At 41.5% G+C, this 272,698-nt stretch overlaps 11 protein-coding genes across 22 annotated transcripts in view; 5 read left to right on the top strand and 6 right to left on the bottom strand.

Annotated features, from left to right (window-relative positions):
- Positions 1-12,282, bottom strand: part of plcl1 (phospholipase C like 1) — a 102,647-nt gene extending 90,365 nt beyond the window's left edge. Inside the window, exon 1 of one of the 2 annotated variants that reach the window (XM_072686341.1) lies at positions 11,345-12,282. In XM_072686341.1, the coding sequence (XP_072542442.1) occupies positions 11,345-11,524 (180 nt within the window). In that variant the 5' untranslated portion in view covers positions 11,525-12,282. The remainder of the gene's footprint in view (positions 1-11,344) is intronic. The other variant, XM_072686342.1, reaches the window with a different exon arrangement.
- Positions 12,283-29,126: 16,844 nt separating this feature from the next.
- On the top strand, positions 29,127-55,955 carry rftn2 (raftlin family member 2). The gene is made up of 9 exons (XM_072685215.1): positions 29,127-29,630; positions 43,750-43,930; positions 46,438-46,546; positions 48,907-49,078; positions 51,172-51,390; positions 53,233-53,339; positions 53,692-53,795; positions 53,884-53,962; positions 54,496-55,955. The coding sequence occupies exons 1-9, from the start codon at positions 29,492-29,494 to the stop codon at positions 54,694-54,696; spliced, it is 1,311 nt and encodes a 436-aa protein (XP_072541316.1). The 5' UTR covers positions 29,127-29,491; the 3' UTR covers positions 54,697-55,955.
- A 1,478-nt stretch (positions 55,956-57,433) lies between these two features.
- Positions 57,434-63,622, bottom strand: mob4 (MOB family member 4, phocein). The gene is made up of 8 exons (XM_072686335.1): positions 63,538-63,622; positions 61,365-61,427; positions 60,871-60,971; positions 60,678-60,720; positions 60,427-60,513; positions 59,239-59,318; positions 58,896-59,007; positions 57,434-57,921 (listed from the first exon to the last, which is right to left on the bottom strand). The coding sequence occupies exons 1-8, from the start codon at positions 63,595-63,597 to the stop codon at positions 57,778-57,780; spliced, it is 690 nt and encodes a 229-aa protein (XP_072542436.1). The 5' UTR covers positions 63,598-63,622; the 3' UTR covers positions 57,434-57,777.
- Positions 63,623-64,724: 1,102 nt separating this feature from the next.
- hspe1 (heat shock 10 protein 1) lies at positions 64,725-67,281 on the bottom strand. Its single transcript, XM_072686338.1, has 4 exons — positions 67,153-67,281; positions 65,370-65,531; positions 65,185-65,274; positions 64,725-64,927 (listed from the first exon to the last, which is right to left on the bottom strand). The coding sequence occupies exons 1-4, from the start codon at positions 67,264-67,266 to the stop codon at positions 64,877-64,879; spliced, it is 417 nt and encodes a 138-aa protein (XP_072542439.1). The 5' UTR covers positions 67,267-67,281; the 3' UTR covers positions 64,725-64,876.
- A 459-nt stretch (positions 67,282-67,740) lies between these two features.
- hspd1 (heat shock 60 protein 1) lies at positions 67,741-74,094 on the top strand. Its single transcript, XM_072686334.1, has 11 exons — positions 67,741-67,831; positions 69,761-69,936; positions 70,095-70,430; positions 70,566-70,661; positions 70,767-70,860; positions 70,955-71,123; positions 71,379-71,478; positions 71,576-71,821; positions 72,050-72,224; positions 72,355-72,533; positions 72,813-74,094. Exons 2-11 carry the CDS (start codon positions 69,763-69,765, stop codon positions 72,966-72,968), a joined length of 1,725 nt encoding a protein of 574 aa, XP_072542435.1. The 5' UTR covers positions 67,741-67,831; positions 69,761-69,762; the 3' UTR covers positions 72,969-74,094.
- Positions 74,095-75,658: 1,564 nt separating this feature from the next.
- Positions 75,659-83,719, bottom strand: coq10b (coenzyme Q10B). Its single transcript, XM_072686333.1, has 5 exons — positions 83,594-83,719; positions 79,193-79,345; positions 78,165-78,357; positions 77,965-78,066; positions 75,659-76,787 (listed from the first exon to the last, which is right to left on the bottom strand). Exons 1-5 carry the CDS (start codon positions 83,692-83,694, stop codon positions 76,620-76,622), a joined length of 717 nt encoding a protein of 238 aa, XP_072542434.1. The 5' UTR covers positions 83,695-83,719; the 3' UTR covers positions 75,659-76,619.
- A 1,451-nt stretch (positions 83,720-85,170) lies between these two features.
- Positions 85,171-96,993, top strand: sf3b1 (splicing factor 3b, subunit 1). Of its 2 annotated transcripts, XM_072686331.1 has the most exons (25): positions 85,171-85,277; positions 86,700-86,872; positions 87,022-87,123; positions 87,233-87,347; positions 90,056-90,135; positions 90,248-90,433; positions 90,551-90,803; positions 91,116-91,328; positions 91,419-91,540; positions 91,629-91,826; positions 91,987-92,088; positions 92,200-92,379; positions 92,471-92,557; positions 92,657-92,927; positions 93,050-93,195; positions 93,350-93,496; positions 93,610-93,735; positions 93,833-94,054; positions 94,163-94,345; positions 94,440-94,551; positions 94,679-94,799; positions 94,892-95,023; positions 95,128-95,400; positions 96,118-96,334; positions 96,444-96,993. In XM_072686331.1, the coding sequence occupies exons 1-25, from the start codon at positions 85,250-85,252 to the stop codon at positions 96,600-96,602; spliced, it is 3,948 nt and encodes a 1,315-aa protein (XP_072542432.1). In that variant the 5' UTR covers positions 85,171-85,249; the 3' UTR covers positions 96,603-96,993. The 2 variants fall into 2 exon arrangements, with proteins under 2 accessions (XP_072542432.1, XP_072542433.1); XM_072686332.1 differs by lacking the exons at positions 85,171-85,277; positions 86,700-86,872; positions 87,022-87,123; positions 87,233-87,347 and adding an exon at positions 87,406-89,730.
- A 5,936-nt stretch (positions 96,994-102,929) lies between these two features.
- Positions 102,930-147,986, top strand: ankrd44 (ankyrin repeat domain 44). Of its 4 annotated transcripts, XM_072686328.1 has the most exons (28): positions 102,930-103,496; positions 116,540-116,623; positions 117,342-117,420; positions 118,073-118,143; positions 120,368-120,568; positions 122,123-122,210; positions 123,302-123,444; positions 123,883-124,095; positions 125,559-125,637; positions 125,932-126,046; positions 126,169-126,251; positions 130,544-130,661; positions 132,075-132,143; positions 132,421-132,561; positions 134,105-134,170; positions 136,516-136,627; positions 136,925-136,996; positions 139,530-139,731; positions 139,849-139,936; positions 140,215-140,332; positions 140,667-140,886; positions 141,189-141,276; positions 141,364-141,447; positions 142,271-142,416; positions 142,531-142,613; positions 142,889-142,971; positions 143,708-143,799; positions 144,193-147,986. In XM_072686328.1, exons 1-28 carry the CDS (start codon positions 103,470-103,472, stop codon positions 144,417-144,419), a joined length of 3,192 nt encoding a protein of 1,063 aa, XP_072542429.1. In that variant the 5' UTR covers positions 102,930-103,469; the 3' UTR covers positions 144,420-147,986. The 4 variants fall into 4 exon arrangements, with proteins under 4 accessions (XP_072542429.1, XP_072542430.1, XP_072542428.1 ...); XM_072686329.1 differs by lacking the exon at positions 102,930-103,496 and having other exon boundaries at positions 116,010-116,623; positions 130,598-130,661; XM_072686327.1 differs by lacking the exon at positions 102,930-103,496 and having other exon boundaries at positions 116,010-116,623.
- Positions 147,987-149,611: 1,625 nt separating this feature from the next.
- pikfyve (phosphoinositide kinase, FYVE finger containing) lies at positions 149,612-184,731 on the bottom strand. Of its 7 annotated transcripts, none has more exons than XM_072686319.1 (43): positions 184,561-184,731; positions 182,224-182,414; positions 181,520-181,558; positions 181,151-181,309; positions 178,472-178,581; positions 176,963-177,134; positions 173,922-174,129; positions 173,382-173,408; positions 173,073-173,162; positions 172,826-172,961; positions 171,454-171,611; positions 170,141-170,252; positions 169,889-170,036; positions 169,343-169,561; positions 168,831-168,893; positions 168,380-168,509; positions 165,695-165,875; positions 165,495-165,569; positions 165,293-165,400; positions 163,868-164,008; positions 163,526-163,652; positions 161,216-162,444; positions 159,234-159,334; positions 159,046-159,117; positions 158,782-158,953; positions 158,239-158,417; positions 157,647-157,760; positions 157,436-157,544; positions 157,185-157,339; positions 156,190-156,286; positions 155,971-156,031; positions 155,735-155,881; positions 155,375-155,495; positions 155,172-155,267; positions 154,985-155,068; positions 154,779-154,873; positions 154,573-154,632; positions 153,100-153,276; positions 152,243-152,346; positions 151,944-152,072; positions 150,634-150,895; positions 150,482-150,556; positions 149,612-150,173 (listed from the first exon to the last, which is right to left on the bottom strand). In XM_072686319.1, the coding sequence occupies exons 2-43, from the start codon at positions 182,402-182,404 to the stop codon at positions 150,058-150,060; spliced, it is 6,339 nt and encodes a 2,112-aa protein (XP_072542420.1). In that variant the 5' UTR covers positions 182,405-182,414; positions 184,561-184,731; the 3' UTR covers positions 149,612-150,057. The 7 variants fall into 7 exon arrangements, with proteins under 7 accessions (XP_072542420.1, XP_072542423.1, XP_072542421.1 ...); XM_072686322.1 differs by having other exon boundaries at positions 169,394-169,561; XM_072686320.1 differs by lacking the exon at positions 173,382-173,408.
- Positions 184,732-188,494: 3,763 nt separating this feature from the next.
- cfap97d2 (CFAP97 domain containing 2) lies at positions 188,495-192,754 on the bottom strand. Its single transcript, XM_072685214.1, has 5 exons — positions 192,659-192,754; positions 192,497-192,577; positions 190,792-190,910; positions 189,514-189,694; positions 188,495-188,812 (listed from the first exon to the last, which is right to left on the bottom strand). Exons 1-5 carry the CDS (start codon positions 192,752-192,754, stop codon positions 188,636-188,638), a joined length of 654 nt encoding a protein of 217 aa, XP_072541315.1. The 3' UTR covers positions 188,495-188,635.
- A 32,952-nt stretch (positions 192,755-225,706) lies between these two features.
- The window catches only part of fgf14 (fibroblast growth factor 14), a 208,493-nt gene continuing 161,501 nt past the window's right edge, over positions 225,707-272,698 (top strand). The window contains exon 1 of the mRNA XM_072686318.1: positions 225,707-226,533. Coding sequence (XP_072542419.1) covers positions 226,443-226,533 — 91 coding nt within the window. The 5' untranslated portion in view covers positions 225,707-226,442. The remainder of the gene's footprint in view (positions 226,534-272,698) is intronic.

Here is a 272,698-nt window from a genome sequence, read left to right as displayed (position 1 = left end):
TGCATTTCTGCACAGGCTGAGATAAGGGTGGGCAATATGACAATATTTTGTCGAAAAACGTGATAAATGTATTTATGTTGATTCAAGCAAGCTTAAAGAACACTGACAAACCACACATTTCATTACAGAGAGCGTAATTAGTGCTGTACTCGGTATGGGAGTCATTTTGGAGAATCTGTCGCTACTTATGCATTTAGTCTGTATGCCAAAATATCGCGATACATATCGCGTGCTGTGAAATTGATACAGAACCGCCACTGAAAGTGAAAGAAGCATGTGGACTGAGGCGGCAGAGTATTGTTAATATTACAGGATTTTACACCAATATGACTCAGCACAGTATTACGCAGTTCTTGCGAGTGTTGTCCTGCTCGCTTTATCAAAGTCACACAGTGCGGCATCCGGCGTGCCGAGCCTTGAGGGGCGACGCCAGAGATGCTATTCTCCCTTTTATAAGTCAGTGGAGCATCAACATGACTTCAAAGCTGTTGTTTGAAGGTAAAAATGCTACACAATGTTGCTTTAAAACATGAGCAGTGGGTTTTTGAGCCTGTGACAGTGTATGCGAGAGCAGGAGCGCGAGAGAGCAAGCGAGAGAGAGAGAAAAACAGAGAGAGAGTCTGTTGTAAGTCCCTCTGTGCTCTTGTTGGGATCTATTGATGGTCTGCAGATGTGTGAAGTGTTACAACGCTTAAGAGTTCCTGTCGTAATTCCTCCCAAACTAACCCTTCAGACATCTGCTGCACTCACAGCGAGCTTGGAGCAGAAGCAGACAGTAAGAGCTCACAACTTCTTCAGCCTTGCCTTTCCTCTCCTCGCACCACTCTCTTTACTGCTGAAGTTTTGGGGCTGGGGGGGGGGGGGGGGGGGTGACAAGCCGGTTGTCATGGCAGCCTGCTGTCGAGCCAGGGATTTCCATGGCAAGCTGCGGTGATGTCACTGCACTCAGAGAGCGAGATTACATTCCTCCATTCATGTGAGGCTCCGACTTGCCCTTTACATCCATAAATCACTTGAAGTGAGAGTTTGGCAAAAAATCAAATGTACAACAATGTTCCCCCTCACCACAACTGCAGTCGGGCCGAGACATGTCTGGTGTATCGGGACTGGTTTCACCCAGTTGCCTTAAATCCTCAAATACACTGGCATGACACAGTGTTATCTATAAACATGGACAACAGCACTGATCCAAAATGCTGCAAATACTGTTTAGCTAAACATGCATTTCTCCGTTTTAAGCATTTCAAGTCATTTTAAGTCATTTCAAGTCAACTAAAGTGGCCCAAATCCGATTGTCTCACCAAATCAGATTTTTTTATGCTTTTTACGTTACCGACATATCCGACATGAGTTCCGATCTGGCTGGTCAGACTGGGCTGGATGTCAGGAGCGCATATGAAAACGGCCCAAATCAGAACTGAAAACGTCAGATTCAGCGTTTTTGCCGTTCGCACTGCCACACAGATCTGTGTCACATACGGCAAGAAAGAACAGATTTGGGCCACTTTCACATACTGACATTACACCTCAGGCTGTAAGCTTCCGTTACCTGTTAGCTACATTCAATAAAAAGACTAGTGCGTAACACTATAGAAGCAACTTCAGATGGCAAACACATCTACATCTGGTACAGGAGGATCTCCTTTTCTCTATTTATATCACACATAATGTGAATCTGGCAGTTGTTCATTGTATTTACATTGTGTCATACATAGACCAATAGAAATGCTCCAAAATGACAAAACGAGAACAATCTTTTTATATTGACCTTTTTCTATCCTCTTGTAAAGTTGCTGTTTTGGAGATCTTGGGAAGTTTTTTGCGATATATCGACAATATTTTCATAGAGCATTAATAGCATTGTCCACAAAAGATGACCAATGAAATATTATCAAAAGCGACAACATTTTTCGATACACTTGTTAGATAGTTTGGAGGGAAAGGTTGAGTAAATGAGATTTTTTAACCAACATTTTAATACAACAGCACATTGCAGTCTCTCAGTGTGTACATCCACAAACACATTCCAAAAAAGGGCATGCATAAGGCTGATAAACACTATCATCAACATTTTGTGGGTCATGAAGTCCTGAAGAGAACCTCACTGTCTTTGTTGCTTTCCTGAAGATTTTTTTTTGAACCAGTCTAAATAAATTGCTTTACATATGTTCCTAGGACGTCCACAGATCATCCATAGTGGTTGGATTTTTCTCTCTCTCCATTCTATCTTCCAAAGTAGTCCCACTGGATCTCAATGGAATTTAAATCAAGTCTCAATATCAGCTAAACAGACAATAAAATAAAAAATTATATAAAATATATACATACAACCTGAAATGGTGATTTATGAGAACTAAACCCATTGTTGTTGCTGATGATGATGATGTCATGAGAACCTACACATTTACATATTGTCACTGTTACACAAAAAAACATAACAATCTCCAAAATGGCAGCTTTACAGAAGGAGGAACACCCTTCTTACCTTTTAATGAAGGTCAATGTATAAATATTTTATTACTATAACTCATTATAGAAAATTCCTATCAGTCCATTCACCATGAAACTTTGACACAATGTAAAGAACAACTTCAGAATCAACTTTTGTTGAATCAAAATTCTGTCAAAAATAATGGATATGCAAGCATTTTGCAGGACAGCAACAATATACTCGCCTAGTCAACCTACAGCAGTTTAGCACCGGCCATTTTGACTGTATTTTCCCAACTTTAGGGAACCAATAATGAACTGTGTAGCAATTTACAGGACAAGCACATCAAAAACAATCGCAAACGTTAAGTGTATGACAGACACAGGCAATTTCCTCTGTCTGCACCTAATAGCTACAGTACTTTTTAGTTAATGGTATTGAATGGAGAGTCCTGTGGGCATTATTTACATGTTAGAAAAGCTAAAGATGCACAATTTGGACACCAAATATTTTATGACTCATCAACTGCATTTATGGTAAAGACAGAAATGTACACATTTATATACGTCTGGCCAAAGCGTTGACTTTACCCTTAGGGTCTTCTGCATGGTCTAATCACAGGGAAGTTCATAGCTGTAGCTTTGAAACTATGTAGGACTCAGACTGTGAGGAACCTAGGTGCTTGTTCTAGGAGCCTGTGTGCCAGGCCTGGCAGCGGTAAAGAAAAAGCTCTGACAAACTGCAGGCTGGAGCAGCCAAGCCCAGCAGACTTAGGAGATGACAGCTTAATCCCAGCGATCGTTACTTTGGAGTTCAGGAAGAGCTGCTGACTTACTCATGGGTGTTTTCAGTAGGCAGTGGATGTGAAGGCAGAGTGTGATAACAAAAACAAGAATGGATTAGATTTTAATGTGTGGGGGTTGAGTGTGTGTGTGTGTGTGTGGTCACTTCCCTCCTGGCCACTCTGCACCAGAGGTGCAGTTCATCTGGTTTGTTGTTAGTTTGTGCTCCACTGAACACAACACGCCTTCACACTCCTTCATCAACAAGGCCATCTGCGCTCTCACTCCCTCACCTTCTCTTTTCTTTTCATTTTCACGCAATCTAACATATCTGTTACACTTCCTGCCCTCGTTCCATGTCCTACTTTGAACCTTTTCAGCTAAGCTGCTTTTACTTCTGGGCTTTCTGGGCTGTCTGGGCTGTCGCGTCCCTTCCAACACTCTTCCATCCTCTTTGTTTGGACGAGTCTTCCTTGTGGTGACCCTGGAAGAGCCCTTACAATAACAGACCTTCAGACACATTACGCAGCGCAGCTGCCGTGAGCGCTCACAGCGAACATGCTGATCATCAGCTGTGGGTAGGGTGTTACTAAACAGGAAACCGAACACAGATAACACGCCACCCCACCTCAGTTGCTCCATCTCTCTGTCTTGTATCATCTTTGAATAAATCCTCCACGCCATTTGATGTTCAAGCTACGGGCGGCCAACAAGGCAAAAAAAATATGACACCCCTTCTAATCAATGCATTCTGCGACTTTAGGTTGCACCAATTGCTGTCACAGATGTGCAAGTGCACACATGCAGCTTGTCTAGTCCCTGTAGAGACGTATGGCCCACAGATCAGGACTCTGGAGACGTTAAACATGAACCTATTGGCATCATGTCTAATGCCAGGTGTGGGCTAGAGGGGTATAAAGCCCCCCCCAGCATTGAACTGTGAAGCAGTGGAACTGAGTTCCCTGGAATGTTGGATGGTTGAGGAGCTAACTAATGCTCTTGTCACTGAATGCAATCAGTGTGTTTGCTACATACACAACAGTACTGTATATCATCTATTCATTTCAGTAAACAGTATTAGTTAACAATGTGGATGGATATGAATTCAGCCAATTTGGCCACTTTTAATTAACTTTGATAATTGTATAAAATGAACAAAAAGACAATTAAGTCAATAATCACAATTATTTATAGAGCAATTATTGGGCAGCTAAAATTATACGATCAGGACAGGCGTAAGGGTCAAATCGGAACCATGGAGGATAAATAATGGGTACAATATTTGTTTTTTGTTGTATCTTTATACATTTAAGAACATTTAAGGCATCCAATTAGATTCAAGAGGTTACTACTGTATACAGTGGATGTAGTCATTTACAGATTCTCTGTTATTACTGTAAATCTAAGTCGTTTTAATGATGCATCAGTGTTCTAGACTGTAAACTGCAATATTGTAATATAAACAACGTAATGTTGGCTACTAAAGATTACCTCACATCTTCTAAGTGCTAGGATCAGTGAAACTGGTAGAAAGAGAGTGTTCAGTGTGAGGCTCAATCAACCCCTTACACATCATCTTTGTGCTATGATGCTTTCGGGAAACCCAGCCAAGCAAAGTATTTACGTTTTTTGAGTAAAATATCAGTTTGCTCACAAAAGGGTAAACTTGCATAAACCTAATAAAGTAAAGCATACTGCTGATAAAAAGGTAACGTATTTGTCACTGTACAGCGAAATGTGTCCTCCGCATTTAACCCATCTGGTAGTGAACACACACTCACACACACACATGTGTTAGGGGCAGTGAGTACACACACACACACCCAGAGCGGTGGGCAGCCAACTCCAGCGCCCGGGGAGCAGAGAGGGTAAAGGGCCTTGCTCAAGGGCCCAACAGTGGCAGCTTGCCGAGCCTGGGAATAGAACCCACAACCCTGTTATCGATATCCCGGAGCTCTAACCGCTGAGCCACCACTGCCCCTGATACTGATATATATGATATACCCAGAAAAAAACATATGGTTATGGAATTTAAAAGGCTAATGATAACTAGTTACTTTAGTGTACGCTCATATCAGTAGATCAATCGGGTACAAATCTCTCCAGCAGTTTGGTTAACTATAATGCTCAGGCCAGGCCATGAGCTCATTGGCCTGCTGGACCTGTGTGTGTTTGCGTGAGTGTGTGAAATTTGGTCTGGGCTCCGTTCCTCACAAAAGTTTCGGCACAAACAGTTCTACAGTTCAATGCAAAATTCTGATCCAGATTGCAAAAGGCATTGCAAAACATGGCAAAGGCAGAAAGAGAGAGAGAGTGAAAGCGAGCCAGAAAGAAAAATAGTAATGAGACTGCAGGAAACACGGCAAGCCTGAGCTGCAGGTCAAGACACAGCGAGAGGAGAAAAAAAAAATGATGGAAACGTCAGCATTTGCATCTACGGCTACAAGCCTGGTTCCACTTCCTCTTCATGAGCGCAGCTTCACGTTTCGGAACTGCCATCTGCTGCAGAGAGCTCAAAAGCGACGTCCCGTGCACATAATTCGCTCTTTCTCTCGGGCCCTCGTGCCGGTGCGATGGCCGGGGAGAGAGCACGGTGAGTCAGAGTGGGCCTGTGTGAGTAACCAAGGACATCACTCGGTACGCTGTGGCACCAGTAGCTGCGTGACACTAGAGGACAGAAGTGTTACTCTGCCCCCTGCCAACGTCCAGCCTGCAGCACACTGGCACGCACGCACACACACACACAAAAACCCACGATACAAAAGCTCCCGCAACTGCGAGGCCGCACAAACCGCCACAGCAGTTACATTGTCATTATTCTTGACCTGAAGCCAGTAGCACTTTGTAAACAGTCATTGTCCACAGCTGAGAACAGAGTGTGAAAAACAACGAGATAAAGCTGATGGAGGATAACACTTTTCACTTCTCTTTTTTTTTCAGAGCGACAAAGCAAATAAAGTTGGGGCATAACTCTTCCACTCATCCTTCACCTCATCATTTTAATAAGAAAAAAAAGTCACGTAGGGCAAGGGCCAAAAAAAAAAGACTCTGGGCCTGTTACATCAAATGTTTAGAAAACATGTTTCATCTCTTCTTGATAGAAATCAATGTTTGCTGTAATCCAGATCTCTTTGCCCTGATCTCTCTTCAATTTTGTTTTGACTAAAATTAGATTCACTGATTGATGTTTGTTCTTTTTCTAATACGAAACAACAGGAGGAAGAGAGAAACAGGCAGTTGTCTGTTTGTGTGTGTGTGTGTGTATGTGTGTGAGTGTGTGTGCCTGGAAGGGGAAATGTGTGTGTGTACTGAGAGAGATTTTAGAGAAAACAGACTGAGTAAAAGGTTAGAAAGAAACAAATGACCTTCAATTACAGTAAAGAGCTTAGCTACTATGTAAGGCAGACTACAGCGTTCACAAATAGCAAGAAATAGTTGAGGTGTCCCTCAGGGCTCCATTCTGAGCTCCCTTGCATTTGTTGTCAAACGTCAAAACGGTTCCTCCTGCAGGCTTTCTACAAATGTATGCTTGTGTATGTTTTGATTGATGTATGTGTCCTGCAACACATGTTGACCTAGCTGCTGGTAATGTTAGCCAAAGGTATCTTGTTAGCTAAGTAAGATCAACTTGTGATGTCAATATAATAACATTAGCCAAATTTATAAATAACAGAGTTTCTCGCCAATAACCAATCACCGTTATTCAGCTGGCCAACTAAATATGCATAGCTTATTTCACCATGCTAGGAAGCACAGAGTAAAAGATAAACATTTGATTGCACTGCATGTATATTAAGCGTGGTACTGCACATCCGCTTAAGTTTGGACAAACAGATTAAGACAGAAATATGATGAAATACTGCTTAAAACACAATGATCACACCTACAATATGTGGACAAAGGTAGTTTATCCTGCTTCTGTCTGGAGAGTGTGAATTGTTCTTTGCACGTTGATATTCTTTTTTGATTGGATCAGACTCATATACTCTTCTTCACGCCCGTTTTTAATCATATTTCAAAATGTGATCTAATTCTTGAGAAAAAAAAATCAGAACTCAAATATTTATATTATATTCCAATATTTATTAACTGTTAATTAATCTACCTTTTTGAGAGTAAGCAAAAATGACTGTGGTCCACATTTGGAAGATTAGCAAGCAGGTGATTTGGTGAAGCGGGTGCTGAAACAGTGGACAGTCTACTCTGGTGATATAAGGGGCCACAATGACACTTAAATCAAGGCACTAAAGCTAGGGCCACATTAGAGCTGAGAGCAGATATACGACGCTTTAATCCTGGTGACTTTGAGCCACCTTCGCCAAGGGCACAGGGAGCACAAATCAATCGGTTGTTATTATCCATTCGGTGCTCACAGCACATCTCTTGCTTTTCTAGGGCAACATTCAATTAAACCTTCGCGCAACTGTGACTCAGACTGAAGCCGGCCAGTCAAATTACCTTTCTCAAGGATACAAGGACAGTATATCCTGGTGGTCGCAGTAAAAACATGCGAGATGCGTAGTGTGTTCGCAGTCACGTGTTTCTAATGCATACGGTGAGCATGCTGGAGATTCAATCGGGCAACAGGTCCTGAAACAACACACTACGCCAAAGGGGCTCTGAGTCCCGCTCAGGCTTATGCCCATGCTCCCAGTTGCCTGGGGCAGCATCCCTAACGACTCTAAAACAATGCTGCCTCTGGATGCTGTCTGAGAAGGGCTGGGCTCTTTGGCTTTGGCTGGGCGTTACTCATACACTGGATCTAGAACAGGACGAACCCTTGGCCCAGGCTGGGAACAGTCACATGAACTGCGCCCTCCCTTCTCAGCTTCTCTGTGCCTGTCACTGACATCATCATCCTCTTTGCCATCTGTCAATTACCCAGTGCCGCTTCCTGCCTGCCCCTGGTCTCGGGCAGACCCTGTCAGCCGTGTGAAGACTTACTTTTTGACTGGTTGACAGAAAAGACAGGCTCATTTCCACTGAGCACTGGACACAAAGTATATAGTCATATAGGCGGGAGTGTGGGTGTAGCACAGGGGAGGTCCTTCTTACTTTCGTGATGGACACAGCAGCTTATGTCAGTATGTCAAGTGATTGGACATTTAAAAGGGCTCATATCCTGAAATCTTGAATTTTCATAGCTTTTTTTAAATACATAAGACAACAATTAAAGCCAATGCATTTACATGTGTCCACCTATTCAGTCCCCACATAATACAGCGCAGCCAATAAGAAGAGAGCTCCTGTGCAGATGTCAGTCTTAAAGGCATTGAAAGAAAAAGAGGCTGTTTAATTAAAGAATCAAGAGAGGATGAAAAATGATTATGTAACAAAATAGCTGTTTTTGTTACATAAAGCCAAAAAGATCATAAGTAGACTCCAGGGAAATAAATAAAATATAGGAAGAAATGTAGCATACTGGCCCTTTAATATATGAGTCATATGAGCCTTACACATTTATGAGTCAGTATCACCTGGACGTTATGCAAGGTGCATTCAAATAGTCAGAAATGTTTCAGAACGTTTGCAGATGCAGTGATACCTTTACAGCTGTCTGGAATAGTCTTTTTTTAGAGCATTTAATCAGTGCATTAAATATTACAATATTTAGCATTCACATACAGAGCAGCTGGCTTTATAAATATTTTTTAATCCACCTGAAAAATGTTTTATTATAATTGACTCTCACTCTTTATTGGAAAGAGTCAACCATAAATCACAACTTGCAAAAAAGGTGACTATAATATGTTGCTGTCAAATCACATGTGATAATGTACTGTTCCCAGTACAGATACTTAGGCATGCCTCTTTTACTGGAGCTGTGACAACATCTCTGGTTCAGGAGAGAAGTGTAGGAGTGTCTGGACTACTCTCCAATCAGTCAGACTTTTGTGAGCCTTCATGGCCATGTAACTTGATACAAGATAACTGAGAGGGGTCTTTTAGATTAATCAATGTGGCACCGCAGGGTGGTAATATCAAACTTTTCATCTCAAGTCGGAGTTTCAAATGCACTTTTTACCCCAATTTTAGTCTGTGCTGGTTGGCTCTAGTCTGCAGATTTTTTTTTATCAGTCAGAGAGTCAGAGAGAGAATTAAGTAGCGTTCGAGGGGTGAAGACGTAACAATGTGTTAGGTATGGAACAGCATGTTTGTTATGAAACACTGTTAGTTGTGGAACAGTGTGTTAGGTATGGGAAAAGCCCTTAGTTATGGAAGAGTGTGTTAGGTATAGAACAGTGTGTTAGGTATGGAACAGGGCTTTAGGTATGGAGCAGTGTGTTAGGTATGGAGCAGTGTGTTAGGTATGGAGGAATGTGTTACGTAATGAACAGTGGAACAGTGTCTTAGATATGGAACAGTGGAACAGTTTGTTAGATATGGGAAAATGTGTTTGTTATGGAACAGTGTATTAGGTATAGAACAGTGTGTTAGGTATAGAACAGTGTGGTAGGTATAGAACAGTGTGGTAGGTATAGAACTGTGTGCTAGGTATGGGGAAATGTGTTTGTTATAGAACAGTGTGTTAGGTATTGAATAGTGTGTTAGGTATAGAACGGTGTGCTAGGTATGGGGAAATGTGTTTGTTATAGAACAGTGTGTTAGGTATAGAATAGTGTGTTAGGTATAGAACGGTGTGCTAGGTATGGGGAAATGTGTTTGTTATGGAACAGTGTATTAGGTATAGAACAGTGTGTTAGGTATAGAACAGTGTGGTAGGTATAGAACAGTGTGGTAGGTATAGAACTGTGTGCTAGGTATGGGGAAATGTGTTTGTTATAGAACAGTGTGTTAGGTATTGAATAGTGTGTTAGGTATAGAACGGTGTGCTAGGTATGGGGAAATGTGTTTGTTATAGAACAGTGTGTTAGGTATAGAACTGTGTGCTAGGTATTAAACAATGTGTTAGGTATTAAACAGTGTGTTAGGTATGGGGAAATTTGTTTGCTATGTAACAGGGTGTTAGGTATAGAACAGCGTGTTAGGTATAGAACAGGGCTTTATTACATTACAGTGTGTTAGATATTGAGCAGTGTGTTAGGTATAGAACAGTGTGTTAGATATTGAACAGTGTGTTAGGTATAGAACAGTGTGTTAGGTATTGAACAGTGTGTTAGGTATTGAACAGTGTGTTAGGTATGGGGAAATTTGTTTGCTATGTAACAGGGTGTTAGGTATAGAACAGTGTGTTAGGTATAGAACAGGGCTTTATTACATTACAGTGTGTTAGATATTGAGCAGTGTGTTAGGTATAGAACAGTGTGTTAGATATTGAACAGTGTGTTAGGTATAGAACAGTGTGTTAGGTATTGAACAGTGTGTTAGGTATTGAACAGTGTGTTAGGTATGGGGAAATTTGTTTGCTATGTAACAGGGTGTTAGGTATAGAACAGCGTGTTAGGTATAGAACAGGGCTTTATTACATTACAGTGTGTTAGATATTGAGCAGTGTGTTAGATATTGAGCAGTGTGTTAGGTATAGAACAGTGTGTTAGATATTGAACAGTGTGTTAGATATTGAGCAGTGTGTTAGGTATAGAACAGTGTGTTAGATATTGAGCAGTGTGTTAGGTATAGAACAGTGTGTTAGATATTAAACAGTGTGTTAGGTATAGAACAGTGTGTTAGATATTAAACAGTGTGTTAGGTATAGAACAGTGTGTTAGGTATTGAACAGTGTGTTAGGTGTGAGACAATGTGTCAGACATTGAGCAGTGTGTTAGGTATGTAAGATTGCGCTAGGTGTGGGATATTGTGTAAGAGTGTGTGGGTATGGAAGATTGTTGTGTTGCGTATGTATAAGACTGTGACGGGTCTAGGTGTGTTAAGGTGGATTAGTGCACTAAGTGCATTAGGTCATATGGAGCAGTGAGTTATTGGTAATACAGTCAGCCTCCCACTTTCAGTTTGCTGTATTTCAGTCAGAAGAGTAAAGCTCTGCCTTACAGTCTGATGGCCAATAATACCAATTTCCTTTGGATGGGCGGATGGATGCTGTGGTTGGCTGAGAGTGAATGGACTCTCAACCAGATTGAGCATTAATATTTACTATCACTATTAATATTTACTTCTCCAGAGGCCTTTACTAATAATGCCCCACCCCCCCCCCCACCCCCCCAGCCTCTACCTTGATGATGCTGCTCCTCCTGGGCGCTGCCTTGGCTGCCTCCAGCAGCGCCGTGTCTGAGTCTCTCTCACCGTGGAGGATCACTCCGCTCCTCCGTCCTCCGCGGCTCATTCTGGGCGGCATCAGCTCCGGAGCTCCGTCCCCGCACACACCGTCCCCTACACACTCCCTGTCAGACATCACGGCCGGGCAGAGCTTTCACACTTCAGAGGAAAGCCAACTTTTTGTGCCTGTGTGTTTTGTGGTGAACTCGTAAGCTGGGTGTCGTTCAGGCCGGTGTCTTCCACGAACCCCGCACGGACTTATAAGGAAATGTGAAGCCCCGAAGCATCCCAAGATCTGGGGGAGACGATTACTTCAGTTTTGTGGACCGAGCTGAGAGATGGTCTCAGCGAGGACAGGCGGCGCTGCAGGAGCTCTCCTGCTGGAAGTCCCTCACACATCCTCCCTCGCGCATACTGTCGCAACTTTAACGCTCCAAACAATTAAGTTATATTAAATTAAGTTTAGTAACGAGTTAAAAAAAATATATATATATATATATTAAAAATATTAAAACGAGTCTTAAACCTTTAAAAAAAAAAAATCCAGTCGCGCAACAAGTCTCCTCTCAGGCAGCCAGACTGAGCGGACCGAGCAGCCTGTGAACCGCCAGCCACAGCAGCGAGCACACGCGCGTTAACGCCAGCTCCCCAACACGGGAGGCAAAGTTGAAGAAGACCGTTTCCGAGAGCCGGGCACTGCGAGACCAGACACTACAGTCAAAAAATAAACGGTCCCCAAACCGTTCTTCTCCCCTTGACTCCCGAGACCCGCTGGCCGAGTTGTGAAGTCCACCTCGCCGTGTGTGACCGCCGGTCAGCAGTGCCGAAAGTGGGTGAGTTTCTCAACACGCGCCAGAGCCGCCGAGGAACGACAAAACACAACACTGACAGTGGCCCCGCCTCCAACCACCGACACGCCCCGCCCTCCTCCACTTGATCGACACTTCAGCTGACCACTCGAATCCAGCGTTCCTGCCGCCGCACATGCAAATCTCAGGCCTGGCGTGGTGAGGGGCGGGGCTGAGACGCGTCCTCGAAAATGGAGCATAGCGCTGAGGGTTAGCAGCTGTGCGCTGCTGCTGCTGCTGCTGCTGCTGTATGTGTTTCAATAAAAACCGTACTGTAACTCAACTAATACATCATGTTTAGACCTGCAGAGCTCTAATAAGTCTTGTCGTTTCTACTTTACGCGCTAACATGTCTGTGCGGACGCTGAATATGAGCATCTTTGGGAACAGTGTTGGCTGTGGTAGAAACTAATGATGACAAATGACGGGTCGTTTGCCGTCCGCTTCACCACGTGTCCCAGTCTAGCATAGTTTTAGTCTTCTATGATTCAGACTGACCAGAATTTTTTTTTTTTAAACAATTTTTTTATCAATCTTGCTCAGATAGTTTACAAAGCCAGACGTTAAATCCCGAAAGTAATGTGAGGGGTGTCCGTGTTTTGTCAGTATCGCATGGAAACCCTATGGGAGTGCCAGCTACCAACTCTTTAGCCAGTCTATACCTGTAATATTGGCTTTTCCAAAAAATAAATCTATAATTATAAACTCAAATGTACTGTTTTATTACCCCCACATAAAAATCCCACATATAGATGGAACAATAATAGATAATAGACATATTAATTTCTTGATTTCCCATAGCGAACATTAGCTCAATTAGGATAGATAGGAAGAGAAGTTGCAGTTTTAAAAGGGGATGATTTTCAGGTTTTCATTTTTTATAAGGTTTAAGTCCTGTCTTTAGGAAACCTTATTTAATTTAGGTTTATTGTTGCATAAATGTAGATAGATTTATGTAGTCTACCTGCACTGCACACCTTCATGGCCCCCTTGCCCAAAATGAGACCTGCCATTACTTTACCATAAGGTCTGCATAGTAGTGCAGCTGGGCTCTCAGGACTGGAGCCTGGAAACACTGGATTAGACTGAAGTCTGGCTAATTAATAAGCTCCTCATCTGTTTGGTCAGGTGTGTTGGTGTAGTTAATGTGCTGAGCATAGGCTCCCCAGCAACCCTGTGTTTCCTCACATACACAGTTATTCCAGAGCGATCGTAGTGGAAGCCCAGTAGAAGAGGTGAGAGCAGGTGAAGGTTTTAGGCCGACTGTGGAATGTAGGCACAGCGCGAAGGTTATTAGCATAGTTCCCTCAACTCTCACACCTTTCTGTGGCTAGTCACTAGCATGTCAGTGCGACTGTTATACTGGGTGGCACTGTGTGTGGCATGCATGATTTGAATATATGAAATATACTTGGTCAGGCTCTCTGGTTTCCACCTAGCTTTATCAGAGCTAGAATGAGGCGATTTGGATCATGAACATCAGTCCACAAGGGTCACAGAGGTCGGGCTCGGCTTAGAAATATGCAAAAAGGCCTTGGACTAGGGCAGGAGGAGAAGGGAGGGTGTTAGAAGCAGAAAGCCTGCTTTCATCAGCATGCCCAAGCCAAAAGTAGTGGCCTGGTGTAAGGTGCACATGCATGTGTGTATAACTGCTTAGGGAGTTTTGAAAAACTGAATATCACACACCTGTCTACTTCAGGTTGCCCCCACACACGAATTCATGTACTCTTATGATCTTGTTGTTTGGCAAGCAACTTGAGTACATATACAAGGCCACATGCTGAAGTGCATGCACCTGCCTTTTGTGTGCTTCTGCCTGATTCATATTTATGGCCTCACATTCTTTGATTATTTCTATTATCTACGATCTTTCTTTGTCTACAAGTATGGCCAGTTTTGGCCTTCTGTCAGAACATCAGTGATCAGCTGTTCTGAATGAAATGGCCTTCTCTGTTTGTTCCCACCATTGTCAGCCTTTCAGAGAACTGGGCTTTAATCAATCTCTGTGCAGTAACTCCATTTTTACAGTGTAGGTGAGAGGTAACTAGATAGGATATGAAACATGTATCATATCATAGAGATCACATCTTATAGCTTACCTGTGATGAAGTATATTCATAAATGTGTCAGAGGGCTAAATATTTATTATCCTGGGACCGTACAGCACCTCTTTATGGTGAGAAATTGGAAACAGTGACCTCAGGTGGGGTGCAGAGATATTACAGAGATAATGGGAATTGTTTTTTTTTGTTTGTTTTTTTTTAAGCTTTCATGCTTTAATACTTTAAAAGTATGTCAGGCCTGTCCATCAAACATCTGGCCTTTCATACAAAATCTCTTGGGGAAAAAGATGGGACTATTTCTGCATTATTCTGCAAACATATGACTGGTAATTCTCAGATCCAGCTTACATAAACTCATATCCAGACCCATATTGTGTAGACTTTCAGCGCCGACCTTGGGCCTCTATCCAAAAGCCCTGACCCTACACACCTTACACGAAAAGCAAAAGCTGCTTCTTCTCTAGCACTTCCAAGAACTGAGAATATCTGGCATTTAGCGGTCGGGATTCAAAGAAAGGACAATGTGTGGGCCCATCAGGGCCCTGCTGTTTATTAACTGTAAATATTTGAACACTACACAACTTGAAAATATCCAACATTTGAAAGGAATTATGGGTCCAATATCTGAGTTGGAATGTTTTGTGTACGCTTCGTCGTGCCCCGCCAACGGCTGCTTCTCAAACCACAACAACAGAGGCGTGGATGGGAGAGGTGTCAGATATGTGTCAGGGCCGTGTTGTTTTTAATCCTTCCATCCTTCACTCCTCTGGTCCTCCTCCCTCACCCGCTGTTTTGGTGAAGAACGGAGACATGTGCAGGTGCAAGGCCCTCAAGCTCCTCATGCTTTTCTGTGTGGAACGTCTGAAAACAAACTCAAGTTCCTTAAACACTGAAGAGTTTTTAAAGGATCCCCATAGTGAAGGCGTTTTTGGGCTAGCTTACCCCAAACCTGATACTGACCAATTACATAAACACATACAGTAATGTTCCATTTACTGTCAATGATTCCAGATATATGTAATTATGCTATAGGATGAATACAGAGGAACTTGCATGGTGGAAGACCCAGCTCTTCCAAGAGTACTTGGGTGAAGTGTAGTGTGGAGTATTAGGGTCTCCATACTGGGCTTTTGTATTTAGTAGCATCCAAGCTTAGATGTATCTTTTGGATCCTAGTCTTTACAAACTAGCAAAGGGTATTTTCGGAGTAAACAGTAAAGCACTTTTGTAAATTGCCCTGGATAAGAGCATCTGCTAAATGCCTTCAATGTAAGTGTAATGTAAATAGGTAAATACCATATTGAGGACACACCAAAGCAAAGGTTTGGCCCAAACCCCTAATTTTTTGTGCAATATTTGGGCTTTTTACATAGACAGTGAGAGAATGTAATGCAGACAAGATCATAGATTCCAGGAAATGTGATGATCGCTGTGCTCTAACACTCAAACTAATCCTGGTTATTAACTAATGAGTTGAATCGGTTACATTAGAGGAGGCCGATCACAAAGCTGCACTGGGCCGAGGCCTACCAAAACTGCATTAGCAATACTATTTAAGATAATTTAACGAGTTAACCATTCATATTCCTCTTGTAAACATGCCTTCCCTTCCTAACATTCCTACCACAAATAGTTTCTTAAGAATGACTGGTTTAGGACTTCTGATGAAAGCCCTTACTGATGATGGGAGAGACTTTAGAAAAATAAGCAAGCTGGCTAACCTAGAAGGAAGGAAAGGCAGCTGAATATCACGTCTATATTCAAAGGAGCTGCGTTGCGGGCTGGGATAAGGATGATTCTAATGACCTGTGACTCACAGGGGGCCTAAAAATCCCACACACAATCGGCACAATCGTTTGTGAGAGTTGTGTAGTGTGCGTAATATGTTTTCATGGGGCCCAAAATCCCTGGCAGTGCACTGTCTATATTGGTTAGATACTCCACATCAATGGCTACTGTCTGGATTTTTTGATTGGCAGACGAGGATTTGCAGTGGTTGAATGGTTTTAGTGTAATGATGAGGCTGGAGGAAGCAATGCTGCGTAACTTGATTACTACCAATTTACCAGTTTTGGCTGAAATGTGCTAGCATAGCTAGCATCATGACCCCATCTCGAGACTAAAACAGCAAGCCTCCAATATAAAATATTTCTTGGCTGAGCTAATATCTTAAAAGAAATTCAGTAAATGTAAAAAAAACGTCCCAACCAGAACATTAATCATTGTATGGAAAGCAAACAGGCCCAGAGCCTGTTTGTTAGATCAGGCAAAGACAGGTTAAGACGTCTTAGTCGAGTGTAGATTTGTAAGCCGTGATGACCTTGACCCTGCAGCACTCCCATCAGCTGCCACGTCCATTATCACTCCACCACACTGCGCTATAAACATAACAGGGAGTGTTAACTACAACAGCATCCACTCGGCGGGAGTGTTTTGGTTGGAAATACCAGTGCCAGTGCGAGGCTGAGTGCTTAGAGGGGAAAGCTTATGCACATTGTCCAGCAGCTTACTGCTTTCATGCCCGTTGGAAATGAGCAGAAGCACAGACTGAACCCTCAGCAATGTGGTGAGATTTAGCACGCAGGTGTGAGTATCTCTGGGTCACAGTGGCCGCACAGAAAAATGGACTTCGAGCAGGTAGTAGAGAAAATAACAGCTGGGGTTTGTTGAGGGAGTGCAAGATTTTTCGAGGTGTTCAGTGGTGGACAGACAGAAAAGCTGCAACCCGTGTGGTCCAGTTGAGGACCATGCACAGTAGTTTTAACACATTTCTAGAATGGAACAGATTCGACAACAACGGGCAGTTGCTGTATTTGGTTTATGGTAAAGATGAACCCGGTGTCTAATTTGATCTATGTGCTGTAATTACATGCTCCTAGTATCAGTACAGATTTAAACAAATGCTTAACAGATAGAAATACCACAATTCTCACATTATTAGTAGATCGGATTGTAGTGTAAGCATCTGACCCTGCATGAATAAATGAGACAGTGTGTCCAGGTCACTGGGTTCACGCTTTACAATAAAACGTTGATCATTGAACTAAGTGAATGAAAAATTCCAGTATGTATTTTAGAATTCCCTGAAATCATCAGATCTCATATGTAGGCGTAGAAGGCTTTAAGGGGTTCCTCCATGGCTTTGCCTTTCTGGCCAGCATATGTGTAACATATCTTGGTCTTCCAAATCTGATGACTTCCGCAGTTCCTTCCAAATCAAATCAAATCAAATTTATTTGTATGGCGCTTTTTACAACTGGTGTTATCACAAAGCAGCTTTACACAATCAGTAGTTAGTTTATTAAAAAAGTTAATTAAAAAGACAAGAAATCAACAACATAAGAAGACAAGGTGATTGGTGTGGCGCACCAGAACACCACTACCTGCCTCTGAGATACCACACCAAGTGGGAGACTGGGGTTCAATTTTCAGTCTGGATGACTGTGCTGCGCTACCCCAATAAGAGTCCTTGGGCTAGACTCCTAACGCTACTTTGGCCCACCTCTGTAATACGAGTAACCTTGTAAGTCGCTCACAAGGGGGATCCATCCTCCTCTGGTCTGAACTATTTCTAAACCAAACCACCTAAAATGTTGTAACATATTCTTAATCATAATATAATAATCATGGTCTAATACACTTAATGTAGTTATGGCAGTGATGGTAAGAGTAATATTAATAGTATTAACCGCCATTTCTTTATATCTTGAGAAACTGTAACTGGACTTGCTTTGCCAGCTGTGTACAGTAGCCAATGGTTGGGGCACAAGGTTTGAGGGGTCTGAAAATGATCATTTCTGGGATTCGCTCAACTGTTACTGTTGTATTATGTTGCCATCTAAACCTGAACAATGGAATGAGACTTTTCTGAAGACCTAGAAGGCCTAAAAGTTCTCCTCTGCCATCCAGATTTCTGCAGTAGTCTATTTACGCAGACTGCAGGGGTGTCTAGCTCAGCTTATGGAGCTTTACCAGCTTGCAGTGTTTAGTTCCAGTCCTAATCTCACACACCTGACCCAGAAAACCAATGGCTCAAGGCAGCATCTGACTATTGGAGGCAGTTGTATCAGATTAGTGGTGAAGTGAAACTATGCAGTGTAGCTTATTTGCATGAGCAGGACTGGGAACCCCTGAGCTGAAGAGAATGTAGCCGTTACGAACCCTGTGGCATGTTCAATTACCTTTTTTTCATAGCAGTATGATACATTTTCATTCTGTCAGGTTGATAGTTGAAATTCCAGTCCAGCATGCTTTCACACTGTGCTGCATAATGCTGTATAGGGCTAGTGCTTTTGCCCCTCCAGTTGTTTTCTTCTCTACGAATAGATGGTTGCATTCTGCTCCTTCTGAATTTGAGCGTTGTGGCCTGCAGAAATGATGCCGAGCTGGGTTTTTGGTGCAGCATGTATCCATGAAGGTCAGGTTTTGTTCTCTCAGTTGCAGTTACTTTTACAGGTCAAAAACCATCTACTGTCTCATAATCATGATATTTTCATATATATTCTTTTAAGGTTTCAACTATAAAAAGGCCCATCTAATAGAAAACCAGCTGTTGTGTTTGATAATGTATGTAAACACTGTTGTAGTTTGAAAATGTTCACTTCATATAGGAATATTAACCTGCAAAACCATTGAACCATTGTTTTTATGCACCCCAGGCCGAAATATCTGTTACTGTAAATGGTTAAGTGTGTAAAGGATTCACTGATCTCCAAAAGCCATAAGGTTATGACAACATTAAAAAGTAAAAGCAGGAAGGCGCACCATGCAAATGTTTGGGCACCCCAAAAGATCTGATCTCTAGAGCTAACCATACTCTAGAGACTTCAAAAAGACTAAAGACAATGTATCATTACTTACAGATGATTTTGCAAAGTCTCTGAATCTCCCAAGGTCACTGTTTGCAAGACTACGACAAGAATCCCTTTGAGATGGTTTCCCATCATGCTCCTGGTGGAAATTCACAAGAGAAACTGTCGAACAATGGAGCAGAAATAGAAACAGTTATTGGCCACAGCTGCCCTTGGGTGTGCAGTAAGCAGTTTGTTTGGGGGAAAAGGCTTTCTCCTTGGTGCTGCAGAGAGCTCACTAATTGGCTATTCACTCTCCAGATTAACATGATTTTCTTCCAACACTGGAAATTTGTCTGTGACAGTGAAATTGTTCAGAAAGCCAGTTGGTGCAAGGCCGTCATAAGATAACTTTTGTAAAAGTTTTTTGTAAAAGCAGGAAGGCACTGTCTATGTTGCACCATGGTCCTGGAGGAACGTTGTTTCGTTTCACTGTGTACTCTGTATGTAGTTGAAATGACAATAAACCCACTTGACTTGACTTGACTTGACTTTTAGCACTGTCTCAGATCTTAATGATCAGGGTAATGATTATAAAAGATCAGGTGATGCGAATATATAAGATTTATTAATACGCCCCAACAGCAGCCATCAGCAGCCATGAGCTCCTCTGAAGCAGCTGTCTGGTACTTTGAACATTAAAACAACTGATGGTTAAAGCTTGGGAAGGCCATGAGAAGATAGCAAAGCGTTTTCAAGGTGGACATTTCTTTAGTGACACACTGACACATTTTCCAGATGATAATGTGACTGTTGTCCTAGGATGGCCACAAGATGGTGCTGCTTTGCCTGAGTTAGAAAAGCTTGTAGGCTTTGTGAGACTGTGAGTTCAAGTCTTAAAGAGATTACTGACTGTATTAGTCGAACAGCGTGACTCCAGAACAGCGAATCCTTCAGGTGGGAAATAGGTAGTTGTGATTAGTTTAACATCAGTGCTTCTCATTGAAGACTAGTGCCTCATATAGCACTCTAGATCTTCTCATAGCAGACTAGATCTTCTCATAGTAGACTAGTGCCTCGTATAGCAGACTAGATCTTCTCATAGCAGACTAGATCTTCTCATAGCAGACTAGTGCTTCTCATAGCAGACTAGATCTTCTTATAGCAGACTAGATCTTCTCATAACAGACTAGATCTTCTCATAGCAGACTAGATATTCTCATAGTAGTCTAGTGCTTCTCATAGCAGACTAGTGCTTCTCATAGCAGACTAGGTCTTCTTATAGCAGACTAGATCTTCTCATAACAGACTAGATCTTCTCATAGCAGACTAGATATTCTCATAGCAGTCTCGTGCTTCTCATAGCAGACTAGTGCTTCTCATTGCAGACTAGTGCTTCTCATAGCAGACTAGATCTTCTCATAACAGACTAGATCTTCTCATAGCAGACTAGATATTCTCATAGCAGACTAGTGCTTCTCATAGCAGACTAGTGCTTCTTATAGAAGACTAAATCTTCTCATAGCAGACTAGATCTTATTATAGCAGAGTAGTGCTTCTCATAGCAGACTAGATATTCTCATAGCAGTCTAGTGCTTCTCATAGCAGACTAGTGCTTCTCATAGCAGACTAGATCTTCTCATAACAGACTAGATCTTCTTGTAGCAGACTAGATATTCTCATAGCAGACTAGATATTCTCATAGTAGTCTAGTGCTTCTCATAGCAGACTAGTGCTTCTCATAGCAGACTAGATCTTCTTATAGCAGACTAGATCTTCTCGTAGCAGACTAGATATTCTCATAGCAGACTATAAATTCTCATAGCAGACTAGTGCTTCTCATAGCAGACTAGTGCTTCTTATAGCAGACTAGATCTTCTCATAGCAGACTAGTGCTTCTCATAGCAGACTAGTGTTTCTCATAGCAGACTAGATCTTCTCATAGTAGACTAGTGTTTCTCATAGCAGACTAGATCTTCTCATAGTAGACTAGTGTTTCTCATAGCAGACTACATCTTCTCATAGCAGACTAGATCTTCTCATAGGAGACTAGATCTTCTCATAGCAGACTAGATCTTCTTATAGCAGGCTAGATCTTCTTATAGGAGACTAGATCTTCTCATAGCAGACTAGATCTTCTTATAGCAGACTAGTGCTTCTTATAGCAGATTAATGCTTCTTATAGAAGGCTTTGATGTCCATCCAGTGAGATCTACCTACTGTATTTTTCCTGTTCAGACATTTTGCTGCAGAACGATTACTGTTCTGCTGAATTAAAGAGGGCATGGGTTTCCTTCCCGTTGTCCTCTGGGTGTGGCTCCAGAATGACAGTGGTTTCCTGCGGCGGCCCAGACCTGGTTTTTCGAAGCGGTTATTTTTGAGTACCAGTCTCATACAAACTGGCAGATGCACAACAAACATGGTTTAGTGGTCAAAACTGGAATGTTAAATCATAGCTATGGATGCATTAGAGCTCTAGTTTACTGTAGGACATAAGGATGGGGCCTTAATTGAGCTTCTAAAATAAAAGAATTTCACCCATTTCTTTGAAAGACTATCACAGGGCTCTTATCCATAACACTATCTTCAGATTTTCTTTTCTGCTGCAAGGCTACCAGTGCTACATAATGCAAAAAACAGCAACAGGAAATTTAGCACAAAGATGTTTTGGAAAGACGAATTTGGCCCATACTGGAAACAACATCCTTATCGGCTCTACTCCGTCTGAATCGTGTGCGGCAGGCTGCTGGCCCATAAAGCCATTGAAAACATGATCCATGAAGTCAAACACTTACAAGAGACATTTTGGACAGAACGTGACCTGGTAGAAGGTTATAGTTATTTGTTTCTTTTCCATACCATGCTGGACCCAGCAGGTGGGCATTGTTTGCAGCTGTCTGGTTGGCAGGTGGAACAGTAGCCAGTATTTCTTTCAGCTCTGTGTTTTCTTCCTTCTCTTTCCGCTTGGGCCTGCTGTGGGTCTGACTCACCAACCAAATGGTATTAATAGATCTACACTACACTCCTGTTAGAAGGGGACGGTAGTCTTTGTCTCTTAACTTTCCTCCTATTCCCGCCTTCCCTCCATACTGAGGCCTCTTTCCTTCCTTTCCTCCTGTGGGCTTTGTTTGTGTTAAATCCTCAGGCAGGCATGACTGCAGCGGGCAGCCCTAGTTTCAGGTCTGCAATAACACAGGCCTTCATTCTCAAAGATTTTTGTCAATAAGATGTGTCAGAGAAGTCTTTGAAAAAAAAGAAATTTCACCTTAATTGGGACCTTTTAAGTACTTATTAGGTGACTTCTAGGCACCTCGGGCAGGTATTATATCAAATGCTTAAGTAAGTAATTAAAGGAATGGCAAAATATATATTACACAAGTACGTATTACACACAGGCCTTGACTCGTGCTTCCTTGTAATGACTTTGCCTACACTCTTCATCATAAAAGACATTCCAGGAGTCTAAAGCTAGTTGTTTTAAAGAGGGCTGTAGAATGTTTTTTTTTCCTTGAGTTGAATTATGAGAGTTTGGTACATGGAAGTGAAATACAGTGATTCAACCCCCATTACAACTTTCAGCTCTTTGCAATAAACCATTGTAACAGTTTAAATAGCTCAACACAACTAACATGACAAATTCTTTCTCCAAATTCAACACCAAATGCCACAATTTGAATGATGTCACCACCAGTACATACTGGCTACACTACCTGGACATGGCAGAAAGAGGAAGCTATTACTGGATGCTAGCAAAATCCTGAGGAGGCAGGTGGTGAAAAACTTGAGTGACAGCAAAAGACCTGCAGTAAGATTTGGTGGCACGGAGGGTATAGTTTGCACATTAAGGGCATATAATGTACAGAATAATCAACAGAACAAATGAACAGAATGCCAGAACTAACCTAGCTAACTAGAACGCGTTAGTTAGTTATTAGTTACTGAATCATTTCCTAAAGTTTCGTAGTAACAAACCTACCTTCTCAATCTGTCCATTTTAGTGCTTTAGTCCTTGAGAAAACTGAGAAAACAAGATATCTTGTATCTTGTAACCATAACTTGCACAAATCCATTTGTGAAATGGGATATCTTACTGTCCCAAGTCCACGCTAGTTGAGTCATGTCTCTTTTGCCAAAAAGGTTCTTTATGGAACCAAAGGTTTTTTAGAGTGCAAGGGTGGAGCAAGAACACAACCCGACATTTGGACTGCACTGGCTACATGAGGACTTCTGAATGGAACAGTACTTGGGCTGCGGCGGATGGTGTTTGATGAAGTTCACAAGAACACAACAGACAACAGAACAGAAAGGAGTGCAGACTGAGAATCAGAGCCTGTCTATCAGATGAAAGAAGTGAAAGAAATAAGCTCTCAGTGTTCTCAGGCATTTCCACAGCCTGTAAACAATGCATTATATCTTGCTAACAAGCTAACCAGCTACTGCTGATGCAATTTGCTTTTTCTAAACAAATCATGAAACTGGAATGCGTTGTCCCGCCCCTGCACCGCAAACTACAAACCCTGAAATAAACCAAAGCAAGACGGGAACCCGTTGGCCTTTCAGACGAAAAGATGTCCCAAGATGTCTTGACAGGCTTAGACAAGATGTCTTGAATTAGTCATACCAAGACGTCTCAAGACACCTCAAGACTCACCAGTCTCTATCTTAAGAAATGAAAGTTAATATCTTAAGATAAAGACAAGGCATGACTTTACATTGTCTTAAGATATCGAGATTTAGACTTAAGACGGTTCAGATGAGACCACAGACTATTGTTTCTGACCATGTTCTCATGGTTGTTTCGTATCAATACCATTTCTTGTTAATTGTAATACACTTTTCAGATATTTCAGATATATTCACTATCAGTTCTAACAGGGTTAATTAAGTTTAAATCAGGAGAACAGAAAATAATTCGTATTTTGAGAAGCATTAATGGAATAAAATGAATTAAAATGAACGTGAATCTGATACTAATAAATTGCTGAGTGCATCATTGTCTCCCTTTAATGCTTCATTAAGTCTTATATTATTTTACATTTCTGAAACTTTAGGATATTTAGTATGCAGTTTGTATGTAGTCTTACACTGTTATATATCGACTGTACAGTATTCATGGTTGAAAATGGTTGAAAACTTGAAAAGTGCTATTTATTATTATTATTATTATTATTATTATTATTATTATTACAATCTGAATGCCTTAAAGACATGCCTTCATTTCTTAATGAAGACATGCCCTGAAGTCTTAATATGTGGTATATGAGGTATTTCAGGCTTGATTTGTGGCACAATTGGCTTAAATTCAGCCAATTTTCTTTCAATATCTGATCCTGTGTTTTCTTCTGATAATGACCCAATATGGAGATCCAGGATTGTATCAGCATGTGTGTTTGCCACATTTTTACGCATGGCACATTTGTCACACTTTTTTTCATATCTTTACAATCAGTATTGCAGATCCTTCTGAATAATGCAGACTAGAAAACCTTCACCTAGGCCTGCACCAACATCTAACTGACCTGACTTTTTTCTTATACCTGGTTTTATTAACATTCTTAGAAAAATATAACATCTTTTGGTGGCAAAATATCTGTGAGAAAGATTCTAAAATCAGTGAAACTGACTACAGAAAATCCAACAAGCCTGGATGAACATCAGTTTTGTAACCTCATACCTAGAAGACTTAATGCTGCCAAAAGATATGCTAATCTAAACAAGACACTAACACAAAGATGACATCACAGCAAGATCTTAACACTTGCTTTTGGAAAACTGGGCCCTGTTGTAACTGCTGCTGCTGCTTGGTATGACCTTTCTGATGGATGTGAATGACTAAAAGCCTTCTAGAATTAGCTGGGAAATAAAACATAGACAAGACCCAGATTATTCAGTATTCAGAGTGTGGCTAAGGCTACATTTGAGCTCTCTATGTGTGGCCATGGGTGTGCATGTGCTTGTTTGTGTATGTCTGTGTTCACTCCGGCCTATGACCTTTCTCATTTGTACCCATTCTACCCATTCATTCTTTCTGAGCCCAGTGTTAGAGGACATGCTGTGTGTGTATGTATGTGTGTGTGTGTGTGTGTGTAAGGGGGGTTGTTGGTGTCAGTGCTCATGTGCTGCTTATAAGTTACACAAACGAGACCCAGATGCTGTTTTAGCTATCAGCCTTGAAAAGGCCCCTCAGCCCAGCATTATACTCTTTACAGCCCAACAAACACCCAGCAAAACCACAGTCAACTCACACAAGACCCCAAACCCACCAGACTTGCTATCAAAAAAAGGGCTCATGCCTCACTGGCTCGTGAAGTTTCAGTGACATGACTAATTATTACTAATTCAACTACTGAAACTCCCTTGCCCCTCAGTAGCTGTTCGGCGGGAGTAACTTGGAACTTTAGATCATAACATATGAAGCAACTGTCACTCTTAACATGTTTATGCCATAAACTGGGAACACCCTTGTATAAATTCTCAGCTACACACAAATTTAGAAAACCACTCAAGCAGTCAGAGCAGATGTTTGTAGTGTTTCCATCTTCATGTTTCCATCATGTGGTTTGGAGTCATGAATACAGAACAGACTTTCCACTGTCAGTCTGTTCAGTCAGAATGGCAGAAATGCTGGAAAAAAGGCCTATATTTGTACCGTAGTCAGTTGTGCCCCAACAAGTCAAAGACGTGCGTGATAGTAGTGGAACTGTGCGTCAGCTGCTGTGTGTTTGAGACGAGATTAGTGTGAGCTGTTAGGGGAATCAGTGCATGCAGCTGGCTCTCAAAAACCCAGCAGGTCCTTACAGCTACTAAAACTTTTTAAAGTGTGTGTGTGGGGGGGGGGGGGGGGGGGTATTTGTATATTTACACACACACTAAAGTTTGGACAAATGACAAATGTGATGCTCAGTGAAGTTCATGTGACGCTCAGGTCAGAGCACTGTGAGTGCCTTTTTCCAAAAGCCCCAGCTCACATTTCTACAAGTAGTTCATGCAGGATTTCTGAAGTCCTGTTGAAGCCGGCCTCTTTTCACCTTCAAATTCTCGACTGGCTATATCGTCGTTGCTTCCAGAATTTCTAAAATATTGCTTGAAAGGTTGCCTGTGCCACTAGCGGCCACAGAACTCCAAAGCATAATGAGGTTTCTTAAATGTAGATCATGTTGGTGCAAGCAACACTGCACAGTAGAACTGTGCACCGACTGTATTTTTTTTTTATATATATTTTGTTTAAAGAGTGCCCTTAGTTGGAGAGCCAAGCAAGCCAGCTGTTGTTCTCCATCAGATTATTTGGGATTCCAGGGATAACTGCCACTAAGCAAAGAAAGAAAGAAAGGGCCATTTGGGAAAGTCTGCTGCCTCTGTTTAGTCTTGCAGTGTATTTGGGACATAATGGACAATGTCAACAGCACCGTGACCTGAGCAAGTGTCAGCAAGAGCAGAGCTCCATTCTGTGTCCCAATTCCCTGCATTATGGCCTGTGAGTAGACTATTCCCAGTAGACAGGATTAAAATATTTGCAGGCTGCGAGCTCATATATGGAGCATCACATAACACTCAACCCTGGTCCTCAAGGCCCACTGCCCCGCACATTGTAGTGCTTTCCCTGCTTTAACGCTTTCACTTTAACTCAATGAAGGTTTACTAATCAGCCAATTATTTGGATCGGGAGGATGGAAAACACAAGCTCAGGATGAACTCAATTCAATTCAATTCAAATGTATTTCTATAGCCCTTTTATAGCAGCTTTACAGAGATCCGGGTTCGAGCCTCTTTTAAACAAGCCAGTGGCAACAGTGAAAAGGAAAAATAATCCATCAGATAGAAAAGAAAAAACTTTGAGAGGAACCAGGACTCTCTTTGGTTCACACTGGATAATAATAATAAAAAGCAAAACTAAACTGAATGGAGAGAAAAATTATAAATGTGCCATAAAAGATGAAAACGTGAGTGAGATGATAAATTCCATGCAGATAAACAGCCAAAAGCTGGTGTGGACGTTTTCAGCGTTTTACTCGCAGGGTGGTGACCATATCACAGGCTCATAGGAGTGTTATTAGCCCTTGCTCTCAGCCCTCAGCTTACTTTAACTGGAAAAAAAAGACTTTATACACATACATACAAATCCACTTTAACAAGAGTAAACATATGTAAATAATAATTATAATAATAATAATAATAATAATAATAATAATAAAATCAACCTAAAATGATTCTGAAGATCATTCCATGTGAAAGGTGCACTACTGTATAACTGAAAGCTGTCTATTGAAACTATTGAGTATCCAGTTTTATACAGTTAGTGAAACATAACTCATACAAAGACCTGTTTGCTGATATGAATTCAGACAAATTTGAAAGAAGCTGACCAGTGATTGCAGTGATTGCTTTGCTGGTGATGGGGTATTAACTTTGTTAGCAGTGGTTAAAAAAATAATAATTAAGAGAGACAACAGAGGTTAGCGCAGCATGAAGCTCCAGAATTGTGCTTTTCATCAAAAGTGATTTCTACCTTTGAAAGCTTTTTATTTCTGTTCTTTTATTTCATGTTCCTCTGCAGTTTATGGTTCAAAACTTTTTCATGGACTTTCACTGGGAACAGGACAAGACTAAACAATTACTATGGGACACAGTGATAATGCAGAAACACACTTTGCTCTCACTCAGGCAGAGGAACACGGGTACCTGAAGCCCCTTTGACCATTCTTTTTTTTTTTTATGTAAAGTAAATGAGATTTAATGAGACATAACATATAACCTTCTATATCATGACAGATACCCAAGTTCAATTCAATTCAACCTTATTGTCATTATACTGTTACAGGCTTGTACAGCACAACCAAACACTGTTAGGCTAAGCCTGCGGTGCAGAAGAGGTAGGACAGGGGCAGGGTGCACAGACAATACGTACAAAGACAAAAATACAAAAATAGAAAAATACAAATATGTGCATGAATACACACACACACACACACACACACATATATATATATATAAACTTAATATATATATATATATATATTTTTGTAATGCAAACATGTTTGTCTATATTGTTCCTGTTTCTCTCTGTAGAACTTTTTCTTTTTAAACGTATAAGTACCATGAGTCTTCCTCGTCCCTGCTTCGCTATAAGCTTTAGTCACCACCTTTATATATATATATATATATATATATATATATATATATATATATATATACATATACATATATATGCAGTGGTGAGTTAAATAACTAGCACGTGTGATAAATCTCAATGCAGAATAATAAACAGAATCCAGTGGGTGTGAGTGCTATTTTCGGGGCATGGCTATATAAAATATCCCCATAATCTAACATCAGTACAAATGTAGCCTGTTGAGGCTAAAATAAAATCCCAGTTTTAACTTTAGCTTCTTAGTCATGTGTTCGACATACGATTTAAAAGAACGATTCTCATCTTACATAAAATATAGTTATATATATATATATATATATATATATATATATATATATATATATATATACAATGACCAGTGCTTTGAAAGGAAACAAAAACAGAAAAAAAAACCATTTATAATATTCACACAGCAGTGGCAAATAAAGAAAAGGAAGCAAATGTTTTTGGCACATTCATATTTAAGAAGTTATTCCGATTTAAGAGTAATAAAGTTTAAATTCAATCAAGAAATGATCAAAACACTGGATATGATATATATTCAGCAAGCAAGAAAACAATATTCACTACAGCAGGTGTTTAATGTCACGATCATGGATATAATACGTGTAAGACATGGTTAACATTAACATCAGGAACGTCAGCTAGCTGCTTTCAAAGACAGACAGTGATACAGAGGTTTCCTGAGGACTCTTCAGGACAATCCCAAAAAGCCCAACCTCCAGCTCCAGTCAGCTTCATGCAGGCCTGTGGGAAGAGCTCAGAACAGGCGGAGTCTGTGCTTTCCCTGCTTCGGCCCTTCCCACCCATTCATTTCTCCGCTCCTCCTCCTCCACCCTCAAGGTTAGCTCACTTTTCCTTTTCTCCTCCTTTTCAGGCTGCCGTTTTAACCTGGAGGCGTTTTACTCCAGCACACATTTTTAAAAGGGGCTCATATGAGCAGACTGCTGCTATTTACAATATAACAACTGTTGCCCAACGTCTGGCCAACTTTTGGGGTTTTTTTTACCCCCCCGATTGTGGGGGAAACACTAAGATCCTCGGCAGTTTGGCTTGGTAAGGTTTTTTCTCCTCTGTTTTTGTGATTGGAGTCTGTGAACTTCCCCCGGTGTCTCCGTCGCTACACTGTCGCGTTTCCTCGGATTAATGTACTGGAGGATGCAGCAGCAGCACCAGCAGCACCACCAGCAACAGCGGGCGCGTTAAGATCCTCCCGCCGGACCCCGAGCTCCTTCCCGCGGTTCCCTCCTCACCATGGGCTGCGGGTTGCGGAAACTGGAGGACCCTGAGGACAGCAGCCCGGGGAAGATCTACTCCACTCTGAGGAGACCACAGGTCGAAAGCAAGACAGACACCGTGTACGAGTACGTGCTGCTGGACTTCAGCTTAGAAGGTACTAACTTTCCCCCCTGCTTTGGTTGTGGCGCATTAAGGGTCCGGCTGGAGGGGTTTAACAGACACGGGCTGTTTTGGTTTGGGGGGGTTGGGGGCGCTCGGACCGCTGTAGTCTGGTTTTCACCATGTGCTGAATGTCCTCCCCTCTGAATGATTGCTGAAGGGATCATCAGCAGACTTATTTCTGAGGTTTTCTGAGGGACATGTCTGAGGGACCCCACGCTGCTCTGCCTCCAGCTTGAGTGATCTGATGGGGTCGCCATGTGTCTCCGCCCCGTCAAACACAGAAATAGGTCACGGGCGCTTTTCTGCTCGCGTGACATCGCGTGCCAGACCTGAACGTTTTTTTTTCGTGTTTAAACGTTTGAACGTTTAAAGTCAGAAACGTTAGATCAGTTTAAAAAGCAGCTGCAGGTCGCCAGACCTTTCTGTTGTGTTTGTAGAGCCCAGCCACGTGGTCACTCTTCTCCACAGTCAACATCAGGAGTGACCATGACCGAGAATACATCCACACGCGCACACATTTATTTTTTTTTATTTTTATACATATATATACACATTTATATATACAGTGGGGAGAACAAGTATTTGATACACTGCTGATTTTTCAGGTTTTCCCACTTGCAAAGCATGTAGAAGACTGTAATTTTTATCATAGGTACTCTTCAACTGTGAGTGATGGAATCTAAAACAAAAATCCAGAAAAATACATTGTATGATTTTTTAATAATTAATTTCCATTTTATTGTGGGAAATAAGTATTTGATACACCAGAAAAAGAAACTTAATATTTGGTACAGAAACCTTTGTTTGCAATTACAGAGATGAGACGTTTCCTGTAGTTCTTGACAAGGTTTGCACACACTGCAGCAGGGATTTTGGCCCACTCCTCCATACAGATCTCCTCCAGAGCCTTCAGGTTTCGTGGCTGTCGCTGGGCCACACGGACTTTAAGCTCCCTCCAAAGATTTTCTATTGGATTCAGGTCTGGAGACTGGCTAGGGCACTCCAGGACCTTAAGATGTTTCCTACGGAGCCACTCTTTAGTTGCCCTGGCTGTGTGTTTTGGGTCGTTATCATGCTGGAAGACCCAGCCACGACCCATCTTCAGTGCTCTTACTGAGGGAAGGAGGTTGTTGGCCAAAATCTCACGATACATGGCCCCATCCATCCTTCCCACAATACGGTGCAGTCGTCCTGTCCCCTTTGCAGAAAAGCATCCCCAAAGAATGATGTTTCCACCGCCATGCTTCACGGTTGGGATGGTGTTCTTGGGGTTGTACTCATCATTCTTCTTCCTCCAAACATGACGAGTGGAGTTTAAACCAAAAAGTTCTATTTTTGTCCCATCAGACCACATGACCTTCTCCCATTCCTCCTCTGGATCATTCAGATGGTCATTTGCAAACTTCAGACGGGCTTTGACATGCGTTGGCTTGAGGAAGGGCACCTTGCGTGCACTGCAGGATTTTAATCCTTGACGGCGTAGAGTGTTACTGATTGTTTTCTTTGAGACTGTGGTCCCAGCTCTATTCAGGTCATTGACCAGGTCCTGCCGTGTAATTCTGGGCTCATTCCTCACCTTCCTCAAGATCATTGATGCTCCACGAGGTGAGATCTTGCATGGCGCCCCAGACCGAGGGAGATTATCCGTTATTTTGCATTTCTTCCATTTTCTAATAATTGCACCAACAGTTGTTGCCTTCTCACCAAGCTGCTTGCCTATTGTCCTGTAGCCCATCCCAGCCTTGTGCAGGTCTACAATTTTATCCCTGATGTCCTTACAAAGCTCTCTGGTCTTGGGCATTGTGGAGATGCTGGAGTCTGACTGATTGAGTGTGTGGACAGGTGTCTTTTATACAGATAACGAGTTCAAACAGGTGCAGTTAATACAGGTAATGAGTGGAGAACAGGAGGGCTTCTTAAAGAAGAAGTAACATGTCTGTGAGAGCCAAAATTCTTACTGGTTGATAGATGATCAAATACTTATTTCCCACAATAAAATGGAAATTAATTATTTAAAAATCATACAATGTATTTTTCTGGATTTTTGTTTTAGATTCCATCACTCACAGTTGAAGAGTACCTATGATAAAAATTACAGTCTTCTACATGCTTTGCAAGTGGGAAAACCTGAAAAATCAGCAGTGTATCAAATACTTGTTCTCCCCACTGTATATATCTCCATACACATATAAAATCCAGTTTAATTACACAATATTTGTTTCTAATATTTGAGTGTGTGTGTGTGTGTGTGTGTGTGTGTGTGTATGTATATATATATATATATATATATATATATATATATATATATATATATATACACAAATATTAGAAACAAATATTGTGTAATTAAACTGGATTATATGTGTATAGAGATATATGTGTGTGTGTGTGTGTGTATATATATATATATATACACACAAATATTAGAAACCAATATTGTGTAATTAGACTGGTTTAATGAGATAAAGAGCAGCAGATGTTGAATAAAAAGATAGTATCTGACTAGTAGTTCATAGAAAATCTGTCGCTACTGATGTATTTAGTCTGTAATCACATGTATCGTGGTAAATATCGTGTATCGTGAAATAAGTCTTTAAATCACTTTTTTTTTTGACCATATCGTTGAGCCTTAGTTGGACACAGGTGGAATGTGGCCTCCGCTTTTAACCCATCCATGCAGTAAACACACACATACTAGTGATCAAACACACACATTGAAAGTGAGCACACATGTCTGGAGTGGTGGGCAGCCGTTGCTCAAGGCTGCTTGCCGAGCCCGGGTATCGAAACCCACAGCCCTACTAACCGCTGCACCACCGCTGCCCTCGACCTTTCCCGACATGTCTACAACACAGTTGTATTTACCATCCAAAAAGTTGGTAAAATAAGGTCAAAAAAAAAAAAAAACATATGCACCCTAAATGCACAGTACTGTGCCAAAGATACAGGCACCTGTGAAAATCTTGTAAAGAGTTTATATAGTCAAGTCAAGTCAGATTTATTTGTATAGCGCTTTTTACAACTGTTGTCATCACAAAGCAGCTTTACATCATCAGTAATTAGTACAAGACAGAGACAAAAGAAGAAATAACGTAAGACATGAAGCATCAAAGACCCCCAGTGAGCAGCCAACAGCAACAGTGGCAAGGAAAAACTCCCTCCGAGCTGGAGGAAGAAACCTTGGGAGGAACCAAGACTCACGAGGGGGACCCGACCCTTCCTCCTCTGGTCAGAACTATTTATAAATTATTGATAAAAATGACCAAACCAGATACAGCAGATAGTTAATAGCGGTGATATAAATAGTGTCTGATAGTTAAGAGTTTATTTAGGTTTTAACATGTTCATTAAACAGGTAGCAGTGGTAGGAGGGTGTGCCGCTGGTCTGGTATGGGTGGTGGGTGGGGGCCTGATGGTCGGACTGGTAGGGGCAGCTGCGCCTTATCTTTACATTAAGTGTTTATTATCCTGGTAAAACACTAATATTAGAATAATTACAAATAACATTCATACAAAAAGTCGTGGTTTTAACTCACCGTGTTCATTAAAACATCTCCAGAGATCTCCTGCTGTTATAGTGATCTTTTAACATCTGGTTAAGAATTCAGTGCTTGATGTTAAATCAGGTGAGCTGGTGATGGAATTGAGCAAATCCAGGACAAATCTACAACCAAGCTTTAACAGCTTTCTTCGAGATTCTGATTAGAAATTCTGATTTCTTTTTTTACTGAATTTGCTTACCCGAATCTGTTATTATGGGATATTGTATTTGTATAGGCATAAACACTCAAAAACAGTCGTCTCAGGAGTCGCTTCAGCCCAGACGTCCAGACAGTGACCACCACTGTGAACAATTCTGACACTCAATGTCCCTGAAATTCAGGATTTTTTTCTTTGGATGATTTCTTATGTACCCAAGTGATTTAAAAAGTAGAGTGGATTATGGACTGTCCGGTCACATTAGGCAGTCTCATTATGGTAATGTGTGATGCATGTTGAAGGCCCTGATTGATGGAGCACATTTATTTAGTCGACACATATTCAAGGCTGTCTATTCCTGCAGATGTATTAGAAGACCATTTAGAAGAAATACAGCACATTAGCATTAGCTGAAGTTGGAATGAACAGTGGGCTAATTAACGTGTTCCTATTACCGAAAGCTCCTGAATCCACTCCCTCTTAATTACAGATAAATATATAAACACAGTAAAAGTACTAAGAGTACAGCTGAAAGTCCAAATGTGTGGATTTCAACAGTCCTGGTAAGACAATCTAGAGTCCACATTCAGGTACAAATGTGTTGAAAATCGGAGCACATGGAGCGTTAATCAACCCCACACATCCAGGGCTCCTCATTCCTGAGCCACACCTGGAGTGCACATGCCTGAAGCTGTTGTATCCTGCATGCTTCACAGATTTGACAGGTGCATAACAGCCTTCCTTCGCCTGCAATTTTCGGAGAAATCAGTCTGATTTCTGAATCCTGGTCAAAGTTTCTCCTGAAAAAAATCTTGCATGCATTTTTAGATATGCACTGGTATAGGAATGTTGGACTGCTCCTAAAATATGACATTTGGAAAGTTGGGGAACCCTTTAGACTTTTCTATATTTCTGCATGAATTTGACCTAAAACCTCCATCAGATTTTTCCACAAGTCCTACAAGTAGATAAGGAGAACCAAATCATACAAATGACACAAAATCATTGAGGAAAATGATCCAATATTACATCAGTGATTAGTCAAGTGTTTTCAATCAATGAGATGACAAACTTTGTCAAAATGAAACATTTCTTGTAATAACACTGCAGTGAAATCACTTCTCGTGGGATTTGTGTGTATAGTGGTACTGATACCACTTGTTTTTGTTGACTACTGATTTGAAATGACTGTTTTATAGTGTGGTGAAGGCTATAAAACATGCAGACATTGGCCTCATCCATGCGGTTTCATGCTCATGCGGAATGAGCTGTTCAGTGCTGGGGTATATGGTACTTCACTGGTAAATACAAAGCATTTCCATACAAGTGTCATTTCTAAGCAGCCATACTTAAAGAGTCAAAGACGTCTCTGAAGGTTTAGGTAGACAATGTGGGCAAAAAAATAGACAAATGTCTGGAAGAGAAGAGGCTCAAACACAGTCGGAGCACTAGAACCCGATAGTTTTTATGATCGGGCATAAACTAGCTGATACCTGAGCCATTAAAATATGCCTGGGTCAGCCCCAATTCCGCAGCCCTTGTTCGGATCAAGAAAGTCCTAGTCAGTGTTAATACTGATGTATAAATATTTTGTTGCTGTCTTATTAAAACCATGCATCTCCATTTTTTTCCTTTCATTTCTCCAAGTTTTATTTTTCTACACCAGTATTGGGCAACTCTGGCCCTGGAGATGCAGATTCCTGCAGAGTTTTGTGCTTTTCCTGCTCAATTGCCAGGTTAGTAGGCCTGTTAGAGCAGGGAAATCAGCAAACTGTGCTGGACTCCGACCCTCAGTTGCCCACCTTTGATCTACGCTGTTTAAATACAGCATCATCCCATTTATGATGAATGAACCAATGTACAGAAATGGTCCAAATTGTTTGTAATAGTCATATGTTGGCCATACATCACAGAGAAATGTCAATGCCACTAATCAACAGATTTTCTGGCCTGTTGGGCCTAGTTATGTTTGATCACCAGATATTATCAAAGGCAAAGGCTATTGGGAGCCATCAAAGACCATTACAGGTTTAGATCAGTGTGTGACAGGATTAGGAATGGCCATTAAAATGCTGCTTGTGAATGTAAGAAGCGCCAGAGTCATTAGCCTGGTGTCAGCCTGTACCTACAGTATCTGATGCTGATAATAAAGGAGCTCTAATCCTGCTGCTGAGAAGTTCTGGATCTAAGACAGCTGATAAGCAGTTTAACCCCAAAATAAGATACATTATATACAGTATTGCCAGGTCTAAAACTGCTCGCTACGTAAGTACAGCCACAAATTAGATGTTGCCTCTAGAGGTATTCTTAGCCCACGGCTGTAAAACTGTAGAATGGTGCCCAAGCAAGTTGAAACCTGACCCCATGTTTCATTTAAAAACACTTTTCCAAACCTGAATTCATGCTGTAGGGCTTACCTTTGCACAGTAAGCTGTGCTTTTATCAGGGCCACCAGCCTGTGACCTTAATTCAGTATTAGTCCAAGGGACAAAAAAGGGACAAATACTAATCCATAATGTAATATGACTCAGGTATTAAATCTCAGAATATGGCATAGTGAGTTCAAGGCTCAGTAGTGCTTCATTCTGTGGAAAGCCAGATGTTGCTGTGTTGTAGAGCCAACAGGCAGATTAAACCCGATTGGCCTTAATCATCTACCTTGGATCTTGTTCTGCTGAACAGCTGCGAAAACGAGGATTAGGGCAGCCGATGAGTTGGCTGACTTTGGATCAGAAGTAAAGACACGGCTGGTGCTAGAACTGGAGACCAGCTAACTTTAAACACAGCCACATCAGGCCCATTGCTCAATTCCAACCTGAACCATGTGAAATGAACCATGTTGAATCCCAAAGGTGAATCCCAAATGGCTCCATACTCCCCTTAGTACGCTCTGTGGGTCATTAAACTATGGCCTCTGCACCCAAATAGTGCACTGGATGTTCAGCAGGAATTTGTGCACATGGCCTAAGTCCATAATGACCCTGTATTTGACATTAAGTGTACTGTTCGGTACAGAAGCCTCTATTTATATGGAGTCATTTGAGGTTCAGGCTGTAGAAGTGGCAGCAAAAGCTGGTGTTGCAAAGATAATTTGTACTAAACAGCTCTTAGTGCAAGGCTGTGGGGGAATAAGGTCAGGTGCATTAATGCTTTTGCAGCATTTATTATTCCAATCTGCTCTCATTAGGGTCACTTGCCTACTAACTGGATGTACACAATCTAACGCTTTAGCCTGGTAAGGAGATCAAACTCTTGCGTCTGGACGGCAGTAAAATAACGACAGGACCAGCGTTTATTTAGTACACGAACAGTCTGGACTCATTACACTGATGTCCCTAAAAGTTACATACACTCAGTTCACTAGCGAAAGCTTTGCTAGCCCTAGTCAGAGCTACGTCACAGTCAAACGCAACTGCTACTTTGGGGGCATGTGGTCTTTTTGATATTTGTGGTTCGTTCCCTGAGACAATCTTTGCCACGATCGTGCATGATTAACACTGGAGAGCATTCATATCAGTGCTAGGTACTGCTAGATATTGGACGAGGGTTGCTATCATAGAGAGCATCCTAAGCAGCTGCATCACTGCCTGGTTTGGGACCTGCACAGCCTCTGACCGCAAGTCCCTCCAACGCATTGTGAGGACAGCTGAGAAGATCATCGGAGTCTCTCTCCCCTCCGTCATGGACATTTACACCACCCGCCATCAGGAAGAAGGTACCGCAGCATCCGGTCCAACACGACCAGACTGTGCAATAGCTTCTTCCCCCAAGCCATCAGACTCCTCAACACAACTCAACTTCTGAACTGATATCTTTCTGGTACATGTACACTCTCCCTCTCTCTCTCTTTCCAACCATTTACCCCAGATAACATGGGAAGCATTTTTTGCACAAGCATTTGCACTAATAACTTTACTACCTCACTGGACTCTATTTATCGCACATTGCACAACTTGCACACTACAGTCATTATTTATTATCCTCTGTCTGTACTGTGTTGTCTGTCCGCACTTGTTTGTTTGTGTTGCACTTGTGTCTTGTATGCACTGTCTATGTTGCACCATGGTCCTGGAGGAACGTTGTTTCGTTTCACTGTGTACTCTGTATGTAGTTGAAATGACAATAAACCCACTTGACTTGACTTGACTTGACCTCTGTTTAGCAGAAGGCCTAGTCAAGGGTAGGGGGAAGTCAAAAGCACAGCGTGTGAGATACAAAACCTGGAGAAGTGACAGGGTATCCGTGTTGGGGTAAACACTGACCCTAGCCGACCGGCTTTACCAGCTCTATACCTGTGAAGGTCCCCAGACCAACAACCTGCTAAAACAGCCATACAAACATCAAATGAAGGCAGTGTGACCACAGTGTAACAGCATAGTGGGAACTTGGTGGGAAAATATCTAAAACTGATGAAACGACAGCTTGTCAGACTGAATTGCAGTGACCGTGTTTCAAAATGTCCACTAATAACAGTGCTGTATGTGTTGAATATTACAGTATAGTGGATGGCACAGCTCCAGAGGCCAAAGTCCAGTTCTTGCTACGGTCTATTCATTCTTCTCGGGTCCTTCGGTTTTCTCCCACATATTAAAAATACACAACTGAGCATGCTCAGTACCAGAGGATGGAACGATTGCACCAATGTCCAGGGGGGTATTCCTACCTTGCATCACCAACACTGTAGCAGTGACCGCAGTGTTATTTTCTCAATGGTATTTAGATTTCCTTCTTTGAAAAGTAAGCTGTTCAACTCCTCCTAATGTTTCACATAGTCTTCTAGACCCCGTTTACACCTGGTCACTTCTCGTGACTAGTACCTGGATTGTATCCTGGTAAGAGTTTAGCCATTTGCATTTATACCTGGTAGTCACATGCGTCTCTGGTTAGTCAGACTGAAATCTGACTGCTGTATGGATTGGAATATGCAAATTCGCTTGTTGAGCGGCAGTTATTACTGGTGTTTCAGTTGTGCTGGGAGGGGTTTTGATTGTGGAATGTGTCTTGGAGAGACGAGTGCATCTCAGCCCACCTCGTATCTGTTTTAAATGGGTCTTGGCTGTGTTTACACTTGCATGTTTAGGTGGCGTGGCCTTCCATCCAGATGTAACCCTGATACTCAAGATGCTTTAAGTGACCAGATATAAACAGGGTCATGGCAACATCTGCTAAAAGTGGATAAAATTAGTGACTATTAAAATGTCCAGGTCTTTCAACTAAGAAGTAGCAGCTAATAATGCTCAGTCTGACATTGAAGAACGGACCTTGGTGGAAGGTCACTTGTCCTACTTCTTTCTTTTTTTTATATGTCTTTCCTTGTGGCCCAGTTTAAAAGTGCTGCTTTATATTTCAGAAATAATTTATTTTTGATGCTGTGCCTTTAAGACAGCTATGTGAATGAGCTCTTTTCGGATTGGCTACTCTATGCTGTGGCTCATTCGAAAAGTTGAATAAAGTAATTTAAAAAAAGTAAAATAAATAAAATAAAATCACTAGGGCAGTGAAATTCAATAAAACCAAGGAGAATCAGTTTTCCATTATATGGGGCCTTTGTGGAGGGGGAAGATGGGCAAATGCATGATCTCTGATCCATCCCACAAGCATAATTCAAAGAATATGGGAGCAAATGGGAGCACGGTGTGTAGCTATGAACTTTCTGGAATATCAGTGATCTCAGAATGACGAGATTAAACGAAACCGTTTATAAATATATGAAAGGTTAAGAGTAGTTAAGCAGTTTAAGGAATGCACTGCATGACGTCTCTGTGCTTATCTTTCCCCTTGTGATTATTTCTTAGAAGTGCAGCATGCTGGGTCATTAATGGTGTTGTTCTGACCGTGCCCCACCTGGTTAGTCTGGCTAGAAATCCGCTCAGAGCACATGGTGGGGGCTGACAGTCCACAGTCTCTCAATCTGGTGTAATCTCTCGACTTGTTAATCTCAAATGCGGGAGCCAGTGGATTATTCGAGATTGCTGGTGCTGGTGTGTTTTTTCTGGTGTCAGTATTTGGAGAGAAATGGTGCTGGACTCAAAGCATCTCAAGTAGGGTAGAAGTGTTGTTTTTCTGACTGAAAATCATGATCATGCACATTGCCAACCAGCTAGGAGGATAAAGGCTAGCATGTCACACACAACACCGCCACATCTTTTCCAGCAACGCAATGCCATCGAACACTGGAACACGCTTGGAGGAGAGCACTAACTGCCTGATTCTGTCATCATCATCTAACGGTGATTAGGTAGTAGAGGGAGGGCCAAGCATCCCACCCACCCCCTCAAAGACCGAGAGGTCAGCTGTGCTTATTTGGACTCCTGGCAAAGATCTCCTGACAGTAGGACCAACCCTTAAGTCGCACTGCTTGGGAGGTCACTGATGTTTTTGTTGTGGGCTTAAAACACCTACCAGGCATGTGCTCCTAATCTTTTCCAGGATGCTGTTCCAGAGTTTAGAAGCAGCGTAAGAAAAGGGGTCTTCCATTAGCTGAGCTGTGAGGGATCCTAGTCATTGGCAGTAATCCTGTCTCAGCTGAGTGAAGTGGTCTGGATGGGCTGTGACACTTCGTCGTGTGACACTTTAGATATTAAATGTGTTAGATGATTGAAGAATAATCATGTTTATTTAGGATTCAAATATGAAAATTATGGTGATTCTTCATTTGAAAAGCCGGCGAGGCTTAATCTGTGAGTAGGATAGCCGGTCTTAAACCAGGTAATGTGTCAAAATCCAGCAAGGATTGATTCTGTACAGTCAGTTGCAGGTTTGTTAAGGCTTTGACTTTGACTGAGTGGAATTGCCGTGACTTTGAACTGATTATCGTTAGACTGCAGTGTAATCTAATGATCTGCTTACAGCTGGTCTCTTGTATTTAGTAGATTCTGTTAAAGCAGGTCATGTTTGAAGACCGATATCTTTCAGTACATCACTACTAGCTTCCTTCTTTAGGTTCCTTCAGGTTACTTTAGGTTCCTTCAGTGAACTAAGGCAGACTATGGCGCCGTCACAATGATTAGAGGATCGCTGGTTCGAATCCCGGTCATTCTGCTAGCCATCGGAGAGAGTACAGTTGGACTTGCTCTCTCCAGGGTGGGTAGATGGCGGTGTGTTGAAGCCGGGTAGCGGCGCTTCCCTCCATGTTGCCTTATTTTCTTTTGTTTTCCTGCTCCTGTCCTCTTCTTAGTTTAGTTTTGCTTCTTCACAATAACTTGAATGAGGTTTCTCTTTTTTCTCTCATTGACATGATTGTATTTAGTGCAGTATTGCCAACATCATTCAATAATTAGCAAATCAATGAGCAATCAACATCCTGGCACCTGCTTTTGGGAACACTGTCTTCGGTCACCCACCACAGCTGACCTGGCCGTCTTGGAGATGCTATGACCACGTTGTCTGGCCACAACAGTTTGGCTGCTACTAGAACATCTCCTCAAACCTTCACCTTTATTGTTATTACGAGTGCTGAGGAGCATAGTGCATAAAAGTCACAATCACTCTGCTGCCTCCGCTGGCATTAACATCAGCATAAAAACTGCACCGGGAACTTCATGGCATAGGTTTCTGTGGCCGAGCAGCTTCATGCAAGCCTTACTTTACCTAGCATTATGTCAAGTGATGGATGGATGGATGGAGTGCTGTAACGGACACCGCCACTTGAATCTAGAGCAGTGGAAATGTGTTCTGTGGAGTGACGAATCACGCTTCTCTATCTGGCAGTCTGACAGACCCGTCAGGGTTTGTCAAATGCTAGAAAAGCACTACCTGCCTGAATACATTGTGCCAACTGTGACGTTTGGTGGAGGAGGGATCATGCTACAGGGTTGTTGTTCAGGGGTTGGCCTAGGCCTCTTGGTTCCAGTGAAGGAAATGTTTAATGCTTCAGCATACCAAAATATTTTGGACAATGGCATGCTTCCAATTTCAAACAGTTTGGGGGAAGGTCCTTTTCTGTTCCAGCATTACTGTGCCCCAGTGCACAAACCAATGTTTGGGAAAGTTTTGTGTGGAAGAACGTGACTGCCCCGCACAGAGCCCTGACTTCTACCCCATCGAACAACTTTGGGATAGCCAGGCCCTCTCATCCAACGCCAGAGCCTGACCTCACCAAAGCTTATCTGGATGAATGGGCAAAACACCCTACAGAAACACTCTAGAATCTCATAGAAAGTCTTTCCAGAAGACTGGAAGCTGGAATAGCTGCAAAGGGGGGGTAGATATTTTTGCAATGGGATAAATAAGTTTATATACAGGAGCCATGTGGCCCTCTCTTAGCTCTCTCTTTTGCTCTCTCTCTGTCTCTCTGAGAACAGAGGGCTCAGTGTGTGTGCTGAGTGTGAGAGAGAGGGAGTATGTGTTTGGGGAATAAAGACGCTGGCCTCTCTGGGGTTGGTGTCCTGCTTTGTGGCTCAGTGAATGCCACCACTTTTCATTTCGCCCGGGGGGGCTTGAGGCTCTGTCTTTACTGCCTGGTGCTTGAGGTGTGCTGCCGCACACACGCAATGTCTGAGTGACATGCGATACACCCTGGGAAAAAAAAACATTGGCTGTCTGATCAATTTGGAAAAAGTCGCCTTGCCAAAACTGTGTTGTGTCCCACAGTTGGCAAGTGAGGCCTGTCTTCAGATGGAATCGCACAAAAAGGTCTTGCACCAAAGCTGTTTACCATTTAAGGGGTGTTCCAGAAGTGTGTGTTTTGGGGGTGGAGGAAAAATCTGAATGAGAGACTGTAAAGTTTGTGAAGTAAGAGTGCGTGTGTGTGTGTCTCCGTCACCGTGTGAAAAACAGAAAGGCTGAATGTGTGTGTGTTGTGGAATGTTCTCAGATTCGTGAGTGTGTGTGCGTGTTCCCCGTGAACAGCAGCTCTTTGTGGACACAGGAAGTGTGTTTGAGGGCAGTGTGTGTGCGGGGAGGGGGTCAGTGGGGATCCTCTGCCAGAAAGATGGAGGCAAGTCCAGAAAGACACCCATGAAAACAACACTGCAGCTACTTTAACACCACATGAGCACTACAGAGCCTTACCCTGTTGCTCACATTGTCCTTCTCTGTGATTTATGCTGACCAAACATAGCATCTAAAACTTCACAGCCACAGAAGCAAATACCATTTGTTATATATTAGATGGAGCACCATCATTCCCGAGAACACCGTTGCAACAAAGTTGCTGAATTCAGTACCATTCATTTGAAGGGGTGTCCACAAACATTTGGATATATACTTTGTTTAATGGTAGCCTAACAGTAGGTTCTCAAGGTTAATGTGTTGTTGGAAAGTGAGCATCTCCAAAACACCATGTGGGATGAGTACCTACCCACAGTGCTCCAAAGAGAGGCAGGGTGTTGGATGCCTAGGCCCCATCATTGCACAAGGGCGGCTAAGACTTTTCTGACCGGGGCTGCAGTGAAACATTGGGCTATGATTAATAGAGAAATGGGCCTCGACACACAATGCAGCGCCCCCTGCTGTATATGCGGCTGCATATATAGCTACAAACCAGTCAAAGTGCCCATGTTGGCCCCTGTCGCTTGTCAAAAGTGCTTATTACAGACATGCGAATGTTGGAACTAGGCTTTTTAGCAATGGAAGAAGGATGCCTGGTCTGATGAGTCCTGTTTTCTTTTACGTATTATGAAGGGCTGGGTAAGTGGGCTCTGTTTACATGTGAGATGCGCTCGAACAAGTAAGTCTGATCTGTTGTGGCTCCACCTCCCAACTGACAGCTGTTAATCTGTCGGATCTGCTGCCAATGTATTGCTGCCAGATACCACAAGGCACCTTCAGAGGTCTTGTAGAGTGTATATTGGCATTGGAATGAAGTAATTCTGTTGATTGACTGGGGTAGCTTCTACTGGGCAGTATCCACTTTATTCATACGGGGGTTAGTAGCACAAATGGTTCTACATTTACGTGGTTTCTGTACCATCTCAACCTATTTATCTATTTATTTTCACTTGGTCTTCATTTACAGTAGTTCAGTTTAAAAACTTTTGTTTAAGTGGTCTATCAAAGAGAACAGAAAAATAGCAGTTTGCATAATATCAGTTATCAGCCCAAGGCTATCTCACACCCTAACAAAACGCTAATTTGCAGTACTGCCTCAGGCAGCAGCTGCAAAACACAAATAACAGATACTTGTGCATAAATTGTACATACAACCTGGAGTGATTCCCTGCCCTAATATATCCGCTCCAACCAAACAAGCCCTTCCACAGTTGAAATGTGTGTGCTGGAGCAAGAGCACTGCAAAATACTCAGACATGCCAGATGTCTTCAGGAGACACATTTGTTGTGGCAGTGATGTTTGTTGTGTTGGAGCCCACCTGGACCTGTCAAGACATTGATTTGTCTTTTTATTTAGTTTCTTTTGTTTCAGTTTCTTTTGCAATCCTCTAATCCTTCAACTTCATCTCCTCTTCCCACAGGCAGTCGGCCCACCGTGCAGTACCTGTCCTCCCTATGTGAGCTGCCTCAGGCTCTGCAGCCCTACTACACCCAGGGTTATGTGCTGGCCGCTCTGCATCCCATCATCCTCTCCGTGGGCCGCACACGCTCGCTGGCCTGCAGCCTGCTCTATCGCGCCATCCTGACCAGGCCGCGCCCGAGGTAACACTTGTAGACCGTACATTCCCCTACTGTGTTTCATAGAAGCTTCCTCCACCATCGCTTAGCATTTCACCCCATTTCACTCTGTAATGTAGAGCAGTGCTGATACTAATATTAATCGATGAATTGTGTTTCACATCAATACTTACTAATGTAAATAGATTTGAACAAAAAGACATTTTGGATCATATGGCAAAAATATAATATATAATAATAATAATATAACATAAGTAATTATTTTCAATAATAATAACAGTATTTATCATGATAGCGATACAATACTGTCATCTTGTCCACCTCTAGGTCAGTGGTTCCCAACTCTGGTATTTGAGTTTATGCTGTTTCTAAACCAGTTAATCAGTTATTCATTTTCAAGACTGGCTTGAAGGTTGTGTGTTGGAGCAGGGAACTACTGAAATCTGCAGGACAAGGGGTCCTTCAGGACCAGGGTTGGGAACCACTGCTCTAGGTTACCATCTAATGCTGATTATGTGCACAATACTGTCATAAAAGTGTCCTGTAATTTCTTACTATGACCCTAACATAATATTGACCAGAGTAGTCAATAGTAGTGAATGAAGAGCATACTCAACACCAACAGATAAGGAGAAACGCAGAAGGCCAGTCAGTTTCATAAAGTTTCTTCTTTAAGTTGTTTTCCTGACTCACCATATGTGTCTAGTGATGCAGCATGATTTACCCCTTTACCCAATTTATTTTGTATATTTATTTAAAAAAAAAAAAAAAAGTAGGACACAGTAGAACAACAGTGACAGTTTTTACAAGTATTATTTCTAAAAGAATAACAGTATGTGCTTACAAAATCCAGCATAAGTGAATATCAAGGACAGTTGGTTATCCAAGGCTATTAAACATAGTTACACTTGCTGCATTGCGAATATATCTACTTCGATGGGCGTGGTGGTCTCGAAATCACAGGAGCTCCACTGACTGAAAACAATCTAGGCAGGCGTCAACAGTCAGACGTTCATTGCCATCTTGGCAGTGAATTGTCAACACAGGCGTGTGCCCAACGCCCACTGAAATAGCAATCCACCAAAGTCAGAGCGCACCTGGCTCTTAAAGGGAATGGCAAGTGACACGCTGATTGGTTTAGAGCACGTTACGCTCAAAACACACCCATGATTAATTAAGAGACGTAGTACATGACGTTTTTTGGGGGGTTCAATCCGCGCAAGGCGTACTTTTTCCGTCAATACCATAGCAAAGACACACTTTTACGCCCTAAATCAAGCTGCGTGGTTGACTGCTCGCCAAAACATCGCTAAAATAGGGCCATGTTCATGTAATATTTTTTGTGATTCTAATAATAATAATAATAATAATAATAATGTGTTATTTTGGCACCTTGCTGTAGGGCTATTTAAACCTTTCGTTATTTATTTATTTTTTTTGCCGAATTTGACAGGCCCATAATAATGCATCTGTTTTCGCTACACATTTGCTCAGCAGAGACACTACCGTGTTCACCACTGTGGTCCAGGTAAAATGTGTGTGTTTCTTACACTATTTGGCAATAAACAGTCCCTACCCCGATCCTGTATCCAGGGCAGAATAGACAGGGGGTCCCAGCCTGTCCACACCAAAGTAAATAATTCAATATTAATAAGACGCTTTGCATATTTAAACAGCCACTTACTACGAGGTCAGACAGATTTGGAGGAAGAGGAGGAGGCAGGGCTGGAGTAGCAGACTGTAGACTGTAGACCACACTGGAGGTGCAGACAGGAGTTGACCCTGACAACAAAGTAAAAGCTGGAGCCAATGAGATAAGGAGGAGCAGCTACCGATGGATGGGAATGGCTGCTGATGTGTGACGCAGGCGTAGTGGATAGTGTTGCATTTTTAAAAGAGAAATATGTGATGAGCCATAGACTTGAGAGTCTTGAGAGTTGATTTATTTACTTTTTTTAAATGTAGAAAACACTTAGTAGTGTCATGCAAGCCCATTGAGTATTGTATATGCTCAGCTGGGTCCTGTACTGCACTCAAGCTCGCTGAATTTACAGATGCTGGGAACTCAAGAGTGTGTCAAAGGAAAAGTTTCTACCTAGAAACATGGTTTCTTGCAGCCTTTTCTTTCTATAGATTCTTATAAAATCTGCTTTTTTACATTGACAAACCCCTAAATAGTCTTTGCCCTAGAGGGCGTTATTTCACAGCTAGTCTGTGCTAAATAAATGGAAACAGGTTGCTATGCAAACCGGGCCTTGTGACCACTGCTTTGTCTGAGGCCTGAACCGGTGGTAGAGGGTGATGCATGCAGAGTTTGAGGATATAAAAGGGGCTGGGGATCTGTGCTAGGCTAAAAGCGAACTGTACAGCCTGTGCTATGCAATGATGTGCTGTGATGCTTCTATGTGAGCTCGTTTGACGCCTCACTGTAAAACAGCCAATCAGAGCAGAGCTAATGAAGTTATTCACAAGCACTGTTACTTAACAATGTTACCTAATCCTTTTTTTGTGTGTGTCCGTGTGTGTTACAGTAAGCATGCCGTAGCCATGGTCCACAGCGTGCCAGTGCTGAGGGTAGAGGAGTGGCCGCTGCCTGGAGATTCCCTGACCAGTGACACTGTGAGAGTGCTCATCGACCGGGTTAGTGTCTACTTGCTGTATAGTGTGCTACATTTGCAATTTGGCTAGTTGAACTTTATTTACTGGGATGTAACGCTACACACAAGTCACGGTTTGATGAAATTTGGGTCCACATTACATTTGTTGATCTTTATCCACCTCATTAATGCCTCAGCTTACTGCATGTCATGTATTCTCTGAGTTAGTGGCGACATTCATGTCGTGATGGTCTTTCACAAATACACACACTTCTGCAGTCATGTAATTTACACCACCATACTGGATATTTAGAGGATATGCAATGCAGGGATGCAGAATTGTGCTGGAATTGTAACGGTTGATAGTTGCTAAAATATTGAACGCGAGTTTTGAAATTTGACCATTATTTCAAGCCCGTGTTCGATGATTTGTATTTATTAAACTTCAGAAGAACAGAATGTTTAGGTGACACTGGACTAGTGCACTGAAATATCTACTCTGCTTTGTAACGCTGATCCATTTGAACACATTTTTTTAAATAAGTGTATTGGCATTAGTATCAGTAACAGAGATGTACATGATAATGTCAGAAATGGACATTGGCTCTGTTTTCTCATATTGGTGCATCCCTGATGAGCTCCATGGACAAAAACATCAGTCACCTTACGTGTTTAAGGTGATAGTAACTTTAGTGTGATGGGATTCATAGATTAGGAGGTACAGTGTAGTGAATGTGCAGCGGAGAATAGGTCGCAAAGCAAATGATAATGATTGGTAAAAAGGAGTGATTGCATTTGGGTATATCAAAGGCCATAGTGTGAAGGAAGTAGCTGAATAGAAGCGGTGCAGGTGTATGGAAGCGTACAGTCATATGGGTCTACTAGCACTGGAAAAATCCCAGTCTACAGACAGCTGTCCCAGAATTGAGCCTCATTCTCTTGCGTGCCACTCTGCTGTGTATATGGTGAGTTTTCTTTCAGAAATTGGTTGTGAAGAACCTGCGTTGACTTCTAGAAGTCATTCTTTCCTTTCACTCACAAACCATGAACCACACCGACGGGCCCTGTCCGTCAGTTTCGTCTTTCGGTCACAATTCTGACAAGAATTTCTTGAATCTATTTTGCAAACCATTTTCCACACGTCCTACGAGACATTCACTGCACCGTACCACCTCTTCTCAGTCTACGAGTCCCATCGCACACCCTGCAGGTATTCACAGCCTTGTGCAGCACCATCTGCAGGAGCCTAAAGTTACTACCACCTTAAACACTCAAGATGACGAATGTTTTTGTCGGGGAGTTCATCACGTCTGCTTCTGTGCATATGCAAGATGTCCTGTATAAATACAAAAGGAAGTGCCACATTACTGATTGTGTTGAATAGAATTATTTAACTGAAGTAGAAATTGAAATGCCTCATTTTACCTTTAGCTATTTTAATGCTTAAAGCAGCATTATGCGAAAAAAAATGCGCTCCCCCTGCAGGTGAGGAGCATCAATTACACATGCATTTATTTTTTGACAAGTGCAGTAAACGAACCATGTCAGCTGAAGTGGTAGAGTAATATTACAGGACTTAACACAAATATGACTTGGGCGTAGTGCAGTTAGGAGCACCATTCTCCCTATTTCAAGTCAGTGGAGCACCGAAATAATGTTGCAGCTGTTATTTTGAAGTGAAATGGCTGCGTAATGTTGCTTTAAAGACTTTTTATACATTTGTATTGGCTCCTGGGACCTTAAAGCGTTGACCGGAAAGGAAGAGCTGCTGAAAACCAAGTGAAAAGGCTGAAAGGGAACCCTTATGTTTAATGCCTTCCTGAGCACATTGCTGCGGAAATTCCCACTGTTTGCTGAGCTGGTTTTGTGACCTTCCAAACTAAGCTATTTTAGAAACATATTATAAGATAAAACTCATCCTGCCACTAGTATAGCACCTATTTTTGGCTGTTCTGATTGAGAACAGTTTGGATAGTACATATTACTATTTGTCAGCTGTTTACAGATGAATGCAAAAGGTTTGGCACTCATGGTAAAATTCTATATTAACATACTTTAACGTACAAACTTTTGCATGTAAAAAGGTAATGACGCCATGGCCGATAAAAAAAAAACATGTTTTTTTTATCGAATGTGCTCAGTAAACTTACTTTCACTTAGAAAATGAAGGAAATGTGCACAAGCATTTACACACCCCTGTGTCACTCGCATCTCTTTGAACGTGTGTTGGCTACAAAAAAACGTCCCTGCACTGATTATATTGTTGCTGTCTGACCAGACTGCCTTAAACACACCACTTAGGTTGGCAGGTGGTTCTCTGCTGTTATCTGCTTAAGCTGAAACGTGTGTGTGTGTGTGTGTGTGTGTGTGTGTGTGTGTGTGTGTGTGTGTGTGTGTGTGTAGGTGAACAGCAATGCTCGGGGAGGTGTTCGGTTTGTGGGTTCTGTCCTCCAGCAGGCTGGAGGAGGAGGAGTTATATGTAACGGCAGAATGGCAAGTCCCAGACGAGGCTACCGCTCCCCACCACGCACCCCACCAGGAGACCGAGAGGTGGAGGACGGAGGATACAGCCCAGGTCACCTTCTACTCACAGCTCCATAGTGTCAATAACTCCTCTTTAAAACCTCTCCATGATGCTAGATGTGAGAATGAGCGTTTCGCTCAGCAGTGAGTCTGTGCTAATGAGCATTTTTGACATTTTATGCTTTACCTGATTAAAAGGATCTTCAGGGGAGACCCTTAAGATGATTTTAGTATGTGGACCAAGGTATTAGGACATCTGCTCATTTGTTGTTTCTTCTGAAGTCAAGGGTATTAAACGAAATGAAATTGCTGTGAAGATTTGAATGCATTGTGCGACAAGAGGGGTAGAGCGGCCAGGTCATCCCCAACTCACCAATTCATCCCTGAAGTATCGGATGGACCATTGTCCAGAGAACGCAGTTCCACAGCTCAATGCCGGGGGGCTTTATACTCATCAGGCTCAAACCTGCCATTAGGCATGGAGTCCTATTTTATGGGCTAGAGGAGCTGTGTGTGTGTGTGTGTGTGCGTGCGCGCGTTTGCACATCTGTATAATGAGTGGGTGCAACTTAAAGTAGATAAATGCATTCATTGAATGAGGTGTCCACAAATATTTGGACATATAGTGTGTATATAGCACCAAAAAGGGCTCCACTATGGAGACGAGGCCAAGAACCTCTTTTTTTCAGTACATTTCATATAGAATGCATTTTGCTCAGACTATAATCATGCACAGGGACCATCGTAGTATCGGTCACCTGCTGATGTTGCAGGAAAAACCTTTCCACGTTAAACTTTTTATCTAAAAATCTGATTCTAGATCAGTTTTGGAAAGGAAAACCATTACATGAGATTTATTATAGCATTTCTGACTCAAATCTATGATGTTTTTATGGAAGGAACCTGTTCACATGTGTGTACCACTGACTAGCCTTTGTATCCTCGCCACGAATCAGTGGCAGGCAAAGCTAATCTAGATATCCTGCATTTTAATCTTTAGTCCCACTGTTTTATCCCCTCACCCTATGTGAACTCATTCTGTCCGGCCCCTCCCTGGCGTGTCACTTCAGTTCACTGTAACCCTCTCGTTTCTACACCCTGCACCCTTTGCGTGGCAGGAGAGCCAGCTCAGCTTTAGGGCTCCTTTTTGCACGCCATTCTCTGCTGGACAACACAGACAGCTAATTTCAGTAAGAGGCTGTTGGAGTGCTGCCCTGTTAGTGATGAGGAGCCTCCTAGCAATGGCTTTTAACCAGACTTGGTTTTACTTGTAATCTTTTGGACATAAGTCTTAATTACCGATTATTATTATTATGAGTCTGTCCCAATTTAGACCCAGTTTACACTTGGTCACTTCTTGCATCTTGAGTATCAGGATTAGATCTGGATAGAAGGCCAAGCCTCATTACCAGAGCAAGTATAAACACACCCAAGACGCATTTAAAACATACAAATCCGATCACTCAAACCACTTCAGGAGGTGGTCCGAGACACATTTGAGCCTGTGACGCATGTTGGAGCGGTGTAAATGCATCCATCTCTCCAAACACATTTCACAACCAAAGCTCCCCCCACTACACCCAAAAACAGCTGTAATAATTGACACAATTGACCTATATCCTTATCAGGGTACAGTCCAGATACTAGTCACAAGAAGTGACCAGGTGTAACCAGGGGCTTACATGAACATCTGACTGCCATTAAACTACCATTGAAAAAAACTGCAAGAATTTAGTACACAGGTATTTGGGGAGGGGGGGGGGTCAGCATGGGGTCAGCATGGGGTCACAATTATACATACAGTTCCACTGGCAGCAAAACAGCCTCAGAACATGATGCAACCACCACCATGCTGAACAGTCGGTACTGTGTTCTTCACTGTTACTTCCTCAATGTTACCAATGTTGCCAAACTTAATTGTTGTCTCAATGTCTGACCATGTGGCTCAGATAAATAATTCAAGTTCTTTACGTCCCTGTAGTAATAAAAAAGCACTGAACTTGATTAGTTTAACACAGGGTTTAACCCTACTGTGCATTCATACTTAAGAATTCTGGATATTATTTTAATAATAATTAAAGGAAAGCGCCACTGCTGTGACGAGTGGTTCAGTGATTCCAGATGTATTTGCTTTCTCGTCTTCAGATCTGAGGCTGCTGGTGCTTTTTCATTCCTGGGCTCCAGGCTGCGCTCCGCTGGAAACGCTGGCCTGCTGCTACCACCAGGGGGCGCTGTCCATGCGCGTGTCCCGGAAGGGCCAAGTTGTTAGCGGCCTTGAGGCGGACTGGCTGGAGCTGACCGCAGCTTACTATCGCAAGGGCTGGTCGTTGGTGGACTCGTTTGTGTACTGGGACACACCTAAAGGTAGGCGTAACTGAGCGTGTGTAATCCAGACTCAGCACTTTAATGAGAGAGGACTTCCACACTACAAACACAGAGCTGCTTCTGTCTGTTTGACCCTCAAAAAGGGGTTAAGTGAGAATGAAGTGGGAGAGGAAGAGCACAGCATCCTCCCAGCTTTCTTCCTAAAGGAAAAGGAAGAGACTAAAGACGGTTTCACTAATGTTCACCCACTCTGTTCAGGAGCACCTCTCTGTTCTGTGAGCTTTTAATTGTTTCTATTTAAGTTTTTTTTGTTGTTGTTGTTGTTGTTGTTTTTATTTGGTCGCCCTGCTTCTGGTTTATTTCTGCTCTTTCTCAGTCTCATCTGTCTTCTCCCACCAGAGCTATATTTAGAACTTACATCCCAACCTCACGACCTCACTTCCTCTTTCACACCAGACTAATAACAGCTAAGAGTGTGTGTGTGTGTGTGTGTGTGCAGACATCTGGGGCCTGAGAATGTAGAACATGAAGGAGAAAAAACGCACAGATCTCTCTCTCTCTCTCTCTTTCTCCTCTTTTTTCTCTGCTTCTCAGCTCTACTGTCTCTCACCTCTCCGCTCCTTTTTTTTTCTCTGCGACTTTCTCTTTCTGCTCCTCTTTCTCATCTCTCTTCTCCTCTTTTCTCTTCTCCTTTCTCTCTCTTCTTTCTCTCACTCCTTTCTCTTTTCTCCACTTTGTCTCTGCTCCTCTCTCCTCTCTCTCTTCTCATTTCTCTCTTCTCCTTTCTCTCTCTCCTTTTTCTCTGCTCCTCTCTCTTCTCCTCTTTTTCTCTGCTCCTCTCTCTCTTTTCTCCTTTCTTTCTCTCCTTTTTCTCTGCTCCTCTCTCTTCTCCTCTTTTTCTCTGCTCCTCTCTCTCTTTTCTCCTTTCTTTCTCTCCTTTTTATCTACTCCTCTCTGTTCTCCTCTTTCTCTGCTCCTCTCTCATCTCTCTTTTCCCCTTTCTCTCTGCTCCTCTCTCTCTTTTCGCTGCTCTTCTCCATCTTCTCCTCTTCTCCTGTTTTTCGCTGCTCCTTTCTCTCTTCTCTGCTCCTTTCTCTATTCTTCTTTCTCTCTTCTCCTCTCTCTTTTCTCCTCTTTTTCTCTGCTCCTCTCTCTCTTCTCTTCTCCTCATTTTCTCTGCTCCTCTCTCATCTCTCTTCTCCTCTTTTTCTCTGCTCTTATCTCTGCTCATCTTTCCTTCACTCTCCTCTTTTTTTTGCTCCTCTCCCTCATCTCGCGTCTCCCCTTTTCTCTGCTCCTCTCTCCCTCCCTCCCTCCCTCCCTCCCTCTGAGGGCAAATCTCTGCACACTGATTTGTCTTCTAAGTAGTTCAGTGTCGTCTTTAGTAGGTCACTGACACATTTTCAGCCCTGACGAAATGAGACCCAGTGAAGGCAGACAAATCACAGTTCACACGCTGGTTGTGAAGCGGTTTGTAATTCCGCTGTCAGTAGATGTATTTTGTGAGTATGTGAGCAATATAAATGTTTAGAAATTGTCACAATAATTAACATTTTAATAAAATCATCACACAACTGGCTGTGGCCCACCGGTTGTAAACCACTGCCCTAGACAGCACATTGAGTATGAAGAGAGAACCCTGCGTTCTTTACCGTGAGCTGTGAAGATGTTCTATAGCACGCTACAACAGCTGTACAACCAGCATGGGATCACAGTGTTGACAGCGCAGTGGGAGTATGTGAAAGCAGATCATCTCTGGTGAAGCTTCAACCCCTTTTACTGAAATCAAACGGTTCATATGAACAGTACTGCGCCTGGTGGTCTGATCAGCAGCCCAGTGTGTCATTAATAATGATGTGATTTGCTCTGTGTTCTTCTCAGGCGAGCCAGTACCCAGGTCTTTAGAGGGTCTGTTTGTGTATGAGGAGAGGAGCACTGCACCACCAGCCAATGACACCATCGTAGTGGAGCAGTGGACAGTGATTGAGGTCAGCAAAAAAACACACACACAAGCTATTAGAAGGGATGTGCTTGTGCATTAGGCCTTAGCACAGACTACAGGTACCAGTGGTGTTTTCTCTGTTCTAACACACCTCCAGCTCATCAGCTAATTTCCAAGCCCCTCATAAGTTAAAGTCAGTGTGTTGCTCAGTACTAAAATCTACAGGGACCACCCAATAATAGCACCCAACACTCTCCCAGTTCCAGAGTAGGGCTGTAGTATCCAGCTCTGATCTCATCAGTGTGTGCCATGTATACAGCCATACTGAGAGTATACTATATGCCTGTGTGTGTGTTTGTGTGTGTGTGTGTGTGTGTGTGTGCGCGCTTGTGTTTCAGGGATCTGATGTAAAGACTGATTACGGACCACTCCTTCACACTCTGGCTGAATTTGGCTGGTTACTGACCTGTGTACTCCCCACACCCATCATTCGTCATGACAGGTGAAATACACACACAGCCGCACACACCTCACCTCTCACCTGTTTACCCTCTTGCTTTTTTCTGTGCCTGACTTCAGTTTCTTTGCAGTGAGGGCAATCTTGCCACCAAACAAGTGGTGTTCCTGCAGAGGCCTGTTAAATCCCAGTCACTGCGGCAGCAAAGTGAGGTAGAGTAAAGCTTTTTCCTAAAATGGGACAAATTATGGTGTATATTAACATAATTAAGTAAATAAATAAATTGATGAACAACTGTGTGTAAGTCAAACATTAAAAATGAACAGAACGTAAGCCAGATTGTGAAGATTGCACATTTAGAAGCATCCTTGACTGAGTTCTGTACACATGTATCTGGATATTTCTGAAAAAACATAGGGTTTTTCTCTGGCAGTGTTTCTGAAAATCTCTCAAAACGCCAAAAACGAGCTGATGAGAATGTCAGCTCATCAATTGGTGCTGACGCCTTACAAAGTTTGATGTCAAATTACTCAAGAACCAAGTGCAACGGCCAAAACAGACCTAAATACAGCACAATGCTGAAGCAGGTTTTCTAACAACAAAGATTTTGAAACACACTGCACACTTTTGAAAAGTAGCATTTTATTTATTTAGTTAGTTAGTTTATGAATGTTTATGAATTCCTGCTTCTAGATGAAGACAAACAAATGTTGGTGATAAAGTGAAGGTTGTCTCTTTCTCTTAGGTGGGCTCTATGCGGAGAGATGTGGTCAGCCACTCGGTCAGTCGAGGCGTGGGAGTCCCTCATGGGGAAGAGCTTTCCCCTTGCTCAGGGGGCATCGGGGGTTTCCCCGTGTTTGGAGGGGGCTACCCCAGTGCCCTGTCCCATCTGGAGGAAGGGGGCTTTGAGCAGGATGATGGGGCAGCCGAGGTCACCTGTATGTGACCAGCCCAAACACAGCGGAACAGCCTCAAGGGAGTAATCTGCTCAGAGACGTTTTTACTCTACAATCAAGTTTGTGATAATTGTTTTTTTAATAAGCTTGACCATTAAGAGTCAAGTTATTATTATTTTTATTTTATTTTTTTTTGGCATTCACTCTGTCCCTACGTTTTTGCACCCCTATATTGGGGGCAGACTTTTTTTTAGCACTTTTAACTTTCTTAAGAAGCCACAATTGTCCACCGGGGGAAATTTCACCTCCACACACACTGAGGTTTCATGGTTTCCGAGCTTAAGCAGTGCTGTAATCCTTCACTGTGCACCCAACCATCACCAAAACACTACCTTAGGCTCCCAATACACACACACACACACGCGCGCACACACACACATATCCCTCCACACTCTCTGTTAGAGTTGTATCACCGTTTTACTGGGCCCGCCCCGGAGAACGACCAGCAGTCAAAACATTGCGAGCACTTCATCCTGTTCTGCTAGGCCTTGGGGAAACGTCACTGTAAACTTCACTGTTTCACTGTAAATTTCTTTTTGTGGCAGAAAACAAAAACACCTGACGCTGCCGGCTGTGTCCGGTGGTCCACTGGTTTCAGCTTGCGTGGTGTGAGAGTAGTGTTGTACATTAATCTTCTGTGGAATGCTATTGGCATGATTTGCCTGTTCAGCATTTTGTTTTGGTCACAGCTCAAAAAGGGAAGGTAAAGGACACAGTTCTCAGTGCTCTCACACCGACTCACTAAAGGAGGCAGACTGTGTTTTAGTCAACTAATGATCATCTGGATGAATAACTGGGTACTCCGCTTATTAAACTTACTATTAATTGTTTCAGATCTCACCATTTCTGCTTGGTGATCAGATTTGGTCTGAAATACTTGAGCACATGTTAGCATTGGTGCAACTCTGTGTTAAAACGAATGAGTTGGACATCGTTTTCAAAATCTTTTGAAACACATTAACCTTGTACTTTTTGTACTTCTGCCAGGTTTAATATTGTTTTCTATCGACAGTGTTGGTCTATGTCTAAATTAGGCTAAACCGAACAGTAAAACCAGTAGGTTGTAGGATTTATTATGCTGCTGTATATAGGATTAATAAGCCATAGCCTCTTGCGCTCCTGTTTGTGTAATTATGATTGTTATTAAGCCAGTGTTACCCACCAGCTGCAGTATTTGAATATTTGGACATTGTAACTTGACCATTCATTGTTGGTGTTAATATTTTATTAAACCAGTTATTCCATCTTACTCTCTTCTCACTGGTACCTCTTTGTGTGTGTGTGTGTGTGTGTGTGTGTGTGTGTGTGTGTGTGTGTGTGTGTGTGTGTGTGTGTGTGTGTGTGTGTGTGTGTGTGGCCTCCTCTGTATGTGGAAGACATGAAAAGCCAAATGCTGGATTAATGAGAGCAGTGCTTTTCAACATGTGGGTCATGCCCCCGCCCTAGTGGGCTATGGTGGTACTGCTAACTTGTAGCTAATAGCTAAAACTTTTTTGTTGTTGTTTTATATGTAGAATTTTACCAAACAAAATTTAAAACATCATTGTAATTATTTTTAAAACCAAAATGCTAAAACATCCTATCTCCAAAATGGCAACTTTACAGGAGATGGAAAAAATGATTACCTTTCAAAACGTCATGTAAAAATTGTTTTTGTCATTTTGCAGCATTTCTATTGGCCCAAATATTATGAAATGTTGACATAATGTAAATAACTACCAAATTTACATTGTGGCCATATATAAAAGTGAAAAATGGCAAAAATGGAGATAGAAGGTTTTTGTGTGACCACAATATTTTGGCTGTTCAAAACAGACTTCGCTGGTTTTATTTTCAGCTTGTCAATATTTGTCTTTTTTGTCCTATGAAATTAACCCATCGGAGATAAACTAATACAAACAAAGTTTCCGATTTTTTTGGTGTTTATTATTTTGTGCAATTAAATTGTCCACATTCGTTACTGTATTTGATCACTGTGTAGTGTGTACGAATCACTAATATTCATTTAAAATGTGCCCTAGAGAGTGAAACTATTTAGCTATCTTAGCATAGTTTTATTTACGGGAGTTCGGTACGTGGAGCCGACACACTGTAGACCTCACACACTGTGTCCTCCGACAAAGGCAAGATCCACTCAAGTAAAACAGGCCATTTCAAAACCCTGAACTGTCTTGACTCCTATTTACACCCTTAAAGTTGACCTACAACAGCTACTATGAGAAAATATGAAAGTGAAGCTAAAAAGGCTAAAAGCTAACGCAAGCCGACCGGGCGAAGCGCTGCTGACAAAACTGCCGACCGAAGGAAGAGCCACTGCAGGTATCTGAGTGACTCCTGGGCGGGGGGCGGGGGGAGGCTGTAAAGCATGTAGGTGCTAAGCTAAAAGCTAACCCTAGCAGACCCCAGACAGCTAGCTAACCATGCACTGTGCTAGCTGATCCGCTTAGACTCTATGCTAGGCTAGGCTAGGCAGCTACTGTGAGCCATTGCAGTGACGTAAACCAGCTTATATTTATTATTATTTTTTCCCACAAGGCCAACAGCGTGAGGCAAAATAACAGGGTTGTACATGGGCTTGTAATGCTGAGCATTTTCACTCCAACTAAAGTCCACATACCATGCACATGTGACAAACCGACTTTAAGGGCCCTTTAAACAAACAGGTCATTTAAACCTTGTGGGCCTTTTATCATTACTTGGTAAAAATCAGAGCCAGCTCTCAGTGCATTTATTTATTTATTTTTTATTAACACCAACCATAATGAAAATATCACTTTTAGTTTATTTAAAAAATAAATACAATTGACTGGATAAGACGCCTCCATTCACACAACCTAATAAGTACGGACAGGGGTGAATATCACCACACTCGTTAATAAAGGAGAAGAAAGGAGGGAACCGGGCATGATTTGTTATGCTGGAACGCAACAGTAGCGAGATCTATGCACAAAGAGGTGCTCTGGCTTGGGGCTGAAGCAAGAGGCAAATCAAAAAAGCTCCGAGTGTGATTGAGTTCTAGTTGTTTGGGCTTCTGCTTTGAGGCTGCACTGATCGATTTCTGGAGCTGGAGTTCAAGCCTCACTCTCTCCAGGGTTTGGGTTTTGGCCCTCGTCCTCCTCCTCCTCCTCCAGGATGGGAACGATCAGGTTGTCTTTAGACATCAGGTTGTACTTCATCACAAAGCGCGTGAAGCGGTGACACAAGAACGTCTCGTTCTGCGGGTGATGTGCGCACACAGATGAGATTCAGACACAGGTTATAAAAGCGAAGACATTAAAGATGATTACAATATCTGAGTACAAATACACGGGGAATTCCATCATTTTTCCTACATTTCTGCACAATTTCGTAGTTGAGAGATGAGGAAAGTCATTCATAGTGGATTGAGGTGAAATGGTTCACTGCAGAGACTAATACAGTGGTGGGTGGAAACAAAGGTCTGCAACATCAGTGTGAATATAGCCATTTTACCAATTACTATCCAAAATAATCAGTAAAGCTAATCCTAAAGACTATTCAGTCTTGCAACACCCTGTACGTACCTCTATTTTAGACCAAAACTACCGTAAAACCCTGCTTTAGGCACCAGGCAACTGGGTATCTGTACCTATTTAATGCATTATGTGAAAGGTGGCAGCTGCTTATACTGTTTCACGCTGCCACCTGCTGGTTAGTTTGGAGAACATCACTGGAACCTGCTCACAACACAAATGCATGCTGTATACCAGTGCTCAACCCTTCAACCCTTCAACCTTCTGGAAAACTGCCTTCCTGTAGACTTTAGATCTACCTCTAACCCCCCTAACGCCCCTACCTCAGCCAAGTAATTACTGCCTTCAGAAGTCACTGACTGGCTGAATGGGGGACTGTTGGAGTTGAAAACCTGCCGGAAGGTAGCTCCCCAAGGGGCAGGTCTGGAACCTCTTTGCTATATATAGAATAATATCTTCTTCATCGTCACGTTAAAGCTTCACAGCCCACAATTGTGAACGTGTGACAGACAGAAATGAAATGACATCACAGAAACTGATGAATTAAAATCATCAGTGTCTGCAAAATGCAAGTTTACAGAAGTTCTGTTATGAACTTCTACTACAAGAAGCTTTCTTTGCATACTGCAGAGAAATATATAACCTCCTGCAGTCATGTAAAACACTTGAATATGCACAAAAAAAAATTTTTTGCTGACCTCATACGTGTCGAATATTTGACGATGGTGAAAGTAAGCGTGGGAGAAGATCCTGTAAATGCGACGGCAAACGGAGCCCAGCTTTGCCACTGACGACTCCTTAATGCTGACACTGTAAAGAGAGCAATAACCAACAGTAAGGGCACATTACACACCATGAGCACAAAGTCCTCAATGGTATAGTACACTGTTATACAGGGTAATAGTATTAATACTATAGAAATGTAGTACAGAGTCCATCCATATATACTGTCTATACGTCCAATAAGTAAATTCAGTAGCCACATGCTGGATTCAGGGCAAAAACACTGAAGGGAATGGTAGTGTTTGTGGTAAGACTCACCGACTAGGGAAATATTTATTGCTGTTTAGAAGGCATGCAGCTCCGTCCAAGGTGTGTCTCGTGTAGTCAATGGCGGGACACTGAATGGATAACAGAAAGTATAGATATGTTAGCAAATGTCTGTCATTTTTGGAGACCCGCACTGGTGTGGAATAAGAAGGTGAGAGTTCTCTACATGCATAGTTGGAAAATACTTTAGTACAGAGCTTTATTACTGTATTTAAGTATTATTTAGGATGGTCTGGACTTTACTGGAGTATTTTTGAAATGTAATAGTTGTGATATTGTCGTACATTTCCAAATTAATCAAAAACCAGGAGACATTTCACTTTTCTTTTGTCAGTATTCTTTTAAATATAAAACAAAAAAACATCAACATCCAACCAAATTCTCTTCCAATGATCCCAACAAATAGATTTCCATATGTATTTTTATATGCCTGTGTTAGGACCAGTGAGTGACCACAACACACACACAAGCTTCTATTGTTTTTGTTTTGATTTACTATTACATACATTTATACAATTGAGATGTCTCTATTTAAAGGATTGTTTTACAACTATGCTTGAAAGCTTTAACAAGTTTGTCCATGTAGGCCATAGAAACAGAAATTACTTGGACACCTGAAGGTCAACTGAATTTTTTACTGTTCAACTTGACAAGTTGATACCTGAAATTTTGCCTTTTGGGCAAAGATATGCATCATTTATGCATATGCTGATTTTCCCTCAAGTTTCTTTTACAACAAACACAAAGGCTGCATCCCAAACCACCACACACTCCTGTACTAAATAGTGTATCAAAATTAGTGCCCTCCATTAAAATTGTGTTTGGTAGTGTAGTAAGTAAAGTGTAGAGGGTTTTTTTTGAGGCATGCAGAAAAACAAACACAACCATCTTAATGAAGAGGTGGTGCTTGGAGGACAAGATGAGTGTTTTTAGAAGAAATGCTGCTACTTTTCAGCACTTTAGAGAGAGATACAGCCAGGTCTTTCTAAATGGAAAGAGCTCAAATCCCTTTATATGGCAGGAAATGTGATCTCTCGTCTACTTGACTCTGTTTGATGAAAACTAGCTGGGTTGCAAAAATCACAAACATTTGTGTGACCTATTTTTATTTTATCAGATGAAGTTTGTGCAGATTATCGACAAATATGTAGCTGTGGAGGATCACGCGTTTGTACTCGCCTCTTTAGGCGTCTTGTGAGCAGCGCAGAGAAATATCCACTGCTCAGTGGCAGTCATCTGTGTGCACGTGTCTGGGTGGCACTCAGTCTGTGAACACAAAGGAAACATGAATAAACCATTAAGAAGGAAAGAAACGCATACTTACTGAGGAATATATCCCAAACACTAAATTAGGTCAGCGTGGGTGGTGCCACCAGCTTCATAAAAGCATTTTAAGACTCTCTTATTCACAGAAAGACAACAGAAAGTACCTGAAGTTTAACGGCCAAGCCATTCAGCTCCAAACAAAACTGCCTATAAAAACAATAAGAAAGAAAGACCTGAAAGAGAACTGATTCTGAACACTGTAAAACACAAAGCACATGAAGACCTCCATGCTGTCCTAACTGCACAGTGCATTATTTCACATTTCTTCACAAATCCCTGCAGATGAGTGGAAATTACCTGAGATGCTCATATTTCCACACCCCCTCATCCTGTCCCTCTGGAGGCTCCATGATCTTCTCTATGTTGGAGCAGTCAGAGCGGATGTTTTGCTGGATATACTGAGAATAGATCAGAGCAGAGACTGTTATCATTACTTGCTCACACAGCAGAGATACAGTATAAAGTGGTATAACTGAAATTAGGTTAAAAATGACAGAAAAAATGGTAACAAGCAGTTTAACAGGGTTTGTTAATGCAAATAAATAATTTTAATGAAAACATGCAAAGCTAAATAAAGACGTTAAAGGAACATAAGCAAGTGTACACCACTCAAATTCTGCTCTGTACCAGTTTTACAAGGTAATACAGCCTGACTAGTTTAAAAACGGAAACATATACATCCCACACTTCCCAGCTAGACACCGGAAAGTAGCATTTATATCCAGCAGAGCGTTTTCCTTTGTTTCTTTATTTTTCACCCAGTGAGAAGACTTCATTTCTACAACTCTCACCTGTTGCACCGCCAGAGTGCTATCCATCTCCTCAAATGATTCATCAGGCCAGTTGTAAAAGTCCTGCCAAATGGGGAGAAAAAGTCTCAAATCTTAGCATTAAAATGTATTCAATAAACATTCAAGATCACTTGCTTATACCTATAGACACCCTGATCATGCATATTTAAAGGTTCTGTGGCTGCTCTGCCTGATCAGCAAACACACATTTCTAGGCATTTTGGCAACACCTTTAACTTCCTTAAAAAGCTTTACCTTCAATATTGTGGAACTTTTGACATGACAACATGTTGTTTTTACAAAGATAGATTAACTGCTCAAAATAATCAGAAGATTATTCTGTTACTAACATAAAAATTAGGCTGCCTTTTATCTTCACATTAACTTTGGCCTTCTGCAAAATGAGATGCATGACCTGCCAGGATATACCTTATATTTGCTTTGCTCTACTAGTGTTTGTACTGTGTTAATTACACTGGATTGTGCTTTCTTACATCCCCCATATAATTTTTATAGTATTAAAGTTTCCACACGGACGTGAGGCTGGGTAATATGGTTAAAACACTATAGCACAAAATTTGAAGAATAATTACGCTGTTTGTAATGAAATCTGCAGCTGATTGTTTATCAAGCACTAATAACGTCTTCGATATGCTTAGAAAAGCAGATTGTGCACGCCCTGCTTAAAATACCAGATTTGCAAACTAAAACATTACCGCAGTCTTAAAAACAACAGCTGATCCAGAACCAACACTCATCCAACATCTGTACATGACCTGATTAAACATACAGCTATTATGATAAACTTTTTTATCAGCAGTTATTCCAACACCCTACCCAGAATAGTGGCGGCTGTGACTGAAGCAACAGAGGGGAATGAACTCCACACTAATACTCCTAATTTTAGAGGAGCGGAGGATAAACAGTTGGCATGAAAGGAGCAAAATACAATAAATGTAGCCAGGTGTGTCAGTTTGACTCTGGGTAAATTTAAGCAAATTCTTGTTATAGTGATATTGTGAGGCAGTAAATCAGAGTTGCCTGGGGATGATTTTAGGATTTACGGTGTGTAGCCTAGTTTACAGTGCTGTGTGTGATATTATTGGATCTCATCACCCTATATTACCCCCATCCCCCATAACATTTTCCTGCGCTCCTCTTAACCCCTTGTGTTTTCCCCTCCTTTCTTCCCCCTGACCTGCCTCTCCACTGCCCTCCTGCCCGCTGTCCTGCTCTGGGGTCCTCGCACTGAGTCATCCTCGCCTTCCTGCATGACTTCATCACTTTTTCTTAATTCAGTTTAGTTTCATTACTGTTTTTATTCCTGTATTGATTTTTATTATGATCTGGTGTCCACCTGAGGAGGATGGGTTCCCCTCAAGCTTTCTTCCTCTCGACCTGAGGGACTTTTTCCTTGCCACTGTTGCCACTAGCTTGCTCAACAAAGACCCAGATCTCTGTAAAGCTGCTTTGTGACTACATCTGTTGTTAAAAAAACACGATATTAATAAAATATAGTAATTGAGTTGAACTGAATCTGTATGTGGACAGTGGTAGGAGGCGGTGGGGCGGTACGGAGGGTGCCACTTACTGTGTTGACAAGTATGACATAGTGTCTAGGATAACTATGTTAGACTAGCTATAGCTATTATTTTATACACTAGCTACATTGTAAAACTTCCCAAACACCAGCCAGTGTGTCTAAACCGACCGTGTGTTTTACTGAGTTGTTGATTATGGTCGTATTTACAGCACAGACCCGTCTGAACGATAACGTGCTACAGGCTAACAACTGTTACCCATGCTAACCCATGCTAACCCAAGCTAGCTAGGTGCAGCCAGTGTCTGAAACCGAGGTAGCCAACCTCCTAGCCTCCATACCAGCTTGCTAGCTAGCTATTTAACTCCATTAAACCATTTATCTGCTGCCATTTACAAGACAGCTGATAGCCAGCTACCTGAAGGCGGTGTGTAGCACCGAGTTCTCCATACTTGTTGTGTTTTAGGTCAAACCACAGCTAGCGCTAACCCTAGCTTCCCAGTCTTCTGAGTAACCGTGTCTCATGTCCAGCGGAGGTTCTCCTCACTAGGTTCACATACACACCGTTAACAGATGTTTTGGACCGCTAACTGCTCGGCTAAGCTAGTTAGCTAAATCTCAGTCTGTGTTTACCTTCGCCGTAGTGCCTGGTCTGTTCCTCCTCACAACGGTTGCGCCCTCCGCCATGACCATCTCGACCAGCTAAGCGAAGTGTGGGAGTGTGTGGAAAGAGAGGGCGCGCCTCTAGCGGTGGCTGCAGGTAGTGCACACTGACGCCATGACCCACAGATGAACATAACTGAAAGCCTTGAGGGAAATTTTGCAAGAAAAGCAGCTAGATATAAAGATATAAAGGCATTAAAATACTGCTGGTTTTAGAGAATCTAAGCTGTTTTCTGATGGCATCAGCATTTTAGTAAAATCCTCCCTTCGTCTAACTTCTGGACTATACTGCAGCACTGGTGGCAGTGGATGAAAAGGTGGCTGTCCAGGCGAGACTGTGCTCTATGCTGGTGTGGAAGATGGTTAAGCTGGTTTTCAAGCTTAACCTTCTTAAATGTAAAAAGGTTAAGCAGCTTTTGAAGCTTATCAGCATGGCCACTGTTGGTCAAGATTTAAGTTAGACCAGTTAAACCACTGGCTTAAGTGAAACTCAACTGGCTTAAGTGACATGGGTTTTTTTTTTATGAGGGTGGGCGAAAAACATTTTTTAAATATTGTCAAGCACAATATTGTAAACCAGTTGGGACAAAAACACACCAGCTTTTATGTGAAAATTAAAAAAAAAAAAAGAAATAGTATTTGATTATTCTGACATCCAGTCAGATGCTTGTTGCTACACAGTTGGCCTGTCTTTATTATACTTGTTGTAATTTGTCATTTTGATGTAATACATAACATAATACATTGCATCATTATCTTTTATATTACACAGACATATTATTCAGCTCCTACAATGCAGCTAACATGCAGGTTATGCAGTTAAGAGCTCCAGGTGTGCTTTATTCACCTAGAGGGAGAAAACTGAAGTATGAAGTAAGTCAATCTAAAAAAACAACAGCACTGCATGAATGATCACAAAGTCTGGCGGACTGATGAAAGTGAGGACGCATAACAGTTAACTGCTGCAATATGGTGCCCTCAGCTAGTCAGGTTTTAGATACAAGATGAAGGTCAATCTTGAAAGACCAATGCCGACTACTCCAATGTAAGCTTCTCAGAGCATGGCTCTTGACTAATGTGGAAAACTGGATGAGGGTGAGACAGATGACAGCACACAAAAGCAAATTTATACCAAAAAAAGAGAATCAGAAAGAACATCAGCATCCCCCAAGTTCACTTTATTAATGTAACAAAACTTCATTATAATTATTTACAATTGAATGACATAGAAAAAGAAAAACGAGGAACAACCATTTTCTCCACTCATTTGGGATGACAAGGCTGGGCAAAGAATGAGCGCTAACACACATTAGTCCACATACTTTCCTAGAATATCTGCATCCCGGAAAAGGAAATAGTCCTAGGAATAAGAATGATAAAAAAAAAAATAAAAAAAACACGTTAGACAGCAATTTTAACACACTCTTATCTTGTTTTAATACAGTCAAGCCATAATTGATTCTTTTTTGTAATGACACACACAAATTGGATTTTTTGCAGACAAATGTTTCTATAATATATATATATATATATATATATATATATATATAAAATCAAACTTTTGAATGTTAGTGTATGTGTGCACTCTGCATGTGGCTATAGATCAGACTAAAGTACCTTATCATCAAGAATGACTTTAGTGCCTCCATATTCTGGTAGTAGAACCTTCTCTCCAACTTTAACACTGAGGGGCGTTACTTCTCCACTCTGAAACAGGGCAATATAATGTTTCATTTATTTAAAATATAATACTACAATAAATAAATATCATAATAATAATAATAATAAACTACATAGGTCACCTTATTGACAGCTCCTGGTCCCACAGCCACCACAGTGGCCTGCAGCACTTTGCCTTGTGACTTTTCTGGAAGCATGATACCTCCTTTAGTCACAGACTCTGCAGCTAACCGCTCCACCAACACGCGGTCGAACATGGGGAGAAATTTCCGGAAAGCTTTGGCCTGCAGAGGGGACAAAGATAAAGACACAGGTGAGAAAAAGGAGCAGTTGCACAATGGCAATGGTATGAAGCGAAGTTCAACTTCACGCCAGCACCACCAGGGGGGGTGTAGTACACTATAACATGAAAGAAACTGTCCATTAAAGCCTTTTATTAACATTCTGCTCTTGACTCATCAGTAAATAAGCACACATTTACATCTAGAAATGACACGTATTTGTGCATTAAGCAGTCCCCAGGAATTCCCAGTCCTGCTCTGTCTTTTGGCTGTAGTACTAGCTTTTGTTCAACATGTTAATTAAAGGCGACCACTCTAATCAGATTAAACGCCTGAGCAAGAAAGAAACTCTTGTATTGGTTCTCCTCACAGCAGGAAATGCTGAGGCTACCCAGACAAAACTGAGAAGAGGTTCTAGAAAGTCTCATAAGGATCTGACTTAAACTGCCCCAGGCAATGATTTGCCAACGCCAGGTGCATGTCTACAAGCAGATCTGCCCATGTCCTTGGGTGAAGGTCATGTGTGAGGGAGGACTGTGGACCGAGGACACTGGTTTCTGGAATGTGATGGAAGAGGGAGTGAATTTGGAGGTCCTGTAAATGTTTGCCACCCCAGTGAAGGACAAAGGAGGCCATCACCAAGATAAGCACTTAGATCTGACCCACACAGGTCATCTTATAAAAAAGTGGGCAGTTAAAGTACAGCTGAGCAGGGATGGAGGAGGAGAAAGAGAGGAGAACCTCTCCTTATTAATCAAACCCAAAAATGTATTAATTTATTACTAACAAAGACACAAACTGTGGAGAAGCAACGACGTGAACCTCAACACAGTTGAGTAAGGTGAAGATCTAAGAAACTGTCTGCTTAGAAGCTAGCTTTCTATTCAAATTCCCACATCCCACCTTAAATAAGGTGTTTAAGGTGGAATGAAAAGTCTGAATAAGCAGGAGGAGAGTAAGAAGCTGGAGGATTTCAGCCTCGTGTTTAGAGACCTCCCACACCTCCTCCATTCAAAAGGACCCGGGCGTCTCCTCAGACCAGCCAATGGTCAGCAGGACAGCACACAGTGTGTGTGATTTCAGATATTATTCAGTGTCTTAACCTGAACCTATGATTTATCAATAAAACGCTGATGGACAGTGTGACAACGAGTGAGATCACATGTCCCAGACAGTTTGTGAGCCAACAGTAGCAGGACAGTCCGATGAGGAAGACCAGTAACAGTGGCCTGCTACCCAGTTAACCACAACCCACACTGTAAACTGGGATATCCAAGACATTCAGCAGGTTATATCTAGCTAGCTATCTAAAAGCTTGGTGGTGGTGGTGGGCCTGAATTAACGTTAGCGATTTAGCTAGTTATCAAAAAACCTCGCCAGAGCGTTTACAGATAAATAATCTTAAATAAATAAGCAGAAATGTGACACATGTGAAGCTGCAGAGCACCACCGTTACAGCAGCCTAATCGTGACCTTGCAGCATTCAACATCACGGAGCTGTGCGCTGGTTAGCTAGCTAAACTGACAAGGAACATTAGCTAGCGTGAGCCACTCCGCCATTAAAACGATCAACGTTAGCTAGCTACGACTATACATACCACAACTATAATGTTGAGACTCTTACCATGTCTGTAGCTGATGTGTAAGAGCTGAAGCAGCGGCGGAGAGGAGCGAGTCGGCCACACTGAGCACACAGAGGAGAAACACGTGAAGAAATATCTAGAAGCCCAACGCGCATGCGCGGTTCACTCAGTCCTGCTAAACTGCTTTCTACCTTTCCAGAACAATTTCACTGCAGAAAAAGACAACCAGCCTCTATAAATTTATGATTATTAACTATTAATTCTTAAAAACATTACAAAAATGCAACTTATAAAGCAAAAAAGCCTTTCTTTGGCGAATCGTGATTTCGCAACACCAACCCTTGACCTCGCTTTTTTTCTCCAATAGCGATCGAGAAATTTCTGGAAGTCGACGCCCCGGAGCGAGCATAAAGTCAATTCCCACGAAGAAAGTGCAATATACGCCTCTGTTTTGTGCATTTTTGGGGGGTTGGAAAAAACAGCAAGTCGTATGATTATTGTGCACTTGTGGTTTTATGTGTTAATATACAGCAGAAATGAATACAATAGATGAAAATGAATGGGGGCTCAGGTTGCGGGGCGGGCCGGTGCGTTACCCGGATGAAGAAGCCCACGTGTGTGCTGCAGTGGGTTTTAGTTGAGCTGTGAGTCTCACTCTAACAGTCCGGCTCCTTCAGCGCTTTGCACGCTTCTCTCCCAGCGACTCCAGGCTCATATTAAGTAAGTTGGCATGTGTTTGTTTATTTTATTTTTTTTTTGCACCCCACACTTGCGTGACAAGCTTATTATTATTAATATTATTATAATAATGATAATGATCACTGCACGCGACTCGGACTGTGTTACCGTTACAGGTAAAACGTCGTCGAGTTGAGCTGTGTAGTGCTGGTCTCAGCTCTGAATAGCATATAAGAGGCACACGGGTGAAGACCGAATAGTGGATTACCAAATGAGTGAATTGGAGGGGTGGCTAGCTAATTAGCTAGCACTGTCTCTGTTGTAGCTAACGTACTGTGGGAGTTAGCTAGCTAGCTAGTTACAGCTAGCTAGCGTTACGGGATCTTCTGCTGCATGGCCGGGTCGCGCGTGTCTTTTATCTAACGCCGGAGATCTTAATGCTAACGCTAGCTAGTAATTCAGTCCTGAGGCGACAAAATCTTAAATGTCTTTATCTAAGTGTTCGTAAGAAAGTCCGCTCGTTTCTGGAATCTTCACTGAGCGCTGAAGCGCCTCCTCTCTGCCGGTCTGCCAGACAACCTGTCAATGTCAGAGTCCGCAGAAATCAGCTCAGCCGGACCCGATGTTCACTCCAGCCGTGCTGAAGCAGCTACTGTGCGATATTTATCGGATTTGATTCATTTTTAAAATATAAGGGGTGTGTGTGTGTGGGGGGGGGGGGGACGGACAACGTGGGTTCGAGCTGCGCTTTTACTCTGAGGCGTTGCCATGATGACGGCGGGAGAGTTTGACCTTGTGACGCGTGACCTGAGCACACGTGGGCCCAGAGGAGGGACACCTTGTAGTTTTTCGACCCAGATCTGCTATTTCTTAAAGTCCCTAAATGAATTAATTCTAAGTATATTTAATAAAAATGTTAGCTAATTAAAAAGGAACTCAAATTTGATCTCAGCAGTGGTGATGGGAGCGAGGGGTGACTTACACAACATAGATGTAGCACTAGCCAAATATGCAAGGGATGTTGGGTCATGTTACTATCCAACATTTCCAGTGAATCTACACTACACATGTCTCCTGAGGTTTTCATGTGTAATGATGTTATTGGCATAATGCTGATTTATGCAAAAATACATTATCATCCAAGACTATTTCCATATTCATATTTCATTGCCCAACACCCAGCTGTAATTGCCATTTGAGGTAGCAGTTAGGGTCATTAAACACACTCTTACTTCAGTTTCTAGTTAAAATCGCCTCTGCCTATTTTAACTTTTTTATCACTCTGAAGGACTTTATTGATTCTGAATGATTAAATGATTTTAAAGTGATTAACTATTTTTTTAACAAGTGTTTTTATATTATTATTTTTTTATTTTTCATTTCCTGTCTTGCCTTACGTTTTTCAGTTGGCACAATGCCACCTTTCTTTCCAAATTCATCCAATCAGGCTAGATTTGTGAGAGGATTGGATCGGATTTATTCTTTCATCCCAATAGCTGGTATTGGATTAGTGCAGTCTTTACTTGCGCTCTTTTCTGCTTGTAGCTGGTTAGTCTGTGAATGCAAAGATGTCTCCCTTTTAGACTGTATAAATGTGGCCATTTATAGACATTTAAATTGTTGCCCCACTGTTGTACTTTCTGAAACTTTGAACTTGACCGAATGATGTTCCTTTGTCTGGGGGAGTAAGACTCTGAACAGCATGGTTCCAATGTGGTGTAGTTCACTTGCACACCTGTAGGGGCAGTGGAACAGTAATACACCAGTTATGCCAGTAGGGGCACAGTTGTCCTCACGTGACTAATGTAGTAATGAGTTCAATAGAGTGATGAAACTCACATGGACTATGACAAGTGTTCCTGTCTGATGAAACCCTACAGCCATCCCAGTAAAACTTCTTCACTGTCAGCAGCTCAGTTTCAAAATGCCAAAAATGGAAAAGGCTCATGACTTTCTGTTCACTTTTTTCAGAGATGCTGCGCTTACCCAGTGTGATGAGGCAGATGAGGCCAGTGTGCAGGGCTCTAGCCCCACACCTCACTCGCTCCTATGCCAAGGATGTCAAGTTCGGAGCAGATGCCCGGGCCCTCATGCTCCAGGGTGTGGACCTGCTGGCAGACGCAGTGGCTGTTACCATGGGACCAAAGGTTAGTCCTCTGCTTGGGCCTGAACAACTTTCTGGCTTACGATGTATTGAGTATCTGTATACACAATAGTGGTTTGGTCTTAAGGATTCTAGTTTGCCATGTGCTAGCACTTGATCAGGCAAAAGCTTACTATGGGCTTTAATCTGTCTGTCCCTCAGGGTCGCACAGTCATCATTGAGCAGAGCTGGGGTAGCCCCAAGGTCACCAAAGATGGAGTGACGGTGGCCAAAAGTATTGACCTAAAGGACAAGTACAAGAACATCGGGGCCAAGCTGGTGCAGGACGTGGCCAACAACACCAACGAGGAGGCTGGCGATGGCACCACCACTGCCACTGTGTTGGCACGTGCCATTGCCAAAGAGGGCTTTGACACGATCAGCAAAGGTGCCAACCCTGTGGAGATCCGTCGTGGAGTCATGCTTGCTGTAGAAACTATCATCAATGAGCTTAAGAAGCTGTCTAAGCCAGTCACCACACCTGAGGAAATTGCCCAGGTAAAAAATAATCAATAATTTTGAATGAATATTTTGGTGTAAAGAACCATTGCTTAGCGCATGTTGTTCAAGCCTATATGGTGTAGCTATGTGTGTATCATTTGGCTTCAACGTCTATTTCCTCCACTGATGTAGGTGGCCACTATTTCTGCCAATGGAGACACAGAGGTTGGCACAATCATCTCTGACGCCATGAAGAAAGTAGGGCGTAAAGGAGTTATCACTGTAAAGGTCTGTTTCCATGCTTGCTTAATTAAGCCGTAACAGAAATTGTCCCATATTTTCTTTTCTTCATAAACCTGCTGCTTTTTGATGGCTAAATTCTGTATCATACAGGATGGCAAAACTCTGCATGATGAGCTGGAGATCATTGAAGGCTTGAAGTTTGACCGTGGCTACATCTCCCCCTACTTTATTAACACCACCAAAGGTTGGTATATGTGGCCTATCCTTAAATTAAACAAATTTGGTGTAATATTTCCATAACTTCCACTCATCCCACACCTGTCCTCTACTCTTAATAGGTCAGAAATGTGAGTTCCAGGATGCCTATCTGCTCCTGAGTGAGAAGAAGATATCCAGTGTCCAGAGCATCGTGCCAGCTTTGGAGATTGCCAACCAGCACCGCAAGCCCCTGGTCATTGTCGCTGAGGATGTGGACGGAGAGGCCCTTAGTACTCTGGTCCTCAACAGGTTCGTCTCTCCTTTGTTTCACCACATACATTTTAATGAATGTCTTAAATATATGTCTGCCTGGTCAAAGAACAGTTTAAGCTCAATTATTGCCAAGTGCAGACTACTTTACATAGTAACCAGTAAGTAGACCTATGCCATTTCTATTCCTGTTCATAAAAGTGCAGTGTTTTGGAGTGCAACGTTGTTGCTGGTGGATGTGGAAGGGGAGGGGGAGGTGAGGTCAGTGCTGTAACCTGTATTTAACTCCCACAGGTTAAAGGTTGGACTCCAGGTTGTTGCAGTGAAGGCACCAGGCTTTGGAGACAACAGGAAGAACCAGCTGCAGGATATGGCTATTGCCACTGGAGGCGCTGTATGTATTCCAGTCAACTTGTCCCTGATTTGTTATGCTTTTAGGGTTTGTGTTGTGCTGTTTAACTAAAGAAGCTCTTTCAACTCCATGTATGCAGGTGTTTGGCGATGAGGCTGTGGGCCTTGCTCTGGAGGACATCCAGGCTCATGACTTTGGCCGTGTGGGTGAAGTGGTGGTGACCAAGGACGACACCATGCTGCTGAAGGGCCGCGGCGACCCAGCCGCCATCGAGAAGCGCGCATCCGAGATAGCTGAGCAGCTGGAGAGCACCACCAGCGACTATGAGAAGGAGAAGCTGAACGAACGTCTGGCCAAGCTCTCTGATGGCGTGGCTGTGCTGAAGGTAACAGAACAGGCTGGGAGTGGCCACATGAGGATCAAATTATCTAGAACCTGAGCCTTGTACTACCAGTTTGAACACAACGGATTAAATGTGGTTTAATCTTAACTTGGTTAATTTCTCAGACAATTAAAAATAGGAGGGGGGGGGGTAGGGATGGTACTGTACTTGTTGTGTGCGTCACTCTATAACACGTTAAATGCAACGACTGTAACTGCTCTGTTTTTTTAGGTTGGAGGAACGAGTGATGTGGAGGTGAATGAGAAGAAAGACAGAGTGACCGATGCTCTGAACGCCACCCGGGCTGCTGTTGAAGAGGGCATTGTTCCTGGAGGTGGCTGTGCCCTCTTGCGCTGCATTCCAGCTCTGGACGCCATCAAACCCGCCAACGATGACCAGAAAATTGGTGAGGACATCTTTCATCTGAATAGAGCCCTGAACCTGTATATAACATTTGCACTGTTGACATAGTATAGTCTAAAAAAAAATAATGGGGTCTACTTCAGCATTTTAATCTTGATTTGTTTCCTTTTCAGGTATTGACATCATTCGCAGAGCCCTACGCATCCCAGCCATGACTATTGCTAAGAACGCAGGAGTGGAGGGCTCTCTGGTAGTGGAGAAGATCCTGCAGAGCAACCCTGACATCGGCTACGATGCCCTTCACGGGGAATACGTCAACATGGTAGAGAGGGGCATCATCGACCCTACCAAGGTATGGCTTAATACCGTAAACTTCTTTTCAGAGTCTAAAACGGTGGTCATCACCCTTCTGCCATTTTACAGAGTTTAACCTAAACCATAATCTTTAGTAAGTTTTTAGAATATTGTAATCCTTAATTAGTTGCATTACATGCTACATTAAATAAATTCTGCATGAAGGTTGGGGACCACTGGTCTATAAGCTACAGCAAGCAGACCAAGGCCTCTGCTGTGAAATGGAAGACTTGTTAAGACTTGCAAATGTTTAACGTCTCTCTGGCTCCCCCTGCAGGTTGTGAGGACCGCACTTCTGGATGCCGCCGGTGTTGCCTCCCTGCTGTCGACTGCTGAGGCCGTGGTTACGGAGTTGCCGAAGGAAGAGAAGGAAATGCCAGGAGGCATGGGTGGAATGGGTGGCATGGGAGGCATGGGTGGTATGGGATTCTAAACACCACTACCAGAAGTGCTCTATAGACTTAAAGGTAGGAGGCTGAGGGCAGGAGACATGATGGCTCCTTCCCTAGCAGACTCCTGACCTGCTGGCTGGCTGACTGACTGCCAATGAGTGTAACATGCAGCGAAGAAATGGAAGACCACCCCCCCCTCCTCCTTTGTCCTCCTTTGTGGGGGAAAAAAAAAATCTTGCAGTCTTGGATCTCCCTCTCCATTCTGGACTGAAGACCTCACCCTGTCGCTCTAAAGACATAAACATAACCTGACCAGGCTGTGACTCGCTGATCTGTCCATGCTCAGCATACTTTAGTTTACTCAGTGGTAAATTGGAAAACTTGTAAAAATTGGCCTTTTTTCTCCTCAGTCTGCCATATTCATGCACTGAATGAGTAGTGTTGATGCTCGTGGGCTTGCTGCAGTTCATGGCATCAGTTGGGCTTAAGGAGCAACACACTAGGGTTGAAATCTGCCTTTAAAACACGGAGGTGAAGAACTTTGAGGTAGATGTCAGCTAATTCCTTTCTTATTTTTGTCTGTTATGTGTTTCTTTTTTTTGTATACTTTTGTCTCGTTTAGGCCTCCGCTGTTCTGGAGGAATGCTCAATCCTTGAATCCTCAGTTGAGGCGATTAAACCAGCTCACTGAAGAATAAATTTGCTTGAGTTTTTCTGATGTCATTCAAATGCTAAAAACTCAGTTACACTCGCACAAAAACAGGTGATTTATTATAAACTGAAATGCAGCCTGAGTGAGAGAAGCTTGTGCAGGAATGTCAGCATTTGCATAGGTTATTCATTCATCATTATCTGATTGGAGTAAGGTTCCTTTAAGGTCTTTTCAGCGAAGAGTGGAAATGTGTTAATGGAAAAGGATGAGGAAGGGGTGACTTTCAAATAAGCAGCACATGGGCATGCCATAATACCATCAGTGAAAGTTCATCCTATGCCTACCTACATGCAACAACAAAAAAAAAAAAGTAAAGAGCACCCCCCCCCTCCCCCCTCTAACAAAGTTAGTTACTTTCCAGGTGTGCAACATATGAACATACATTTTTGTACAGTAGCCATTTATCATTGTGATTTTTTTTTTTATTTAATAAAATTAATTGTTCTGCAAGACAACTGTGTGAGTCTAATACGCTGTATGTCTTCGCTGAGTGATTCCTGAAGAGGCGGTCTGTTCCTGAGTTGGAAATCAGAGGACTGTGCTCTTACTCAGAGAAACTTTTGGACCTTGACATCAGTGAATCTAATACACCACTGAGGAAATAGGTTGTGCATTACTCTAAAAGCTAGATTTTAGGGTACCTTGTTAGTTTTGTTACCATTAGATATTTGGCACTTTACCAACTCTTTAAAATTAAGTGTATAATGGTCAAATAAAATCATGCAATATCTAATCATATATATGTCAGGCTAAAGGAGGCCCAACCCACTATTAGTGTTCCTAATAAAAAGCTTGGTGAGAATCATGCAGATAACTGTAGAAGTTTTGCAAACAGACAGAATGAGCCCAAATCTATTTCACCATGGATTTTATAGTTCAAGCGATGATCAAGCGATAGTGCTTTAAGCATAAATATTAGAAAATAATGCTGAAGAATTAATACTATTTGAAATCACTGTTAAGTAATAGACAAAGTATTTTGTTTAATGCCAGTTTTAAAAGGTTATTGTTCAAAACAACCAAGTTTGGCTTTGCTGATGTACAGTTGATTAGTCACCGCAGTAAAAAACCTTATTTTTATATACAATCAAATACATGTAAACTGTTCACATCTTTTCATTTTAATATATTTTAAGTCTATATTTCCCCTATAAGAGTTTGGTAAGTATTCATCTGATTCTTTTAAAGCATGAGTTTGATATATAATAATAATAAAATAAAAAAAAAAGCTATTAATGACATCATGCAGGGTTACTGTATTTAACTCCACCTCCAGAGGATGTCTAATATTATCTCTCACATGAGCCTAATCTATTTTGAAGGTGAAACCAGTCTGAACTAGTTGTTGATAAACAAGACACCACACCGGACACCAGGACTGATTTTTTTAAATATAAAAATAGTTTATAAACCATGCAGGCAGGATACATACTCACACACACTCATTAAAACCCCCAATCAATGTTAAAATACTTCCCACTACAAAGGAAAGAAAAAGAAAATCTATTTGTACACTGTCATCTAGTCTGTGGTCTCACATCAGTTATGTACATGTGGTTTTCCCACAACCAAAATAAATACTTTATATGATATCAAAGCATACATATTTTTATGATAAATAATATGTAACTCACTAGTTTAAAAGGCAATAAGAGCATGGGGTGTTGAACTGGAATCTTTGCGGTCTACTGTGACAGATACCTCACTACTACAGCAATCTCAGGAAAGCTGTTAAGAAATGTTTATTTCCCCCTCTGTTCTCCCCACGTTTGGGCCCTTTTGGAAGTAGTGGATATCATAGCTTGCAATGAACTATGCATAATAAAAATGATATATCAACCTTTACAAATATATTGCACGCTTTTACAATAACAGTCCTTGGATTTGGACACTTACTGACACACACCAAAAGATGTTACATATTGTGCTCCCACTGATAAAAAGGCAGCGATTAAGGCACCTAAAATCCCTCCTCCAGACTTGGGAACGATTTCGTCACTATGCACAGGTGAAAGTTTTGTTCAGACTCTTATAGCACTTGTGTGATAAACAGCCCTTGTGTTGCTGGTATGGAAGACCACCACCTACTGGTGATTCCTTGACCGGACAAGTGCGACTGGCTGCAGCATCAGTCAACAGAGAAATACGCCACCCTTTCTATTTCCTGCTCTCAAAATAAAGCCTTCTTGTCCCTTTTTTTTTTTTTTAAAAGCCACACAACTGAACAATCACAAGCAGTTCAAAAAAATAAAAGGTGTTATTTACACATGATGTAAAATATCAACACCTTTACCAGACTATCCAGTTCTACTCTGCTCAAAAAAAAAAGTGTTTATTTAATAATAATAAAAAAAATTGCCTGGAGGTTTCCGAAGTCAGTCTTTGGGACCCTGTGTTGTACACACTTGTGTTTCTTCTCCCCCCACCCCCCACTCTAATTCTAGCGTATGAAGAGCTTGTTAACTAGCTAGCAGTTGAATCAGGCATGCTAGATGAAGGGAGACAAACACTGACAGTGTGGGGTCCCCAGGACTGCTTTTCACAATCTCTCAGTTCATTCCTGCTGAAGTCCAAATGTGCTTGTCCTTACAGGCTTCATGTCCATGTCCTTTGCCCTGTGCACCATTCACAAAACCAATATCTGTTCACTAAGCCCTAAACAGACCATCTACAAACTCCCCTTCACCAGCTGCCATTAATGCATTATGGCTCAAGTGTACTTTTTAACACAGTATGTTACCCACAGATGGCATGAGGCAGATTGGCAGGGCTCTGCAGCCCAAAGGTTAGATCCAGCCACAGAAAGTAGGATAAAAACATAAAAATCAATTGTTGTGTTTGGACCAGGCACTGTAGTTACTGAGGCACCTGAACTTCTCTCTATAAGGCTCGACCCTCGCCCTCCCTCCGACAGCCCCCCTTTCCCAGAATCCCCCGAGAACGCCCTCTCGCCCTGCCGGCCCCGGAGTGCAGAGAGAGGCTACGTGTGGTGGACCTCGTGGAACATTAGCTCACGTGGTATCTGCGTCTCAGGGCCGTACAGTTTGGAAGCCCTTCGTTCGAATGCAGACACCATCTGCTTAACCACTTCATCAAAGAATACGGTGGCCAACTGAGAATGCAGGAGCGAGCGGAACTCGAAGGATATCTGCAGCATAGAAAGAAAAAGAGATACAGGAACATGAGGCATTTGTCCTGAGTGACAAGTGAAACATGCCTAAGTAGTGTGCGTTTATTTTGAACATATTTAACTATGCAGTACTTATTTTGTAAGTTTGAATTCAATTGCTTGTAGGTTATTCCAACTTGACATTAAGCATGCACAACACCAGCAGATAATTGTCTAAGGAAAATAATCTGACACTGGACCACAGCACTGGACATTTGATGATGCATTTATTGCATTCCATGGAAGCAGAACTCATAAGGTGATACTGGGCAACTGTGCTATGAGCTATGTTTATCCATAATGCGAATCGAGGTAGATATAGTCCCATTCTAAAAATTTCTAAATAAGTCAGCATTGTAATTAGTACACGTGTAACCTGGATATTTGTACTGACACAGAAATTCCCCCATCAATGCATTCCTACTTTAACTGATTTTCACAGAAAGTGTTTAACACTGCCAAACCCCGGTATTTCAATAAGCAGGCTTCCTCGGTTAGAGTTTAGTTAATTTATGACTTTTGCCTAAAGTCAAGTCAAGGAAGAGCTAAACATTTATTTTGTTTATTTCCAATTTTTTTATGTTTTTGCTTTGTGAAACAACCATCATTTTAACAAGCACTGTTTTACTAGTATGTTAAAGTCAAAGCACCTTTCATGCACTTCAGAGCAGAGTTCAAGAAATTGTAAAAGAACAAACATGACAATTTAAGCCCAGTTTAAGCCCAATTTAACACCCTCATTTCATTTTATATCTCCTGTGCCGCACCCTACTGTTTTCTGGCTGATCCTCCACAATAACACAGCATGCACATTCCATTTGTACTACCCCACTTCCACTACAATCTCAGTCTGTCTGATTTATGTATTGTACCCTGCATGTTATACCTATCTGCACTCTGTCTCGTCTGCACTGTGTATTGTACTGTACTACCTGCACTGTGTAGTACTGTCTGTATGCACTCGTTCTGTGTTGCATTTGTGTTTCTGTTTGCACTGTATTGTTTGTTGCACCATGGTCCTGGAGGAGCGTTGTTTCGTTTCACTGTGTACTCTGTATATAGTTGAAATGACAGAGCCACTTGACTTGACATATATGTAGTCTGGTGTCAAGAGTCCAATAAACTAACCAGAAATGTACAGAAATGTGTTACTTACAGCAAAGTCCAGGGTGCACGTACGAGGGTAGCCAGGAAGGCCAGGACTGAAACGCCAGACCGTCTCCAGATGATTGAAGAGTTTACCATCAGAGCATGAGGCCTGAAAAAAACCCCAAAAAAAGGTATGATCAAGGTTAATTAGTTCTTAACCCTCTACATATTTCCAAATAGAAACTTAAATGTTAAAAAGATCTTAACCTTGACCATATGAGGGCGCACTGTCGTAACAAGGGATGTGTAGTTCTCCACCACAGGAGGAAAGCCAACGGTCAGCTTGGCCTTGCAGAAACCAGACCGCCGGAATATCACATCCGAGCGTTTACACCAGGGCACAAAATGAAGATAGTCTTCTACCTTGGCCACCACCTCATACATTTCCTGCATGGAATATCTAAAAACAAGAACATGAGAGAACAGCATGAGTAATGGCCACCAGGGTCGAGTGGGACAACCATTACAAATATGCAAACCTCTGAATGGAAACCATGTGAAAAATGGGAGAGGACACGCCAGAACACAGAAGCGCTCAATGGAAAAAAGGTGCACAGGGGCACAGGTTTAGGAGCATGACCCCCTTGCCTCACATCTCTAAGAGGGATTCATTAAATAACACTCAGCTAAAAAACAAATCAGTAAATTACTGAATCTTTAAAAGCAGATTTCCACTGTTTTTTTAGTAGTCATTATACAAAGTATACAAATAGCTCTTCCACACTGTACAGACGTGTTCAACTGGAAGAGCACTGCAGGTTTAGTTAAGCAGCGGTCACAGAGACTGAACTGGTGTCAAACTGGTATTTCTTTCTGATTTAGAATGCCATTCAGATGCTGCTTCCTCAACATGCATTATGCAAACGTTCTGAAGCTTCAGAGGAATAGTCCAAGTTCCCAGCTGTTTGTATGTAAACTATGATAGCAAAGGAATGTGCAATGTGACACTTAGGAGAGTGGTCTGACTTATATAATATTCAATCCAATGGCAAATGGCTTGAACTGTCAACAGACACACTTAGCACTGTAAAAATGTGAGGGAGTTCTGTTAACCCAGGATATCCTCGAAACATGGCACCAATTGCTGCTTAAAACACTGATGGCCACCTGCATGCAAGTATTTCCAGCCCTGCTTTATTAACAACTTGACGTGTGGGAACACTAGAGTGTGCTAATAATAAACTCTGTATAAAAATAGAAATCATACGATAGCAACCACATGGGATGCATCTTACCCAATGATGCGCCTCTCAGAATACTCTTTCCTCTTATTGAAGGAATCAGCGAGGTTAAAGAAGCTTCTGGCTGGAGCGACTACAGCACGGCCAGACACGGTCCTCAGGAGAGGCGGCACCCGGGTCATCAGAATCCCACATGATGACAAGTATCTGTTGGCAACAAGTAGCACAAACAAATGATCAGAAGCCAAGCCAAAAATGATCAAGAAAATTAGATGGAACAGCAGTGAGTGAGCATGCAAGCTGCAATGGAGACAGCCAGTGTCAAAAAGGCATCAATAACCAACACCAATAACCAACGAGTCCACTGTATATTGCAGCTTATGTTTTATGCCACATAATGACAAATTGTTTCATGGTAAAAACATCAGTTAGCAGTGTTGTATGCTCCTTTCCCACACTGCCTAATATGGGTCTTAAAATAACTGCTTCTGCATCCAAACACCACATTTGTCTAACAAGACCTTATTTGAGATTGAGCCAATTCCCTGTTGGACATACAGTGTGCTGTGTGTGGATATATATATTTATCACACACACACACACACACACACAAACACACAAACACATATATATATATATATAAAATATTAACAAAGCCAAGCTGGTGACCCTAGTTCTAGTTAAACCCTTCAGTTTAAACAGCTATAGGTTCTTGTTTCCTCTGTGATTACGCTTGACTGTCCATGCAAAACAAGATATATATAAAAATATATATATAAAGAGTGAAACAGAGGGAGAAAGTTCAACAAAGAGCAGCTCAGTCATATTGTACAATTATCGCTAGCTGTTTTAGAAAGTGTTAAGAGTCAGTCAGGATTCCCTTTAACAGCTTAACATAATCACAAACTTTTACATTGTCAATAAGCAATATGTGGACCACTGAGGACAACTAATGCCAGCATCTGCAGCCTGGCTGTCCTGAGTATAGTAGTTCATACTATAGAAAAGAAGGGTTAAATGAAGTAAAACTAGAATCTAATCTAAAGTTGTTGGGTTTACCCAGCAGAACTGTTCATATACACTTTGTTTACATAAAGACCAAAGACAATACTGCCTTATCAGTCAGCTGACATGCTCTGTTAGGGTAAATAAAAAGCACATTCAAAGTCAATATCTATAATTTCAACATTTGTGCAATTATATTCCATAATAAATATAATAACTAATACATCACTGTAAATTATTATGTTAATTAAATCATTTAGGCCCAGTATATTTCAGAAGGTGTACATTACATTATGTAGTTCAGTATCCGTTTTTTTAACCCCCTTATTATGATTTAGTTATAATTTGTCTGATCCAATTGCAAATAAGTGAGGTTAACAAAACAAAGACCCGAAAACAAACAATTTCAACCCAACTATCATCCGTGCCGCTCTCTGGTTGTCTGACAATGTAACAAAGCAGAGGCAAAACTACAGTTACATTAACATCAGTCTCAGTTTAGGAACATAATTACTCATATAGCCTAGTGCCAACATAACTCTGAATATTACCACGTGTTTAGTCACGTAGCTCTGTCCCATCCAGCCCGTGAAATGAAAGTAACATGGGGAACTCAAACACAGAGCCAACTAAGCAACCTGAGCAGCCTGTACCAAAGAAAAATGCTCAAATGTTCATTACATTACATAATCATGGTCACATCACCCAGCACCTTGAGAAAATTTAAAACTGCTACACAGACCTTCTGGACCCAAATCATTGAGAGATTTATAGTCTAGTAGCAGCACTTTTAAATGTATGCTGTAGTTCACTAGGAAACAGTGTAGAGATTTGCTTTGTTCTCTTGGTTCTGCTTAAAACTCTTTAACGCTATTCCAACAGCTTTCAGACTAGGTCTTCAGTGTTGAGTCCTGACGGTTTCTTGCATCTATTGCCAAACAACAATTTCTTTTATAGATGTAAGGAAATTGTGCCTCATCTGGTATAGCTTTATTTTTTACATAAAGAGCCATAATCATCCAGTAACAGTCAAATATATCTGCAGGTCATCTGCAAACAATGAGGTTTTGACCTGATGGACACAAAAACTAAATTAACTAAATGAACAAGTGGCCCAAAGAGTTGATCCCCAGGGGACTTTTTTTATCATTGCAAAGGTTAAGCTTTTTGGCAGGTACTACTTTGGACACCATGTTTTTATTGGATTATTCAAATAAACTGTAAATGAAAAAAATGAATAATAATAATTAATTGCATTATAAATGCAAAAAATAATAATAAAAACTGATTTTTACACTGTCCTCATCACTGATTAAACTAAACCATGCTAATCAATAAGCAGGTCAGTAATTACATGGACTGCATTAAGGATGATGAATTTTGTTTTTCTTGATTATTTTAACCAGACCAACAAAGCATGTTTAATAGTGATGCAGGGTTCCACTTATAAAAAGACAAAATCAATGTTGGGCTGGTTTACAGTATAGCCAATAGAGTTGGGCCACATCTTGGCTTGGCCAATCAGATGCTGCTAAACTGTTTTGTATTATCATTACTGTAAAGTGTACCAAGTTGTGTTAGTATAATAGATCATATTATGAAAGGCATGAATACGAACAGGTGCATCGTAACCCGCACCAGTCAGCCAAACACTGCACATCACCAATTGTTCAGCATAAATGATAAAGCTACAGATCAAGCATGAGATGATCAGCTCATTTCTACTTAGAACCAGAGCTGGTGGCTTACAGGGTCTCCAAACAACAAGCAAATAACCAGGAAACAGCAACTACAAGTCAACACTAAACTGGCCAGCCATACACGCAGAATGAGATAACTGCTTGTAAAAGTCGGTTTCACACAGGAACTTGTTAGTTTTATTGCTACTGTTCCAGGCTTGAGGTATCAGGAACATGCGGTATGTCAAGATCGTATTTTGCATATCGTTGTGAAAAATAAGAACGAGACACATATGATCAGCATTATTGCTTCCAGAAGCTGCTGAGGAGCAAGTCAATATGACTGGAGCAAACTCAGTCTTCTGAAGCGGTACTGCAGGAAACGTCAGTCTCAAAGTGTTTCACAACCTCGGCCTCTGGTACAGGGGTTCAAACGGAGGCAAAACTTTTGAGATGGATGCCCTCCCCCCCCCCTTACCACGACTAATTTTAACCTCAGCCACAGAAACTGAAGCTTGACCAACTGTGAACACTTGGGACATCAATAAAAACATTGCATAAAAAACCTGGAGGTGACACGGACAGCCAAGTATGACGAAGGAGTCACAGAGGCTGTAGTATGGCTTCTGGCCAGCAGCCCAGTGCACCGTACGGGACTTGCCGCCGGTCGTAGTTTTCCATGGGTACACAGTGTCCCAGCAGCCAGTGAAAAAGGGCAGCAGGTCTGCCTCACACACACACACACACACACACACACACACACACACACACGGTGATCTCAGGTATCACTGGACTGACGTCAGAGCCGGGTGTATTACGTCACAGGTTAACCTAGGTTTCACCTAGTGCTTTAAATGCCTCTCAGTGAAAGAAGGCAAAACAGCGCAGATTTCACACAACTGTCTCAGTGAAGTGGACGGACGGACGGACACCATGGAAAGGGTTAATCTCAGGGTCTGTAACTACTAAAGTACAAGAGCTGCAGAAAGGAGAGTTATTAAGCTAGCTAAATAGTTTAATCAAATAGAAAATAATAAACAAGAAGGGGAAAAACTGACGTTGTAGCTAAAAAAAAGCTGGCACTAGTTAGCTAGCTAGCTACACCAGCAGGGTAGCGTTAGTTAGCTCTCTATCTCTCTCTCTCTCTCTCTCTCTCTCTCTCTCTCTATCTCTCTCTCTCTCTCTAGCTACAGGTCAAAACCAGATGTTTGCACAGGACAGGCGAAAAACAACAAGCGTCAAAACAACGTTTATTTCTGTTGCCAATGACAACCCAGCGAATAACAACTACGTCAAAACATCAAATAGTTCCCTGGGTAATTAAACACAGAGTATATTTGACCGGTTAGGCAGCTAGCTAACTAACGCAGCGCTAGCTGGGCCGTGCGCCGGTAACAGCTGGTTACCGTCACCAGCGCTAGCCGCAGTTAGCATAGCAAGCTCTCGTGTTGGTGCTTACTGGTTTAAGTTACTGCAGGTAGCGTTTTAGCGACCCTCCACGCCTCCGCTGTAGCCCTAATTATTTCGCCAACTAGCTAGCTATCTAATTAACATCTAAGAACCAAACAGAGAACCAGAAATCCAGAAGTCAGAAATGTCACTCGGTTAACGTTATCTGGCGGACTGCCATTAGCTAGTAACTGTACACTAGCCAGCTAACATAGCTATAGCTACCCCACCAAGCTAGCTCAAAGCTACTGGCCTGAGCGAGCACTTCCAAGCGCTGTGAAGTGCAGTAATCGTACAGTTAGCTAGCTAGCTTTATTTTTACCTCACTCCATTCCTTCCCGGTGTTTCCCGAGTTGCTGTGGAGGGTAACTGTTTAATGCACTCTGCTACCGCTCTCCGCAAACACCGGGACCCTCTCGCCATCTTCACTTAAGCCGTCTTTCACCTTCCCCCTCTCTAACTACTTTACCAGGCCCGGAGCACCGCCCTCTTTCGGGTACGCGCCCTGCGAACTCGATAACGTCATTGGACAAAAGCAGTGCACGGCTTGGAGCTGATTGGCCGAGCTGCGATGTCAGTCACCGTGTCTCCTGACGTAGGGGTTTGTCGTGTGGAACGGTTGCGTGCGCAGGAGTGTCACGGGATGCGGGATTGAGTTGCCCAGACTGGGCGAGCCCGCAGCGCATAGCTACAAAAGGTTAGGGCTAAATTTGTTGAGGACACATTGTAAAAGCTCTTGTTATATTTTAACATAATGCAGAATAAAACCTGTATAACATCGTACCGAAGAGAACCTGCGGCGTAACGCATAACAGGATGCCTCGTTACATGCACATGTACAAAAACAGTGTCCAAACTGCTGCATTAAGAAACTGCATGTGTACAGTAGCTTGATGCGTTTGGGGGTGTTTATAATTGGTGATGTGATTTAAATTAATCTTTATTTTTTCAATTTCTTATCTCTTATAGCACTGTCCAGCATATCGCGTTCCTGTCTTTCACAAAGAGAAAGAAAAGAACTAAAATCAATGTCAACTATTTTAATTTATATATTTTTATTAATAATTATTTTAATTTTATATTTAATTGGTACAAGAGAAGTATCGCTACGTTTAAAATTATTTGCAATTTGCAGACAACATTAGGTGAGCGATATTTCAATCCTAGAAGAGGTATCAGTAGCATGTGCTAATCTGTTTTCACGTGTAAGAGTGAGCAACCATTCAAAAAACAGACTGCAGTGTCTCTGTGTTGCACATAACCAAATTAAAATACACTTCTCATCGTTTTATTTTTGAGACACCTCCAACTTGGAAAGTCATCGAAAAATCCGAGCTTCCCACTTGTAAATACGAGTTTGTGGTGGTCTTCATGTGCATTACCTTTCTTTAAATACGATATTTCCGACATGACTTGATGACAGCAACACAATAGTGCTGAATATTGCATTTATTTATTTGATAAAATAGCAATAAAGACAATAAAGCCCCGACTGCCGTTTGAATATAAAACATACGAGGGCTTAGTCTCAGTATTAAATCTCAGAAATTAAATACCATAAATTCTCTCTCTCTCTCTCTCTCTCTTTCTTATATATATATATATATATATATATATATATATATATATATAAGAATACACAATCCACCGTTGCAAATTGCGAAACAAAAGGGCTTTAATATGTAACGTTATATAAAATGTAATGAAAAAATAAAATAAAAAAATTCACAGTATGTCAGAGAAAACAAATATTGTGCAACGTTCATTTATGGTGCAGAATGGAGTTCTGGATCACAGTAATGTAATGACAGTAAATCTAGTAACTCTAGGATGGGTAAAACACGCTGGGGCCAGTTGGGATGACCGCGATTCTGACGCGCTTCCCATTGTTGTCTACGCCCAATCATACACTGCGCATGCGCGGCTGTGCTAAGTCGGAGTAGTGAGGCCTTCCGGGAGCGTTCACACAGCTACAGAGATGGCGAAGATCGCCAAAACGCACGAAGGTAAGCGAGTTTATTATAAATACCAGCTGCAGTCGAGTATGTTTAGTATTTTAATGCACGCTGTAACGTGTATCTTAATGGTGTTTACTGGGTTACCGCGACGTACGTGAAGAAACTAGCTCGCGCTACGTCGTGAAACGCCATGTAAACGAGGCGCTGAAGAGAACATGGCGACTGGGCGCTTTATTAATAAAGCCGACGCTGGGCCGCACTGCGAGCTGTAGAAATCGCCTCACACCTCTCCCGCGCCTTTTATCAGTGCGCATAAGCGAATATAGTGAACTAAAGCTGATTGAAATGATCACCAGAAAGCTTGTTGTGTTTGAAAACCGGACAGCCACGCTAGCGTCGGTGCAGCTGCCTGCGGCCTGCTAATGCTGCCTGCGGCCCTGCTCAAAATGGCGCTGTGCGAGCGAACCTACGTAGTGCTAGAGATAGCTACATTACACAAGAACAGCGTCCTCCTTCTCTAACTTGTGTTTTAGCATTCGCCTTTTTTATTAATTAAATACAAGTTAAATATTAGCTCGCATCAGTGCAGAAGGCCAGCGTAGTTGGCTGGTCTGTTGGTGCAGATAAGCTAACCAGCTAATGCTAGCTAACAAAACAAGGACAGCATGTCTGAAGTTATGCAACTGTTTACCTTGTGTTTTGGCTCCTAGCATTTATTCCTGGTACTGGTACCAAAACGACACCACCGATACAAGTCCTAACTCAAGTTTTACCAGTAAAACCTCATGGAAGATCCCTGTAATTTTGTTACCATTGGTTTACATAGAATCGTTCTCTCTCTCCAATTTAGTAGCTATGCTAGAGATATGCTAGAGAACCTAATTTACAGATATTTACAAGTGTTTTTACAAATAGAAATGGCAGTTCCAGATATTTAGACTAATTCTGGCAAGTACAACCACTATTTTAGTTAATAGTAGTAGTTGATGTATAAGTAGCTTAAACTTATTTTAGAAATATTAAATTGTGTGGATCTTAAATGCATGTTGCAATTAGTCAAAACTAAAGTATTCAGCTCTACAGTGTATGCATGTGCGATTAGTTTTACTAGAGTAATCATTTGCAGTAATTTTGTTGTGAAAATGTAATTAATAGGTAATAGAGAGGTTCAGTGGTGACGTGACTAGTCAACATTACGTTAGATTACATTACACATATGGCTTTATAGATCTGTCTGATTTATTACTAGTTAATAAAACATAGTTGGTATCTTAAATGACTGCAGTAGAGTGAATTTCAGTTTTTGCCAGTAAAAATGGAGTTAATACTTGTATTACTGGTGTCCTTTTAGGCAAAGGCTGCTTGTTTTAGTGTACAACATGGAATACATTGTAAATGACTGGGATGAGAGTTTGATCAGGTGGCATGTTTTCAACTTGCTGTAAGTGTCTCCTGTTCTTCTATTTTTAGACATTGAGGCCCAGATCCTGGAAATCCAGGGGATGAAGGCGGCCCTGCTGGAGGAGGGAGAGCAGGGTGTCGGTCTTGATTCCACTGGATACTACGATCAGGAGATTTACGGAGGCAATGATAGCCGGTTTGCAGGATACGTCACCTCCATTGCAGCCAATGAGCAGGAGGATGTAAGTTTGATCATGAGTTTAATTGACTTGCTTCCATGTTTTTTGTTTTTTTTTACTGTGGCTCAAATGCCTGTTATAACTCTATGTGCTTGATGTGGGATGATGAGGTACTGTCAGGCTTAACCAGTCCAACGTTTTGTGTTTTTCAGGATGATGAAGAAGACTCGTCCACAAGTTTGCTCGGGCAGAAGAAGCCTGGGTATCATGCTCCGGTGGCAATACTCAATGCCATTCCTCAGTCAGATGAGCAGGTAATTTGATGCATCTGTTAGACCTGTGGTTTCAGAGCCTCTGAACTGGCTAAAGTTTGCTTTTTTACAGTTAGCTGTATTTGAAACCTATGTTTTTTTTCTTTTATAGTATGATCCTTTTGCTGAGCACAGACCACAGAAGATTTCAGACCGCGAAGACGAGTACAAGAAACGCAGACAAAAGATGATCATCTCCCCTGAGCGTCACGACCCCTTTGCAGATGGTAAATGTCACACAGCCGTTGTCCGTCATCAGTCCCATCCATGTCCATGCTGATTAGCATGCAGTGTCTATACACGATCCTGGTCAAAATCACTGTTTTGGATGTTAACCCTTCGAACACTACCCAGCAACTTGCTTCCCAGGCTTGGGCTTTGCCTTAAATCCTGATAAACTACATCGGGACAGCTGTGAACGGGGTACAGACAAATGTTCTAGGCCTAATTGGATTTTTATATTTCTAAAAAAAAAATGTTTTTTATAGAAAATCTTTCATTAACGAATGCTGTCTGTTTAAGGGAACTATTAGTTGGGTGGAGTTTATTACAAAAGCAATTATAAGCAAACCAAAATGGGATGCAGATAGCTGCGTTTGTGTCTCGAAAGGTTAATAGATTATTACAAAATCTGACATGTTTGTGTGATTAAAGAAATACAGATAGGCAAAACACTAGCACACTTATCAGAAGAGGATTTGTCAACATTCTTTTTTTGTAGAATGGTTCTTCATTTACTTAGATGTGCATCAAGTAGAGCGTAGAGGCAGTGTTTGCACTTAGTAAAAGCTTAAATGCTCTGCTGAAGACACGTTTAAAGTGCTACTTCTCTACTAATGGCTCTTTTTGCAATTCCTTTGCTAGAGTTGAAAATCTGAGTCCTTCTACCTGCCTGTCAGACTGGATTAATGCAAGAATGGTGCACTCCCAAGTGCACGTCAAGTGTTCAGTCCTGACATTGCCTTTCAGTTCAACATTGCATTCTAGTTTAGTATAGTAGCACAGAAAAGATTACATGCAGCATCTGCAGAGTTAATGCATTACATTTGCCCTTCCACACTATTGAGGGATGAGGTTTATTATCTGATGACTTATGTAAAATATTTGGCAGTGAATGTCAATGCTAACAAGCTGAGGTGAGTTTCCTGAAAGAGTCCTAGTGCAAAGTACTTTCTTAATTAACTCCCAGTGTCTCCCAGTACCTTTCTGTACCATGTACCAAGTAACTACCAATGCAACCAACTTGTTCAGAGTACTTCTTGAGGTAGCTTTTGACTAAACTAAAAAAACAGGCCACTTTATTTACTCATTCTATAGGCATAAAAGTGGAGCAATAATCACGTGACGTAACAGTTATTTACCATAAAAGTCTCACACATGCATACAAAATCGTTTGATGGCTCCAGTTGCAATACAGAAATAAAAAGCCTATGTTTTCCATGTGTATGTGATTGTTCACCATGGCTTACTTCTCTTTGCTGTTTGATTAAATAATTTGAGAAATTAAGGCATAAATATCAATTTGAACACCCCTCAGCCAATCACACTAGAATTGATGTAACTTTGGTGTGTAATAATAGCTGTAAGGTGTAATGCGTTATGTCTGAGTGGACGCCATAGTTAAAGTGTCGACTTGCATATTTACTAAGATTGTTTTCAGGAAACTCGCCCAGTTCTCACACACATAGAAACAACTTTCAGTTAAAGTGTATGAGGTAAACTCATGCGCTATTGGTACTGTTCACACACACGGAGAGCGCTGTACTCTTAGTCTTTTCAAATCTGCATCACAAATATTTATATAAGAATCCAGTTAAAAAGTAAAAAGGCTAAATTGGTGTGCATGTAGTTACTCCCAGACAGGGACATCCTCTATATAAGTGTTGTGTAAATATATTTCTATTTTATCTTAAAATAGAAATATATATCTTAAAGAATCTGTGTACAAAGATTCCACGGGCCCATACTAACTGTCCTTAATTTCTCTCCTACAGCAGTACTGCTTTGCCAGTCCTGTCTGCACTCTCTTAAGGGTGCAGCACCTCATCCTGTGTAGGTTATGGTGAACAAAGAGAAGCGAGTTTATCGGATTTAGGAGAATTGTGTGGGGTTGGGGGGGGGTGGATCATGGTCTCAGCAACTAAGTCCTGATACAGTAGTCATACAAACCTCCTCAACTTCATCCCTCCCAAACTTTTTTTTTTTTGACATTTCAATTTTTTGCTCAGTTCATTCTCAGATTTACTTTTCTTAAAGACATTAAGGTTCCAGTTTTCCAAATTTTCCTATTAAAGTGATTCATCACAGTTTTGTTGCATATTTTGTTATTCCCTCAAGGATATGGTGTCACAGTGTCTTTGTCTGCGACACAGCAAGCTAGACTTTCACTACATGAGTTATTCTGTAATCTTGAGTAAATCTGTAGTCCTATTACATAAGGTTTCAATACACTGAGGATTTCTTTGAGTGACGTGAGCATTACAGGTGGTATGCTGTTGTGTGTGAGTTCAAACCCTTTTCCAAAGTGTTACTAATGGTAAAGAGAAATTTTCTAGGCTTCTTTTCTGCCGGTTGAAGTCTGACTGCAGAAGGACCCTTGGCACTGAAAGTGTACGTATTCTGGAGAGCACAGCCCAGGACCCTGCAACAATGATGGCTATATCCTCTCCTTATCTGTTAAAAGAATCAGACACATCTATGCACTTGCCTGTTCTTAATCTATGAATGTTAGGAGTGTCTAGTGTTATGATGTTTTGTGATGCAGCCTGTTATGCGAGAGGACTTTTTTTTTTTTTTTTAAGTAAAAGTTTTCTGTTAAGGCAAGCAGGAGTAGAGTGAGGGCCAGTTGAATGTAGTGTTTGCTGTGTGTGGCATTCCTGGTTGTCGCTCCTGCTTGGCTAACCGCCTCGCATCTTGTTGGTGCTCTTTCGCACAGGGGGCAAAACGCCGGATCCCAAGATGCAGGTCAGGACGTATATGGACGTGATGAAGGAGCAACAACTGGGCAAAGAAGAGGTATGCAGTACTTGAGAATTAGTAAGCCTAGGTGCAGATGGTGGGAGTGTCGTGTTTTGAATTTTTTTGTAAGTGGTTGCTGTTTTCTCACCATCAAATTTCCTTTGTAAAGAGAGAAATCAGGCTGCAGATGGCAGAAAAGGCAAAATCGGGGGACCTGAAAGCGGTTAATGGCTCTGCTGCATCTCAAGCTGCTGCCACCAAACGTAAACGTCGTTGGGACCAGACTGCTGACCAAACACCAAATGCTACACCAAAAAAAGTGTCCAGCTGGGATCAGGCAGATGCTGCAGCAGAAGTAAGTTGTTGTTAAACCCTGACCCTTACCAGTAAATGTGTCTCTACTGATGTGTTCTGTTGTGAGTAACTTTTTATTTTTTTTATTATTATTATTATTATTTCACTCCATCCTTAGACACCAGGACACACGCCTGGACACACACCTTCCAATAGCCGCTGGGATGAGACGCCTGGCCGTCCTAAAGGTAGCGAGACGCCGGGAGCCACTCCAAGCACTCGTATGTGGGACCCCACCCCCAGCCACACTCCCGCTGGAGCTGCCACACCTGGTCGAGGCGACACCCCTGGGCATGCTACACCTGGCCACGGAGGAGCCACGTCCAGTGTGCGCAAGAATCGCTGGGATGAGACACCAAAAACAGAGAGAGGTGACCTTTTATTGCACATCCTCAGACATTTTATCTGAGAATAATAGTTTGAATTAACGTGTAATAGTCATATGCGTTTGACTGTTTTTAGAGACTGTATAAGTCAATTACTGTCTGCTCTCGTCTTAAACAATAAACACAAAACTGGTCAGTTTGAACCTGGTTCAAGTGGTTAAAGTACAAGTAAAATAAAACCAAACCTAATTTTTAACAAGAGTGTAAGATAATGCATTGACCTCTTTCTATGACGAACTGAAATGAACTGATTAATAAGACTTTTAATAAAAATAAATTTCCTGTCCTCGTTTTTAGAGACCCCTGGTCATGGCAGTGGCTGGGCTGAAACCCCTCGCACAGACAGGGGAGAGGAGTCCGTGGGGGAGACTCCGACCCCTGGAGCAAGCAAAAGAAAGTCAAGATGGGACGAGACTCCTGCAAGTCAGATGGGGTCCTCTACTCCTTTGCTTACTCCTGGAAAAACTCCTATCGGCACACCTGCTATGAATATGGCCACACCTACTCCAGGTACTGATTTTGAACAGGTTATGGTTTGTCTTTTTTTTTTTGGTATGCACAACTTGCAGACTGTGAAATTAATGGCTTGAAATTTTCTAGGTCATTTGATGAGTATGACTCCCGAGCAGCTTCAGGCATGGCGTTGGGAGAGAGAGATTGATGAGAGGAACCGTCCACTGACTGATGAAGAGCTGGATGCCATGTTTCCGGAAGGCTACAAGGTGCATAATGCTTACATTAAACTGAAATCACTAAAATATCAGTACTGTTGTTAATCACTGCTAACCAGTTGTTCATTTTCCTTACCAGGTGTTGCCCCCACCGGCAGGCTATGTGCCTATCCGCACCCCTGCCCGCAAGTTAACTGCTACACCAACTCCAATCGGCGGTATGACTGGCTTCCACATGCAGACTGAAGACCGATCCATGAAACAAATGAACGACCAGCCGTCCGGCAACCTTCCTTTCCTCAAGCCAGATGACATCCAGTACTTTGACAAACTTCTGGTGAGGACTAAATATTTTTGCTCATCAATTTTACACAGGCATAATTATTTTTAATAAATTATCTAGCAGAAATTTATTCTAGAACCACATGCGATTGTAGTGAATTTGTTGATTTTAGTCAGGCCAACTCTCAATCACCCTTTACTGTTTCCACGTTCAGGTTGAGGTGGATGAGTCCACTCTGAGTCCAGAGGAGCAGAAGGAGCGCAAGATCATGAAGCTGCTCCTGAAGATCAAAAACGGCACCCCTCCAATGAGAAAGGTATGGCCCACTTAATTGTACTCCTATTCTATGAACTCCTCTGCTGTTGAACACCCCTAACTGTTTTTTTTTTTTTTTTTTTTTTTTTTTCCCCCCCCTCTGTGCCCTCAGGCTGCCCTCAGACAAATCACAGACAAAGCCAGGGAATTTGGTGCTGGACCCCTCTTCAATCAGATTCTACCTCTGCTTATGTCTCCTACGCTAGAAGACCAGGAGCGCCATCTGTTGGTGAAGGTCATTGACCGCATCCTCTACAAACTGGATGACTTGGTTCGGCCCTACGTCCACAAGGTACCTAACCACCTAAACCTCTTGTCTTAGTCTAATTTTATACAACTATATTGCAATGTCTGGGTTTGCTGAACTGTCTTTGTTTCTGCAGATCCTTGTGGTGATTGAGCCCTTGCTGATTGATGAAGATTATTATGCTAGAGTGGAAGGCAGAGAGATCATTTCCAACTTGGCAAAGGTGGGCTACGAGTCTTGCATACGTTATGCAACGTAATTGTGTTGCCGTCTTTTAAATGTGCTGCATTTACATTTACAAAGTTATTGTTTGCTTACACAGGCTGCTGGTTTGGCCACAATGATCTCCACAATGAGGCCTGACATTGACAACATGGACGAGTATGTGAGAAACACAACAGCTCGTGCCTTTGCTGTTGTTGCGTCTGCCTTGGGCATTCCATCCCTCTTGCCATTCCTCAAGGCTGTGTGCAAAAGCAAGAAGTCCTGGCAGGCTCGACACACAGGCATCAAAATTGTGCAGCAGATTGCCATCCTCATGGGTTGCGCCATCCTGCCCCATCTCCGCAGCTTGGTGGAGATTATTGAACATGGTTAGTATCGAACATCTTAGTTAATCTAAAACTTTGCTCTAAAAAATGTTCTGTCTAACATTGTTACAGTAATAAACTACATTATTGTTTTTCATAATACCTGCATGTCCTCCTCCTCCCAGGTCTTGTGGATGAGCAGCAGAAGGTGCGAACAATTAGTGCTTTGGCTATTGCTGCTCTTGCTGAGGCTGCTACACCTTATGGTATTGAGTCCTTTGACTCTGTGCTAAAGCCCCTTTGGAAGGGTATCCGACAACACAGAGGAAAGGTGAGTGTGACCCTTTTATTTTCAGAGGGTGGAAGATGCCTTGTAATGATGTGGGTTACCAGTGAAACTTTTAACTTAATATTTACATTTCTTACATAATTGAACTGAATTACAATTTTTCAAACTTTTAATTATTCTTTGCTTTGGTGATTAGGGTCTGGCTGCCTTCTTAAAAGCAATTGGATATCTGATTCCACTTATGGATGCTGAGTATGCCAATTACTACACAAGGGAAGTGATGCTTATCCTCATCAGAGAGTTCCAGTCTCCAGATGAGGAAATGAAGAAGATTGTGCTAAAGGTAATATCAGGATGATGTCTGTCAGATGGCTCTCAGTAGGGTTGTCCTCAAGAATAGCAAACTATGAAATCTTCCAATATAGTCTAAATCATACTTGTCTCTGTTCCTTTCAGGTGGTCAAGCAGTGCTGTGGCACAGATGGTGTGGAAGCCAACTACATCAAAACTGAGATCCTGCCTCCTTTCTTCAAGCACTTCTGGCAGCACCGTATGGCCTTAGACAGGCGCAATTACAGACAGGTATGTTACACTCGTTTTGTACCCCATGATTTTTACAATAAACATGGAGTTATATTTAATGCTTGCTTATCTAAATGAAATGTTTGCTCTCAACTAGTTGGTGGACACTACAGTAGAGCTGGCTAACAAAGTCGGAGCGGCAGAAATCATTTCCCGCATAGTGGACGACTTGAAGGATGAAGCTGAGCAGTACAGGAAGATGGTGATGGAGACAATTGAGAAAATCATGGGTAACTTGGGTGCAGCGGACATTGACCACAAACTGGAAGAGCAGCTTATTGATGGTATCCTGTATGCCTTCCAAGAACAGACCACTGAGGTGAGTTGCTTGGGGGGGCGGAAAGAGGTTGATCATTGGGGTGGGAGGGAAATTTACATCTGTTTACATCTGATCTCTTAATCTGATTATGTTGCTTCACTTCATCAGGACTCTGTGATGCTGAATGGCTTTGGCACAGTGGTGAATGCTCTGGGCAAGCGAGTAAAGCCTTACCTGCCTCAGATCTGCGGTACTGTTCTGTGGCGTCTCAATAACAAGTCTGCTAAAGTCCGTCAACAGGCTGCTGACCTCATCTCCCGCACAGCCGTAGTGATGAAAACTTGTCAAGAGGTGAGGGAGGATGAGAAATGTTAGATCTTGCTTTTCCCCAAAATAGTGATGTGATGTCTTTTCACACATTTGTTTTCATATATTTTGTTCACAGGAAAAACTGATGGGGCATTTGGGTGTCGTGCTATATGAGTATTTGGGAGAAGAATATCCTGAAGTGCTTGGAAGCATCCTTGGAGCCCTAAAAGCCATTGTTAACGTGATTGGTATGTAGTTGTTAGTTCAGTGTCACAAAGTATTCCAGTGATCCTATCTGGCACTCTGCTTGGGCTAGGCCTTGCTCTGTATTAACCATGCTAGATTTAATTTGTTTGACTATACTCTTTCTTTTAGGTATGCACAAAATGACGCCACCAATCAAAGACTTGCTTCCTCGTTTGACACCAATCTTGAAGAACAGGCACGAGAAGGTGCAGGAGAACTGTATTGATCTTGTGGGCAGAATTGCTGACAGGTTAGTGTTGAGCCACATCAGTTTTGTTTTGTCATTTTAAAAAGCTGGGACAGATAAAAAAAAAAAAAAAAATGTTCCTTTTCTTTTAACAGGGGTGCGGAGTATGTGTCTGCCAGGGAGTGGATGCGAATCTGTTTCGAGCTACTGGAATTGCTAAAAGCTCATAAGAAGGCAATCCGAAGAGCCACTGTGAACACTTTTGGCTATATTGCAAAGGCTATTGGGTAAAACAAAAATAAAATCTTTAAAAAAAATGTAATTAATTTTTAATGTTGTGATTCTTAAAAGATATTCTATGGTAATAAACAAATTTCTCATTTTTTACCAGGCCTCATGATGTGCTTGCTACGCTACTCAACAACTTGAAAGTGCAAGAGCGTCAAAACCGTGTGTGTACAACAGTTGCCATAGCCATTGTGGCAGAGACGTGTTCACCGTTCACTGTACTCCCAGCGCTGATGAATGAATACCGTGTACCTGAGCTCAACGTTCAGAATGGTGTTCTCAAGTCCCTTTCTTTCTTATTTGAGTATATTGGTGAAATGGGAAAAGACTACATCTATGCCGTCACACCATTATTGGAGGATGCTCTTATGGACAGGTGAGTCCAGCACCAAGTTTACAGCACAAGTGTCCATTTCTGATCTTGGGAGTCTTGCAGTTTTCCTGCAGGTATTTAAACAGTATAATCAAGGAGAAAATGCCTGAAAAGGTGTATTATTGGGCGTATTAGTATTTGTCTCGTGTATTAAAACACAAAATAATCTCCCAACTACAACTGTCCATCAAAATCCTACTAGAAGATTATGGGCTTGTAGACTACGCCTGGCTTCTCAGTTTCATTGTCCTCAACCCATAGGTTTAATACATTAATTTAAAAATGAATTGAAAATAAATATTAAACGAAATGCCTAAGTAGCAAAGAACAAAGAGGCCAATGCATAGGATGCTTACTGAAGCCCATGTTCCAGCTGTAGAGTTTCTTTTCTCAACCAGGTTTAGTCTTTAGATTCCTGAATAAGGAATGGATCAACAAATAGTCACCACAACGGCATTAAACTTTTCTGAGAACCAGCATTGATCTGTGCATTCCATTTCAATGAAAGTAAATTTGAGCATCTTAAGCGGCATTATAGGATTATTTAATGGTGTTGTAATCTGGATGTCAGAGTTATGAAAATGAGTTGAGGAACGTTTTCAATAGGTTTAAGGTCTTCCAGTAGATTTACACTTGCAGTACTAGAATCTTTTTTTTTTTTTTTTTTTTTTTTTTTTTTGTGTGTACTCTGCTTTGACGCACTTTCTTGTCTCCCTTCAGAGATCTTGTGCATAGGCAGACAGCAAGCGCCGTAGTGCAACACATGTCCCTGGGTGTGTATGGATTTGGGTGCGAGGACTCCCTGAACCACTTGCTCAACTATGTTTGGCCCAATGTCTTTGAGACGTCGCCACATGTTATTCAGGCTGTAATGGGAGCCCTTGAGGGTCTTCGTGTGGCTATTGGACCGTGCCGTATGCTACAGTACTGCTTACAGGTAAGTAAAATTTCATAATGAAGGCTGTGTAATCTAGATTTTAATAAGACTTGCCTTTAAGAGTAAATGGAAACGTTGAGCTAACTAGAAATGACCGATTTCCTTTCAGGGTTTGTTCCATCCTGCTCGGAAAGTACGTGACGTGTACTGGAAGATTTATAATTCCATCTATATCGGCTCCCAGGATGCACTGATTGCACATTATCCCCTTATCTACAACGACGAGAAGAACCCCTACGTCCGCTATGAGCTGGATTACTTCTTATAAATACATGTACACCTCTTCATTGCACTCTTTCATTTCCTACATCTTTGTGTCCCAACATTCATGGTTTGTAGGACTGAGTCAGACTATCTTTAGTTCTGTTGGTTTGCGGCTACATCTGTCTCACATGCCGAGGTCCGAATAATTTTTAATAAACTGAAATTGGGAAAAGCGTGGAAAGTACTTTATTATTTTGGTTTTTTAAAAATATATATATAACCAATGGCAGTGAAATGTAGTGGCAGATTCACTAAATGTGAAGTCTTTAGCAGGAAAGTCTGGACAAATGTAAAGTTGTGATTCCTGTACTGAGCTGTCCTGCTTCCTTTGATCACTCATCTGTTCTTATTTGGATGTTGCTTACTTTGGCTGAATAAACATTTGTGTATTAAAATTGAGGTTTGTGGTTTAGTCTTTTGCCTTGCATGATGATTTACTTGGAACTTGACAAATTAAACAGTCTGACAGTCCTTTTAGTTTGATTGTGTTGCCAGTTGGCGTCGTTGGGGAAAAACCAGTCAAGATCATGAATCAAGATTAAAATGGATTCCAGCTTCTCATGCATTAACAGGGCAATGGTGCCTATGAAAAGGATTTCCCCTTTTGGATTTTTACCCCTTTCAAAGCCTTTTCCTAATGGAAATATGTGACTTTTTATGGCAAAAATGTACAAAAACATGGAAAATGTCTACAAAGTAATGTCAATTAAATATGTAATGTAAAACAAGTGATTATAAATATTTTCCTTTCAAAGTAACTGACCAAGGAATTGCTAGTAGTCTTGGTGAAGAGGAGTTCATAGTATATAGTCTATATGTGTCTCACTCAAGTGATTGTAGTGCTCTATAGTGATTGACCTACGCTAGTCAGATTTACAAGTATATTTCTTCCATTTTAATGGTGGATTTAGCTGAACTTCAGAGGATCAGGCCCTTGACTTATACTTTTTTAGCAAACCTTTAGTTTATGGAGTATTTGTAGCCTGGAATACTGATTAACAAGTGACCGGACCTTCTAAACAGCTCTCTTTACTTTTAAGACAATTTGTTTTTGTAAATTCTTGTAAGAAAGAGCCATGTGACATTGACCATTGCTGCATTAGTAATAGCAATAAAAGGGGAAAACATCCATGGGGGTGAATACTTTTGTAGGTATGTCCCACAGCAACCAGTGAAAGTAATAAAGCCAACAAGGGCCAGCCAGAGAGACTTTTAAGGAAGGTCAAAGGGAACCCAATATTAAAACACTACAGGAAGAGGATAAAATCCTACCCTCAACAACTGGGGTTTCACATAGGGGCGAGCCCACCCCCTTCCCCATATTCTAATTACCCGCTGCATCTCAAGCTAGGTTAGGCACTTTCCTTCCTGTGGGTGCTGCAGCTGTTTATTATCCAATCAGCAACAAGGATTAAGCCAGTTCAGGACTACACCGCATGCTGAAAGATGCTTAATCCCTGTCTTGAAAACTGACCCATAACTTTTGCAAATGACAAGATCCTACACCTACCAGATAAGCCCACGCATGACCTTTACTTCACCCATACCCTAGTCACTTACCACATCACAAGCTTCTAATATTATTCAGGTAGGCACCTCCCTTCGTCAGTGTTTCACTAAATTAAGCCCATGACACCTCCCTTTACTGGTCTAATATATGGGCCTGCCACCCACACTCTCTCACCTCAGACACTAAAGCTGCACATCATAGCATGGCTATACATAACTGTGAAGCAAAGGTTTCCACACTGACGCTTAAAAGACAGTGATGGCAAGTTCAAGAGAAAGGACTCCTCTCCACCACTAAAACAAAACTAGTATGCACTTGATGAATAACGTGTTTCAGACCCCTCCTCAAAAGATCTCACTTGGAGACCACTCTTAGTTTGTGTCCTTAGAGTTTGTCATTTTGAAGGGCAAGTGTCCTTCCTTCTAAAGGGCAGTTGCTTGTAGACATTCAAGTACCCAAGAACCCCCTAAAGTGATATAACCCCAGAAATCGCCATGGGCCTTATGCTGTGTGATGGCAATGGCGGATTTTGGGTGATGCACCCGTACCCCTGATTTCAAAAAGAAAAATGGGGACGAAAGTGGCAACAAACCTTTGAACATACGTACATACACCATCAGCCATAACCTTAAAACCTCTGACATGAATCTGGCAGGCAGGTCTTGTGAGGTATACTGTTCCTGGTATACAGGAATGTACTGCAGTTAGTACCTACTGAAAGTGCTCCAACAACCAGTGAAACCAGTTACAGGGTCATGGGTGCCCAAGGCTCATTGATGCACGTGCTGAGCAATTATCCTGTACCTGGTCTGACCCTACAGAAGAGCTTTTGTAGAAAAAATTGCTAGGTAATGCTTGACAGGTCTTGTGGAGTCTATGCCTTGACAAGTTAGAGCTATTTTGTTGGCACAAGGGGGGGCGCTACACAATATTAGTCAGGTGGTTTCAATGTTATGGCTGATCAGTGTATAGTATAAATTTATATAATGTTTAATCAGGCATTAAAAGGGTTGTAAAGAGTGTGTATGCGTGAGTACGTGAGTGGTGGAACATGTTCAGACTGGGCTAAGTCAGGCAGGCCCAGCTCCACAGTCCGTTAAGCAGCTCATGGCCAAACACACTTTACGCCGGATCTCCTTGTAGGAATTCAAGCAGCATACAGATGACCCGTCATGGGACTGCCTTTTGACCTGCTGGTCAAAACGTTCCCATGTCGGAGCTGTGTCTCGCTGAGATGATGTCATCTGGTAAAGCACAAACACAGCAGTCCGTTTACTGTCACTCAGGGTCAGGGTGATGGTGGTGGCCAGAGAAGAAAGTCAAGATCATACTTTTATTAAAGTTGAAGCTGAAAGTGGAGCTTGAATATTACGAATATTATACAAAAGGACGAGGAAACTGTACAGCGAAATCATACACAATAGATTGGTGGGACTCAAATGAGTCTCAGACCACCTCCTCAAGTGGTTTGAGCAATTGTATTTTTATCTATTTTAAATGCACATTTTAAGTGGCTTGGTCTTATCCAGACATAATCCTGAAGTGACCCCATAGACGGGGTCTATGAGACTCTTTGGCAAAGAAAAAAACATTGAGAAAATTGGTTATGCAGTGCTGCCAAACAAATGGCATGATAAGAAATTATGGAGAGTGGATGAAGTTGGACGCTGGACGAATTAGCAACATCATCCCTGGACAGATATGGGTTTGAGTGACAGGCTTTACATAACGAGTGGGGTAGAAAAATCTTTATCTATGCAATACTGGTGCAGCTAATGCTGCTATCCTGCTAACACAGGTAGTGACTGATGAACTCATGGGAGCTCTTTGCAAAGAAATGTCAGACAGCAAATACACTCAGCAGCAAGTGGTTATGAGCTGAATTCGAAATGGCTATAGGTTTATCATTTCACTATCAAGAAGCTATATTTCAGTGGGCCGCACCACATTTTAGGGTAAAGTGCTAACACCCTCTCAGACACAGAAGTCAAATGTCAGCTCCAGCCAAATGCCACTGCTATACCACGATGACTTTGTAGAGTACGCCTGTAGCATAATTACATAATACTGTAAAGAGGTTTTAGAGGTGCTTTGTTTTCATGGCAGCAAAAGTCTTTCACAGCCATGAAAATACATTTGACTGTTCAAAATGTATGATTGTAATAACTTTATTATAATAACGGAAGTTGCTAGTGACCATGGTATGCTGGTCAATCAGCACTACAGCACCACCAAACCAGCATAAACCAATGTCTGTTGAGTTTTGAGAGCTGGTATGCTGGTCAACAAGTGCTATCCCACCACCACTGAATCAGCATAAACCAATATTTGTGCCATTTTGAATGGTGGTATGCATGTCAACCAACGCTACACCACCACTGAACCAGCACAAACCGGCATTTGTTGAGTTTTGAGCGCTGGTGTTGCTGGTCAACAAGCACAACACCACTTCTGAACTAGTGTTTGGTGCATTTTGAACGCTGATATGCTGGTCAATCAGCACTACACCACCACCGAACCAGCATAAACCAATATTTGTTGAGGTTTTGAACGCTGGTATGCTGGTAAACAAGTGCTACACCATCACCAAACCAGCATAAACCAATATTTGTGGCATTTTGAGCACTGGTATACTGGTGACAGGACTACACCCCCACTAAACCAGCATAAACCTGCATTTGTTGATTTTTGAACACTGTTGTGCTGGTCAACACCCCACCGAACCAGCATAAACCAATATTTGTTGAGGTTTTGAACACTTACTGGTCAACCAGCACTACACCCTCACCAAACCAGCATAAACCAGCATTTGTTGAGTTTTGAACGCTGGTATGCTGGTAAACAAGTGCTACACCATCACCAAACCAGCATAAACCAATATTTGTGGCATTTTGAGTCCTGGTGTACTGGTCAACCAGCGCTACACCACCAACAAACCAGCATAAACTAGCATTTGTTGAGTTTTCAACACTGGTATGTGGGTTAACCAGTGCTACACCACCACCGAACCAGCATAAACCGGCATTTGTTGAGTTTTGAACGCTGGTATGCTGGTCAACAAGCGCTACATCGTCACTGAATCAGCATAAACCAATATTTGTGGCATTTTGAGAGTTGGTATGCAGGCCAACCAGCGCTACACCACCACCGAACCAGCACAAACCGGCAATTGTTGCATTTTGAACACTGGTGTCAAACAGCACCAGACTAAAATCATACCTAAACCATCTTGGACCATCATGCTGGTCTACACTGTTGTTTCAGTACTGCATACATACCAAAGAACACTGTTTTAAATAGGGCACTTCAAATTTACAGTGACCTGACCCAGACTGCCTGATGGGGAAAGAGGAAGAGATTGAGTTTCATTATTAAGAGAAGATTCTACAAACACACCAACATTGCTCCAAAACGCAGAACGTGGACTGCTCCACTGCTGCATTTCTGCCTTGTGGTCAATCTTTGCACTTCCCCACTTCCTCATAGTTTTATTATTTTTAATAATTAGTGGTGTGCTGAGCGGTACTCTCAACCTGGTGAACACTCTCTCCTGAAAATGTAAACATGGCTAAAGACCAGCATACTTCAACCACAGAGATGGGGAAGGCATCAGTGAGGCAAACCCCCTTTAGCATGCTAGCATTAGCATTGTGTGTGCATGTGTGTGTTTGTTTTTATACACTATCAGGACCTGATGTCCTGACAATGCAGAAAGGCAGAAGCCAAAAGAGTTTACAACTGAAATAGCAGTTGTACAGAGTGCTTTACATGTACACTATAATGGACAAAAGTATTGGGACACATCTCAATCATCTAATTTAGGTGTTTCATTCAGTCCAATTAACACAGGTGTACACAATCAAGCACCAAGCCATGCAGTCTGTTTTTATAAACAATAGTGAAAGAATGGGAGGTTCCCCAGATCTCATTGAATTCCAGCATGGTACTGAAACAGGATACCACCATTGCAACAAGTCAGTTGGTGACACTTCTTCTCTCCTAGATATTCACCATCAGCTGTGAGGGGTATCGCTGAAAAGAGGAAGCGTCTAAGAAATACAGCCACTCAGACACAAAGCGGCAGACCATGTAAAGCTACGTAAACGGACACCGCCACTTGACTCTGGAGCAATGGACACGTCTTCTGTGTAGTGACGAATCACGCTTCCCTATCTGCCAGTCTGATGGAGGAGTCTGGGTTTGATGAATGCCAAGTGAACGCTATCTGCCTATAACTGTGACGTTTGGTGGAGGAGGGATCATGCTACAGGGTTGTTTTCAGGAGTGGGCCTAGGCCGCTTAGTTCCAGTGAAGGGAAATCTTAATACTTCAGCATCCTAAAACATTTTGGACAATGGAATGCTTCCACGTTCATGGAAACAGTTTGGGGGAAGGCCCTTTTCTGTTCCAGTGCACAAATCAAGGTCCGTAAAGGCATGCTTGGAAGAGTTTGGTGTGGAAGAACCTGACTGGCCCTGACCTCAACCTCATCGAACAACTTTGGGATGGACTAGAACAGTGTTGGACATCAGTGTCGGACCTCACACAGAAACACTCCAAATTTTTGTAGAAAGCCTTTCTAGAAGAGTGGCAGCTGTGATGGCTGCAAAGGGAGGGGGATCCAACTCCATATTAATGCCTATGGACGTAGAATGGGAGCACTGTAGGTGTCCCAATACTTTTGTCAATCTAGGACAGTAATGGGAACCACGTCCCGACATTGTACGAAAACAAACGTGTGTGTTTCTGCCTGTGTGTGTGTGTGTGTGTATGGAGCTGAGCAGAGGGGAGGGCCCACAGTCTGTGGACTTCCTGTTTTCTGAGCGCATCTGAACACACACAGGCAGCAGCAGGAGAATGTGTGTGTGTGTGTGTTGAGCTGAGCTAAGCTGAACACACCCGAAGTGGGAGCTGAGTGTGCTCTGGTGCTGCTGTAAATGCGGATTGATCCCGGCATCGCCTGCGTCCTTCCCTCCAGCCCCGGCTTCCCTCCCTCCGCTGCAGCGGCTCGCCCTGCTCTCGCTGGCCCAAGATAGCGCCTGTGGAGCCGGCCATGGCCGTCATCTAAGCCCGGGCCGCAAGAAGAAGGGAGAGCCTAGCGATCAGTGCTGCCACACCGCCGTGCATCTCTCTGTGCTGGATCCTGTAGACAAGTCTGCGCCGTGCGGAGTGGAGGAAAAGTAGCAGCAGCAGCAGGAGCAGCAGCAGCAGCAGGAGGAGCAGCAGCAGCAGCAGCAGCCTCCTCCTCCTCCGCCTCCTTCTTCTTCTTCCCTTTTTCTAGTTTTTGTCAAGACAGACCTCCAGCCTTCATCTTCAGGGCTCGGAGAAGGCTCGGATGTGCCGTTCCAGGTGACCCACGATATGGCTGTTCTGAAACTCGTCGATCAGGTCGGTCGCCGTTTCCTCCCTCTCTGCATATTTACAGTAATCAAACACTTTATTAGGCTGTATTGGAGCAAGACGTGCAGTAATGCTTCGCGTTGCATAATAGGAAATGACCTGCAAATCGTTCCGCCATTCTCAACAGAAAACACGCTTCCAGTATCTCATTTTCTTCCCTAATCGCTCGTGGGCTCTTGATCAAGCTCGATATCACGATCTTTTTCAGCTGGAAGATTCACGATTACAAGTGAAATGTGCAGCGGAGTTGTTCATTGAGTCACTTTAGCGAGTCGGAGTCAAGTCTCGAGTCGCTGAGTCGCGAGTCTGGGTCGAGTCCTTAGTCTCCAATCTAATCTAATAAGCCTTCATCTGCTGTAGTAGTTTATGCAGAATGCTTGGTAATGCACACTCCACATGGCCCGTCTTACAGCATAACCCTGGTTATAGTCCCCTGTCTGGGATGGGTCTTCAGCCTCCCATCTAGAGTCCGACTTAGTCCCCATGTGGCTCGAGTTCAACTCCCGTCCAGGACCCACCTCTGGTTTGCAGTAGAGAGGTCATAGCGATGGCAGAAAGCTGTTTGGTGGTATATAGAACCATCTGCTAAAGGTTTTCCCACAAGCCTTTCTTTAAACCAGGCAAAGCATCCACATGGTTCCTAAGAGTGCCCTTACCTAAGAGCCTTGGAAGAACCTTTTGGGTGATTTGCTGCAATGGAGCCATGTGCATCTATTGAGCTTTCCCTGTTTGTTCAAGGATGTGTTATGGGTGGCTATAATGAGCCGTCTGTTGTCTGCTGTTGAAAGCATTTGTGGCTAAAGGTTATGATTTGATGACTACATTTTTCCATTCCAGATCAATAGTAGAACATCCAGTATGATGGTAATAATGATAGTGGCTCAAAATGACACGCTGAACTCTCCAGGACAGGCTTTACAGATACAAGAAAAAAGCAAAGGCATTATTACAGCTACTTCAGCTACTACCAATTAAATAACTACTATCAAACTAAAAAAAAAGCCCCGGTGGGATTGAGGTAGATTCAGTATGTCTGGGTCATGTGTCCTGAACAGTGGTAGACGCATGAACAAGGCCAAGAAATATGTGTTCCTGTACCAACCACCCAACTTCGTCCAGGAGAACTGTTGAGTTGTCAAGTGGCTCGTATTGCAGCTGGTGCTGTATGCATATGGGTTCTTTTCAGTTGCTTTGTAACGAGAGTAGAACCCTTCTTGGTTCTGTATAGAACAGTGATCTCCAACCCTCCTCCTGTTGAGCTTTCTTTTCTTGCAGGATTCAACTCCAACCCACATCTAACACACCCCCATTCCACCAATGAGGGACCTGTGAAGGCATTAATTAGTTGGACCAGGTGGGGTTGATTAGGGTTGAATCCACAGTCTGTGGGAAGGTAGCTCTCCAGGAGCAGGGCTGGAGACTGCTGGGGTAGAACCATCTGTTTAACGAGGCAAAGAACCATGTTAGCATCCAAGAGTTGAGGAAGAGGAGTACTGTGCATTCCTGCACTCCTGACCCGCGAACCGAGATTCCTTTTCATACACATACACATACGTCATGAATGATAAGCATAAGCACCTGTTTTGCAGGTTGGTGCTTCTGCATGTGCTTGAAGCATAGGCCACGGTGCTGTTTTCCATTTCCTTAAGGTTCATGCTTTTATGTGCTTGCTCTGTGACTCTGTATGTGAAATGCACCAGCATTAAATAATATGACAAAGCAATGTTAGACAGTTCTCAAGACCGGATTGGAACATGCAGAATACTGACAGACCCTTTTAGATGTCGGTTTATAGAGCAGTGGGATGTCAGTGGGCATCTATGGGAAGCCATCAAACATCAACACTTACGCAAAACATCGAAATTCATTAAAGAATTCCAGAAAACTGCAGATCCTTCAGCTCCTTCCTTTAAGGACGTAGTAAGTGATGGCGGTGTAACGGCACACATGCTGTGTAGGCGGCCTTAAACATCCCCCTGTTAATTGGGGCATGACTTATCGAGGCCCGAGGCTGTTCACACTGTAGACCTGCCTAAGCCAGACTTCATATTGACCAGTATAATCACAGCCGCTGCTTGCAAAAGTATCTTGAGCTCTACTGCTGAGGTTTGCAACTCTGGTGTAGAGGTAATAAGTAGCCTTGAAACACCTGGTTTTAGCAGACAGTTAGGCCGAGGAGCCCTTCCTTAACCCCTAAGAAACAGTAGGGCTCCAAAAGAAGATCGGTGGTGTGCCTTTAAAACACGTGTCTGGCTGTTGTCTCTTCTATGTCATACTGAGTGTAATGAGAGCAGTCGCTTGACTGTGTAGAGAGGAAAGACACAGGAAGTCATTGAATCTTTATTTTCCCCTGTCCTGCTTTTTTTTTATCTGCTCTTTGCGGGGTTGGTTTCTTGCTGAGAGAGAGAGAGAGAGAGAGAGAGAGCATATGTACATGAGGAGTGTGCTTAAGCTTGTGTTCTGTGTCAGCAAGGCTTAGTCAGTTGAGAGCGTTCTTGATGATGCCTCTTTCCTGTGTGTGTGTGTGTGTGTGTTTTTTTAATAGATGACTTTAACATGTAGTTTAACACAAGTGTGCTGATGATTTTTTTTTTTTTGCACAGTATAGTAAAAGGTAATTAATCGCCATGAAACTCCTCCAGTTAGGCCTGCACGATATATCGGTTCAGTATCGTTATCGCAAGTTTCATGAGGGATCTCATTTTCCATAACCAATCTAAGCCCTAAGGCAGATTATATCTGTCCAGTATCATTCATTTTACTCCATTCTTAGGCACACATAGTGCAGTATTTATATTGTGACCTGTGGATCATCGTCTTTTTGTGTAATATGGTGAAAATGTCTGTATTTTTAAAATATAAAAAATTAAAATAGGTAGGTTAAAATTGGTAGTTTTTTGACAATAATCATGCAGCCCTACCTCCAGTTTTTGCTAATGATTCTCAAAATTGACAGCTGGGCCAATTGATCCAATACAGTAGTGTTGTATCGAGCGAATTTAGAATGATGTATATAATGTGGGACGTCACACAAATCTGTTGGGAGTGGGTCAATGATTTGTTCTGGTTTTCTATTAACCCATTAAAATAATGCAGTTGCATTAGATATTGTGTTATCAAAATTCATAGAATACTTGTGTTCTCATATTTGCATAGTGCACACTGTTGGATTTTCAATGCATTGTTGCATCCTTTTTTAACACTATAAAAGTGTAATGGTTAAAACCATTGTACCAGTAGTACCAGTGTACTACTCCGGCCCAGGGGTAGCCCCTTCCTATTGCCCACTGCACCTGGCTGTTAGGGGTGGAAGAGAATATTGTTATACTAAAGTATCACAATATTGTATCGGTTCTTAAAAACTCATTATCAAATTTGAATCAGTGACTTGTATTGTATCGCTGTCCGACAGTGGTTCAACCTTTTTTTTTTACTCAAGATTTTCTGTATAGAATGGTGTGTTTTTATACTATGACAGTTTTCAGGATGATCCAATGAGCAAAATCTAGATCTTCCTTCTGCTGTAGCTCCATATATGATTACTTATTAATTAAACAGGCAACTGATTTTTCTTGTAGTAATGTAGTTGGTGTGGCGCAACAGATAACACCACTACCTGCTAGTGAGCTACCTCACCATGTGGGAGACTGGGGTTCGATTCCCGGTCTGGATGACTACGCTGCGCTACACCAATAAGAGTCCTTGGGCAAGACTCCTAACACTACATTGGCCCACTTCTGTAATATGAGTAACCTTGTAAGTTGCTCTGGATAAGAGCATCTGCTAAATGCCATAAATGCCAGAGCCAGCAATAATATTAAAGAGCAAGCAATACTACTTATATTGCAACGCTGACTAATAGAAATGACCAGAAATGTGCTAGTGCATTTAATGTGTGCTCAGTGATGCCACTCAGCTGTGGCCAGAAAGTGCCGTCACTTTCTCTGGATTGCCTTTTCCTCTCCTCTCTTATCTCGGTGCAGCGCTAGTCAGTATGGGCTTCTTTTGGCTGATGAAACAGAACTGACACTTGGCGACTTCCTCCAAATCTGTTCAGCCCTCCAATGACGATGTGTTAGCGGCAGTTTGAAAAGATGTGGTTGGCTGGCTTCATGTGACTTGGAGGAAGCACATGTTAGGCTTCACCCTGCCAGTGCTGGTGGCATCGTGTAATAGAGGAAGGCCTAGATACTGGATTGGAAATAAATAAAATAGCCAAGTAAAAAATGGATTCATAGACTAGGAATTGGGTATCACTTTACTTGGATGACCCATTATAGATATAACATTCAGCTAACATTTAACTGAATATTCAGTTATACGTGTTAAATGCAACTGAAGTTTTGCTGAAGTTTCAACTGAAGTTGAACTGTTGAGTGTAAACAGTTATCTATTGAATGTAACCCTAAACCTAAACCTTCAAACTAACCCTAAATCCAACGGATAGGAACCAAAGGATAGGAAAGGTGCAGAATTACATTTAATAGACGATCATTTACATTCAACCTAAAGTTCAGTTGCATTTAACAGACATTTAGTTGAATGTTTATATATTTATTAAAAAAATAAAAATAAAAATCAATCTGGGCATCCCTACTTTTCTTCACCAGGCCAAAAGTAGGGATGCACCGATCCGGCTTTTTCAGTTCCAATATCGATACCGATACATAAACTTTGCATATCGGTGGATACCCGATACCCGTCCGATACCATTGCTGGAGTAATAAACCGTATACCTCACCATGTGGCAGAGACTTAAAGCATCAGGATTGACTTCAACATGACTTTACTAACTTTGTAAAACAAAATATCACAAATTAACATTAACATATTAACAATTAAATATAAATATACTAAATTGATATTTATTTAGCACTAAAATAAACAATTGTGCAGGACACAACCTTCAAATTCTAAATAAAAAAGGAGTTAAAGTTCTTAAAATACATTAAAATGCCTAAAATTTGTTAAACACAAACAGTAATCATTCTTATTTTTAAATATTTAGCGTAAACAGTAGCAGCTGAACCTGAGACTAAATGAGGTCAAACTTGGTCAAACGTACAAGCAGCAACCAAAAATTGCAAACATGTAAACATTTAGTGCAGTCTCGCACCAACCAAATAAAGTGAAAGGATCGGTTCCATGGATCGGCCTAATTATCCAATACCCGATCCAGCTAATTTAGTTCATATCTGGACCGATATCTGATCCTAATATTGGATCGGTGCATCCCTGGCCAAAAGTATTGGTAATGAAATGCTATATATTGTGAAAACAATGTGCATATAAAGAGCCCTTTGAGTAATATCTAAGCTTAAATGTATGTTTTGGATCCTAGCTGATACAAACTAGCTAAGGGTTCTCAAGCCCCTTTGGCTTGATGGCCAGTGCACATATACAGCCTAACATGCTAGTCATGATACGGCACTACACGCCACACATAGTACTGTTCCATCCCTGCTATCGAGTAATTACTCAGTTAATTTGATGAGTAATCAAGTAATCCTTTTTTTTATTAGAAACAATGTACATCAAATATTAATGGTTGTGTCTCTGTAATATCATCAGTATCAATGGGTGTTGATATTGGTCTGATACCAGCTGATTTCTGCTGATTACTGCCCAGTACTCTAAAAGGGCACGCACTGACACTGTGCAGTGTGCTGGTTTCAGCTGTGTGTTTCTCACGGTGGAGCGGTAGAGTGTTCGAGTAGTTTGAGCATGATGGCCTACATTTAGAGGCTCATCATGAAGTTCTTCAGTTAAATACAGCTCTTTTTTTTTTTAAATAAAGAAATATCTGTATCTGTGTGTATCTGTCAGGCTCTGTTGTCTCCCTGTAGGAATGTGAACTCTACACCACCATTATGCAGGCTGCTCACTTGATCAGATAGCAACTCTTTTAAATAATTGAGTTTAATCGATTTATGATGATAGGCCTAGATGCATACCTAAAAACCCTGGTCTGAGTCTTCTACTTTAGCTCCCTGGACAACGGACAGAAACAGTATGGCGGGGGGGGGAACGCAGTCACGAAGAGCCGCATTGAAATTGTGCAGCTCTTCATTGCTAAGCCTTTGGTCTCCAGCAGTGCTGACTTTATTCAGTCCTCCAGACTTTGGAAGTCGCTTAAGAGAAGAGGTCTGCGGTGCTGGAGTTGTCAAAAGCAACGGAACGTCCCTTCCCCATTTAGTAATAGGAAAGCTTGCAGAACACTCATTGGCCCTTGAGGCGAGTGAGTGAGTGAGTGAGTGAGGGAGGTAGGGAGGTAGGGAGGAGGGGTGTAGCGTATGTCAACAAAGGCCTCAGTGTTTGGAGTGCTGGGCTTTGCCCGGGAGGAGAGCTGGGAGCTTGGGGAATGTCCTCATTTGTGATGGTCCGCGTCCAGCCTGCTCCTGTTCCCATCGGCCCGCAGCACTGTCCCTCCCCAAGCTCTCATACGCTGTCGGCTCCTCACACACAGCAGCACTGTCACGCTTCAGCACAGCCAGCTGTTCACCTCCATTGTGACTGAATGAGTTAAAGTGTGTGTGTGTGTGAGAGAGATTAGGGTTGGGCGGTATCCACCTTTTTCACACCGTCTCAAAGTATTACCGCGGTATACGGTATTACCAGGGGAGGAGGTCGGGTAGGATAGCAGGATAGCAGTCTGCTCAGTACTGAAGTAATTCAGGTCTGTCTGGCAGAAAGCACACTTCTAAACGTATGCTTAGATCGAGCGACTGCTGCTGAAAGAACAGACAGCTGAAGGTTTTCTCTCCGTGGTTTAAGCTAGTCTTTGCTGAGTCTCAGACGGCTCAGTTCAGCTGCTGCTGGCTAACTGCTGAGCTTCAGACTGAGACTGAGGTTATCTAGCTATATTCAGATACGTTAGCTAAACACCACAGCACAGTCCGGGTTCCAGCTAACTGAGGTTCAGATCACACAGGTTTAGAGGGTAAAGCCGCATAGCTGAGAGAGCAGAGTGGAGGGGATGGTCTTAGGGGGGGTTTCAACTGTTTTCAGGTACATCTGATATCCAGGTTTGTTTGATTCTCACTTTCAAACTAACTCAGCGTGTCGTTAACTTTCAACTAGGGTGGGCTTGGGGTTTTCCCACCTGTTTTTAGAGCGTGACCTCATCAATGAGTGAGATCCCACAGCGCCCCCTCCCTGTGGCTCTTTTAAAAGCACACGGGGTGAAAAAGCTTATTTGGGCGTCATATATGTATATGTATATGTGTATGTCTGGGATCTATGTGAGAGTAACTCAACAGGGTGGTAAAAAGAGGGCGTAGAATGGGGTAAAATAGCCCAATTGCAAAACATATAATAATAATAATAATAATAATAATTACTCCCCCAAAATACACCAGCGGTCTTGCTGTAGTTTAGGAACATGGTGCTTTTGTTACTTTTGCATTTAGTATTTAACAGTATGCGGATCGGTAGCACTGGTGAGCTTACACGTTATCTCCAGACTCTGCTAGACAGCAGAAAATAAGCACACTCGGGTTGCTATGCGATCCAGGCCTCGTGAGCGTGGCTTTGCCTATGCTGCTGTCTGCGGAAGAGGAACTGAAAAGTGGTGCGTGAGGAAGCAAAAGCCAGGGTAGTGAGTGGGCATGCGTGCTAGGCTATAAGCTAACCCTAGGCATCCCTTTATTTAGCAATAATAGCCGAGAGTAATTACAAGGCTCTTGTTCCAAAAACACAGCCGTTGTGGTGCCTTGCTGTAATCCAGCCAATCAGGGCAGAGCTTATCAAGTTGTTCATAAGCCTGCCGTAAAAGGACATTCAGCCAAAACCCGTAGGATTGTGTAAATAGGTGTGTAAAACCACATCTGGTCTGTTTTTTTTTGTTTGTTTTTTTTGCCTTGACCGATGTCAGATAACGATGTGGACCATGTGGAGGAAAATACTGAATTAATGCATGCTATGGCACCATTAATTTCTGGGAATTTCTGGAGCACCATGTATTTAATAAAATAGGCTCTGCTGATGGTCCAGAACTGCAGGATATAATATATGATGTTTTGATGCTGTCCAATCTTAGGTCAGGACAGGTCAGTCATTTACCCATGTATGGTTGGGTGGATAAGTCAACACCACGTTCTGGAGAATAGTGCAGCATAGATATGAGCTGAGCGGAAGTGATCTCATGCGCTAAATGAGTATGTGTGCTTTCCTCTTGGTGGAGCTCTGTGCTGAATTTGTCTCTGCCTGTGTGCCGTCTGGAAATCCACCTGTCGTCTTTGCAGTCTCGGTTACAGGAGATAGAATAGTCTTTTATTTGTTTGGCTTCTGTAAGATGCGTAACATGTAACAGCATGACTGGATTGTATATAGCATTGCTGGCGAACAGCTCTCCGTCACACATGGGGACGAGATCTGAAATGCATCTCGCTCAGAAGCTCTGATGGACGATAACTCAAAGCCAAGCAGATGGATCTCAACATATCTACATCCTATTGATGCTTCCACTTCGGGAGCCTCTGCATGAGTGTGTGTGTGTGTGAGTGAGAGTGAGAGAAGGGGGTGGATATGAGCGAGAGAGAGAGAGAGAGAGAGGGAGAGGGAGGGAGGCTTACTTGTGAATTTCTTCTCTAGTCAAGCTTTTTGGCTCAGTTCACAAATCCAACACAGCGTTCAAGCCAGCCGTGCTGTTTCTTACACACTGCACATCAGCCAGGCCTCACATTGCTGCATTTTCCGCAGCAGCCGCTTGGCTAAGTGGCTGTCCGCATTAGTGTGTATGTTTGCACAATGGCGTGCGTGCTTGTCCTGCAGCGGAACTGAAAATGCTTTCAGAGCTTCCTCTCGATCTTTTCTGAGAAGGCGAAAGAAAGCAACAGGAAGTGTGGTCTAGGGTGGGGGGGTGGGGGGGGTGGGGGGTTGGGGCGGGTGATGGCAGAGGAGAAGAGTCGCAGGAAGTGAAGATACCGCCAGGTTTATCGCAACAGGGCTGTATCTCTGACCATCGTCAAGGCCAGTTCTGGAATGGACAAAAGTATTGGGACACCTGGTTATTTGTTGAAAAAAAAGAGTTTATCGTGCTTTTGTTGGGAGTAACTTTCTCTACTGTCCAGGGAAGGCTTTCGAGGATTTGATTTAAAATTCAGCGACAAGAGTGTTAGTGAGGGCAGGATGTGGGATGATCATCACATCACCTCACCACCCCGACTCCTCCCAAAAGTATTGGATGGAGCACAGTCAGTTCATTGATGAATGCTGGGGGGCTTTATACCCCTCTAGCCCATACCTGACATTAGGCATTATAGCGCCAATGGGTTCATGTTTATGTGCTTTAGAGAGTGTATTGGCAGTACTTCTCTATAGGGACTAGACAAGCTGTGTGTGTGTGCATTTGCACATGTGTGTCAGCAATGGGTGCAGCTTAATGTAGCGGAATGCATTCTTTAGAAGGGTGTCTGCAAACATTTGGACAAAATTAATTCCTTAGTTCCTCTGCAGAGCATTCATATTGGACTTTGTTTAGACAGGTAGCTCAAATCTGATTTTTCAGCATGTCCAGTTTCAGCACGACAGTCTAAATGGCAGAAAGCTGCCTGAAATTAGACGTTGTCCAATCCCATTGAAGCCATGCTTGTATGTTGTGTCAAATCTGGTTCAAAGGGATTTCTCTACTGTACAATGCTTGGTTGGATTTCACTTGCTTTCACATTCTAGCTTAAACATGCTGGCAGAACTGGCAGAATTTCGAACGCAAAACACGTCTAGGAAATGTCTAGGAATTCAATTCTGGGAGGCAACATCTCAAAAACAATCACAAAATTCAGTTATTAAATAATTCAGTTATTTCTGCTGTTCATTTTTGTTTTAGAATGTGCAACTGTGAAGAAAATATGTAATAATGTAATAATCCATAATGAATTATAGAAATAATATAATAATAACTAATGGAAGCAATGTGGCAAGTCGATGTGCAAGTTTTGCTGTGGGGGTACGGTGGAAAAAAAACCTAGCAGTACGTCTTGCCCTCCCTGGTAGTCTTGACACGGTGGACAACCCGAGCACTTGCTGAGAGGCCAGGTTTAGCGTGCCAGCATAGCATTTCAGCAACAACAACCATGTTGGAGCGTTCTCAGCAACTACAACTAAATCTTTCTCCATGATCTGCCGTTCCTCTGCTCCACTCTTTAACAGCTCAGCCATGTCTGCACCCTTTTCAATGGATCACATAGGATGCTAGCTGAAACTCATTGGTGTCAGTAAAACGTCCCCAAAGTGCTCAACATAGCACAAAAGCCCTGGTTCCCAAAGACTAAATACATACGTGAACATTTTGCCATTAAAGTTGTGATGGAGTTTGTCATTTGCTTCATCCTTTCAGAGTTGGGTGGAAGCTTTGACATTGCTTGTTCGATGGTCCTCTGATTAGCACCAATGAAAGACGTCCAGTCGTAGTTGCTGCCGACCAACTAAAGTGCTGAATTCCACCTTTGCATTCCGTCAAAGCTACGTTATCAATAAACATTTAAAGACTAGATTTTCTACATTTTGGAGTTGTTTCGGAATCGTTCATGTCCATATCAGGATGCATTTAAGAATCGTATTTATCCCTCGCCTCATTGCCAACCGACTAGTCAACATATCGGTCAGTGAAGCACTAAGTAACCTCAGTCGATCCCAAAATTTCATTCAGAGGCTTCCCATTATCCCGATATCCCATTTAATGTGTTGTGTTGTGGCACATGCTTGAAGCCTATTGGAAGATTAGAAGGTCAATGAATCCAAAATAGAACTTTTTAGTTTACATGGAGGGGTTTGGTGAAACACACAAATGCTACATTTCTATCTAAGAACTTTATCCCAACTGTGAAGCATGGTGGTGGTGGTGGCAGTGTCATGGCTTGAGGCTGCTTTGGGACCATTATTAATGGACCTGTGAATTCTTGATTATACCAGCAAATTCTACATGGAGAGTTCCAGGGTGTTTGTCCATGAGCTGTAGCTTAATCCTAAAAGGGTCATGAGTCAAGAAAGCAACTCTTAAGCACACAAGTATCAAATCTAAGTCCAGACCTTAACCCAGACGTTATGGAAGCAGTTCATTAACAAGGCGGTTTGTAAAAAGACAAGAAGCCCACCAATTAATCCAACCTCTTGCAGGGTCGATGACCAGTTACCAGAAACATCTGGTTGATTACTGCTTAAGATCGGAAAGGTCTGTTGAAGGTCTGTTCACATTTCAGGTCTAAATTATGGGTTCACAATTTCTAGGGTCACTGTCTAGGTTTCAGCTCACAGATGCTAACTGTAGCTATGGATAAGGGTGCCGACAAGCTAGAAGTCCTTAAAGCAGTTCGATTAGGTTTGGCTTCCTGGTAAAGATGTCTGTTCTTGTGACACTGTGTGATGCTTTATAGAGGTGCAGCTTCACAGACTGATTATTATCGCCCTCATGCTGGCGTGTTCTGCCTGATCTGGGAGATAAATAGCTGCTCCTTACGTTAGCACTCAAAGCAAGTCCTTTGTCCCTTTAGCTAACTATGCTAGCCGGGGTTCCCACAGGTCTGGGGTGGGGGGAGGGTATTCAAATACGGCACTGAATGAAAGATGGAGAAGCTTTGCATGTTGTCAGTTTGTAGATGTGAAGCTGCAGTTTGCATCATGCTAATTGATCAGTGTCTGTGCTTGAACCTTACCGGTCATGTTCTGATTTCCAGTGGGTGGGATCGGTTTCATCTGGGAAAAAGAAACAAAATATTCACTCTCTTGAGATTTGAAGGCCCGGGTACAGTAGACATCCTCCAAAATAATGCTTATGGTTTAATAAGAAAATATAGGCGTTTTGTAGGGCGGGGAGAAAAGGGTTAAAATATCACATCGCAGTATTTAAAGATATTTTTATTGATATGCGATATCGTGGTTGTCCATATATGTCAACTTTATAGGAGAAAGAACAAAAAACTTCACTTTCAATGGAAGCCAGTGTAAACAAAAATATTCATATTCATGCTTGATGGATTTCTATTGGTCCATTCATCATTGAAATGATGCAAAGAACAACTGCCAGATTCATATAATGACAAAAACTTGGCAAAAAAATGGCAAAATGGAGACGCATGTGTTTTTGTGACCATGATGACATCAATTTCAGGATATATATATATATATATATATATATTCTCTCCCTCTCTCCCTCTTTATCTCTCTCTCTCTCTCTCTCTCTCCCTCTCTCCCTCTTTATCTCTCTCTCTCTCTCTCTCTTTCTTTCTTTGACTCACACATTGACTTTGTCTGGCCCTCTGACTCTAAATCTCTCTTACTCTCTCTCTGACTTACTCTTTCTGACTGTTGCTTATTCTTTATCGCTGCCTCTCTGTCATTGTGATTCTCTCTCTCTGTCTCTCTCTCTCTCTCTCTCTCTCTCTCTCTCTCTTGCTCTCTCTCTCTTTCTTTCTCTCTTTGACTCACACCTTGACTTTGTCTGGCTCTCTGACTTACTCTTTCTGACTGTTGCTTTTTCTCTATTGCTGCCTCGCTGTCGTTGTGACTCGCTCTCTGTCCGGCTCTCTCTTGCGCTCTCTGGCTCTCTGTCCGGCTCACATTCTCACGTGCTCTTGCTCTCGCTCTCACTCTTTTTCCCTCTGGCGCTCTCTTTCACTCCCTCACAGACTTTGTCTCTCTCTCTCTGACTTACTCTTTCTGACTCTTGCTTTTTTTTCTCTTTCCATCTCTGTCTGAATTTTGAAGAACCACGGTCACTAATCTCGTAGCACATTTCATTTGATGTTTTGCAATAAATCCAATTAAACACAAGTTATTATGCCCTATTTGTAATAAGAAATGCAGTTGGTCAGTGTTCGTTATGTTCTGATGCTTTTTGGAGCACACTGTGGACACCATCAAAACAACGTTGATCACAATAACCTATTCAAAATATCGCTCTGTGGCCCACCACCCTTACACGCAAGTGTTTTCCACCCCTGTCTGATCTGCTGATAATGTGTCTGAAGTGGCTGCAGTGGTATTATCGCACATGTCCTCGTTTCCACCCTGACATGCTCTCTGTTTGTTCACAGCCGCCTCTTGTTCAGGCCATCTTCAATGGAGACCCTGAGGAGATACGCATGCTCATCTTCAAATCGGAGGACATCAATGCGCTGGTATGCGACTCTTCCCCGCAGCCTCCACTACCCACATTCAGCTTCTTTGTTTCAGTGGTGTACGGCGGGATGGTTTAGGAAGCCTGCAGACAATGGGCAGAACAGAAATGTGTTTACCCGAGGGCCGAGAAGACTGTTCTCCTCGAATATTTAGTCTGCTCTGCTGGAGGCAGCCTCCATCATGGCTCCGGTCAGAGTGATCTCATTGTCCGGCCCTGCTCCTTTCCAGAGGCCCAGCTTTTGCATGTCTGTGGGCTGTGGCTGCTGATTCGAGGGTGCAAACCAGCCTCCGCAAAGAGCATGTTGACACTTGGCTGCCATCACTGACGCACACTCTCACTGCCCCTGGTGATTACACTGCAGGTAGAAGCTGGCTCATTCCTTTCAGGCCCTCCTCAGTGATTGTCCAGCAGTGTCTGGCCAGCAAAAGGCCAGACTCTGGGCCTTTTACTAGAAAGCAGGGTCAGGATGGCATGGCAACCTCAGAGCAGTGGAACAGCAAACATAGCTCACAATGCAGGACCTCAGAGTGTCTGTGAGACAGAGCAGCTGATCTACACAGTAGTAAAGACACACCCTGAAATCCAACACATTCATATTTGGTTACCAAATGTTGTTTCATCCCTGTGTCTCTCTCTCCCTCTCCCTCTCCCTCCCTCTCTCTCTCTCTCTCTCTCTCTCTCTCTCTCTTTCTACCTCTACCTCCCATCTTTCTCAGGATGCAGAGAAGCGTACTCCACTCCACGCTGCAGCGTTTCTGGGGGATGCTGAGATCACCGAGCTGCTCATCCTCTCTGGTACATCTCCTCTCTCTCTCTCTCTCTCTTCATCCCTCTTTACTCAGTTATACATTGCCTGTCCATATGTTTGTGGACACCCCTTCTAATGAATGCATTTAGCTACTTTTAAGATGCACCCATCGTAGACACGGATTTGCTAATGCACACAGCTTGTCTAGTCCCCGTGAAGGAGTATTGCCAATAGAATAGGACTATCTCCTAAAGATAAATATAATAAAACTATTGGCACCATGCCTAGTCTTTACTGATATCCAGGTCTAAGCCTGTTTTGAGCAAGCCAAAGGCGACAGTGGCAAGGGAAGAAGTCTCTCACACTGAGAACCTAATGCCTATTGAGCTGTGGAACTGTGTTCTCTGGAATGATGGTGGGTGCTCCATCCAATACTCTTGGGACGAGTTGGGGAGAGTTGGTGGGGTGGTGATCATCCAACATCCTAACCTCACTAAGGCTCTAGTCGCTGAATGCAATGCTCTAAAAACTAGTAGAATTAATAATTAAGCAGATGTCCCAATACTTTTCTCCACACAGTGTATTGAAGGTCTCTGGGTCTAGTGTTCAAATCATTATAACTGTGGTGGTCACAGGGATTTTTCACTAGTGTATTTCTGAGGTGCTACGTCCCTTTTCTAATGGCTGTCTCTCTTCCAGGGGCTCGGGTCAATGCCAAAGACAACATGTGGCTCACCCCTCTTCACAGGGCTGTTGCGTCCAGGAGTGAGGTGGGCTGTAAAACCTGATACAAAAACAACAAATAACCGGCCTAGCATAAATGCCTAACAACAAATATGTTTACCGCTCTGGAGAGTCATGCTGGGGCACAGGTGTCAAGTAAATAAGAGACTTGTGACTAGTGTACGTGCTCTGCAGCGCAGCGGAACGCAGACGAGATCAGGGCTTATCTTGCTAGCTAAGTGAAACTGCACTGGAAATGAATGTTTGAAACTGGGACAACAGGAACTGCTATGAGATATTTCAGATAGCAGGGCTTGACTGACTGTGTAACGCAGCAAGATCAACAAAGCCAGCCACAGCATGTATAAGAACACACGGCAAAACACCAATGTAGACCGAATGTAATTAAATGAACATCTGTATCATTAAATATGTAATTTCATAATTATTTTGAATAATATTAGACATCCTTATAAAAAGTAGGCGGGCATAAGAATGTCAAATTTACTATGGCCCGGAGATGGCGAGTTCGAATCCCAAGCCATGCCGCTTCACCGTCAGTGGGTAGATGGCGCTGACTCCCCCTCATCTCTCTTAAGCAGTTTTGCCTGGCACAGGCTTCTGTTAGCTAGTGCGTGTCGGCTGCCTGGCAGTGGCATATGAGCAGCAGTTCAAAAAGAGGTGGTGGCTGGCTTGGCCTGTATCGGAGGAGATGAGTTAAGACCTTATTTTATGATAATCTAGTAATTAAACCAAAATTAAGTAAATTGTAAATAGTAAATACTTTTAAAAAGTCCTCTTCTTACACATACAGGTTTATGATCAGTTGAAAGATTAGGTTTAGCATTGTAATAGAATACAACAGAACAGCCATGATGGGAAAGTAATTCATTACACTGTTTTTAATAATTATTTTTTTAAATAAACAAAATTACGGCTCCAATTGTGCACTGTAAAGCTTTTTAAATGAGGCCAACATTAATTAAAAATCAAAAACTGTTACTAATGTTTTTTGAGTTAAACTTAATTTTGCTAAAGAAAATTGCTCAACCTACATCTTTTTATCATACAGTTAGATGAACAGTGCACTTTTAAATTGAGCCTACTCAAAAACAGTGAATGTGCTGTAGCTTGCTTAAATTCCATGTTAAAGCCAAGTGTCATTCCTTATGTTGGAGGTCCCAGAATCGCATAGTGTTGCCAGGCTCAGGGGTAAATGCAGTCCAACATGATCAGGAGTAAAAACAATGTTTTTAGCATTCAAACATCTTATCTCCTGATGATCAAACAGTTAGACAGTTGGGCCACTCAGAATAGTGTTTTATTTATCTGTTTTAATTGTTTTCTCCATAGAAATGTGGTGTGATTGAGTGGCACAACTGCCTAACTTCAGTACTCCAAGCTGAGGAGTTCCCAGTCTCTGGAACTTTGTGTGATAGGGTAAATTCTAACCTTCAATTGGGAATTTGGAATTGGATTAAGTAGAAGTCTTTGTGCAAATGTTTTGGGCACCTTTTAAACCTTAAAGGCTCCTTGTCTGGCCAGTAGAGTGTGTTTGTTCAGTAAAACACGAAAATGAAATGAAGAAAATGAATACAAAAAGTAAGTAAAAAGCTCTCCTCATAGTGATCATACACCTGGTTTGGTAAATCAGTGCTGAATGATGATCAGGTGAGCTGGTGATCGAATCGAACAATTCCACATGCTTGCTGGAGACATCCAGGAGAAATCTGGAACCGAGCTTTGTTGATCAAACTAGCTTATATAAAAATGAGCAATTCTTGTTACCTTTTACTGCACATATGTTTGCTTGCATCTATTCTGATAAGATCCTGAGTTTTACACTCTAATTACAGAGATAAATTGATTAAAATAATATGCTTAGGTGCCTAATATCTGAATAAGTGAAATTGTTTACATGAGACTTCTTTAAAATGGTGATTTCCTGTCTTTAATATACACCATTGCTTCAGTTAAAAGCAAAAGAAGGCCTTTGGAAAGGATATCATCATGTTTTATTTAAGCTGAAACGCTGTTTTTAGATCCTCTAAGATCACTTGAAGGAAAAATGAACTGCTTGAATGTGGTGGTGTTTGGCATTGAGATGTATTCGCAAACAGAAAGCTCTCTCTGTGACCTCTCGTGTGATAAAACCATCGTTTTCGTATCCTGGTGTGAATGCAGGTGGTTAAATGTCACTGTGGTGTTGTGTTCTGCTTTGCGTTTGGCTTCTTACACTCCGTGTACACATCATGTTCCGCCGCTCTGCAGGAGGCGGTACGTGTGCTGATCCGTCACTCGGCCGACGTGAACGCTCGGGATAAGAACTGGCAGACTCCGCTGCACGTGGCTGCCGCTAACAAGGCTCTGCGCTGTGCTGAGGTCATCATCCCACTCCTCAGCAGCGTTAACGTCTCGGACCGCGGGGGGCGCACAGCTCTGCACCACGCCGCCCTCAATGGACACACTGAGGTACAGTGGTCTCCAGTGCTCACTTTCAGGGTCTGGTCTTTAAAGCTTTCTTTAATATACACTGATCAGCCATAACATTAAAACCACGGGCAAGTGAATATTAGGAGTATCTGGCACCTGTCAAGGGGTGGGATATACTTATAAGGCAGCAAGTGAACAGTCAGTTTTTGATGTTAATATGTTGGAAACAGGGACAAATAGACAGATGTAAGAATCTGAGCCACATTGTGAAGGCTAGACAAATGGGTCAGAGCGTCTCCAAAACAGCAGGTCTTGTGGGGTGTTCCTGGTATGCAGTGGTCAGTACCTACCAAAAGAGGTCCATTGAAGGAACCAGTGACGGGGTCATGAGCACCTAGACAAGACAAGGCTACCATATTCACCATTTGTGTTATACACCGATGGAATCTGTGCAGTGACTAGTTACACACTAGTGATCAAACACACACAGTGACATTGAGCACACATGCCCGGAGCGGTGGGCAGCCATTGCTGTGGCACCCAGGGAGCAAGGTGCCTTGCTCAAGCGCCTAACAGTGGCAGCTTGCAGAGCCCGGGTATTGAACCCACGACCCTGTCATCAATACCGCTGAGCCACCACTGTATTGATATGATCCATGGAGGCCCCACCTCCAACCTACAGGACTTAAAGGTGCACAGAACGCCTTTAGAGGTCTAGTGGAGTCCATGAGTGGATAGAGCCGAGCTGTTTTGGCAGCACAATGGAGACCTCCTCGGTATTAGGTAGGTGGTTTTAATGTTGTGGCTGATTGTTGTATATTAGCTTAATTTGGGCCATTTGAGCGAACCCATACTAGTTTTTTGTCAGCAGGATGCGGTGGAATATTTACCTACATATCAATTTGCATGTTTTTGATTTTGTTTTATAGTAGAGAAAAGTTGAGATGGTGCAAGTGACAGGTGTGGCAGATTCTCACCGCACTGTCCTTGGAGTGTTTCAGTGATCATTACTATAAACAAAAACTGAGCACTTCTTACTGAGTGCTGGTGTAATTTCATCTTTTTTTTCGTGCCATCTTCCTTTCAGATTGCCAGTAATAATGCATCCTCATAGAGTGTATGTCGCAGGTGTGTGCTGCACATATTGGCAAGCTGGCAACAAATTTAGGAATGAAGCTTAGTCGTGCACCCCAGAGCAACTGCCTCTAAATCTTTAGTAATGGGCGAGGCAGTAGAATGTTGCCCCTGGGCCATGTGAAGTGCTACATTAACACAAACCCGTGGGTTGAGGCTCTCGTAGCGTCTTGATGTGTGCCCACGGAACCCTCCCACAGCCGCTCTTTCATGCTCAGTGCCTAATCCATCTGTAGGCAATGGTTGTGGTGGAGCTGTCATCCTGTCGAGTGGTATTTAAAGTGATGTTACATAAAGTGAGGCACACACTGCCTGACGCAGGACTGACTCATAACCTATTACCCGCTGTGACCGACATACTCATCTCCCTCGCCTCATCTTTCCATTTCTCTGTCTCATCTCCGTCTCTCTCTCTCTCTCTCTCGCTCTCTCTGTTTCTTCTGTCTCTTTGCTGTTTAGATGGTCAACTTGCTCCTGGCTAAAGGTGCTAACATCAATGCCTTTGATAAGAAGGATGGCCGTGCTCTCCACTGGGCTGCCTACATGGGTGAGATGACAAAGCCTTACGAGTCACTGAAGCACCAAGTTCGTTCCCAGCACACTGAGCTCTGAGCGTGTATCTCTGTAACGATGGGCAGCAATGAGGCTACAAGCAGCTGCAGCTATTTTGCAGGAAGGAATTCCACTCACATTTCACAATTTCTTCATATTTCAGTCATTGAGAGGAAATTATGCATTGAAAAGGTGCATTATAGAAAAACTGACTGGTGGTGAGCCCGAGAGGTCTTGATATGTACAACACAGTGTGTGTGTGTATATATATATATATATATATATATATATATATATATATATATATATATATATAGTGTATGTATGATTATGAATATACTGCCTAATGTGACAGTAATGCCTAGTTTAGAAAACACAGATATGTATGTATATATGTGTGCATGTGTGTGCTTTAGGCCATTTTCTAAACTAGGCATTTACTGTCGCATTAGGCAGTATATTAATAATCATTTCATGTAACTTTTTGCGAGGTGGGAAGGCTTACCGTCATAAACTTTAGATGTCTGGCTCCTATTACCACCACTGTAAACAATTCTGACTTGGTAAGTTTCTCTATAACGAAGACTTAAAGATGTAAAACTCCTTAAAGAGCTTTATATACATACACTATAAGGACAGAAGTGTTGGGACACAAATTGATTCAAAATAAGACATTTCTCCAGAGTTTATTTGAAAATTCAGCCAAATAATGCTAAACGGCTAAGGCTAACAAGCAGAGTCAAAATGTAAGAATCCCAATCAAACACAGGCCCATATCGAAATAAAATGCCAGTCCTGTTAGTACTGTAGTGGTGTTCCATTGCCTTAGCCTCTGTCTGTATCTTTTAGCATTATTTGATTCTAAGCTATAAGCTAAGTTTCCTTTGTTGCTGTGTAGCAATTCAGTTATTAATACCGGATTTATGCAAATAGTGTGCTTGGTGGAAATGTATTTGTTCATTGTTGTATTTATGTTTACCTAGTGTAGCAGTAAAAGTTGCATTGCATCAGTTTTCTTACATTGTCCAATTGTCCCTCTGCACCTTTTATCTTCAATGTGTTTTTGCATTGCTCGGTCTCCTGCAGGCCACTTAGATGTGGTGTGTCTGCTGGTGGACCAGGGGGCAGAGGTCAGTTGTAAGGACAAGCGAGGATACACACCACTCCACGCTGCCGCCTCCAATGGACAGATCAATGTAGTCAAACACCTGCTCAACCTGTCTGTGGAGGTATGTACATACACGCTTATGTACATGCCTGCTGAAAGAGCTTGTCTTTTTATTGCTATAGCTTTCCCAAAGTCCTTAAGTCCACCATGCCAAATGTTCACATTCAGCTATAGTTATTTTTGACCATTAAAACTCTAGAACCCCAAAACACATATTTTAGGCCAAAAGTAGAGCAACAGTGTAGATATCATTGATCTAGATATATGCTATAGATATTTATACACCCCTTTTTGTTCTGTGTTAAACATATATACTGGCCATGAGCTCTTTAAAATTCACAAGGGTGTCTATGTTCATTCTCTCAAGACATTTCTTACAGTGAGATCATATGTGCTGCGATCTACTACTCTAGTGCTATCATTGAGGTATCATGATCATCTAATACACAGATACTATTTCCATATTGTATTTATTCATGCCCTTCGTTAAATCCCACAGATAGATGAGGCCAATGCATTTGGGAACACCGCACTGCACGTGGCCTGTTTTAATGGTCAGGATGCAGTGGTCAGTGAGCTGATCGATTACGGGGCCAATGTGAGTCAGCCCAATAATAAAGGCTTCACCCCTCTCCACTTTGCTGCGGCATCCACTCATGGAGCACTTTGCCTGGAGTTCCTGGTCAACAACGGAGCTGACGTGAATGTGCAGGTGAGACTGACGCAGTCCCTGTTTTATTTACTTTATCTAAATATAGATGATACAAGCATAAGGCAGCTAAATGGCGAAGTATATTAATAATAAAATCTACCTCAGTATCCTACTTTTGTCAGGCAGCCGTTAGTAAATAGCCTGTAGTCTAAGAAACGTTGAGCAAGAGCCTGCTGTAGGGAAGCCCCCTAATCTGATCCAAGTGCCATAATGCGTGTTGAGTGTCGGCAAATAGCATTTCGATCTTTGTGTTTCTATGAAAGAAAAAAAAAAACAGCCCCACAAGATGTAAAAAAAAAAGTAATACTGATATAAACTCACTTAGTTTTGAGTAATAAGCAAATTCTATAATTAAATAAAATTATATAATTTTTAATGTTTATTTATTTATTTTAAATTTATTTTCAATTTAGTTTGTCAAATTTTTTTTATCTCCCAATTTGGTAGTGCCAATTAATCCGCCGGTTCGTAGCTCCCCCTAGCACCAGCAATGCTTCCGACATCCTTTGCATGCATCTTCTCTGATACCTGCAAAGTCAACCATCGCCTCAATTGGTCAACTGGTGCCAATACGTCATTACCGGTCAGCCGGCACGTTCAGAGGATTCTGGCTTCTGAGCTCCGCTGCTTCAGCTGACATCAGTGCTTTTAGAGTCATGAGGACATTGAGCACCATCTATCCACCTGAAGAGAGCACAGGCAGTTGTGCCTTTTTTTTGGCGCTGGCCGCTGGTTGCCAAGTGGCATGGCTTAGGGATTCGAACCTGTGACCCCGTGATCCAAATTATAATATACTTCATATTTTAGATTCTCTCTGAAAATAATAATATCTGAAAATAAAGCCCAAAATCAAAAAAGGGCAAAAAATAGACATATTTTTCTGCCACCACCAGTCAAAGCACAAGAGCCTTAAACTGATTTGTTACCTTCTGAGATGCTTGCCACTGCTGCAGGCTGTTAATAAGGTCTGTTAATGGTGCCTGGAGGGAGCTCTGCTTAAAATAGCCGATACCCAATCCATTAAAATATGCTGTTTTGTTAAAAGGTGTGTGTGTGTGGAAGGCACTGGTTAGCACTCTTGCACACCAAAATGAGGAGTGAGTCACCCAGGTTGCACGGTCCTAGCAGACATTGCGAATGCAGTGAACCCACTCCCACATGTTTATCAGGTCAAACATTTAAGGACAAGGTCTTATTACATATTAGTGATTAGAACTTATGATTGAAAGACAGGAAACTGGCATAACCCACACCAGCAAAATTCATCATGCTCATGTTTGTAGTCACAAATTGCAATGATTATGTAATTATGGAAAAGCAGGGCATGTTAAATGCTGCAGCAGCAACTGGATGGTAACATGGGTGATATTGAGTAGCTTAACCTTAGTTGGGCTGTGGAGGTCACAACAGGAGGAAAGGAAACACCTGAGGGCTGTACTGCACTTCAACTTCGTTTCTTGCAGAGCCGAGATGGGAAGAGTCCTCTCCACATGACTGCAGTGCATGGGCGCTTTACACGTTCACAGACCCTCATCCAGAACGGTAAGAGCATTGTTTTTAATGTCTATAACACAGATAGAGCCAAAATATTATTACAATTTCTCATCATTTGTCTTAAAAAAAAGAAATAGCAATGGATAAGTGTGATTCATAGTATCATCATTTGCATTATGATGATTATTATTGGTATTATTGATGAGTATTTTAAGTTCTCATTCTAGATTTTCTTCCAGAAAAACATGCAGACCATAATAGACACATCTATGTTGATTATTCATCAAAATAATAATAACAACAATAACAATAATATAATGAATGGTGTGTTTTTATTGACAGGTGGAGAGATTGATTCTGTGGATAAGGATGGCAACACTCCTTTACACATTGCCGCTCGTTATGGTCATGAACTGCTCATCAACACCTTAATCACTAGTGGAGCCGATTGCACCAGGTGTGTGTGTGTTACACTTCACTGTTTAAGTGTTTATATTCATTGAGGGCCTCATAAAAAGATCGCTATCTCTCTCTCTCTCTCTCTCTCTCTCTCTCTTTCATTGTTTCTCTCTCTCTCAGGAGAGGAGTTCATGGAATGTTCCCCCTGCACTTGGCTGCTCTGAATGCTCATGCTGACTGCTGCCGGAAGCTCCTCTCCTCAGGTACCTCTGCGTGCCCTGATTAAAAAATTGTCTTTAATATCTGTACTTTTGAGTTGGGTCACATAACTTTTTTACACCATCCTGAACTTAAACTGTTAGCGTTTGAAGGCTTACTGTGATGTCCGTATTGCATGTTGAGATATTGATGGTAATAATTAGTTATTGTTCCTGTATTCATTTTGTAATGCTCACTTCACATTCAACAATATTGAGAAATGAGGGTCATATGACTGCTACTGACATAAAAAAAAATAAAAAAAAGAATTGGTAAATTAATAAAAATGCTACTTCACACCCTATGCCCTAGTAGCTGGTATAAGTCATCCCCACTCCTCCATGCAGAATTCTTTCAGCTGTGTGACGTTTTAGCCTCAGATGTTTTCCTCAAGCACGCTCTGGCTACTGGTTACTGCTTTCAAATAATTCAGCTTTGGATTCATTTGTCCAACGCACATTGTTCCAGATGTCCTGGTCTTGATCCAGGTAGAAAACCTCAGTCTTGCGCTGATGTTTTTTTTTTTTTATGCACGCCTCTAATGAAAAACGTGCCTTCGCCTATGGCAAGAGCTACCTGTAGATTCCATGAAGACATTTTAGGATTGTTAGAGACCTGTGCTGTTGGACTGAACTTGCTAGGACAGCCTGACTTTTTGCATCTGTAAATCATTTATTAAGTGTTCTGTGATCTTTTGAAATCCCTTACCAGACTCCTCTACATCTTCAACTTTCTTTCTTATGGCCTCAGAAAGCTCCTTGGATCTCACCATGTTGATCCCACTCACTTTATCAATCAAGAGCAAACCAAAGTAAATGTCTGAAGTTTAAATAAGACAGGCTTCTCTAACCTCTTCTCTAATGATGTTCTAATCATTATCAGCCTGATTCTAATTTTAGCCATTTAAAGTAGTAGTAGTAATTGTGGGGGTGTCCTAGGGCTGGGTGATATGGTAAAAAAAACTGAATCAGATTTATTGGCCAAGTATGATCACACACACACACAAGGAATTTGTTTCCGGCTGTTAGTGTCTCTCTAGTATTAACAATATACAGCTACTCTACATGTCATTTACAGACAATACACAATATACAGAAAGGAAATAAAAAATATATATTGTATTGCGATATTTAAAGACTTTTCTTCTTGCTACGCAATATTCATGACGATAGCGATCACAGACAAAATGCATCTGTAGTGACAGATTTTTAAAAACTACCATCCAAACACTCTCTCATATTTAGTACAGTGATTTATATTCAAAATCTGCTGCACTTCATCTAATTAAACCAGTCTAATTGCACTGTTAGTAATGAAAGCTGCAGCTGATCAGTGTTTATTAAGCATTTACAGTATCCTCCATATGCTTAGAAAAGCATATTCTTCTCACCATAGCAACATTTATCACAATACGATAAAATATCGCCACATTGCTCAGCTCTAGGGTGTCCTAACTTTTTCCTCACAAATATAGTATTTTTATTAATTACGTTTTTAAAAGACATTCCTTCAGTTTTGTGTTTAGTTATATAATCTTCATCTCTCAGCATTGTTGAAGTGAATGTCTCTATGTTTAAAGCTATTGAAAAAGATGCAGGTTTTCATGGTGTGTTTAACTTTTTCACATGACTGAATCGAAATATGAATATACACACGCACGCACGCACGCATGCACGCACACACACACACATACATGCATATAGACATGCCGGGTCTACAAGAGTCAGTCAGAAATTTGCAACTGCAAATACAATGCCTGTCTTCCTCCACTTCCCTGCGGTTCATTGCAGTCTCTGAATCTTTAGTTCCTTATAAAGCTGTTGTGTGTGTGTGTGTGTGTGTGTGTGTGTGTGTGTGTGTGTGTGTGTGTGTGTGTGTGTGTGTGTGTGTGATGTAGTGAATTATGTAGTCTGCAGTGTGCAGACTGTAGTGCAGCAGCTGTAGTGTGCAGATGTGAAGGCAAAATATCATTTTAACAGAATACACATGCTGAATAACCTGATTCCTGAAATCTGATCCCAGCTTTAACGGTTGTGACAAAGTGTAGCTTGCCTACAACCGACAAAATCAGATATTGGTTGTATTATCAGTGTACATGTGAGCACGCTATGAAAATGGCTACCTATGCATTATGCAGCTGTGAGTGAATGGCTAGACTTGTTCCTTGATTAGTGAGTAAAAGGTTCACATTACTACCTGTTGTAAGGAAGTAGTCACTCTTTACAGTTGAAGATTTTTGCTAATACAAGAAGGCAAGCAACCACATAACATGACCTCAAATACATTACATACATTTTTGATCTGGAAAAAACATTATTTGAAGGTGATTTTTTTTTTATTTTTATTATTATTGTCGTCAGCATTTTTATCGCCCATGCCTTGCAAACAGTACCACGTTGGGCATCAGTACATGAAATGACTTAAGCCCCGCCCCCTTATAAAATATAATTGATAACCTCACTTATCTCTGCTCCCCAGTGATGCTTTTTTATCTGTGCAGGCTGATCTATCTGTATAGCCCTGAAGCCACTAAAGGCCTGTGCTCTCCATTATCAGGGAACTGCGTAGTTTTGATTCTCTACATGATGTTTGATGTGCTCTGGAAGCCTTTTGTGCAGTATGCCTTTTTTTTCCCCTCACGCATTTGTTTTCTGCATGCCTCTGTTGCTCGGGACTGAGCTGCTCAGCTTGCTGGATTCTTGGTTTGTAGATATTTGGAAACCCTGAAGAGAGCCTTTTATTAACTGCTGGAGTCGCTCTTCGTGTCGTAGGAGTGGATCCCTTTTGACCTTTTCAAGTACTGCTGAAAACCACATTCCCTATGTTCCTGCATCTGTCTGTGTGTCTGTCACGCATGCCTCTTCACTTGTCATCTTAAAGCAGTAGTTCAATGAAAAGTCAGAAAAACAGTTGGCCTCAGATAGGGCTGTCGCGATAACCGCACTTTCACAATATCTAGCAATAGCTTCATCAGTTTAGACGAGGCACTATGCAAAATTTGTGAGATGAAGCCTGCCTGTTGGTTGTCAACTGTAGAGGAGTCGTGTCGGTGAGTAGACGAAACCACGCACTCAAAGAGGTGCTGGTAGTGAACCACAGAGCGAGCGAATGCGACAGCACCACCAAAAACAATGGCCTTGGAGAGACCACGGCCTCTGCCTTCATACCCTAAAGAGCCAGAGCGGATCACTGGGAGCGGATCACTCAGCCCTGAGCGGATCACTGAACAAGGACTAAACTTACTCGCATTGTTTGTGATGAGACCGATACGCACAGTCACTTTTACTAGATTACTACATTTCTTGAAAAGGTGGCGATCCCAAAATGTAACCAGTAAACAGGCGAGGGTCAATACCGGAGCTGTGATAACCATCACAGAAGGGCTGAGGCAAAATCAGACAATGAAAAACAGGCAGAGGTCCGGTTTAAAAGGCAGTCAAAACAGGGCAAAAGAGTCTATACTTAAAAAGGTCGATACATAAAACGGGGAAAGGAAACACACAGGCGATAAAGTCTGCAGTTGTGTGGTGGAGAGCTTAAGTAGCGGAGCTGATGAGCTTCAGGAGCGCGTTCTAAAACTCCGCCGATCGGGCTGGAGTGGGTACGTGAGCTAGCAGAGGAGTCTGGGAAATTTAGTACATTGACAACGACTATATAACAACTGTAAAATGATTGTATTATTGTTCATTCTTTCACCGCGACAGCCCTGGCCTCAGAAACATTGTGGGTGTCTGAAGTTTGCTTGTTGAGTTTCACATTGAAGGCTAAGGAAGGTGAAGCTGATGTAGCTAGCAAGCATGGAAGCTTATACTTGGCTAATTGCCATTTAAATCATCCCACAGTTGAGTCAAACATTGTATGACTTACTGTAATCTTTAAAAACGGACAAAAGTACAGACCATACTCTGGGTCCACGATGGCTGCTTCTGCTATTTTTGTCCATTGGTTGCTTTTCAGTGTAACGTGATTTAGCTGCTAATTGGTGTACATACGCTTCCATCTGCAGCTACATTAGCCTCCAGTGAAAAAGTAAAGAAGCAAATAATGGACCCCCAAAATGTAAGGCTAATATTGTGCGAGTCTGATTTTTCATCAAGCTGTGGCTTTAAGGCTGGGTGTGTGTTAATTCTGCACTAACACCCTTTTCGCCCTCTCTTTCTTTCTCTCTCCTCCCCCCTTTCTCTATCCCCATGTTTCTCTTCCCCTCCTGGGTTTGCTGGTGTTGCTGTCTTTGTCTGTTGGCTGGGGGCTTCCTCTCTTCCATGCCCTTCCTCTTCATCCCTCCATCCGCCCTCAGGACGGAGGTATAGCATAATCTGCCCACTCAGTAACGACTCGGTCCTGTGTGCAGGCTTCCAGATCGACACCCCGGACAGCCTGGGGCGGACCTGTCTGCATGCTGCCGCCGCTGGAGGGTGAGTGTGTCTGGGTCAGGCTTTTTCTGCCAGTCGAGTCTGACTGAAAGTAGCACTGGCGTTGTGCTCAGGCGGAGTGGGTGGCTGTAGGACGTTTTAGGAAGATTGGAATCACAAAATGTGTATAGTTTAGATAATATTATTAATCTGTGAGGCTTTGCTTTGATTGGTCCCTGTAGATCCTTTGCAGATGTTTGTCATGCATTTGACATTGTCAATGTATCCATTTAACTAGTCCATTACCCTGATCATTATCCTAATTCTAAGCTCACTCATCTCACTTTTAACCTTAACCCTGATCCTAATCCAAATGCTAACCTCAGTCCCAAACCTTAATCTAACCCGAACCTTAACATTGAGCCTTATTCTAACCCCAAACCCTATCCTAGCCCCAGTTCTTATCCTAACTTAAACTTCAATCCTAAAACTTTACAACAAATTTTATTCCAACAAGAAATCCTATCCTAACCCCAACCTCAACCCCAGACCTTATTTTAACCCATTTCCTAATCCTAATTCTGACCACAGTCCTAAACCTTATCCTAACCCTAACCTTAACCCAGAGCCTCATCCTAAAACTAACCCTAACCTCAAGCCTAACCCTTATCCTAACCCTAACCTCAACCCCGAAACTTATCCTAACCCTAAATCCTGACTAACATTAACCCCAATCCTAAAACTTATCCTATCCTTAACCATAATCTTGACCTGAAACCCTAACCCCAACCCTGAAACCTATCTCATCCTTAACCCTAATCCTGACCTGAACCTTAACCCCAACCCTGAAACCTATCCTGTTCTTAACCCTAATCCTGACCTGAACCTTAACCCCAACCCTGAAACCTATCCTAGCCTTAACCCCAACCCTAAAACCTATCCTAGCCTTAACCCTAATCCTGACCTGAAACCTTAACCTCAACCCTGAAACTTTAACATCAATGCCAACCCCAAATCTTATTCTAACCTTAATTCTGACTCTGGCCCTAAATGGAACTAGTCCAAACCCTATTTCTAACCCTAAACCAGATCTGAAAACTTCTGAGAACTGACTTGAGTAGGCAGTTCTTAATCATTTAAGCAGCCATAAATATTCTGTATGACTTTATAGAACTGTAATGGCAGGAATCATCACGTTTCAAACGTGAGGCATTCTGGGTAATAATATTATTATATCCTCAGATTTCTCAGTTATTATGACCTCATTTACAGCTCTGTTCATCACACTAAAAACCTTATTGGTTTCTTCATGTTTGTATTGGTGCTTATAGTGCTTAGATCTGATTTCTCATTGTTGCAAGACGGTTGAGGGTGTGTTAAAAACGCTACCATGAGGCAGGTGGTGCACAGTGCACTCCTGTAAATGGGCTGTTTGTTCATTAATAGTTGTGTTTTTTGTTCTTTTTCCTCGGTCAGGAATGTGGAGTGTGTAAAGCTGCTGCTCAGCAGTGGAGCAGACCACAACCGAACAGATAAACACGGGAGGTGAGCGTTTACATCACTGTCACTTTTCATCTGTTTGTGTAATTCCTTCATACATTTGAGTGATTCTTTAACCAGTTGATCAGTAGTGTAATGACAAACAGTGTAATGGTGCAGAACAGAATTAGAGCTCCATCAGTGTGTGCTTTTTCTGCATGTGTGTGTGTGTGGCGTACAATTTCCTTCCACTGTGCATATGACACGCCTTCATAGCATATGACTCGCGCACCTTTTGTTGGTCTGATCCCGTTACTGTGTGTATGTGTGTATACGATTGCAGGACTCCTCTTCACTATGCAGCTGCCAGTCGTCATTTTCAGTGCCTGGAGACTCTGGTGTCCTGCGTTACCCGCATTAATGCCACTGACCAATGGGGACGCTCTGCCCTGCACTATGCTGCTGCCTCTGACCTGGACAGAAGGTGCACATCTAAACTGACATCTACGTGATTTTTTTTTCTCCTGCTGGCCCTTTAAATTGCATCTTTGCTGCATTTAGATAGTCCTTGTTACCTAAGTCAAACATTTAAACATCTCACGAAGTCCTGACTGAAGGTATAACCAGCATCCAGTTGATTCTCTGGTACCACATGAACACAGGGTGCAAAGTTAACTCCTTAAAGGAGCAGAAACCATTACTGGTTTTAACATCTGAAACTTGGGGAGTTACATTTGTTCCTCATTACTTTAATGAGTTTAAAGTTGAATAATTATTTAATTATTATAAGTTAATAATAACAGCTTACAGAATATAGGTTGTAGATTTAAATAAACTGTTGTTTTCATTTTTCAAGCACTTTAAGCTCAACATGCTAATATAACATGCCAATATAACGTGATTATATATAATACATTTTTAATGCAAGTGGAAATGTCATCAGCAGATATACACATTTTCCATATCATCGCTATTATGCAATAACTGCCTCCAAAATAGAAAAGGAACACTTCTTTCCTGTCAGTCAGAATAAAAATAAATAAATAAATAAAAAATAGAAAATAAAATAAAAATAATAAATATAAATTTAGCAATTTAATAATAATAATTTTAAAAAAGTTGAAAAAAAAATTGGTGATGTGTTAAATTGACTAGCAGCTGATGACCCAAAATTAAACAGGTGGTGGTTAAGTTTTGTTGATGTGAAACTTTTTGAAGGCAGTAATTTCCTCAAATCTAGTTTACAAAGCTCTAGGCAGACGTTATTTTTAGACATCAGAACTTTCACTGGATGAGCTTATGCGGTCCACCTTGCCTTCATTAATACCAGTAAACTCTGGAAATCCCAGACAGTTTCAATTGAGGGTTTAGAAGAGTCAGCAAACGGCTAACTGCATATTAGCATTAGGGAGTACTTGAAGCCAGGGCCATCATCCTCACACTCTAGTAAGGACACACATATACACACACACACACACACACACACACACACACACACACACACACACACACACACACACAGTTTGGGTTGAGCAGAGAGGGTTAAAGGCCTTGCTCAAGTGCCTAACAGTGGAAGTTTAGCAATCCCGGATCTTGAACCCACAACCCTGTCATCAATAACCCAGTGCTCTTACCAGCACTGCTCCCATCAGTAGCTTCATCTCCATGGACCTGCTTATCCCTGCAATACTACAACCATATACCCGTTACCATGGCAACCTCCGGGTATTTTTAAGTCCCTAGTAGAGAGTGCCCAGACACAGCCCTGACGTCAAACAGTAGCCATGGTTCTGATCATCTACAAATAGCTTAAACAGGTCGGTTGCAACAGAGTTACAGAGCCAGTACTGGGCTGGAAAGGCCCGAATGGACGGTGCTGTGCTTCCTGTGATTTCTTGGCCCCTGAATAGTTAGTAATTACAAGGTTTGGGTCAGCGGTGCTGTCTTTTCCCCTTCTGAGTCAAAGACTTACTCTGTGTGTTTGTGTTTGTTTGTGTGTGTGTGTGTGTGTGTGTGTTTTTGTGAAGGCGACGAGTAGCCCTGGAGCCAGAGAGTCCTGGAGTGCAAGCCGAGAAAGAGAAAGAGGCAGCTTCGTAAGTGCACGGAGATGGATGGATCATGGCCTTCCGGCTGCTCTGCTTTCTGTCCTTTTCACTGATGATGCTTTTTTGGGCTAATTAGTCCTGTTTGTCCTAACTTTGCAGCATAGTCTTTTCTGTGGAGTGTGTGTGTGTGTGTGTGTTTGCACACCCGTATCTGTGAGTGTGTGTGACGTTTTATTTATTTATTTATTATTTTTTTCACAACAACCCTGACTTTGTGGGAAAAGCAGGCAAAGCAGCTCTGATCCATAAAATCAGGGTATGAAAAGTGGTCTTGACTTTGTAAAGTGCTTCAGCTTTTCATATTTTTATTGTTTTATTGCTTTACACGGAAAAGGCAAAACTGTCTTTTGGATACTGAGGTTTGGCATCTCCACCCAAATGATGTGGTTATTATTGCAAATTATGTATATTGCATCTTGCTGATGCAAACTATATAAAATCTGTATTTTTTCCTTAGCAAATGTTGATGCACAATTATTTTATATTTAATACTACTACTACTACTACTAATACTAATAATAATAATAAAAACAACAGTAAATATGCCTTGGCATTTTAGGAATCTTCACCCACTCTTCCTTTCACAACGCTCCTAGTTCTGCAACATTCTTGGAGCGTCTGGCTGTAGCATGTTTCAGACAGATGGATGATCAGTGATTTTTCAGTTTTAGATAAGCTTACGTTTCGAGTAGTTCATAAGGGATTCTATGGCATGTTTTGGATCAGTTTGATCAGAAGCCAGTTTCTTTCCAGCTTCAATTTCTCGACTGGCTAAGTCACATCTCGACTGGCAGATATTTAGTGAACTCTATTCTTCCATCTACTAAAACCACTTTTCCTGTGCCACTGGCTACCGCACAACTCCAAAGCATTATAGGTCCATCTCAATGCATAACAGTTGACAAGGTGTTCTTTTAATTAAAAGCTGCTCCTTTTTTGCTAACTGAGCATAGAGTTCAGTTATTGCTTCATCAGTCCACAGTCCAGGGTGCATCTGGGTCATTTAGATGTTTATTTTTTTATACAATGTCACACATTTGCTTTTGAGATGAGGTGAGTTGCATGTTGCCTTGATATTTCTTAACATTTCAGGCAGCTGGCAAACAAAGTATCACTGTGGAATATTAGTTAATTAGTTAATTCATTGTTGAATGTTTTTTAATTAATTAAATATAAAACAACTGTGCATTTTGCTGTTGTTTTTAAATGTTTTGAGGTTACAGAGGCTATAGAGGTTGTTTACTTCTTTTCAATTCAAAAATATAGTTTGGCTATATGTAAAACTGTACATATGCTGTATTTAAATATATATGGGACATAAATATTGTGAGATCATTACATAGTACACATGTAGTCGTATGTACATAGATGTCTGAAACGTCTGGAGATATGATACGCAAAGCGATGTGTCTGGGCAATGGGTGTATAATTTCTTAGACGTGTATTAATAATATATGTATGCTAATCATTTCCACATCCCTCCTGTGTGTAGATGGACAGTGTATATACAGTTGCCATCTAATACCTAGTTTATCTCATCAGTTCTTCATTACTGTAAATCAGGTGAGCTGCCATACAGAGAGTGTAGTTCATCTATCAGTAGTTAATTTACTTTTTATTTATTAACAGTGTTAATACAGACAAATTTCACTATGTTGAGATAAATACTTCATGGTATAAATGGGAGATGTTCATGACCCTATGTTCTGATTGGTGTGTGCATATACTATGTGCATATACTACTTTACACACCATTTGGCAAAACGAAAACACTTGCCACATTGCACTCTTTCACACAAGCCAACGATCGGCTCGCTCATTATCTGCTTCAGGGCTGTATTTGAATAAGTGCTGAACTCTGCAGACTATCAGTTACTGTTTGCATGTAGAAGCCTTCCTCTTACTGTCTCCATCCTGCTTTCACGTCATGCCAGCATCTGATGTCTTTGTTCCTTGTCTGCACTCACGCTTCCCCTACTGTGCCAGTTTTAGCTGACTGTGCTGACTTGTCTCTGTGTGTGTGTGTGTGTGTATATATATATATATATATATATATATATATATATGTATGTATATATATATATATATATATATATATATATATATATATATATATATATATACATATATATATATATATATATATATATATATATATATATATATATATATATATATATATATATATACACATACACACATGCGCACACACACACAGACAAGTCAGCACAGTATGTATGTATGTATGTATGTATGTATATGTGTGTGTGTATATGTGTGTGTGTGTATATATATAAATAATATAAAAGGTGTGTGTCTGTTTGTATGTGTAGGTGCCTCGAGTTCCTGCTGAAGAGCGGAGCTACTGCTTCACAGAAGGACAAACAGGGCTATAGTGCTGTGTACTACGCTGCTGCCTATGGCCACAGACACTGCTTGGAGCTGGTGAGACCCATGTACACACACAAATAAGTTAGGCTGTGGACATCACTGACAGTGGCTTTGTGAGATTGACTCAACCCTGACTGTACTTTCTGTGTCCAGTATTATTGTCACCATACATAGCTGCACATGTTTAATATGTCTTAATGCAGTGCCCTTATGTCAGTAGCTCATGATGTACTGCTCCCTCTGCTGGTGATTTCTATTAGAGCTGGCCTTAAGGATCTCTGCATTCGCCGTTCGCTGGGGGATGATTCACTGAGATCTTGTTTGTTGTTGTTTTTGTTGTTGATGATGAAGCTCTTGGAAAAAGAGGAGAACCATCAGGATGAGATGGACAGTTCCAGCACTAGGAGTCCACTGCATCTAGCCGTGAGTCATACCAGGACACATCACACACTCTTCTGGAGTCTCCGTGCCACTTAGCATGAATTTATTCCACAACCAGTGTCAAAGCCAAGTGCCAGAACTCGGGAGAATGCAGCCAGTAGCATGTCCATGCTAGTTGGACTTCTCTACCACAGCCTGGGTTTCCATTCAGAATGTTTCGCAAAAGACTGAAATGTCAGTGGAAGAAAATGTGAGTTAATCGGTTTTTCCATCAGCTATGGTTATGAGCAAATTACTGAAGGGGACACCACAAGACAACATGGTCTCACTCACTAGGCATGGCATAAACACTGGAGGGGTTTAACCTTTATTAGCTCTGGGTGTAGCAGCTTTAATAGGCCTTTGTCAGCTGTTATGGCTGAAGTGACAGCCACTCTTTATAGTCGCCATCTGAAACCTGCAGAGAATGCAGTACCAGACATGTGACTTTTGTTCCTGATGTGCCATCTGTTATTCGGCCAGCCGTCACATTTTGGCCCTTTTTAAAGTGTCTCAGATCCATTTTCTATCTGCTTTCAACACACCAACTGTAAGAACTCATTGTTCACTGTTCGCTGCATGATATGTAAATCCCACTCCCTGACAGGTGCCATTGTAATGAGTACAACGGTGTTGTACTTCAGCTGTCAGTGGTTTTAATGTTATGGCTGATTTGTGTCATGTCTGCTGTTAAAATGTTATTTTAAGGCAATTTGTATTTATTACTTTTTTTTATATATATTTATATATCTTTTTATTTATATATATATATATATATATATATATATATATATATATATATATATACAGTGAGTCCAAGAAGTATTTGATCCCTTGCTGATTTTCTTCGTTGGCCCACTAATAAAGACATGATCATTCTATACTTTTAATGGTAGATGTATTCTTACATGGAGAGACAGAATATTAAAAAGAAAATCCAGAAAATAAATCTAAGGAATATATATTAATTGATTTGTATTTCATGGAGTGAAATAAGTATTTGATCCCTTAGTATTCATTAGCAGTTCTGGCTTTTACAGACCAGTTAGACACTCCCAATCAACTTGTTACCTGACCTGAAGCCACCTGTTCTCACTAATCACTTGTGTGAAAAACACCTGTCCACAGAATCAGACAGATCACACAGATTTCAAGTCTCCAACATGGGTAAAACCAAAGAGCTGTCACAGGACCTCAGAGTCAGAATTGTTGACCTTCACAAAGCTGGAATGGGCTACAAAAAGATTAGTAAGGTGTTGGATGTGAAAGTAACAACTATTGGTGCAATTATCAGAAAGTTTAAAGAGTATAACATGACAATCAACAGACCTCGGCCCGGTGCTCCAAAGAAGATTTCGCCTCGTGGGGTGGCAATGATGCTGAGAACAGTCAGAAATCGTCCTGCAACCACTCGGCAGGAGTTAGCAAATGACCTGAAGGCAGCTGGGACCACAGTTTGCAAGGAAACAATTGGCAACACTTTGCGCAACAATGGATTCACATCCTGCAGTGCCCGAAAGGTACCCCTGCTGAAGAGAGCACATGTGGAGGCGCGCCTCAAGTATGCCAATGATCATTTGAAAGATGAACCAAGTTATTGGGAGAAGGTTTTGTGGTCAGACGAGACCAAAATTGAACTTTTTGGCCTCAACTCCACCCGCCATGTGTGGAGGAAGAAAAATGCTGCCTATGACCCCAAGAACACTGTGCCCACCGTCAAGCATGGAGGTGGAAGCATAATGTTTTGGGGGTGTTTCTCTGCCAAGGGTACAGGGCTACTTCACCGCATCACTGGGAAGATGGATGGAGCCATGTACCGCACAATCCTGAGGGACAACCTCCTCCCCTCTGCCAGGGATCTGAAAATGGGCCGTGGTTGGGTCTTCCAACATGATAACGACCCTAAACATACAGCAAAGGCAACAAAGGATTGGCTCAAGAAAAATCACATTAAGGTCATGGAGTGGCCCAGCCAGTCGCCAGACCTCAATCCGATCGAAAATCTATGGAGGGAGCTGAAGGTCAGAGTTGCCAAGCGACAGCCCACCAACCTTCATGATTTAGAGAGGATCTGCAAAGAAGAGTGGGCCAAAATTCCCCCTGGTGTGTGTGCTAAACTTGTGGTTAACTACAACAAACGTCTCACCGCTGTGCTTGCAAACAAAGGCTTTGCCACTAAGTATTGAGTGTGTTTGGCAAGAGGGATCAAATACTTATTTTCCTCATTGAAATACAAATTAATTAAAATATATTCTTTAAAATTATATTCTGGATTTTTGTCTTGATATTCTGTCTCTCCATGTTAGAATATATCTACCATTAAAAGTGCAGAAGGATAGTGTCTTTATTAGTGGGCAAACAAAGAAAATCAGCAAGGGATCAAATACTTCTTGGACTCACTGTATATATAGTCTTTCTCTTGTCTGTTGCTAAAATTCATTGATCTGCATGTTTCTAATATAGTGGCGAATTATTATTAAGATTATTAAAAACCTACTGCTTATAATTCAGCATGATAATTGTGTATATGCCATAGGCGTACCACGGCCATGCGCAGGCTCTAGAGGTCCTGCTACAGGGTCACTGTGAGGTGGACCAGGGGGATGAGGTAGGTCGCACCGCTCTGGCCTTGGCTGCTCTCAGGGGCCACACTGACTGTGCTCTGACCCTGCTGAACCATGGAGCGTCGCCACGCAGTAGAGACTCCACCCGCGGACGCACGCCCATCCATCTGGCAGGTAACCCAGAGCTGTGTGTGTGTGTGTGAGCAGGGGATGAGCAGTTTGTGCATGAGGTGGCAATAATTACAAGTAACAGACTGACACTCGCTCTGTCTCTCTCTCTTTTGGTCTCAGTGATGAATGGCCATACGTCTTGTGTGCGCCTCCTGCTGGAAGACTCTGACTGTGCAGACCTGGTGGATGCAGCTGATTCTCAGGGACAGTAAGTGTCCTGATATTAATTGCAGTCCATTACACACGCTAACCACCTGAGACACCGTAGCAACCACTTGAAATATCATAGCAAATGCATGGGAACAACCTAGCATCCATGAGGAATGTTGTAGCAATTGCATAGCAACAACCTAGCAATTGCCAGAAAGCTGTGCAACCATTAATCATTTCTTGTTGTTGTTGTTGTTCTTCTTCTTCTTCTTCTTCTTCTTCTTCTTCACCTGTGTATAAATGAAATTGAGATGTGTGTATGTGTGTTTTTGTAAGGACCCCCCTGATGCTGGCAGTGGTGGGGGGTCATGTGGATGCTGTGTCTCTACTGTTGGAGCGAGAGGCCAGTGTGGACACAGCTGACCATCAGGGACTGACTGCACTTCACTTAGGGGTAAGTGTAATGGAAGTGTAATTACTGCAGTGTCTGCACACTCCTCCACCACACACACACACACACTTCTCAGTGGTTTAAAAGAGGTCCCACAAGAAAGATGAATTGTACATCTGCGTGAATATTCTCAGCACTTCTATTTTTATACAGTTGATTTCATGGTGCTTTATTTAAGAGGTTAAACTCTCTCTCTCTCTCTCTCTTTATAAATCTGTCTCTCTCTGTCTCTCTGTTTCTGTCTCTGTCTCTCTCTCTCTCTCTCTCTCTCTCTCTTTCTCTCTCTCTCTCTAACACACGCTCTGTCTCTAACACACGCTCTGTCTCTCTCTCTCAGTTGCTGTGTGGGCAGGAGGAGTGTGTGCAGTGTCTGCTGGAGCAGGAAGCCTCAGTGTTGCTGGGAGACGCGAAGGGCCGCACGGCTCTGCACCTAGCTGCTGCGAGAGGCCACGCGTCCTGGCTGAGCGAACTGCTGAGCATAGCCTGTTCTGAGGCCCCCACGCCTCCGCCACGGGACAACCAGGGATACACACCCCTACACTGGGCCTGCTACAACGGTCAGCGATGAAGCCAAATTCACAGTTAAAGTTGAATAAGATGATACTTTAGCTTATGTTTGGAGTTGGCGTAGACCTATTTATGAAATTTGACTTCCATAATAATCTGTTTCTGAAAGGTCATTAAGCCAGAACATGGCACATAGAGCAGTGAAGCAGAATACAGTTAAAAAGACAGAGAAGAAAAACCTTTGATGTTCGTTTATTATGTCTAGACCCCCCAGTAGCAGGGGGGATCCAACATTTCCAATTATGTATGTATGCATTTACCCAAACTGATCAAGTTAGTGTGTGCTTTGAAGGTCATGAGGGCTGTGTGGAGGTGCTACTGGAACAGAAAGGCTGTCGATGTTTTGATGGAAACCCCTTCACCCCTCTGCACTGTGCTGTGTATGTTTTTTCTTCTTTTTTTCCCCCTTTAAGCTTTTTTCTTTAAGTCTTTATTTTTAATGATGTGTCATGTCTATCATCCAATAGAGTAAATGACCACGAGTCCTGTGCCACTCTTCTGCTGGAAGCCATGGGCTCAGAGATAGTGACCTGCAAGGACTCTAAGGACAGGTACGTGTGCTGAAAAATATTATAGATATCCAGATGTCTTGCCTAGTTGACTAGTTGACATTTTTGGTGTTTTGAATACACCCTTATCTAGTGTGACTTCCAATTCATCCTTTTTGGCCATTCCATAGCAGCCAAATACACACATACACACACACACACACACACATATGATTACAGGCAATGGGTGGCTGCCCAGTTACAGAAGTAGGTTAATAAAACCTCAGGAGTTTACCAAAGAATCACACTGACATACGTTCACATTTCAAGCCTCATTGCTTTTTTGCTCAGATCTTTTGCTCAGATCATCTTTTGATGGTTCAGATTCATATCCATGTCTGTGTTTAGTACCAAGAAACTGCACAGGAACCTGTGTTAAGGCCAAATTTGAATGGAGTAGTGGAGAAAAGTCAATTACACTCCCCACCTGTAGGGGGAACATACTAACTCTGCATAATGCTGCAGCACTAACACTCATTAAGAACATGTTTCCACAAATTGAGTATGTATCCAGTGTAAGGCCACAAGGACAGACACAATTTGTTTGGGCCTTTTTTCCCATTGTACAGTGGCAGCTTACCGAACCTGGGTATCAAACCTTACACTCCTGTTATCAATATCCCAGTGAGTTTTAACCACTGAGCTGCCACTGCCCCACTTGTGTTCTTGCCTGGTTTGGGAACCAGACCTTAGTCTCCTGCGTGGAGGGCAGCGGTGTGACCCACTGTGCTATACCAATCAATATGCCTGTACACTATACTAACACCTTTAAACTTTGATCCCAAATACTAGGTTTTAAGATGAACACACGTCTGTTCTATTTTAGGACGCCTCTTCATGCAGCTGCATTTGCTGGCCATGTGGACTGTGTTCAGCTGCTCCTGGCCCATGATGCTCCTGTGGATGCTGTGGACCAGTCAGGGCGCAGTGCGCTCATGATGGCAGCCGAGAGAGGTGCGGTTGGAGTTGTAGGTATGAAGCAGGTTCCTCTTCCACTCCTCTTCTATATTCCGCTCACTCATTTGTTATTATTGTTTTAAATAACAGCTGTCTGATAAGGTGTGTTCACTGTACCGTTTTGAACAGAGGCTCTCCTCACCAGTGCCAGTGCAGATCTGAGTTTGACTGACCAAAAAGGCAACACCGCGCTACACCTTGCTTGCTGTAATGTGAGTGTCCAGCAGAGGGGGCTTCTTTTTGAATTGTTTGTGATTTGTGCTTAACTTGGGTTAAAGCTCTGCACCACTTTAAGAAATAGTTGATTATAATTGAAGTCTGTGTCACCCAGATTCGAGACTTTTTCGGAGACGTAAGCTTCTAATCTAGTAGTCTTGTAGCTCAAGTTTGTAGAAACAAACTGATCAACTGTGTTTTGGGGGGGGGGGAAGGTAGAATCTTGTTTGGATAGATTTTTCTGACAGATTTTTTTTACCTATTTTTACAGGGAAAGGAGGACTGTGCTATGTTAATTTTGGAGAAACTTCCAGATGCCACCCTAATCAAGGCCACGAACGCTGCACTCCAGACGTAAGTGTGTCCAACACCGTGCTCTAACCAAGCAGAGGTAAAAGACAATGACTCTGCCCAAAACTGAAGGTAGCGGCCCATGCTGTCTCATTAATCAGTGCTTTATAATACTGACTCTTTTTGAAGGCAACAGTATGTCATGAGTAGGGCTACAAGAAACGGTTATTTTGATAGTTGAATAATCTATGGCTTAATAAAATGAACAATCGGATTGTGAATCACTCAATTCCCCTAAGCATGAGGTTGCCGAACGGTTTACTGTTAGCATTTAGCTGTTAACTTTTACTGCCACTGCTAACGGAGCAGTAGCGATGCAGTACGAAGCTGTGGCCGGCACAGTAGTAGTGATGCTAACATCACGGTAGTGATCCTGGGTGAGGCCGGCAGCCAGCTCCCGGCAAATGCTGCGATGGTGTCGTCGAGTCGGCATGCTGTCGCTGCGGACTTTGACGCACATTAATGCTGCAGTATGTCTTCACACGACTTCCCTTTACAAGCATATTTCAAGCAAGGAGACGCAACCTTACGCAAACTTACCTAAGGTTATATCTCCCCTCAGCAGCACAGATACTTGTTAGCTTTGTGGCAAAATGTAGTCCTCAGACCGTCGGTACGAGAAAATGTCTTTTCTAGCCGAACAAGGCAATCCTTTCTAATAAAGATTGGCAGGCACTCACTCAGCCAGCCAGTCAGTAATGCATACTGTATATACTAAACAGCCTGTTCTGTCTCTCAGTCCCCTCCACCTGGCTGCCCGCAGTGGTCTGAAGCAGACGGTGCAGGAGCTGCTGTCCCGCGGTGCCAGCGTGCAGGTCCTGGACGAGAATGGTGTGTGTCCAGCTCTGTAGCTGCATGCGGCCTGCTTCTCTGTAGGGACAGAGATCGTAGGATGTGGTTTCTGCAGCTTGTGTCTGCCTCGTTTTTTGTTTTTTGTTCTCCAAAACAACCAAAAAAGAAGTTTCTCCTCCTTTTTGGAGCCTCAGTGCCCTGTCTTGCAGTTTTGCAGTGCTTGTATGTTTGTGTCCCCTTTTGTGCCCTGACCCTGTCTCGTTTGTCTTGCTGGCTGTGTAATAATGGAATGCTTGCTCTCTCCAACCCACCCACCCTCTCCGCCACTGTCTTCTTTCCTTTTTTTTTTTTTTTTTTTTTTTTGTCCCATGTCCCTCTGTCTGGCTTCCTCTTTCTCCCCCTCTGGCTGTCTCTCCCTGTCTCTTGCCCCAGGTTTCACTCCCGCTCTGGCTTGTGCTCCTAGCAGAGAAGTGGCAGACTGCCTGGCTCTCATTCTGGCTACCATGATGCCTTTCTGCTCCCCTTGCAGCTCCGGAGCGCCCTCCCCAGGGGCCCTGCTGAGGTCCCTGCCCCGCCAAGCCAAAGGCCCTCAGGGCCCACGGGGCCCTTCCAGCGAGGGCACGACCACGGAAAACGACTCAGACTCGGAGACCTTTTGACCTCCGCCCGTTCTGGAGTCCTCCCTTTAGAAGTTCTCAAAGCACTTGGCCTAGCGAACCTCACAGAAACTGTACAAAATGCCCTCTGTTTCCAAGTGCAGAGGGAATCTGTAAGAGATTATGACACATGAAGTCTTGTTTATGCTTCTCGCAGCCACATGCGTTTGGAGTGAGTGGGACGGTTTCTCCTGTTCAGGTAGTGGCGTTGTGCTGCATTCTGTTGTACTCGGAACTCCCACTTGGAAGTGTGCAATGGAATTGCATTAGGAATTCCTTTCGGAGACTAGGACTTTTTTTAACAACTTGCATTAATGTAGATCCTCTATGTATTTACGTACTTATCAAATTCCAGGGTTTCTTTCCAAAGATAAGAACTGGAATGTGAGCTCTCTTCATTTTTTCTGTCTTCCGTTTAACATTTATTCGTCCCAACCCTAGTGGAATGCGGGAGTACCGACTTGGAAATATCAGACTTCCGAGCATAACGGAATGCAGCATTACTTCCGTTAACAGATCCCAGATACTTTCTCCTGCCACATCTAACAAACCGTAGTAGTAAGACGTCTCGCTAAGCTACACGTGGAAAGCCATGGAGCTTGAATCCATTTAGTGGAGAGCTCACCGATGCGAAAAGCATAAATCAGCCTTAACAAGAAAGTCGGTACACTTTCTCTTTGACCCGCTTTTTTCTTTTTTTTTTTTAAAGCCATTTTATAAATCCATTTACTTAACCTAAAACATCATTGGTTGTAGATAGTGTGTTTTTTTTATTTCTGTTTAAAAGTTGCCAAATATTGACTCCGCATAACCACACTTAGGGTACACTGTATATAGTGTGGGTTCCAGTGTCTTAGCCTGTGGACCGTTTGTAAGCACAAACCCATAAAAAAACAAAAAAACAAAACACAAACAAAAAAAGCACAATGTCAAGTCTCGTTCGTTGTTACTGAACAGCAGACGCCTCACAAATCCTCACGTCTGTAGTCGCTCCAGCTTGGATCAGGGACCAGATAATGTTTGACAAGAGACAGACAAGGAAATTGATAATTGCATGCTACTGCCATAGACTGATGCGTTCCTAAAGTATTTATATGCAAAAGACATAGAACTTGCTATTGGACTCAAGTGTTACCTGATGTAAAACCAATGCAAATACTCTGCACTGTATGTCCAAAAGTATTTGACACCTCCTAAGTGTACCAATTGCTGGTACTGGTGTTCGTTTACACATGTGCAAACACTCTAGAGATGTTTTGCCAATAGAATTGGACACTCTGGAGCCACCACATGCTTATGACGATGCTTCTGAAGCCCCCAAGCACTGGGTTGTGGAGCAGGGAAATGTTCTGGAGTGATGAATCTCCATCCAGTTCCTTTGGGATGAGTTTGAGCAGTCCAGATCATTCAACATCAGTGCCTGATCTCACTAATGATATGATTTACCGTTACATTTATGGCATTTAGCAGACGCTCTTCTCCAGACCCGTGGCTTTTTATGCGGTCGAACCTTCCCACAACAGTAGAGACTGTTGCTGTAGCACAGGAGGACAAACTCCTTATTGACATCCTTGATTTCAAGGGAAAAGTGTCTACAAACATTTGGACATATGCATGTAATTGAAATCGCAGTCGGTTTACATTGGATTGCATTTGACAGGCGTGCTGAAAAGTAGGCAGAGTAGGCCCATGATACAAGTACAGGGAGCAGGACGGAGGTAATAGGTTAACACTGTGGTGTTTAAATAAGAATGATACAAATGGGTTATTAGATACAGTCAGTAAAGCTTTGCTTAACCAGAACGAAAAGTTCCAGACAGCAGAATTGACCTCGCGCTCTCCGTTAGTGGGTGGGCTAGGCGGCCCTCCCTCTCCCCGCACCCCCAATCGCTCAGCATGATCCTAAACCGGCGTGGGCATCTGTTAACTGATGTTTTGGCAGTTTTGGCATCTTCAGCTCTTGAGAAGCTGCAGTAGGTTGGCTTCAGATGTCTTGGAGGTAGTGTGTGCTAGCCTTGGTACGAAATTGTGTCTGCACTTAAATGTATGGTGGAGAGGGGCTGCTTAGGAGTCGAGTAAGGGGCCATGAATTCCCTTTCTCAGGACTGTCTTTAATAGAAGACTCTCTTCCTGCATTGCTTTGCATTTCTTGCAAATGATTTCTAAAATCCAGCTGTGCGGGGACCACCCCAACCCTCCAATAGCTGGGATTGAGTATTTGAGTATTGAGGCTTTGAATGACAGCCTGTCCAGCCGGCCTGTCCAGCTGTAGTCCAGCGTTCTGGAGCCGTGTTACATTTATTCACCTTAAATCTCATGTTTCTAAAGTAGTAAGCTAGATGGAATCGAACAGATGGTACTAAATTTGTGGCCTTCAGAGAAGAAGCTGACAGAATTGAGATTAGATGACCAAAAAACAAAATCGACGCTCTTTTCCAAGTCCTGATTCTCCTTTCTGTCCACAATGTGCCAGTCTCTCAAGCTTTGTCCAGTGCCTTGTTCTGTCTTTTGTTTCGTTGTGTTTTTTAAAGTGCGACTGTGTGTTGAATGCTATGGATAATGTGAAAAGAGGGCTTTAAAGCCTTTTGAGAGGTAGATTCTGTCTGCTTACTGTACTCCAGTGTTTTTACCATGTTGAGGTGTGTGTGAATGTGTGTGTGTGTATGTGTGCAATACATCTGCAGATGTTAAAGCCATTTGTAGCACGTACTGTATTCTGGCTCGTGAGCATTTGTCATCAGCACAGAGAAGTTGCACACAGATGTCATCTAAGGAAAGCAAATGGTTAACCTGTGTATGTTTGTGTCACACAGAAACCTTGTATCTCCATTTGGTTTTTATTTTGCCCTTTTTTCCAATTTTACAAAGATGGACCAATAGGAATGCTCCAAAATGACCTTCAAAATGATCTTTATTAAAGGTTAAGTAGGGGTTTCTTTCTCCCATAAAGGTGCAGTTTTGGAGATGCAAGGTTTTCTGTGACAATGATGGTGTGAAATACAGGGGTTTCTGGGGGTCCATGAGTTTTGAAATAACACTTAGGACCTCTTGAAAGCCTCACAATCTAAATTCTTGGGGGGGTCTCTAAAATGACAAACGTTTGGTTTTTGCTACAGTGTTTTATTTTAGCCAGCTTTAGCCTCCAAACGGCTCCTTTCTGTCATTAAGTGTAACTGAGGCAGTAGCACTGCTTTGCCACAGAGTGGCGCTGCAGCGAACAGATTCACCCAGGTGAACACTGGCTTTCCAGCCCTGGAGCATATAGGGACCCCCTCAATGCCATGGGGTATTTCACACACTGGACTGGATATATATATATATATATATATATAATGTGCATAATATGGATGAAATTGGATTTATCAGGTTTTAGTTCATTGAAAGGCTGCAGAGGAGTGAAATGTCAGTATTACGCCAGACTAAAATTGAAATTGAGCTTTGCCAGTTGTGACAATCTTACAGTGTGCCCACGTTCCTCATGCAGTATGAAATGCTGAAGGCTGTTTGTCAGCTAAACGTTCTTTTATATAAATTGTATAATTATAATATAAAATGTTTTAACAAAGCAAAGTGTCCTTTGCCTTTTTCCCCGTCCTCCTATCTGACTCTCATTTCATCCTTTCCATCGTTCAGATGAGAATGTGGTGCAGTGGTGGCTTAGCCACGTTAGAGCTCTGGACAATTGATTACGGGGTTGTGGGTTCGATACCCGGGCTCGGCAAGCTGCCACTGTTTGGGCCTTTACCCACTCTGCTCCCTGGGTGCTGGAGTTGGCTGCCCACTGCTCCAGGTGTGTGTGCGTTCACCATCACCGATGGGTCAAATGTGGAGGACGGATTTCGCTGTATGGAGTGCAAGTACTTTCACCTTGACCTTGAGAAATATACTATTAATAATAATAATAATAATAATAAACACAGGGTCAGTTGGTGGTGGATTTAACCTTATATTCCCATTCCAAGGGGCATTAGTCCCATTCTCAGTTTTCTTACTACATAAAAACATGTAGTAGAAATGTAGAATATGATAAAATCCATGGATATAGGGGTTATTGGCTCACCAGTGGTTTAAAACAGTTCTGTATGAAGAAATGGGGCAGAATTGTTCCAATAAATGAGCAGAACTGATGTGGGCTTGTGAATCAGGACCAGCAGTGTTTCAGTTTTCATAGTTTTTAATTCCCTAAAGCCAGTCTTCTTTGCAGAAGGCCTCTAGTTCAGATATTCTGGGGCTGGCTTGCATGCACAGCTTGTTTAAGGTCTAGCCACAAATGTTCCATAATACTTAAGTCAGGAGGCTTTTAGGGCCAAGCCAAAAGCTTTAGTTTGGGCATCTTTTGCTTTGCAGGGTCACAAGAGAAAGACCTTGTGTCTCTTCACAACCTCTTTTCAGAATCTGCCTTTTAACAGATGGTTTAACAGATTTGCTTGTATTTGTGGAACCAATTTTATGACCAGGTCGCAGGTGAGATTTTTTTCTTCTTCTTCTTTTGCCTCAGTATCCAAGACCATGCGGTCTTCCAGATCTCATCTTGACCTCAACATGTCTCAATAGTCCACACTATAAAAACTGTAAGCTTAAAAAGGTTTGTCCATCTTCTCTTAGTCTTCCCCTGCCCTGTGGGCATTGATTACCTTCATTTTCTACATCTTTAAAAGTTGCTTAGAGGAGCCCATGTTTGATTTTGTGCTTCGTACAAAGTTTGACGAGTTAGAGAATTCATAAAGCTAGGAGATCTTGATTCAGCTGACAGCTCCTAATTATAATTGGTGACATGCCTTAGTCAGGATTTGAAAATCTGGGCTTTTGCAAGATTTAGGGTGCCCAAACTCTTCCACTGGCTGCTTTTTCAATTTTTCATTCATTTTTAATGTGATTCTCTTTATCCATGTGGAAGATGTGACACATTAGGAAGAAAATCAGAGAAATCTAAGAGTTCCAAATTTCTAGTGGCAGTGTAAGTTTCAACTAGCTCTACAGTCTGATTACAGTTTCCCCCCAAATCTCTCACGCTGCTTCAGCAATGTACATTTTCTAATTATTTATTTTTACTCGTCAATTTACAGCAATCAGAAATGGAAAAAAGTATACTGTTACTATAAGAATGAATATGTGTGGCAACTGCACATATTCTAGCTATTAACAGCTGCAACAAATCTAAAAAAATAAAATCACAAACTAGAAACAGACAAAAAAAGTGTTAATAATCTTTAATTACATAATCTCTGTACATTTCTGAGAAACTTTTACATTGCCGGATTATTAATATATAAATACGTAAACACCATTTATAGGGACCTAGCATGACAATTTGTTTCAGTGCGATGATCCTTATGGGTTGTACTATAACCCAGTGACCTTTTGTCTTGGCACTTCAAGTAAACTGAAACATGCACAGCGGGGCAGGCTGAAGTCACCTGCTGTGTTCGCGTGTGCTTGTGGATTAAAATCTCGCTACTGTGAATAGTGGAATGTACACTGATATTCCTTCCTTTACTAGCTCCTCGGAAGGCCTGAATGAACCCAATGTGCTTTGTTGTTCGATCCACCAAAGCAGGATGTGTTTTTAAAAGCTTTTCGGCGTCACTGTGGTCTCAATGATAGCAGCTAGTCTATTTCCAGCCCTCCTCAGAAGCACTCCTCAGCAGTTTACCCCTAGTCCTGTCCAGTGGTCAGGGACCATGAGGAAGTACTTGTCCATGGCCTCACAGAAGCGTGCACGGTACAGCTCTGGAGACACCACCGTGGGCATTTTACCTGCAGGGAGTAACCACAATTTACAGAACAACTCAATGCCTCATGCAAGCAAGTCAAAGCAAAGTGCTTCAGTTGCAGGTTTAGACACTCTTCTGGATTCTCATTTAGAAAACACACAAGCTAGAAGTGTTTAAAAACCCTCAATTAGTGCCTTTTCCTGTATAAGCGCCATGGAAAAGCATTGGCAGTAGAATGGGACGCTCTAGAGCAGCTGCACATTAGTCTAAGGTCACCATGCCCAATGCAGAGTGTCAGCTAGGGGGAGGGGGAGACAGATAACAGAGATGATAATAAAGCTTGATTGCTACCTTGCCCTCCAAGTATTCCTGTAGATTTCACCACCATCTCCAGTTTTTTGTCCCATGTGAATGTCCGGATGTAATCTGGAAAGACAAAGGTTTCTTCACGAGTCTATTCAGCATGAACCAAAAACAAACCTCTAAGTGCCTCCACTGCTTACCAATGATGCCCACAACCAGCTGGTCAGTGGAGTCGTCACGGCCCACCAGCAGCGAGTAGTCGATGATGAGGTGGCTAGAGAGGAAATAGGCATCGCTGTGGATGGCGGCGCGCAGGATGGCTTTGCAGTGGGAGCGGATGTAAAGTGGGTTATCGTGCACCAGCTTCAGAAGGTTCTCGTCCAGCAGCACCACCTCACAGCTCTCCTTACCTTGATCCGTCTTTACATTCCGGTTTCTCAGGGAGCCCTTCAGATCAAATACCTGCAGAATTACAGGAAAGGCCAAAAAAGACATTATATGAAGGTTTAATAATAATAATTGCTTACGAATATGATGATAAAATGACCAGTGCATACTATGAAAGTCGCCTGAAATCAGGGCAAAAATTATATAGACAGAAATGATTAATAAATGATCAGATATATGTATTTACCAGATCCTTTGAGGAAGGAATTTATGAGGTTTTTCTAATGCCGATTTAAAATGTGACTACCTTGTGCTATATTTATTTTTTAATCTCTGATACTTTTTAGAGTAGAGATACTCTCTTGACTTGATCATCTTAAAGTACTTACTCTGCATAAGGGAAACACACAGCTAACACCACAGCAGAGTGAGAGCTATAGTTCAGAGCAGATTTGTTGAACTGCCCAAAACTGATACCCTCAGATACCAAGACACCACCCCCTTCTAACAAACGGAGCAAATGTGATTCTCATTTTTTAGGAAAACTCTTCAGTGCATTGTGGTCACAGATTTATACTCCTAATTAAGGCTGAAATTATTTAACTTGCCTTTTGCAAGAAAAAAAAATAAAATTAATAAATAATAAATAATAAAATGAAAAAGAATTTCATCCATCAGCACATTTTGTCACAGAAAACACCAGATTTTTTTGCTAGGCAAGTTGGAGGTTCTAAAGATGTTCATTTTGAATAATCAGTGATTGTGGATGATTAATAAATAGATAAGCAGATAATATACAATATATTGCCCAAAATTTGACGACACTCATTCTAATTACTGACTGCTATAGCCAGTTGCACCAGCTGAACATACGTTTGATCGTTGCCTAATTTAAAATCAAAGCTCAGTGCAGAGACACCTGCAACAGGTCCATACTGAAGAGCTCAGTGATTTTCAACCAGGCACAATCATAGGATGCCACCTTCGCCAAATATTTGTCTCGGCCAGCTGTAAGTGCTATTACTGTGATTGGCCCCCTGTGCACATAGCTGGAAAAATCCAAACACCACATGGTTTGATGTATTAGAGCTAAGAGCACTATGGGCTAAGAGTAGTCACACACCTGTGCCATCTTGCGTCCATAGAAAAGGTTCTCCATGACTAGGAGATCCAGTTTCTTTTCTGTGTTGTTCTGCGAGTTCTTGTAGCCGATACGGTAGACTCCCAGAATCTTGGCAAGTGCTGTAGGCCTCTGGAGAATACAGGACGCAGAAATAGACAGTGACCATGCAAAGCTACAGATACATAACTCCAGACTTCTGAAGAACACAAACTCGGCCTTTGTCTTTGCCTATGTTAACATGCGCAGATGTAAATCTAGCAGACAAGGTGTAAAAGCAATGCACTGCAAGTGTAATCTACCTTCTGTTGGACAGCGCCAGTGATGTAAGTGAAATAGTTGGGGGCAAAGTCCAGGAAAGACTGCACCTCTAGTCTGGGCATCTGCTTCAGGATAAACCGGTCATCTGGGGATAGAGACAATTTAGAATTATTGTTAATAGTAGTTAAATTAACAGAAGAACACTAATACTCCTAAAAAAGCCAGAACACACTGTAAGTAACCAAGAGCTCTGATATGATTTATAGTTTTCAAAACTTGATGTGCTTTTTTTTTTTTTTTTTTTTTTGTATTCTGTGTCAAAACTTGCGTGGGGACAGGCCCTAAAGCTTTGGATATTTGAAACGGAAATTAAAAGCTATCTTAATCTGAATATGTATGTGTAAAATATTTGTAATTTTAAATAAAGAAAACATCCATCCATTAATTAATAAATTCATAATTTCTAGACGGAAATATTGCTCATTCACTCAGCCCTAATACGAACTGATGCATTCTAAAAAAAATACTGTAGCATTTCCCCTTTTTCATTTTTTTTTTAAAGCTAATTTTTCAGGCCGCCAATCACCCAAACCCACCCACCACCACATGCAGTGCTCCAGACACTACCGGGAGGTTAAGGAGTGACTCATGCGCAACCAGCCACCGCCCCCTTTTGAAATGCTGCAGATGCAATGTCACCGGACAGGTACCCAGCTTCAGCTAGCAGACACCGTGCCAGCCAGCATCACACTGGTTGGTTCGAACCAGCTATCCTCGTCACAGAGGCAGTGGCTTAATCCGCTGGACCACTCGAAGCCCCATATTGTAGCATTTCTGAGATTATTCATTAGAAAATGAAAATGACATTTCATATAGAAATTGTGTGCACACACTTTACCTTCGGTGGCATAAAAGACGGCTCCAGACTTTCCGCCTCGTGCCTGCCAGTTGACGCAGTGGGAAAGCGAGCGAACAAAGTCTTCCTCTGTGCTCTCCATCACCTCCTCCCGCATCTTATGGAATTCCTCTGCATAGTAGATACGGCAGTAGAACTTGGCACTGGCGTCTGAGAACTCTGCATTAAAAACATAAGACTCTCACCTCAGACATTTTCACTGGATCAGATCAGATTATGCATATATAGACAGATTACTAGTATTTGCTATTCCACAGTTTAACACTGAATGCTGATCCTGGAGACAAGACCACAACTGACTGCAGTCATACTGAAAGATTAAATATTGCACTGCCCAGCATTTATATTTAATGTGATTAGACGCTGACTTCTGGTATCATCACACACCTGAAAAGGCCAACAATGCTAAAAATGAATTACTACTTCTAAATGGGCTTTAATAAATGCATTTCCCTAATCTGTTTCTGGTATTAGTTATAGAGAGTCACACGAATTTACTATTGCCTGTTAAAAGAATAATGTTTAGGCATTCACCGATCTGGGAATTGTGAGGAAGCAATCTAGCTAGGTTTCATAAGCTACACCAGGGCTCAGAAACAAAAATAAAGAAAGAAATTCTGTTTGATATGAGCACAACAAATACTTCAACTGAACATTGAGAAAACAGTTAGAACAAAATGAAAAACACAGTTAATCGCTCTGAAGATTTGAAAGTAGGCCGAATATAATGGACAGTAAGTTAATATTTGCAACGGAGCCGACACACCCCCCTTAAAGGTGTCCTAAAAAGGAATACTGTATTTACCTTGTTATAGCTAAATAATGGTACGTTACATGACATGCCCCCTCAATTTACATACACCCAGTTCACTAATGAAAGCCTTGCCATGCCTATTACTGTCAGACTCTGCTAGATATCAGAAGATGGGTTGCTAGATGATCCAGGCCTTGTGACTGGGGACTTTGACTGAAGCAAGCGTGTATCCTTGCTAGGCTAAAAGCTAACCCTAGATGACTGTCTTTATCATCTCTTCAGCTAGGTAAACACACACTGTGACGGATATACACCACAATCGGGAATTCATTCCAAAATTTAATTACAATATTCTTGTTACAGTTATAAAAAACGTTATGATAGACTTCATGGTTTCTGTGAGAGCTGTCCCAGTGTCTCACTGTAACCAAGCCAATCAGAGCAGAGCTCATCACATCAAGGCCAATATGAAAGGAAAAACTGTGTGTTTCATTCTGAGATCAAACCATGGGGTAATAAATGTGTGTAAATTCACATCTGGGCATCTTTTTACCCTGATCAGTCACATATCTTCTATGTAGACATCAGAGAATAAATAATAAAATAATAAACACTGAATAAATACATTATTGTATTTTATCATTATTATGTATTTGGAAGCCATAACAGAATGTTTTGGCTCAACTATTAAAAGTACTCACGCAGTTCAATGTGTGGGTTGCCAGTCTGCTTCTTCTGTTTGTCACCAGTCTCCGGCTCCTCTGTGGGAGGAAGAGGGAGAGAGAGAGAAAATGACACTAGGACTCCAAGTGCTTCACACTTCATAATGACTTCTGCTTTAATTAACAAGTTTAGGAAATGGGACATTTCTTTAATAGGTTTTACTTAGCAAGGATGAATGACTAACTGAGGGGGTCTGCGTCTACGCTGCTGCGGCCCAGCTGAGACGCGCTGACCTCGCTGGCCTTGGCTGGACTGTTCCTCACCCTGCTCTCTCCAGAACTACACACAGGAGAGAAGAACAGGTCAATGCACCGTTAAACACATATCTCAGTGCTAGGCATCGGTGTGAAATGCGAAGTGTGAAAACTCCATATCCAGTCATGTGCAGACCTGATGGTCTGGGAGGTGTCCTCCCCAGAAGCCTTAAGCGTAGTCTTGGAAAGCTCTTCAAGGGCATTTTTGTATTCTTTACAGCTGGAAGGCAAAGGGAAGCTTTTAAAAAAAAGACACTTAAGAAAGGAAACTAAAGAAAGCTTGAGTGCAGAGTGAGGCTGATCAAGGCTGAAAGGCAGCATACCTGAGAGCAAAGGCAATGATTGAGCTGGGCTCCTTCTCACACACTGCAATAGGAACTCGCTCATGCTCATACATCAGGTAGTGCTTGTCTGGGTCACTAAAACAAAAAAGGATTAAAGAGGAGAAAGAGGATTATCATTTCCTATCCAATCTCTCCAATGTATGTCTAACACATGACAATGACAAATATCAGGTGATGCTTACAAAGGTAGAGGAATGGGGTTATAACTGTTTCCAGGTAACAAATTGGCCAAAATGGTTTTCATGGTGGTCTTCTCTTTCACTTGACTGTCATTGGAACCCAGTAGGTGTCCATCAAACACATCTAAAAGGGGCAGGAGGCAAAGAGGCAGGATGTTATGGACCATTCCATACAACAGTCATCCCTGCGTTTCAAGACCGTTGGGCCCTGGCCCGCTTAGTCTCTCAATTTACCCTACGGTGAACCCCTGATGCCATCCTGAAGTGCTGCTCCATTACTTTATCAGTTTAAGGATGCTCTTGGAAGGGTGAGGGATCAGATGATAACATTAGCATCTACAAGTCTTACAAGTGTGCATTCACCTTCTGGGATGCTGACAGAGTCCTGATCAGGGAATGAAGGTCCAGGTGTGAGGAGCTCAGAACCTTGCTCTGCTGGTGATGGAAGCTGCAGCAGGGAGGATGATCCAGAGCCTGAAGGCATTGTGCTGAGGTGCCGGTCCTCTTGCACTGAGAATTCAAGGTCAGTCAATCAACTGTACAAGCAAATCAAGATGTGATGGTATGTCCTACAGGTCAATTAAGCACCATCAACTCACCTTTCTCACCATTCTGTACCACGGGGGAGGGATTGCGAGGGGAGGACTCCAAAACACTCGTCTGTCAATACAATAAACAAAACTGTGTTGCACTGCAACTCATTGTATCGGCTCCAAAAGCCATATTTACCGTTAGTATGGGCCTCAGGTTTATCACAGGAAGCAGAACACAACATCTGTATTCAGAAACATGTGTCAGTGGCACGCTAAGTTGCTAACCTTGCTGTCATCATTGGTAGTCTGTCTAGGTCTGCCAGGGCTGGCTGGAACAGACAAACGCTTCCTGCCTTTCTCCAGCTGGAACAGATCCTGCAATCTGACAGACAGACACACTTCATGACCACAGCTACTTAATATTATGTTTAGGAACATTTTAATGTCTGTGCTGTGATTGTTTTACCCAATTTTTGGTCCAAACACTAGGAGGGTGAGGACAAGCCCATGTCTCCTCCAATACAAGCAAAGTAAATGTACTGTGCCGCCTCTTTTTAAACTGCTGCACAAGGCACAATGTGCTCCGAGCATGTTGGCTGCCTAGTGCAGACACCTTTGCCGGCTAGCATCACAATGGGAGTGATGAGGGGAGAGCACGTCATCCACCAACCCAGAGAGAGCATGGCCAATTGTGCCCTCTCAGGCTCCAGCTGCTGATGGCAAAGCAACCCACTGGCCATAGTGCCAGCGTCTTAGTCAACTGAGCCACTCCGAGCCCCAAGCTGTGTAAATCAAATTTATCATAAACAATGTTTTCCCCCCAGGTTTGTTAACTGATTTTTATATTATTATTATTATTATTATTAAACAGCTCATATAACATTAAAGGGTATGCCTTTAATAAACATCAATATTTATTATATATCAATAGTTATGGGCTCAATTTAATGGCCTAAAATATTTGGGAAGAAAATAACATTATTATTTATTTGTATTTGTTTATTTGTAATTCAGGGTTAACTTTAATTACAAATTAATTATTGAGTTCTTGGGTAAGACTCCTAACTCACCTACATATGTAACATGGTTACTCAACTCTGGCTAAATCCATTAATTATCCAAACTTAAAATAACAACAAAACAAAATAAGAGCCACTCATAAAACTACTTACATAAATATATAAATAAACAAATTAAAGAAGTCAAAAATATTTAAATTAATCTTTTAATTAAATAGAATTAAAAGCAGTCAGTTGCAGTTGCATGACGCAAGGGCTTACTTGCTGTTCCAAGACTGCAGCGTCTCACACAGGCTCTGCTTCTTTAACACCACAGTCTCCAGAACAGCCTGCAGCTGCTGAGACGTTTCCACTCCACTGGCCTGCAGTCGCGCCTGCAGTTTCTCTATACAGCTGCGCAACTCTGCCTCCTCCATCTGACCGAACAAAGACCCACATTTAAAGGCCAAGCTGTCACCTGACAAAAAAATGACACGCTGCAAGAAGCACTGGGATTACCACTGTGAACTTACATCCTTCTGTGCAAACAGGTCCTCCATTTTCTCCTCACGCGTTTTGCTGAAAGTGTCCGTTTTTAAAGAGGTGAGCCGGTCGTCTATTGCTGCGTATACCTGGGTCACCCTGAACAAAAGAGAGACCCAAAGCCATTCATGTAATCCAGAAGGCTGCTGGCACAGGCGCTGGTGAGGAGTTATGAGGTAATCAAGTCATAGAGAGTCTTACTTCTGGGAGAAATCTTTGAGGTCCTGCTGCAGACTGGTCTTGCAGGGGCCTTGGTTTCTGATGAAGATTTTAGGAGGAGGCAGGCATATCTCGAACAGTCGCACTGGGATATAACTGCCGATAAGAACAGACAGACCTAAATTATTCACCACAGACAGAAACATCACAGGCACCATGGAAGTGAACTGGTGACAAAAAGGCTGTTCACTGCTAGAGGAAGTAAGTAAAGCACTGAATACCTGAATTGCTGCATTATTCACTAGAAAAATGTGGTTTCATCTTTATCCAAGTCAAAGTTATAAATAAACACAATCTAACTAAATGAATAACACAGCAACAGTTGTACCATTTATGTCTTATTGAGCACGGCCCTCTTCAGGTCATGCCACAGCCTCTCAATAGGGTTAGGCAGTGCAGAAATCCAGGTAAATAAAATCAAATAGTGTATTTGCTTTTTTTTATTGCAGCTGTATGACAGATTACTACTGCACAAATAAAACCATGACCATTTTCACTGTACAAACATAAGCTGCTGATTCCCAAACTCACAAGACTTCACATAGTGTCTGCAGGATGGACTACAGAAGTTCACCTGAAAGAGGCCACCATCTGATTGTAGGAGAAATACTGGTGGTAGTCTTTGTGAATGGAGTGGCCACAGGGCTCAGCGTTGGCACGACGAGTGTACTGGTGGCCATAGAACCGCAACTCCAGATACTTGGCGAAGGACATTGACCATGAGTCACTGGACAAGGGGACCACTGGAGTCACCTGCCATCAAATAGGAATGGACAATTAATTAGTAAGACACTAAAGCAAACGCCTCATAAATCTTACATACAACCCTGCACCCAGCCCTGTTTGTAGCACAATATTAAGGTGCATTTCATTAGTTCTACTGCATTTAACTTCACAGAAATCCTAAAAAAAAAAAAAAATTCTATTGCTCCATAGTGCTAATCCAGGTTCCTATGTTTCATAAAGATGTAGATAAGTAGATCAGACCACAGTTACCATATCGGTACGTCCCTAACTTGTACACAGTGTAAGACTCTTATTTGCGGCTCCAGTGCTAAACTTCGGACAACCAACATGTCTTGGTATGGGGTTTGTACTTCTCTCCTGACCCAGCTACCTGTTTGCAGATTCGGCACCAAGAATAATTGAGGATGGTGTGCTGGTAGCCAGGCACGGGTGAATCCAACTCCTTCAGAACAATCTGGACACAGCCATTTCCATGCACAAAACGCCGGATATGGTGAACCATCGGAGTCTCGCAATACATGCTCGGGCACTGGTAAGAGGGTCTGCATCAAACACAAGATCCAACATCAGTTATGATAAGAAACACAAACCCAGAAAAGAGAGCATGACACTATCCTGTAGAAAACATCCTTACCTGAAACAGTATCTTTCCAAAAATATGCCAAGCGTCAAGTCATTCTTTCCATAAAATTCCATCGTCACAATCCTAAATGCAGACAGCAAATACCGTTATTTTCCAAATGACAGCTCCAGAAATGCATGTAGAGGTCAAGGTAACATTCTCTGTAGTTTATAGGAAATGTAGAAAAATAATGCATTTACCATGGGCTGACGCAGTGGTTTGGAGCATTGTGAGACTGTGTAGAGGAGCTGCTGAACAGCACACACAGTCGCTGATGATTTATTGGATTCAGGCAGTCCAGCTGTGTTAAAGTAAAACACGAATACCACTCAGCAAATTCAGATCAGATGTTTCTGCTTTGACCGTTTACATTCATATATGTAACTGTGCTTACAGTAAACACGCCTCTGCCCTGAAAGGACCCACATTAGCACACCTGTTTAAATCAGTAGCTGCTGATTGGCAGCTGGAACCGAGTAATGATGACAGTGATTGGTTAAATGCATGTGCAGTATGTATTAGCAAATGTGTCAACAGTATTGACATTCATTACTCAGGTAGAAGTGTAGATACTAGGGTTTTAAAAGACTTCTATAGAAGTTAAAGTATCAACTTAAGCTTTTTACTCCAGTAAAAGTGTCAAAGTACTGGTTTCAAAATTACTTAAAGTAGAAATGTTAAAGTAAAGTAAGGAGAACAAAGGATAAAAGCTTAGGCTGCACCACAGGGGCCTATAGTGCACTACCCCACCATAGTGCACACCCAAGCCATAATGACCATCATGCTATATTAAAATGTTAATGTTGAAAAATGTTGGGATGCACTAGGCTGCCTGTTTCAGCTACATATCTGCCTATTGAAAATGAATGAATTTTAGTAATATCAAATATATTAAAGGAGCATCTATGTGCACTACTGAGCATTAGCATGTGTTTCATGGAGGGGAAATATAATGAGTAGTTGCCTATGAGTTTTGTAATGGTGCAAAAAGTAAAACCTCAGAGGCATGTTATTATTAATAACCCTTATTGGAATGTAAATGTGGAGCTTAGTCGGGACATTTCACTCCAGTTCTCTTGAGCCACGGACATCTCTCTCTTTATACTAGGCTACATACGTCCGGATGGTGTATTTTATCTGGAAAACTTTTTATTTATTTAATTATTTATTTTGGAGAAATGACAAGCCAAAAACCTGAAAGCGAAATTAAATAACGAAAGCACAGTAGAATAAGTAGAAAGTACAGATAATTATGTGAAAACGTAAGGAGCAGAAGTAAAAAGTCGGCTAAAAACAATTATTACTCCAGTAAAGTACAGATAACAAAAATTTCTACTGAAGTAAAGTCAGTCATGTATCTGACCTAGGATCACATACGAAAGTGATTCAAATCTCATAAAAAAATATCCTATTTTTGAGTTCACGTAGCTGTGAAAAAAATCAGATCAGTGTACAACTGAGGCATTAATCACCTGTTCAGCAAAAAAACAAACAGCTGATTATCAAAACTATCACCAAATGTGGTCATGTAATGATTATGTAAACATTATGGCTATCTGTCAGCAGCACACTCTATATAATAACGGTGTTAAGCAATGCCATGATCTGTATATATTTAGTATCTTTCTCTGTATTGATATCTGAACCGGAAGTGGGAGTGACCTAGACCTGAAGTTTAATGGTTAATTTACTTTTAATTGGTACTTTAAGGCCTTTTCATTATACATGTACGATTTAAAAATGACAACAAATGACAAAACCTGCCTTATTTGGGGAAAGAAAGGAATAGAAGGTTCAGTAATTGGGGTGAAGCCTCAGATGCACATAAGCAAGAATTTACGTTAAGTTTATGTCAAGGTCATATCTAACCAGGTTATATGTTGTTACTTACTGATCAAAAACTGGGACTTGCTCACATCATTTTGCTCACCCCCTCTTCTCAAGAGAGAATCATGATGCCACAATAACCAGTAGTGAACATGCTTGTGTTTCAATTGGACTCATCTTTGGTCCTTTCTGGAAATTAGACAGATATTCTAATATTCTAAACTACCAGAGATCTGATATCTGAACTCTATACTTGGCCAGAGAACAGTGTAGAACCAGCATATTACATTTTGGTCAGTTTCTTATGTGTTTAATCCAAACAAGGACAAAAGCCAGCTGGGAGTTCACCACTTACCTTGGTGGCCCAAGCCATTTCACTCTGTCCCGGTGCCTTCTCCTCCTCACTGTCCGCCTTCACTGGCGCCTTTGCCGGCGGGGGACTGGCAAAGGGGTCTATGTCCCGCTGCCGGATGCGTCCTCCTTGAGCACGGTAGTCTGCCAGCATACGGGCCAGGTCGTGATTACTGCTCAGCTGCTCTACGATGCGGGCCGTGGTGAGCATGTGAGAGGGTAGCACCTGGGCGGGGCGCTGCTGGCATCCCGTCCCGTTGCTTAGAGACCCTCCAGGTGGGGCAGTGTCCTTCAGTAGGAGCTTCTTGCGGCGGCCATCCAGCTCCTTATAGTCCTTGTTGAGGAGCGGCGACAGGTAGACCTTCTCAGGAAAGTAGTCTCGACTGGGACAGCGCAGGCCGGCTGTTGTCAGCAGGAAGGGTTCACGGAAGGTTATAAAGGGTGAGATGCACAAGATGATGTCTTTAAGCTCTTGCTTGAAGCAGGCCGAGATGGACTTGAGACGATCGTCTGTTGAGGCCACCTGCTCGGCCACAAAGAGGCCAGTGTCGTCCTGAAGCGGGTCCCTAAAGAGCCGCGCTGGAGGAAGGGAAGTCTCAGAACCAGCGCTGTCCTCTTGCATGGTACCCTCTTCATCTCCATTTTCTTCTGCATGCAAAGGTTCCTTCACCTCCTCTTCTGCAATCTCCTCTAAATCTGAAATCAGGTAGGGTGGGGATACAGGTGGTGGTTGGCTCATGGAACAGGACACCGGGGTGGAGGTCTTGACCTCTTCAGACTCTCCTCCAAGTGGTGATGCACATGGGTCATTTCTACTCACTTTAGGGCTTTCTCCGTCCTTCAGTGAGGATTCAGAGATAGAGGTTTGTCTGCTGTGGCTTTTTATAATATCCTGGAGCCCAGGCTCAAACTCAGCTTCTGATAGGAACTGTCCATGATCTTCTCCTATACCAGTTCCATTCCCTTGGCAGTCTCCCTCAGCCTCATTCTCTTCTTCCCCTGCAGCGCTTTCCAGCAGACAGGGGAAGGAGGTGCTCTTAGACAGGCTTGGAGGCATGGCAAATTCATCCATAAGGAAGGAGATTTCCAGCTGGGAGTGATAAGCCACGCAGACCATCATCGTAATGATCTCTTTCACTCTGGCCAGCTCATACTCTGAGGCACCGCGGAGCTTGATGGTGCAGCCCAGCTGAGGAGGACATCCCTCGAAGAACATCAGGGTCTTCAGCTCGTCTGTCAAAAAAAAAAAAAAAAAAAAAAATCAGCAGATCAACAAAGATGCAGGTGTAATTTACATAAGACAATCTTTGAGCCTGAATTTGTCCATGTTTTTTACATATTTAATGGTAGCAGTGGGGGGTTTTGTCATGATTTGGTGTGCCAGTCACATGGAGAATACTGGGATGTGCAAAGACTGATTAACATAATGCAGAACCAAAGTTCACAACTGAGAGTTCTACCTGGAAACAGTTTGCCACACTCCCAATGCACTCCTGTTAGCAATTACCTGCACGTCAAGCATGGTCACATGTGCAAGAAGAGAACTGAGAAGCTGACCAAAGGGACAATCCTGACTGTTGGCAGGGAAAATCTTGCGCATGTGACGGTGCTTAAAGGCCGTGTCTGTGCGAAAGTCCACTTTTGCCAGAGGACTTTCCCAGAAGACTCCCTGCTGCTAGACTCAGGTCAAATATAAACACATTTGTCTGCAGTGACTAGTTATTACCCAGTAACACACCAGTGAAAGCAATTTTGACAGTGATGGTGATCTGACCAGCTCAGTTTCTCAGCAGCTTTATAGGATTAGGATCATCTTAAATGGTAGAGAGAGTGTTACATGTGATGCTCGCTCTACCAGTTAACACAGTAACACAGTCCTGTAGATCACAACACTTTTAAAGCTAAATGTGTTTAAATATATATATATATATATATATATATATATATATATATATATATATATATAAAAAATCAAGTGTTTATATGTATATAAATCAAGTGTTTATACTGCAGAACAGAGCTGAATACAAAATACAGAAGAGTCAATATGTGACTTTTGTTTACCGCTATACCCTTAAAGTGCAGTATGTGATATAATGGTGGTAGATTTCAGAATAACATCTGGCTTCAACAGACAATTTCTCCACTTAAACAATTTTCATTTCCATAGCCTTCAAATATTTCTCTTAAAAATATATATAAATAAATAAATAAATAAATAAATTAATTAATTAATGGCACTCAAACCTTCAAACGAACAAGCAAAAACAATGACCAGTAAACAGATAAGGGCCAGTAAAGCACACACACTCACTGTTGGGTAGTTGGAAGGAGTGAAGGTAGAACTTGTGGCATGTACCCAAACGAGGTTTGGTCAAAAGCTGATCCATAGACATGACTAAATCACCCTGAGTCATTCGACTCACTCGATCCAGGACTTGCTGCAAAGACAGACGAACAACAACAACAAAAAAAACATATAAACATAAACATGTGTAAAAAAAAATGTTAAAACCACTTTCATAAACGAGTGGCATCTACATTCTTCAGTGAGCACTGAGCAGGATGTGAGGGAAACCACAGCACACTGACACAACATGATTTCTAAACAGTGGGAACTGGGTTCGGCTCAAGGCCAAATATTAGGTGTACTAACAGGTTTGACATTGATGACCAGTGTGATGCCATGCTCCAGCAGCATGTCCTGAGCAATGCGCGAAACTGTCTTCTCCACCAGCACCAGGTTGGGTCGTACATCAGCTATCCGCTGCACATAGTTCTTCAGAAACTCCCGCTCCTGGAGAGAGCATCCATAAATACTGTAATACTTGTTCAAGAAGAAAGCAGGCAGTCAATGCTAACTGGTAGCTATACGTAGAGAATGCACGATCTGCATGATTCTATAAAGTTGGTTGTTGCCTTGAGATGACAATGAGATGATAACTTGTGTATTTACACTGATTGTACAAAAAGCACAGATCACCAATATAAAAAAGGCAAAAACCACAAACAGAAGAATAATAGCTGCTTGGACCACAAGAGCATTGTAAATCTGCTGATAAAAAGTTTTCTATATAGGAATGCAGAAAGCATATTGTTGTTGTCAATCTCCATTTTTGCTGTTTTTCTCTTTTTGACAAATGAAATCTGGTAGTTGTTCTTTACTTTTTGTCACAATTTCAGTATACATGGACCAAGAGAAATGCTCCAAAATGACTGGATATGAAAACAATATTCACACTGACTTCCACTGAAAGTTTAGATGTTTTTTCATTCTCCTGTAAAGCTGATATTTTGGACATAAAATGTTTTCTTTAAAAGAAAAGTTTTTACGATACCGTTAAGCATCTTAAGCTTTAAATGCTACATTCCCATTACTGTAAATATGGCAACTGAAGTCACAGACCATGACGATATGTTTATTGTGAAAACTTGACTCAAATAAATAATAATCAAAACACATCCCACTGGTTTCTTTGTCAAAAATACAATATTTGTAATTGGAAAACATTCATTTTAAATACAACAACACACTAAATCTATAGGATGGTAAAATGAACTGAAATACCTTATTAAAGCCAAAACAGTTTGGTTTTTTTTGTGTATAGCATATTCCTCTGTTATGGTGTGACTTATTGCATTTAACAAATATTAACATTTCAAGACAGACACTATTCTGTATATTCAACAAAAAATTGTAAAACTCATAACATGATTATGAATACATTTAAAATAAGTAAATCACCCCCAACCCTAGTCCCATTACTTACATATGATGCAAATAATGTAATTAAAGTATTGGAAGCCCAGAAAAACTTGAGGCATGCCTTGGTTGATGGACTACATTTGGGTTAAGGGGGGGGGGATTAAAGTATAATAAATTATCACTAATATCAATTTATATCTTAAAGAACTGCTTAATAAAAAAAAAATGAAGTTTTCAATTTTCAAAAATGAAACTGCTAGACATCAGTCCAGGAGATGTTAAGATGTTCTCTAGGCCCAGATATTAAAACCTGACTAAAATAGAGTCACATTTTTCATACTTTTTAGTTTAATTAGGTTTTTAGTTTAGTTTTACCTGCAGCACAATTGGGTCAATGCAAGTGAACTTGGTCTCTTCTCTATAAAGATACTCAATTGAACACTTGAGCAGGAGGATCTTGGGGTTCTTGATATAAGAGTTCATCTGTAAAACATTTTAAAAAGATCTACAGTTGGTAAAGTACATTAATCCACCATACACACAAGCAGTGTGTCTAAGCATGAACAAATGTACATACCTTTTTGTGAGCAATATTTTTAGTGCAAACGAAGCCGTTCACCACAACGGAGTCAAACTTCTTTCCTCCAGGTATCTACAAAAGGACACAGGAGCAAATGTTGTCATGATTTGCTGGGAAGGGACAAGGGAAGATTTAAAGACTCTTTTCTTTTTGTTTAATGATTTAACACGGAGATGAGTACGCTGCCATTCTCGCACCTTTTTGATGTGGACGAGCTGGCGAATGTCCATGTCGTCATCACAACTGCGAACATCTGGCCGCACTGTCTGCACCACCTGCCGCACTACGGGCACAATGATGTCCCGCCAGGAGAGAGACAGCGACTCGCTGTAGAGCAGCTGCTGCAGCAGAGCCATCATATGGCTGTGGTTGGCAGAACTGAAGAATAATAGAAAGCTTAAAAAACACGTTTCAGTGCACGGCTGAATTGTCCAAACAGCTGTAACTCAGACTTTACGGACACTGATGAATTTACAGTTCCTCCCTTTCCCTATTGCTGTGTTCAGATCATCAGATCATCCTCATATTCCACTCTTAGCAGCATTAAATACATGACAGGGCGTAGATTCAACAGGATTCATTCCACCCAATATTGTGTTTTTTCCACCAAGGTGTCGGAGAAGTTTTTTTGGTTTTTTTTAAGTTGTTCTTTGATGTAGAAATAGGAGGAATGCGACTTTGGATGGTGTGAAAAATGCTCAGATTTTACAAGCCTATTCACAATCCTGTTATTTTGCTTAGCTTTTATGGGGGGCTTATGGCAAAAATAATAAGCTCTGCTTCTATTGGCCGGTTTACGTCACTGCATACCATAGCCAGACATGTATAAAGTACTAGAGACCCAGAGTTGAAGTGCTCTATCAAAAAAGGGACTTGAGTAGAAGTAGAAGTGATCTTTAAGCTCCATACTTAAGTAAAGGAACTAAAGTATTTAACATTGTTATACTTAAGTATTGCAAGTAGTTTATTCTGAAATGTACTACTTAAGCATTGAAAGTAAAAGTACAAGTATTGTGCTCTGTAGTTCTTACAGAAAGCAGTCAAACATCTGAATATCTTTGTTTATATTATTTTAAATGCTCAGACTTAAGGACTGTCACAATTTCTTTGGCTGCAGTACAAGGACAGGACTGTAGAAGACAGAGTTCATGAACATGAGTCTTCAATTAACTCTAAACAAACTCGCCCAAAAGAAAGAAAGGCTGAACAGAACTGACTCAACCTGCCTTATACAAGATATCATCTGTAAAAACAAGTGAAGAGAGGATCTTAAAACACTGAACTTCACTCTCTGTAAACTAAACTACAGCTAAAAGATCTCAGGCCATTACAAGTATACAAGTATTTGAAGGTGGTGAAGAAGGTGTTTCTACTGGTGGTTCTTTTTCCATCTGGAAATAAACTTAGAAAGCTCTAGCATTAGTCTCCTCACTGCAGCAGCGGAGTGAGAGGAAGAATGGCAGCATGCTCATGGCTCGATTGCTTGTTCTGCTTAATGTTGAGGCGGCTTCATCAAACACGGTGACAGTGCCATCTAGCATTCTGGCGTTGTGATAATATGGGTTTGAAATGATTTGTGCTAATTTTATAATATTAACCGATGCAATAAACTCATCCAAAATATGTAGTGAAGTACAAGTGGAAGTAGAAGAAAAACCAAATAATACCCCAGTAGAGTACAGATACAGCATTTTACTACTTAAATACAGTAGTGAAGTACTTTACTTCCTTACTATACATCTCTGACCATAGCATAGCTTTAAGCAGATTGTTTCACTATCCTGTTAGTGCCAGTGTAAGATTATCATGCTGATGAGAAAGAAGCCAGGTTAGCTTTTAGCTTAGCATGTTTTCCCCAGGTTTCTCTGGAGTCTAACTGGCATCTTCGCTTCTGATGCATGTTAAGCACTAGTTTGTTAAGGCAGCTGAGGTGGTCCAGTTTGTTTTTCAAAGGAAGGGGGCGTTAGAGAGCAGAAATGGTAAAAGCCAGTGGACTAGTGTTGGATCCAGGTTTGCTTCCCCTGTCTTCGCTTCATCGCATGATAAAGTTTCCCTTCCCTTCTGCGGAGACTGGCGCAGGAAAAGCCACAGTCATGAAGCCTGGTTTGTCGGAACCAGCGTTCCCATAACTAATCTAGTCTGGTAGTGATATGCTCTCCAGAGTTACAAGCTGTTTCAACAACACTGTATTCTTCCCAAGTTTTGATTATGCTGGGTTTTCCTTTTAATGAAGAGACATCAGTGTTTAAGGTACATGCGTTCACCCCCATGTACTAAACTCACATTATTTGACTATGGCAAGATAGACAATTTTCCATTCTAGGGCACCTTTAAGCAGATAAGATATGCTCATTACAAATCACCTTAAAAAAAAAGCAGGCAAACTGAATGAGATGACAGGGTTGTTTGGTACACCTGTAAATTGCTAGGATGCAAATACCTAGCTTCTTTCATATTGTTATACATCATAGTTTTAACATTCTGCTTCTGGAGGACTGATGTCCTGCACTGTTTGGTGACTTTACTGCTCAAATATGTCTACAATACATGGCAGTTTGAGTTGAATCAGGTGTGTTTATGCAGGGAAATTACCAAACTGTGCTGGACAGCAGTCCTAAAGCACTAAAGAACCCTGCCCTACAGTGCCAGTGTATTCATACAGTGTATTCAACATTACAGCTCAATTCTGAGGTAAAAGGTGTCATTTAGACAAATGTAAAGTTTGTAAAGTGCCAGTTTATGCAGTACATACTTCTATAACTTATAACTGAAGGTACATTAGCCTAAATTTCCCCAGAAGAGTAATTACATTCACACAAGAAAGAAAAAACAAACACATAGACTTTCAGATCATCATAGACAACAGATCATCACAGACTCACAGAAGTCTCTCCATGGCTTTCTTCTCCCCATTTTCCTCTCTCAGCTGGTCAAGGGAACTGTGGTGCCAGCCCAGTGGTGTGAAGAGCATCTCTTTAGGCTTCTCCTCCACACGCCGATTAAATAAAGACTCTTCCAAAAAAAAAAAAAAAAGGTAAACAGCTGGGTAAGACGTGTTGTAACAGGTGAGATGATTGCTCTAATCTGAAGCTAAATGCCCTCAGACATGGCGCTAGAAGCCAAAATCTGTGCATGTGACCCCACAACCACATAACATCACTCTGACTCAATAGTAAGAGAGGAACTGAGCCATCCTTCCCAAACATGCACTTATAGACTCCCAGTCCTGGATGGCTGTGCCAACACTGTGAAAAACTCACTAGGTGCCATCACTAGAACTTCTCAGCCAGTTCTTACCACTGAGGAGTGATAAAGCATGTGATAAACACTTACCTTTGATAAAGGCATCACTGATAGATATATGCTGACCTCCATCTTCTGTAACCAGAAACTCCGCTAGAAGATAATGACAGAAAAAAAACGAGACATCTGAGTAGCATGCCAGAGACCACCAGAAGACACAAACGCAAATCACATTAAATTAATCAGTGGGGGGTGCCAGGAAATCAGTCAGTATCATGCCAGACTGTGCATTAGCCTTGGATTTTAATACTTTTTGAGGAACAGGGAGTTAGTCTTGCTTATTTTGGGAAGGGAACTTAGTGCGAGTCATGCTTCTGAGAGCATGCTATACACTAAACGTCATATTAGTCTAGATTATTAGAAGGGGGTGTCATGCATTTGGTGTTGTGAAAGGCACAGTGTGATGCAGGGGAATTTTTGTTTTTCAGGCAAACTGGAGGTGAATTATAACTCAGGCAAAAACAGGACAGTGAGTTAGCTCTGCTTCTGAAGCAGCAGGAGGCAAACACAGAGGGCCACCGGGCCTCTCAGCCTCTTCTCACTTGGTGCCTGGAAGTCGGGGTCGGGGGCAAATGGGTCAGGGTGCTCCATACTTTTCTGTTCGGCTGGGTGGGGAGGCACATGGGGGTACTTGGCCTGCTTCTTGATGTGGTAGTTGACGTTGTCCTGCTCCATGTTCAGGTTGATGGAGGCAGCAGAGTCGCTGTCCACCGCAGACTGGAAGCTGCTGACCGATGTTCTTTTACTAGGGCTGGCTGAATCTGAATAATACAGAAAAAAGTAAAAAAAAAAAAATATATATGGATAAAATATAGAATCAATATTTTGGGTGGAAACTATCCATAAATATATAGTCCTAAATACTGATGTTTTATTATTTCATTATGGTTAATATTTGTAAGCCCACTAATGTGACACCAAAATTCACTGAATTAACCAACAAACTGAGATTCTAGCTCCATTATGAAGATATATTTGTATCATGGGGCCTCTAGTGGTCCCACAGATTCCTATCCCTGGAAAATGCTGTCAAACTAAGAGGGATATACACAGCAAGGTGTAATCTGCAAGGACAATGGCTTTCTTACTTGGTGTTATGTAGTCATTATCATCAGCGAGCTGCTCAGTGTCACTATCATCAAACTTGATGTCTTTGAACCACGATGGTTCAGAATGGCCTTCCAGGGAGTTCACACTGTCACTGTCTGGAGATGGAGTCTCAGAGAACTCTGTGCTCTACAAAGAAGAAAAAATCTTCTGTACACTAATGACCATGACAACAATCACAGATACAGTACTCGAACCAGACCACAACTGAACTTTCATTTCTCACAACTTACCTGAAGAGGTCGATAAAGAGCGTACTCGTCCCGGAAAATCTGATCATGATGAGTAACACAGTCAAGCCAGCGCCCATCAACCAGAGCCTGTCCAATAGCTATGGCCTGAGCCCTGTGGGAAATGGAGCAAAACGCATCCTTATGCTTTCAATCAATGCATTTCTTCAAGGTCTGATCATTCACACCAAGGCGTCACAACTGTAGTCAGGTACTTTGAACCAGCGGCATGTCTTAAGCAAAAGGCTCTAAGGTCTGACATCACTCTGGTGTGTGAGTGGAGAGCAGGGACAGTGCTAGTACACACAATCAAGAAAGTCTTCAGTCTTTATAGCACCCTCATCAGTTTGCCTACTGTGCTGACAGATCTACTGATGATGCGGTATCGCTGGCAATGCACACAGCACTCAACCAACTGGAGGGAACTAACACCTATGTCAAGAGGCTGTTTGCTGACTTCAGCTCTGCCTTTAACACCATCATTCCATCCAGACGGGTCTTCAAACTCAGCACTCTTGGAGTAAGTCACACACTCTGTAACTGGATCATGGACTTCCTCGCTGGCAGACCACAGTTCGTTAGAATGGTCGACCACATCTCCCCCACCCTCACCCTTTAGCACTGGATGCTCTCTCAAATTCTCAACACTGTACACCTATGACTGCAACGCACACAATAATCAGCAACATCACCAATAATGATGAGGGACCATACGGAGAGGAAGTGAAGCTCCTTGCAGAGTGGTGCAGACAACAACCTCTCTCTCTCTCTCTCTCTCTCTCTCTCTCTCTCTCAATGTCAGCAAAACCAAGGAGCTGATGGTCGACTTCAGGAGAGGGAGCAGAGCGCACACACCCCTGAGCATTGAGGAAACAGTGATGAAGAGAGTGACCAGGAGAGATCCTCAGATATGCGGACACTGAGGAACATGAAGCTCACCTGGTCACTCAACTCAATAATCTGGAAGGCACAGCAACCCCTACACTTCCTCCGATGGCTGAAGAGACCTGAAGAGACCCTGCTGCAACAGCTTCTCTGTAACCTCTACTGTGGAGAGCATCCTGACCAGCTGCATCACAGTATGGCATGGTTGCGCCACTGCTGCTGAACACAAGGCCCTGCAGAAAGTGGTGAAACTGCCCAGTACATCACTGCAGCTGCCCTCTCACTCATATAGAACCTCTACCACAAAGGTCATCTATGCGCTTGACAAGATCTAACTAGCTAGATCTAAGTACCATGAATATAGAATATCAGGTCTATCGAGTGTGTTAATGTCATCAGATATAGTGACGTCACTGCAATTGCAGCCTTACCTTGTAGAGATTGTACCATTTCGCAAGAGCCAGTTAACTAGCTCTTTACCCACAATGCAGTTGGGGTAAGTACGTAACCAGTAGCGGTGGTCCTGGAACTCCATCCCTGTATTGCTGTGGCAGATTTTCTTCCATAAGTCTTTCAACTGAGATGAATCCTACATAAATTCACAGAAGACATGCTCAGGTTTCTTAAACAGACAAGACTAAGGCAACATCAGTGAAATGCATGATATGTTTATTATTTAATGACATTTATCTCTGCAATCCGTGGTTTTTGTTGGTTAAAAACTCCAGATCACATTAAAACAGATGCTTAAACATAAATACAGTAAGAAGAGTAATTTTTCATTTTAAAGAGAGTAGTTGAGATCTTGTGAGTTTGAAATACAAAGTTTAGTTCCAAGGTTTCTCCTGGATGCCCCCAGCCAGCCCAAGTCCATCACCAGCAAACCTGATTTGTCATCATTAAGCACTGATTTACCAAACCAGGTGTTGGATGATAACTAGAAATGATACTGGACTCTCATGAGGAGAACTGGAGGTGTTCTAATGAACACAGCGATGTAAAATCACTACATTTTGTATTTGTTTTCTTCTCATTTCTTCTAATATAGCAGTTTATTATATAATATAGTAGTAAAATATAGTAGTGGTTGGTGTAACACAATAGAGAACACCACTACATGACAGAGACAGGGGTTCAATTCCCGGTTTGAGTGCTTATGCTCTGGATATTAGTGTTTTACTCAGTACATAAGCTCTTACTGCCCAGATAAGGAGCTTTTTCATTTGAATTCTCACAGGTGCACTTGTGTACTTGCACCTGTACAGTATAACAGTGGAACCCTGCTGGTTCAGTATAATGGTTAAAAGGTACAGCTGAATGATTTGACATTTGCACCAACACTGATGCTTAAAACCTACTATGCTATGACACAAAATGACATGGCAGAGATTGCTGTGCCAATCATGTGTACATATATTTACAGCAACAGTGTGTTTCATTTGAGACAGTCTCCCTACGACGGAATGCAGAGTTGACCTGAGCCGAACATGTTTAACATTTACAATCAGAAGTCAGAGCAGGTGCGACTGTACTGTGAGTAGAGCAGAGGGGTCAAGACTGGCTTATACATAGCTCACACCACAGCATAGGCCAAGAAGGTAATCATTTAAAGGCCACCATATCCTCTAAGGTCCTCCAATGACAAATATAGGGATATGTGCAACAAGTCATCATTGCTTTTTACATGCAGATTTCCAGCCAGATTTCATAAAATCATAAAATCATTCTTCAGAAAGAAAACCCTCAGAGTCAGCCTGGTTACCCTGCAGCATTGGTCAAGCATTAATATAAGAGAATGTGTACCAGGAGGATCTTGCGTTCCTCTTCGCTGTGATCAGGTTTGGACACAACCCTGTTGGTCTGGGGGCTCACAGAGCTCTCATAGGAGGGAACCATGGAGCCTGACCGGTCTAGAGACAAGTTGGTCACACTAGCTGACCTACAGAGGACCAAAGCAAAAGATATGACCACTTCTGAATGTCTGAACCTTTCACAGAATAACAGCAAACTATATAAGTATATAAATAATAAGTATGTAAGTATAACCCACCTCTTTCTTGCCGGTGATTTGACCAAATCTTCCTGCACAGCAGACAATCTAGAACTGAGGCCACTATTCTGAGACTCCTGATGGATCAGACTGTACCAATTACAGAGGGGGAATAAAAAACCCCAAAGAAACTTAAATAAGCAAAGACACAAACATTTCACTTACCACTCTCTACATATGCTAGCAGGGATTGGGTTAGTATAGGACATGCACATCATGCACGATAAGGTCACATTCACTAGATCTAGAACAATCGAAGCCTCTCGAGACATCAACTAAAGGTGCGAAATGAAAACTCCAGAGACTCACTTCTTCCTCATCCCAATGGGAGTTTTTCTATGCATGAAGAGAAAGAAGAAGAAAAAAAAAGTGCTTTGAAAAAAGACTTGGCTGAACATGAGCAAATGAAGCATGTCTGCTGGAATAAGAGCGGAGGAAGCAGCTGTTGTAAAGGAAACATCAACCGGTTTCACACACAAAAACCCAAACCACGAGCAGCCTTCAGCCTCCTGGAGGAGTCAGGAGACCCAGGTTAAACTGTAACCAACCACTTCTGCTTTTCTTTTAGACTAAAAACAAACAAACAATGAGAGCAAAGACAAAACTGAGGGAAAAAAGAAGATAAGCTATACAAGAGTGACATGACAGATGTAAAACTGCAATGCAAAAGGAGTGATGATGGCAAACCTAAAAAAAAAACCAAAACAAAACAAAACAAAAAACAACGCACAGGCACGCAATAGAGGTGAGCAGATTTTGACCCAAGCAATGATTTTAAGAAACAATATCATCATCTTCCCTGGCTCTCTTCATCTCTCTCTCTCTGGCACTGTGTGCGCGTGTGTTCACCTTTGCCAGGTGAGGTCCTCTTCCAGGAAGATGTTGCGGCTGGCCTTGCGCCCACCGACAGGCGTGCGTGGCTCGGTGGGCTCCAGTACACACACGGAGCAGGGCGAGTCAGACAGAGCCGTCAGATCCTCTCCGATACTGCCAGAGTCCGCGGAGTGAGCATAGCTCAGAGCAATCTTACGACAGTACGTGCATGCGCGCAAATCACCTACAGGAAGAGAGAGAGCGAGAGAGAGACAAAGAAGAAGAGAGAGATATAAGAGAGAGAGAGAGTCAGAGAAAGAGAGAGAGGGAGGAAGAGAGAAAGACATTAGAGAAGTAAGATTATCTTTGACATGCATGTTCTTGCTCCCCAGTGGCACAGTCAGTAAACACACTAACAGCTGGCATCATCGGTTACATTAACGAACCATTTCAAGGCCTGGTGTGGGCAATATGGTTTAGTTGGGATTTTAATCATACACAATGGACAAAAGTATTGGGACACCTGCTCATTCGCGGTTTCTTCTGAAATCAAGTAACTTGGAGTTGGAGTAATTGTCTCTGCTGTCTTTTTAACTAGACTCTAAAACATTGCTGGGAGGATTTGACTGCATTCAGCAACCAAGAGCGTTAGTGAGGTTAGGATGTGGGATGATCACCTCGCAAACGTATTGGATTAAGCACTCATCTTTTTAGAGAACACAGTTCCCCTGCTCTATAACTGAATGCTGGGGGGTTGTGTTGCCTGGCATTAGGCATCTGCATTTGCACATGTGTGTCAGCAAGGAGTCCAGCTTAACGTAGCTGAATGCATTTACTGCATTCATTTATTGCATGTTTCAACAACATGAATTTGGGTCTTCACTATCAAAGTCTGGTCTTTGACACAAGGGTGACATTTGTCAAAGAGTAAAAATTCCAGAAGACCTCAGAACATCAGCTATTTAAGCTCACCAGCCTTTAACCTGACTAACCCACTGTGAGGAAGATGATGTATAAATGATGTATTACATGTAACGTGATTCAGAACCTGCAGCTCTCTCCCGAGTCCATGATTCCACTATCAGGCACAAAAAAAAAAACAAAAAAAAAAAAAGAATGGTATGCACGGCAGGATAGCAAAAAGGACGTCATCACTCTCCAAAGAGAAAATTGCTGACTGTTTAAAGTTTGCTGATTACCACCAAACTTGAAGCATGAGGGTGGTAGTATCATGGCTTGGGACCAGGGTGGATTACTATTGTTAATAGACCTATAATGTTATTGCATTCTTTGCTTAATTGGGTTCTCTGTGTCCAGTTTAAAGCACCACTATGTCGCATTTATACATTAAAATAACAGCTTCAAAATTATTGTTATGATCCACCGGCCTGTAATGGGGAGAACAGCGCTGCTGCTACTCCGGGCTAAGTGCATTAACTTTTGAGAAGCATGCAGGAAAATGCTCATGACAACTGCGTAACCGGAGTCATATTATATATCAGTCCTTGGGCTTCTTATACTCTCAGTGATGGTTTTGTATCTGTCAGCTTGTTCAGAAAAATTTGTGACGGCTCAGAAGGACGAATTACACTTTTACTTTTACAGTTTTCTATAGTGTTGCTTTAAAAAGCTAAGATTCGATCACATTCCTGGTTAAATTTATAAAATAAAAATTGTAAAGGGATCACATGCATTCTAGTGTCACTATATGACTGATTAGTAAACAACTGTAATTGTATTAATTAAGATTAAGATTCTTACACAAACCCTATAGATACTATAAGCCTAATCACTCATCTCTAGCTTTTGTGGGTCTGAAATTACTACACTAATGGACTAACCACCACTTTTTTCCCCCCTCATGCTGGTATTTTCAGTAAAAGCTTTTCTCATTATGGCTTTAGGAACATGGCGCTTTCAACATCTTATACTTACAATTAGAGCTGGGCAATAAGACAGCATTTTATTATATCGTGATAAATATTGTTATGGTGATAACAATAAGCTTTTATAAGCATATTGAGGATATTGTTAGTGCCTAATAAGCACTGATCAGCTGCAAGTTTTATTACTAACAGTGTTATTAGACTGGTTTAATGAGATGAAGTTCAGCAGATGTTGAATAAAAATCACTGTATTCAGTACGTAGCAGTTTTTAAGAATCTGTCGCTACTGACATATGTAATTACATGTAACCTGATAAAAGTGTGTATCGTCAAAATGTCTTTAAATATAATTATATAGTATTTTTACCACATCAATGGAGTCTGCATTTGATATACACTATATGTCCAAATGTTTGTGGACTTCCCTTCTAATGAATCCATTTAGCTACTTGAAGTTGATTCCATTGCTGACACAGAGGTGCAAATGGACACACACACACCCCCCCTACCCCCACCCCCCCCAATAGAACAGACTCTCTTATGAACCTATTGGAACCATGTGGGAGTCACTGACCTAGCCCTATGTATTTTAGGCCATTAAACAAGGTAGATAACTTCTGAACCTTTGGAGCCTGTTGTTTTCATGCAATGTCTAAGTGATACTATTACAGCAAGACAATAATGGAACGCTGTTAATGGAAAGACTCTGTGAGTGGATAGTGACTGCTGTCTGTGTGGAAGTGAAGCACCCTGAAGACGCACAGATAGTCCAGACTCATGCGAGAGACATCACCAATGTTGGCAAAGTACCACGCTGATTACAGAGGAGTTACGCACAAAAAAAGGCAAAGTTCAAACCAGCACATAGACATGCACTATCGGTTACAGTCAAATTACTGCTACTGCAGAACCAGTCTATCTGTACAAACACACTCCAAAACAATTCAAGCGACTGCACACTCACACACTCTCACACTCCATGCTAGAGGTGTCCTTACGTCATAAGCATCAACAGTTGCAGTTGCGTTGGTCCTCAGACCTCCCTTAAAGAAGGTCTCTACACATGATGCCCAGCACTGAGATGTTCTCTCCAGTAGCAGCCCTTCACTGGGGCTGTCTACATCAGACCAAAGGACTGTGCAGAAACACTTGGGAAGCCTGAATGGAGCCCCCTTGCCCATTAACACTCACCCGTGTAGCCCATGAACTTGCCAGGGATCTCCTGGTTGCAGCAGCGGCTGCAGAAGATCTGGCCACACAATCTGCAGTGGTGGCGCCGTCGGAAGGTGGTGAACTTCTCATTGCAGTCGTAGCACTCCTTACACTGACTGTCTGGCATCCAGTACTGCTTCAGGTCGCTGTCCTGTGGGAAGAATTTACAACAGTTCAGAGCAGAGACTCCACTATGCCACTACACCTACTAGTCTAAATCACTTTCAACATACACTATATGTCCAAATGTTGTAAATTGCACTCATTGCTGACAGAAGCGCCCAGCACTGAGCTGTGGAGCAGTGGAACTGTGTTTTACTGGAATGATGGTGCTCCAATTCAATACTTTTGGAAAGAGTTAGGGGTAAAGTGAGGTGATGATCATCAGACACACATCAATGCTCTAAAATCCTAGTAGAAAGCATGTCCCTTAACAGTAGAGACAGTTACTTATTTTTTAAACCCTGATTACAGAAGAAACAAAGAATAAGCAGGCGTCTCAAAACTTTTGGTCATAAAGTGCATGTAAATTTGGCCCATAGCAGATAACACTTGTGCCAGAAATGAAAGTATGGATATTTGGTTCTAAATTTGGTTTAGGAATGGCACTTCTATACTAGTCTCACAATGCAGACTTCTGCCTTCCGTCATTACAGCGCATTTCACTGCTTGCCATGTCCAAAAAGTTGAAACATCAAATTTAAGACTTTAAGACCCTTTTAAGACCACAAAAAACTATTTTCACAACAAACAAAACCAACCTTCAAGTGTAGAATATATATATCTATATTTTTTCTTCTACATATATTGTCAAGGTCACACAAAAACCTTGTAAAACCCTTGTATCTACAAGACAATCATATTTGCCATTTGTGTTAGACACAGATGGAATTAGGTCTCCGCCTTTAACCCTTCCATGTATTGAACACACAAACACACACAGTGAGCACACATGCCCGGAGCGGAGGGCAGCTATTGTTGCTGTGCCCGGGGAGCAGAAAGGGTTAAAGGCCTTGCTCATAAGCCAAACAGTGGCAGCTTGCTGAGCACGGGCATCAAACCCACAACCCGGTCATCAATTGCCTGGAGCGCTAACCGCTGAGCCTCCACCACTTGTGAGCTCAGCTGTGAGGCATAATAGAGGTTATATACTATACTATACAGCATATACAGAGTTTTTTTTATGAGCAGTATTTCTCAACCCTGGTCCTGGTTGCCCACTGTCCTGCACCTGATCGACCTAATCAGCAGATTAACAACCAATTATAGTGTTAAAATGTGTGTTGTTAAGTAGAAAAAACACTAAAATGTGAGAAACACTGGTCTACAGCAGTGGTCATTATTCCTAATGCATCCAAAATGTCTTTATGATTGCTACAAATGGCTAAAGTTGTGACACCATACATGTCAGAGTCATGCAGTTATTCCTATTTGACAGTAGTGTAACTTAAAAGATGAGGCCAAAAAACGAAGGCCACAAATACTTACCTGGCTCTTTCCTTCCATGATCTCCTTCAGCCTCTTCAAAGCAGTACGAAGCTGGACTGCGGTCCGAGGATCATGGCTACCAAGAGGAGTTTCTGATTTCCGCCGTCCCTCTGGAAACACGCATGCAAACATAATACATGAGTGAAGGACAAATATATGCTAGGGCTAATACATGCAATTCCTTATATGCACTTTACTCATGCTAATTCTGCACATAATACACCGCAGTTTAGTTTGTCTCATTCACACTGGCTTGTGGTCTACGTTGAAAATAAATAAATAAATAAATAAATAAATAAATAATGACAGCTTATGTCAACTGTCATAAGCCTGGGAGTATTCTTATGAATACAGAGAGCGTGGAAATCATGGGTTTTTCTAAAGAATACAGAAAATGAACTAAGGGATGTGCTGTTGTGCAGCTGATGCATGTCTCATGTTCAGCATACAATGGCTAAATGTACATGAAAAGGTTTCAGGCAGTTACAGAATAAAACTAATGGTTAAGAATAAGTAACTGTTCAATATTAATGAACACATTTAAACCAAGCATGAAACCATTTCAGAGTGTCAGCAGACGAACAAGTCACACTTTTAAAAGTAAACCTCACCTTCCCATTCCACTGTGAAAAGAAAAGAAAAACAAAAACATGAAAAAAGCTTTATATTTCATGTAAAGCTTTTCCTTTCCAGCAAACTAAAGCACCTAACAGGAACCTCGAGAAAATAAAAAGTCCTTTGAAAGCATTTTCATTGGTCCATTCATCCGGACCATTACATTGTACAGAGCATCAACAGGGTTCAAAGGACGGAGAAAACTAAAAATGAACATAAATGGAGATACGTTGACATGTTTTATTGGACAGCAGCGACGTATGGTGTTGTAATCCACTATGCTATACTTCTGAATGCATTGAGAAGAATTGAAATACCCACAGTTATCAGTTGTCCTTCCAAAAATCAGGCAGACAATATTAGGGCTGTCCCGATCTGATCCAGCTATTTTAAGCCCAATCCCATTCCGATCTTGCGTTATTACCGCAGTATTCTAATAGGACCCAATTATGAAACATCATTCAAAGCCTGCAGCAGTGCCAGAATCACAGAAACCGCTGCTTTTAAAGACATCTGTGGTTTTAAACCAACACTGAACAGCACTAAGCAGGCTAATGCACACACATTAAAGAAAAATTAAATCATAGGGATTATTAAGATCATGCAATAGTTTAATAGTTTTTGTTATTGTTTTAATGATAAAAATGGAAAGCAATAAAAATGAAGAATCATAAAAAAAAAAATAGACTGTGTTTTTTGTGCCAAATAAATTTGAACTTAACCGAACTGAGTTCACTGCAGGTTTTAAATAAATAAATAAATAAACAAACAATTTAGGCAATTTTCCCTCCTTTTTTATAGGCTCAAACATAATCAAACAAACTAACTGTATTAGAACTATAACAAGTATTTTTATCCAGTGGCTGCCTTAAGTGTGGAATCCATGGACATTACCAAATGCTGAGACTGAGTTGCAGCTGAGGTCATTTAAGATTCCATTTTTTTTGTTTTTTGCCTTGAGAAGCTCTTGGGTTGCTTTTACAGTATGTCTTCGGCCATAAGCCATCCATACTGTGACGCCCCACTGTATAGCTGCATATGCTTCAGTGTTCATCCAGCTACTTCTATCAGCAGTCACACCATCACATACCAGTGACCCAGTTCCACTGGCAGCCATACGGTACATGGTCATGCAATAACAGTAAAACTTCCTTCTCCATACTCGCCTGTCCAAACAATCCCGTGTCAGAATGGGGCAGGGGTGCATCTTTAAGTAAACACCCTGTTTATACATTCATTGACTGCAGACAATGATGTGCCTACATTCTCGAGAGTGTTCTTGACTTGACCAGATGTGGTGACGGGTTTTATTTTTTAGGAAAGATTTCTAGGATAATCCATTTTGGTTGTCTTTCATAGTCTTCCAGACCTTTTGATTGCTAAGCTCTTTCTAGGAACAAACTAAAGCGTTGATTTGGCCACTCCTATAGTTCCTGCTATCTCTCTGACAGTCTATTAAGAACTCTCATGAACATCCAACTGTAAATGTAAATTCTTCAGTTGATTCCCTTGTATTTCCTTATCTTGCCATGTAATAACGAGGGAACAGGCCACATCTGGCCATGAAACTGCTCATCATTCAATGGTCCATTTACTTTTGAGCCTGAGACAATGGAGGAACTATATACAACAATGGTTGTAATTCATAAACAGCTAATGCAACACTTTCATCGCATCTTCACTGCTTCATTTCAAATCCATTATTGTGTATTATAGTGTACCAAGGCAAAATGACTAAATAAATAACCATCATTAAAAGTTACTGTCCAAAACACTTATTAATAACAAAGCATGTTTACTTAAGTATTAACTGGCAGCACATGTTACCTGAATTGTGTGGCTGTAGTCTCTCTAAATACACAAAACAGCTTGATGTTGCTCGATACTCAGCATTAGGTTACTCGGCTCAGATTGGGACATCCCTAATATACATATTTTCCTCTTAATCTGTGAACAATATATTTGACCACTGACATGCAATGCCATTTTCACTCTGAGACACGACATGACACTATTACATTTTCAATAACAGCAATTGGCTAAAAGATTAAACATCAGTGGTACCTGAGGCAGATGATGTTCGCCTGACCAGGTCTGAATGCTTCCGGTGTGTTGCAGAGCTGTGAGTGGAAAGGGTGGGGCTGGACCAGTTCCGCCGCTCACCTTGTGGCGAAGCTGCAGCAGACGCGCTTTTCTCTGCCGTGGAAGAAGGCCGCCCTTCATCTGGGCACAGAGCAACAGAAAAGCAAGACACCTGAACCTCAGTGCCAGACACAGATACCGATCAGTAATGCTGGGATGCTGATTAGCTGTTTTTAAGTGGAATCACAGTGTCTCCACTGCTGTCATGTTCTTAATTTGTTCTTTTCCTATGTTGTGATCTGGAAATTCCTGCCTATGCTTGTATTTTTGTAAAACAAGGGCCAGACTTACCAAGCTTTTTTGCTGGTGCAATGTTTGCACCTGACTTTTCTAAAAAGAATAAAAGGCACAAATTAGATATTTAATTACTGCGTGTTTACATTTAATCTTGGTTTAATCATTTTTCAGTATATTTAGATCAATCTTTAAAAAAAACAGTCAGTATAGTTTTATATGACATTGTAATTAAAATTAAATTATAACAAAAAAAAACTCTCTACTTCTAGTGAATAACATTTTTTTTAGTCCTTTTTAATAAGCTTATTTCTTTTATCTTCCAAAACAATTGCTTAATCAAATCCGCTCTACAGGTTTTCCAAGTTAACATATCTAAGAAAATGCTCCTATTCATCAGCTTTGTTTGGACTAGACAGGCCCTTTTGCAACTACTCTCTAAGGGGAAGAACGAGAGTGCAACCACATGACAGTGTGCCAATGGAAGGCCCACTCTGTTCTTGGCACTGTTCCAACCACATCACATGATTTCCACATCACAAAACCCTTGGCTGCGTCCCAGTTAATACCCAGTTATCATGGAAGTGCCCCGACATAGGACATGCTCTAAAAGCCAAACACCCCCCCTAAAAAAAACAAACTCAGTGAGTATTCTTTTCTGAAAGGGTCACATGACAGGTGACCTTAATATTCAGGTCAGGTGAGGCGAGTTAATGTTCAAAACAAAAGGTTCGTGTGAAGGTGTGCGACATCATTATTACCTTTGTTGAAGCGAAAGAGGCTGACTAAGGAGCTATAGGCGGAGCGTAGAGGGGGCTCCTCCTGGTCGGGGGTGAGGGGCTTGAAGTGAGTCAGATGGGAGGGACTGGCAGGTGACAGGGGCGGCTCGGAGCTCCAGTCCTGAACGGACGAGGAGGAGGTGGACTTGTCATCAGCAGCCATGTCACTGCCCCTGTGAGACATACAAATAAGAAACTGCAGCTTCTAGCTGGTCCGGTACACTCTTCAAGACGAAAAGCAATGCCACAGAAGAAGATTATAAGTTATAAATAAATAAATAAATAAATACATAAATGGAAAACTAACCATCTAATTACAAAAGGTGTTCAGGTTGGTCTTAAATGGCCCATTTCTTAAAAATCCAATAAGCAGCCGAGTCCATGTGAGCCATATACGGAAACACACACATGGAAACCAACATTTACAAACAAATAGCTTAGCCCCGCCCATTCACAGCTGTTTTACGACCTAAACCCACACATATTTCACAAGTGGCCGAGAAAAATATATAATAAAACATAAGAGTCATTCTTCTTCACATATGAAACAACTTTTAAAAACTTCTAACTAAACACTAAATGAAATATTATTATTAAATATCTTTATAAATATGTAGAAATAATACGCTACAAATAATGTAAAAGTCCAACATCGTACTCCCAGGCCAAGAAGCACTGAGGAACCTTAATGTTTAACAGTTTACAGGCAAAACGGGCCACACCACAGGCTCTACGCCTCAAGCTTAAGTTTTACAGAACGTTTTTTTTTTTTTTGTCCTATTTTTTTATAGCAGCACCTCGGCTTCATATCAAAGAAAACTTCTTCAACAAGCACATGTTCGCAAATGAGGAACAGGGTGGTGATGGCGTAGTCACTTCCTGATATCATGGCAATCAACAAAACCTTTATGTTGGCCCCCACTGATCCTTTTATCTCATCTGATTAATTATGAATGAACTGTAACTCATTCTAATCCACATCCGTGACAGTTCGGAGCGTCCGGCGATAACGTCACCCCCCTTCTGACCATTCCCTACATCATCTCAATGCGCAGACAGCTTGCAGACCTAACTCACATCACCCAAATGTGCAGCTTATAGAGCCAAACATCATGATTCTCACGACAATCATGAGAACTAGAGTAGGATGTGACAGACTATGGAAACAGGAAGGTTAAGTATTAACTGGAGATGAAGGACAACTAATCTCTGCAATAATCACAGGGCTTACTGATAACACAGTAACTTACTAAACTTAAAGAAGCGTACAAAGTCTAAAAGAACAAGGACTTAACCTGCCTAAGCTTACACAAGTACAGCCAGGCTGGTCACATAGATTTGGGGGAGGGGGGGGGGGGGATCTTTGACCACTGTTTGATTAGACGGTCCAGTAATAAAACAATCACGTGATCACGAATAAAGTTCATCTTACCGTTTAGTAAATGCTACTGAATCCAGTCGCAGTGAGCACGTCATACTAATAACACACTAATACTGATCTTACTACAGATATTCCTATGATCATGATCACTATGATCCCTATGTGTTTTCAGCTCTGCACCCAGTGGATTCGGAGGAAAGTAGCTAGCTAGCTCTCCAGCAGTCCTACCGGAAAACACACCAGCATGCATTTCAGCCCGTCATGTGATACGGGCCCAAACACAAAAACAGCTTATCACTTTGGCATCAGAACTCAGGTTTATGGGCCTTCAGTTATGGCAGGAGGCATAAACCTAGCATAGTTTCCATCAGGGTTGCGGTGTTGTCCCAAGCAGGACATTTACGAACCGAAAGACCCGCATGCCGGTTTGCTAGCTAGCTCGATCTGCATACCCACGTATATGCACTTGCTGCTACCTACAGCTAGATAGTCAAATCTAACTGAGACGTGTAGCCAGAGATTATAGCTAGATAATCGAAGGCATTACATGACATATTAGGTAACTGGAACTGATACCAGCACCTTTTTCTAGTGATACAGCTCGAGAGCTGTCAAATCCACAGATGGGCGCCGCTACTAAACATCACATCAGCGAGACCCATCCTCTCCCAGCTAGCTAAACATGTAGCTAACTTAGCTAGCTAGCTATCTACGTGTCAAACGGTTTGGATCGAACAACGTTTCTAGCTAGTACGATCTATAAGAAAAGAAAAAATCGAATTAGTAGCTAACCAGTCTGCAAAGTGGCGTTAGCTAGCTGAATAACAACGATGCCCAAGCCTGCTAGTCTTAGCTCGCCCCGCTACTCCGGAGGATGCACTCCTGACGGGCTTAGCTGGGTAATATGAGCCATGTCCGCACACATATCTGCTCCATACCTGCGTGGTTTTCTTTTACAGCATAACTACATGAGCCGGGAGAAGATGTCCTGCGTGGCCGTGCTCCGCGCAGTGCGAGATTTTAATCTATTTCACATGATCGGGTCTGTTAGCCCGCTAGCTTAGAAAACAGCGTCTCACTTCAGCAGACACGAGCAACCGATCACGGAGCAGTCGATCATTGTTTTTATCACGAGACCAGGCATTACTCATCTATTTTCAACACAGGAGCGTTAGCTGTGCGAAGGAGCTTAGCTCTATGAGAAGTGAGCTTGATTAAAAAAGGAAGAAGTAAACTTCCTCATCCTCATATCCATGAATAAAAGCCAACCAGTTTAATTTGGTGGTCAGTCTGATCTAATGAGGATAGGAAAAACACCCTTCCTTATGGCAGCGATACAAGGCCTAACTTAACTTTCACTAATAAAAACATTTTAAAAATGTTTTCCTAATATAAATGATTATTTTTTCAATTAATAATATCAGATCTATATATAATAATATAATATAATATAATTCACATAAAAGGTGAAGGTGCATGTAGTTGTTACTGTACTACAGTGGGCAGCCAACTCCAGCACCCAGGGAGCTGAGAGGGCTCAGTGGCAGGGCCCAACAGTGGCAGCTTGCTGAGCCCAGGTGTCGAACCCACAACCCTGTCATCAATAGCCCAGAGCTCTAAGCGCTGACCCACCACTGCCCTGTCTAACTTAAACTCTGGGGAATCTAACCCCCACTAGAGTATAGCAGTGACGTGCTACGGCAGCGTCACCGGCAAGTTACATGTTACTGTTGATTTACATTGATCTCATTTTCTCTTATCTACAATAAAATTACTACATTTTCACCTTATTTTACATTATTACATTACATTGAGGCAGTATCGTAATGGCAAAATGACTGGTCAGGCTGTATAGATGTGCAGATGTGTGATATTACTGTCATTTCATAGCTGAGATTAGAATTTCTACTAGACTAAATTGCATCACAAAGATTTAGAGTTTTACTGGTAAAAAGTAATGAAGTAAAGGCAAATATTGCTGGTTGCATTTTAGGCTAAAATGGCTTGCTCTACATTGTGGCCTTGTAATCTTAACCTTCATTATTAACTTCAAATATTTAAGCGAACCTGAAGAAACAGAAAACCAACAGAAGTTCTAGTTCACTTATTTTACTTCATAAAAAAATGTAAAAATAAAAGGTGATCCTGAGAAATTAAAAATGTGATTGAGAATGTTAGTAAATCTTAGTAAGTGGCTCTTCTATCGCAGCCTTCTACAGCCTTCTGTAGCAAGCTTTTTGGCACCTTTACAGTTATATTTTGTCACTATCAGAAGCAAACGCCTGTCTCCAAATCTCCAAAAAACAACATTGATAAAAATGTCAATGTAAAAATCAATGTAAAATATTATGGGCAGTTTTGGAGTCAGATCCAAAAGTATTTGTACAGTAAAACATTCAGTCATTTTTAGAAATCTGTTAGACTTTCATTTCAGCTTTATTGTATTAACCTAGAATTACAACCACTTTTTCACGGTCTTAGTTTTGTATGCGAGTAAATGACATTTGACTTATAAACGTTGTTGGTGTTTGAGTGTTTTTGTTGTGGTAGGGACTCTCCAGAGGTGAGGACAGCTGAGATGATCATCAGAGTCTCTCTCTCCTCCGTCATGGACATTTACACTGCCCGCTGCATCCGCAAAGCAACCAGCATTGTGGATGACTCCACCCACCCATCACACAGACTGTTCTCCCTCCTGCCATCAGGAAGAAGGTACCGCAGCATCTGGTCCAACACGACCAGACTCTGCAATAGCTTCTTCCCCCAAGCCATCAGACTTCTCAACTCCAGAGACTGAACTGATGTTTTTTCTGTTCCATGCACACACACACACACACACACACACACACACACACACACACACACACACACTCTCTCTCTTTCTCTCATTCACCAACCATTTTGCACTAACAACTATACTACCTCACTGGACTCAATATTTGTTGCACACTCCATAATTTGCACATTAACCCCTAATTATTTATTATTCTCTGGTCTGTACTGTGTTGTGTTGTCTGTCTGCACTTGTACTGTGTTGCACTTGTGTTCTGTATGCACTGTGTCTGTGTTGCACCATGGTCCTGGAGGAACGTTGTTTCGTTTCACTGTGTACTCTGTATGTAGCTGAAATGACAATAAAAACCCACTTGACTTGACTTGAAACAAGGAAAAACCCTGGAATGACACAAAAAAGAGAGACAAATATCCATAAAACTGCCTTGGGTGGATTTTCTCTTTATTGGGGGCAGACTGTTTTGATAAGACTGTGGAATAAGAAAGACAAGAACAAAAAGCTGCTAATTAAAAGACACAGCTTCTCGGCTCTTCTCTAGGGACTAGTCTTTTAGATTTTGCACAGAGCTCTGAAAAGGGATTTGTGAAGAACCACAAAAGAGGGACCTTTAACTGATTTTACTGTCTGGTAAAGAGTTCTCTAATATCTGGCAACACTGTGATGTTTTACTGCACAATATGGACACGGTACAAACACTGTACTGTCACAGATCTCTGGAAGTGTGAGTCACAAGATTGCTTGCAACCACCAGAATCAGTCCACTGTTTAAAATGTGTTTACCAGTTTACACCTTTAGTAATCCTAACAAACTGGCTTCCTTCTGCATTCACCAGCTATAGCGACTACATAAGGGTGCATGCACACGGGGCCCTCTAGCACTTAAGTGTTTTTTAAAACCTTATTTTTTTAAGCCCGCCATACCTTATTCAGAGTTTTTCCTAATCTGTCTGTAGACATGGTTTAACTTATAAATGATGAGGTCCATTGAGAACTGAGAACTGATAGAACCAGCAGGTCGACGGGGCAGGTGAGATCCTTAGCCTTAGACATGCAGCTAAACAACGAATTACAATATATTACAATACAGCAGTGAAGCTTCAAATGTTTTTTGAGCAATATCATAGAAGAACCACTTTTGGTTTTATAAAGAATCTTGTTTGTAATAGAGATGTGTGAGTGGGAAGAAGTTGGTGAAAAAACTTCACAACTACATTAACTGAAGGTTCTTTAGACTTGTAACAGGTTGCATCCTCTCACACCTCTATTATAAACATGGTTCTTTATTGGCATTGGTCAAACAACCATTTGAAGCACCTTTATTTGGAAGAGTATACTGAATGTTTTGCTGGTTCTAATCAGAGGTCTTCTGGACCATGGCCTGCTGATACCTCCTTTGTTGCCCAACTGGTGGGCTAGCATATCTCCAATCCTACTCCAAGGGACTTCGCCATTGGCTATCTCAAACATAAAACTGTTCAAGAGTTATGAATGTATGGAACTTGGCTGATTCCCCAATCCAGTGCCTTGAAATTGACTGACCTCTGGTGGTTATCCAATGAATAAGCTCCATGGAGGCCACATCCGAATGTACTGTACAGTAGGACTACTTTTAGGATTTCTATGCATCAGAGCATGTTGTCTTAGTATAGGAAAACATCCTGCTATAGCTACGTATAGTAGTCCTTATAGAGTCCTTAATTAAATTGTTGAGTTGTTTAAATGGTGACCAATCAAAAACTGCAAGAATGCCTAAATGGTTCTTTTGATGCTTGAAAGATGATACAAATGTTCTATATAGTATTAAAAGGGTTCCAGTGACCTAATGAGTCAAAAAACCGTTTTCAGTAAAGGATGAACAGCCTGCCATGTGAATGGAGTGTTAGGCTTATAATGGACCAGTGACAGGTCTAGCAAGGCCTACCAATACAACCTAGATTAACCTGTACGTTTTTGAATTGAATCTTAATTCAAAGTTCGATTGATTCATTTCAAAGCTATTGTGATGGTACAGAAGACACAAATTGCATTACTGTCCAAACACTTATTGACCTGGCTGTGTACAGCGACTTTAGGAATAAGAAACCAGGATTATGAATCTGGCATATTTTAAAATGTAATGCTTCAGGCCAGGCAACCATCATAGAATAGCATGGGGAGAATCTGAAGATCAGCATTCACATACAACAAATAATCTGAGGGGGAATCCAACAATATGGTGATCAGTCACTTATTAGATTAGAAGGTTCGTGTTCTGACTGAGACTCTTCCTCTTCTGCCTGCATGTTCTTTTCTTCTTTCTCATGTTTCATTGCCACCTTTTCCGTGATCAGGGGATCTTTGTGTATAGACTTCTTGGACGTTATGGAGGTCTTCTTAAATGAAGCACCTGAAGATGGCTTTAAGATCAGAGAAAACCGGTAGAACAGCACTGATATTTGAAATGCAAATGGTTAAAATCTCTCAACAAATACTCAATGTCAACATGTATTGATGAACTAGACTAATAGTGTTTCCCACAACACAATTTTTAAAGGTCCTGTTTCACAGAGATTCCTGGGGACCTCAGAACAAGAGTTATCGAAGCCTCACTTGGCTAGAGAAGGTTACAAAACCAGTCCACTGTAAGGCAGATGATACATAAATGGAGGTCATTCATCAAATCATGCCAACTGGAAGACTCTTGACTGTGGACAGATGAATCCAAAATAGAACTTTTTGATTTAAATGTTAATTATTATTTTTGGCAAAAATTGCACACCACATTTCGACCTAAGAATCTCCGAATTGAAATTCCGAATGTCAATCATGGCTTGGGGCTACTTTGCTGAGAGCCAGGATAGCTTGTGAATTCTGAATTGTACCAATTCTGTACAAATTCTACAGGAGAATGTCAGGGCATCTGTTCATGTGTGAACTGAAGCTTAACTATAAGTGGGTTGTGTAGCAGGACAATGACCAATGTAGGGCCAGTGGTTATGTTAGAGTGGCGCTGGAAAATGATTTTTTACATTATTGTACTGCTTTGTGCTGTGTTTGCTGAGGTAGAGTAGATGCCCCCAAAACCGACACTGCCAACACGGAGCTTTTTATGTCTCACCTTACTGCTGCCTAAGTGTGGAAAGCGTCCAATGTTCTCCATAAGATTGAGGGTCTCCAGCCACTGCTCCCGCCACAGCTCTACACTGTAGTATGGTGTGCACTGTGATAAACGCTGGAAGATCATTTGGTTTTCCTTGACAGTTTGAAGCAGCTCCTGTTGCCTTTTGTCTGTACAAAGACTGTGTGCAGAGGATGCATTAGTTTAACATTTGTTTTCTTTTCTTTGCAGTAATTAGCTGAGGGTCTTAACTTAGAGAAGTGTGTCTCCAGAGTAGTGTGCAAAAACCAGAGACCACCTTTCCTCTATTTAAGTAAAGTACCAAGTACAAATTATTCAGGTATTATACAGGCAGAATAGGTCATCTAACAAGACCCATTTGTAGATTTGCCACTGTAAAAACACATTATTATGCATGATGTAAATATGTATGTGAAAGAGTATCATTTAAGGGGTATTCAAATCCAGATAATGTGTGAGTTAACAAGCCCACCAAGGTAAGGACTTAAGCTTAGGTTTTCACTATCAATGCTTCAAATAATCTCAAGGAGATTCCTGGGGAACTCAGAAGCCTCTTCAGGCTAGAGAAGGTTACAAAACCATTTCTAAAGAGTTTTGTCTCCACCAGTCCACTGTAAGACACATGATCTAGAAATGGAGGGAGTTCAGCACCAGCAACACTCTCCTAAAGAGTGGTTGTCCAGCAAAATTCACACCAAGGGTTCAGCCAGTAATATTACAGCAACTCACCTAGAACCACAGGAAAACATGAAAGACAAAGAACAGGTTATTGCATTGAGGGATATTCATGAGTCCAACATCAGGCAAACGCTGGACAAGAGCAGTGCAGGATAGCAAGGAGGAAGCAACTGAAATGAACACTGCTTCAAGACCACATGAATAAACCAGCTGGAAGAATGAATGGCAAAACACTGTATTTCGACTTAAGAAAACAGAAGAAGAGGAAAAACATTTGCAAACCAAACTGTTGCACCAGACAAACAACTGGCCTGACCACCCCTTAACATCAGTAAATGTGTTTGGGATTATTGGAAGGCTCCACCTCCTGCAGGAAAACTGAATGTGATTCTCCTGTAAAGACTGGAGGTACGATAAAGATAAAGATAAAGATCCGAGTGGATGCTCTAAATACTGACACTGATACTGACATGCCCATTTTAACAAGAAATGAGACTAAATTAATGATGGTCTCTGGCATTTGCACAGTCAAACTACCAAAACTCCTGATTCATGACACAAAACATGGATCTGGCCTACCTTTTTTTCACATAATCATTTCTACAGTCAAGGCGGCCCGTGGTCCTCATTATGTGAGATATTTTATCAAGCAGCATGTGATTTTCTCTTTGAATTGTTGACAGCCGTTCCTCTTCAAGCTGAAATGAAAACAAGGCCTGTTATCATTGTTTATTGAAATGACTGATAAGGAGGGGGCGTATTCTAGCTGCCAACCCTCTAAAGCTGGTGCCCAAACACTTTCAGATAAGCTTCTGTACTGATGTTACCAGAAATTATATTCTGTTCAAAGAATGTAAAGTGACATGATATTTCTTCTATGCATTGGGTTATAATAATAATAATAATAATATTAATAATATTAATAAAGCACTGCTGTATCTGATCTACTTAAACCAGTGCAACGCACATCAACATGCCATCACCATGTAAAATAATATTCACTCTGTCCTGTGAGGACCTAGCCATTGAAGAACAGAGGCTAACAAAGTATGCAGAGAAAAATGGACTACAGTCTGTAATTATAGAGCTATAAAGTGCTCCAATATGATACGTGGAACTGAGCATACATACAGTATATACATATATAACCCTACATCTACATATGTGAGTATTTGTTGAGAAAATGTTTGTAGTATAAATGTAGTTCAACTTTTTGAAATCATAAATTCAGATGCAGATATTTTATACAGTTTTCCTCGAGATGCACATACAGCTTTGGAAAGAATTAAAAGACCAATTTGCATCTCTATGCATATGGCAGCAATTTTTCACCAGGCATTTTATCCAACAAAGCTGAGTTACCTGAATTTGCATACTATGAATTGGCATTAAGTCACCCAAAATCAATGTAAAAGACTAGTGGAGAGCCTGCCAGGATGTTAAAGCTGTGCTTGGCAGTCAAGGTCATTTCTGAATGCTCTGAAAGTTCTGTGTTAGTAAAATTCAATAACTTCTTTGCATTATAATTATTATAATAATTAAATATATTTAATATATATATATATATATATATATATATATATATATATATACAATTATTGTTATTATTATTATTATTACATTGCAGTTGTTTTTGAGCAGTTTTCATTTCTGCAAATAAATGTTCTAAATATCAATATTTTTATTTTGAATTTAGGAGAAATGCTGTCCATGGTTTATGAAATACAACGCGAATGTTAATGGCCCTAAACACATAAATAGTATAGTAAATATAAATAGTAAAGCCAGAGAAACTGCTAATATTGTGTGGTCTCTTAATATTTTCCGGAGCTGTATTTGAATTAAATGGCTTGATATTGTGTCATTTTGACATGCAAAAGATTTTTGAGAACATCTACAGGTCGTATAGTAGCTGAAATGCAGTGGACTGGTGCAAACAAGACATATTTAATCGCTGTACTAAATACATTTTTAAAATATCTGTACTTTATATTTCATTTTATGTCATTTTCTTTGTCAAGTGGCAAATAAAACATATCAAACTCGCTGCAAACATTGTTGCTAGACTGGTGAAAATTAAAACAACACATCAGGCCACGTCCTAAACATTCAGGTTTCTTTGGCTTCAACAAAAAAATATTTTTCTTCAAAATTTGCAGTATTTGTATCGAATTCATTGGTAAAATTCTATAGATTTTGTCTTCCGCTGAGGTCAGTTTGGAAACCAGAAATGTCAAACTTCAGAATATCCATCCATTCATTGCCAGCTCATCTTCTATCTCACCTGTTGTTTTTTCCCTTTGACAAGAAGGTGACCATAGATCTTTGGCGGAGCTGTGTTTATAGTTGCCTTTGCAGTTTGAACCTTTGAACATAACACAGCATACTGTTAGTGCTCTGCTTCATTACAAGCAAAGATCTCTTAGTTCAGCCCTGCATGTCTTACCCGTTTCCTGTGCATTTCATAGCAGCTTTTATCCCATTTGTGTTGCAGGTATTTGTTGACGCAGGGCAGCAGCGGTTGGTAAGCTTGGTGTTGCATGGTGTTGTGTTGTACCCCCAGCAGACTCCTGCACAGCACGGCTTATACTGAACACGAGGCTGGAGCTTGTCAGTACAGTTGTCATGACAGCCAAAGAGACGCAACGGCCAGCTCTGCCTATTAAGGTTTTGAAACCTGTGCCTCTGAAACTGTTGAGCCTGGTTTAGCATTCATTAACAAACATTAGCACGCATTAACACACGGCTAAGACAGCTTGCCTTCCACGTATTCTGATAAAAGTATCAAGGCAACCTTTCGAAAAACACTCACAATTATATACACACAAGAACTCTTCGGAAGTCTGAAACTGTAGGAGAGCCACTTTTCATTTCCTAAAAAACATGGCAATGAATGGTTCTGCAGGTTCTGGAGATTTGGTCCACACTTTTTTTGGTTTGGTTTGGTTTTAGAAGTTGTAGTATTATTTTCTGCTTCTTACCTTTCCACATACATTTAAAGTCATCCTAAACACATTCAGCAATGGACTTTGTTGTAATCCATTTTTCTGAGAGCTCCAGAAGCTTCAACAGATTGATTTGGAGGTGTGGTGGTCTATTGTTTTGAGGGCACCAACAGCTTCAGCAGATTGATTTAATGTTTCCTTTTCGTAGTAAGACCGTTTTGATCAGTGCCACATCCTTTCAGATCCACAGTGTTGAGTTGAGTTTTGTCACAGTGGAAGGATGGACTGATACACCTGTGGGAGTTTTCACCTCTTTCTTTACCAAAAAAGCTTTTAGGGGTGTTTATCTCAAAGGGGACAGTGTTGGTGGTCTACCAGGTCTTGGATAGTCCCATTTTCTGATGCTTTTGTGAACACATATCTAAAGAATCTAAAGAAATTTTTATTGACTTCTGTCCAGGAAGGTATATATAGACAATGTGGATTTATAAGGTGTTAACATGCGATTAGTGGTAACTCCGAGTGCACAAGGATCGGTGGTTCGAATTCTGGATCACGTTGACTGCCATCAGCGTCCGGAGTCCAAGAGAGCACAATTGGCTTTGCTCTTTCTGGGTGGGCAGATGGCTCTCTTTCTCTCCCCATATCGGTGTGATGCTGGCTGGCACAGGTGTCTGCTAGCCGATGTATAAGCGGGGTAGCTGGAGCTTGTAAAAAGTTTGAAAAGTGGCGGTGGCTGGTTACACATGTGTTGGAGGAGGCATGTGTCAGTCCTCAGCCTCCCAGTGTCCGGAGCTAGGAAAAAAAAACCATTAAACTATTGACTACATCACCTTTTACCACATTTCCCACTCCCTCCAAACTTAACCCTGATTCTAATGCTAACCGTTCTAACCATTCCACCAACAGGGACGTTCACCAGGTAGTTTGCTGACAAGTGGAGCATCTGTAGGTGATCCACAGGGAGCTATGCAAACAAAATAGGACCAAACTCTTTTTGAAAGAACGCTTGAAGAAGACAACTTTGAGAAATTCCTCTGAGGGTGCCCCCACACCCATATAAAGCTTGTCCTACTTAATGTCCCCTGTCCAATCTGAATATTTGGTGTCCTGCAAGGGCGCCGCTGCAGAACTAGCGAGATGCTGGAGTAGCGCAACGCGATGTGGATAAACTGGAACGCAGGAGCCTTACGGTACTTGGCCTTGATGTGTCAGGTGGATGGGACCGTCACCTAAAGTACAAGTTATTGGGCTAGTTCTGTTTTTAGGCACGCTCACACAAGCCATGGACTAATACGTGACTTGTCATATCCCTCATTTTCCAAGGACGCAGAGAGTGGAGAGCTGCTCTCATTGCCTCTGACACACATAGCCGGACAGCACCTGAGTTCTGGAGTAAGATGGTGATGTAGCTGATGGTGAGTAGATTTTTTACGGTTTACTGCTGCTTTACTGTAGCTTTTATAAAGGTATATATAATCTCTGTACTTTACATCTGTACAGATGCTCTACAGGAAACTAAACCTGGGTGGATTACTGATGTATTTAAAGGGAATGCTTTTTTAAATCTGTCAGATATTCAGAGAGCACAGTTTGCACTGAGATAAGGACTGAGAAGGTCCTTACTGCATTACTGGTATGCTTTATAGGATGCCGTTTCACAGAAATCCTCATTGCAAAGATACTGTTATTTTTGACAAGTTCCTGAGGGATCTGGAAGCGAAGATGCAGAGCTCTGCCCAGAATGTTCTCAAGCATGCTAGCAGAGTTCATTTCACATTTTTCCACAGCAGAGAATTACACAGAGCTGAGCTAAGGGAATTATTACTGCTACATTAGGACCCACTGACCACTTCTAAATGAATAGGAATGCTACTTTAAGGTATATGGGAAATTATCTTCTGTAACTAAGCTCTCCTTTATAGGAGTTAATCCCACCGTGAGTATGCTGACCTATGGAGACAGTTACCTAGATACTGGTGTTGTGCCAACTCTAATAAACAGAAACGTGCAAACAAAGGTTAAACTGGATCAGTCATGATTACTCGTTGGTGCGAAGCTGCACTCACTGATGGTACATAAGGCTTCTAGATGGAATCAGGGAGGAGTGACTTTGATAATTAGCTTAGAATGACAACAGGCTGTGTAAGCCCTTTTTAACCTCACAGCAGATCTTTTAGTGAGCCAGGTGTATAAGAGCACTGAAATACTGGAGAATATCTCTCTACATTCCATGCCTAAAAAACAAAAGTGGCCTAAATGTGGCAACACCCCTCCCTGCTGGCCAGATTACAACCCTACACCCACCAGAAATTACATTGGGCGAGGACTTGCTGTCACAACAGCACCAGGTCTATTGTTTTACTCTGTATGCATTACAAAGATATCATCCATACTAAAGTTAATTACACAATATGTCCAAAAGTATCCAGACACCCTTTTAAATTATGAAATTTGGCTACACTGTTATAATAATAAATCTAAAAAAACTGGTTTACAATATTTTGCCTGTAATATTTTACCTGACAAAAACATATTAAAATGAAAAGAATACACTGTTTATTGAAATGTGTTCTGTGCTTTTAAGAGAAGCTGATGTAACAGCTTTAAGATGGTCATTTTAACAAAACTAACTATAAAATCACTACTAAGTATTCTTTATCAATAAAAGTAAAAAAAACTTTCTGTAATTTTACACTAAATTAATTCATGCTGATTTATTTCTGTAAAATATGGTCTAAAACTGCAACAAAATATATGACTTAAAAAGTAAAGTATTGATTTTAAAGCATTGTGAAATAGAAGTGCTCCAATGATGTTGTGGGGCAATGGGGCAGGGGTAGCTCAGCAGTTAGAGTACCAGGCTATTGATAACAGGGTTGTGGGTTTGATACCTGGGCTTGGCAAGCTGCCACTGTTGGGCCCTTGAGCAAGGCCCTTTAACCTCTCTGCTCCCTGGGCGCTGAAGTTGGCTGCCCACCGCTCAGGGGGGGTGTACTCACTGCCCCTAGTTCACTAGTGTGTGTGTGTTCACTACCACAGATAAGATAGTCCTTTATTAGTCCCGCAGTGGGGAAATTCACAGATGGTTTAAATGTGGAGGACACAATTTGCTGTACATAGTACAGTGACAAATACATGCACCTTTACCTTTGTGGGCGCCTTTGGGATTGCTAAATAGTACGAAACTTTTAGTAGTAGTTTGGTTAATCATGATCATTTAGTCCTCTTTTATGATCTAAGAGACGCTCTGGTATGGTTGGCTGCATGTTTTGGTAATTGCTGTCATAATGGCAACAAAGATGAGCGATAGCCTTTTTTTGGGGGGTGCATTTGCATGGGCTCTCTATTTTATAGTTCTTTTCTAAAAGCGCTGTGTTGTTTATACTTTTGCTGTTATGAATATTTGTGACTGAGCAAAGGTCTTTATGGGAAGCATTGACAACCTACTTCAATAAGGATCATCTTTTTTGCTGTTTGTAGTTTTCAAATGAAGAGTTACCCTACAGTTGGAGAAAGCTGAGGCTTTTATTTTGACAGGTTATTAATGTATTTGAATTAAAAATATATATTTTTTGCAACCCTTCTGATATTTAAGTTAAACGTGGGCTTTTTACTCTTTTTGACAGACAAAATAAAAAACTTTCTTGTAGTGGGGTGACAGAAGTAGTCTGTTAAAAGCCCCAATTGTAACCCCTATAAATATTAATAATATAAACATTATATAATTATAATTATAATTATTATTTATTTGTTTTATTATTATTTATTATTATTATTATTTATTTTTTTTACATTAGAATGCACCCACTGCTGATACAGGTGTTTAACTGCACACACACATATAGCTTGTAAAATCTTCATAGAGGAACAGTGCCACTGGAATGAGCCTAAGGTCACCATGCTCAATGCCAAGAGTCACATAGAGGAGTATAAAGCCCCACTGCTTTGAGATGTGAAGCAGTGGAACCACAATCTCTAGCATGATGGAGTATGATCCAAGACCTTAGAATTGAGTTGTATTGGCATTTGGGATCCATAACTAATCATCCAGCATATGTGCTTGGCCTTACTAGTGGCTGAATGCAATGAGATGCTTACAACACTGCTTATGTCTCTTAAACAGTTAACCTGGGAGGTTTTTAAAATAGCAGTTCCTTGCTATGAACTTATTTTTGGTGGATGTTCTAGCCCCGCTTTTCAAATTTTCATATATTTTATAAAGGCCTTCAATATTTAACTGGATTTTCACGAACATGGCTGTCCTTGTGGAAAGGTACAAACCTCTGAAGTCGTGTCATTCTGTAGTCATGCCTATATTAGAAACTGCAGTTCTAAGCTGGCCATAGAAAAGGTATTGTACAATATACAACAAGGTACAAAGGTACAACAAGGGGCAAGATGCTGCTTTATATGTTTTCATAGCCTAATATTTAAATAGAGCCTGGAGTCAGACTGCAAAAGGAATATGATACAGTTTTCCCTAAAAGGACTAAAAGTACTAAATGTACTAAAGACAAACCCTTGGAACCACCCTATTTTACATGTATAAAATTTAAAGAATCCAGCAAAACAGTTACAGGCAGAGTGGAGGTGTTCACAAATGAAAAACATAAAATAAAGTTGAAAAATATGGTCATGATGGGGGCTCAGAGTGGTCGAATCCCAGATCATGCTTCTTGCCATCAGCAGCCAGAGTCAGAGAGAGCACAATTGGCCCTGCTTCTGCTCCGCATTCCTCTGGTGTTACTGTCACAAGTAATGCCCCTAACACTAGAAGAGTGAAGATTATCACGTCTTCTCTCGACACATGTGCAAGTCAGCCACAGCCTCTTTTCGAACTGCTGCTAATGCAGCATCGCTTGGTAGCCAGTGCACCTGGAAGAAAGCTCGGCTCCCCAACTGGGATATAACATCACACTAGGAGTGGTGTAAGAAGGACCCACCCATCAAAAGGGGTAAAATGAGAAATAAATTACATACATTTATACACATAAATAAATAATAAAAAAAATTATATGAGTCATGACACTGACTACCTAATGACAAGACTGCAGCTTGACAGTGCTGGAAACTGTTTAGTCTCCTGGAGCTGGAATGTGGTTGGTTCTAGCTACCACTCCAAAAGCATGTATGCTGCTCGACCAGTAATGTACTGTATTGAGAAGTATTAGTAAACAACAAACTACACTAGATGGACAAAAGTATTGGGACACCTGCTCATTCATTGTTCCTTACCTGATCAAGAGTATTAAAAAGAGTTTATCCAGCTTTTGTTGGAGTAACTGTCTCTACTGTCCAGGGAAGGCCTTTACTACATTTTGGATCATTGCTGTGAGGATTTGACCATGATCATGATGAGGTCAGGATTTTGAATGATCACCACATCACTGCAACCCTGCACACCCAAACTCATCCCAAATGTATTTTGGTTTATTTGATGGAGCACCATCATTCTAGATAACAAAGTTTCACTGCTCCACAGCTCTTGCTATTGGCAATAGGGATATGCATTTGCACATCTGTGTCTGCAATGGATCCATCTTAAAGTAGCTGAATACATCCATTAAAAGGGGTGTCCAAAAACATGATGCTCAGGAATGAACTTTGTCTTGTTAAGCATGCTGCTCTTTTAATAGCCTCATTACCAACAGTAAGTGTCTCTGTAGGGTATATGCTTATTTTTAATGCACTGAAAAAGGTCCTTAACCTATGCGATCATGTTTACCAGCTCTAAACATTTTTTCATTTACTCCTCTCAAATGGCATCTAACACAGAGCTCGCGGTGAGTACATGCTCGCAATGTGCCACTTTCTGATTGAAGGCCAGCGAGGTTAAGATGTGTACAATGGATGGTTTGAGAACATTAGCATAATTGGTAAAGAGCACTTAAAGCTGTTGCGCTTAACTGAAACAGAAAGAGGGTTCGTAACAGGCCCCTTTTGACTCAAGCTCTCTTTCTTACTAATTCAAATGAATTCAAATGATGTTCATGGTTCAAATGAATAGAAAAAGTGTAAAAGCTGCGAGAGTTAGATATCTGTAATAATGACTGAAGCTTTCGTGTTTTTTGCTTGGTCATGAGGCATAAAGCTTCCTGCTGAGGAACTGAACAATGCTGCAATTAAGACATTATTCCACACGCTGGCCTCGTATATAGAACAGAAAGAGGTTCTGGAGTGTTTGTATGACTGGCATTAATAGACTACAGTGAAATTAAAGCATATGCTGGCTGGTTGGCACTTATGGAACTTCTCTGACATAGGCTGATGTAGTATCAACGTCCCTACAACTCGTATTTAGTATGTTTTATATTAGTCATTTCTGTAATATTCTAAATATAATATTATAATATTCTTATATGAAAGTATATATAATATTATACAATATTCTTACATGAAAGTACAGACATTCCGGAGTGAAAGTCCAAAAGTATTTGCTTTTAAATGTGCTTATTATTAAATGCACATGCACGTTATTCTAGGCATTCTAGTTATTGACATATTCCATTGATCTGTGTGGTTGCTGTGCTCGTTATAAAAAAATATATGACATTTTGGATAATCAGCATAAATGAGTAGAGCATCTGCTAAGATTGGATATCAGTCCCTATACTAACAAAATAGCAGGATCAGGTACTGGATGATTAGGCCAAACTACAGGACAGATTCTTTCACTGAACCAGATTCCCACACCGCCGTTATTCTATGCTTCATAATTTAGGATCAGAGTAACCTACAGACATGATACACAAGACTTACCCTTACTTAGTAAGACCTATTTACTCATCCAGCTCGGAAAAAACACACTTCATCTTCAGCAGCCTGCTCTGTTTACTCAATAGCAGTGCAGGGAGGAGGGACGAGCAGGAATCTCACAGACACACACACATATACACACAGGTATACAACACAGTTTTGAGCCCCAGAAGAATCCAGGATTCACAGATTACATGATTATCACTAAATATCAGTAAATTCTATTTTTAAATCCCCCGTCATCATTTTTAAATGCCACAGTTTTGTTGTTTTTCAGTCTTTACCTTATTGGTCTCACAGACTTGAAATTTCAGTAAAAAAGTCCTGGGCCTAGACAACACTTCCAGAAGAATTATTTGATATGGTGACAAATAAATCAGAATCAGAATCAGATTTATTGGTCAAGTATGTTCACACACACAAGGAATTTGTTTCCGGCTGTTAGTGTCTCTCTATACAGACTCATAGAGAGTCTATAAATATTGTGTAAGCACAGCAGTGTACACATGTGTGAAATGAACAATGATACAGTAATGCAGTAACTGTAGGATAAGAGTGATAATAGCTGATTTGTAATATCTATGGCCTATAGCTGATGATGATGATCAGATGTTGATGTGGGTGATGGCCTGAGGGTAAAAACTGTTCTTGTGCCTGACAATCTTAGTGGACATAATTCTGTAGCGTCTGCCAGACGGGAGCAGCTAAAAGAAATTGTGACAGCAATTCAGTTCATTTTAATCTGTTATCATTTATTATGATAAGCTATTTTTGCAAAGTTAGTAAAGTAAGTCTCTCCCACATGGTGAGGTATATGGTTTGCATATCAACATCGTATGGGAAAAAGTCGGATCTGTGCATCCCTAAATGTTACAGCTATTATTGTACGAATAATGTAGAAAACTCTGGTCACTGTATGTGAAAAGTTTGCTGTGTTCTCCCTATGTCCACGTGGGTTTCCTCCCACCACCCAATAACACACATGGTGGGTGAATTGGCTATGCCCACTGTGACCCTGACCAGAAAAAAGAGAATAAGAAGGTGGATGGATAGAAGCTATCTGTCTCCAACTAATCCAACAGGCTTCCCTTAAGTGCCCCCCATCCCCCTGAAGTACTAGCAGCCACTAGAGATGATATTCTAGTATGTAACCTGGAATATCTTGCTCCAGAGACTTCTGTGGCACCACTGTAGGAGGAACGCAGGCTTTTTTTGTGGGTTTAATTCTTGCTGGACTTGTTGGACTAACCCATCAAACATCTTTGTATAATTTGTAAAATTTATCTCAGTCATACAAAACAGTCATACATCACAGGGAGCAGAATGGGTGGTGAGCATGAATAAGGATGTAAATAAGATGACGTTGGTGGGCATGACATTCTGCAGTATTGCATCCCACAGTCTCATTAGCTTGATAGAATTCACAATTCACATCTAAATTGCGGCCAGAGCGAATGTTAAATTTGTCTTTTGAGGACACAGAAAAGACATCCATCTTAGTTGACATCCTAGTGGATGTTGTTTGAAGTTTGAAATGGTTAAAAAAAAGGCAGCTGTTATGGACGCCAATATAACCGGCATCCATATGTTGGGGAGAAATGTACAGCAGGGTCTTTTTTATGGCCTGACTTTGGGCAGATTGGCCAAAAACTGAAGGTCAGGGCTGACTGGGATTTCATTCTCCCAGATCCATCCACTGGGGTGCTGTTTAGGGAACCAGCAGCTCTTAGTCTATGGTATTGCTTCTGAAAAATCCTATTTGTACCATTTATTTGATGAGTATACCAAGCCTTACATGTCACATAAAGGCTCAGAAAATGCAAAAAATAAATAGAGGGAATTGGTTGGCTTGTTGCCTCTCGCATTCAGCTAGTTGTTTTAATTGTGGGCTGAAAGCAGACTGTAAAGTGCACTTCTAAGACTTCACACTGGCACCGTTTAGATCCGTTCTCAACATCAGCAGAACCTGCTAAGTGCCATTTTCCCCCTAGATGAGATGCACGGCTGGTGGCTTCTTTTCATCAGGGCAGTCTTATGTCTTTGGAGGGCTGAGGGAATGAAAGGAGAGGCTGAGAAGTCTCAATGGTGGCAGTGTTCCGGTAAATTACATCAGGGGAGAGTCTCTGAAGAGCGCAGGAAGAAGCAGGCATCATTAGCACCGAGCGTGTTTGGTAAGCCCCAGTCCCTGAATATGAAGCACATGTGTTCAAAATCCCTCCTGTGCAGTTTTTGACCTGTTGGTGTCTAATTATCCGGCAGTGGTGTCTGGTCTATTCTTGGCCTTTGGTGAACTTCCAATACCAAATAAACATCGGCTACACAGGCATGACACAATGAAATATGAATTACCATGAGAACAACCTTTTCTGACCTATGTGGCACTAAGCTGTAGGACTCTGGTTTGGGCTATAATCTGCTATGCTTACTTGTTTAAGTACACTTCACTGGGCTGGGAAAGTGCATTAGCTGTAGAAAATGCTGAGTGATTGCACAGCTGAAGTAATTCAATTGCAGGTGATTGCTATGAGCTTACTTTTCTGATCCCAGTGATTGTGATGCTGTTGCTTATTGGTTGTTAAGGCATTGCAAGGTGGTTGCTACCCTGTTCCAAGAGCTTGCTAAGCTGTTGCTAAGGTTGCCACGGTATCACCTGTATTTGCTAGGCAGTTAATAGGCAGTTGCAATGCTGTTCCTAGCATAGTATTCCATCCTATGAAGTTGCCACGTGGTCGCTATGCTGTTGTCAAGTGGTTGCTATATAATATTACAGATGGTTGCTATGCTTTTTTTCTGCTGTACATTTGCTATTTCCAGGTGGGTGCCATGGTATTCAGAGTGGTTGCTATGTTGTTGCAAAGCATTAGCTATGGCGTTCCGACTCCCAGGCTAGGTGGTTGGTAGGTGGTTGGTAGGGTGCTGCTGAGTAGTTGCAATGCAATTTCATGCTTACCAGGGTGTTGTTATGTTTTTGCTATGCTATTCAAGGTGGTTGCTATGGTACCCAGGTGGATGCTTGCTCCTCTTTTATTCAAGTCAAACACAAGAGGCGTGCACCACATTTTGCCCACAAAATTCAGCCATTGGGAATTTATTCCTATTGGGAATATAAGAATATAAGAAATGGTATTAAAATAAGTATAATACGTATTATAATAAGTATAAATGTATTTTTAACGGAAAGAAAATGTATGACTTAAAATATACAACTGTCCGTTAAGTTGTGACAATGTAACAGTAGAAAATGTAGCAGTATTTATTTTTTTGCCAATACATTTTTTGATTTTTTTTAAGAGATTTTATTTACACTATTATATTTACATTTTCATAGAACTTTTATATTATTAAAGGTTATTTTTTAAGGATTTTTTAAAATCTCACAAAAAAGCCCTTTAAATGGGTATATGACCTTTCATTTCTATTTGAAGGTTCTTTTAGAAGCCCATTAAATCTGTGACACTGCAAAAACACCTTTATGGGATCTAGTAAAGGTGATAAAACAGGTTCTTTAGAATGATCCCATTGGAGAAACACTTTTGAACTGTAAATAATTGTTCTAAAAATCATTGTAAATGAAATGAGAGTGTGAAGAACCTTTGGACAATCCCTACTAAGCATCACTGAATTAGTAAATAACCTTTATTTGACTTTATAAAAACTTTACACTCACAAATCTTTTAGTTTTTCTAAAGTGGGTCATCCATGGCACCACTCAAGATATTGTGAATTGTAGTGATGCCACAGAAGAATGGAATTTGAAAGATAAAGAACCTTTTAATTATGGTTCTTTAGAAAAAAAATGAGATGTGACTGAAGAACCTTTACATAATGTAAAAATCCGATTTAAGAATGTATAGAGATCCATTCTAATTTAAAACACTGCTATCATTTAAAAAATTGTAAATATTACATACATTTCTACCAGCCGGGAATTCATTCATTACTCATTCCTACTGGTTGTTCTGCCCAATCACTGCCAGAAACAAATACCCACAGTTCCCACTTGTTTTGTTTGAAAGCGCTGGTCTCTACCGAGGGGAGGAGGCAGGCTCTTTCCTCTCCCCATGAGACCGCAAGATGTTTTCCTCTCTCTGTGATGGAAAATGACCAAGGCAACGGCCCTCAAGGGGGAAAGCACCGACGTGATCACGTCTTCAACAGGCTCTCTATGTCCTGAAGAGGAAGACGTCTGAATTTTGCTCCTGACAGTCTAATTGACTATTCCGTGTCCTCGGTCTTAGCTTGACGTCTTGGATTTGTTGATGCCTGTTGCCAGGATTCCCCTCACTGCAACGGCCTTGCTCCTGTCATACTCGAAAGGTTACTAATTCATGTTTGTCTTTGTACACAAGGTAACAGACAGCCCTGTGTACATAAGCTGTGTATCAAGACTAATCTACTTTCAATGAGTATTTTATAAGGTACTTTAATTAACAATTGTAGAATTTGACATTTAATGAAAGTATGACTAAAACCCTAAAGCCCAACCTGGTTCTGGAGAGCTACACCCTACAGGGGATCTAACACAGTACTAGGACCAGGACTGGGCACCTTTCTATTAAAACATACACTGCCTGGCCAAAAAAAAGGTCACCACCTGGATTTAACTAATTACTTAAAAGCAAATAGGTAAGAGCCTCCCATTGGATAATTACTGCATGGGTTATTATGTTTCAGCTGGCAACAAGTTATTTAACCCTAACTGATGCAGTGTCTAGCTTCTCATTTGTTAAACAACCATGTCAAAAGACACATCCTCTGGTAGTTTCAGAAGGGCCAAATTATTGGCATCAAGAAGTGTGAACAATGCGAAAGGAACTTAAGGGATTGGGGCTAAACAGCTGTGTGGCCTTAAGAAAAACACTAGTCAATGAGGCTAACCGGCAAAAACACCTTTAATTAGCTTGAGAGCATAAAGATTGGACTCTGGAGCAATAGAAGAAGGTCATGTGGTCTGATGAGTCCAGATTTACCCTGTTCCAGAGTGATGGGCCATCAGGGAAAGAAGAGAGGCGGCTGAAGTGATGCACCCATCATGCCTAGTGCCTACCGTACCAGCCTGTGGGGGCCGTGCTTTGATCTGGGGTTGCTGCAGTTGGTCAGGTCCAGGTTCAGCTACGTTATGTGCCCAAAGAATGAGGTCAGCTGACTACCTGAATATACTGAACGAGCAGGTTAATCCATCAGTGGATTATTTCTTCTCTGATGGCACAAGCATATTCCAAGATGACAATGCTAGGATTCGTCAGGCCCAAATTGTGAAAGAGTGGTTCAGGGAGCATGAGTCCAGACACAGCACAGAGTCCAGACCTGAACCCCAGTGAGAATCTTTGGGATGTGCTGGTGAAGACCTTTCGCTGTGGTCCAAATCTCCCATTATCAATACAAGATCTTGGGGAAAGGTTAAAGGTTAGTGCCTGGACAGAAATAAATGTAATGACATTGCAGAAGCTTGTGGAAACGATGCCACAGCGAACTAAATATTAGAGTGTGTGGCCAGGCAGTGTACATCCTCATCCTGTACATTTTCATATTTCATACTTTCTTTCTTTCTGTTTTTTTGACTAATGAAAAACGTGTTAAGATGTTACATAACCATCTACGCTGGTGGGCAGTAATAGTTTCCGAGAGTGAGAGACGGGGACTTTTAATTAAGGGATTTGGGACTTCTTATTCAACTCAGCAGACCACATGGATCAGTCCATGAGATCATTAAATGATTACTTAAAACTGAGAAATTATTTTCAGCCTCCCATTCATTCTTTGCTCATGCATATGTACAACCTCAAACTAGGGCAATGGATTTATAGAGAATCAGGACAATTCATAACTATTTTAAAGCTTAAAGGCTTCTTTACCTGGTTAAATGGTTCTTCAAATAAAGATAAACCTCTGAGACCCTGATTTTATTGGAACTTGATTGGATGATGAAAAGCTGTAATTCCAAAACAACCAGGGAGCCAAACTCTGTAGTCTGTAGTCAACCATGTAGAGGTACTTGCCTCCTGCAGATTTACCTCCTGGTGTTTTGCTCAGTTATAGGTGGAGGTGGCGAGAAGGAGGAAAACATGCTATTTTATAGTTAATATATATATATATATATTCTCTGCCCACTGTACACAGTGACATAGTGAATTGGCAGAAGCTGTTTGTAGGCAAGTAACAGATGTCCAATCACATGAATTAATGTGGTAAAAATTGTCAGTTTTCATTTCAGGTTGATTTTAAAACTGATATATGTAAATAACCTCTGTTTTGATTGGTTGCTCTGTACTGTGCTTCATAAAAACAACAACCTAAACAGCTGCAGGATGAGTAGGTAAATATATGGTAATGAGTTGGAGTTTATGACATTGTAAAAGCAATGAATGATACATTTAAAAGCATGGGCCTCTTAAAGTATCCTAAAGTAAGTAGCTTTTAGTTCAAGAAATTTGGGACATTTCTGCTGATTTATTCATCTTGAAAAGGAGAAGTTTCAAATGAAAAAAAAACAACAACCGGAAAATAAAGTTACAAGATTCAGGGTTGATGTGTTTCATATTTGTCATCAACTTTATAGCAGGTACTAAATTTATTGTATTTTAAAAATGTATAAAAAGTATAATTAAGAGTGCTAGTAAAACATAACTGATTATATCTGCCCAGTATAATTAGTTTTACTTTAATCTAGGCTACACAGAGTGTATTATTAATATCACAACATTTTGAATCATTGACTTATGAAGAAATCTGATGAAAATCCCTGCATTTTTTAACAGTGCAATATATATTGCAGAAAAACAAAATATGTTCATTTTCCCCCCAGTATCGTACAGTATCGCCCTAATTTGTATTGTAGTTTAGGCAAATTCTTGAGATGTGGGTGTAAAACGTTAGGAGATGACCATTTATGTTTAGGAATAGGGTAGGATTTCATAGCATGTATGTTTGACCATATACATACACTCTCAATAACACTATTCTGCTCAAAAGAAAAGTAAATTAGCTTTAGAAATATACTGCTTGTCATGCACTTTACTAACAGTTATATTTGCTCTTTCAGCTCTGCTCAGAGTGTGTTCACGGAAGACGAGCGGAGCTACAGGTGGCCACAGCTAACAAGGGTAAGTTCAGTAATTCTGCCACCTCTTCAGCTCTTTAGCCCAAGTAACACTCACCACCTTGTAAAAGAATGCAACCCCAAACCCAGACCAGCTTGCAGTGGCTTCTTTTTCATAAGGGTGTTTTAATGACAAAATGAATATGGAAATACTGCTTGTGTACTGTGCAGTTGGCCCGGACCAGTTTTTCTTGGAACACCAACACATGAAAATTCTTGTTTGCAGAAGTTTGCTAAATGAAGAAATCCCAATCAACATTAGCACACCTTAGCTAGAGAGTCCCTGTGAGACGGTGGCTAACTGACTGACAATAAAGCCTGTTCCCACAAACCCAATAAACATTTTCAGTATCAGTATTTGCTTTTACTCTGCCAGATTCTCCGAACTACGTGAATCCCTCAACTGATCATATCTGACGCCTTTGCATGTCGACAACCAAGATAACAGTTAAGCATAAGCATTTCCTATTTTCAATGATGTTCACTTTTGATGCTCACATCTGGTTAGGTGGCCTTCCTCACATCAGCTGTGGTCAGGCAGAGTATCTGCCTGAGTATCTGGTATCACCGTTTTGTGCTTTAAACCATAGAGCTTAGAACGTCATTCAGCGCTTCTAGAAAGGAGGCATCACTGTTACAGGAAGAGGGACGAGTCTTGTAGCTGGTAATGACCTCGATGCTCTGCCATATGCACCATGTGTCAGCAGTGTAGTGGCTATTCATTTTTCTGTGTGTAGGAATGCTTTGCCACTTCGACAGGTATCAAAGGTTGGCCCCTGCTGTTCGTGGTTCTGCCTTAGCACCGGACTTAAAGGCCATGTTCCAGGCTCTCAGCAGTACATGCACCTCTGCAGTCATCCATGGCTTCTTGATAGGATGTAAGATAATGAACTTGGAGACAGGAACGTCATTTATGTGCTTGCAGACGTAACCAGTCACAGGTGCCATCTACTCCTCCAGATTAATGAGGTTGGCTATTAAATAGGCTGTTAGCTTGCTAAACACATCCCAGTCAGTGTGCTGAATAAAAAAAAAGTCCTAAAGAGCAGAAGATGGCACCTTGGGGGCCTAGTATTCACCTGTTTCAGATACGATTTGACAGGTCTGATGAGCGGTCTGTGTGCTGGAACCATTGGTGTTAGACAGTAGTGGCTATTGCATGATAATGTGCTGTGCAGTCTTGACCTGTTTTAACTATGGCTCCTGATCCAACTTATTAGCTAATGCTCAAACCCTTCATGAGCGTAATCAGGTGTGCTTAGACAAAGAATACAAGTGTCCAAATTGAAACTTGACTGAACTTAAAAAACACTGCTGTAGAAGTGTGAAGAATTGTCAATTGTGAGAGAAAATGGGGTAATGTGAAATAATACTGTAGTAATAAAACGTTGATGAGCACATACAGTCATTGCCGAAAGTGTTAGCATTGTAGCTAATCTCCCTGGACGTGGACGGAGGAGAAAATGTTATGCAGGATATGCAGGATAGTCCGGAAGATGGATAAGCAGCCCCGATCAAGTACCAAAGAAATTCACGCTGTCCTGCAGGCAGGTGCATCAGTGTCAGTGCAAACTATCCGCCGTCATTTGAATGAAATGAACCGCTATGGCAAGAGACCCAGGAGGACCTTACTGCTGGCACAGAGACATAAAAAAGCTAGACTGCAGTTTGCCAAGATACATGTGAGTAAGCAAAAAAAAAAAAAACTTCTGGTAAAATGTCTTATGGACAGATTAAACCAAGATAGAGCTTTTTGGTGTAGCACATCATTCTACTGTTTACCAAAAAACCAACAAGGCCTACAAAGAACACCTACAGTACCTACAGTCAAATATGGTGGAGGTTCAAAGATGTTTTGGGGTTGTTTGCTGCCTCTGGCACTGAGTGCCTGGACTGTGTGCAAGACATTATAAAATCTGAAAATTACCAAAGGATTTTGGGTTGCAATGTAGGGCTCAGTGTCAGAAAGCTGGGTTTGCGTCCTAGGTCATGGGTCCCCAAACCTACTTCAAAAAGCACCCAGAAATGAATGGAAAGCAAAGCGCTGAAGAGTTCTGAAGTGGCCAGCAATTCCGGATCTAAATCCCATTTTTAGAATCAACAGCATGTAGCAAGATGTTTTTCTGAGAATTGAGGGAAAAAAATGTTTGCAAAAATTAATTTAAGAATCTCTTTCTTTAAATCCATTTTTTAATTAAAGCTCAGGCCAATCTTGTGTCTATGTTAACATTCTATGTTCCATTCAAAATCAATATTTTGAAGAAGACAAATTGCTTACTTTTTAAACATAATTTTTTACAGTGTACCTTTTATAATAGTGGTGTTCTATATAATTGGCTTAAAAAGTAATTATGATAACTGTGTTCTAGAAGTACTGATTTATTACATTAATTATCACATTATTGTCCACCTTAAAGCAATCATGTATCACAATACCTGCTAAACAGACATATCTACCACGAAAGTGTAAAGGGACTAACTGTTGCACTGTGATGATATAAATGATGAATTATATTGGTATTTTTGGGTGATGTCACAAGTAGGGATGTCAAGAGAACCGACACAAGTTTTTTGGGGCATCTCAAAGACATACATTGTTTAGGTGTACGCTGCGATGGCTCATAAGTGATAGCATGCTGTGTATGTGCCGGTCTAACCTGATTATACCTAGAAGCACCGAGTTCCAGTCATCTGACCGCTGTAACAAATTTTATAATGGTTTGGTTCAGTGGTCAAATGTCAGCTGAGTCTTTATACAAGCTGTTACTGACATAATAATTGTTAGATGGCACTTCACTTTGCATCACACTGGATGCTGGAGACCAGGTTAGTAGTCATCTTGTTTCAATCTTTAGGCTGGTTAGTTCAGAGTTCAAAGTTCAGGCTGGTTACTGCTGTTGACATGCTGTGCTTAAAATGCCTTAAAGGCTACAGGCCACAGGTTTTGTAATATTGTGATATTTGTGGTATATGAATATATATATAAAGAAGTATATATATGCGTGTGTATAAAGCAGCTGTGTATTGCAATAAAAATGCTTTGGCACCATTATGATGGTTTGGTGGGATTTTTTGGCAAATATTGTTTTGTTTTAAATTATTTTTTTTTATTACTTAAAGAGAAGACTCAATAACCAAAGGCTCCATCCTACTCTTGTTTGCTGGGAAAAAAAACTTGTGGAATCTTTTCAAATTAGTGTTCATGCTAAAGTATATTTATTTAATTGATTGAATTGTTTTTTTGTTGGTATCGGTATATTGGTATTGGTATATATATCACATATACCACATTTCTGATATCTTCACATCCTTAGTCACAAGTGTTTCTCTTATGTGATGTCATAAGTGCATTGAAGTAGTCTTGGCTGGACTAGTTAATTTATATTCATGAAATTAGTTATTATTTAATGTAAGCACTTCTGGCTCATGCTTCTCTTCCTCACGTCCTCAGAGGGAGGAGTTAAACACGAGCAGGAGAAGCATGGGAAGATAAGGAGGGCAAACATTTACAGATATGAGCTGTACCCATGATGGCTCTTTTAACTTGGTCAAGATACTCCCTGTGAGATGATGATCACAAAGCATAAGCAGCGACTATTTTTGGAGTCTGCATCATTAAGACACTGTCAATGCCAGACTGTAGAAGGTTGCAGAAAGCCAAATATGTGCAACGGATGGAAGGAGCAAATGCATTAGCATGTCCAATGACTTATCCACCCACTGCCTTCACTGAGGCGAAATCAGTGCCTTGCTCTTAAAGCATGGACGTCCATCAGTAAAAGGTCCACCTTGCCTTAAGCTCTACCAGGGGACTGTGTTTTAAACCATTTCTCGTCATTGGGGCTTGCATTAGTCTCTCACTCTAAAGTACTTTTCGTGGAAAAAAAACAAACATTTTAATCTTTAATGCACGACTAACTTTAGTTTTGTCTATTAGACCGAGTTCTGTTTACTCACAGCCTTATTTGGGCTAAAATGGAATGGTTTAAAAATAGGTTAGTCTTTAAGTTGTTTTTTTTTATGGTATATTGTGTATACTGTTAATGATGTCTGTTTTCAGTGATATACTTTGAGTAAATTGGATAATTGGCAAGAAATCAGGCTCTGACTACATTTTGCTTGCATGCTGATTATGCTCAAATGTACCGTAGATAGTAGTATGCAGGATGTGACCAGTATGACTTTCACCAGTATTCAAAGATATGCAACCAATACTGTCTTTTGAGGAGGATGTAACTGGTTGGTGGTCAGGTAACACTGTTGTATGGTAAACAATACAAATTGCAGTAATACAGTAATGCAGTAATAATAGTAGTGTTGCACCGGGACTGTATTTTGAGTTTCAGCAAAAGGCTGATTTGAAAAAATTGAAATTGCTGCATAAGCACGTTTTGTTTTTAAACTGGCATTTTCTCAGTGCTCTGAAATGTAAATTTTAAACACCAATTGAAAAGCTATTTAGCTATTATAATTTTTATTTTTTCATAGCTCTGAAACTTTTCAAATGTGCAGTTACTCAACCAATAAATGTTGTTCTTTCAAGCTTATTAGATCTTATTTGGGATAAGATATAAAAAGGCACAACCTATAAAAAGTAGAACACTAAATATAAATATCAGGATTTCTAGCAAGTATTTAAGTCAGAGTTGGTATCGGCAGATATTTGAAACTCTGGTATCAGAAAAGGAAAAAGTGGTATCGGTGCAGTACACAGTATAGGCTGGTGCTGTATTCAGTGCACAGTATGCTATATTAAACACAGTGCTAGACTTTGGTTAGAGCCTGAGAAAAATGGGAAAGAAATGGGAAAGAAAGGGCCTTTATGAACAGGGTGTACTCTGGGCTTTCTTCCATATGCCACCTATTAGTAAGACACTCTCACTATTAAAAGTACTGCACTGAAAAAATAGCTCATGATTCTTAATCACAACTTCCATTTTTAGTTGACTTTTTTGGCAAGAATTGTGTTGATGTAATTTTTTTTTTTCATGTACAACTGAGTTATGTATTTGAATCAAGTCAATTTGAACCACTGATGACCAATCTCATTTCAGTGTAGGGATCTTTAAAGAGCCATTTTTAAAAGCTTAAACCTTTAGAAAATCCCATAACACAAGTACTATACAAATTAAAAAGCCAATGACCATTTCAACACCTTGGTTTTTTTAAAGGATCTGTTCAGCAGTTCCTGACAAGATACGCATGAACAGGAGTCTCACATGAACATTTGACAGCTATATGATCCAAATCCCTCTTCTTGAGATTGAAGACTGTAATACATATACTGCATTTAACAGGTAAACATGTTAATATTGTGGTTGGAAACATTAACCAACACACAAATGCAGTTATTCTGATTTCTCAGTATTCTTTCCAGAAGTTCTAGTTACCTGATGGCTAGGCCAGATTTATCCAAATGATTTTTTTAAGGGTGATTCAGACTGAAACAATAGCCTACAAGAACTTCATTTATGCAATTGCAAACTACTTTAACCTCTCTGGGGTTTTATTTGGCATTTTGATTTTGTCAGGCCTTTAAGTCCCTTGTGTGAAGAGCAAATGCACGTTGTTTTATTTAGAGATGTGGCCAACGTCGGCCCAGATGGAGACTCCCACTATGATGATTATCACATGAAAGTGGGCATGTTGGTGCAGAGAAAAGAGGACCCTAAAGACTACAAAGCCAGTTCAGTGCCAACAACACTGTCATGTACAGTCCTGATAATAGAGAATCGTAATTACGCAGTAATTGGTTATAAACAAATTTGTCATGCATATGTGAGATTTATCAATTTATTTTGCTCACTGGTCGTGCGCTGGGTTCATCTGTACTGTTTTTACTCTCCATTCTTAGTCTTAGCCAATTCCCAGAGCAGCATCTCTCTCCAATACACATGTCAGCAGTACCAGGATGCATGCCTCCGACAATCTGCATTAAGCGTGCATTCTTTGTAAACTGCTGGTCACACAACACCACCAACCACCTGAATGCACTTTGGAGTGATTGCAACTGATTGGTTGAGGGAGATAGAGAGGGACCACCCATTACAATGAGAACCTGAACGCTACTCTTCTTTAATAAAGGATGTGATTCTATCTAGAACCACGACAACTTGCGAACCATTTGGATGCTTAAAGGATTCTTTGCCTGGTTAAAGATGTTCTATTGGATCCAGATTCAGTTATCGGGAAGGCTATTGAAGAACATTGTAACATATTTGCTTTGGTGCATCGTCATCATGCTGGAAGTGGTCATTAGAAGATGGGCAAGTTGTGGCCAAGAAGGGAGGCTCATGGCCTGTAACAATGCTCAAATATGCTCAGTCAAGCAATCAGTGATATGAACACCGGCGTTTCACCAGGTTTCAGCTATCTAGTTTGGCTGTAGAAGCCCATTAAACACAAGGTTCCATGTTCATAAAATTGTGGTGAGCAGAAAAGCATCTCAGAATGCACAAGAGTGGTTTCCTGAGTTCCTATAGCATTTCTGTCAGCTTCAACCAGTCTGGTTATTCTCTGTTAACCTCTCCAATCAACAAGGCTTTAGCATCTGCAGGACTGCCGCTCGCTGGATGTTTGTTACATATTACATCCTTCTGAATAAATTATAGACACTGTTGCGCTGAAAATCCTAGAAGATTAGCAATTCTACAAATACTCAAGCCAGCCCATGTGGCACCAAAAATTATGCGACGCTCAAGAGCAGGGGCGTAGATAGCCCTGTCTCTGATTTTACATCTACAAAGTGGACCAACAAAGTAGATGCATCTTATGGACATATGGACAGTGAGGTAATATAGTGTTTAAAACCTCCAAAAGCTCTTCTGTATCTGATCTACTTGAACCAGCACAACATCAATGTCACTGCAGTGCTGAGAATAACCCACCACCAAAATAATAGCTACTCTGTGGTGGTCCTCTGAGGGTCCTGATCAGGATAATAAAGTATACAGAGTAACAGATGAACTACAGTCAATTGTAGAATTAAAGTGCACCTATATGATAAGTGGAGCTGACAAAACGGACAATGTGTATATATATATATTTGTATATATGTATATATGTTTATCCTTTATTATATTTGATTTTTAATAAAATGTCTTAAAATAAAATTACTTTGTAAACTAAGATTTCTTTCAGATTTGTTGGTGTCTTTCCAGTCACAGTGTTTCCCCAACACAGATTTCGTATTGATAGTCCGAAATGACTAGTGCACTGTGTTTTTTATGAGCTGTTCTCATTTGGGTGTTTAGCACCCCTAAACCTCAAAGCCTACAATCAGCCCTGCTCAAGATCACATTTTTCTCCATTCTGATAGTTGATGTGAACACTACCTAAAGCTGTTGGCTTATATCTGCATAAATTAATGCATTGCACTGCTGCATCCTGATTGACAGACTGACTAGATAACTACAGGAATAAGTAGGTGTACATCAATAGTACAGTTTGTAAGGCGTTCAAAAATGGTTTACTAATTTTTAACGGTTTTACAAGCTACTATCTACTTTTTTGCGTGTGATTGTTGGCCATCAACTGCAGGCTGTTCGCTGTGTACGAGTGCAAATGTCACACGAGGCGAGAGGCAACAGTGAGCTAATGGAAGGCCATTATCATTAGGCCTTAGCGGGCGCTAGTTCATCCTTGTCAGCTTGATGTGTCTGGGACCTTAGGCTCATCACGAATGGGCCTCTCATGTTGTAATTGTATTGTGTTGTGTTCCATTTACTTTGGGAAGTTGGATGTTTGAGCTGGGAATGACGTTGTTCCAGGGTAACATTCTAATAATTGTACACTAATTTAAAACATTTTGAAAAAACAGCTAGCTAAAGACTTAAGAGTCTACCACAGCTAGTTACATAATCTTTTACCTGGGTTTGTATTGGTGAATCTAGCCAAAAGATGTCCCACTTTTAATGCCCCAGGTTTGCATAGTTAGCAATACCAGTTGAGGATAATGCATTATGCTGTATTTTGCCCACCCACACTTCATGGAAACACTTCCACAGATAGAAGTTGGGTGATACTGTGTGTATGACTTATTATTTAATGAGACACAGATGGGTAGAAGTGCTAATAAACTGTATAATACTATTGCCATTACTACTACTGATGTAGCCATTTTGGATTTTGAACTCTGGGTCTGTGAGGCTCATCTGATTTCATGAGTAGGAAATCTCTTTAGCAGTTTTAGCAGTTTTACAAGTTACTATCTGCTTTTTTGTGTGTGATTATTGGCCATCAACTGCAGGCTGTCGGTGTGTACGAGTGCAAATGTCTCATGGCGAGAGGCGAGAGGCAGTGAGCTAATGGAAGGCCATTATCATTATAATACTACTGCTTTTACTACTGTTGATGTCCCAGTTCAAATGGAACATGTTTGTAAACAAGACTGTAAATGGTATAGTCATCTACTCTACATACAAGTCAATTGTGTCAGGCTATCGTGTTTATGTAACTGTAGCTATTGCTACATTAATGTCATCACTGTCAAAATCAGAAAAACTTGTGTTTACAAAATAGCAACTTTACAGGAAAAGGAAATAATGTAAAAAATATTTGCTTACTAGACATTTTGCAGCAGTTCCATTGGTCCCACAACTTACAGATACAAAATATGGCAAAAAAGCTTATTCCAATAAATGTGCACATTTTCAGATCTCATTGCTGCATTAATCTAATAGGTCTAATACATCTCTCTTTTAGCAAAACAGACAGTGTGCCATAGGCAGCAGAAGTTTTACTTTACTTGGAGAAGGTCACCTCTTAAGTAACTCCAGTGACTATGTTGTTGCGATGAGTCTTTTTCACTGGCCAGGCCTCAGTAGATGTGTTGGGGAAAAGCTGGAGGAGGGGATGCTGCACAGTTGGCAGAACAGCCTTAGAAGTGGCTGGGTGGATGTTGGCCATGGGACACAATCCTCACTGCGCATGGCTGACTCGTATCAGAGCTTCATCTGCTAGCTGGTCTTGCTCCCAGCACTGTCTGCCTCGCGGGCCTTTTTACATTTGAGGACAAGCTTTGCCACAGGCACTGTGGACCCACTAGAAGAAGAACATGACATCATACATGCTGCAGGCCACTCACAGTAGGAGAAGTCTTGTGTTGAGGACGTCATAGATGTATTCATTATAAGAGCACTTGCCCTTTCTAAAGTTTTAGAGCTTTGATGCTGAGTAAGACATTAACACCACAGTAAAAAGTTGTAATTAGCCTGCTATAAAAGTGTGTGAAAATAGCAATAGGCCATGAGAAGACATCCGTAATTCGATCATGGTTAGGATCTTGATTTTAGGCAGGAAGATTTGTGAGTTTTGAAACTAATAAATAATGATGCATGTTTTTCTGTCAGTGTCCCAAGCACTATATATATGATTCAAACTGATTGAAGCAGATTTGTGACATTGACCACACTCTCAGCAAAAAAGGGTCTATAATCACTGAATGCAATTCAGTCCTCACAGCAATGCTCCAAAATCTAGCAGAAAGCTTTCCCTGGACAGTAGAGACAGTTACTCCAACAAAAGCAGGATATATGCTTATTTTAATACTCTTGATTTTAGAAGAAACAACAAATGAGCAGATGTCCCAATACTTTTGTCCAAATGATGTAGTTCAAAATGAGAAAACTTTCAATTAATTCATTTAAGACCTTTTCACAAAGCACAAATGTGAGGATTTGTAATATTATCTACTAAAACATTTACTTGTTACTTTTATATACTAGACTTAATTTTTTATATATATTATGTATATAACACACACACAGACACATACACACAGACACACACACACACATATATATATAAAATTTTTATTTATTTATATATATATATTTTTTTATATCACCGGGCAAGCTGGAGATAAGCGCCGCATACCCGGCTTCGAAGCACCAGCCCACAGATGCCAGTGTCAGCCAGCACTGCAGCAAAACAATGTGTGGGGGAGAGCACCATCTACCCACCCTGGAGAGAGCAAGATCAATTGTGCTCTCTCTGGGCCTCGGCTGCCGATGGCTAGCAGCACGACCGGGATTTGAACCAGTAAATTATATCTTTTAGACTTTCACTCAAGGTCTGTAGATGCAAAGCACATTATTGACCTGGCTTCTCTGGCTGCTCTTCTCTGTGCTTCACATCCGTGACACTGTGTTTGTTCCATACTGTCACATTTTGTGAGTAAGATTTCGATATAGTACCTGTACTTTCACTCATGTGCAGGCTCTTTGCACATTTTTACACCTCTGGGCACAATGCGGTTAATAATTTATAATAATGGAAGTAGTCTTCTGCAGAGCAGCGTAGTCCATTTATGCCTGCCAGCTACATGGTTTTTAACAACTTAAAATAGGTGGACTGTACTTAAAAGCTGGGTTAATACAGAATTCTGTCGAGGCCGTGAGCTCAGTGGACTAAAAATGATTCTTAATTTCTAATGCTCAGTTAGGCGTCCCCCGTCTGTTTTAGTCCACTTGTACCACCATTTCATTGGTGTTCCAGATTTTGGATTAAGAGTCTGGTCAGTCACAATGTCCCACCATGTCTGTCACACACAGATTTAGACCTTAATTACAAGACAATACTTAAAATGATAGCATCAACTTATTACACAGTTGTCTCTGAGCTAGGATTTTCTACATTAGGGTCTCATATTTCCTTACTTTTTGTAAGAATGTATATATATCAATAATATATTTATTTGAATTTTTTTCTCCCCACTATCTAGGACCCTCTACATCACACATTGCCACCAGGCAATGCTTTCTGTTGTGGCTGCGGTATCCCTTTTATTCTTGGTGGGGCCCTTGTGCTTGCTTAAATGTCTGTGTCTAATACGGTTTAATACTCTGAACAAAATAAAACTATATTGTTTTAAAATAAAAAGGAAATTAACGTGGTTACACTTACATTTTTAATCCATTTCCAACTTCATAAAATAGAAAACCAATATTTTTACAGTTCTTTTAACTGTCAACTGTCAATTGAACTGTCAATGAATAAATAATGCACCCTCGCCCAATGATCTAAAATTATTTTTATTTATTCTTTTACAGTGAATGCACCCTCCCTACAGTTGTCAACCTGTTATGGTGGCATGTCAGTGTTGTGTTTTGCTTAGACATAAAGCGTGAAGCTAAAAAGGACATCAGCTCTCACGAGACTGATGGAGGTCTTCCCTGAGAGGATTGAAGCTGTTATTAAGGCAAGAGGACAAGCAAAGAAGACAGTATAATATTACTGATCACAACTATGTGTGTGTGTGTGCATACAATTTAACCGTTTTACAGAAGCTTTGAATATGGCCCAGCCAATCGGATTTTAAAACTAGGGCTATATGTTTTATAATGAAAAAAACAACAACTATTTGTTTTAAACAAAAGCATAACAATTCTACACTAAGATTACATTACTCTTAATTTGGCCAGTATGAGGTTCAATTTGAAATAGTTGTAATGTTTCTGGCACAATAGCAGTGCTCAAAGGACAGCTATAGTACACGGAAAACCCCCGCTGTGCAGTTTGTCAAGACCAAAAAAAAAATATTTTAATGGTGTTTGACAAAATGGTCAAGTGATAATCCTCAGGGCGCAATGATACTTTACATTACATAAAACAGATCAATACAGGCCGGCATGGAGCGCCTCAGAGGAGCACTGCAGTCCAGTGCTCTACACCTTGCTCTGACCCGCCTCACTGCTTGTGTCTGCTAACAGTGTCTTTTGGAGATGGGTTGAAAATGTCACACACAGTGTGTATGAAGGTTCTCCTGTTGCTTTAGGTGTTTATTCATCCTGGTTCTAGAGTCCCCCTGTACTGCGTATTTTTGTGTATTTCCTGTTCACAATGCACACCACTGAACTCCTCAAGCACTTAAAGGCAGAATTCTGGTAGGATATTTGAGCATCCGTCTTGGCAGAATTCAATTAAAGTTGTTAGTTTCCTGGCATGGACTCAGCTTTTAAGTCCACCTTTCAATAGGGTTGAGTTCAGGACTTTGAGGGCATTTGCAAAAGTGTTATGTTCGCCTGCTTTATCATTGTCCGTGTGGTCAGCTAAAAAAAGTTTCAGCAGCTTCCAGGTTATGGCAAGCCTGTGTCTTGTTTGGTTCTGGGTTGTCCCAGACCATCTAAACCAATTTCCTCTCAGCTGAGGGTGACAGTTTGGGTCTTTTCCCAGACCATGGCAAAGTGGCTATGCCGCATAATAACTATACTTACAGTGCCCTCCGTAATGCTTGGGACAAAGACATTTCTTCCTTTATATGCCACCTTCCTCTGCTCCACAGTTCGAAATTTCAAACCAAACCAATCAGACCTGATTAAAGTACTTTTTGCACAGCCCCCCTAATTTCAGAGCACCATAATGTTTGAGTCATTGCAATGATAGGTATGCTTTGCCAAGCCTCAATGCAGCCATCTTCAGCTTTTGCTTGCTTTCACCCTTGATTATTTTTTTAGCAATTGATCATAAATGCATGATCAGTTGGATTTAAATTGGCCAATCAAGATGTTTCCATTTTCTTTAACCTTGAAAAGCACCTTAGCAGTATTATCTTGCTGTAGGATGAATAGATGGATGGATGGATGAATACTTTATTGATCCCTAAGGAAATTTAATAGCCAGTAGCAAGTACACAATACAGCACAGTAACACCATAACCATCAATAAAAAAATCAATAGAATAGATGTAAAAAATATATTTTTGAACATACACACTAGTCAGCGGAGCGGTGGGCAGCCATTGCTGCGGCACCCAGGGAGCAGAGAGGGTGAAGGGCCTTGCTCAGGGCCTAGCAGTGGCAGTTTGCAGAGCCCGTGTATCGAACCCCACCACCACCTTATTATTCTGACAGATTTGTTCCATTCCATGAAGTTTTAGATTAAAACCAAGAATCAAAACACATTAGTTTGGTTCCAAAATGCATTAAAAACTGATTGCATCAAGGTTTTTTCTGCCAGTGAATTACATTGTTAGTAGTGAGCTTTATATAACACCGACAAAATTTCAGTGCTATACATTTACACCAAAAAAAGTTATTAAATGGGCATTTTAATTTCTGTATGACTCAAAACCTTCACAATATGTACACAATACAGCAATACGTCCTGTGAGATTATAGAGGCTGTGTTAGAATAGTCTCTTTCATTGCAGGGCGACCCAGGACTATTAAACACTGGTTGAAGGACTATGTCCATATGCTAGGATCCAAGGTGAGAACTAGTAAATGGAAAGTAATACACTGCACTGTTGCTTTAATCATAGTTAAGGGTCTCTTTTGCTGACTCAAGACGTTTATGTTCGGTCATGGCCACACTCCCTGATTCGGCTGTGTCAGTCTTTGAGCACTTCTGTGGGGAATTTAGGCAGGAAGTGTAGCTTTTTGTTTTAAAGTGGCCCACCTCCCCGTAGGCCCAGTAATCACAGACGAGCGACAAGACCTGGACTTGACAAAAGTAGGTCATTAAAGTGGATTAATGCTGTAATTCGAAGAGCGAAGCACATCCCTTTAATTAAATCTACTGCTTTTTTGAGCTCTGTCGGGACTATTTGTGCTTCCGACTCTTTAGCCTGCGTTTGGCCAGCAGTGGATCATGAATTCGACAAAGGCCAGCAAGCAGTTTGATGTTGCACTGAGTGTAGGTGACATACTCATCTTTAAATCAAGGATGGGGTTCAAGAGAAATGTAAAAGCATTTATGCTAGCATACTGTATGTAATGTAAATAATATTATGGTATACATTTACTGTATAATAATGGTATACAGTAGGTTTGGGCAACATCCACTTATTTCATACCATGGTATAGAGTATTACTGAGGTCTGGGGCTGTAAGTAAAGGTAAATGTATTTGTCACTGTACAGCGAAATGTGTCCTTTGCATTTAACCCATCTGTGGTAGTGAACACACACACACACACACACAGAGCGGTGGGCAGCCAACTCCAGCGCCCGGGGAGCAGAGAGGGTAAAGAGCCTCGCTCAAGGGCCCAACAGTGGCAGCTTGCCAAGCCTGGGAATCAAACCCACAACCCTGTTATCAATAGCCCGGCGCTCTAACCGCTGAGCCACCACTGCCCCAGTTGTGCCAGCAGCGCCAATTTTAAAACTGAAAAATGATCAAATAAAAAACTATGCACAATTTTTTATCAGTCATATAATAAGTGTTAAATCATCAGTTTGAAAACAACTGCTACTGTTAAACTACTCTGAATCTGGAGAGAGAGAGAGGCTGGTTAGCATTAGCATTAGCTTAGTTAGCAGGACAAAAGTCTCTCACTACTACCACTACTAATTTGAGTCTTTTTAACGTTTAGACTCAGATCGATTAGTTATTTCCTCTGGTTGTCAAGCATTGCTTCTTCGTTGTAACACTTTGTATGGGTACAGTTAGAGAATATAATATTTTCCATGTCCATTCATGGTCTTTCTGACCCAGTGTTCACTGTTCTCTGACCAGCACACTGACATGTACTGATGTGTAAAAAAACAACACCACATTTACTCTGTTTTACTGGCTTGTTTTACTCTTTGCATCATATATGGCACTGCTTACATTGCTGTACCTTATTCATCATCTAATTTGCAATTCATAACAGAACACCTGCCTGTAAAGAAATACCACCTGAATGAACAGGCAGTATGTCGATGTGCATGATTGCATGATCTTTCAAACATCGTTATCTGTTGAGCATAATGGCAAACAACTGTGTTTAAGAAAAACGTGACCTTTTTGACTCTTACTGTGGGCTGTGATGCTAGGTGAGGCCGGGAGACAATGAGCTAACACTATGGTAGTGATGCTGGGCGAGGCTGGTGGTCGGTGCACTGCTAATGGCGCGGTAGTGAGGTTGAGTTGACATGCTATTGCTACGGACTTTGACAAACACATCATGTCTGACACCCCACAGTATGTCTTTGCACCACTTCCCTTTACAATCATATTTTAAGCAAAGAGACCCATCCTCAGCTTATAGTCCTCAAAATTTAGTCCTCAGACCTTTAGTAAGAGAAAACGTCTCCTTTAGGCAAACAAGGGGGTGTTTTTAAGGGTTGTCCGTCAGTCACTCTCTCACTCACTCAGCCACTCAGTAAGGGAAATTGCTTCTTCTAAACCTGTACTGATTGAGGCGAGTTTTGCTGCTGACACCTGATTTTTAAATACGAATTAAACTCATCAACTCACTGCATCCAGTTAATATCAAGTGCTAGAACGTCCTGACTTCCTGACTTTGCTTTTGACAGTGGATGGAAGCTAGAGTAATAGTTTTATAACACATTTTGTTTATCAAATACTTCTTCAGTTGTTTTTATTTTATTTGTCCACTATGACATCAAAGGTTTGTTTGGGTCATTAATATGCATCAGCTCATTACCATGTCTATTTTGATTTGCATTTACCTAGGATACAGCGGTAGAGAATTGTGAGCGATGTGCCCTGATCACCTCCATCTATTCCTGTAGCACCTATAAATTAACAATGCAGGCGGTGAAGCCATTATCTGGTCAAATTTGGTGCACAGACTTTTGCTAGATTATGTGAGTGATATGGTAATCGCTAAAGACATGGTGGTTGACTGCTTTGTGAAATCCTACAACAGAAAGAAACATGAAGTAGGAGACACAGGCAGGGTATATATATATATATATAACAGCTATACATGGCAGGGAACAAAGCACAGGATAGCATAGAATGGTTTTAGTGAATGAAGGCCAAAGCAGAATCTACGTACAGCACCACCTGCATTAGCAGAGCCTGTTTCGCTCATTTCTCCCCGCACTGTTCTTACTGCAGTATCACACTTTCTGTCAATCAGCCCTCATTATAATTTTCGGACCATGTCCAGGTAGTTCTCAGACAAGCCTGATCAGCAGTTTTTTGCAGTGATGTCATATTGCTCTCTTGGTATTGCTTATTGCTTGTTGTACATGTACCAAGGATACATGTACAACAGCGATAGAGAATTGTGAGCGATGTGCCCTGATTACCTCCATCTGTTCCTGTAAAGTAGCACCTATAAATTTACATTATCTGGTCAAATTTGGTGCATGGACTTTTGCTAGATTATGTAAGTGATATGGTAATCGCTAAAGACATGGTGGTTGACTGTGTATTGTATCCAGTTTGTTTACTGTTTGTGCTCATGAATACTTTGAAGCTCTTTTTATAGTGGAGAAGCTTGACCTTGGGCTTACGTTACCTACCTTAACTGCTTTGTGAAATCCTACAACAGAAAGAAACATGAAGAAGGAGACACAGGCAGGGTATCATATATAGGATATATAATATATATGATATTCATAAAATGTACTGAACCTAAACAAGAAACGCTTGGGTGTAATCACTGGAAGGCAGGGCTTCAGGCTAGATGCAGAAGGGTCAGGATCAGGTCGAAGACTAAAACTGGGACATGGGACTGATAAAACATACTAGATGTACTAGAAAAGGGCAAAGACAGTCCTGGGTAACCTTGATTATCCGGTGATTATCCGACGAGTTGAACCAGACATGTTGGGCACAGGGAAAACATTCACATGTGCGATGCAGGGGTTTATTCGAGCACAGGAAATCAGAAAACCTGCAATACAGTCACGTAAGATTCTATTTACTGCATATTCACAAACGAACAGATGATCATTAAAAGGATATATGAGCAGGAGACATTAAGGAGATAAATCATGGCAGTATGTCAATGTCACAGCCATGTATAATCCTATTTAGACAACACTGTCTCTGTCCAAATGAGGAGATTATGCTGAAAGACTGATTCGCATACAGGCTTTTCTGCAATCATGTGTCTAGACATACTGCAAAACTACTGCTACATGGCACAGGCTTGCTTGCACAGGACTCAGGACTTTAATAACTCCTGGTAGATGTGTGATACACTGATTTTCTTTATGATTTGATACTAAATAGGACTATGTAAATACTAACATCAGAAGGGATACTTTTAGTAATCTTTATGTAAATATAAACAGGGGAAATCTTTATGATTGGTGCAGTGAAACTGAAAGTTTGGCCACAGTTTTATAGCTAAACTGATGTTGGAAAGTTGGACTCATCGAAAAATTTTGTAGAAATTCAGATGTTCAACTTTGTGGTATTTCCAACATTACTTCATATGACTCAAGGCCTATCTTTCCTTTCCTTGGAGCGCACACAAAACTGTAAGGCGGATAAAACACCATGTACAGCACAAATAGCCTTAAAGCTGGAGAATGGTTTTAGTGAATGAAGGCCAAAGCAGAATCTACATACAGCACCACCTGCATTAGCAGAGCCTGTTTCACTCATTTCTCCCCGCACTGTTCTTACTGCAGTATCACACTTTCTGTCAATCAGCCCTCATTATAATATTCGGACCATGTCCAGGTAGTTCTCAGACAGGCCTGATCAGCAGTTTTGGCAGTGATGTCATATTGCTATCTTGTTTTTTCGTTCAAACTTTGCTGAACATGCATTCAGCAAAGTTTTCCCTGTGCATTCCCTGTGTGATTCGTCTGTATAACCAAAAGAAATAATAATAAAACACTTCATGTGGTAACAAGCAATCAAACATGTCTGTGAGCTATAAGATTTTTATTATTTTAGTTAGAATGGATGAACCACTTTCTACAGCGTGAGACTTTAGTGTGGGTATTTATTGAAAGCATCAGTTCTCAAAAAATGAAAAAAGAGAGAGAGACAGAGAGAGAGAGAGAGAGAGCGGCAATTATTAATGCCTCAATATCGAATCACCCACCCCTGGCAACAAATATTGATCTGGCTGGGTGCAACGCTGCCAGTTGCCAGTGATGTTTGAAACACGCTTGGCTTCTCACTGCCATTCAGCAAACACGTCTACGTTGTGACAACCTATTGTTTTGGTGCCCACAACACTGTCTGCTGGGTGCTCTCAACACTGACACATCGGTGAATGTAATTCGTTATCTGACAGTGTTCTTGGAGGTTGTGACAATGTGAAACAGGAGTGTAAAGTCAGTCTCGTCCGAATAGCGCTTATATTGGGTATGGAACCTATCGGTTCCTGCCAACAGATATTTCCACGTTACTTCAGTAATGAGGTTGCGACAACGTTCCAACAGCCTTTTCGAGCCAATGTAAACAGTACCGCCTTTTGACAACGTTTCAGCAACGATGTAAGAAAGTGGGCAACGTTCTGACAATGTTGTATTTCCTTGGCATTGATACTGCAAGGTTGCGGCATGTGGCCAAGACCCCTCAAAGCACTGGAAGACTACCTGTTTGAAAACCATTACAAACCATTACCCTATCAAGTCTCGCCCCTCCCTCTGTCTCCCTCCCCCCCCAAAAAAAAGGACTGAGAAAAGACTCTTCTGTCCCACGTGTTTATGTAACGGCGAGGCAACGTTCACCTCTTCCCCCTCATCATCATCATCTTCATCATCCTCATCATCAGCATCATCAGCATCATCCTATCACAGCGATCCAATGCGAAGTGGAAATACTGTGCAAAACACTTCACACTTATTCTATTGTTGGCATTGAAAGAACTGAAGACTGTGCCAATGATGTCCAAGTGAAGGTGGGGGGCACAGAAGCACACACACACACACACACACACACCCTCTCTCTCTCTCTCTCTCTCTCACACACACCTTTAAAGGAAGCAAAGCTCTGGATCCCTGGGCTGCACAGCACCGCAGTGAGGTGAGGGGATGACGGCCGCCTTTCAAAGCGAGAGTGGAGTTGCACGTGGAGGGGCTTCAGAATAAGGTGGAGGGGAAAACGGGGCTCGTGCTGCTGGTGAGGGATAGGGATGATGAACTCATAGGGGATCCAGCCAGCCGCCTCGTCTCCTTCGTTTCCCAGGCTTGCACGTCCATCTCTCTCTCTCTCTCTCTCTCTCTCTCTCTCTCCACCCCTCCTCCCCATGCACCTCCTCGTGCAACACATGCAATTTCCAGAGTACACCCTCAACAACACGGACTACTACTACCGGCGGTGGCACCGAGCAGCCCACCTTTCCCTCCCCCCCTTTTTTTTCTCCTCTTTTTTTTTTTGGCTGTTGTTGCTGCTGCTGCTTCCACGAGCGTCCTAAAGCCGAGTGTATAGCCCGGTGCCACGTGAGCGCGTGAGGAGGACCGCGGACGGACGGACGCTTTTTTTTTGTCGGCTGGCTCGCTCGACGCGCGCGCCTTCGCGCTCTTCTATGACTCTCTCGCGCCCGCAGCCCGGAGAACACGGAGCCGCCGCAGCTCGCGCCAGCTTTCGTCGGTGCCAGCGTTACTGTTGTTGTCCTTGTTGCTGCTGTTGTTGTTGTTGTTGCTGCTGTTGTTGTTGTTTTCATTACCACCACTATTATGCAACCGAGAGGGTCTCCTCTGCTCTAGCAGGGTGTCTGAAAGAGACAAGACAAGAAGAAGCTGCCGCCGGACCTTGCCGCTCCTCCTCGCCCCAAATCAAATGTGGTTTCTGTGGAACATCTTCAGCAAAGGAACGCATATGCTGCAGTGTCTTTGTGGCAAGAGTCTCAAGAAAAGCAAGAACCCAAGTGGTGAGCCCCTCGTTCTCCTTCTCTTCTCTTCTCTTTTGTGGTTGCGGCGCGGCGGTGCACGGTGGCACCATCCAGAATCCGCAGTCGACGATCTGTGTGTGTATGAGTGAGTGTGTGTGTGTGTGTGTGTGTGCAGCGAACGAGAATGGCAGGGGGGAAGCAGCGGTACAACTTACAGCCCTGCTGCTGTTGCTGCTGTCGCCGCTGCTGTTGCTGCTGCTGCTGCTGTTAGTAATAGCGCTAACGCTGAGGCTAACTTTCTCGCTATCAGCCCAATCTCACAGGTCTATGCGGTGCTTTTGCTTCAGGCTGGCCGGCAGAGGTGCTGAAGTGTGCTCTCCGGCTCGCGCTACGTGTGTTCAGAACTGCTCTGCTCTGGTGGTGCTTTCAGCAGGGGGGGATTGCTGCGGTTTTTGAGCCCCGCATCACTCACCCAGTTAGCCTTTGGTATCATTATTATTATTATTATTATTATTATTATTGTAAACGAGAACAACATGGCCCAGCCTGCTCTGTCTCCTTGCTCAAAAAAAAAAAGGGTCCTGGTCCTGATGCTGAGCCACTTTCTTCTCACCTGCACTTGTACTTCTGTCATGCGTACAGCACTGTTGCAGTTGCCCCACTGCACACAGGCACGCAGGGAGAGAAGCAGAATGGCACATAAAGGCAACCCTGTGTGCATGTCTCTTTATTCCAACAGGCTGTTTGCTGTTGATGGAGTTTTCCTGTTGATTTCCAGTCTCCTGCACTGAAAGAAGTTGATGTGCGTGATTACAGGCTCGGTACAGGCTTCTTCTTACACACACACACACACACACACACACATGCACACATACAGAAACGCACACATGCACTATGCACTGCAGTGTTTGTGGATGGGCTGCCGGTTTCCCCCCTTCGCGCGTTTCTCTCTCTCTATCACACCCCCTTTAGATGCACTTGCCCACATTTGCCACATCTTGACTTCTTTTGAGAATGTGCTTGTCCTTTTGGCTACAGCTTTGGCCTTGGCCTTGGACCTAGTGGTGGGTGGAAATGAGTCGTGGCAACTTCAAGAAGTGGCCTGACACTTTGAGCATGATTGTGTTTGATAGGCAGAGGTTAGACAGGGCAGCACGATGCCTCATCGTACAGTAGTGTACACTAATGTAATTGTTGCATCAGCAAAACGTCGACTTAAGGGACACCTAAGGGGCCCATGTCCTGCATTCTTCCTTCATGGTCATCTGTCCTCTGAGGTCCGCTTCTGTTGTTGTTTTGTTTGGGTTTATGCAGCATCCAGTCTCTTTTGATCCCTTATAATTCCCTTATGATGCTTCTAAGCCTGAAGTGTGTTCTGATTGGCTGCCCCAGTCCCGGTCGGCACACCTTATAACCTCGGCGTTACTGGATGACGCTAAAGGCCCTGGATGAATGTAAATATGCTGGTTTTAGCGACATCATGAAAACAGTAACTTTAATATGGGTGTTTTTGCAGCTTAGTTTCCTTTGTGAAATATACGGATTGTAGAGCAAGCTTTACGCACCTTATCACATTGTTTTATATACAGCAAAAAGTGGAAAATGCTCATACGACTTGAATATTGTGAACATTTTTATAACATTTCATAATATGGACTCTTCAACAGCATCACTGTGTTTTTAATTTAAGGGAGTTCGGCCTTCTGGTAGCCCAGACAACCGAATCTAAAAAAAAAACCCCAAACAAACCCAAAAACAATGCTATGCCTGTATTTTGTCGCCTGATATGTGTTTTAAGTACCAAGCCGAACGTGTGATTCATCACCAGATTCATGCCAAACAAGGACTCATTGTATATTCGGGACAATAGATGTTCTCACGTCTCTTTTCAGTTGTAATAACGTGTCAAGGCCTACGTTAACACGTTCTGTTAATCGCTGCCAACACGAAAGCGGTAAAGGCATGATGTTGGGTGCAAGGATACGCCAGGATACTCCAGTGCAAGGATTTGTGCAGGAGTACACAAAAATGTGCTGGGCCCAGTTTCTCAAAAGCATCTCCCTGTTAAAATCATCTTACCTGGTAGAGAGAGTGCTCAGTGTGATGCTCGCTCGACCATTTAGGAGTCATCTTTGTGCAGATGTGCTTCAGCTGTAATGCTTCCGTGCTAAGAAACCCAGCCTGCGGCAGTGAGTACTCCAGAGCCAGGAACCTGTGTTCTGATGCAGTTATACAGTCTGAGCCTAGATCAGGACTCCTAATCTTGAACTCTGGTCCTCTGAAAGAGACGCCATACACCATCACCTTCCCTATTCTGACAGTGATTAAAGGTAGCAAAGCAAGAGCCTTTTTTTTTTGTTATTATTACTTTGCCACGGCAATTACGAGCCTTAGCATTAATGAAGTGAGTGGAAATCTGGATGGGCTTGCTGGATGCGGTCTACAGCGCCGGACCTGTATTTTTAGAAACATGTAGCAGGGGTAGCGCTGTGGCCAAGGCCTTAGCGTTAGCGTGCTCGCTCTCTTTCTCTCTGTAGGGTTGGGCATTATGTAATGGTGTTTCTCGACTCCAGACCCTCTCAGTGCTCCCATTGTCTTCCTACTTAACTCGTTTGTCTTTGTCCTTTCTAACCAGCGCGTTTTGAAGAGTTTTAGAAGTGTGCTTTCTACGGATGCCTTCTGCTCCAGCAGATGGCACTTTCAGATAGCCCCTGCGTTGGCGATCGTTTGCCTGGCAGGGACAAAGTCTTGCGCTTGGCAGTGCTGGGAGTGCAACTGTGTGAAGGCCTGTGTTTGCTGACGCTATAGACATGGGGTAAACACAGGTTTGTTGTTTTTATTGTTTTGTTTTTTTTTTGTTCGGTCTCCCTGCAGGATATCTAATATCTGCTCCTCTAGGAGATGGGACATAACTTGGTGGTGCTCTTGCTTACTGTCTTCTCTGTCTATCAGTACTGCCACCAGTTTACATGTTCACTAAATTTGGGATAGTTTTTTTTTTATATAAAAAAAAAGGGAATACTTCAAAGAAGAGCTGTTTATGGCAACTCAGGCCTCCACTCAGATCACAGAATCACTCCTCTTTAAACCGTCGATGGTTTATTTAGCCGCTGTAGGATCTTACCTGGCTTGGCACAACGTGAGGCCTATACAGTGCGCTGGAAAAGCAGCGTGGCGAGTGCGGCGCGCGTGTCTGGGGGCACGCAGCCCACTGCCGAGTGGCAGCCTCTGTGGTCTCTGTGGTAGCGCATCAGTTCTGCCTCGCATTGTGTTCACTTTACACTGTGACAGTGCACTCTAATGCTGACTCTCAAAGCAAGCCCAAGATGCGCAGGCCGATATGTTGCCCACAAGCCTGACCTGCACATCTTACCATTTCTCAGCTTAGCTCAGGAGGGGCTTGTTTATTAGTGAACTAGTCAGATCAGGTATATAGGCTTGCTGTGTGTAGATGCTGTGTGTGTGGGTTGTTATTGATTACTTGAGGTACATACATGATATGATGTCATTTGCATCTTCTTTCCGTCATAATGTCAGATTCGAGTGGCTTCAGTGAATGCAATGTTAGGATGACATACACAAAACTAAGGAATTAGCTGACCATTACTTTGGGAGCTCACCATCTCCCTGCAACCAGTAGAGAGGCATCACTGTTAGCTATATGTAAGCTGTAGCTTCTACGTTGACCATAGCAAGCCAAGTGTGTATAGCAGCTATATGCTACTATACACACTCACCGAGCCACCACTCACCCATACAATTCTCTAACCAGCCATTCGTGTGGCAGCAGTACAGTGCATAAAATCATTTAGATATGGACCCGCAGCTTCAGGTTATGCTCACATTAACCATTAGAAACGGGACGTGGGGGGCAAGTACTCTGAGAGTACTTGCGTGAATAGCAGAGTGTTCACCTTATTGACTTGTGTTTTGTAGAGTCTAAACTTAGAGGTATCTGTAAATGTAAATGTACTCTCAATGATTTAAGTGTGGCATTATATAAGCTGTCAGAAAGGCTACTTTAGTGAGCAGAAAAAAACATCTCAGAATGCACAACATCATCCACTTATCAGCTAAGAACAGAAAGCTGAGGCTGCAGTGGGCACAGGCTCACCAAAACTGGACAGTTGAAGACTAGAAAGACATAGCCTTGTCTGATGGATCTCAGTTTGCAGTTCTGCCTTGTGTCAACAGCCCAGGCTGATGAAGGTGGTGTAAATTAACACACAGCGTGAAAACGACTGAACCAAACAAACTTTCTTCCTTCTAAACGTTTAGAAGTGTGCTTTCTGTCAGACAGACTTGAATTCGTTCAGTAGTAAGAGACTGTTTTCCTACTGACTAAGCAGTTTAACAGTAGCAGTTGTTCTCAGACTGATGATCTAACACTTATTGAAGGACTGATTTAGAATTGAGCAAACTGAACTTTGTATTTGATCATTTTTTCAGTTTTAAAATAAGGCAGGTTGGGGTGGTACAGAAGCCACGTAAATGTAGAACACTGCTTGTACAATTTACAGCCCTGGTCGTGGAGGCCCCCTATTTTGTGTTTCCACTTTAATTCTGGATGGACTTGCAAAGCAGAAGATTAGCTGAATCAGGTGGAGCTGAAGATATTCCAGGGCCAGAGATGAGAAACGATGGTCTCCAGACCTTCAGAGCTGCTTGCATTGTGTTGAAAAAAAGTCATTTTTGCAGTCAGAGAACAATAGTCTAATAGAGGCTAGGAGTTCTTGCACTTCTTGGCAAACTGCTGGCTTCAAAGAGCCTCTGTTCCCCACTCAGGACTTAGAGATGAATTTTAGAACATCTATTCTTATTAGTGCTTCCACTTTCTTTTCTGTTCAAAATGTGCTTCATAAAGCTAAGAAAGAAAGTTTTCTGTGCAAATAATGGCCTATCTGTCAGAGATTTCCAAACGGTGCATGCATTTACAGGCTCAGAAAGACCTGGATGTTATCATTGTGTACTTCCTTTACATCTACAACTCATTTACACATTTCTAATAGTAGCCTATTATAATGGCATCTAGCAACGGCAGTGGCATATTATATACTTGGCTTATAAACTCATTTCTTTCTTGATGAGCTTTCTAGGTTGTGTACAGGGGTGCTCAAAATAACACCACATGATTGGCCAATGTATTAGATATATCATACAGTAGCTGCATTTTGTAGGCTTACAGTTAGTAAGTATAGCCTCTCTGTTGATGCATACCTCATCAGCTTTCTACCACATTCCTTCAAGGGAACAGGACCACCATTGGACCACCACTGACCAGATCTTTTACACTTACTGGCCACCTTGTTATGCACATTTGCCTTGTTGGCACACCTTTTCTGTGCACCTTTGTATGTGCATAGTTTGTGTCAGTCATCCTCTAGCTCCTAGAGGTCAGTTTCTGTGCCCTATACAATCATTTGGGTGCAGAACATACTACCATGCAGTGTTGTTGTCACTGCTGTACTGAGAATGGTCCAAACCCTGAATAATATCTGGGCAGCTGTGGTCCATTTCCTTTGATGGATGGAATAGAGAGATTCTAATACAATCTACTTTAAGTAATTGTATACTTACAAAGTACACCTATGGCAGCTTTACCTGGCAAACTAGCCATTTAAGTGTAAATATTTAATGTAGTGTATCCATTATTTGGTATTTTGGTGCTCTTGCATGTGCTCTTTCACTGTGTAAAAGGAGTAAGGTGTTCCTTGTGTGGCTGTTGCAACCGTTGCTGAGACAGATGTGCAAATTTCTTGTAGAGAAGTATTGCCAATAGAATAGGACTCTCTGACGCAGATAAACATGAACCTGTTGGCATCATGCCAAATCCCAGGCATGGGCTGTACAGCCCGCAGTTAAGCTGGTGAGCAGTAGAACTGTGTTCTCTAGAATGATGCATTGGTGCTCCATCCTATTATTTTGGGATGAGTTGGGGAGTTGGGGATGAGGTGGGGTGGTGATCATCCAACATCCTGACCTCACTAACGCTCATGTCACTGAATGCAGTCAAACGACAAAAGACACTTACTCCAACAGAAGCAGGATAAACTCTTTTTAATACCCTCGATTTCAGAAGGAACAATGAATGAGCAGGTGTCCCAATACTTTCTTTATAATATATCATACCACTTACTACAGTCATTGTGCTCCGAGTTTTAAATCAAGCTGTTTTAGTGTGTTCATTCTTTTATTGGTTTGCATGGTCTGCAGTTCCATGTAGAGCACTAGGAGCTGCGCAGCAGTGAAGCTGACCTTGCATAACTGGCCTCTGAAGTAGTGTTCTCTGCCTCAGAGTGAAGCTTTAGAGAAGGGTTAAGTAAGTCTGAGCGAGGACATAATTAATTCAATTACATAGGCTAATTAAGCAGTAGGAGGTGGTGCTATGCATCCTGCAGCAACTGTACTGTGCCGTGTGCTGTTCAGTAGAGTGGGTCTAGTTACACAACATGGAGAAAAAGAGAATCTGTGCAACATCAGCCTTTATCTGGAGATCTATTGCAGTAGTAGCTATCTGTAAACAAGGGTTTTGCATTTAAACCTGGCAGTGTATTTATCCCTCTCTTCTGTTTCATTCGAGGATCACACGGTTATTGTCCTTAGCTGGAGATTGCTCTTGAAATGACGATCTGTATCTTATGCTTGCTGTAATTACAGCCAAAGAGTAGATGGTGCTTTATGAGTTGTTCACTTAGGCTTGCATTAAAGCCCACTGTGGGTCTCACTAAGGTATTATTATGACTCATGGAAGATGCACAGACTCATTTCCGGACAAAAGCAGGGTTAATGTTAATACCATTTTGAAGGTTTGCTTCTTTGTACATTTGGAGCATTTGCTTTTTATCTGTGTGGTCATGCTTCTCAAAGCGTAGGTGACCTTTCCTGCAGACATTTAAGCTTCGTGTTGTGTAGCTTTATGGTTTTGCTTGGGTTATGAAGGCTAGGTTATTCATATAATCCATCTGTTGATGGATCTATTGTTAATTTTTAATACCTCCATTACTTTGTGTACATAATCTAATACCAAGTTGTCATAGTTCTTCATTCTGATGCTACAGACTATTTGTAGAACACCACATTTTGTTCTACAACAAAGCTTTCTAATGAGGGTTCTTAAAAAATTAAATGCAGGCCCCTGGATGGTGCAAGTGTCTAAGTGTTTCCCCATCATCTGGAGATTGTAACTTTGATCCCACTTGTGATGCCCCAGCCACGGTTGAGAGTCCAAAAGAGCGTAATCAGCCTCGCTTTTTCTCTGGGTGGGTAGGATGTTAGCCCCCCCAATCACACACAGCAGGATGTTAGCCAGTGTGGGTGTCTGTTAACTGATTTAAAAAATAGTCCGTAAGTGTTCTTCACCAAGCTGATTAACGTTTCATATGTCTTGGAGGGAGCATGTGCTAGCTTTTACTAACCCAGTTCTGGTGGCATTGTATGATAAAGGCTTTGGAGCTGTTGGGAACTGGCAATGAAAAAATTATTGCTGTCATGCAAAACCTCAAATCTCCAGGAAGAAAAGGAAAAACCCTTCTTAACTTTCAATGGATGTGTAAAAAATATTTATATTCCAGATCATTTTGGAGCATTTCTCTTGTTCTTCACACAATATGAAGAAAAACTGCCAGATTCCAATTATGGCAAAAAGTAAAAAAAAAACTGCAAAAATGGAGATGCAAGGTTTTTGCGTGACAGCAGTGATACATATGTAATAGGTCCACGTTTAGAACAGCGAGCTGCTCAAATGCAAGTGCAGTACAGTAGAAAGTGTAAGCGTGAGTCCCCTCGACAGGCTGCAGCCCCCTCCTGTGTGTGTGTGAGACACAGCCTGAGCCCAGGGTCAGTGCAGAAACCCAAAGCTGTGGAGGTTGCACCCTGCAGGGTACCAGACGGCTGGTTCTCCTTCACACGAAGAGCACAGCTATATCTCACCGCCTCCACCGGGCAGCTATTCCCCACACTGGCTTTTTACTGAGATCCCAGTGCGTTCATGTCTGAATTAGCGTTTTCTTGTGCATCTTTTTTTTTCATTGTGTGTTACATAAGTCGCTGGATTGGTCGGATCTTCCTGTAAAGGGTCTCGGTCTGGGCCGAGAACATGATCTGACCTCAATCTGATCCAACAATCAGGTGTACTCTGCAAGTTTGAGCTAAATGGCTGGCTGTTAACTTAGTATATTGCCCGGATAATTACTACAGATAGGAATGCCAAATGCCATCTCTGCCATTATTCTGTGTTATATTGCACTGAAATATGCACTCACCCGGAACCCAGGACAATCTGCTTGTATTTACTTTCTTGCACAATGCTGATGACCTCGTGGGTCTGTAAGAGATAACCAATAATATACGACCATTTTCTCCTCTTCCTGTGCTAAACCAGTCATTACTTCCACTCTTGGCTGCTCTTAAATGCTGTAATAAATATAGTCTAACCACTGGTACAACCTCTCTCCCTCTTCCTCCTGTGCCTCATGTCCTGTCAGTATTTTGTCCCCCTTCTCCAGACTGCCAGAAGGGTTGTAGAACATTAATAGTCCTCCAAGACTACCTGCAGACTAGAAACTGTTTCTTTTCACGATTCGGTCAAATCCTTGTGGATAAACCCTCGTGTCCCACCCTCAGTGACCCCATGCCTCCCGTTACAGAAGACAACGTGTTCTGATTTCTGTTGATTCACAGTGACTTTAATCAGAATGCCGTTTGCAACAGCGAAGGGCAGCTCAGGCCTGTAGATAATGAGCAAGCTTTGTCCATCAATGAAACACTTTTTAAATATTGAATGAAAGTGTGATATGTGACTGAGGCCGGGAGCAGCACCCTGGGATGGACTAAAGGGGCTGCGACTTGTCTTTTAGCTGAACCGACCACTGCCTCGTCCACATCTGCTCACAACCCCCAACTCTTTGGGCTTTGGGCTATAGCCAATGGCTTTGGTGTTATTAAGGCTGCGGTGCTCCAGTATTAATTACTTTCTTTTGCACAACCGAGGCATGGTTGTGTTCACTACGAGTTCCTGTTAAGTGGCCGTTTTTTCATCTCCTGTGGCGAAATACGAAACGCTGTGTGTTTTAATATTGCTACACTGCTGACACAGGGATTTTCTTTTTACATTTCTCACCTTTGTGCAAGTGTCAGGGCCACTGCCGCTGTAATAAGTCTCAAATCGTCCACTTTGCAAATCGCACCTCATAAAATTCAGCTTCTGTTTCAACAGTGGTCTACTGGACCTACTTCAAACCATTCATACAGAGTGAGGTGGCATATGCAGATCACCGCAGACATAAAGAGCCGTCTGAGCTGCTGTAAACTGTAATAACTCAAGATTGTCTGCTTAGATGGTGTCTGAAAAATAGGTCTCTAGGTTTTTTTTCTTTATGGATGCATTGCATAATGCTGTTGAATGTTTATTTACCAGCTCTCTCTGAGGTGATCTTGATAAATCTACTGTTTTAGCAGCAGCTACGCTGCAGAAACGCACCTCTTATAGGTTTCCAGTGGGAATAGGTCAAGACATAGTCATAATCTAAAACTGGCTGGCGGGATGTTTGTTCCAGAGATGTTGGTACGCCACTGAATGCTATTCTCAGTAAATATATAATAAAACATTAAAGAATAAGTTTGGAAGTAATGAAGGGACCATGGCATGTTTTTCTGATGCTGCTGCTGAAACCTTCAGTACTGAAAGTGATGCTTGATAATTATACCGTATTTATTTTCTTTAAAAACTACACTAGTTTTATTCAGATCAGGTAAACACCATTAATGGGACACTGGTTTAATCAAAGTAGTTACATGAAGGTAAAAGTAAGTGTTTAAATTTGACATATTTTAGGAAATGACATTAATATGCAAAAAGCTACTCATACATGGCTAGTAGGGCGATACAATATGATTGGTTGATTGGTTGTGTGGTTGTGTGATTGGTTGTGTGGTTGTGTGGTTGGTGTGGCTCAACAGATAACACCACTACCTGCCACTGAGCTACCACACCACGTGGGAGACTGGGGTTCAATTTCCGGTCTTGGTGACTACGCTGCGCTACACCAATAAGAGTCCTTGGGCAAGACTCCTAACACTACACTGACCCACCTCTGTAATACGAGTAACCTTGTAAGTCGCTCTGGATAAGAGCGTCAGCTAAATGCCACAAATGCAAATGATTGCAAGACGATATATTGTTTTATTTATTTATTTAAATGAAATCTCTCATGGTACTAAAACATACAATCTGCCAAAAAGATGAGCTTACCTTTTATGCAGTCAGAGCAGTGGGATCTGAAGGCCGAATACAACACTGCTATCCATGTCGGGTTTTAAACACAACACAAAATGATACACTGCCACCAAGAGTTGATTTAGTATAGCAGAACATAATATTGTCATACTTTGATATCAGTATCTTAATCTTACACCTCTAGTTGCTAACTTATTAACAGCTTAATTTTGCCGGCTCATCGTTATTGTGATAAATGACAGTCTCCTTAAACTCTCCTTAAACACTCCTTAAACGCTGCCCAACTGTACTCGACATTTTTGAAACGTGCCTCCATTTGTCCTTTTTTGTCCATTCTGTCTTATCAGAGCTCAGAAATGAATAAAGGTTGGGGTGTGTAATTTTATGTATGTTGTGTCTCTCATATTACGCAAAGAATTATGTGTGTTTGTTCCCACATCAATTGAAACATAAAGAGAATGTTTAGATGATGCTGTAGCATTTTGACAAGGTTATGTAGATTTGGATCTGCTGTGGATGATGTTGTGTCTTTCTCTGGATGTGTGTTTTGTAGTTTTTCAGGGTTCTTTGTCGCAGCTTGTATTTAGAGGATTATGTGCGCTCTTATGAAGGGAGTGACAATATATAGAGCTTAAGAATTGAAAGTGTGGGAAGGTAAAGAAGGTGCACAGTTCCTCTTCAGCATGTTGGGGTGGACATTAACATTAGACTGCCATCAGGTACGTTGTGTTGTTCCACTGCAGCCCTGCTCAGTGCAGCCTGGGTGGGAGAGTGCTCTTGGCTGGCTGCCCTGGCGAATGGCAGCGGCCTTGACTTCCTCAGAGGACAAAGTGGGGTCCCTTAACTACACCTTGTGCAGACAGGAGATGTGCAGAGAAAGAGTGAGGGGTACCATGCTGTGTTTCAACAGGCGTCTATCTCTGGCTTAATTGTGTTGTGCCTTAAAAGTGTGCCTTACCAGTAAAGCTGTAAATGTTGTTGCAGCCAATGCCCCTCGGTTTATAGATCTCATTTTAATGCAGGGGCTTATCTTTACCTTTGATCATGAGCTCCTTTTATTATTCCGTAGTAAACTTGAGGCAGAGCAAGAACTGTATGCTGTCTTGTGAGCTTGTATGTAATCAAATGTGAACTCTATCATTTACAGTCTCAGCGGTGATGCCTCTGCCACTTCATTTCATATCAAGGTTAGCTCCCACAGATCATCGACAGATCATCAAATAATCTGTCGCCTGAAGAAACAGACAGTTTCCAGGGAACTTTAGTCTCTGCTGTTGATTCAGTGATGTGTAACGACTTCAGTTTGGGACTAACAGAGGACCATTAGACTGTTATTACATTGAAAAGGGACAAAAGTATTGGGACATGTCCGAAATCAAACTTTTGTAGGAGTATTTGTCTCTGTGGTCTAGATAATCTACTGAATTATGGGGCATTGCTGTGAGGATTCGATTGCATTCAGTGACAAGAGCGTCAGTGAGGTCAGGATATATGGTGACTTCCCCAACTCATCCCAAAAGGATTGGATGGATCACCATCATTCCACAGTACACAGTTCCACTTTTCCACAGCTCAATGCTGGGGGGCTTCATACTCCTCTAGCCCACGCATGGCATTAGGCATGGTGCCAATAGGTTCATTTGTAGCTGCTCCAGAGAGTCCTTTTCAATTGGCAGTTCTTCTCTACAGGGACTAGATAAGCTGTGTGTGTGCATTTGCACATCTGTGACAGCAATAGGGGCAGCGTAAAGTAGCTGAATGCATTCATTCACTAGAAGGGGTGTCCACAGATTGTTTTGACATGTTGTTTGGTTATTAGAAATTCTTTCAACAGTTGATCTTCATGGTCCTGTTTACAGTAGAAAGCTATTCCCCATTAGACTGAAGCTGTTCATTTGCCTAAACTTGCCTTTGTCTGTTCTTGTCTGCCTTACTGTTTGGTTATTGTTGTCATTTTAATCAGGCTGCTGTGTTCCTGAGCTGTAGCTGGACTGTCTCTTTTTTTATGCAGACTCTGCTGTTTCAGAATTTGTTCATAATGAAGCACTGTATTATGGGGTTCCTGCTTATTTCTGTGCCTTTGAAGTTAAGTACCTGTAGAAGTCAGTGACAGAATCCATTACAGAAAGTACAGTCAGACTTCCTTTCCTTATTTGTGGCGGCAGTAACTCTATACATCTGAGAGTGCTATCCTTGGAAATAAGAGCATAAACGAAGTGAAACGTACACAAACAAAATGTAAACAGAAATAGCTGTAAGTAAATAACTCATTCTAATTTATTATACAGTACTATCCAAACATCAGAGAGCTCCCTTTATTCCCTTTGTTCTTTTAATTTCCGGTCAACGAAGCAATTCAATGCAAGTTATTGGCTTGTTAGCATCAGGAAACGGCAGGAAGCGTTTATTTAGCAGAAAAAACTCAGCAACTACATATAATATCTGATGATTCAGTGTTTGGTGTGTTCACACTTTGGCTTTATTACAGCTTCTTTTCCTTTTAAGGAGACTTGCTTTCAGTCTTTTAAAGAAATATGTCGCCTCGCCGAATGGGCGGGGCTGCAAGTGGGAAAAGATATCCGCAGTGTAAAAAGTCCTCAGTTTGGCTCAGCAGTTTCACAGAACAGCCAATGCACTGAAGTCTACTACTACAGACCTACTACAAAACCCAGATGAACAAGATACTTGCCATCTCATCCCATCTCCCGACTGCCTGGCTACCCTGCCGTCCCTCCATTTTTTTTGCAATCTGCACTAATAGAGTTAATTATAAGTATAATATGCGATATATATATATATATATATATATATCTCGACAATTGATATAAACAGCGACAATCAACGCTTCCATCACGTTTGCTCAGACAGAGCAGAAGCATTGAGCATAGTTCACACAGCCACAGTGGCTGAGCAGCGCAAATTCGCATGTCAAATCTCACCCAATAGTTTGCAAGTGAAATTTATTCGTCAGGAAATCGCGTACAAAAATCAATGGAATATACCGAGTTTTGCACATGAACATTTGCGGACAAAAAAACAGTATAACCGGGACTTTAAATCGAACGGCCTTAGAATACTTTCAACGAAAAAAGCCAAAACCACCTTTAGGAGCTTTGGCTGTTTAATTGCTTGGACAGATCACAGGCGTTTGCCTTGGCAGTGTGCTTGTCCCATGTTGGAGTTGTGTTATGTTGTGTACAACCAGGCAGATTTTACCTGCACAAGATCTACACAAAGTTAATTGCATTTTTTTCTGCTTTGGAATATACTACACATTCAAGACCAAGCACATTCAGTGATGTTGAGGTCTGGTCTCTGGGGTGGCTAGTCTGTTGCTTTGAACAGCAACTGCTTTTTTCAGTATGAGCTTCTTGATCATCTCCTCATCATTTTGGATGGATGGACAGGGACACCTGTGGATTTTTTTCAGATGTGAAGAGCGAAGGGAGCTTGAGCTGTTTTTGTGCTTTTCTGCTTGTGTGCAGTCATAAATATTAGTTTTATTCATTATTAGAACATGAATATGTTCTTTCTGCATTGTTCTAGGGCCAATTGCCTGTTCGCATGATAGGATCTATTCATCTTAAGCAGAGTAAAAACATTCATTACAGCGTGCGACAGCATAACGCATTAAGCCCTGCTCTGCAAGTTGTGTCCATGACTGTCATTTGGAAGGTCACCTCTTAATGCAGAAGTACTATTATGATACAGCTCCTTGTACTTAGCCTGTTTCTGAAAGACGTAAAAGGGTTTCCAGCTTGAAGAGCTGTAACAAGGACAAAGGTGCATCACTCAGAGGTGCTGTTTGTTGTTATTACTGTTATTAAATTTAATGTAAGTCTGGTCGCGTTTCAGATAGGTGCTTAAATATGAACCCTTTACATGCCATGCAATTACATCCTGCGCCGTACGCCCTCCATGACTGATGATAAAGATAACGTGAGACATTCTCCAACAACCACTGTTCTTCACAGACAATACATAGTAGTAGCAGTCTGCTGAGCAAAGTGGACCAATCTCAGGTGGCTTGTAGCAGCATGTTCCACGCTGCCTCAATAAATCATCTGGAAATGATCCCATGTTCCTAATAGAAGTGTGCGAGCGACCCCTCTTCCGTTCTGCCTCTCCACTCTGCTCTACGGACTGCAGCTTAACGAGCCTTCCGTCGGCACACAACACACACCTCAGAAGAGCTCTTCCAAAGGCTTGGCGGCCCCAGGTCATGTGACGCTGCCGAGATCCGCAGTAATTTTCTGCAGCCACAAAAGCTCTCTGATTTCTGCACAGCGCGCATCTTTCGCTGCCTTCCAGTGGGCCCACTGTTCGACGACACTGATTAATGCGTGCTGATGGACTTCCAGTGAAAGTAACCTTGCGTTGTTCAGAGGATGGACAGAGAATCTGGCCTAATGATGAGGGATACGCTCCTGCTGGACTTGATTCTGCGCTGATGTGATTGTGATCTTGCCCAGCTTGGGCTCTGTAGATGGCTGCCCTCTATACCTAGATTGCAGGAAACACTGTATTATACTCGTAGATTATTTTAAGATACGAGTGTAAGAAGAAAATATTGCTATATTAAAGTATCGCAATATTATGATTTTCAATACTGTATCGATCCTCAAACACTGAATTGATTTTTAATTATTAGTTTACATGCAAAGATTGGTGTTTTTTTTTGTGTTGTGTGCCTTTATTGCATAAAAAGTAAACTTTTAGTCAGATTTTATGCAGATAATGTGTTTTTTTTATACTATGACAGTTGATTTGCTTTATCTTGCATGCCCAGGAACCACCAATATGAATGAGAAAACCTACCATGTTCTCTAGGGTCTAATTTAATCCTTTAAATCCTGGCTATAACACACGCACTGCCCTTGTTTTGTTGCGGGTTGATGTAAACCATGGGCCTGAGTGACAAAAATGTGTGCCTGAATGTGGTTGGACCACTGAGAAGTCACCAAGAACCAAGAACCACCTCGAAAGCGAGTTGGGTCAGCTCAATTGATGAGCCCATGGTCGACTGGCTCAAGCATTGCTCATGATGGCTTTCAGGTATTGTTGGTTATTAAGATAGGCGCCCCAACGTTCCCGACCGTTTCCCACCATAGTTCAAAAAGGCCAATGAGGTGACTGGCACCCCCATGTGGTCCCAGTATGAAAATCAATATCTGCCCCTAGCCTATGTATATATATATATATATATATTATCATTTAGAGACTTACAGTATCACAGTATATCACAATATATTGAATTGTACCCCTGTATTGTGATACATATATCCCTAGGTTCTTTCCAATACACAGCCCTACATCAAACCACCCGAAATAGTCTGAAGGTGTCATTCTTTTTTTTTCCCAAGGAAAACAGATGGAGCCAGCTTTCTTAGAAACCTGGAAATGTTTGCACAGAAGAGAACACTCGCTGACAGCCCAGAAACTTCAAAACCTCCTTGTTAGTGACCTCTGCTGTTTGGAGATCAAATACTTTCAAAAGACTTGAGGGGGGAAAAAAGGAGCATCTGCCTCAGAAGGCAAATGCAGCTTTGAACTGCAATTCAGTGTCATTTTCAGCCCGACTGTTTCCTCAGAAGACAAGTTTAATCATGTTTACCTCACCTGTTATAGGACTGTGGTATTGATCCAGGCATGAGGTGGCATTGTCTCGAAAGATTTCTGCTGCTCCTGAAGCCTTGTAAGACGTACCATTCCTTTATTTCTGCAAATTATTTGTGAGGTGTCACTGTGTGCACTTGACTACATCATAAAGAGCACAGTCAGGGCTGAGTACCGTTTGTGTGTGTGTGTGTGTGAAGTGAGACTGGGGAGCGTGCAAGATGTTTACTGTCAGTGTTTGTTGTGTAGCTGTACAATGCATTAAGATACTGAGGGTGAGGTACGAGTCTTCTCCACCCGGCAGTGCGGTTTGGTGGTACCCATAGAGGGGTAGGAGAGGTCTTCTCACTAAACTGAACATACTGCATTTTGTTTCACTGTGTTTTCTGCTCCTGCTCCAGCATTCTGCATTCTGCAATTAGCCTCTAGCCATGTAGCTATTGCTAGACAAAGGTCATTCGCATCAAGACACTTCTACAAACAACAAAAACAAACTGTGTAGCGCTTAATTAGATCATAAAACACGCACCTATCAATAAACACAAGTGTAATTAGCTGTTAACAGTTGCTTGGCTACATGATGATGGATACTGTGTATGTTGATATATGGTAGATTAGAAGTTGATACCCTCACTTCATATAATACACACATGTTTATTGATAGGTGTGTGTTTTATGATCTAATAAAGTACAAGTGTCTCGATGATAATGACTTTTGGATGACGTTAGCTCTACTTAGCTAAATGCTAATTGCCATTGGTGCCTTTAATTTTAGTTCTATCTGATGACCAACTACAGAGGGCAGGCACAATGCTGGAGCAGGAGCGGAAAACACAGTGAACCAAAATGCAGTATATTTAGTTTATAATCCCCTCTGCAGAATCAGAAATCCCCTGGCCTGTGACGCTTGGCACAACTTGTGTGACGCACGGAAACAAATCTCAGGTCTTGGGGGACGTTGATAAAATCAACTGGAAAATCATTTATGAAACTCGACAGGAGTATTATCAATAAGGAGTGCTGAGTTTTGATGACCGTGTTTTGATGGCTGCTCAGTTGTTTATACTGTTTCTTGCACCGCCTGTATGTCCCAGCTCTGTGCTCTTTACTTTATGGGTGGAACACTATGGGTAACAGGAATCGACACACGTACTTAAATATGAGTAGCTTGACAGTGAAAATGGTCACCCATTTTTTAGAAATCATGTGCTGCGCCACACTATCAAGTGCAATAGCGAATATATATTTTAGCTGAATTGGAGCCTGACCGATATTAAAGTTTTGTGGAATGGAAATCAAATAACTGCTTTCTGTAAAATCCCATGTTTTTTCCTGCTGTATAAAAGGTGTACAAAGCTTTCATTCTTGATGGATACTCAAGAATGTAACAGTAAAACCCAAGGGATATGTGACTTGCATTCATATCAATGTAATGTCTTGTTCAAAATGACTTCCTGACACTAATAAAATAGATATATTTAATTACATGCAGAAATGGCACTACCCACAGGGTTACAGTGTTACAGTGCTTTTACTATTTACCAATGAAATTGCACAATAAAAGTTTATAATTATATTTTAATTTATTTTAGCCAACATTTTTTTTTCATTTTACTATTTCTTCTTTCTATGTATTCCTTTCTTTTCACAGAGAATAGTTTTGTGTTATACCATTTATAGTTATGCTACAGGTAGATGTTTTTATTTTTCTGCATTTTAGCATGACAGGGTTGGTTTTCCATACAAAGATTAGGCCTAGTTTTGGACTATGCAACATTCTGAGCTGAGCTTCTCTAATTAAATTAAATGTAGTCCTGGATTAGGCTTAATGCCAGTCCAAAAAACCTAGCCCTTAGTGTTTCTATGTTATATTCACCATATCAAAATGTATTGTGGTCAAATAGGTAAAGAGGGAGTGCCCTCTTTGTGCATCCAAGTGGCAAAACTGTCTAAATAGATGCTATTTATCATCACGTTATCTGCAACACTTTTTGCAGATACAAATAAAGCTGCAAATTTCATGACGTCATATGTATATATGATACAATACTTTTTCAATAAAGATAAACGAATAATGAACTTAAATAAATATTTTTCTGACATTTAATCTAATGAAATTTTCTTTCGTTTGTGAACGCTACCTTCTAGGAATTTCATGGAGTTTTTGTTTTTAGAAACTGTTACAATGTATATTAGTATGTTACACCTCTAGTTTGCATGAGTTTCTAACATAGCCCTGCTACACTTTTGGGTGCTGTAATGCGTGCACATCCTTAGCTCGTGCCGCCTTCATTTAACCTCCATTGCTTTGGGTTGGGATGCTCGCTGCACCCTGTTAGGATCTAATAGCTGCTCGGCACCAGGCAGCTCCTTTTATCTGTCAGAAGCGTTTACTGTGTTTTCTACTCCTCGCCAACCTGCCTGAGTTCGCTTTATGTAGTCATCTCCACTCTCTGCTCCTGCCCCAGGGCCGTTTGTTGGCGATTCCTAACCACCAGCCTCTCCTCTCTTGACACAGACGGTGTGGATGTGGATGTTGGAATCATCCCAGTCGCTTTGTTCTGCCTGCTGTTTGTTCTAGCCGGCACTGGGCTCATGTTATAAATATCTGTATGTTTACTCCATGGCAACACTTCACGCTGCACTCCACGCTGAGTGAGGGATGTTGGGCAGTAGGCTAGGCTAAGTGCAGTGCCATAGCAAAGCTTTAACCCTAGGCTTTTTGTTTAGCTCTAGAAGAACCACTTTTTTTTTTTTTTTTTAAAGAAGCTTGTTTGTAGTAGTGTGTGGTTATATGTGAGTTTGTATATCCTTTTAGAGGTTTAAAGAACTGATAGAAAGGTTCTTAAGCAAATTTCCTCAACCTTTGTTTAAATTCAAAAGTCTATATTCAAAATGTTCAGTCAATACCTTATATATGTTTGTGCAGGCTTAATTGGAATGAAATTAGGGCCGTTTATATTAGTAATAAAAAATAGTCTATTGATCCAGTTTATTTGACAGTTAACCAAGTAATCTTTAATTCTGGTTTAGCTATGCATTTCATGAAGTTATAGTCATGGTAATATTTAAATCAGATTAATTGGTGTAGTGCTTTTTAAAACTTCTGTTGTCACAAAGCAGTTTAAATGAATCAGTAAGAGGACAAGAGTCAACAAAACATAAACACCTAGATAATCATTATTGAGCAGTGTTTACTGCAGTTGCCTCTACTTTGTAATCTGAGTTCTACTGCAGCCATAATGCTAACCTCTGCGTCTTGTTTCTGTGGAAATTTTAGCTGCAATGTAATGGTGGTGTAACTTCACATACTTCAGGATGTGCTTTTGTACATTTGAAGCATTTAAGGCTTATAACATACATGGAAGTGGGAGTGTCTTTACTTTATATGTTCCAGTTTTACAGTGAATCCCTCGGTAAAGCCTATATCTAGGTAAAGAAAACCCTTTCCTTCCTGCTGCTGGGTTAAACTTCCTCACTTTCAGTGATCGCAATCTTGACAGCCAAGTCATTCATTAAAATGGTTTTACTCAGATGTAGCTGTGAATCAGAATCTGTTGGTCAGTGGTTACCTCAGGTGTTTTCTCAAACTTTGCTCAAAATGACTGCTATGGTCTTTCAGAGTAGAAATACTCGCTTTTTAATATTAATCTCATAACTAGGGATGCTCCGATACCACTTTTCCCTTTCCAATACCGATACCAGATTTTCAAGTATATCTCAAGTATCCCGATACTGATACCAACTCACTTGCTATAAATCCTGATATTTATAGTGTTCCACTTTAAAACAGGTTTTATTATTTTTATATTTTATCCCAAATAAGATACAATAAGCTTGTGCTTGAGAACAGCTTTTACTGGTTGAGTAACTGCACATTTGAAAAGTTTCAGAGATGCAGAAACACAAGGAGGAAAGCATAATCTAGCTAAGCTCGACCCAACAGCTTTTTAAAATACACATTTCAGAGCAGCGGGGAAAAAAGCCAGTTTAGAAACAAAAAATGGGTTCCACGCTAGCAGCCTTACTATATTTTGAACTGAAATCTAGGTCTGGGATCTCTGCAAGATCGGTGGCTCCACATACTTCTTCAAAGCCAACACAAGTATGTCATGAATAGATGATAAAGTACTTCTCTCTCTCTGCGTTTGCAGACACTGTTGTTTTCTGCATGGCTTCCTGGCCTGTCGCTTTAGAGCTGGAGTGATTGCGTGGATGGAGTCTGTGTGGTATTCATCCTCACTAACGGCAGAATTCCAACGCAGGAAAAAATGTACAGTGGTTCTTCACTGCTTGGGTGAAGCCTGTGTGCCAAAGACGTCTCTGAATCTTTAATACATTGACTATGAAGCCTCCCTCCTGCAGAACCCATGCTTATGCTGTTACGATTTTGTACATCTTCTCCAAGATAGTCTAACTGCATTTGTGTGGGTGTATGTACCAAATGTCTTTTGCATGATCATTTTCTAACCTCTCTTCATTCTTTTATGTGCTCTGTTTTTAGTCATATACCTTTAACACAATGGATTGGGTGCAATTGCTGAATAGCTGAATAGTCAGAAATATTATATGCCTTAGTTTTTGTGACATCACAAAGGTAGGACATTAAAATAGGCTGTTTTTTGCAGCTACCTTTTCATATATAGGCTGAGGCGTTAACAATGCTTACATGCCACATTAAAAAGTAGTACAGAAATCAGTTTTCCATGATACACAGATATTGTTATTCATTTAATGAAGACTTTTTATAAAATTTTATTAACTGTGAATTGTTTCTTAACTAGTGTGACGCTAATATTGTTGGAAAGTGATAATTACATCATCTGTGAGAGCCTAGATTTAGCCTCTCTAAGTATTTAATCTGTATTGCTGGTTTACTGAGTGAAAAGTAGATAACAGATTCCCTATAACAACACAGATATATCAGTAAATATTACATTCTACAGAAATGTTAAATAGTTTAGTTTCTATTTATTTGCTGAATTTACATGTATTGTTATAACATACATGAAAACACAAGAACATGCGTAACCTTTATACATGCCATTAGGCAATGAAACGAACTGTGCATTAACTTCTTCTTGCAGCCCTACTGGTGGCTGCCATTATTGGAAGGAAAAGTCTGACTGACTGAAAAATAATAGTAATGCTTACTAATTTAAATAGTGCTTACCAGTCCAAACTATCCTCTGAAGGAGCTTGCACGCTCACACACATACAAAAAACACAGTGTATTCAACAAGTAACGAAAGCCTTATATTAGCCTTTTTATACAGTTAATGTTATACAACATGAAAGTGCAGATTAAGCTCCTGTCGTACACACTGATCTAGTATTAACCTCTTCTTGCAGGCCTACTGGTGGCTGCCATTATTGGAAGGAAAAGTCTGACTGACAGAATCTGACTGAAAAAAGAAATAGTAATGCTTACCAATTTAAATAGTGCTTACCAGTCCAAACTGTCCTCTCAAGGAGCTTGCACGCTCATAAACAAACAAACAAAAAAAACATAGTGTATCCAACAAGTAATGAAAGCTTTGTATTAGCCTTTTTATACAGTTAATGTTATACAACATGATAGTGCAGATTAAGCTCCTGTCGAACACACTGATCTATCTGACTCTCCGCAGTGTGAACATGCCTGCGCCATGACTCCTCTGGTGGCAGATTTAAACCAGTGAAAAATATTCACCCAACTGATTTCCATCTGGCCTGCGGTAAGAGGTTAACATGTGCAGAAGTGCAACCTCTGTAGAGGATTTGTACTCATTTACACTTAGAACAGCAATAAAACACGTAATGTATGCAAACCTTTGCATACGCCTCTAGTTCTGAAAGTGAATAATTGAAGTGTGGCCCACACATAAGCCTGTAGAGCCTTAGGGGTTAATAGAACATGTTGGCTAGGTTGCCACCTCTTTGTTTCAGGCCTAAAAGGCCCAGCAGGCTACTGCCCTGTTTGCTAGCAGAGACAGCTTTCCGGTATCAGCTTTTGTTTGGACGGCAAACTGCCTAATACAAATCTTATTTGGTATTTTATGAGCTTTAGCCTGTAGCTGATGTCAGAAGTTGAGTTAGCTAGCTGTCACACCATGGAGAGCACTGTAGATTGTTTGCTTTGTACACAGCATAAATAAACCTGTGAAAGCTAGTGGTGCTCTCTCTCTCTCTCTCTCTCTTTGTCTGTCTCTCTCTCTCTCTCGCTCAGTCTGCTGAGGGATGTGAGCTGCTGGAGGTTGTGCAGTACGCTGTGTAAATTTTTTGGTGCAGTGCAGCAGGCAGTATTGAAACGCCGCCTCTCGCAGTGTATGTTTGCCTCTTTTGCAGCGCTCCTCAGGAGTCGTGGACCACTTCCAGACACTTTTGTTAAAAAAAAAAAAAAAAATCGAATTAGTCTGCGAGTTTCCTATTCATCCATCATCACTGGCACCCTGCTGCTTTGTAGCCTTCCGTTTTCACTCGGACACTTAGATAGCTTTGTCAACATTTTATGCTGACCTTTGGGAAGTTCTTGTTTTCTCCTCATTATTGGCTACTCACCTTATGAGTCTGCAATTCTGCCTGCAAGTGAATCTCGTTAATAGTACAGTAAGATCCCAGGGTACTTTTCCGTCAGTAATAATAGCACTGCGCGTAATTGCCACAGCAGTGCTAATTGTGGGGTTATGCTTAATTGCTATTATTTCGGAGCTCTATTGGTGTTTACCTTTCTGTTGCTCTGAGTAAATGTATATGTTTGTGAGTCATGTTGGTGAAAGGAGAGCGGGGAAGTCTTTTCAAAAAGAGACGCTTGTCATGTTTACGTTCTAAACCCTTTGAAGCCTGGATACATTGTTTTGATATACTGTTTAAATGTAACTGCTTTGCACAATGAATCAGAATGATCAATGTATTTTCAATCCTGCTGAGCAGCAAACAATTTAATACTCTAATTTTAAATACATTCAGTACCATAAAGTACTTGCATTACTTTATTTATGTTTAATTTACTTTATATACATTGTATTTGGCCTGCATTTGAAAAAAAAAAATGAAGTGATCTTTAGAGCCTATAGGCATTAACCTTTAGCCTTTAGCTTTTATCAACTTCTTTTTTAAATCCTTGTTTAAAATCATTTCCCGTTTCTCCCGTTTTCTGTTCTTGGCTTCTCATCGTTGCATTACTGTGTTTATGGATCGTCAGTAAACTCTATGCTAGTGTCTTATAACCTCTTGTCAGTCTCATTCCTTACTGCTCTTTGGTTTCTGCAGTGCTCAGAAATATGTTGTTGTGGAAGGTAAGCAGCCGTGTATTTCAGCATTGTTATTTTGCACAGCCGTGAATGGTAATATTACGTAGTTTTCACTTCTCCTCTATTAAAAGACATGCTATTTTATCTGTAGTAATGTTTTGCTTCCAGCTGCTTTATCCAACATGTGCATATTGTGCTACCCAAGGTTGCACTGCCAACGTTTATTCATGTTGCAGTGTCAGCAAAAATTGAGCTACGCTTTCATCAAATTCAAATCTTAAATATCGCCTCTCTACTCACAAACACAGATGTGACATGGATTGAAAGTTTACAATAAACACTCCACTGAACGAGTAAAAAATATTTCCTATGCCATTGCTGGTGAAAACGAAAACTTTCTATGGGTAAAAGCTAGGGATGCAGAAATGCCACTTTTTCTTACCGATAAGGATACCAGATTTTCACAAATCTACCGATACTGATACCAACTCTGACTTAAATACTCGATAGATGGCTATACATCCTGATATTTATAGTGTTCCACTTTTTATATGTTGTACTTTTTAAATAGTCACAATGCAGAAACATGTAATGGTGGTATAATGGTGGTAAATTCACAGTGTATGGCCTTTAAACAAACTGATAAAACTCAACTTTTGGTTTCAGAACCAGAAAAACACCACATGGAAACGAATGTAAAAGTGCTGTAAATGTAAACATTTCATTAAATGTCTGTTTAATGATAATAACTATTTATGTCTGGCTTCTACATTTGGTTTTAAAACAAAGTGAGCAAACAAAAATGCACATTTAAATTTATTTATTATATTTATAAATTCAATTTTATTTACATAATTATATAATTATATTATATACATAAAAAAAGAAAAATGTAGGGTGCCAGTAAGCTTCATTGTATCAGTGTTCTCTATTGCATCTCTATAGTATCAGCACAGATACTGATACAGTATCGGTATCGCTGCAACACTAGTTAAAGCCCCTGAATTCAGTTCAAAACCACAACACCGGCTACAATTCTGAATAATGCAGCAAACACTGAAGTACTACATTGGAGGGGCTCTGCTCTGTCAGTGAGAGGCATCAGAAAAAACCCTTACCCAGAGCCTGCACGATCACATTCAAAGCAACAGCACAGTGTAGTCTACATACAGTACTGAGGGGGCTTCTGTCACTGGGAATAATGCTATGATGCTATACGAGTTGTGCAGCTTCTGTTTTATGCCACTTCTGCTGCACATCAGTTCTGCAGTCCTGTTTAAGCACATGGCATTTTGTGACTGTAGCTGCTGGTCAAATACCAGGTTTGTCTAGGCCTGTGACAACAAAACCAGCAACAATAGAATGTGTGCCTAAGCACTTGACATTTCTGGGAGGCTATCATTATCCAGTAGCGTACTGGCGCTCGCCGAAGGGCACCGGCGCTGCGGTAAGAGGTGGGCTTTTCAAGAGGCTGTGAAGAGCTTCTTAAGGGTAGCCAATCTCTGAGAGCTGGAAGTCCAGAGCCAGTGGTGGAGGTTAGTGGGGAGTGTCCATAACAAAGGTTGAACAATGGAGCACTCTGACTTTGTAAAGATTGTAGAGCGGCATTTGCGCACCGCAATCAAAAGTGCCGACCGGGGTGGTAAGTATGGATTGGTGTGATAACCACTACTGAGTGTGGCTTTAGGTTAACAGCACTAACCCTAATAAGGTAACTCTTTATTTTAATGGTCCCCTGAAGCACATCTGCATACATTATTTGTTCACCCTTAGATGCAGCCGTCATTCCTGTTGCTAACAATAGTGTGATTTGATATTGTTTTTTTGATTGGAATTTGTTGGGGGAAAAAAAAACATTTTTGCGAGGCTGAATTCTGTGAAAACATTGTGGAGATGGAATGTAAATCTAATTCCTTATTCAACCATATAAACATGTAATTGTAGCAATAGAAACTGTTTAACTGTCATTTTGTATCATTGTTTTGCGGCTAGTGTGTTAACCTATTGGTAATGTGTTAGGATGGTGCTAATAGTCCTTAGGACTAGAGTGTTGGATTAGGACATTACAAAGCATAACTTTCCTTCCAAATGTTGGTATAGAGTATAATATAATATAGAGTTTTATTATGCTAAATGCTGTATTAAATAAAAACATATATATATATATATATAAACCACATTTTAGCCACTTTTTCTTTAGTTTTTATTAGGTGAAAAGCTGAGGTTGGCACTCTTTTTGATGCTGTTGACCTCTGTTTTATTCCTGTTTTAGTGTCATAGTTACTCACCATACTTTTGATTTAAGATGAGGTACCAGAGACCCAGCAATATGTAGATTGTGTCACCAATGCCAGTTTTTAAGATCTGATCCTAACTTTAAATGATTAGTTTACAAGGTTCAGTTTATATTGCTCTATCTACAATATAAGGACAAACGTATTGGGACACCTGCTCATTCATTTCTTAGTTTCTTTTAAAATCAAGGGTGTTTGAAAAAGAGTATTTGCTGCTTCTGTTGAAGGAACTTTCTCAACTGTCCAGTGAAGTCTTTCTACTAGACATTAGAGCATTGCTGTAAAGTTTTGATTGCATTCAGCAACAAGAGCGTTAGTGAGTTCAGGGTGTTAGATGATCACCACCCCTTCTAATTCCCAACTCCTCAACTCATTCTAGAAGAATTGGATGGAGCACCATCCGTCATTCCAAAGAACACAGTTCCACTGCTAGTGTGTTAACCTATGGTTAATGGGTTAGGATGGCGCTAATAGTCCTTAAGACTAGAGTCTTGGATTAGGATATTCCAAAGCATGACTTTCCTTCCAAATATTGTTAGAGAGTATAGTAGAATATAGAGTTGTATTATGCTAAATGCAGTATTAAATAAAAACATATGTATAAACCACATTTTAGCCACTTTTTAATTTTTTATTAGGTGAAAAGCTGAGGTTGGCACTATTTTTGATGCTGTTGACCTCTATTTTATTCCTGCTTTAGTGTCATAGTTTCTCACCATGCTTTTGACGTGACTTGGCGCCAGGTGAGCACGGCTTTATGGATCTTGCAGGAAACTTTTCAAATGACGTTAAAGAGAGGTCTTGGCGTAATTTAAAGCTTTTAGTAGTATGTTGTCGTCACTGCTGTCTCTGTTTCAATCAGGTGATATAAATGAGACACACAAGCACTAGCAACCCAACCAACTAATGAGATTCATTACTAAGAAAAAATAGCAATAATTTTTATGTTGTTAAAACTTGAAAATATCTTCACTGTGTTTATTTTGCTGCATTTAAAGCCCTATAGAAAGCGATACTTTTCCCTGTCATGCTAATCTTGGTAGTTCCAGTTTCTATGTTTTTTGTGTTTGGTGTGGATCAGCATCAGTGATGGCTGGACGTTACGTTGATCAAGTGGATAACAAAACAAAATAATAAAATCACTCTCAAATCTCCTCATTAGCTCACACACTGGAGCATCACATCTGAGAGCATCGCTCCGCAATGAAGCTCTTAGAGTAGTTTTAAGTAAAGAAACTGGGAAGTGAGCTGTGTAGTTAGCTACTGGTCACGCGTACATGTTCACTAACAATAAAAGTGAGCTAACAGGCTAACGATTTCATATTTCACAGCAGTGTAGCACGTTTAATCGGCTACCGCATACACGGAAAAGCAAAGTCCAAAAGATTACCAAAGGACTGTGTTAAACACCAATATATGAAGAAACTGTCACTTATCTAAATGTCTTACAAATAGTAATCAGCTTCAGATTTCTCAAATGTCACAAATGCCTCAAATGCATGGTGCTAGTCCTGTCCCATTAGTTGTATTTTGGACAGTAGAATCGTTGCAGTGGTGTAAATGGAAAAAATAACAGCTTCTTCTAAAGCCAATGAAAGCGTTTCTGGATTAAACACGGCCATGTAATGATCTGACTCTCAGCATAAGCTACATTATTCTGCAATGACTTTGAGCATGTCTCAGCATGTGTCAGAACTGGACCTATCTGCCCCAACTGTTACTGATTAGAGACTATGCGAAGGTGAACTGGGTGCCGTGGGCCTACAATAATTAGCCTGAAAGGACAATAAATATTGGGGGCATTTCGCTGAGCAATGTGTCACAGCGCACCAGACGCAGAATTACAGATAGGCTGTGTGAATCTACAGCTTGAGTTCAAAGTAAATCAGCTACTTTTTAACCAAGTCATATTTTCTTCCTCAGATTGTTTCAGAAGTCTAAAGCTAAAGACTCTCTTGGGCTCCATTTCCACGCTTCCCACTGCTTCAGTGTGCTGCTGCATATGGTGTAAAAGTATGCTTGAAACATTGGGCTGGACCGATATGGGAATTGTGGGCTGATGTCGACGATCTGATATATACTGTGTAAATCTTTTTAATTTATCTGCCGATGCCGATCAGGAATGGTTAGGATAAATGGGCACCTGGCACTAGGCCCTCTCTCTGTCTTTTAGAGAAAAAAAAAAGTACATAGTGGCACACAAACGGAGCCCGAAAGAGACTTTAGCTGTAGACCTCTGAAACGGTCCGATGAAGACTCAGTGGGGGTTAAGTGCCACTGAAGCTCCTCTCTTTTGACGTGGGGGTGCTTGGGTTGGCAGAGTATGGATGCTGAATATCATTGACCACAGCAGATGTGCTGATGCCTGCAGAAACGCTAGATTAGAGGAGCACCGGTCTCCTTTCCCCCTTCACTCTGGCGATGCCGTGCTGTAAACACGGCATGTATCAAAGGCCGAATCAGCCGCAGTTACACATAACTCCGGTCTGATTTTCTGCAGATGGTGCCAGACAGATAAAAGTAATCGCTGCATTGCAGATGATAAAAACCTGAAGGTCACTCTCTTTTTGTGGTGTGTTTGTGTTGAAGTCTCTCTTTTTTATTGCCACCAGACAGGGAAGGATTTGATTATGCATGCACTGCGTCCAGGGTGGGCTTTTTTCTTTTTTTTTTCTCTCTCTTTTTTTTTTTTACCCCTCCCGGCTGTTTGTCCTGAGTGTGAGATGATGCAGTGGTGGGGGAGTCATAATTAAGGGGACAGAGAGAGAGAGAAAGAGAGCAAGAGAGGTATGGGCCCAGGTGCTGCAGGGCCGCATGGCTGCATGGCTGCCAGCTCTCTAGACAAACACACACACTCTCTCTTACACACACACACTCTCTCTCACACACATATAAACACTCATGCCATCAGGGGCTAGTTTAGAGCTTTGGAGCTCTCTTCTTCCCCACTTAGTGCACACTTTCTCTGACACCTCTTTGCTTAACCCTGTCATTCTTACACACATGTACATAAGAAGATTTAGTACATCACATGGCTTTGGAGCATCGTGGGAACACTTCAAATAAGCAGGCGCCGACGACACACATTGTCCGCAGGCCAGGCTGAGGGCTGAAGGTGTCAGCAGTGTGTGCTAGAAGTGCAGAGGCCTAGTTGCCAATCAGCAGGGCCAGTACAACTTCAGATATGAGACCACACAACACGCCACCGCAGAATCAGTGCCTCAGATTTCTGTCTGACTCACACGACCAAGACTGCTCTCCTCTATTCTGTGGGCATGCTCACATTGGAATGCACGGACAGTGTTTTAGGGAGCCAGAGACCCAGCAATATGTAGATTGTGTCACCAATGCCAGTTTTTAAGATCAGATCCTAACTTTAAATGGTTAGTTTACAAGGTTCAGTTTATATTGCTCTGTCTTCTATATAAGGACAAAAGTATTGGGGCACCTGCTAATTCTTTTCTTTGTTTCTTTCAAAATCAAGGGTGTTAGAAAAAGAGTATTTGCTGCTTCTGTTGTAGTAACTGTCTCAACTGTCCAGAGAAGTCTTTCTACTAGATTTTGGAGCATTACTGTAAGGATTTGATTGCGTTCAGCAACAAGAGCGTTAGTTAGCGTGAGTTCAGGGTGTTAGATGATAACCACCCCTTCTCCTCCCCAACTCCTCAACTCCTAGAAGAATTAGATGGAGCACCATCCATCATTCCAAAGAACACAGTTCCACTGCTCCACAGCTCAATACTGGGGGGCTGTATACCCCTCTAGCCCACACCTGGCATTAGGCATGGTGACAGCAGGTTCATGTGTACCTGCTCCAGAGAGTTTTATTCTATTGGCAGTAGTTCTCTGCAGGGACTAGACAAGCTGTGCGTGTGTATGCATTTGCACATCTGTGTCAGCAATGGGTGCAACGTCTTTAGAAGGGGTGTCCACAAACATTTGGACATATAGTGTATTTGTAATCTAAAGAAATCTTTTTTTTTTGTTCTGTAATGGTGATCTAGGCAGATGTAGTTCAGCATTACTATTATATGCATTAATATTATGTATTACATATTAGTAATGTAACGACTAGAAAACTGTAAATAGCGCTTCAGCATTTTCTCCACGCAACAATATAAATGATCGTGTGTGTATTATTGCGTATGTGTGTTTACTCTTAAGCAAAAGGCCCAGGTTAAAGGGGCCTCTGAGTATCATTTGGACACTTTGCTGTGTAATCATCAATTGACAGTGTGACAGACATGAGACAGGTCATGACTACACCTCCTCCATCTATCTCTGTGGTGATGTGTGAAAAGCCACATAATAATGGCCATCTAAATATAGTCGGCTCCTCCATAGCTGGCATAGCAACTGAGTTGGGCTTAGCTGATGGGAAAAGCTGAACTTCAGAACTGCCTTTTGAAATCCTTCTGAATAGCGTGGTCTTGACTCAAATCTCCTTTGCCTCCTTCATTTATTTATTTAGGCCTACGTGAAAAGATGGGGAATAATGGAGATGCTGTTTCTGTTCCGAAGCATCAATACTGTGAATACTGTGGATTCTGTGAATGCGGCCTTGGAGAGCAGTTGGGAAGCGCGAGATGTTTGCGCATTATGAAAGAATGCCTTCTTGAATGGATGGTCGTCACCTACGTCAATGAGTGCAGTTTTCTCTCTCAGCAACATGGCTCTATTGCTCCATTGACGAGGTTTGTGCAGTGAGCTCTCACTGAGCCCAAATAGCCCAAATGCAATTAACGAATGCGAGATTTATATCAGCGGAGCAAGGGCGCTGCTAGAACCTCATAATTATCATCCACTTCACAGGAGCGTTTCAGGACAGTGCCACTATTACACCTTGCTGATGGTGATGATGGGAACTGGCTTGAACCCAGAGGGCTGTAAGTGAAATGAGTGAGCACACATTAACCCCATGAACCATAGGCTTTTTATCGAGCCATTAATCTTATCTTTAGGCTTAAGACTACTGTAAATGGTTTGCTAAGCACTATGACCCTAAAATATAAGACGGTGAGAAGCTGAAGCACAAGCTCATAGGGTTTAAAGAGTTAACCCCTTAAACCGTAGGCTCATAATTCAATTATCAGTCTTACTTGTACTTGGTTTGGTTCTCTGGATTCTGGAACATCTGCATTTGAAATCTTAGATGATAAAATTTGTCTTAAATGGCTTGAGAACATGGTTGGCCTCTCTGGAGCTGTGTTTAAAGCAAAATCATGCTCCACTGACTCGTAATTGGGAGAATAGCATCTCTATCGTATCTATTGTGGGCTCAGCATGTCTTTGCTACTGTGCCATGTAACACGACATAAAATGCCGCACAAGCATAGTCCTATTTGTGTAAAATTATGATGATACTTCGGTGATAATACTAGTCCACATGCGCCTTTCACTTTCTGCATCTCTCAGTAGGGCAGTGGTGGTTCAGTGGTTATTGATGACAAGGTTGTGGGTTTGATAGCTGGGTTCACTAAGCTGCAACTGTTGGACTCTTGAGCAAGGCCCTTAACCCTGTCTGCTGACTGGGTGGCACAACTAAAGCTGCCCACCGCTACGGGTATGTGTGCTCACTTTCTCACTGTGTGTGGGCTCGCTAGTGTGTATGTGTGTGTTTACTGCACGGATGGGTCAAAGTCTGAGGCTAAATTCCTATTTTGTCCGACACAAATGGTGAATGTTTCTAAAATGCTTGTGAACACGGGAATTAGCGGTGCATGGAGGGCTGCTTGTAAAAGCTATGCCATAGAAGATGGTTTTACTTAAAGTTGATCTAAAAACACTGTAAATTGTTCTTTGTGAAATAAATATGGTAAGGGAGATAAGTGTGATGAATCTTTTGAAAGTTTAATGAACTTCCACATAATGTAAAGGTTCTAGACCAATGATTTTTCTTTTCCTGGAGCTGTACGTCCCAGCCAAGAACCATTTAGAAATCTTCTAGGAACAATTTATTGGCAAATCACACTGTGCGTGTTAAATGGTGTGTGGTATGTGCAGTAAATTACTCACATTTAGTACTTTGTTGCATATGAATTGCATACAATTACTGCTTTGAATCAGTTTTCTCTCTGGTGATGCTCTGCCAGACTTGTACTGCAGATGTCCAAGATACGATAGGCATGCTCATTGTGATTTAGATGAAGTGACTGGCTTGACAGTTCGTCAGTCCAAGAATCGTCCAGTTTTTCGCTTTGGAAAATGCCTTTGTTGCTTTTGCAGTATTTGTGATCATAATAACTTCATTATATTGTATCTCATTGTGCTTGATATGATATCATTTGTTGCTGCTTTTAAAAAGCAATAAGCCACTTGAGGCCATATTTTGTGATGGTTAGTGGTCACAGTGTGTAGAGGACTTCGCTTTTTAACACACAGCCTCACTTCTGCTCTTCGTCTCTTCACAAGATCACACAAATCCACAGGCAGCCATTCTCCTGAGCAGTTTGTCCTAAGCTGCTAAGTGCTGAAAGATTGAGGCTGTTTATGTGTGATAAACCTTGAGCGTTTTTTAACAGTGTTTTCACAAAACGTTCATTTTAAAGGAACCAAACTCACAGTTCAGTTAAAGTGAACCTGAAAGTGAACCAGCTGCAACTGATCTCAGTGCTTTTTGTGTTCACTCTGTAAGTAAAGGACTCAGTTCATGTTTTAGTCCTCCTCAGCACTAGAGATCTTGGATCATTTTCTGTTCACGCCACAAATTTGACTTTTATTACTCCAACCTCATCTTTGGAACACTGAATTGTGGGTAATGTGGTTCACGTTCATCATATAACAGAACTGATTTTGGTTGGCCAGGTTGGAACCACCAATACATGTTGTATTTTAATGTATTTTCCCATCATACTGTAAATGATGTTTGTTGTAGCCACTTTATGCAGTGTAATACTATGGCTATGCTTTACATCACCCTTTAATTAAGATATCACTGTAATAGTTGGGCTTTCTTGGCGTATTGCTGTCTGTTTGCCAGATCACACAAACTTGTGGGCAGCCATTCTCAGTATTGGTTTGTTTTTAACCCACCAAGTGCTAGAAGATTGTGCCAGTCTTTCTATGGTAAGCCTTGAGGCTCTATAACCATAAAGCGAGATGCAAAGTGGACCGGTGCCGGTACCTTTTTTTACATTACCCAAATCAATTAGGCCACAGTACAAACTACAAATTAACTGTACTGAGAATCTCAAGAAGTGATCTGATTTTGGTTCATTTGTAGGTGTTTTTTTAGAGAGATCTGAGGTCATTTGAAGTGTTTACATATGCAAAAAAACACAGCTTAGTGGTCTAAGACCACCTAAACCTCTGAACCAGTCCCAGTGTTTTAAAAAATCCATCCATCCACCTATCTTATTTGCTTTTCCCAGGTCAAGCTAGTGGTGGGTCAAGAGCCTAATCACAAATTTATAAGGTTCCAGGCAGGAACACACACTGGATAGGGTACCACAATTACCTATTCACTCACACACTTAAACCTAGGGCAATTTAGCATAGTCAATTTGCCTACCATGTGTGTTTTTTTGGAATGTGTGATTGAGACTAGTGCAAGTATCGGACCTCAGTGCTGTACGGCACACAAACTACATGCTGCATCAGCTCGCTGAACGGCATTTTGCTAACTGCGAATATTACAAGAGAATTTCCAAACTTTTTTATTCCTAGACCCACCTGTATCCACTTTTATTAAACAATGATATAAAACTATTAAATAATGAGCTTAGTTTCGTCACTGTCCAGTGAAAAACCTGTATCTCCAAAATGACAACTACAGGACAAGGTAAAATAATTTACATTGACTTCCTTTCAAATTTAAGCACAAGTGTTTATTCCAGGTAATTTAGAGCACTTATATTGGTCCCTTGATCCAGAATTATGTACACAGTGTACAGAGCAGCTACAGAATTCAAACAAAGGAGAACATTTAAAACAGACAGATATAGACTGATGTTTTTTCATTGGCCGGCAGCGAATTGTTCTGTGTGTAGATGTATTCGTATCCATTCAGCTCTAATCTTCAGAATACTCACATTATTATTCTCAGTAATATTTAGTTCTGTGCTCTGAGCTGTATGGCTCTGAGCTGGAGTCAATCGGCTGCTCTGTGTTACTGTGTAACCATTACTGTTTGCATTCTGGCAAATAACCAGGCAGACAAAGGGGATTTTAGTAACAGGGAGCTTGCAGCATTGCTAACATGAACGCTTTGGAAGTGTGGTGACACGGTTTCTGGGTAATACTCATGCTTGTAAGGGTTTGTTCTGCATTATATTAATTCATCTTCACAATTCCACAAAGTCCATATGTTTGTGGACACCCCTTTTATTGAATGCATTCAGCAACTTTAAATTGCACCTGTTGCTGATACAGATGTTCAAATACACACACACAGCTTGTCTAGTCAATGTATAGAATATTGCCCATGGAATAAGTCGCTCCATTGAGAACCTGTTGACACCATGCATAATGCCATGAGTGGGCTAGAGGGGTATAACCCCCCCCAGCAATGAGCTGTGGAGCAGTGGAACTGTGTTCTCTGGAATGATGATGGTGCTTCATCCAGTACTTTTGGGATGAGTTGGAGAGTTGGAGATGAGGTGGTATGGTGATCATCCAACATCCTGACCTCACTAATGCTCTTGTCGCTGAATGCAATGAAATCCTCACAGCAGTGCTTTATATAGGAGAAAGCTTTCCCTGGACAGTTGAGACAGTTACTCCAACTCTAAACAGTCTTGATTTCGGAAGAAACTATGAATGAGATATATGTACAGTTGCACCCTTAATTCAAGCCTAATAGTGGACAAATGCAGTTTAATAGCTAGCTATTGATTGCAAGTCAGCAGTGTTGCACAGTTTCATGGTCCGTGCACCTTACTGACCTTGCTTTGGTAAGAGCATTAATTTATTTGAGCAATAAGCAACTTGTACTCTCTCTCTGATATTTATGCTGTGCTTTATTTCTGGTGTCATGGCAGCCACTTATTCAATGACATGCTCACTCATTTACCCCTCACTCTCTCTGTCACTCACTCACTCACTCACTCTGTCTCTCTATCCCTTTGATGTAGTTATCATGGCCTTATTCTCCCGTAATGCTGTCATGTCAGCTGCAACCAGCGCTGCACATCTCTCATACGCCTGTGTGTTTATCATCGAGAGAGAGTGATCTACAGTAGGTGTTGAGATGCCGGGAGATGAGAGCTGTATATCTCTTCTGGCTCCTCCAGGTAACCCATGGTAGGCGTTAAGGTTACAGAAGCTGCTGAAGTCAGAGAGAAACAAGACCACAACAGCTGAGAGATGCTGTAGCTTCAGGAACTCACACTGGAAGTCATATGAAGTAGGCCTGTTGTTCTAATCAGCCTTTTTTTGTGGTGTGCAGCTACCATTCCTGAACCATGTTTTTTTTTAATATTTTAAGAAGGAATAGGTGTGAATTCTTACATTCTTGACAAATAGTCATAAAGGCATTAAAGCAACACTATGGAAAATTTCCATTGTTGCTCCTAGGCTCTCCCTCTTTTCTTGACAAGCTGAGAGAAACAGAACAGTCACTGACAGTGAAAGAAGCATGTGGACTGACGTGCTGCAGTAATGTTGCTTGTTTTTTCATAAATATGTCGTAAATATGGTTACGTTAGCGTTATCATGCAGGTTTCTCCAAAGTTGCATTCTGCTGAACCTGGAATAACGACGGCGATGCTATTTTCTCGGTTAAGTTAGTAGAGCATCACAATGATTTTCATGCTGTCATTTTAAGATAAAAATGCTACATAGGGTTGCTTTAAGTTTGACTATTTAGCTTCTTAACATTTTCAATGGAAACCATGCACTCTATACTTCACACAATGATGATTCTCAAGCGAGGAGCCTGCATTTTATGTTTTGATCAAGTTCCGACCTGTTTAATCCAAAAAAGGAGAGACCATGGCCCAGACATTAGCAGACTAGTTAATCCAGGATTACTTGCAGTCCCTTTTATTCAAACTCAGCACGTCAGTAAACAGACGCATGTAATAATGCATCAGAAAAGTGAGACACCTTCAACACTTTTAAATACTGCGGTATATGGTAGTACCGTTATACCACCCAACCCTACCAAAAAATCCTAGTTGTTTACATTCATTTTACAGAGTAAGAATAGTGCCGACGTCACTTCACATTTTAATGGCTGTTGCCATTATATAAAGCTATGGCTCAGTCTCTATTCTGATAGCAAGGTTAATAGGGTCTACACAGGGTCTTCTGACCCCAGCACCTTTTCGGGCTGCATCATCAGCTTTCTCTCAAGGCCTCTCAGTTCAGGCAGACCCAAACCTGCTCAGCTCCAATCACTTCCAAGGCACAGGTATGTTCCCAGATGTGCACATCCCCATCGTTATATCTCAGAGACTTTTGTCACCTATTCTCCCCTCGCTGCCTCCCCCAGAGCCTGTAGAGGAATCTGTATGCATTTAGTTGTAACATTTGAATACATTTAATAACTTTTGACCTTTGCTGTCTCATCTGTGGCGGAGCGCTCTCTTAAATCGAACAGCAGCAGTTAATGAGACATTGCGGCGGGCCGGTGGGGGGTCCGCTTTTCTGACAGGGAAAGGTGTTGCAGCGGAGAAACAAAAACATTCCTCACCCCTCGCTCTTGTCTAAAGTTTCTCAAGGTCCCCTGCCTCCCATGAAAGCGGCTACAGACTGTTATGAGCTGAGTAATTATCATCTTTGACGTGCTCCGGAGCAGACGTTTAGCCTGTTGCTCTGACTCCGTTTCCCACAGGACTGCAGTCGCAGAGGGGGTGTCGGTTGCCGAAGCAGCTGCTCCAGGCGCCATTCTAGCTAGAGAGTGATGGCTGGAGAGTGAACATACTGATTGTAGGCCTGCCACTATAGATTATAGTGGTTATAAAGTTTCTGTTGGCTGGTAGACACTGATATTTGACCAGAAGAAAACTGACAGTCTGACACGAGGGGTCATTTAATATTTAATGATATTCAGGGACAGACATTAGACATTATTAAAATGGTATCACAATAGAAAGCCATCGAATAGTGGTAGAATTGGCTTGCCTTTGCCTAATGCACATGTACAACTGAACATAAAACCATGTTGAATAAACATTTGTAGTCCGCTACAATTTATTGCTTTGTCAGTTTTCACAGCTGATCACAAAACACACAAATCCATTCATAGAAATGTGGGCCAGTTTAGTGATTCATAGAAATAGTTGGTTGTTATTTCCACAACATGGTCACATTATATTTCTATACTTTGGTAGATGCTTGTCCAGCTGTTTGTACAGGGGACCTTCACAGCTCACAGTAAAGAGCTCTGTGCTGTCTAGAGTACCAAGGATGAAAAAAAAAACTAGGGCAAACCAAACACATGATGCCCAGTAAGACTGGATTCCAGAAATTAGCAAGGACTGCTGTGCCACTGTGTGTGTGTGTGAGTCACCAAAGCTTTTTTATAACCACCAACACATTTGGTGCTATTAAAATGACATTCAGGACACTGCATGTACATATACATTATACATATATACATTATATTTATTTATACATGTATTATCTTAGACATGTACACCATAGTCTGGTGGTAAACAGGGTGAGCTGGCAACAGGAAGGTCACCAGTTCACCAGCCCTCGAATAAGGCATTTTAACACCCCCCCCCCCCTACCCTACCCTTCTCCCATATTAGGTAAAACAGATTATTTCTCCTGTAAGTGGATTAATATTACCATAAACCTTAAAACCCATAATGTGAAAGGTTATTAAAGGTTCCAGAATAGTTTTACAGCTCTAAATGGGAAGGAATATTTATGTATAGGTTCTATATTAAGAATTTCAAAGGATTTAATTGAGCAATAATTAAACATGCACAGCTTAACAAATATAAAAAAAAATACCTTAATGGAAAAAGATGAATGAAGAAGCTTGTATAAGTATATTAATGAGCACACACACAGATGTATGTAAAATGATAATTCGGCTCTGTTTTTTAAGGATTTAAGTCATTGAGAGGGTAACTTCTGATCATTAGCTTCAACCGAGATGAAAATATTAAACCCAAGCAATATGAAAATATTATATGAAAATGTTTTGTAGCCTATTCTGATAGGATTTTTTATATGGCTAACACACTCTTATAACCACTTATCACAGCCAATCTAACTTTAGTGTTTTGTTTGTTAAGTAAATGGTTATGCTTCATAATGTAAACTAAACAGCAGACACTCACAAACAGCATGATTGTTTCACTGGTCGTTTCTGGTGATGCAGTTCACTACCGGGCTGTGTCAAAAACAAACACACTTTCAATAAAGTATTTCAGGTTGTATCAAAAGAACAGTTAAAAGTACAGTAGCACTACTGTAATGTGATTGTTCTGTATTGGTAATGTTGCCTTCTCCAACTTGCAGCCAAAAGTACTAAATCAAAATATATGACCGTATATTACAGTGCTTATTGTACTAAAATAGGAGTATGTACTGAAATATTATAGTACTGTGTTGATTCCCACCCCTATTGTTTTATGATACTTGTGAAAAGTGTTTGTTTGCATTTAGTATTGTTTGGTATTAATAAACCTGATGGGATGCATGTGGAAAATGTACATAGAGTTGAAAAAGTAAAAGCCTGGCCAAGAATATCAACAGAGAACTCAGCATTTGGTTGATGTCCTGAGTTTACACAGTCATTGACTGCAAAGAAAATTGCATGCAAGCATGAAAAAGAATTATTTTATTTATAATTATTTAATTTAAGTTTGTCCTATCATAAACTGTGGAATAAATGGTTGTGATTCCTAAACCAGTAATGCAATCATGTGGTTAAACTCCCTTCACAACACTTAGTCAGGTCAAGAACCCTCTCGACAAGGTCAGCATATATTTATCAGAGGATGAAAGTGAATACAGCTGTTTTTATGATAAATGTACAGTGAGGTCCATAACTATTTGGACAGAGTTTTTGTTTTTGGACAGACTAACCATTTGAGTGTGGAGAAGAAAAAGAAAGGGTTTATGTTAATATATGCGGCATACCAAATCATCAGTCAAACATGGTGGAAGCACTATCATGACATGGGCATGTATGGCTCCCATCAATAAACTGGTGTTTAGTGATATTGTGACTTCAGGGTGATTTCTGAGATGTGTAGAACTGTACATTTTGCTTAGGTTCAGCCAAATGCTGCAAAACTGAAACTTCACAGTGATAGTGACCCAAAGCAACCCAATGTTCATAATGTTCAGTCACCTGCCGTCAACCCGGTCAGGCATTTTTGTCATTTACTGAATACAAAACTGAAGCAGAACGACCCACAAACAAGCAGCAGCTGAAGACGGCTACAGTAAAAGCCTGGCAATGGATATCAACAGAGAGACCTTAACATTTGGTTATGCCCATGGTTCTGGACCTTTAAAGAGTCATCGACAGCAAAGCAATTCTACGCAAGCATTAAAAATAATCATTTTATTTATAATTATATTAGCTTGTCCAATTACTTTTGAGCCTGCAGAAATGAATGGGCTGTAGATTAAATGGCTGTGATTGCTAAACCGGTAATACAACCATTTTGTTATACCTCTTGAATTAAAACTGAGAGCCTTTAGTCACATATTGATCGCATAATTTTCCCACACAATAATGATGTACAGCAGTGAATTCACAATGTGTCACTGTCCAAATACTTATAGACATGACTGTCTTCAGTCACGGGTGGTCCACGTATCTGATCCTGCTCGCTGATGGTCATTCTGTCAGATTCAAGACGTGTTTTACGCCGAGATCAATGGCAGCTTGATGGATGCACTGTTAGTTTGACCCAGGTAAATGTGTTGAGGACAAAGTGAGCCCAACACTGATGGCAACTTGATAGTCAGAGTAAATTGCCACACACACCTTTGCTCTGTATCTTTTCGTGTGGTGTGCTATATATAGCACTCGGAGACACACTCACACTCAGAGAGGGAGAGAGTTTTATACCGAAAAAAAAGGTGCTTGTATGAGTGGAGAGACAGCGCTGTTGAAGGTTGAGCTACGCGGCTAAACGGAATGAAATGCCATGCTGAAGATACCTAAAAGTCGAGGCTTTGTTAAAACCCTTCAGATCAATGAAGCAAAAAGCCAAATTTTGACTCCAGGTATCTTCACGGCTCAGGGAGCTAATAGCCCTAGGTGTATGCGGCTGGAAAGTGCCATTGATACAGCCAAGAACAGACTCCGTTTAGTAATCCTGGCTCAACCCAAGTCTGTTACGCAATCCTCACTGAGCAGTGACGAAATGAAAGCAAGAGAGCATTCATTTGTGAAATGACAGAGGCTAATAAATTACCTCTATAGGTAATCAATCATTATTAATGTAATCCAGTGATTTCATTTACACACAGAAGGCCACTGGGTCCCATGCGACTGTGCAAAGTGCTCAGCTTCACTTGCATGCATTATTTATCCATGGAAAGGACAATTCACTCAGAGGTGGTCGTTACACTAACACAGAAGCCTCTTTTAATAAGAAGCAAATGAAGATACTGGAAATAGCATTTTAACACTGGCAAGAAAATGAGCATGTGTGAATATATTACAGATCGACCGATATGGGTTTTTCTATAACTGATGCCAATGTTTAGAGGTCCGGGTCAGCCGATTCCTGATGTGCGCTGCCGATTTTTTGGCCGATATCTACAAGTTTTCTGCTTTATTTGCATGATAAAAGTTTACACTAATAATAACAAGTGGATGCACAACATTTCTGAACTTATTGAACACTCATAACTTTATAAATAAAAATCAATTAAATGGAAAAATAAAACAATTTAAACAATGTAAAGTAAACATTACAGAGCAATATAAAAAGGAATGTGCTTTAAGTTGAACTCAATTGCAGCCATTGAATCTTCCTCACTCTACCCATCTTTCACCAAGAACACAGGGCTGCCTGCGGACGTACCAGACATGAAATGGCAAATATCGGGCCAATATATCGGTCAACCTCTAGTATATACGACTATATATGTGTGACTACGCAAAATGTTAATACAACAGTCATGCAGGTAGAGCAATGTTCTTAGAAGTAATGTTTTTTTTGTCCTCGCATAGATTGGTTCGAGTGCTCTCTGCTTCTCTGGGTTGTGAGATTGAGATTGGTTGAGCTTCACTTTGATCCTTCAAAGCTCCAAGCTCCAGAACTACAACAGCGGCATCACAGAACCCAAGGAATTAGTGAATTAGTGCTTACTAACACAAAGACTTGTACGGATGAAGTTAAAGACCACATTAACTAAGCTGCCTCACATTTGAACTTCATTTGTATTTCTGTTGAAAGCTTAACATTTGGACACATGAGTATCTCCATTTCATTTCAGTGCAAGCTTTAGATTAAAGTGACTTAACACTTGGAATTGTCTTCAGTTGGTGGCAGAATAAGCTCATTGTAAGCAGCTCCAGGTTCGACTTGTGTGCAGCTTATGTGGGCACCTGAAGCAGCCTGATGTGGGCTTATATCCGAGCCGGTGCGAAAGACTTGATTAAACTTGGCCCTATTACTAAGTTCAGTCCCTAGCGATGCCATAGCCACCTGTCAGTGGGAGTCTGAGTAGGCATAATAGAATGCCCCCTCATCCCCACCCCACTGGCGATGCAAGTCAACGTGGGAGGTGGTTGGCTGACGTAACCGAATTGGCAGTTCCTGTTCTCCTCTAAGAGTGTCGAGTTGTTTAATGATTTAATGGTTGGAAAAGGTGCTTAAAGTGTCTTAGAGGAAACACGGGTCAGTGTTGGCATCATCTTATGATAAGGGGAGGCCTAGCTAGCAGGTTCTGTGTTTTGGTCGGCTGACCTGCATCGGACCTTATTTAAAAGGCAGTTGTGTAGTTTACTGTGGGCAGCACTAAACTGCTATAGGACAATACAAGACCGCCATGTTGACCATTTGTGTTGGGCACAGATGGAATTTGGCCTCTGCCTTTAACCAATTTATGCAGTAAACACACACACATACACTAGTGATCAAACACACACTATGACTTCACTGTGAGTGGGCAGTCATTGCTACAGCGCCCGGGGAGCAGAGAGGGTGAAGGGCCTTGCTCAAGGGCCCAACAGTGGCAGCGTGCTGTGCCCAGGTATCGAACCCACAATATCAATAGCCTGGTGCTTGAACTGCTGAGCCACCGCTGCTCCGTAGGCTGAGTAGGCAGTTAAAGTGCCCTCCATAATTATAGGCACCCCTGGTTAAGATGTGTTCTTTAGCTTCTAATAAATTGAGTTTTTTTCTAAATAATATAGGACCACGATGGAAAAAAGAGTAAAATCCAACCTTTAACTCAAGTGAATTTATTCAGTAGGAAAAAAATCCCACATTAAGAAATAATTGTTTAACATCAAATCATGTGTGCCACAATTATTGGCACCCCTGATGTTAATACTTTGTACAACCCCCTTTTGCCAACAAAACAGCACCTAATCTTCTCTTATAATGTTTCCCAAGATGGGAGAATACACATAGAGGGATCTTTGACCATTCCTCTTTGCACAATCTCTCTAAATCATCCAGTGACCTGGGTCCTCTCATCTGCACTCTCCTCTTCAGCTCACCCCACAGGTTTTCAATGGGGTTGAGGTCTGGGGACTGAGATGGCCATGGGAGGAGCTTGATTCTGTGTGTGGTGAACCAATTCTGTGTAGATTTGGCCATATGTTTGGTGTCATTATCTTGCTGAAAGACCCAGTGACGACCCATCTTCAGCTTTTGGGCAGAAGCCACCAGATTTTGTTTTGAAATGTCCTGGTATTTCAAAGCATTCATGATGCCATGCACCCTAACAAGGTTCCCAGGGCCTTTGGAAGAGAAACAGGCCCACAGCATCACTGATCCTCCCCCATATTTCACAGTGGGCATGAGGTGCTTTTCTGCATACTCAGCTCTTGTGTTACGCCAGACCCACTTAGAGCATTTTTTGCCAAAAAGCTCTGTCTTAGTTTCATCTGACCAAAGCACACGGTCCCAGTTGAAGTTCCAGTACTGCTTAGCAAACTCCAAACGTTTGCGTTTATGACTGTGAGTGAGAAAAGGTTTTTTCCATGCATGCCTCCCAAACAGCTTGTTGGCATGCAGATAGCGCCTGATGGTTGTTTTGGAGACTTTGTGACCCCAAGAAGCTACCATTTGTTGCAATTCTGTAACAGTGAGCTTTGGAGACCTTTTTATTTCTCTTATCATCCTCCTCACTGTGCGTGGTGGCAAAATAAACTTGCGTCCTCGTCCAGGCTTGTTTAACACTGTTCCAGTTGTTCTTAATAATTCCTCTGACAGTAGATATGGACAGGTGTAGGTGAGTGGCTATTTTCTTGTAGCCATTGCCTGACTTGTGGAGGTCAACACACATCTGCCTTACTTGAATGGTATGTTCCTTTGTCTTTCCCATGTTGAAGAGAAATGGCCTCTGTGTCACGTCATATTTATACCCCAGGGAAAGAGGAAGTTGTGAATTACTAATTAAATGTTCCTACATACTCATACTTCATCAACTTCATAAACTACTGTAGAATTGACAGAAATACTTTAATTACATTTATTTTCTAGGAAATGTTAGGGGTGCCAATAATTGTGGAACAGGTGATTTTATGAAGAATAATAATTTCTTAGTCAGGGATTTTTTTTCCCCTTAAAATTCACTTGAGTTAAAGGTTGGATTTTACTCTTTTTTCCATCGTGGTCCTATATTATTTAGAAAAAAACTCAATTTATTAGAAGCTAAAGAACACATCTTAACCAGAGGTGCCAATAATTATGGAGGGCACTGTATATGTGTTGTTTTTTGTGACGTCACACAACCGTTTCATTTAATGCAGCCGGTTTTTGTTGCTTTATTTGCATATATGATCACATTATAACGATAACAGTTGAAATGAGTCCTTAAACATGTGTGTAGTACCTGCCAACAAGGTGGTCCAACACCTTGTGTGCAGCGTGGACTCCTGTTCATATCCCATTGTTTAACAGATGCTTTAACGCAGTGTGATGTACAAGTCCATACAAAAGGATGTAACCTGCTGTGCAATGAAACTGAAGAGAATATTTACACATGAACGTGTGTACGTCATTGACAGCTGATATCTTTTTGTACACTAAAAGCAAAACATGCAGGAACTGACAGCAAGAAATTGTGAGGAAACGTATCCGTGTCAGGTTGCCGTATGTTTACTGTGTAAGCCTCCACTGTCATTAAAGAAGGGGAAATCTGTTTGCCACCCAGTATCCATTTTCCCTGCGAGTGCAGCATTCTTAACACTGGACCTGGGTGAAAAGGCCGGGGTCAGGAGAACCTGATCTCCTCCGGGAGTACAGGCTTGTCCCTTTGTGCACCGAACTCCTGTAGATTCCTCCCTCTGACCTCCTGCTGTCCTTCAGGCCTTTTTCGGAGCAGGCAGAAAATGGGGGGAAAAAAGAAGAAGGAAAAAAGAAACCCTCTTATCTTACAGAAACCAAATAGTGTGATGACACTGACAAAAGGATGTGAAGGAGGGAGTGTGTGTGTGTGTGTGTTATTTCCTGCAAACCAAATCACCTCTCTTTTGAGCTGTAAGGGGCGAAAAGAAAGCTGGAGAGTCGGAGTTTGGAGTGCTTGACGCACTAGATCAATGTCTGTGGGGAGTGTTGGTGGGAAGTGATGGGGGGAGGGTAGTGTGTGGATATTGCGGATCAGAGGCGTCGTAATAGAATGAACATTGACAACGGGACTGCGTCTCTGGTGGCGTGCCAGAGAGCGCTGAATCAGAAAACAAAAAAAGAGGGAATCATTGCTTCATGACTCAGTCTGGCTGAGACCAGAGTTGCATCGATATGGAGGGGAATAAAAAAACCCTATCAATGTGACTAATTCCACACTTGCTGCATTTTGTCTCCATTGCCAGCTCGTAAGTTGGACGTAATAGGCGAGCTACCAAAGCGCGCCGCTGTCGGGTGATTATAGAGCAGGCCAGGGCTTTCCTGGGACCAGACTAATGCTGAGGCAGCGTCGCTTTATCAGGCGCAGTGTTGACTCCTGGGCCATTTCTGGTCTGCGCAGGTAGATCCAGGGGAAATTCATACGCCTCCTCCTTCGATTTCAACGACCTCTTTTTATTTGATTACTCTCTGAGTAGTTGGCAGTACTGTTGATGGTGCAAAAAGTAACAAGACAAGGGCGCTCAGTGGAGAGGCAAGGGCCTCTGGTGCATATGCACAGGCCAAGCTGCTGATTTTGCGGAACTCTTTCACTAGGGGTGTAAAGATTTGTGTAATCATCCCCAACCGACACGTAATATTCGAATATTACAGTTCGGTCCATGCAGTCGTATGGACAATATATGGTTTCCTATGTGTGCATAGCGTGGAACCAAATTTTACAAGTGCAAGTTTCACCCAAAACCCCTCAGATGTAAGCCATTAAAAATTGCCGTCTGACTATAGTGAGTGCAACTGCCACACAAGAACTAGAAGACCAGCAAGTGTTTTCAATTGTCTTTACTTTGGGAGGGATGGAGTGTAGCCTAAGTGTATCCCTACTAATTCACGTTTTTTCTGTCATATTTTTATATGTGTCTGTATACTGTTTACTTTTTCTTGCTTTTCTGAAAATGCCTGTTTGATGCATGAAACATTGGCTAAAGTTTCTAAGCATGATATTCACACTGCTCAGTTTATACTAGGGCTAAAGGAAATTGCTTTTTCTGCACTGTTAAAAAATGTCATGGAAAATAAGAACAGTACAAATGTTCCTTTTGTATCAGTCAGAAAAAATGTAGCATGACATGTTTAATGTAATTTGACATTGCACCTGACATTGCACATCCTACAACGTGACTATTGCGCACACTGCGATGGTGATGTTGAAACGATCTATATTGTGCAGTCCTAGTCTATGCAGTCCATATATAGAAAATGGAATAGAAAGGTTGCATAAACGACCTTTTATTTAACTTTACAATTAGTGTTGCCCATTTACATTTAAGTTATTAAAAGTATTCAAGCCTGGGCTGCATTTTTTTAGCAAAGTCACAATCATTAATATCAGTCTTTTGCACTTTCCTAAGACAAAAGAAAATAGTCATTAAAAAATAAATAATCATAATTAGACTTTTTTGATTAACTTAAATGCAAGCAAAAATGTAGGACATGGGCCCTAAAAAAGTGTTTTAAGATTTAAGTTTAGATGGCACAAAGCCACTTTTCTGATAACATTGCTAACATCTTTGCGACAGTTCCAAATGTTTGATTATGGGAGACTATGAATATGTGGTCTTATTAACAACAATAACAAACACTACAAAATAAACATACACATACGTGAATAGATACAGTATATTATGTTTTGTAAAATAATTAACATTCATGCAAAACAGTCTGTTGTAATAAGTGTGTTATTAATTATGCAACAAGTACGATGAATCAAAGATCAAAAACAGCAATTGGACAGCAATTATTATTACTTTTTTTCCTCACCCAAGCTTTTGTACACCAGGGGCATTTTTTCTGTAATGCATATTTATTTGTTCCTTAAGTTCAGGTGGAGAGATGTGCTCATATTTACAGAGAAACAAACAACATCTGTTTGGAAAATTGAACCTTTCCTGAATGTAAACGAGAGAGAGAGTGTGCACAGTCTCTTACGGTTGTTTGTTTGTGTCTAACTAATCAAATACTTGCTGGAAAAATAACAACAAATTAGCAACTGCAGTTGTGTCACTTGTTTAACATTAATTAATAAAATTACAATAGGCTAATGTTCATTCTAATGACTTTCCCTAACAATGAATGTAACAAGCACACTAAATCAAACATCAGACA

This window comes from Salminus brasiliensis, chromosome 8 (genome assembly GCF_030463535.1).
Source record: "Salminus brasiliensis chromosome 8, fSalBra1.hap2, whole genome shotgun sequence".
NCBI lineage: Eukaryota > Metazoa > Chordata > Actinopteri > Characiformes > Bryconidae > Salminus > Salminus brasiliensis.
The sequence above is the reverse complement of the archived record's forward strand: the minus strand, read 5'-3'. Positions and strand labels throughout refer to the sequence as shown.

What these genes read in the sequence shown, in the direction of transcription:
- rftn2 (XM_072685215.1), top strand. Translation starts at nt 29,492, where the DNA reads ATGGGCTGCGGGTTGCGGAAACTGGAGGACCCTGAGGACAGCAGCCCG. An exon ending in CTGACCAGGCCGCGCCCGAG is followed by an intron (nt 43,931 to 46,437) that starts GTAACACTTGTA and finishes TGTGTGTTACAG; the next exon opens with TAAGCATGCCGTAGCCATGG. An exon ending in TGAGAGTGCTCATCGACCGG is followed by an intron (nt 46,547 to 48,906) that starts GTTAGTGTCTAC and finishes GTGTGTGTGTAG; the next exon opens with GTGAACAGCAATGCTCGGGG.
- mob4 (XM_072686335.1), bottom strand. Translation starts at nt 63,597, where the DNA reads ATGGTCATGGCGGAGGGCGCAACCGTTGTGAGGAGGAACAGACCAGGC. An exon ending in GCACTCTGGCGGTGCAACAG is followed by an intron (nt 60,972 to 61,364) that starts GTGAGAGTTGTA and finishes ATCTATTCTCAG; the next exon opens with TATATCCAGCAAAACATCCG. An exon ending in AATAAATATTTCCCTAGTCG is followed by an intron (nt 59,008 to 59,238) that starts GTGAGTCTTACC and finishes CTCTCTTTACAG; the next exon opens with TGTCAGCATTAAGGAGTCGT.
- hspe1 (XM_072686338.1), bottom strand. Translation starts at nt 67,266, where the DNA reads ATGCGCGTTGGGCTTCTAGATATTTCTTCACGTGTTTCTCCTCTGTGT. An exon ending in ACACATCAGCTACAGACATG is followed by an intron (nt 65,532 to 67,152) that starts GTAAGAGTCTCA and finishes TCCCCTCTGCAG; the next exon opens with GCCAAAGCTTTCCGGAAATT. An exon ending in GACCAGGAGCTGTCAATAAG is followed by an intron (nt 65,275 to 65,369) that starts GTGACCTATGTA and finishes GCCCTGTTTCAG; the next exon opens with AGTGGAGAAGTAACGCCCCT.
- hspd1 (XM_072686334.1), top strand. Translation starts at nt 69,763, where the DNA reads ATGCTGCGCTTACCCAGTGTGATGAGGCAGATGAGGCCAGTGTGCAGG. An exon ending in CTTTATTAACACCACCAAAG is followed by an intron (nt 70,861 to 70,954) that starts GTTGGTATATGT and finishes TACTCTTAATAG; the next exon opens with GTCAGAAATGTGAGTTCCAG. An exon ending in ATGGCGTGGCTGTGCTGAAG is followed by an intron (nt 71,822 to 72,049) that starts GTAACAGAACAG and finishes CTGTTTTTTTAG; the next exon opens with GTTGGAGGAACGAGTGATGT.
- coq10b (XM_072686333.1), bottom strand. Translation starts at nt 83,694, where the DNA reads ATGGCGAGAGGGTCCCGGTGTTTGCGGAGAGCGGTAGCAGAGTGCATT. An exon ending in TCTGAGAGGCGCATCATTGG is followed by an intron (nt 78,358 to 79,192) that starts GTAAGATGCATC and finishes TCTTGTTTTTAG; the next exon opens with ATATTCCATGCAGGAAATGT. An exon ending in CGTGCACCCTGGACTTTGCT is followed by an intron (nt 76,788 to 77,964) that starts GTAAGTAACACA and finishes TCTATGCTGCAG; the next exon opens with ATATCCTTCGAGTTCCGCTC.
- sf3b1 (XM_072686331.1), top strand. Translation starts at nt 85,250, where the DNA reads ATGGCGAAGATCGCCAAAACGCACGAAG. An exon ending in ACAGGCGCAATTACAGACAG is followed by an intron (nt 93,736 to 93,832) that starts GTATGTTACACT and finishes GCTCTCAACTAG; the next exon opens with TTGGTGGACACTACAGTAGA. An exon ending in GAGGATGCTCTTATGGACAG is followed by an intron (nt 95,401 to 96,117) that starts GTGAGTCCAGCA and finishes GTCTCCCTTCAG; the next exon opens with AGATCTTGTGCATAGGCAGA.
- ankrd44 (XM_072686327.1), top strand. Translation starts at nt 116,462, where the DNA reads ATGTGTCTGAAGTGGCTGCAGTGGTATTATCGCACATGTCCTCGTTTC. An exon ending in TGCAAGGACTCTAAGGACAG is followed by an intron (nt 141,448 to 142,270) that starts GTACGTGTGCTG and finishes GTTCTATTTTAG; the next exon opens with GACGCCTCTTCATGCAGCTG. An exon ending in TACACCTTGCTTGCTGTAAT is followed by an intron (nt 142,614 to 142,888) that starts GTGAGTGTCCAG and finishes CTATTTTTACAG; the next exon opens with GGAAAGGAGGACTGTGCTAT.
- pikfyve (XM_072686319.1), bottom strand. Translation starts at nt 182,404, where the DNA reads ATGGCTGCTGATGACAAGTCCACCTCCTCCTCGTCCGTTCAGGACTGG. An exon ending in GAGGACCTCACCTGGCAAAG is followed by an intron (nt 173,409 to 173,921) that starts GTGAACACACGC and finishes CTTCATGCATAG; the next exon opens with AAAAACTCCCATTGGGATGA. An exon ending in AAAATATTGCTCACAAAAAG is followed by an intron (nt 165,401 to 165,494) that starts GTATGTACATTT and finishes AATGTTTTACAG; the next exon opens with ATGAACTCTTATATCAAGAA.
- cfap97d2 (XM_072685214.1), bottom strand. Translation starts at nt 192,754, where the DNA reads ATGCAACACCAAGCTTACCAACCGCTGCTGCCCTGCGTCAACAAATAC. An exon ending in ATGAAATGCACAGGAAACGG is followed by an intron (nt 192,578 to 192,658) that starts GTAAGACATGCA and finishes TTATGTTCAAAG; the next exon opens with GTTCAAACTGCAAAGGCAAC. An exon ending in CACACTTAGGCAGCAGTAAG is followed by an intron (nt 188,813 to 189,513) that starts GTGAGACATAAA and finishes CTGATCTTAAAG; the next exon opens with CCATCTTCAGGTGCTTCATT.